Source organism: Plenodomus lingam (genome assembly GCF_022343315.1).
Source record: "Plenodomus lingam strain CAN1 chromosome Unknown contig_6, whole genome shotgun sequence".
NCBI lineage: Eukaryota > Fungi > Ascomycota > Dothideomycetes > Pleosporales > Leptosphaeriaceae > Plenodomus > Plenodomus lingam.
In genome coordinates this window covers 1-251,127 of record NW_027093966.1, presented here as the reverse complement: position 1 = coordinate 251,127, position 251,127 = coordinate 1, and the positions used below count along the sequence as shown (strand labels likewise).

Sequence of the window (251,127 nt, the reverse complement as noted above, 5' to 3'; positions counted from 1 at the left end):
AAAAAGAGGATAGAGGATATACTAGATACTACCCTAGGAGAAATTAAATTAGCTACCTATATCTTAGAGGAAGAATCCCTAGTAGAATCGCCTATGCAAAGGATAATAAGAGCCTAAGGAAGACACGCTGCCTAGCTTTTAAAAAGGATAGGAGAGAATATTTACTAGGAGTTTAGAATTATTAGCTAATATATAGTAGTAGGCCTATAACTATAGGATACTAATATAGAGGTAATAAATAAATTATATAACTCTTTACCTAGACTACTTAAGGAACTTAATAAGACTTTAGATACTAAGATAATAATACTAGAAGAAGAGGGTATTACTAAAGAAAAGTATACTATAGTTAAGAATAAAGCGCCCTATTAGTGCAAAAACTAACGCTCTACACTATAATTAATTACTACTAGGATTAGAAGTAGCGCACTTAATAATACTAAGTAAAGGAAGCTAGTTAAAGTATAGTACTATAAAGTTACTAATTATAGCACTATCTAGGACACTAAGGGGAGGATAGTGTAGGATTTAAATTAGGTATGCTTTAGCTACTTAAAGTTTATTACTAGCAAGATAGGGCTCTATACTTAGACTCTAAATATAGAGATAAGTAATAGATAGCTAAATGTGCTATACTATAAGCCTAGAGAATAGGGAAATTTGTAAGCTAACCTAGTTACTATAGTAGCTTTTACTAAGCTATTTAACTAAGATTACACCTCTAAGGATTTATAAGCTTATTACTACTAGCTAAAGAAAATAGCACTAATAATTAACTAGGCCTAACTATAATAGGTAATAAGATTTAAGTAGAGTTACTAAGGCTTCTTATAGAAAGGAAGTATAACCCTAGACACCTTTACCTAGATCTATAAAGACCTAGAACTAGTAAGGATAGTAGATAAGTACTTTAAGATATATAAATAGCACTTAAAGGAGATAAAGTAGATAGCTAATTTAGGGTAGTGCAGGACTATATACTACTCTATTATTTAATAGCTAGTATAAGGGGATATAGGATACTAGCTCTAATATACTATAATCTAGGAAACTATAAATCTAATCTTATACCTATACTACACTAAGTACGCCTAGGTAGGAGACTAGATATTCTTTTATTACGTAGACGTAAACCTTTCTAAGGCAGCGTAGTTAAAATAAGGGCTTAAGATAATCTAAGGCTTAGTTTCTTTTAATAATAAGGACTAAGATAACTATACTAAGCTCCTAATTAGATTTAAAGAAGTATAGAAGAATTAGGTAAATTAGATAGATAGGGGGTTAAGGAGGAACAAGAGGGCCTATATCTAGGTATAGGAAGATAGGGTGCACTAGCCTAAAGAGCTAAGGGAGAAGTGCCCTATAGTAAGATAGGAGAAGGAAATCTATTAAAAAGGATAGGTAAGGATTATAAGCCTAGTAATACTATATAGATCTACTAGACCTACTACTTAAATATAGCGTATAGTTCTACTATAGTATATAAAAGTATAGGATAATATAATAATAATAGAGGTGCTAGAGATAGGGATATATATAGAGATTACACTAGCCTACCTATAGATAAGTATAGCCCTAAAGACTCTATTAGGGCACCTAGTTAAATATAGTAGAGTCTAATAGTAATTTCCTAAAGATATCTAGGCTACCTATCTAACCTAGGTCTTAAAGGTAATTATATATTAGGTTTAATAGAATAACCCTTTAGTAAAGGTAGAGATCTAGAAGTACCTAATAGGAGATTTAAATAGAGAAAGGATAGAAGTATAGATTAGGAAGAGTTAGGTTAAGATAGTAAAGGAGTTAAAGAAGAATTAGGCTATCTATATTAAGAATAAGAAGCTTATATTTAGTAAGGATAAGGAAGCTAGGGTACTAGACTAATCCTATTTTAGTATAAAGGGGGTATAGCCTACTAAGGTAGGAGAGTAGTAGAGGTATAATAGATAGATTAAGCAATTAGAGACTCTAGATATAGTTAAAAAGCATCTAGGAGCTATTAAAGAGAAACAAAAGGTAGAGGGATCTAGGCGCCTAGGGCTAGGCTATACAGGAAGCCTAGTAAGGGTATAGAGGAGAACTATCTTATTAAGTTTAGGTTTAAGATTAGAGACCCTAGATACTTCTACTCCCTTACCTAAAGCTTAATAAGCTAGGAACTAGGGTTGTAGACCTAGAGGAGGAGAGTAAGGGCTAAGCTTAATAGGGCTAAGCTTAAAGGAGGGGGAGGTTTATGCTATAGTATAGGATGTATAGGAGAAAAACAAGGCTTAGCCTAAAAAGTTAGGTAGATTAAATAGTATAAAGGTATAAAGGATTAGAGAATAGGATAAGCATAACTCCTATAGACTTTACTTTAACTCTATAATATTATCTTTTTACTTATGTTTCTGTATTAAACTTATATCCTCTACTGTAGGATCACTACTATTAAACCTTGCCCCTCCTACTTCTCCTCGTTTGAATGGGTTACTCTCCCTGTTAGTTTAGTAGTAGTTTTAAATTTCTATAGTATTACTTATAATAGGCAAGATAGGTATTAAGAACTAATTAATAGTATATATCTAGTGCGTATGGTACTATCTATTACAAGAGAGACTATTCGTTAGACCTTTAGAAGCGTTAATTTCAAGGCCACTAGGTCTACTTCAACTAAGCTAGAACAACCTGTTACACGACCTACTAAGGTTAGATTGTAGGTAACTATAACTACTTAAATCCTTGCATTAATATTCTAAGAGGGGCGCTCTACGCAAGCGTTGTTAGGAAGATTATTAAGAAGTTGCACAAAGAGAGCGTGTTTGGCGTATTAAGTACGCTACCTATTAAAATCGTTACATAGTACGAGAATTCTCCTCGCCTATTACGTCGCTAAAGGGGGTATTAAGTGCCATAAAGTATGGATCTTGCAATAGACCATCGTAGACGCTTAAGGGCCAATTACTATAGTACAAAACTGGTTTATAGTAGCTATATTTATCTAAGGTAGACTAAGAAGTAGTTTAGGTAGAAGAAGTAAACCTAAATAGGGTTTACTATACTATATATTTTATAAAAGTAAACTACTTTTTTTTTACTTCTATTATTTTCCTAATATTACGTAGTAATAACTAGTTTCCTACTAACTATTTAAGTATTTCTACCCCTCCTTTGTTTCATCTTGTTTACCACCTCTACCACCTCTACTACTACCTCTACCACCTCTACCACCTCTACCACCTCTACCACCTCTACCACCTCTACCACCTCTGTTATTACTGCCTCCTATTAATAGAAATATTATAACTTATTATTATATTATATATACGTATAGTATAAAGCTAATCTTCTCTTACCTTTTTAGTCTTAGTTAGGTATTATAGTATATTATAGAAATAAAACTACTATATATATTTAATTTAAAAACCTACTATAAAAGTAAACTACTACTTTAGATATATATACTAGGTTGAATATAAGTTATTTACACCTATATAGTAAACCCCTAGGTTACTATTCTACTATACACAGTTTTGTACTATAGTAAATAGCAAGCAAGTTATTCTCATACGGTCAGAGGATAGGCAAGTTAGTTAGGCCCGAAAAAAGGGAGACGTTACCTATATTAAAGCATCGTAGTATGCATGAGTGAGAAGCCCGAGCTCAATCTCATCTTTGAACATTAAGAGGAGAACATAGTACTATAGGTACTTAATACGTCTAAAATACTTGAATTAATAGATATAGCACGCCTCTCAACAACATACACTATAGTACAAAACTGGTTTATAGTAGCTATATTTATCTAAAGTAGACTAAGAAGTAGTTTAGGTAGAAGAAGTAAACCTAAATAGGGTTTATTATACTATATATTCTATAAAAGTAAACTACTTTTATTTCTACTTCTAATAATCTACTAGTATTACTTAGTAATACCTAGGTCCTACTATTTAAGTATTTTACCCCTCCTTTCTTTAATCTTCTTCACCACCTCTATCACCACCTCTATCACCTCCACCACCTCCACCACCTCTATTATCACCACCTCTATTATCACCACCTCTATTATCACCACCTCTATTATCACCACCTCTATTATCACCACCTCTATTATCACCACCTCTATTATCACCACCTCTATTATCACCACCTCCTATTAGTAAAAATATCATAACTTATTATTATGTCATATGTGCGTATAGCGTGAAGCTAATCTTTTCTACCCCTTTTAGTCTTAGTTAGGTATTATAGCGTATAATAGAAATAAAACTACTTTTTATACTTAATTTAAACCCCTACTATAAAAGTAAACTACTACTTTAAACCTATTTATAGGTATACACAAGGTTAGTTTACACCTATATAGTAAACCCCTAGCGTACTATTCTACAGTAAACAATTTTTTACCGTAGTGATAGATCAAGGCCTAAACTGCAAACCTATATTCTGAATTATCTCTGAGCAAAGACCAGTTGCCGTTCACTCCAAAAGACTTTCGAAAGCCTGAGCACACAGGAGATCTTGATAATGTCTGGCCATCGCAGTCCGCAAGCCGTTAGATAGGGAGCTGCTAGGCTGCTTGATCTGTTCTTGTCCGAATATCTTCCTGGAGGAGACAGTATCTGCCTAGCAAGTCGCAAAGGTAAAGCTTCAGCACCACCCACATCTTTGAAAGCTCAAAGCAGCTCTCGGCGTTGAACAACAGGGTGTAGCAGAGCTAGCGATTGCTAGGATTGCGCTCATCTTTGCTTTGAAGTACTTGGTGTCTCATACTCAAAGAAGAAACATATGAGTGAGCTTGAAGGTCCATGACTGGTGTGTTTAATCGACCCGCTTCGTGGCAACAGTTGAGATGAAGACCCCGAAGGGTGCAATACCTAATGTCCCGATGGTCCTTGGGGCAAACCTCATCTCGAATGCGATATTGATATATTACAGACATGTCATCGATAGTAAGCAAGAGCTAAGAAAAAAAAAACTGACGAAAAGTGACGCCAAGAGACATGAGGACTTCAGAAGCATGCATTGGATAAGATGGCAAAGTCCAGTCTTGGCAACAAAGGAGATGATGAGTTGCTCTTGGGCGGCAACGATAAGATAGAAGAGGATAGTGCATGCTAACTGTGAACAATAGCCCCAGAAGATGGTACTTTAGGTACGAGAAATGCTAACTCTTCTCGGGCAAATATCAGAAATAATATGTAGGTAGTTGCAAGATCACTTTTGCCAAAAAACAGCAACTTAGTATTTGTAATTTAACTCTTAAGGCATTACAACTTAAAAACTTAGTTAAGGAAAAGCTTAAGTTGGCCTACTTCTATCTTTACAATAGGAAGGATTTATTTTAACAAGTATCACGCATTAACTTCTTCTTGCTAATGCGGTAAGTGCACTTAGTCTATCTAACCTTGGCGACGTGAGTAACACATTGGCCAGGATTTTAGTAGATGCCTGAAGTGGGGCACTAGTTCTAGTGTAGGTGACGCATTTCTGTAGCGAAATCACGTTACACTGTCTCTTATGAAATCAAACTTCACATTATATATTTTTATCTTTCCAAACTAGCCATCAACGCAGCAAATAGCTTCGGTTGCATAGTGTAGTGGTTATCACTCCAGATTTTGACTTGCATCAAATTTCTGGTAACCCCAGTTCGAACCTGGGTGCGACCTTACCTTTTTGCGTTTTGGACTGCTTCAGAGCACTCGCCAAAGTCTGCCAATAGAGAGGGATTCTTTTTGCCGCAAGATAGGACTTTGCATAATGTGCACACCACTTGAAGAAAGTAGATGAAGGGCTGAACGATGTTGAGGAGATGGCGCGCAAAGTAGGTCAAGTAAACTTGCTTGTTACACAGGAGGTACACCAGAATGCATAGCATGCGGTCATCGCGCATCAAGTTTTTAATGGCAAGAGAGAGTGATGGAGAGGATTCATTGTACTTTGGGAGAGTAGACTTTGTCCTAGGAGCAGGGATTGACTTCAGAGGCGGATTGATGAATACTGTGGCTGGGCAGGACGTTTATTCCCAATACACGATTGATTGAAAGATGTCTTGGGTTATCTCGACTGCAGAAGCGCTGCACCAACTATACTGACCTACGCACCTGACCATCTGAACCAAAGCCTATGAATAGCATTATTCCCATTTTCTTCCCGTACCCTTTCCAAACGCCTTCGCTCGAATGACCCAATGCTCATGCAGTAAATGCCAGGGTCTGGTATAAAAAAAGGGCTACTCTAATCCTCTCACCACCAACGACTCCCGTTGCCCCCACTTGTCGCACATTCCAAACACACCCTCCTGTTTGCCACAACAGCACATGTCCCACAAACCTTTTTCCCACACTCGCAACAAGCAAAGGGACTGCTCTCAAGGGCGCCTCCCATGGCAACATCCATGTCGACGTGCATGCCGTCCATGTCATCGACGAGCGACGCGTCGCAGTCGTCGCATTGTGGGAGGTGGGACGGGGACTGTGACTGTCGTGGTTGAATGGGGAAGATGAGCGGTCGTACGGGAGGAGCGGGGAGTTGTTTCCAGAAGGCGTGGAGCGTGGATTTCTGTGGTTGTTGTTGTTCATGGAGTGGGCGAGAGGGCTGACTAGGGGGAACTGAGACTGTTGGGATGGTGGAGAGGACGGGAGTGGACTGTTGGGCGGTGAAGAGTTTGTTCAATGTGTTTTCTGTGGTTCAGTTAGCATTGAGCCTACCTGTGTTTGGGGTCGAGTATCCTGTGCGAACCGTACCGTGAATTGACCGTTCATCGGGACGGTTATCCCGGAATCTCTTGCGTGTTCGGAAGCCCCAGTCGCTGCTCTTGACGCGACTTGCGCTGGCAAAATTCCATGCATTTGCTCGTGACGCTGAGTCGGTATCCAAATCCATTGCGCCATCACAACGGGAGGAAAACGTGGGTGATTGGGTGTCTGGGGTGCAAAGAGTGCCGAAGCTGGAGATGGATAGCGGCGAGGCATCGTCTTCTGAGCGCTTGCGTTTGATGGTCATGTTTGCGCAATGGAAGAGTTTGATAGACGTTCAGTAGGTTCGATTATTGGACATGTGGCCGCCTTGGCTATGTTGTATGCTGGGTTACTATGGGAGGCTTGCAAGTCGATGAAGGATGGATGATGCTGTCTCTAGGCCAAGTCGACGCGACCGGTCATGGCGTGAGCGCGTCGCGTCGCACTTGCCATGTTGCGATTGGACTGAGCCATCGTCGCTTCTTTCATCGAACGCACAACACCAATTTCGATTCGTATCTTCGGGAGAGTGAGAGAGAGGAGGGCAAGTCAATGGGAGATGAATCTTGGGAGCTATCAAGAGAATCGATGCTCGGTTTTGTGGGCACAACGGCAATCTTTTTTTGGAGGTTGCACAAGCGGGCCATACGGTGGCAGGTACCGGTGGCGCTGTGAGGAAAGACGCTCATCATCTGGCATCATCTGGTATCAAGCCAGGGCATTACAATACTCAGTCTTGGGACAGACGTCGAAGCCGATGCAGATAACAGCAAGATTGCCAGGCCTTGGGTAGGTCGTAAGTACGCGTATTCACACAGCACATGTAGAGTACCCAGAGTTATCCCATCGGCTAGCTACACCGGCACCGGCACCGGCACCGGCACCCCGCCAAAGCTTCCCCCGCCAACAGCTGCCTCATCGTCACCAGACACTTTCATTCCCTTGCCCACCATTCGGGCTTCAAGAAGACAAGTTGTTCTCTGTTCTCCGGGCTCGGGTCTCCTCCTCGACTACACAGAGAGCAAGCATGGTCACTCGCAGCCCATCACACGCTGGGTCATGGTATAGTGACAACAAAGAGTTGCTATCGCGACAGCTTGACGGCTGGCTAGAAGCCGTGCCCAGCCCGGCCAGGCCCATAGGAACCAGCTCGTCACAGCAAGGCGAGGTCTCGATCCCCACACCAAATGCGCGAGCCATCATTGCACCGTAGGCTGTCACTCATCGACGTGGTGAACAGATCTGGACTCATGGTTCCTGCAGGCACGCTGGATACTCGTATTCTGGACCTGCAGCAGCATGGGCCTACAAAACTGTAGACTGGACGAATGCGTGTGTCCTCATCTCTTCCACCAGACGGATCATGTAACACCCCACTAATGTGTAATCCAGCAAACGAGTCTTCCTACTCGGCCCTTCACACCACTACTACCTCACCGGCGCCGCCACCACGGGCTGCGACAATTATGGCACGCCGCTCGGTGACCTGATCGTCGACACTGCGCTGGTCAAAGAGATCCAGACAAAATGGCAGCTAGAAGTCATGTCCAAAAGCGTGGACGAAGATGAGCACAGTCTGGAAATGCATCTTCCCTACATCCACAAGATGCTCTCACTGTAACCACCACCCCCCAACCCTCTTATCCACTCGACTCATGCTAATCAACCCGTCCCCCTCCCTTAAAGCAACAATCCTTCTTTCCAGTCCTCCCCCTCGTCCGTCCCCCTCGTCCCAATCATGATCGGCAACACGGACCCCTCCACTGAATCCCACTATGGCGCCCTCCTTGCCCCTTACCTCTCCGACCCCTCCAATATCTTCGTCGTCTCCTCCGACTTCTGCCACTGGGGCTCCCGCTTCCGCTACACATACTACCAGCCTGCCGATGGCTCGGCGGCCATGACCCTCCGCTCCAGCTCGCGCGTCCCCCCCGAGTACCCCATTCATGAGAGTATCGCAGCAGTAGATAGGGAGAGCATGGCCGCCGTGGAGAGCGGCGAGCACACGCGGTTCCTCGAACAGTTGAGGAAGACGGGCAATACAGTGTGTGGACGGCATCCGATTGGTGTGTTCATGGCGGCTGTGGAGAAGGCCGAGATGGATGGGGGAAAAGGCCGGTTCAAGTTTCTGAGGTATGAGAGGAGCGGGCTGGTGGAGAGTGTCAAGGATAGCAGTGTTTCCTACTGCAGTGGCTTTGCCGTTCTGTGAGAGTCGGTTCAGGCTACTTCTATGGCTTGAAAAGGTTAGTACAATAACAGTATGGAGGCTACTTCACAAACAAAATGCAAGATGTATATCATTCGTCTTGTCCCACTTTTGGCCATGTACATACCACGTAGGTATTTCTCACCACCCAGCCTCGCTCTGACGTACGCCACGCACCCCCTCTCTTCATCCCTCTTGGTCTGCAGTGTGCGCGTGGCATGCTGTACGACTTCAATTGTGATTTACATGTTGAAGCAAGCATACGCATGGAGAAAATACAAGCGGCATGCAATAGCACTAGGATACATCGCGATGATTATTAAATGCTAACCTGTTCATGTGAAAATTATTACTCAACAGCTTCGTATGATTTCTCTTCGCACAGTATATGGAGTTGTGTACGCGCATTCAATGTGCTCGACACTTGTACAAACGATGCCAACATCCACGTCGATAACAATTTTGCCAACAAGGCGGGGGGGTATCTGTCATGTCTTTGTTTCCCAAACTCCAACACCACTCACTTGTCTTACCGCTTAGGCCTCGTGCGCGCGTGCGGCCGAGTTGTCGACTTTGTCGCGCCTCTCGCGACCCTTGTCACTCCAGGGGAAGTGGGCGACTGGGATGACGAAGAAACTGTGGCGTGTGCGTGAGTATATATATCAAAGTTTAAAAACCTAAACTGGGCTCGACATACCTGTTGGAGCTGTCCGCGATACCGGCAATGGCGTTGTACCATGCAAGAAATGCGGCCATAAGGCCAAACGCACCGCCTGCAACGATGCATTCGCTCTGGGGCTCCAGGCCGTCGTTTTGTAGGTAGCCGATTCCGAGCAGTAGAAAGGCTAGGTCTAGAGTGAAGAATAGCGAGAAGAAGGCGACGGTGGAGCGCAGCGTGCAGATCAGCAGTAGGGTTGTGAAGATGAACCAGCCCATGAGGAACAAGCCGAAGGAGTTGAGGAACACGGCGTGCGAGCCGTTGACGCCAGCGGCAATGAGTGCGGATTCGATTTCAAAGCCAGGAGTGAGGATGATGGCGAAGGAGAGCCAGAAGCCGCCGTAGGAGGAGAGGGCGGTGGCACCAAAGGTGTTGCCTACTGCCATTTCCCTTTGCATTCTGTTAGTATGTTTTTTCTCATTCTGACACTTGGAAACTCCCGAGAAGCCATGTTGAGAACACATACCACATTCCAGCACACAATTGCACGAGCCCACCATATCCGTACGCCAATGCAACGACTATGTTGGGCGCGCCAATGCTCTTCGTCTTGACGTTGATGAGAGAAAGGACAAAGGTGGTAAGTGCGAAAGCAGAGAGACCTAAGGGCGCAGGGTTGGCAAAGCCGCGCGACTGAGGCTTGTAGAGACCGGGTTGAAATTCTCCACCAAAGGCCGTGAGGCGCATGTCGGGGTTGTTTGTTGCAATGTGGGCAAGAGGATTCCCGCCGTAGTCGTAGGGGGCCCTTTGCTTTGTTGCACCGTTGTTGTGGGCATGGTCGAGGGAACTGGTGCCATTGCCGTCCTTTTCATAAGATGGCCCGCGCTGTTGTCGGTGATTAAACTTTACTCGAGCTTGTGGGGGGTAGGGTGAGGCAGTCTTACCCCGACGTTGTTGTGTTCGACTGCAGTAGCCATGGTGACTTGGTCAGACGAGACTTGGTATATGATTGGACGAGAAGAGGATCCAAGAACGTGGGTGTATGGTTCAGGGAATCGAGTCTGGGGAAAGAAAGTAGGACAAGTTTTTCTGGGGAAGGACGGTAGATATAGCTTGCCCTGACCCCAAACGGGCTGCCGACGGAATCTGGACCCCGGACGACGTGTGCCATGAGCGGTGCAATGGAAAGTAGATAGTACCTAAGCGCCAATGAACTAATAAGCAGTGCCAAATCACTCTCCATGGCCCGTCCAGACCGGGTAAAAGAGCAGCATGGGGGGTGGGCATGGGTGGATCCCCATTTTTCCACTTGCATGAATTCAGTTGGGGGGGGGGGGGGGGCGGGTGAAGGCCAATCTTGGCTGACAAAGGAAATGTACGAATGGATAGGGTATTACAAGTCAGTTCGCGCTGATCAGCTCAGATGATCGATGATTGGGGATGAAGGATGGAAATTGAAGCCAGTGCGAAGGGTGGTGGGTGTGAGCGATGACGCCATGGAGCGATTGATGGTGTTCGGCGAGGATGTCGAGGATGGCGTGAATGGCGTGAAAGGGTGGAGCTTATTTTCGCATACCAAGACGTAGTTGGCTAAGCCATCAGTAGGGGTTAACAAAGTGTGGCTGATGCCGCAAAGGCCGCCGACCACGCAAATACGAGGCATTCGAGGTCTGGGGTGGTCAGGTGCTGTAGGTTATGTGTGCTCTGCTCTAGGGACGATAGAAGAGGTAGCAGTTGTATTGTGGAGAAAGGTGTTTGCTGCTGTTTTCTTCTCCACTGTCAGAACCGGTCCGGGACAACTTGGTCCGGGCTGGTTGCTTCGGTTAGATGCTGGACTGGACTGGACTGGACTGGACTGGACTGGACGGGTACTAAGTTGTGTTGGTTGTATTGTACTCTACAATGGGGAACGGAAATATCGGGAATGGATGACGACTCATGGCCACTCGGCTACCAAGCTTTATCCAAGAGCCTCGGCATCAGCCACTGGCATCTTGACATGACGTTGTGTAAAACTCGCCCAAAAGCCAGTCTCAGCATGTACTCTTCCATGTGTTTGTAAGCTTCGAGCAAATGGTATTCGTCGTGAAACACCCACAGCTGATCATTCCGGTGATTACCATGAAAGAAAACGGGGTGCACACCAATGACTAATGGGCTGTCGTGTACGTTGTGGCAGCGGAATATTCGGCTCCGCAGAGTGGAGCCATTCTTTGCAAATCTCTCTCTCTCTCTCTCTCTCTCTGTGTGTCTCTTTCCATGTCTCTCTCTCTCTGTCTCTCTCTCTCTCTCTCACTCACACACACACACACACCTGAGCTAGAACAGGAGAGGCTCTGAGGCTTTCTTGTTCAAAATAGTTGGATCCTTGCACAATGTCAACAGCGAACATGCCTGCGCATTGGCATGTACATACCATGGCCTTCCTGTTCAAGGGCTCCAATAAATTAGCCTAATAGGCCGTTGAGTGGGAATTTTGATTACGTTGGCAATGCTGACCATGGTTGCGAGAGCAATCAATCTGTCTCGTTGCCATATCGGCCTGTTGACGTTTCAGCCTATACTATACGACGTCGTTGAGCAGGCATGGCTCGCCGGCTCTTCGTCCGTCACCATCGTGTGTTGTTATGTATTCGAGGTTAACTTGCACATTAACAACACCCACGTGATGTGCAACGCAACCGCCCAAGCCTGTGTTTTATAAATTATCAGCATTTCGACTGTCCTCGTTGACCATCCCAAGTTCCAACTGACGTCCGATTGCCATACCTGTCTCTCGACAGCTTTGTTCTAGACATGTCATGTCTACTGGGTCACACGGTACAAGACGGAGAGAATGGCCCGTTTAGGCGCTTACTGGGTCGATGCTCCATGTTTTGAGTTTGACAGAGTGGCCGTCCCGTCCACTTGTCGGGCTGTGGATTGATCGACAGGGAGATACGAGGTCACGCAAAATACAACACTCTACTCTATTGCACTCTACTAGTCTTCTCGATCTTCTCCAAACCTTTCTCCACGACTTCTCCACAGTACACTACGCTAATGTCGACCGTCCCCGCCCGCTCTCCTGCACACGCGCTCTAGCCTCGATGAAGATGCCTGGCCCTGGCGACTTGAATCGCTCTTCATCTCTGCCCTTCCGAGGTATAGATACTGGCGTGTAGGTGGTTGTGCTAGCTACAGAACCCAGCAAGCTTTGATGCCAGATCTGCGGCAACTTTGATCCTGCCCAAGGTTTGGCGCGGGGATTCGGGGATTCTGGTCACGTGCAGCTCCAACTGAGCTCCAAACCACGTGACCCTGCTTTCCAGCTGACATCAAGGCCCGAGACGACGTCAACCTTCTCAGGCTGCCCTGACGAGGCTGTGTTCCTCCTTGTAGGCAGACACCACCTCGTCTTGGCTGGTTGTTGTCGTCGAGGTTGATAGCTGTGTTGAGACAAAATATCACTGCTTATCCTTCTGAGTCTTCACTTGCTTATCAACTGTCGATTGTTTTGCGTCTTCTTGGCCTCTATTCACCACCCACCTCATACCCATCTCATCACAGCTCATCACAGCCCATCACTACCTCTTCTTCACCATACAGCGTATACATAGCCCATCATGGCCCCCCCTCACCCCACAGGCGACACCGACGCCCATGTCGACATGGCCTCTCTCGCCTACTTTGACCACTCGACGGCCAAGCGCATCAACACCGACGCCGTGCTCGTCGAAGCCCTGCGCACGCAATACCCTCATCTCGACCTCGTCGTCGCCCCCCAAGCCGGTCTCAACCTTCTTGCCTATGCCGCCGCCGGCCACGCCAAAGCCATCCCTCTCGATGACACGGTCAAGGACCACGTCTACGGCCCTGGCCTCAGCTGGCGCATCTACACCCCGCCACCCCGCCGTCTCGACACCCGGCCGGGCTCCATGGTCGAGAAGCTGCTCTTTGGCAAGTTCATGTACAAGTGGAAGGACCAGGAAGCCATCCTCTACGTCGCCAACGGCCGCGACGGCGGAGCCTACTACCCCTCCCTGACGAATCACTACCTCCTCACCAATGCCACCCACAAGGTCGACGAGTTGATCAAGGAGGCGACCACATGGGGCATGGAGCTGCACAACGAGGTCTGGGTGTTTGACTCGGGAATGTGGCAGAAGAGTGCCGAGCTCTACGACTCTGTTCAGAAGAGCGACTGGTCGCAGGTCATTCTGGACGAGGACATGAAGAAGGCTCTCATCTCCGACGTGGAGACTTTCTTCGACTCGCAACAAACCTACGCCGACCTCAAGGTCCCCTGGAAACGCGGCATCATCTACTATGGTCCCCCAGGCAACGGCAAGACCATCTCCATCAAAGCCATGATGCACTCCCTCTACCAACGCGGCCAAGGCTCCGACGCCCGCACGCCAGTCCCCACCCTCTACGTACGCAGTCTCGCCTCCTTTGGGGGCCCCGAATATGCCATTAGCCAAATCTTTGCCAAAGCACGGCAAGAAGCGCCTTGCTACCTCGTCTTTGAAGATCTCGACTCTATTGTCCACGACGACGTGCGCTCCTACTTCCTCAACGAAGTCGACGGCCTTCGCGCAAACGATGGTATCCTCATGGTCGGCTCCACCAACCACCTCGACCGCCTAGACCCGGGCATCGCAAAGCGTCCCAGCCGCTTCGACCGAAAATACTACTTCCCCAACCCGGACCTCGCCCAGCGCGTCCAATACGCCCACTTCTGGCAGACCAAACTCCAGTCTAACAAAGACCTCGTCTTTCCCGACGCACTCTGTGACGCCATTGCGCAAATCACGCATGACTTTAGCTTTGCGTACATGCAAGAGGCTTTTGTCGCCGCGCTGTTGGCCATTGCGGCCCGTGGCGGCAAGTCGGCAAGCCAAGCTGCGCTCGAAGCCAAACGCTGGGCTGGTCCCTGCGATCCCATGACACACATTAACGACGATGAGCCCTTGCTCGGTCGTGGTCATGGCCACGGCTATCCGCCAAACGGACAAGCGGATCTGGAGAAATTGGAGCTCTGGATAGAGATACAGAAGCAGGTCAAGATCCTGCGCGAGGAAATGGACGAGAAGGTGGATCGGGTGGCGTCTGTGGATTCGAGGAGCTCATTGCTGCAGTATAGAGATGAGTTGGATGCTGTTCTTCATGGTCGACGGCAAGGGCCATTGGGATTGGAAAAGTTGCTGGCTAAGATGCAGTTTTAGGGGGGGGGGAGGGTTTCTTGGACATGGATATCGGCTGGTGGCTGTTGGAGGTCCTGGTCGTTATTACTGTTTATTTTTCATGTGGCATGACCTATAACGAAGCGCTGTTCTCTCTCTCTCTTCTTCTTCTTGTCCTATTTTCTTATCCATCTAGCCCATTTACACAATATGTAACCATACCTCTATTCATGCGTCCCGACGTTTCTATTCTTGCTCTTCATCCAATATGTGATTACACACTCCCACTGGGCACAACCACCGCTCCATTCGCACTCGCACTCAGATTCTCCCCCCAAATCTGCACAACAAGCTGCTTCTTATTAATCTTGCCCATGGCATTTCGCGGGATACCCTCCACCACCCTCATCTCCTGCGGGATCTTGTACGCCGCCAACCTCTCCTTGAGCGCGCGCCTCAGATCCAAGACCCCCCAAGCCTTGCCACCCTTGCCCGCCCTCCTCCCTCGCTCACTCAGCACGACCACAGCCGCGACTTTCTGGCCCCAAGCCTCAGACGGCAGCCCCACGACGGCGACTTCGGCGATTTCCGGCAGCGACAGCATTTCGCGCTCGATTTCCAGGGCGGATACCTTTTCGCCTCCAGTCTTGATGATGTCTGCAGATTGACGGCCGAGGATGAAGTATAGGGGGCCTTGGCACCAGGGTTGCTGTTGTGCGTTTTGGCCCGCGCCCGCGACATGGCGGCGCATGGCAACATCGCCTGTTTTGAACCAGCGTCCGCGACCGTCTTGGTCGTCGACGAATTCCTTGGCCGTGGCCTCGGGATTCTTCCAGTATTCCCGGAAGATGGTAGGCCCGCGCAGTTGAATCTCCCCTTGGCGTGGTCTGCCGTCTTTGTCAACTTCCTCGTCTTCGGGTATGACTTGCTGGGTCTCGCTGTCTACCAGTCGTGCTTCCACGTTTGGGAGCGGCCATCCTACACTCCCATCTATGCGGTCGGCGAAACTGAGTCCACAGGATAGAGCCATGCCTACTTCGGTCATACCATAGCGCTCGAGTAGGACGTTACCGCCGGATAGCTCTGTCCATGCAGACTTTACAGGGGTAGGGAGAGCGGCTGAGCCTGAGATGTTGAGGCGGAGGTTGGTGGGGTGGAGGGCGGTTTTGGTCGCAGACTGCAGGTCAGGGGATAAAGAGGCGTGTGCGGATAAGAGGCGTGTGTAGATTGTTGGGACGACGGTCAGAAAGGTGATTGGTCGTGGAGGCTGTGTTGATGGGGAATTGGGGGAGTGGGGGAGAAAGGGCGCGCCCAGACGATTCCAGACTGCGGATGCGTTGAATGGGAATTGGAATTCGATGGTGCTTCCTGCGAAGAGCGGGGTGAGAAGTGCGTTGACGGTGCCATGAATATGGTGTAAGGGTAGGACGTGGAGCAGGACATCGTCTTTGGTGTAGTTCCAGGCTTGCAGAAGCGATCTCGACTGCGCTGTTAGCACATCCTGTGGGAGAAGGACGCCCTTTGGTCGATTCGTGGTGCCGGAAGTGTAGAGCATCATTCCGCCCTTGTCACTGGTGGGTTCTTCCAAGGTAACGTAGTCGTCCGTCTTGCCCATCATGATCTTCTCTTGCTTGTAGTTGATTGGCTTCGTTTGCATGCCTTCCTTCAGCACGTCGTCGGCCTGGGTTTGGAACTTCTCCGAGGAGAGAAGCATGAGCGATTCACTCTGGTCGATGATGTAACGGAGCTCGTGGGCCGGGAAGGTAGGAGATAGGGGTACGGCGACGGCATGCGCAGCCAGGATGGAAAGGAGCGTCACTAGCCACCCGTCCCGTCAATGACTGCCCTGTTTTCCCACCTTTTTTGCGCACATGGCGGGGAGGACAAGGGAATGCGCACCTACATAGTCATAACCATTCTCGACCAAGAATGATATCCTCTCTCCCTCGGCGCTCTTCCCGCCCGTATTCCGCTGCAACATGTCCTTTGCGGCAGCCACATCGTTGACCAACTGCCCATAGGTGAAGGTTCGTCCAGAGAGTGAATGGACGACAGCCGTGCTATGTGCGTCGTGGTTCTGGATGGCCTCGAATATCGGGAGGCGGGGTAATGTTGATGCCATCCTGCTGGCGGGGGGGAGGGGCGGGGAGGTATGGCAGCAATTGGTGTTGTCGGTGTTGTAGGTGTAATAGGCGAATGAGGGTTGCAACGGAGGCACAGAGAAGAAGAGGCAGTGTTGTCTGGTGGCCAGGGTGCGAGGGAGAAGTCTGCGTGCCCACATGGCGGGTGGGAATCGGATAGATTGCACAATGCAGACTTGGGTACCTCTTGGGGATCTGCGCGAACGCCCTCAGCAGCATCCACCGAGCCTGAGCTGGACGGCTGGCTATCCCGGGAGCGGGACTGGGGCGAGATCAGGGTTCAGGCGATAGGCGGTAGGTATGATAGGTAGGTAGGTAGGTTCCTGCTAGGAATCTCGGGCATGGTACGGTAGGTATTACTTCCATCGACCGGGTCGACTAGTTGGCAGCTCGTCGGCCCGTCCAGAGGGCATTCCCAAGGTGGGTCCTAGCTGTGTGGAAATGAAATGGAAAAAAGAGGGGATAGGTAGGAGAATGTAGTATATTGTGCTGAAACAGGAATTGAATTGAATTGAATTGAATTGAATTGAATTGAATTGGAATTGGAATTGCTTAGATGGGCTTTTGGTGCAACTTGGACCGGTTCTGCAGCTTCAATGGCGGTTGGAACTGTGTGTGTTTCTCTCTCTCTCTCTTCTTTTTTCACGACTGAGCTCAAGCTCTGCTCTAGGTACCGGTGGTCAAACTATGAAAGTTATGAAAGTATGCGACTGTGCAACTATGCAACTATGCAAACTACCCAGCAAAACCATGACGCGCCTCCTTCGGATCTGGTCTTGGCACAGTTAGTACCCCGCCCCGCAATCGGAACCCTCGGCCTTCAATTCGGACGCCGGCCGCCGGTGCTTCCAAGCTAGCTCTCTCTCTACTAGCTCTCTCTCTCTCTCTCTCTCTCTCTCTCTCTCTCTCTCTCTCTCTCTAGCTCTCTAGTGCAACCCCCCAGCCTCAGATCCTCCCACAATCCCTTTCTCATTGGTCAATTGCCCCCCTTGCCCGTTACTACTACTTTCCTACATTCATTCCAACTGCCCACCAGCCACTTTACCTAGCATTCGCTGTTTCATGTCATTCCTGCGAAACGCTGCTTTCGCTGGAAAGCGACTGGCATCATCAATGGCTCCATCCATGACTCCGATGGAAGATGCGCTGCGGACCAAGGGAAGCTCTCACCTCTTACCTACCAAACGAACCTATCTATGACCTCGGACCGGCTTCAGAGTCCAGACACAGAACCCATCCATCCATCCATCCATCCATCCATATATCAAGCAGCCCGCACGACTGACTGTAGAGCAGATTACAGAAGCCCTGAAGCCATCTACCCTGGAAGTCTACAACGATTCACACAAACACGCACATCACAAAGCCATGCAGGGTGTCACAAGTCGAGAGGTAAGAACACGAAACTCGTTGATCAGTCTCTTCTGGAAAGATGGCCTAAGCTGACCCTCCACATAGACACACTTCCGGTATGCCCATCAATTTCGGATCAACTGACACAGTCTTTCCATCTGCTCACCTAACCTCTCCAGTGTCGTCATTACATCCTCGGCCTTCCAGGGCAAAATGCAAGTGGCTCGCCACCGCATGGTCAACACGCTCATGAAAGACGAACTTGCGCGAGAAGGCGGGATCCACGCTCTCCAGCTCACCACTCGCACGCCAGAAGAGGAGGAAAGTAGGAGACTGAAAGAGGCGGCCGAGGCCTGACGTTACATCAAAGCACGACGACAATTAGATACCCAATCAACTCAATCTTTCATTTGCTCCTCACTGTCTACTACCGTCTCTCTTGCCCCCTCTCCGTAAAGAGCGATGACGGCCGTCCAACAGAGAGGCTCCAGAGATGCACGGCTTCGGCCACCCTCACTTTCTCAACCCATCTACTCCCCAACGACCTTCCCATCCACCTTTCCCCCCTCAATCCCCTCCCCACCCTTGAACTTGAATCTCTTCAGTCCTCTGACCCCCACATGAATCTTAAAGCATCCACCAGCATACTTATCCGCCGGCTTCCCCCCCTCTCCACTCGTACCTCCCGCACTCGTGATAAATAGCTCCTCGCCCACAAAGCAGGGGCACGTCGGCTGCAACGTCGGCACCAGAATTTCCGCCACCACTTCTCCCTGCGGCGAAATCCTCAGTACACGACTGCCCCCGTGCAATGCAGTCCACATGTAGCCCTCCTCATCGATGCAATGGCCATCTGGCACCGCTCGCTCGCCATAGCGATTGTCCTTGGGCATGACGAAGAAGGGGCGCTTGTTGGAAATCGCACCCGTAGCAGGGTCGTAATCGAATTGGTAAATCGTCTTGTCCGGGCTATCGGCCCAGTACATGGTATCGTCTTTTTGGTTCCAAGTCGTGCCATTGGGGATCGAGATGTTGCTCAGTGGGCGATCGAGACTGCCATCTGGGTTCAGGCGGAAGACGGCGCCCTCGGAGTTGATGCTCGTGACCAACGGGTCAAACATGAAGCCGGCCCAGAAGCGACCCTGGGAGTCGACGGCACCGTCGTTGCCACGGAACTTTTCGTGCTTGCTCGCGGCGATTTCAGTGGGGGACCAGACGCGGCGGATCCAGCGGTAGGCGCCCGTGGTTTTGTTGGCGATGCCAAAGCCGTATTTGCCAGCGAAGACGAATTCAGAAGGGTTGCCTTCGATGTCGGCGGTGCAGCTGGAAGGAAGAGGGCAAGTGTTAAAAATACAAGTTTTTATTCTGCACGGTGAACAACGTACCCCATGGAGATGTCGTAGTCCTTGATCGTCTTGAGACTTGATGGGCCGGCGTTGACGTCTACGCGAAAGACCTTTTGCTTTTCAACGTCGAGGAAGCGAATGGTGTTTGTGTCTTCCTCCCAGAATGGTCCTTCGCCGAGGGAGCAGTGCGTGTCGAGCCATGGCTACAACGTCGTCAGCACCTGATGCACATCCGTGAAAAGACATTGATGTGATGGAAGGGTGTGATAACCGGCAAGAAGCCAAGGACAAATGCTGCCTTTGGACTGATGAAAGAAAACTCATCACAGGTACATGGAAACCGGCAGTTTGAACAGCGTTTTTTGTTCCCAGATTCCAGACACCAATTCAACTTGAACTCGAGACAACTTCATGTATCGTAGACCTCCCATCCCAAACACATGATCTCAGCGGGGCTCAGACAAACCAAACTCCCCCGCACCCCCCTTCAACCCCTCCGTTCCCACTAAGAAAGTAGACACCACAGCACATACCTCAGTGATTTCATACTTTTTAACCCCAGCCATGATGGTATCAGCGTCCGCAGTTTTCGCAATACCAGAGCGTGGTCGGCTTCCAGTGTCCTTTTGTGACGGATGGGCGTCGGCTTCTTCTTGTGCTCGTGGATGATGTTGTGTTGTTGTGTTCTTTGCATCGCTTCCATTGCCGTTGCCGCTACCGCTGTCGGCCGTCGCACCGCCTGTCCAGGCGGTCCTGAGCGAGGCCCACAATTTGGATAGCGTGGCTCCCATTGCCGCGAGAATGGCGTCCCGAGGAACCGCAAGTGAGGCTAGAGGGTTGCCGAGCTGCGGCTTTGGTCTGGCCTGGATGGGCATAGGAGTAGGTGGTGTGGGCCGTAGTTGGCTTGAATGTCTGGATCGAAAGCTTACAATACCGGTACTGGGCGGTGCAGGAGAAGTTGAGAGGCAGACTGGATGATTGCGAATGCTACTTTATGCACTCACGCAGCGCTTCCAAGTCAATATTCCTCTGATCTCACAAATTTGCACTCCCTGTACCGGTACCGCCGTACGAGCGGCGCCCTTCTACCAGCACATTTCCCGGATTCCCAGCATCAGCACCATCAATCAATCGTGCGTGGTTCACAGGCAGGCGCACTACCCGAGGCTACTCGGCCTCCTCTCAACGGAACCTATTGTCTGGAAAGACGATAGACACGGGGCATCGTAATTTGCTGTTGATAAAGTAGTACCTGTTCATTGAGGTGTTGTTGGTACCGTGTGCCGGTGCCGTATCGGCTAGGCGGTCCGGCTATGCCTGCAACCTTAAGCTCAGTCCAAACAGGAACGGAAAGCAGAGCACTTTTGTTCCGGCGGCGCAGACGGAGCATCTTGGAAGGCGGGATAGAGCGTGCGCGTACGATTTTGCTATGCATCGTGTTCATGAAGAGGATATGTTTGGGTGCAGTGGAACACTGGTCTCGATAGGGTATCTCGGAATGGTGCAAGGCGAAGCATTTGCAGAATCGGAGGTCATGCCGAGTAGGTTAGGCATCATGGTGTCTCGTTGTGGAAATAGGCAACTTTCTTGACGCTCTTTGGAAACATGCAAGGAAGACGAATTGGTTTAATAAACCTTGGCTTGAGACTGCACGAGGAACAAATAATGTGAGTGGTGATTTTGCACTGATAAAAATCATGCATATTCACGTCTACGTACTATACCGGTACACTGCATGTGCGACTTCCCCGCTGTGGACACAACGCGCAAAAAGCTACACCACACCGGTACGTCAAACAAGAAGAGCATCTTAAATAACAACATGAATCTCAGCTTCTCCAAGGAGACATTCCCCACCCATCTGGACATGCGCCCATCTGGTTCCTACCGGTACAGTGTGGTCTCCTGTTGCCCAAACGGCTCTTTTCTATGTTCTACCGTAGAAGCTGAGTGGCGCAAGAAGCACATCTCGTTTCAGTCACAGTACACGGCGCAGGTAAAGAAAGATGTGAAGATTGCGAGATGGCTCTCGTAATCTGGTCGTCTGTGGATTTCGGAGCAGATGTAGCATCATAGCTAAGCAGGCTCTGTGGGTTTATAGAGCAGTTCCGCGCCCCTTGACCACTTTGCTTTGCACCCATTCGATCTTTCTACGATCAGAGCAAGCATTCCAGTGCAACTTTTCATCGCCCCAGCCCCACACTCCATCTCTTCATCTCATAATCGGCACATAGACATCCTACCACGCCTTTTCACCAATCTTCGTCACTATCCTCCTTCTCCTTCTGTCCCTGCGCGTACCATTCCTCATCGCTGTCCATCTCCGCATCCATCACGCCCCCCTTGATTCTATCCACCACTCTCCTGACACCGTCTTTCACGCTCTCTCCCTGTACCCTGACCCCCTCGTGCCAAACGATCGCGTCCATAACCCCATCCAGAAACCACATGACCGTCGGCACAAATGATATATCCAACTCCGCCGCTAGCTCGGGCAGGCTGTACACGTCAAAGCAGTATATGTCTACAATATCGTATTCTGCATGGACGGGCTTTGGGAGGAGGTCCTGGAGACAGGAGACTACTGCATTGGAGGTGCTGTCTTCGGGCCAGTATGCAAGGAGGAGAGCCTTTCCAGTGGCGGATTTTATAAGGAATTCGAACTCGGCTTTTGTGTGTATTGGGGTAAAGTGCTGAGGGGTTGGGGCCGAAGGAGACAGTTTTGGCGGCATTGTGGGATTTCGAGGTACGGTTTGACTTGGAGATGGAGTTGCGCATGCAGCATGCAAGTTTGGAGTCGCGGTGTTGGCTTGGCGTGTTCTGAACGTTAACAGTACCGGTACCGTACCGGTAGGTAGTTTAGGCGGCTGTGTGGCGAATCAGAGCTACCAGTATTTAACTGCCATGATCACGACCACCCCACAAGCGGGGGAACGATTCGAGGTGTTCGTCTCGATGGATGAGCTGAGCACTACATTTAATGACGATATCCTAGAACATAGTCCTTTGACGCACCACTCTTAGCCCATCCGTGATGCGCAACCTTGCCTTCTGACTGTTATTTCTATATCACCCATAGTGCTTACCTCATACCGAGGTGGTGACTGCCCACCACCATTGGCGACTCCCCTATCCCGGGTTGACTGGGAGACACCCATTTGGGACTAGTGGGGATGTCTATATCTAGCCACCTTGGCCCTTTGTCCATAGATTCTTCAATTAATACTTTCATCACATTAGGTTATAAGCCTAGCTTATCCGCCAGCATACTTAGCTTTATTTACTAGTACCTGCTTGCATTAATCTCTCTTTATTAGCTTCTACTACTTTAGCTATATCTATTGCTAATATTTACTATTATCGTGGCTTCCTATTCTAACCTATTTAACGCGTCCCTACTACTATTACTAGCTCTACCTATAGCTTTATTAGAGGTACTACTGTCCCTGTATCTACTATTACTAGAGATAGATCCTCTCCTAGGACTATTAGCACTACCCCTACTACCTATTATATCTACTAAACCTACATTTAACTTCTATCTAGACCCTTCCTTATTACCTAAACTAGGTTCCTAAGGCAAGAACTATCTAGAATAGTAGTTAGCCTAGACTATAGCATTTAGATATGCAGGTATTTAGCCTATCCTTGCTAGAAAGAAGCCAAGACTAATGCTTCCTTCTAATACTAAGGACTAGGACGAGCAGGATAACAAGGCTTTAGTTATGCTGCTGTTATTAGTTTATGTGGAAATTTAGATTACTAAGGTTAGGAATAATTTAGGAGATAGATTATTAGATTATATCTACTACGATCGTACTTATATATATAGAGCTTTAGCTACCCTTACTAGAAGGTAAATAATTAGTAAACCTTCCTTACTAGAGCTCCTGCTTTTTATTAGGCACTTAGTAGTAAGCTAGTAGTTAATTAAATAGTAGGTTATATAGGGGTATTAATTAGGGTTAATTAGATTAAGATACTCTATAATCTAGTTAATATCCCTCCTATAACACACCCCCTAGGTATAGGTAGATCTTTTATTATTATAGTTATACTTATAGTTAGTAGGTAGTATAGCTAATTAGAGTGTTATATATCTAAAGGGTTAAATTAGCTTACTCTTTAGATACTAACTAGCGCGCCTTCCTTATTTAGCCTACGCTTACACGCGTAGATATTATCTAGACTAAGCTCTATAACTTTATCTACTTAACTATAATCTTTTACTATAGCTTAAATTATAAGATTATATAACCTTAAAGATCTAAACTATACTTATATCCTTACTAACCTATATCTTAGTTAAAGTTAAAAACTACTACTTATACTTACTCTACCTATACTACCCTTATTACCTCCTGCGTAGCTAAAGCTATAGTTACTAAAGCTACTACTACTAAAGAAGAGCGTGCTACTACTAAGTATAAGGCTATTATAGAGCGCGTAGTAGCTAAGTATATAGCTACTACTACTATAGTTAAGATTATAAAGCTAAGGAAGGTTACTCCTACTCTAGCTCCTACTACTCTAGCTCTAACTCTAGCTCCTGCTCCTCCCTAGACCCTGCCTTATATCCCTACTCCTACTTCTACTCCCTCTCTAGCTCCTAAGGAGACCCTAAGATCCTCCTATTATAGAGAGTCTAGTATTTATTATACTAAAACTTATCTAAATTATCTATACTCTACACTCTTTAATAAGTCTAATAGCAAGTGCTATAACTCTTCTAGTAGGGGGACTTAGTACTAGTAGTACTCCTCTAGGTATAGCTATATTCTAATATATATAATCTATATAAGAATTTTTCCTTTATAATACTTTAGTAAGATTTTATACTAATAATCTAATAGCCCTAAGCTTACCTAATATTCTACGCTATTCTTCCTAATAAGGAAGTAGGTAGGTAAGAGCTAAGATCTTCTTAAGGATAAGAAGTAGAGGGTCTTAGTGCTCCTTAAGGAGAGTAAGGCTAAGTAGTAGGAGCTAGTAAAAGCTACTACTACTACTACTAAGCTTGCGCGCAAGGCTACTACTATAGCTAAGGGTGCCTAGAGCTCCTTATTAGAAGATAAGGACTCTAGCTCCTCTAAGGTTCCCCCTATAGATCCTAGGTTAGGGTAACCTAGGTAGCTCTCTATAGACTCTAAGGCACGCTTTACGCGCGTAATAGAGCTCCTTAAAGAAGCTACCTAGTTAATAATAGAGAGATAAGCTATAGTTAGTTATTTTTATATTATATATTAATAGATCTTATATACTACCTTACTTTAATTAATACTATATAATATATACTCTACTATTATATAACTTTAGGTACTCCCTAAACCTTATAAATTATTATATAGTTAGGTTTTTAGTAAGCCTATTAGCTAGTATATTACTAGTAGGTAGGTAGGTAATATAGAAAGATCCCTTTTTATACTCTTATCTAAGCTATATATTTTAAATATCTATATAGTGTAGCTTAGTAGTAATCCTTTTATTATTACCTACTACTAACCTAATAGTTTATTAATTATTATAATTAATTATCTAGGTAGTATCTAAAGTAAGGTGTATTTTAGTTAAAAAGCGTTTTAACACTATTGCTTCTTTGCTTACTTACTTAAGCGTAAGGAGCTCTACCTTAGTAGTTAAAGTAGTAATAGTTGCTTATTAAGCTACCTTCTAAATAATAGGTCCTCTAAAGAGCGTAATTAGGTATCTATATAATAATTGCTAAGTATTAATATTATTAGTAAATAACGCATTACTATATATTATAAGCTTATTAGGATCCCTATTCCTATATTAGATTAATTAGTATTAAGTTTAGTATAGATAGATAATCACTTAATTAACCGCATTAAAGTGTTATTTAGAAAGGTTAGTAAGGTATTAGGAGAGCTAGGAGGCTATATAGGTAATATTAGGGCGCACTATAATTAAGGTGTAAAGGATTAATCTAACGCGCTCCTAATAGTCCTTAATCTCTTTTTTAGTGGCTTCTCCTATACTCTTTTTAATATCTTTACTTAATAGTAGTATAGTAGGGAATTTTCCTATCTCTACTAGATTAAATTTCTTTGTAATCTTGTTAATGTATTTATTATAAATAAGCGTTATTATCTGTCTCTTTCTATCCTAGATTACTCTTACCCCTAGAAACTAGCTTACAGGTCCCTTTTCTTCTATAGTATATCTTTGCTTTAGAGCTTAGATAACTTTATAAGCTTAGCTTGCGTAGTTTTAGTAATAGAGCAATAGGATATTGTCTATATAGAATATTAACAAGATACTATAATCTTTATTAAAGAATAGGCATAGCTCCTCTTTAGAAGCAATAAGCTTATTTTCTTAGAGTGTAGTTAAGAGCTTATTATACTATAATAATAGTAAGTCTTTTAGTCTATATAGAGCTTGTTTAAGCTTAACGCACTTCCTAGGTATTTAATATCCTTTAGGTAGCTTATAGATAACTATAGGGTGTTAATCCCTTAAGGTGTTAAGGAAAGCTCTAACAACGTTATATTAATATATCTTAAGGTTAAACTTAGCTCTAATAGCTATTATAGTCCTAAAGGTTTAAGCTACTAGGGTAGCTGCGTAGGTTAAATAAATTAAGTTAGTAAGCTATAGATCTCCTCTTACTACTATCCTTGCTTTACACTTAATTAGGTAACTATCCTAATTAAGCTTATATATAAACACCTATTTAAGTAGGAGTAGATACTCTCCTTTAGTTAGCCTATTAATCTCCTCCTAAGTACTAGCTTTTAGTAGAGTATTAATTTCTTTATATACTACGTCTCTAAATTGCTATCCTATTTAGTAGTTATAGAGATCCTTCTATTATTTTAGCTCCTTTTATAGAGCGTCCTAGTGCGTATTTCTTTTAGGGTTTTTAGGGGATTTGCTCCCTATTACTACTATAATTATAGCGTAGATTATAGCGTTTAGTTTAGAATATACTAAAAGATTATGCAAGGGATTTCTAATTAGATCTATATCTAATAGATCTATTACTATGTATATCCCTATACTTGTAGAGCCTCCTAGTAGTTTATTAGGGTCCTGTCCCTAAGCTCGCTTACTAACACGCGTTAGTAGTAGTCCTTTAACTTGCAGTTTTCTACTTCTTCTAGGAGCTCTAGGTGCCGCTTGTAAGGGATCTACAGGAGATATAGAATCTAGTCCTAAAGCAGGTAGGTAGGAGCTCTACTTACTACCCCTATAAGAGCTAGATAGGGTGCCCTTACCTATCTTTGTGCTCTTATAGAGTGACCTACTAATAGTACTCTCCCCTCTAGGTCTTTCCTAGGAGCTACCTATTGTAGTATTAAAGTAAGTTAGATTACTACTATCTTAGGTAGTAAGACCCTAATCTATAACCTATATAGATCCTTTATCTCCTATACTAAAGTTTAGTTCTAGTATTAGTTTAGGAGTTTAGAGCCCTATTAGCTTAGGGGACTTTATATAGATTCTTTGTGCTAAGCTAGCTATACTTAGTACCTACGCTAGAGGTGTCTGCTTAGGGGGTTGTAAATTACTAGGCTAGCTAGCCTAATTATCTACCTCCTCTAGCTCTACCCTACCCCCTAGCTCCTGCGCTAGGTTTAGTCCTCCTTGCTTACTAGACTCCTTATATTGCTCTACTACAATACAAAGCTAATTAAAGATATTAAGCTCTTTATATACTTCTCCTATATTGCGGATCTTATCTTTGCTAATAACATTAACTATCTTTTAAGCCTCTAACTATTAAAGCTACTCTAGATCTTTCTCTTTATAGAAAAGATCCTTATTAAAGGTAACGTTCCACGTTATAATAATCTAATTAAGTAAGGGGATCTATATCCTATATATATTAGATGCTCTATATCCTACTAGATATCTAATATAACCCTAAGGGTTCACCTTAAAAACCCTCTTATAACGCCTAGCTACTTAATCTCTATTAAGGGGGTAAGCTTAATAGCCATAGGCGTATATTCCGCTCTAATTAGGGCAGAGATTAGTAGTTACCTCCCTTATCTACTCTAGTTGCCACTACCTAAAGTATCTAGTAAACTAATAATCTAGCACTTTGTTAGGTAATATTATATTATAAGTATAAGATAGGCTTATATTATAGAGCTAAGTCGCTGCTTTAACAATTTTAGGCTAGAGCTTTATTAGTAGGTTAGCACTAATCCTTATTTTAATTAATTTTGTTATAATCTCCTGCCCTACTCTTTCTGCTCCTCTATTAGGTTTATAGGTATATACAGGTAAGCTCTTAATTTTAATACTATTGTTAGCTACCTAGATCTAAAAATAAGATTCGCTACGCCAAGGGAGCGTTATAATATTGTTATCTTATATAATCTTAACTATACTAAGCTTATATTAGTTAAGTATTAAGCTCTTTAAATTTTTAAATACCTGTATAATCTTATTAAGGTTTTTAGCTTACAGTAGATAGGTATAAAGCTTTCCTAAGTAGTCGCACTTTAATACTAAGATCTATTGCTTATAAGCTATACCTGTTAGCATGTTAAATAGATCCTATAATACCTAGTAGTATAGACGTAGTAATCTTTCCCTTAGTTATCTTAATATAACCTATTAGGCATGTGTAATAGCACAGTGCTCGCATTTGCTCCTAGGAGTTCCTTTAATTGTAATATTTATTACTAACTTAACTAGAGCTTTAAGCGCCTTAGGTCCTAAATAGCCTAATTATTAGTGCTAAAGCTCCTGGCTATTGTGTCTTAGGTAAGTTATCTAGGATTGTTAGGGTTATTTAGGCACTATGCTTTAGATTATTTAATAAGGGGTAGAGGGCTTATATTCTAGGAAAGTTAAGTTAAACTTGCGTAGTAACTTAGCTAATACAACGCTCTTTCCTAATAATCTAAACTACAAGGTAGTATCTAGCCTAAGGAACTAAACTCCTACTTTAAGCAATTAAGCTTCTAATATAATATTTACATAAAAACCTTCTACTAATACTACGTTAGTAAGCACTAAATCTTCTGTTTTTGGACCTCTTAGTCTATTAAGAGCATTAGGGATTACTCTAGTCCCTCTGCCTAAGATTAGAAAAGCTTAAGTTCCTACTTTAACTATCTTATATTTAACTAATCTAAACAAGCTTTCTTCTAGGTAGCTTATATTATTAACTAGGTGCACTACACCCCTATTATTAAAGATAGTGCTCTTTAATAGAGCGTAAGCTTTAAAGTCTATAGTTAAATAGATCCTGTTTATTTTCTCTGCTATTAACATAGGGTTAATTAGTGCCGCCTAGATACTGCCTAGATAGGTAATCACGCTTGCCTTACTACTATAATCTTAATTAATAGGATAGGACTTAATTAGAGCTTTTCTTAACTCTTTAAATTTTTAATTCCTATTAATCTTTTTCTTAATCTCTAATTATTAAGTAGTAGTAAGCTTATTAACTATATTAGTCTAAGCTTTAATAACGTTTTTGCATTTAGGAGGTTTCTATAGGTAGGATCTACTACATAGGCATAAAGACTCCTTCTTTAGTTAATTAGAAGGAGGAGCTCCTATTATTGCAAAGACTCCAGGACCTTTAGAGCTTAATCTTATGTCGTTTTCTTAGAGAAGTAATAAATAGATCTTAGTAACCTGCAGGAGGTTATAAGTTAGCTCTCCTATTACTAACTTTTTAATAATCCTTTAAAACATAGTTTAACCCTAATCTAGTAAGATCCTAGTAGATAGAGCTTTAAGATAATCCTATACTACAAGCTATCCTTTAATATTAGGAACGTTATATACCTTAGCTTGCGCATATAGGATTATCTACTCCTTCTACTAGTAATTAGCGTCTTAGCTACTTATCTTTATCTTAGCAAGATAAGCTTTATACTATAATCTTGCTAGTATTACAGCGCTTAAATTAGTTAGCGCTAGGTTATTATAGAGCACTTAGATAAGTGCTTAGAGGGTTACTCTTCCTTAATTAATAAGCTCTATATAGGCTAGGGTAAGGATCCCTTAATCTACTATATTGTTAACCTATATAAAAAGGTTCTAAATTACTAATAACTTTAATATCTAATCTAATAAGCAGGCTTAGTACTAAGCTATTTTAAGTTTGTACTGCTCGCTTGTTATATTAGATAGCGCAATATCTATTAGCATGTTAGGCTTAATAGGTCTATTCTTAAAGTAGTTTTTAGCATCCTAAGCCTTAGGGTCTACCTCTACCTAGATCCCTTTAGTTAGGGCATAGTATCTAAATTAAATGTACTAGGTAGGCTAGTTGGTTAATCTAGTAAGTAGGATATCCCCCTTTAGGATTTAGTTACTTATAGTAGAAGAGTAATAAGTAAGCTTCTGCTTAAGAAATAGTATAAAGAGTAAAGCTTGCTAGCTTAGTGTCTAAGTTAAATAATACGCTTAAATAGATAGGACAATCTTTAATAAGGTAAAGCGCGAACCAGGCTTATAACTGTGGAAATTTAGATCACTAAGGTTAGGAATAATTTAGGAGATAGATTATTAGATTATATCTACTACGATCGTACTTATATATATAGAGCTTTAGCTACCCTTACTAGAAGGTGAATAATTAGTAAACCTTCCTTACTAGAGCTCCTGCTTTTTGTTAGGCACTTGGTAGTAAGCTAGCAGTTAATCAGATAGTGGGTCATACAGGGGTATTGATCAGGGTTGATTAGATTAAGATGCTCCGTGATCCGGTTAATATCCCTCCTGCAACAGTTTACAATAACCTAACAATAAGCGTAGCAAGCTATAACACCTCTCTAGAAGCCTAGAAGCATCTCGCTAACTGCTTTAATAGGGACACAGGCAATGCGTTAATCTTGCTCTTCTAGTTACTTACAAACCTCTGCTATCGCAATAGAGATAACCTTAGACTACACCTTAATAAATTCTATTAACGCTAGACACGCATAGCTAAACGTTACACAACCTCTACATAACCTATTATAGTAGCAATACGTGCTATATTTAATTCTAACTAGGTTAAGGGCTTATTCTTTCTTGCTACCCTACCTAAGATAATAGACAATATTATTAACAATTTATCTACTAGGAATATAACCGCGTTTAAAGATATTAAACCTAAGATCCTAGATATCTTAGAGAAGCACTTATTAGATATCGCTAACTCCTTAGCTACTTATATAGCTAGATAAACAGCGTCTAGATAACTAAACACTAATAGACCGCTATTATCTAGTACCTTTACACTAGAATGTACCTAGTGTTAGAAGTATAACCTGTTGTTTATTAGTTATATCTATCCTAATTATAAGTATCTTAAGAAGCATAAGGAGAACTAAGTAAAGGGAAAAGCTAGCACTATACTACAGTTATAGTTATTCTTATTATTAGGCTCTTAGAAGAAGTAGAAGGCGAATAATGCTGCTGTAGTTAACCCTAGTAAAGACTCTAATAGCTTAACTACTATTATTAGTTACTCTGTATATTATTACATTAACTTAATAACACTACTACTACGTCTAATACTTAATTTAAATAGCAAACGCGCTAGATTAGTAAGTGTATTTGTAGCAATCTATTAACCTACTGCTATTAACCTACCTGTGTGGCTTTTTAATACTAGTGCCTCTAGGCACATGTCTAGCTACGCTAATAACTTCCTATCCTTAACACTAAAGACAGGCACTATTACTATAGCTAGCGGTATTAAGCTTCCTATACAAGGAATTAGCACAGTTTAACTTCACCTGCGGCTCCCTAATAGCTTAACTAATATTGCAGTACTAACTAATACACTCTATAGCGCTAAACTTTACAGCACCTGCTTATTCTTATAGATATTTATTAGATATAAGGGGTTTAAGCTATTTACTAAAAAGGATAACCTATACCTTGTTAGACACAGTTAATATATACTATAGGCACAATATATATAGGGCCTTATATAGCTCTAGACTAAATAACTACTATTACTATTACTATCTACCTATATGCTTACAAGCTTGTCCTCCCCTAATTAAACATTAATAGCCCTAGCCCTAATAACAACAACAGAGGCAACAGTAATAGCAACAAAGGCGAAGGACAATACACACAAGGGCAAAGGTTTTAGGATATACTAGGATTTTCATAAAGCTATAGGATATCTATTAGTGCCAAACCTATCGCGTATCTATACTAATAGCTATCTAGTACTAGATAAACCTAACAACTTTGCATGCACTATATATTAATAATTAAAGTTAGTGCATTATATACTAACGCAAGGAACACTACGCTATACCTAGCCACTTAAGCTTATTTACTCTAATCTCTTAGGGAAGATGCCTACTTAAAGTATTAGTAGCTTATAGTATTACATCTCCTTTATTAACAACTGTACTTAACACTTATAGATTTAGTTCCTTAAGCTTAAGACTAATGTACCATAAGCAATTAAGGATTTTATTACCTATATATGCACCTAATTCTATAATAATAATATACCACAATATTCTATTGTTAAGGCCTTCTATTCTAACAATAGCAGTGAATATATTAGCTATAATCTTTAAAAAAATTCTATAGCTAAAGGAATTATCTATAAATTAACACTACTATACTACTATAAATTAAATAGCGTCCTAGAGCGATTTAACCGCACCCTATTCTAGATTACTTAATGCATAATACTATCTAATAATCTACTTTTCTTATAGGCTAAAGTGATAATATTAGCAAATTTTCTTAAGAATATCGCGCTATATTCTTTAGACCTATTGCGACGTACCCTACACGAACAGCTCTTTAGGAAGAAGCTATCTATTTAGTACCTCTAACTATTTAGTATCTAAGGCCACGTCTATATTCCTATAGAGGCCTAGAAGCTAGGCACTAAACTTCTACACTGCTTTAAAGAAGGTATCTTTATTAGCTATAGTTATAGTACTAGGACAAGCCATCTCTATATACTACAACAAGCTGTTATTGTTAAATCCTAAGATGTTACCTTTGTCCTACAGGTTCCCTAGTTATTTCAAGCTATTTAAGACTAGGGAATTAAGCATAGTCTATAATATCTAGACACAGAGCTTTAATATCTAAAATAGCAGCCTAGGGAATTAATTATAACACTTCCTCCTATTAAAATTCTTAATAACACTAAGCTAGGGGATATAAGTAACCTTCCCTCTGCACCTTAGACGCCTCCTTTACTTAAAACAAGAGCGACAAACTTGCTATACAATCTTCTAAGCCTAGATTGTTACTCTATATAAGCACTACTTTAGATAGATAGAGGCCTATTATCTTTAGACCCCTAAATACCTACTCTAACTAAGAAGAAACCACGCATAAAGGAGATATTAGCACTAATACCTATAGCTATAACTTGTATTAGACAATAAACAAGAATACTAGAATAATACTAGGGTTCCTATACTATAGTATAGCTCTTCTTTATAACTTATAAAGAAGATGCACTAGTATATATCTTATTATTTTTAACGACTTTCTCTGCTACTACAATATTAACTAACACCCCTAGGATATTTGCAGAAGCAATAGATAAGAATTATACTACCTTATAGTAGCTAGCTATTAACAAAGAAATTGCTAATTATATAGAAAATAGTATATAGGAAGTTGTACCCTACTATAAGATACCTCTAGGTGTAAAGCTTATAGGCACTTAATAGGTATTTAACACTAAGCAAGATAAATCTAGTAATATTGTTAAGAGAAAAGCAAGACTTGTAGCATAAGGATTTTTATAGTAACTAGGTTTTAACTATAATAATATATACTTACTAGTAGTTAGATATAACAGTCTATAAATCCTCCTAGTCCTTGCTACTCTACATAGATAGCAGATACAATAGGTAGACTTTAATGCTGTATACCTAAATAGATATCTTAAGCACAGGATCTACTACTAACTACTACTAGGATTACCTTCTAATAGCGCACTGTTCTTGCTTAAGACCCTCTATAGTCTTAAGTAATCTAGACGTAAATAGTATGCTATCCTATCTAAATAGTTAAAGTCTTAACATTTCTCCTAAGCTAATTTTAATCCTTATATCTTTATCTTAAGAGATCTTGTCCTTAGGATCTATATAGATAATATCCTTATAGTTAGTACTTAAGAATAGATTAATATAATACTCTACCTTACAAAAACTTACTTTTACTTTTAAGACTTAGGATAACTATATATGCTATTAGGACTTAAGATTAACTACTTTAATAACTATATAGAACTCTACTAACGCACATATATTATAGCTATTCTTTAAAGGTATAGTATAATAGATTGCAATAGTTAATATACACCTATTAACCCTAGCTTGTTCCTACCTTGCATACCTATAGATATACCTATTAATATTAACTATTAGAAGAAGTTTTAGTCTATTATTAGCTCCCTTAACTTTATAGTAGTTGTAAGTAGACTAGATATAGTATATATAATTAGTCTACTTAGTTCCTATAATACTAACCTATTAGAGAACTATCTTAAACTAGCATTCTAAGTGCTCTAGTACGTCTGCGCGACTTTATATTATTAACTAATAATTAGTACACACTCTACTAGATAGTCTACTAAGATTGTAATATACTCTAACACCTCCTACGTATTAGACCTAGATAACTTAAAATTATTCTCTAGCTATATCCTTAAGATTAATAGATTAGTTATCTTATAGTTATCTAAGCAATAGAGCTACGTTGCTTAAAGTATATATAAAGCAGAATATATAGCTGCCTTATACGCAGTATTATATCTTGTCTAGGCTTAACGCGCTATTATAGAATTCCTACTAGTTATACTACTATACTACCTGCTTATTAATAATAAACTAGCTATTACACTTATTTAAGACTAGAAGTTAAACCTATAGTTAAAGCATATCCACGTTTATTACTACTTTGTAAGAGAACAATTCCTAGAAGGCAACTTTAATATCTAACACGTTTAATCTAGTAACAATCTTGCAGACTTATACATAAAGGCACTCCTAAGGCCTATATTAAAGAAGTTAGATGCTAGAATATTAGATATAATAAACAAAGGATAATCTTATTCACTTAGGAGACTAGGGGACATAGTTTTTTCTCTTGTTTTCTTTGTATTTATAGTCACTATAGATTTAGGGGACTGTTATTTCTATATCACCTATAGTGCTTACCTCATACCGAGGTGGTGACTGCCCACCACCATTGGCGACTCCCCTATCCCGGGTTGACTGGGAGACACCCATTTGGGACTAGTGGGGATGTCTATATCTAGCCACCTTGGCCCTTCGTCCATAGATTCTTCAATCAATACTTTCATCACATCACTGACTTGCAAGGATTACCGGTAGTCGTTCCGTTTGATAGGTATGGTACCAGGTTGCGTACCATTGTTATCACGACCACTCAGGTTCTTTACTATCGGGTGGTAAATGACCTAAACAGTGTGCTATGGGACGTCAGCAAACTCCCTGCTTCCAATCATTGTGAATCAGAAAATGCAATGATATCTTCACTCCCTTAGGTATACAACTACTAAAATAAGGTAATAGTTGGGGAATAGAAGTACAATTTTGTTGCACCTCAGACTTGTGCAGGTCACTGATACGCTTACCGATCCATGTCCTATTCTACTTACGATAAGCTGTCTTTATAGATTATGCTTATTTTTTCAATTGCACGACATGAGTAGCAGGCCGGTACCCCATAATAGAACGTGTCCGATATGGTTGGCAACTCACTCGCGATAGCAAAACCAAATTAGAATTAGACATCTAAAGTATACCCACGCAATACTTTATAGATAGCTCTCTATAGCTAATTACAAGCCTACCACAAGTTATACACTCGGTTAAGACGCGCATTTAATATGTATGGCTGTACGCTGTGTTGGTACTATATGCCAAGCAATATTGGATTTCTTTAGTCAATAAATGCATGTCTACGGTTATGGGCATTCATAAACTCTGAATACATGAATCCCAATCGATTAGCATTAACACATAGAAAACGGTATTCCTGTGGTATTCAGTTTCAGTCCTCGGCGTCAATGGGATCTACAACGTACTAATTTTGGATCTAATCAGTGATGATGCTGGCTAGTAGGTTCCTTCGGCCCTTCCCGCTGTTCTATCCTCAACATTTCTTGATGAGTCTACCGGTACCCTCTTTAAATTCTTGATCACCATGCAGTATGCTACATACGTAGGTGCGCTGTCGCCCCGGATTATAAACTTGGACAATCCCCAAGGATTCATAGTACATTAAGCAGCTATCAATGGTCAATGTTTCTAACTGAGGCTGGGTACCTACAAAGGAACGTACATGCTAGTGATCCAGTAGCTCAACCTTACCTTTTTGAGGCGATCTGGTCCATCGCCACAGTTCGGGGTACGGAGGTGACTTTCAAAAGTTCTTGCTAACAGGGGTGTCTATATTACCGCCGTGATACTACTAAAGCTTAGACTACTTAGTCGCGCCGCCCCTCCTTATACTTATTACTACCTTTAAGTCTAATAATCTCCTAAATATAATACTATATACGCTCTATCTAAGCCTAGATATAGTATTAAGGTAGCTTATCCTAAGCCTTTAACTATACTTTTAAGTTAATAGTATATAGTAAAATACTTATAATAGTACTAATTTAGGTAGTAGATTTACTACTAAAAGGTAACTTTAGAGTTATAATAAGCGTATAGGTATAGGGTGTGAAGGGCTTAGGCTTATGCCTAAGCCTAGGTCTAACACAAGACGGACTAAGTCTAACACTACTACTAAGCGAACACACTAGATACCTATAAAAAGGCGTAGAGGGCTTACCTCTCCTTTAAGATACTAAATACTATTATTAACGCTTATTGTATTCTCCCTTAAGGCTAGTCTATAATATTTTAGTATCTTCTTCTAAACATACTATAATAGTAATAAGAGATAGACGCGCTAGATATTTAGAATAACTAGGTGCAACCTAATATAGTAGAAAGGCTAACGCAATAGGTCTATAGATTAATAGAATAATAGGCTTAAGACTCTACTATAATAGCTATACTACGTTAATAGAATAAGGAAATACGCAATTAGATTCTATCTAAACCCTCCTCTAAGCCCGCTAGGTTTAATAATATGCTACCTCTACCCTCCCCTGCCTTACGCTACAAACCTTTCCTAGTTAGCTTGCTATATAATAGCACTAAGGTAAACTTCTCCTTCTAGCAAATAACTATAGAGTTTAAACTACGTGCAGATAAGGTCTTTATTAGGGATAAGGAGGTAAGGTTTATATATATTTAGTCCTAGTTATTGCTAGTAGTTTAGCACGCTATAGCACTATACTTTAAGGATAGTACACGCAAATATTAGGATATAAGCAGGTTTCTTAACTACCTAGCGTTCTATTATAGTAACTATTATAGGTAGAAGCGCGCCTAAGTCGCGTTAGAACACTTATATTAGGGCTAAAATTAGCCTTTTATAGAGTTCTTTATAAATTTTATATAGCTCCTTATATAGTTAGGAGGTTTATACTAGGATAATAAATAGTAGCTTTTATAACTTTAGCAATCTCTTAATAGTTATATGCGCTTAGTTTCCCTTAATAGGGGAGTCTTTAGGATAAACTATAACATAGCTATAGAGGAATATAAGATAATTATAGTAGATATTAAAATAGCCTCTCTAGAACTAGGCTTTCTTTAGGCTAGTAAGTCTAAGGAACCCTAGTAGAAGTCTAACTTAGATTAGGATAGCGATATAAATATAGTAGAAGTAGCAGCCTTATTAAGTGCACTTACTAAACTACTAGTATTACGTCCTAACTAGATCCTACAGGACCTATTTAATATACAGAAACTAGCAAAGGTCTGCACCTAGTATAGATAGGGTAGTTATTTTATACATGCATGCCTTAATACCCTATTACTATAACTAGTAGGTGTTAAGATAGTTGCAGTATTAGCAAGCAGCCCTAATTTAGGAAACTAGCTGCCCCTAACTTTAGGCTAAGTTAGGGGTATAAGGAGGATACTATAATAGAGGAATTATTAATAGTAGAGGCTATTAAGTGTCCCCTAGATATTAAGGCTAGGCTAAATAATCCTCCTTTCTTTATTCCCCTCCTCCTAGGTAGAGTAGAGAATGTGCAAGCAATAGTTAATTTAGGGTGCTAGTATTTTAGTGTAGTTAAGGAAAAGTTAGTAAGATAGATTAGTAGGAACTTTATTAATATTCCCCTGTGACCCTTATAATATACCTAGGGAATTACTAAGGGTATAAGAATTTTATAGTTAGTAGTATTAGACTATAATTTAGATAGTTAGTAGTCTTAGCTTTTAGCTTATATAGTACCTAGTCTCTCCTATTAACTAATACTAGGTAGACTATAGCTATATAGAGAGGGCGTTATTATAGATATTCTATAAGGCAAATTAATAATTAGGAAGGTAGGAAATATAGTAGTATAGGAGAGCGGGAGACGCCTATATCCTACCTATATCTCTACTATCTTAGGTTTAGTTATAGCAGGGTTACTAAATTAAGGATCCTAATAGGAAGATATATAGGTATAAATTTTTATAATAAATATACTAGATATTTTATAGGTAATATATAACTTACGCCTAATAAAATATCTAAGAAGTGTTAATAAGGGAGGTCCTAATAATATACACACTATCTATATTACTAGTAACATAGTTCCCTATAAACCTAAGTATAAAACTAGAAAGATAAAGTTGCTACTAGAACTATAAGAGTTTAAGGACCTATTTAACAAAGAGTTAGCAAGTAGTTTGCTACCTTATTAAGGTAGTATAGATTACTATGTTTAGTTAATAACTCTCCTAGATAGAACCTAGCCTAACCCCCTATAGGGTCCCCTATACCCTATATTACGTAACTAATTACTAGAACTAAGAATATAACTTACTAGATTAATAGACAAGGGCTAGATCTAAGCAAGCTCTTCTATAGCTAGAGCCCTAGTATTACTAATAAAGAAGCTATTAGGTAGTTAGCGCCTTTATATAGATTACTAGATACTTAATAGCATAATAATATTAGACTAATACCTACTACTACTTATTAAGGAAACTTTATATACACTATCTAGTATAAGTTAGGTTAATAAATTAGATATTTGCGCTACCTTTTATAAAGTTAGAATAGTAGAAGGTTATAAGTCCTTAATAGCTTTCTATACCTAGTTTAGGTTATATAAATAGTTAGTATATCTATTTAGTCTTAGTAGTGCGCTATCTACTTTCTAATAATATATTAATACTTTACTTATAGAGTTACTTAGATTATATATAATAGCCTACCTTAATAATATCCTAATTTATTTAGGAGGAGACTAGTTTAACTATATAGAAAAAGTAAAGCGTGTACTTATACTATTAAAAGAAGTAGGACTATACCTAGACTTAGAGAAATATACTTTTAGTATTAAGGAGGTACACTACCTAGGCTATATTATTAAGGCAGGCAAATTACTTAGACCTAACCCTAAAAAGCTTAGGGTAGTATAGGAATAGGAATCCCCTAGGAATATAAGAGAGGTAAGGAGTTTTCTAGGTTTTACTAACTTCTACTATAATTTTATTATAAAGTTTTCTAAAGTAGTAGCACCTTTAAACTAACTAACTAGGAGGAATACCCTATTCTAATAGGGAGAGGAAGAATAAAGTATATTTAATACGCTAAAAAAGGCGTTTATATTAGGACTAGTATTAATATAATAGGACCTAGCTAAAGAAACATTATTAGAAGTAGACTATTTAGGATATGCTCTTAGGGGTTGCTTATTATAAAAAGTTAGGGGCGTCTAGCGCCTAGTTGCTTACTACTCTATAGCACTAATACTAGAGAGACAAAACTACACTATACATAATAAGGAATTGCTTGCTATTATTAAGTATCTTAAAAGTTAGTTAGTAGAGTTATAGAGCGTTTATAAGCTATTTATAATATTTATAGACTATAAAAACTTAGAGTACTTTACTAGCCTTTAAAGCTTAAGCAAGTAATAGTGCTACTAGGTAGAGGAACTTTTAAAATATTAGTATATCCTATAGTACAGGCCTAGCTATCTTATAGGATAACCTAATACCTTAAGTAAATAACTATAAGATTTAAACTCCTCTAAAGTAATACTATAGTTAGTAATATGCCCTAAATTAATTTAGGTTGTAGTATTAGAAGTAGAGGAGGCGTCTAGGTTACTAAAGGGCGCTAGCCTCTTTGCTAACCTGTATATATAGACACTATAGGATAAAGCAGTACTAGAAGATAAGATATACTAAGTATATCTTAATACGGTTTAGAAAGGCGCTAGGTCTTTCCTAGTTTTAGCTAACACAAAGCAATAAATTAGGAACTATATAATTAGCGTATATAGCACTTTACTCTAGAGAGGTGTTATTTAGTTATTAATATAGGAACCCCTTATAACTACTATTATATAGCAAGTATATAAATTAGGTTTAGTAGGATATCTAGGGAAGAATATAATATTTTAAATACTACGCTGTAACTATTATTAGGATAGAATATTAGGAGATATTACGTGGTATATTTAAAACTACTATTATTATAGTGCTTATATCTTCTAGAAGCGCTAATAGGGTCTGTTATAACCTATACTAGTTATGTTATAATACTAGTCCTAAATATCTATAGATTTTATAGTTAACCTACCTATAAAAGATAATAGTAAACCCTAGTCCCTATTAGTTATTACTAATAGATTATCTAAATATATTTAGCTTAAAGTAATAGTCTCTATAGTAGCTAATTATTATATAAGGATCTTCTAGGATAACTAGTAGTAGTTCTAGGGCTTCCTATCCTCTATTATTACTAACTAAGGTTTAGATTAGTTAGGATCCTTCTAGATAACGTTATACTAGATAATAAAGATAAACTAGTTACTATCTACTATATACTACCCCTAGATAGATAGTAGGATAGAGTAGGCAAACTAAGAAGTATAGGTGGTGCTACGTATAATAGTATGCTTTAAGCAGACTAACTAGCCTAACTACCTACTAGCCTACTAACTTATACTTAATAATAGGGACTCTAGTATAACTAGTATTAGCCTAAATCTACTTTTAAATAGGTATACTATAGACACGCTATAAAAGTTAATATTACTACTAGTAAAGCCTAAGAATCCTTATAGAGAGGCTATAGCGTTCTTATTACACCTATAGAGGGGTGTAGAGCTAGCGCAAGCTACTATTATATTCTAATAGTAATAATAATAGGAAGTAATAAACTAGTCCTAATACCTAGATAAAAAGTTCCTAAAAAGTAATATAGTTTAGTTTATAATATATAATATAAAGATAAACTAACTAAGTAAAAAGTTTAACTAGCTATAAGTAAAGTATAAAGTAATAGAAGTCCCTACTCTACTTATAGTAGTGTTAGACTTACTAGGGAACTTGTATAAGACTATGCATATAGATCTGCTAGAGAGAGCTGCTAATAACCTACTACTAAGCTAGAAGCTTTAGGACTTATAACTAGGCCTAATAGTTACTCTAGAAAATAAAGATATAATACTAGATAAATAGGAAGTAGAAGAAATCCTTTATATAAAGAATATAAAAAGAAAAGGGAAGTGTTAAGTACTAGTAAAATAGAAGGGGTATATTAATCTAATATAGCACCTGCTAGAGGTAGTGTAGGATACTAAGGCTTATTATAGACTAGCCTTAAGGGAGAATGTAATAAGCGTTAATAATAGTATTTAGTATCTTAAAGGAGAGGTAAGCCCTCTACGCCTTTTTATAGGTGTCTAGTGTGTTCGCTTAGTAGTGGTGTTAGACTTAGTCTATCTTGTGTTAGACCTAGGCTTAGGTATAAGCCTAAGCCCTTTATATACCCCTAACCTTCCCCTATAAACTATTGTAAAATCGTCTTTCTAGGGGTCTAGGGTTATATCTTTGTCCTCTATAATCTATATTAGGCTTTATTACTATATTTTTTAGTTTTATTATTATATCTTTATATTTCTTCCTAATTTGTAATAGGCCTATATATTAAGCGGTACGCGCGCATAGTATCTATACGCTTATTTTAGCACCCTACTATAAAAGTTCTAATATAGCTGTCCTATCCTACTATAAGTTTCCTAAACTTACTTTATTATATAGCAGATTTTCCCTACTAATTAGTCTTATCTCTACTCTTTTTCTGTTAATCTAGCCTATATAGCCTCTATTATATCTCTATCTGCTACTGCTAGTGCTAGTAGTAGGGAACCACCGCGAGATAGTTAGACCCTGCGCTAGGCCTACTAAGATAAGGTGCGTACTTCCTATGTTCTCCTAATATTTCCTGCACTAACTTTTGCTTAGTACACATCTCCCTAAACCTAGCTACTTAGTAGCTTTATTATTTCTAGTAACTTAGATAATAAGGAGTATAATAGTAGTTTTGTAAAGCTACTTCCCTATAATTAGTATATTAACTAACTCTATCTCTTTAGCAAGTGTAACTATTAGGAGGGTAGTAGTAAGTTCTTCCTAATTTTTATATTCTTTGTAGCAAGTTCTAACTATGTCTAGGGCGTTTATACAAGTCTTGTTGTTGTAGTTATAAAACCTGCACTAGGTTAGAGGCTATCCTTACTAATAATCCTAACGTCTACTAAGCCCTCTGCAACTAGCTTTAGTTTTATTATAGTTACTAGGAGGATTGCCTCTATATTGCGAAGAAAGGGACCCTTAGGACCTTTATAGGAAAACCTACTAAAGGCACTTACTACTAGTTTGTGCTATAATTCTACTAGCTCTGCTATTAGTTTAAGGATCTTATATTAAGGGCCTAAACTAATAACACTATTACTCTACTTACCCTTTCTACCTACTCGCGCGCCTATAATTAGTACTAGCTTAGTGCTATTATTCTATCTACTACTAGTACTCTAGCGTTTCCTCTTTAGTCTACTATTATACCTTTATATAGTAGTTGTAGCAACAATAATATTATATAGCTTGCTACTACTACTAGTGTTACCTTCTAGCGCATTAACTAGCGTATAAATAAGACCTAGGCCTAAACTAACCTTTATATTAATAGGCTTAAGAGCGCTACTAAGTGTACTACCTAAGGTATTAAGACTCTTATTATTAGTATTAGTTTTCCTTTATTCCCTTTGTATCTATTCTAACGTTTATTTTCTTTAGGCCTAGGGTGCTGCGCGTTAGCAAGCTATTAAAGCACTACCCTCCTCCTAACGCTGCTACTACTACTGCTTATACTTGTTAACTAAGTTGTCCCCTACCTACGCCACGCGTAAGCGTTACTACTATTACTAAGAGATATAGAGGCGTTAGAATAATATAAATAATAGTTTAGGGGGGGCTAGGGAGGGGTTAGTTATAGATAGTAATAGTATAGATACTACTACCTAATTATTAGCTATATTATAAAACTTTAGTAGTAGGGCACTTGCTTACAGTGTTATAAGGATAATTAAAAGATTTCTCTAATACTTTTCTACTTCTTAATTATAATAAAGGTCTAAGTTATTATTCTAGTTTCCTTTTGCCCTTACTTCCTAGTTTTTATGCATATTAGGCTATTATTATGCGCAGTATCCCTATACTTTTCCTTAAACCTATCTAGAGCCTTAGTATCCTACACTACCTCTAGTAGGTGCTATATTAGATTAATATACCCCTTCTATTTTACTAGGACTTAATACTTCCCTTTTCCTCTTATATTCTTTGTATAAAGGATCTCTTCTACTTCCTATTTATCTAGTATTACGTCTTTATTTTCTAGAGTAACTATTAGGCCTAGTTATAAGTCCTAAAGCTTCTAGCTTAGTAGTAGGTTATTAGCAGCTCTCTCTAGTAGATCTATATGCATAGTCTTATACAAGTTCCCTAGTAAGTCTAATACTACTATAAGTAGAGTAGGGACTTCTATTACTTTATACTTAACCTATAGCTAGTTAAACTTTTTACTTAGTTAGTTTATCTTTATATTACGTATTGCAAACTAAACTATATTACCTTTTAGGAACTTTTTATCTAGGTATTAAGACTAGTTTATTACTTCCTATTATTATTACTATTAGAACGTAATAGCAGCTTGCGCTAGCTCTATACCCCTCTATAGGTGTAATAAGAATGTTATAGCTTCTCTATAAGGATTCTTAGGCTTTACTAGTAGTAATATTATCTTTTATAGCATATCTATAGTATACCTATTTAAAAGTAGATTTAGGCTAATACTAGTTATGCTAGAGTCCCTGTTATTAAGTGCAAGTTAGTAGGCTAGTAGGTAATTAGGCTAGTTAGTCTGCTTAAAGTATACTATTATACGTAGCACCACCTGCACTTCTTAGTTTGCCTACTCTATCCTACTATCTATCTAGGGGTAGTATATAGTAGATAGTAACTAGTTTATCTTTATTATCTAGTATAACGTTATCTAGAAGGATCCTAACTAATCTAAACCTTAGTTAGTAATAATAGAGGATAGGAAGCCCTAGAACTACTACTAGTTATCCTAGAAGATCCTTATATAATAATTAGCTACTATAGAGACTATTACTTTAAGCTAAATATATTTAGATAATCTATTAGTAATAACTAATAGGGACTAAGGTTTGCTATTATCTTTTATAGGTAGGTTAACTATAAAATCTATAGATATTTAGGACTAGTATTATAACGCGACTAGTATAGGTTATAATAGACCCTATTAGCGCTTCTAGGAGATATAAGCACTATAATAATAGTAGTTTTAAATATACTGCGTAATGTCTCCTAATATTCTATCCTAATAATAGTTACAGCGTAGTATTTAAAATATTATATTCTTCCCTAGATATCCTACTAAACCTAATTTATATGCTTACTATATAATAGTAATTATAAGGGGTTCCTATATTAGTAACTAAATAACACCTCTCTAGAGCAAAGTGCTATATGCGCTAATTGCACAGTCCCTAATTTGTTGCTTTATATTAGCTAAAACTAGGAAAGACCTAGCGCCTTTCTAAACTATATTAAGACGTACTTAGTATATCTTATCTTCTAGTACTACTTTGTCCTATAGTGTCTATATATATAGGTTAGCAAAGAGCCTAGTGCCCTTTAGTAACTTAGACGCCTTCTCTGCTTCTAATACTATAACCTAAATTAATTTAGGGCGTATTACTAACTATAGTGTTACTTTAGAGGAGTTTAAATCTTATAGTTGTCTACTTAAGGTATTAGGTTATCCTATAAGATAGCTAGGCCTATACTATAGGATATACTAATATTTTAAAAGTTCCTCTGCCTAGCAGCACTATTACTTACTTAAGCTTTAAAGGCTAGTAAAGTACTCTAAGTTTTTATAGTCTATAAATATTATAAATAATTTATAAACGCTCTATAACTCTACTAACTAACTTTTAAGATACTTAATAATAGTAAGTAATTCCTTATCGTGTATAGTATAGTTTTGTCTCTCTAGCGTTAGTGCTATAGAGTAGTAAGTAACTAGGTGCTAGACGCCCCTAACTTTTTATAATAAGCAACCCCTAAGAGTATATCCTAAATAGTCTACTTCTAATAATATTTCTTTAGCTAGGTCCTATTATATTAATACTAGTCCTAATATAAACACCTTTTTTAGCGTATTAAATATACTTTATTCTTCCTCTCCCTATTAGAATAGGGTGTTCCTCCTAGTTAGTTAGTTTAAAGGTGCTACTACTTTAGAAAACTTTGCGATAAAATTATAGTAGAAGTTAGCAAAACCTAGAAAACTCCTTACCTCTCTTATATTCCTAGGGGATTCCTATTCCTATACTACCCTAAGCTTTTTAGGGTTAGGTCTAAGTAATTTGCCCGCCTTAATAATATAGCCTAGGTAGTGTACCTTCTTAATACTAAAAGCATATTTCTCTAAGTCTAGGTATAGTCCTACTTCTTTTAATAGTATAAGTACACGCTTTACTTTTTCTATATAGTTAAACTAGTCTCCTCCTAAATAAATTAGGATATTATTAAGGTAGGCTATTACATATAATCTAAGTAACTCTATAAGCGTGGTATTAATATATTATTAGAAAGTAGATAGCGCACTACTAAGACTAAATAGATATACTAACTATTTATATAACCTAAACTAGGTATAGAAAGCTATTAAGGACTTATAACCTTCTACTATTCTAACTTTATAAAAGGTAGCGCAAATATCTAATTTATTAACCTAACTTATACTAGATAGTGTATATAAAGTTTCCTTAATAAGTAGTAGTAGGTATTAGTCTAATATTATTATACTATTAAGTATCTAGTAATCTATATAAAGGCGCTAACTACCTAATAGCTTCTTTATTAGTAATACTAGGGCTCTAGCTATAGAAGAGCTTGCTTAGATCTAGCCCTTGTCTATTAATCTAGTAAGTTATATTCTTAGTTCTAGTAATTAGTTACGTAATATAGGGTATAGGGGACCCTATAGGGGGTTAGGCTAGGTTCTATCTAGGAGAGTTATTAACTAAACATAGTAATCTATACTACCTTAATAAGGTAGTAAACTACTTGCTAACTCTTTGTTAAATAGGTCCTTAAACTCTTATAGTTCTAGTAGCAACTTTATCTTTCTAGTTTTATACTTAGGTTTATAGGGAACTATATTACTAGTAATATAGATAGTGTGTATATTATTAGGACCTCCCTTATTAACACTTCTTAGATATTTTATTAGGCGTAAGTTATATATTACCTATAAAATATCTAGTATATTTATTATAAAAATTTGTACCTATATATCTTCCTATTAGGATCCTTAATTTAGTAACCCTGCTATAACTAAACCTAATATAGTAGAGATATAGGTAGGATATAGGCGTCTCCTGCTCTCCTATACTACTATATTTCCTACCTTCCTAATTATTAATTTGCCTTATAGAATATCTATAATAACGCCCTCTCTATATAGCTATAGTCTGCCTAGTATTAGTTAATAGGAGAGACTAGGTACTATATAAGCTAAAAGCTAAGACTACTAACTATCTAAATTATAGTCTAATACTACTAACTATAAAATTCTTATACCCTTAGTAATTCCCTAGGTATATTATAAGGGTTACAGGGGAATATTAATAAAGTTCCTACTAATCTATCTTACTAACTTTTCCTTAACTATACTAAAACACTAGTACCCTAAATTAACTATTACTTACACGTTCTCTACTCTACCTAGGAGGAGGGGAATAAAGAAAGAAGGATTATTTAGCCTAGCCTTAATATCTAGGGGACACTTAATAGCCTCTACTATTAATAATTCCTCTATTATAGTGTCCTCCTTATACCCCTAACTTAGCCTAAAGTTAGGGGCGGCTAGTTTCCTAAATTAGGGCCACTTGCTAATACTATAACTATCTTAACACCTACTAGTTATAGTAATAGGGTATTAGGGTATGCACGTATAAAATAACTACCCTATCTATACTAGGTGCAGACCTTTGCTAGTTTCTATATATTAAACAGGTCCTATAGGATCTAGTTAGGATATAATATTAGTAGTTTAGTAGGTGCACTTAATAAGGTTACTACTTCTACTATATTTATATTACTATCCTAATCTAAGTTAGACTTCTACTAGGGTTTCTTAGACTTACTAGCCTAAAGAAAGCCTAGTTCTAGAGAGGCTATTTTAATATCTACTATAATTATCTTATATTCCTCTATAGCTACGTTATAGTTTATTTTAGAGACTCCCCTATTAAGGGAAACTAAGCGCATGTAACTATTAAGAGATTACTAAAGTTATAAAAGCTTCTATTTATTATCCTAGTATAAACCTCCTAACTATATAAGGAGCTATATAAAATTTATAAAGAACTCTATAAAAGGCTAATTTTAGCCCTAATATAAGTGTTCTAACGTAACTTAGGCGTGATCCTGCCTATATTAGTTACTATAATAGAACGCTAGGTAGTTAAGAAACCTGCTTATATCCTAACGCTTATATATACTATCCTTAAAGTATAGTGCTATAGCGCGCTAGACTATAGGTAATAACTAGGACTAAATATATATAAACCTTGCCTCCTTATCCCTAATAAAGACCTTATCTGCACGTAGTTTAAACTCTATAGTTATTTACTAGGAGGAGAAGTTTACCTTAGTGCTATTATATAGCAAGCTAACTAGGAAAGGTTTATAGTATAAGGTAGGAGAGGGTAGAGGTAGTATATTATTAAACCTAGCAGGCTTAGAGGAGGGTTAGGATAGAATCTAATTGCGTATTTCCTTATTCTATTAACGTAGTATAGCTATTATAGCAGAGTCTTAAGCCTATTATTCTATTAATCTATAGACCTGTTATATTAGCCTTTCTACTATATTAGGTTACACCTAGTTATTCTAAATATCTAGCGCGTCTATCTCTTATTACTATTATAGTATATTTAGAAGAAGATACTAAAATATTATAGACTAGCCTTAAGGGAGAATATAATAAGCGTTAATAATAGTATTTAGTATCTTAAAGGAGAGGTAAGCCCTCCACGCCTTTTTATAGGTATCTAGTGTGTTTGCTTAGTAGTAGTGTTAGACTTAGTCTGTCTTGTGTTAGACCTAGGCTTAGGCATAAGCCCAAGCCCTTCACAATAAATAAGACCTAGGCCTAAACTAACCTTTATATTAATAAGCTTAAGAGCGCTACTAAGCGCACTACCTAAGGTATTAAGACTCTTATTATTAGTATTAGTTTTCCCTTATTCCCTTTATATCTATTCTAATATTTATTTTCTTTAGGCCTAGGGTGCTATATATTAGTAAGCTATTAAAGTACTACCCTCCTCCTAATACTACTACTACTACTACTTATACTTATTAACTAAGTTGTCCCCTACCTACGCTACACGTAAGCGTTACTACTATTACTAAGAGACGTAGAGGCGTTAGAATAATATAAATAATAGTTTAGGGGGGGCTAGGGGGGGGTTAGTTATAGATAGTAATAGTATAGACACTGCTACCTAATTATTAGCTATATTATAAAGCTTTAGTAGTAGGGCACTTGCTTAGAGTATTATTAGGATAAATAAAAGATATCTCTAATACTTTTCTACTTCTTAATTATAATAAAGGTCTAAGTTATTATTTTAGTTTCCTTTTGCCCTTACTTCCTAGTTTTTATGCATATTAGGCTATTATTATGCGCAGTATCCCTATACTTTTCCTTAAACCTATCTAGAGCCTTAGTATCCTACACTACCTCTAGTAGGTGCTATATTAGATTAATATACCCCTTCTATTTTACTAGGACTTAATACTTCCCTTTTCCTCTTATATTCTTTGTATAAAGGATCTCTTCTACTTCCTATTTATCTAGCGTTGCATCTTTATTTTCTAGGGTAACTATTAGACCTAGTTATAAGTCCTAAAGCTTCTAGCTTAGTAGTAGGTTATTAGTAGCTCTCTCTAGTAGATCTATATACATAGTCTTATACAAGTTCCCTAGTAAGTTTAACACTACTATAAGTAGAGTAGGGACTTCTATTACTTTATACTTAACCTATAGCTAGTTAAACTTTTTACTTAGTTAGTTTATCTTTATATTACGTATTATAAACTAAACTATATTACCTTTTAGGAACTTTTTAGCTAGGCGTTAAGACTAGTTTATTGCTTCCTGTTATTATTACTATTAGAACGCAATAGTAGCTTGCGCTAGCTCTATACCCCTCTATAGGTGTAATAAGAATGTTATAGCTTCTCTATAAGGATTCTTAGGCTTTACTAGTAGTAATATTATCTTTTATAGCGTGTCTATAGTATACCTATTTAAAAGCAGATTTAGGCTAACACTAGTTATACTAGAGTCCCTATTATTAAGTGCAAGTTAGCAGGCTAGTAGGTAATTAGGCTAGTTAGTCTGCTTAAAGCATACTATTATACGTAGCACTACCTACACTTCTTAGTTTGCCTACTCTATCCTACTATCTATCTAGGGGTAGTATATAGTAGATAGTAACTAGTTTATCTTTATTATCTAGTATAACGTTATCTAGAAGGATCCTAACTAATCTAAACCTTAGTTAGTAATAATAGAGGATAGGAAGCCCTAGAACTACTACTAGTTGTCCTAGAAGATCCTTGCACAATAATTAGCTACTATAAAGACTATTACTTTAAGCTAAATATATTTAGATAATCTGTTAGTAATAACTAATAAGGACTAGGGTTTACTATTATCTTTTATAGGTAGGTTAACTATAAAATCTATAGATATTTAGGACTAGTATTATAACACGACTAGTATAGGTTGCAATAGACCCTATTAGCGCTTCTAGGAGATATAAGCACTATAATAATAGTAGTTTTAAATATACTACGCAATATCTCCTAATATTCTATCCTAATAATAGTTGCGGCGTAGTATTTAAAATATTATATTCTTCCCTAGATATCCTACTAAACCTAATTTATATGCTTGCTATATAATAGTAGTTATAAGGGGTTCCTATATTAGTAACTAAATAACACCCCTCTAGAGCAAAGTACTATGTGCGCTAATTGCATAGTCCCTAATTTATTACTTTGTATTAGCTAAAACTAGGAAAGACCTAGCGCCTTTCTAAACTATATTAAGATATACTTAGTATATCTTATCTTCTAGTACTACTTTGTCCTATAGTGTCTATATATGCAGGTTAGTAAAGAGGCTAGGGCCCTTTAGTAACTTAGACGCCTCCTCCGCTTCTAACACTGCAACCTAAATTAATTTAGGGGGTATTACTAACTATAGTGTTGCTTTAGAGGAGTTTAAATTTTCTAGTTATCTACTTAAGGTATTAGGTTGTCCTATAAGACAGCTAGGCCTATACTATAGGATATACTAATATTTTAAAAGTTCCTCCGCCTAGTAGCACTATTACTTGCTTAAGCTTTAAAAGCTAGTAAAGTACTCTAAGTTTTTATAGTCTATAAATATTATAAATAGCTTATAAATGCTCTATAACTCTACTAACTAACTTTTAAGATACTTAATAATAGTAAGTAATTCCTTGTTATATATAGTGTAGTTTTATCTCTCTAGCGTTAGTGCTATAGAGTAGTAAGCAACTAGGCGCTAGACGCCCCTAAATTTTTGCAATAAGCAACCCCTAAGAGTATATCCTAAATAGTCTACTTCTAATAATATTTCTTTAGCTAGGTCCTATTATATTAATACTAGTCCTAATATAAACACCTTTTTTAGCGTATTAAATATACTTTATTCTTCCTCTCCCTATTAGAATAGGGTGTTCCTCCTAGTTAGTTAGTTTAAAGGTACTACTACTTTAGAAAACTTTGCGATAAAATTATAGTAGAAGTTAGCAAAACCTAGAAAACTCCTTACCTCTCTTATATTCCTAGGGGATTCCTATTCCTATACTACCCTAAGCTTTTTAGGGTTAGGTTTAAGTAATTTGCCTGCCTTAATAATATAGCCTAGGTAGTGTACCTCCTTAATACTAAAAGTATATTTCTCTAAGTCTAGGTATAGTCCTACTTCTTTTAATAGTGTAAGTACACACTTTACTTTTTCTATATAGTTAAACTAGTCTCCTCCTAAATAAATTAGGATATTATTAAGGTAGGCTATTATATATAATCTAAGTAACTCTATAAGCGTGGTATTAATATATTATTAGAAAGTAAATAGCGCACTACTAAGACTAAATAGATATACTAACTATTTATATAACCTAAACTAGGTATAGAAAGCTATTAAGGACTTATAACCTTCTACTATTCTAACTTTATAAAAGGCAGCGCAAATATCTACTTTTATAAACTAATTTACGCTAGATAGTGTGTGTAAAGTTTCCTTAATAAGTAGTAGTAGGTATTAGTCTAATATTATTATGCTATTAAGTATCTAGTAATCTATATAAAGGCGCTAACTACCTAATAGCTTCTTTACTAGTAATACTAGAGCTCTAGCTATAGAAGAGCTTGCTTAGATCTAGCCCTTGTCTATTAATCTAGTAAGTTGTGTTCTTAGTTCTAGTAATTAATCACGCGATATAGGGTACAGGGGACCCTATAGGGGGTTAGGCTAGGTTCTATCTAGGAGAGTTATTAACTAAATATAGTAATCTATACTACCTTAATAAGGTAGTAAACTGCTTGCTAACTCTTTATTAAATAGGTCCTTAAACTCTTGCAGTTCTAGTAGCAACTTTGTCTTTCTAGTTTTATACTTAGGTTTGTAGGGAACTGTGTTACTAGTAATATAGATGGTGTGTATATTATTAGGACCTCCCTTGCTAACACTTCCTAGATATTTTGTTAGGCGCAAGTTGTATATTGCCTGTAAAATATCTAGTATATTTGTTGCAAAAATTTGTACCTATATGTCTTCCTGTTAGGATCCTTAATTTAGCAACCCCGCTATAACTAAACCTTGTAACAATAAGGTAGAATTGCTTGCCTATTGTTCTATGCCAAGTTAGGCCTAATAAAGGCCTAACTTACTTATGTATATAGAGAACAGCTCGCCTATAGTTAGGATAGGCATGTTCTTCTTGTCCTTTTGTACAAGACCTATAGGTGTAGGAACCTTATCCTTTTCTATATAGACGCGCACTCCTATATGCCTTTAAGTTATATAGGATACCTTTTAGATGCCCTACCTACCTAAGTTGTTATATTACAAGAAGAATATTATCCTAGCTAGTAATAGTATTTAAGAATATCGCACTTGTTATTATTTTAAGCTACTAATTTAGTTCTAGTAGCTACCTAACCCTGCAACTCTATAGTTAGAACAGCTATTAGAACTTCTAACAACCAAAGCCTATAGGCTTAGACTTCTAGACCTATAGGTAGTGCTAGATTACCTTTAGAAAAATCGCGTTAGATTGCGTTAAGGTAGAGACCTAGAGACTACTAAAAGCCTAGAGGAATTAGAGGCAAAGCTAATATCCTCCTACAACTAAACCCCCCTAAAGAAAAGATTTGTTATTCTTATTAACTACAAAATATTAGATAAAGGCAAAGGAAGGGTATTTAGTTTAGCCGCTTTTAAAAGCCTATTTACTAATAGAAAGAAATTAGATAAGGAAGACTTAATTAACAACGCCCTCCTAGAAGGACCTGCTTCCTATCTGTCCCTTAAGGTACCTTGTGCTCCTAGGAAATCTTAAAGCAACACCTCCCTTAAAGATAAATATATATTAACCCTATCTAAAAAGGAGAGGTTAGAGGAACAAGTTAAGCAACTTACTAATTAGTTGTATAACACCTCCCTCTATAAGGAGATATAGGGTACTACCTAACCTAGCTAGTCTTTAGCTTCTATATTAAACCCTATAGTATATACTATAAAAGCTAAGAGATAATCTAAAAAGATGCTAAATATCTCTATACTTAGTAATAGTGCTAACCCTACTTTTAAATAATAGCAAGCATCTATTTAGGATAGGCTAGAGATTAACGCTAATTACTACCCCTCTTCTAGAGCTTAGATAGCGTTAGTCTAGGGACACTACTTAGGACTAGCAAGAGAATACTTAGAGCCACGTTACCTATCTAATTCCCTAAGTCTTTAATTCTAAAAAGCTAAGGAAATAATTACCCTCCTTTAAACTTACTTTATTACTAAAAATAAGATAGCTAAGAGTTAGACTGTATTTAACTACCTGTACATAACTAATATAGAGACGTTCCCTGCTTTTAAGTTATAATTCTAGAGTCTTGCTATTAGAGGAGAAGTACCCTAATTAGAGTAGTATTACTACCTCTAGATAAAGATTACACCTTCCCTAAGGATACTAAACCTTGCTTTCTAATAGAATTGGCACAATAATTTTAAGACTATAGTAGATTATCTTACCGCTTTTAATATAGAACGCCGCCTATACCCTACCTTGTCTGCTTCTACCTAGACTACTCTATTATCTAGAAAAGGACTAACCCTCTTCTAATACTCTAGAAACTAGTCCTATTAAGACGCTAATTAGAAACCCTATAATAGACCTTTAATAGCTAAACCTTATATACCCTACTTATAATAATAAGGTACTATCCCTTAAAATAATTAACCCCTATCTGCTACACTAGCTACTCCTAGCGCTACTATAATAGGAACCCTAGTAACTTGCTATAATTATAGAAAGCCTAGGCACTTCTCTAGTAACTACCCTAAACCCCCTAGGATTTAGGCTATAGAGGTAGAATAGGTTATTAAGAATTCTAAGGAAGAAGAAGCCGCTAAATTAACTAATTTAGATAGCTATTAGACAGGAAATAATAACGCCTAGGAGGATCCTCCTTCCTAGGCCTAACTTAATATAACCTGTTAAACCTTTCCTTAACTAAATTATTTATTAGTTCCTATTTACTTGCACGTATAACCCTGTGCCTTAATAGATCTAGTGTTCGCCTAAACGCTTTAGTAGATACTAGGGCCTAAGGTTACTTATTTCTTAATTTAAAAATTGCTTATAATATCTCTTCTATACTTAGGGTACCTATCTAAAAGTTACTATATAAGCTTACTATTAAAGGGTTCTAGGACTAGATTACCTCCCTAGTTACCTACTATATTTAGCTTTATATAATAGTTAGTAGCTAAAAGGTTTATAACTGCCCCTTTATAATAGTAGACTTAGGTTCTTAGGATTATATTATTAGATAACACTAGCTAAAATAGTTCTAAATCCTAATTAATATAGATAAATCTTAACTAATCTAGCTAGAGAAATATCCTCTAACCTACGACCCCGCACCTCCTATTCTAGTACGACTCTACTAGCAAGTGCTGTCTACTCTAGTTACCCATAACCTCTTGCAAAGAGACGCCCTTTAGGATCAAGAGAAGAACTAGAACTAAAATAGTCCTAGTTTAATTAATAGGATACGTGGTATACTTAAAATTCTAGCCACTTATAGGGCTACTACCAAACCTATTACACTACCTACCCTAGTCTAATTACTAACTATTACCCTACCTACAAAATTTTAAATTGCTACTATTTCTACAAATACTTTCTATTTTAATATAAAAAAATCTTCTAATAAATTCTTTACTACTAGCCTATATAAGATTAAGCGTAGGATCTAAACCCTATCTAAACAGGATACTCTTAAACATAGCTTATTAGATTAGAAGCTCCTATCTAACTATAACTCCTATTAGGATATCTTTAACAAGGCTAAGGCTAATAAACTTCTAATCTACTAGCCTTATAACTATAAGATAGTCCTAGAGGAACCCCTTCTAAACTACTAGAGTCCCCTCTATTATTAAAATACTAAGGAACTCTAGGCTATTAAGGAATATATATAAGAGCACCTACAGAAAGGTTTTATTAAGACTAGTTAGAGCCTATTCGCCTCTCCTATCCTATGCGTTAAGAAGCTAAATAGAGGCCTTAGGATCTATATAGATTACTATAAGCTTAATAGCTTAATATAAAAGGACGCGTACCTAATACCCTATATAGATAATCTATTATCCTAGCTAGCTAAAGCAAAAATCTTTACTAAGCTAGATATTTGTGCTACCTTTAATAAGATCTAAATAGACCCTAACTTAGAGGAGTACACTACTTTCTGCACTAGGTATAGTGCCTATAAATGCAAAGTCCTACTATTTAGGCTATATAACAGACCTACAACCTATTAGCGCTATATAAATAATATACTAATAGATTATTTAGATAACTTCTATATTACCTATCTAGATAATATCCTTATCTACTCTAAAAACCTTACTACTTATAAGGACTATGTTTAAAAAGTCCTTAAGCGTCTTTATTCTGCTAGATTATAGGCGAATATTAAGAAAAGCGAATTCTATACAACCTATACCTATTACCTTAGATATATCCTTACTAATAAAGGCTTAGAGGTAGATCCTAATAAAGTTAAAGTACTTAGAAACTAGTCTGCTCCTAAAATAATAACTAGAGTAAAGTCCTTCCTAGGATTTACTAGATTCTACTAGTAATTTGTAGAAAACTTCTCTAAGACTACTAAGCCCTTAACTACTCTCTAGAGCCCTGCTACCTTATTTGTATAGACTTTAGAATACTAATAAGCCTTTAACTAGCTTAGGAATGCCCTGCTAGCAATCCTAAGCTTAGCTTACTTCTATCCTAAGTACCCTCTAAAACTAGAGATAGACGCCTCTAATAGAGTTATTACAGCTATCCTCTTATAGGAGCATCCTAATAGGAAATAGTACCCTATATCCTTCTTTAGTTAGACCCTTACTAGTTCTAAACTTAACTAGGAAATCTATAATAAAGAATTATTTATAATAATCTGCGCCTTTAAGAAATAGCGTGCTAACCTAATAAGTACTTAGCACCTTATTAGAGTATACACAGACTATAGAGCACTAGAGTACTTTATATCTACTAAAGTCCTTAGTGCTAGGTAAGCTAGATAGCTAGAGGTTATAAGTCCCTTTAACTTCTAAATTAAGTATACTACAACGCCTAAGCAGATATCCTAAGCAGAAGGGAATAGGATATAATTAACCTTAAGGCTACTTAAAGGGATAATTATTTATAAGTAATAATTGCCCTAGATAGGTTACACCCCTAAATTAACTCTAACTTAGCGCAAGACTACCTAGCTAAGTGTTCCTTACTAATCCTTGCTTTAATTATAGCAGTTTAGAACGCTATAACTCTTAGATCCCTAGAACTTATTAAAACTCTTCTCTAAGAAAATAGGTCCTTATTCCTAATAGAAAGATTAGAGTTGCCTAAGCACTATTAGATAGAAAACAGACTCCTTCTCTACTAGGATTAACTTTACGTGCCTGCTAGATTAGTCCTATATACTAGACTAATTCGTAAGGCTTATAATTAAGTGTCTACTACCTACCTATTAGCTACTAAAACCTATTAGATTCTAGCCTAACATTACTACTAGAAAGGTATAGAGACTACCTATAAACGCTACGTTTAGAACTGTATCCTATGCAGGAGAGGGTACCTAAGATAGCACTAACTCCCTAGCATACTCTATCCCCTTCCTATCCCTAGTCTACTAATGCAACACTTGTGTATTAATTTTAAGGATTTTCCCTAGGATTAACGTAGTTATAATTAGATTATAGTTATTATTAATTGCCTATTAAAGCAAGCTATTACTATCCCTTGCTATAAAACTATAGACGCCTAAGGTATAGCTACCTTATTTATTTAGTAGGTGTACTAATTTAGACACACTCTAGATACTATTATTTCTAATTAAGGCCCTTAGTTTATATCTAGTTTCTAGTCTAAATTCTATTAGATTATAGGCACTAAAGTTAAGCTCTCTACTACCTACTATAAATAAACTAATAGATAAACTAAGATTATAAACAAGTATATTAATTAAAGACTAAGGCCTTTTATATCCTATTACTAAGATAACTAGAGTAACCTACTACCTATAATAGACTATGCCTAAAGTACTCTTCTATATTTATCTATTAGTATAGCTCTATATTAGCTTCTCTTTAGTTCCTTACTAAAGCAAAGTTAGTATTAGAAACTAGAAAAGACCCTATCTACTATACTAGAGAAACTAAACTATAAGGACGCCTTATCCCTTGCTACTTAGATGCACAACGCCTAGAAGATTGCTAAAGAAAATATAGAAAGAGCTTAAGACTAAATACGCTCTGCTACTAATTGCTATTACTATCTAGTTAACTAGAAGGTTAGTAACTATATTTATCTATCTACTACTAATCTTGCTATTTTATAACCTAGCTAAAAACTATCTAAATAATAGGAAGGCCCCTTTAAGGTATTAGAACAAGTAGGAAACGCGTATCGCCTCTAATTGCTACCTAGTTCTAAGATCTATAACGTTTTTTCTCCTAATATACTATATAAAGATCCCTAAGACCTACTACCTAGATAAGAGGCTCTAAAACCCCCTAGTACCCCTATATAAGGTATAGAGGAATAGGAGGTGGAAGAAATCCTAGCTAGCAAATTATATTAATCTAAGCTAAAATATAAGGTTAAGTAGGTTAGACATAATCCTAATCCTATTTAGTATCCTACCTCTAACTTTATAGGTGCTCCCTATAAATTATAGGTATTCTACTAATAGTATCTAAATTAGCTAGGTCCCCTACGCAGCTTACTAAAATAGATTTAAGCCTAGGAAAAAGGTAAAGAGGATCTAATATTACTTCACAACAATTATGCCTAATATTAGAACTAATTCACATCCTATTTAGCTACGTATTATCTATTAACTACTATCTATTACTATTATTCTCTTTGCTATTTATTATTATATCCTATTTAGAACCTTTAAGGTTCCTAGGATACTACCCCTAGGAAACCTCTTTATTCTATATCTATCTCTCTATTAGAACCTAGTTTAGACTCTATATTAGCTAAGATAGCGCCTAGACTATCCTTCTTCGCTAGCTTCTAGATAACTAGTGCAGCAGGGATTAGAGCAGGTGCAGGAGCAGTAGTAGGAGCTAGGACTAATTTAGATTCCTTCTTATAAAACGCCTTTATCTTAGCCTATACTAAAAAGGTTGCCTCCTAATTTAGCGCTAATTCCTCCTTAAGTTCTTTTATAGCCTTTATTAAGCCCCTAACTACTAAGACTATCTTATAGATACTATTCTAAAGCTAATATAAATTAGATATAGTAGTATAATATATAGCTATAAGGATCTTAGCAGCTTCTATACCCTTAGTCTAAGTATTAGCAATAGTAACGCACTTAGCAAGGTTTTAGGTAGTTTCTTAAATAGTAGCCTTAAACTATTTAATATCCTTCTAATAAGTAACTATAGTATCCTTATCCTTATCCCCTTTAGCAGGGTTAGCTACTAGGCTATAGTACTTATCTAGAGCACCCCTAAGGGCAGAGTACTCTAGGCTAATAAAAGAAGGAATCTGCTAGGATTAGTAAAGGAACCCTATTAGACTTAGATACTTACTAGATTGCAATACTTATTCTAGGAGATATAGTACTAGCACTTCTTAGAATTCTTTAACTTAAAATTAAAATTATTAAACCTACCCCTAGCTAGAGCCCTAACTACTCTTATACAGAGAGCGCGATAAGTAACAGGGAGGACTCCTAGTAGTACTAGTACTAGCATAGCTAAAGGTTCTAATTTAGATTAGCAACTGTTTAATTATATAGATTAAATACTTACTAGATTTTAGATAGATTAGGTTAAATATTTAAAAAATTAGGGATATAGGAATAAGAAAGTTAGTAGGTAGAGGGCTAGTTATAGGCAGGCCAAGGATAGGGGTCCGTGCCCTAGGAAGAAGAAGTGAAGGTAAAGGTAGAGGTAAAGGTGGATTTATTTTGCAAAAAGCTCTTCTTTAATAAGGGATCTAAACCTAATCCTAAGGATAGGGACTATCCTTTCTCTACAGGAGGGGGTAGTGTAACAATAAGGCAGAATTGCCTGCCTATTATTCTATGCCAAGTTAGGCCTAATAAAGGCCTAACTTACTTATATATATAGAGAATAGCTTGCCTATAGTTAGGATAGGCATATTCTTCTTGTCCTTTTATACAAGACCTATAGGTGTAGGAACCTTATCCTTTTCTATATAGACGCGCACTCCTATATACCTTTAAGTTATATAGGATACCTTTTGGATGCCCTACCTACCTAAGTTGTTATAAACCTAAGATAGTAGAGATACAGGTAGGATATAGGCGTCTCCTACTCTCTTGTACTACTATATTTCCCGCCTTCCTAATTATTAATTCGCCTTGTAGAATGTCTATAACAACGCCCTCTCTGCACAGCTATAGTCTGCCTAGTATTAGTTAATAGGAGAGACTAGGTACTATATAAGCTAAAAGCTAAGACTACTAACTATCTAAATTATAGTCTAATACTACTAACTATAAAATTCTTATACCCTTAGTAATTCCCTAGGCATGTTATAAGGGTCGCGGGGGAATATTAATAAAGTTCCTACTAATCTATCTTGCTAACTTTTCCTTAACTACACTAAAATACTAGCACCCTAAATTAACTATTGCTTGCACATTCTCTACTCTACCTAGGAGGAGGGGAATAAAGAAAGGAGGATTATTTAGCCTAGCCTTAATATCTAGGGGACACTTAATAGCCTCTACTATTAATAATTCCTCTGTTATAGTATCCTCCTTATACCCCTAACTTAGCCTAAAGTTAGGGGCGGCTAGTTTCCTAAATTAGGGCTACTTACTAATACTATAATTATCTTAACACCTACTAGTTGTAGTAATAGGGTATTAGGGCATACACGTATAAAATAACTACCCTATCTATACTAGGTGCAGACCTTTACTAGTTTCTATGTATTAAATAGGTCCTGTAGGATCTAGTTAGGACGTAATATTAGTAGTTTAGTAGGTGCACTTAATAAGGCTGCTACTTCTACTATATTTATATTACTGTCCTAATCTAAGTTAGACTTCTACTAGGGTTCCTTAGACTTACTAGCCTAAAGAAAGCCTAGTTCTAGAGAGGCTATTTTAATATCTACTACAATTATCTTATATTCCTCTATAGCTGCGTTATAGTTTATTTTAGAGACTCCCCTATTAAGGGAAACTAAGCGCATGTAACTATTAAGAGATTACTAAAGTTATAAAAGCTTCTATTTATTATCCTAGTATAAACCTCCTAACTATATAAGGAGCTATATAAAATTTATAAAGAACTCTATAAAAGGCTAATTTTAGCTATAATATAAGTATTCTAATATAACTTAGGCGCGCTCCTACCTATAATAGTTGCTATAATAGAACGCTAGGTAGTTAAGAAACCTACTTATATCCTAATGTTTGCGTGCACTATCCTTAAAGTATAGTGCTATAGCGCACTAGACTATAGGTAATAACTAGGACTAAATATATATAAACCTTGCCTCCTTATCCCTAATAAAGACCTTATCTGCACGTAGTTTAAACTCTATAGTTATTTGCTAGAAGGAGAAGTTTACCTTAGTGCTATTATATAGCAAGCTAACTAGGAAAGGTTTGTAGCGTAAGGCATGGGAGGGTAGAGGTAGCATGTTATTAAACCTAGCGGGCTTAGAGGAGGGTTTAGATAGAATCTAATTGCGTATTTCCTTATTCTATTAACGTAGTATAGCTATTATAGTAGAGTCTTAAGCCTATTATTCTATTAATCTATAGACCTATTGCGTTAGCCTTTCTACTATATTAGGTTGTACCTAGTTATTCTAAATATCTAGCGCGTCTATCTCTTATTACTATTATAGTATGTTTAGAAGAAGATACTAAAATATTATAGACTAGCCTTAAGGGAGAATGCAATAAGCGTTAATAATAGTATTTAGTATCTTAAAGGAGAGGTAAGCCCTCTACGCCTTTTTATAGGTGTCTAGTGTGTTCGCTTAGTAGTGGTATTAGACTTAGTCTGTCTTGTGTTAGACCCAGGCTTAGGCATAAGCCTAAGCCCTTCACAAGGCTCTAGATAGGTTTAAGAAATAGTATAGGGATACTGCGTATAATAATAGCCTAATACGTATAAGAACTAGGAAGCAAGGGTAAAAGGAAACTAGAATAATAACTTAGACCTTTATTATAATAGAGAAGTAGAAAGGTATTAGAGAAATCTTTTAATTATCCTTATAATACTCTAAGTAAGTGCCCTGCTACTAAAGTTTTATAATATAGCTAATAATTAGGTAGTAGTATCTATACTATTACTATCTATAACTAACCCCCCCCTAGCCCCCCCTAAACTATTATTTATATTATTCTAATACCTCTATATCTCTTAGTAATAGTAGTAACGCTTACGTGTAGCGTAGGTAGGGGACAACTTAGTTAATAAGTATAAGTAGTAGTAGTAGTAGTATTAGGAGGAGGGTAGTACTTTAATAGCTTACTAATATATAGCACCCTAGGCCTAAAGAAAATAAATATTAGAATAGATATAAAGGGAATAAGGGAAAACTAATACTAATAATAAGAGTCTTAATACCTTAGGTAGTGCGCTTAGTAGCGCTCTTAAGCTTATTAATATAAAGGTTAGTTTAGGCCTAGGTCTTATTTATTGTGAAGGGCTTAGGCTTATGCCTAAGCCTAGGTCTAACACAAGACAGACTAAGTCTAACACTACTACTAAGCAAACACACTAGATACCTATAAAAAGGCGTGGAGGGCTTACCTCTCCTTTAAGATACTAAATACTATTATTAACGCTTATTATATTCTCCCTTAAGGCTAGTCTATAATATTTTAGTATCTTCTTCTAAATATACTATAATAGTAATAAGAGATAGACGCGCTAGATATTTAGAATAACTAGGTGTAACCTAATATAGTAGAAAGGCTAATATAACAGGTCTATAGATTAATAGAATAATAGGCTTAAGACTCTGCTATAATAGCTATACTACGTTAATAGAATAAGGAAATACGCAATTAGATTCTATCCTAACCCTCCTCTAAGCCTGCTAGGTTTAATAATATACTACCTCTACCCTCTCCTACCTTATACTATAAACCTTTCCTAGTTAGCTTGCTATATAATAGCACTAAGGTAGACTTCTCCTCCTAGTAAATAACTATAGAGTTTAAACTACGTGTAGATAAGGTCTTTATTAGGGATAAGGAGGCAAGGTTTATATATATTTAGTCCTAGTTATTACCTGTAGTCTAGCGCGCTATAGCACTATACTTTAAGGATAGTACACGCAAACGTTAGGATATAAGTAGGTTTCTTAACTACCTAGCGTTCTATTATAGCAACTATTATAGGCAGGAGCGCGCCTAAGTTATATTAGAACACTTATATTAGGGCTAAAATTAGCCTTTTATAGAGTTCTTTATAAATTTTATATAGCTCCTTATATAGTTAGGAGGTTTATACTAGGATAATAAATAGAAGCTTTTATAACTTTAGTAATCTCTTAATAGTTATATGCGCTTAGTTTCCCTTAATAGGGGAGTCTCTAAAATAAACTATAACGTAGCTATAGAGGAATATAAGATAATTATAGTAGATATTAAAATAGCCTCTCTAGAACTAGGCTTTCTTTAGGCTAGTAAGTCTAAGAAACCCTAGTAGAAGTCTAACTTAGATTAGGATAGTAATATAAATATAGTAGAAGTAGTAACCTTATTAAGTGCACCTACTAAACTACTAATATTATATCCTAACTAGATCCTATAGGACCTGTTTAATATATAGAAACTAGCAAAGGTCTGCACCTAGTATAGATAGGGTAGTTATTTTATACGTGCATACCCTAATACCCTATTACTATAACTAGTAGGTGTTAAGATAGTTATAGTATTAGCAAGTGGCCCTAATTTAGGAAACTAGCCGCCCCTAACTTTAGGCTAAGTTAGGGGTATAAGGAGGACACTATAATAGAGGAATTATTAATAGTAGAGGCTATTAAGTGTCCCCTAGATATTAAGGCTAGGCTAAATAATCCTTCTTTCTTTATTCCCCTCCTCCTAGGTAGAGTAGAGAACGTGTAAGTAATAGTTAATTTAGGGTACTAGTGTTTTAGTATAGTTAAGGAAAAGTTAGTAAGATAGATTAGTAGGAACTTTATTAATATTCCCCTGTAACCCTTATAATATACCTAGGGAATTACTAAGGGTATAAGAATTTTATAGTTAGTAGTATTAGACTATAATTTAGATAGTTAGTAGTCTTAGCTTTTAGCTTATATAGTACCTAGTCTCTCCTATTAACTAATACTAGGCAGACTATAGCTATATAGAGAGGGCGTTATTATAGATATTCTATAAGGCAAATTAATAATTAGGAAGGTAGGAAATATAGTAGTATAGGAGAGCAGGAGACGCCTATATCCTACCTATATCTCTACTATATTAGGTTTAGTTATAGCAGGGTTACTAAATTAAGGATCCTAATAGGAAGATATATAGGTACAAATTTTTATAATAAATATACTAGATATTTTATAGGTAATATATAACTTACGCCTAATAAAATATCTAAGAAGTGTTAATAAGGGAGGTCCTAATAATATACACACTATCTATATTACTAGTAATATAGTTCCCTATAAACCTAAGTATAAAACTAGAAAGATAAAGTTGCTACTAGAACTATAAGAGTTTAAGGACCTATTTAACAAAGAGTTAGCAAGTAGTTTACTACCTTATTAAGGTAGTATAGATTACTATGTTTAGTTAATAACTCTCCTAGATAGAACCTAGCCTAACCCCCTATAGGGTCCCCTATACCCTATATTACGTAACTAATTACTAGAACTAAGAATATAACTTACTAGATTAATAGACAAGGGCTAGATCTAAGCAAGCTCTTCTATAGCTAGAGCCCTAGTATTACTAATAAAGAAGCTATTAGGTAGTTAGCGCCTTTATATAGATTACTAGATACTTAATAGTATAATAATATTAGACTAATACCTACTACTACTTATTAAGGAAACTTTATATACACTATCTAGTATAAGTTAGGTTAATAAATTAGATATTTGCGCTACCTTTTATAAAGTTAGAATAGTAGAAGGTTATAAGTCCTTAATAGCTTTCTATACCTAGTTTAGGTTATATAAATAGTTAGTATATCTATTTAGTCTTAGTAGTGCGCTATCTACTTTCTAATAATATATTAATACCACGCTTATAGAGTTACTTAGATTATATGCAATAGCCTACCTTAATAATATCCTAATTTATTTAGGAGGAGACTAGTTTAACTATATAGAAAAAGTAAAGCGTGTACTTATACTATTAAAAGAAGTAGGACTATACCTAGACTTAGAGAAATGTGCTTTTAGTATTAAGAAGGTACACTACCTAGGCTATATTATTAAGGCGGGCAAATTACTTAGACCTAACCCTAAAAAGCTTAGGGTAGTATAGGAATAGGAATCCCCTAGGAATATAAGAGAGGTAAGGAGTTTTCTAGGTTTTACTAACTTCTACTATAATTTTATTATAAAGTTTTCTAAAGTAGTAGCACCTTTAAACTAACTAACTAGGAGGAATACCCTATTCTAATAGGGAGAGGACAAATAAAGTGTATTTAATACGCTAAAAAAGGCGTTTATATTAGGACTAGTATTAATATAATAGGACCTAGCTAAAGAAACGTTATTAGAAGTAGACTATTTAGGATATGCTCTTAGGGGTTGCTTATTATAAAAAGTTAGGGGCGTCTAGCGCCTAGTTGCTTACTACTCTATAGCACTAATACTAGAGAGACAAAACTACACTATACATAATAAGGAATTGCTTGCTATTATTAAGTATCTTAAAAGTTAGTTAGTAGAGTTATAGAGCGTTTATAAGCTATTTATAATATTTATAGACTATAAAAACTTAGAGTACTTTACTAGCCTTTAAAGCTTAAGCAAGTAATAGTGCTACTAGGTAGAGGAACTTTTAAAATATTAGTATATCCTATAGTACAGGCCTAGCTATCTTATAGGATAACCTAATACCTTAAGTAAATAACTATAAGATTTAAACTCCTCTAAAGTAATACTATAGTTAGTAATATGCCCTAAATTAATTTAGGTTGTAGTATTAGAAGCAGAGGAGGCGTCTAGGTTACTAAAGGGCGCTAGCCTCTTTGCTAACCTGTATATATAGACACTATAGGATAAAGCAGTACTAGAAGATAAGATATACTAAGTATATCTTAATACGGTTTAGAAAGGCGCTAGGTCTTTCCTAGTTTTAGCTAACACAAAGCAATAAATTAGGAACTATATAATTAGCGTATATAGCACTTTACTCTAGAGAGGTGTTATTTAGTTATTAATATAGGAACCCCTTATAACTACTATTATATAGCAAGTACATAAATTAGGTTTAGTAGGATATCTAGGGAAGAATATAATATTTTAAATACTACGCTGCAACTATTATTAGGATAGAATATTAGGAGATATTACGTGGTATATTTAAAACTACTATTATTATAGTGCTTATATCTTCTAGAAGCGCTAATAGGGTCTGTTATAACATATACTAGTTGTGTTATAATACTAGTCCTAAATATCTATAGATTTTATAGTTAACCTACCTATAAAAGATAATAGTAAACCCTAGTCCCTATTAGTTATTACTAATAGATTATCTAAATATATTTAGCTTAAAGTAATAGTCTCTATAGTAGCTAATTATTATATAAGGATCTTCTAGGATAACTAGTAGTAGTTCTAGGGCTTCCTATCCTCTATTATTACTAACTAAGGTTTAGATTAGTTAGGATCCTTCTAGATAACGTTATACTAGATAATAAAGATAAACTAGTTACTATCTACTATATACTACCCCTAGATAGATAGTAGGATAGAGTAGGCAAACTAAGAAGTATAGGTGGTGCTACGTATAATAGTATGCTTTAAGCAGACTAACTAGCCTAACTACCTACTAGCCTACTAACTTATACTTAATAATAGGGACTCTAGTATAACTAGTATTAGCCTAAATCTACTTTTAAATAGGTATACTATAGACACGCTATAAAAGTTAATATTACTACTAGTAAAGCCTAAGAATCCTTATAGAGAGGCTATAGCGTTCTTATTACACCTATAGAGGGGTGTAGAGCTAGCGCAAGCTACTATTATATTCTAATAGTAATAATAATAGGAAGTAATAAACTAGTCCTAATACCTAGCTAAAAAGTTCCTAAAAAGTAATATAGTTTAGTTTATAATATATAATATAAAGATAAACTAACTAAGTAAAAAGTTTAACTAGCTATAAGTAAAGTATAAAGTAATAGAAGTCCCTACTCTACTTATAGTAGTGTTAGACTTACTAGGGAACTTGTATAAGACTATGCATATAGATCTACTAGAGAGAGCTGCTAATAACCTACTACTAAGCTAGAAGCTTTAGGACTTATAACTAGGCCTAATAGTTACTCTAAAAAATAAAGATATAACACTAGATAAATAGGAAGTAGAAGAGATCCTTTATATAAAGAATATAAAAAGAAAAGGGAAGTGTTAAGTCCTAGTAAAATAGAAGGGGTATATTAATCTAATATAGCACCTGCTAGAGGTAGTATAGGATACTAAGGCTCTAGATAGGTTTAAGGAAAAGTATAGGGATATCGCGTATAATAATAGCCTAATACGCATAAAAGCTAGGAAGTAAGGGTAGAAGAAAACTAGAATAATAACTTAGACCTTTGTTATAATTAAGAAGTAGAAAGGTATTAGAGATATCTTTTATTTATCCTTATAACACTCTAAGTAAGTGCCCTACTACTAAAGTTTTATAAGGTAGCTAATAATTAGGTAGTAGTATCTATACTATTACTATCTATAACTAACCCCTCCTTAGCCCCCCCTAAACTATTATTTATATTATCCTAACGCCTCTACGTCTCTTAGCAATAGTAGTAACGCTTGCGCGTAGCGTAGGTAGGGGAGGACTTAGTTAATAAGTATAAGCAATAGTAGTAGCAGTAGTAGGAGGAGGGTAGTGCTTTAATAGTTTACTAACGTATAGCACCCTAGGCCTAAAGAAAAGTAAATATTAGAATATATAAAAGGGAATAAAGGGAAATTAATACTAATAATAAGAGTCTTAATACTATAGGTAGTACGCTTAGCAGCGCTCTTAAGCCTATTAATATAAAGGTTAGTTTAGGCCTAGGTCTTATTTATACGCTAGTTAATACGCTAGAAGGTAATACTAGTAGCAGCAGCAAGCTATATAACATTGTTGTTACTATAACTACTATATAAAGGCGTAATAGTAGACTAAAGTAGAAATACTAAAGTACTAGTAGTAGATAGAATAATAGTACTAAGCTAATACTAATTATAGGCGCGCAAGTAGGTAGTAGGGGCGAGTAGGGCAATAGTATTATTAGTCTAAGCCCTTAATATAAGATCCTTAAAATAGTAGTAGAGCTAGTAGAACTATAGCACAAACTAGTAATAGGTGCCTTTAGTAGGTTTCCCTATAAAGGTGCTAAGGGTCCCCTTCTTTATAATATAGAGGCGATCCTCCTAGTAACTATAATAAAACTAAAGCTAGTTATAAAGGGCTTAGCGAATATTAGGATTATTAGTAAGGATAGCTTCTAATTAAGTACAGATCTTATAGCTATAATAGCAGGACTTATATAAGCGCCCTAGATATAGTTAGAACTTGCTATAAAGAAAATAAAATTAAGGGGAACTTACTACTACCTTCCTAATAGTTACACTTGCTAAAGAGACAAAGCTAGTTAATATACTAATTATAGGGAAGTAGCTTTATAAAGCTACTATTATATTCCTTATTATCTAAGTTACTAGAAATAATAAAGCTACTAAGTAACTATATTTAGGGAGATATATACTAAGTAAAAAGTTAGTATAGGAAATATAGGGAGAATATTAGAAGTATACACCTTATCTTAGTAGGCCTAGCGTGGGGTCTAACTACCTTATAGTAGATCCCTACTACTAGCACTAGTAGTAGTAGATAGGGATATAATAGGGGCTAGATAGGCAGGATTTAATAGGGAAAGAGTAGAGAGAGGGCTAATTAGTAGGGAAAAATCTATTATATAACAAAGTAAGTTTAGGAAATTTATAGTAGGGTAGGATAGCTATATTAGAACTTTTATAGTAGGGTGCTAAAATAAGCGTATAGACGCTACGCGCGCGTACTACTTAATATACAGGCCTATTATAAATTAGGAAGGAATATAAAGATATAATAATAAAACTAAAAAATATAGTAATAAAGCCTAATATAGATTATAGAGGATAAAGATATAACCCTAAACCCCTAGAAAGACAATTTTATAATAGTTTATAGGGGAAGGTTAGGGGTATGTAAAGGGCTTAGGCTTATACCTAAGCCTAGGTCTAACACAAGATAGACTAAGTCTAACACTACTACTAAGCGAACACACTAGACACCTATAAAAAGGCGTAGAGGGCTTATCTCTCCTTTAAGATACTAAATACTATTATTAACGCTTATTGCATTCTCCCTTAAGGCTAGTCTATAACATAGGGATTAGTATTAAGAGCTATAGTAGAGTAAAAATACTAATAGATTAAGTATATAAACTATTACTACTACTATCTATAGCTTTAAAAATAAGTATACAGGCTAAGAAAGTTAGGCTAATAGATTAGCTACTAATAAATTCGCTAGCAAGAACTTTTAAAAGTCACCTCCGTACCTAGGTACCTTTAGCGGGATTACGGCAGGAGGAGAATCTCAGGTCTCAATCTTGCATAGGCACTACCAGCTACATATACACTCCTTGTATACTGCATGGGAATCTCCTCTTTTGGAGAGTTCGAACGAGGAAGTGAAGAATATCATGTTTCATTGCTGCTGCCAAGGGCTGAGTGCGCGCGATGCTCCACTACCGGCACCGTAGGTACCGGTAACTTAAAGTACTTCAGCCATTTGTGTCTACCACCACAGACAGTTGCATACAAAATTGAGCGGTCAAACGCCTGGGCCTAAGCTTACATATTACTGCTGATTGTTTGATAACCACAAAGAAAACCTGTGCTACATTCGTTCTCCCAGAAATGAGCATGCGGTAATGCAATTACCGGTACGGCACACAGCCTTAGCCATCATGTAAGCTTACGGTACCGGTACCCTACCCACACTTGCTGTAACATATCCAATTGCCACAGCCATCCGCCACAGCCATCTGCTCAACACCAGCAGTTGCCTAAATCTATGACTGCGTATGATCGACTGACAACAGCCCTGGCCCACTTTTTCGCGTTAGACTCCAGTGAACATGCTTCTTCCTCACTCTTCTGAAGCTGCTTCTGGTTGCTGTGTGAATCGGGCCTACAAAGAAGCTCGGATGTTTGGAGTTTTGCGAATAGGGCCGCTAGAGTCTGGTTGGTTCATGGATACACTTTGTGTGCTTACATAGATTACGTGGAACTCTTAAAGGAGGCGCGGACGACAGTACCCAAGGTTGATTCCTAACAGTGCCTCTTTCCTCATACCTTGATTTGATCTGCATCTTGGAAGCTGGCACTGCCTGGATTTTCTTCTAGGGGTTTCTCTGTCTTTTCTATCTGAACTCTATCGTTCAGAGAACCATTGTACCTGTACCTTTCTGCGATATTGCCCGCTCTTTACGATCCCTAGTACTATCTATGGTATGATGTGATGATGGAAACTCTCGCTTTCCTTGCGAAAAATCAAATGCGAACTTTTCCACGAAAGTAAGTCATCCCAGCCTCAAGCGTTGTTGTTTCGTCTTGTTCATGTTCGGTCCGTCGTGGTCGCTCGTTATGCTTCGTAGCACAACATAAAACAAGCATTTGGCCGGCAATAGTACTCTCAGCTTCCGCACGGGAGGATCATCAATGTAGTGTAAAACCACTTGCGCCTCTGTTTCGTTTAAATACATAGCCACCCCTCTCCGTCCAATCGCATTCGTATCGCTGACCGGCACCTGCGCAAAACAACAGATCAATTATCATTGCCGTTTCTCTCGTCACTCTTTTCATCCCACTCTCGTATTTCTACATCGATGTGCCCACATCCTATCACCGCGCCTACGCTCCTGGTTCGTCCTCGCCTGCGTTTGTCCTGAAGCTGCAAAATGACGTGCCCCAGCCTGGCTATTTCAAGAACCAGCCAGAATGGGATTGGGAAGTACCCGATTACAGCAGCAGGTGGAAGGGGTATGCGCGGAAACCAAAGAGCAAGGATGTTGTGTTATTGACGGCGAGTGATGGCGGAGGGCACAACAGTGAAATTCCAAATGTTTTAGAGAGAGTCTTGCAAAATAGGGAGGATTATTGTGCAAGGCATGGGTATACAAGTATGTGGTTGAATACGAGTCGTTATGATATTGGGGATTCTCACCGTGTAAGTCACCTCTGCTATCATCCGTTCTTATATCTCGATTCCATTCTATACGCCCTCCGACACCTAAACGAATGGAAAAGTAACCGCGCAGGACCAGTACTAATCATATAAGAGCAGGCGTGGTCCAAGATTCCTGCCGTAGCCGAAGCCTTCTACATCCACCCCAACGCAGAATGGGTCGTGCTCCTTGACGCCGACATCATCATCATGACCCCGACCGTCGACATTATTGAATCCATCATCAGCCCCCACGCCATCAGCACCAATATCCTCCGCAACACACCCCTCCTGGAAGGTTCAGAGGATGAACACCCCCCATATATCAGAACACCTACATCCTACCGTGTCGAAGACGTTGATATCCTCATCACTCAGGACCAAAATGACATCAACGCTGGTGTTATTTTTTTCCGTCGTTCAGCCTTTACCCGCTATCTCCTTGAAATCATGACGGATAGCAGGTTGATGACGCGAGAGCATGGAGGCGCCGAACAAGATAGTATAAAGCATTTGATGCATGAACACTTACTCGTGAGGAAACATGTGGGTATCTATCCCCAGAGGAAATTCAATGCGTATGTGGACGGAGGTGAAGATAGGGGTTGGCGAGACGGCGATTGGCTGGTGCATTTTGCGGGGTGTTGGGTTGAACATGTATGTAAGGAACACTTCAATGAATTTTGGGACAAGAGAACGTTTGAGGGGACCTGGAGACCGGATGATAGTCACGGGAAGGGGTTAGAGGGAGGCTTGGTTGGTGAGTAGGGTGTGAAGAATGACTCGAATGTGGCGAGCGGGGTGTATGAAGGGAGTATGGTCTCTCTGAGATGTTAGAGGCTTCAATTGGTTCTTTCACCTTCAACCTTAATATCCTAGGATCGCCGATCACGGCGAATATACATACCCTTCCGTCAACATAGTATGTCTTTTTTACCCGCAATTTTCAGGCAACTTAATAAGACAAAAAACACTACAGTACAAAACTAGTTTATAGTAGCTATATTTATCTAAAGTAGACTAAGAAGTAGTTTAGGTAAAAGAAGTAAACCTAAATAGGGTTTACTATACTATATATTCTATAAAAGTAAACTACTTTTATTTCTACTTTTATTAATTTACTAGTATTATATAATAATAACTAGTTTCCTACTAACTATTTAAGGATTTTTACCTCTCCTGTATTTAATCTTCTTTACTACCTCTACTACCTTTACTACCTCTACTACTTCTACTGTAACAAGTGCAAGCACTCGTTCTAGTTTTTCTTATTAGACTAGCTAAGATATTATTAGCCCTAATACGGCTCTAATACAGATCTAACTCTAGTCTAAGGCCCCTCTGCCTCTTGTAACGACTCAGGTAGGTAGGGCATCCGAAAGGTATCCTATACGACTCAAAGGCATATGGGAGTGCGCGTCTGTACGGAAAAGGATGAGATTCCTACACCTATAGGTCTTGTACGAAAGGACAAGAAGAACATGCCTATCCTAATTATAGGCGAGCTGCTCTCTATATACATCAGTGAGTCGGGCCTTTGTCGGGCCTGACTCGGCATGGAACAATGGGCAAGCAATTCTGCCTCATTGTTACACCTCTAGATATAAAAGGAGCCTTATACTTATAAATAGATAGACAAGTTCTTCTTATCCTTTTGTACAAGACCTATAGGTATAGGAATCTTATCCTTTTCTATATAGACGCGCACTCCTATATACCTTGAAGTTGTATTAGATACCTTTTAGATGCCCTACTTACCTGCGTTGTTACATCTACTACCTTTATTATTACTACCTTCTATTAGTAGAAATATTTTAACTTATTATTATATTATATATATATATATATATATAGTATAAAGCTAATCTTCTTTTCCTTTTTTAGTCTTAGTTAAGTAGTATAGTATATAATAGAAATAAAACTACTTTTTATACTTAATTAAAACCTCTACTAAAAAAGTAAGCTACTACTTTAGATATATATACTAGGTTAAATATAAGTTATTCACACCTATATAGTAAACCCCCAGGTCACTATTCTACTGTAAACAACTTTGTACCGTAGTGAAGTCAGACGTACAAATGCTGACTTAATATCGTAGTACTTTGATCTTGCGCTATCCTTGTGGTCCCATCGTTCTCATTTGCCCCATTCTATTCCCCACCCCTTTTTATCACAACCCACCTACAGCGGTTCTTGTAATAACCCCCGTAACCGTGGTCGTCCTTACCATTTCTTTCGTCGCCGTCCTCGTAATCGTCGTAGCAGCCGGTCCACTCGTGATCAAGCAGCTACACGCCGAGCTAATCTGCCTCGGTCCGCCAATGTTAAGAGATATAGCGATACCACCGCCAGGTCCACCAAGCGTAATACCGAGTTGGCGTTTGCGCACAGGGAGTTCGGTGGGGCAGGTCACGTCGTAGAAGGTGTATGGGGACATTGGATTGTAATTTGTGTTGTCAGCACTTGGGGATAGGTTAGTATATTGATTGGGTTGGTATAGATTGGACGTTGAAAGATAGAGGGATGAGAAACCCAGGGACAATCGTAGGACAGGACATACGCGTTTACATCGAAGAGCATGCAATTTGCCTCTCCGTAACCAAATGATTTACATTTTGCATCGGCTTTGCAGAGGGCACCACAGGCGGCAAACGTATTTTTAGTGCCACTGGATTCGAAGTAGTAGGCCGCTGTTGTCTTAACGTAGGCGACGATACCACAGCCTGGACCGCTGGTGGGAGATCTAAGACATTGTTAGAGAGGTAGTTTGTCAAATTTGTACATTATTGAAGACTAACGGCGAAGGGATTGATTCAAGGGTTGATGACAGTAGTGTTGATGAAAATTGTGTAGGAGTAGCTGTTGAGGATGGCCTTGAGGATGGTGATGCAGACAATGATGATGATGATGATGGTGGTGGTGGTAGAGGGTTTGACGAGGACTGTTCGTACTGTAAGCTTGATGTCACCCATTTTCACACTATTATAGATACCTTTGAAAGGGATGATGGCGTCGGCATGGAACTTGGTGTGGGTGTAGGTTCCGGAGGAGCTGGCGTAGGTGTTGGCATCGGCGTAGGAGTGGCCGTAGGAGTGGTCGTAGGAGTTGCCGTAGGGGTCGGTCTGCGACTGCTTGAAGGGTAAATAGTAGTTGTAGTAAGTTTTGTTGAGGTTGTAGTCGTAGTGCCACCGCGAGTGACGGTTGAGGTCGCAGTTCCAGATCTTAGAATGCTACTACAAAAAAGCAATGCTTCAGCGGTGTGGCCTTCAAATGCGTCAAGCCCGCACTCAGATACTGTCAAGAAGTCAGTCTCAGTGTGAACTTATTGCAGCCCATGTCTTTTTCTTTATCATAATGCGGAACGCAAGGCGGCCATGTTGTAACCTCCGGTTAGTTCCATTCGATTTGACTACAGAGGCTTACCATCTGGGTGTCCGAATTGCCTGGGTCTGAAAGCAGCCGCGTCTACGCTCGCAATGATTGTCACAGCGAGGATTAAAGAATGTTTCATGTTGATAGTTGGGGGAAATCGCGAACACTACCGAGAAATGCAAGAGGCGGCAAAGGCACGGATGAACAATGACGAATGATCTAGGAAACTGGCTCTTATACGACATCTGAAAGGGCTCCCAACCTAAAATACCGTCTGGTGAATGAAGCGGCTGAAGTCAGCGTGCCATTGCGCGTTTCATTTCAGTTTAGATGAACGCTGAGCAGGTATGTCGCTGCCCACGATGAAGCGCCGTGGGCTGGACCGCGCGTAGTATAGTCCCCCATATAGAAACACGAGGCAAATAAGCTTTTTCATCGGTAGAATTGTGCAAGCTGTCGAACCTCAACAAGCTACTGAGAAATCTCGCCTTGTTGCCTATAGCCTGGCGTGTGGTCGTACCGAGGCGGTCCTGGGAAACCGATGCAGAGTCATATTAGCCGGCCAAAGAAGATTCAAAGAGAATATCGAATGGCGTATTGGTAAATATATGCATAGTGAAATCCGGACGAGCTCTCCGGTGTAAGGTAGGTAATTTATCCTGTCCCATGTACCGGCAAAACACATGTTAAGCGTACCATACTGAGCCTACCGTGCAACAATAGCAATAAGACAATATGCGTCCAGAGACGGATTGTTGTTGAAATGGCCTCTAATCCCATTCACGGGCAGATCTCAGATACGAAGTTAATCTGTACAGGTGCTGCAACACTCCACAAGGGCCAGAAACACCCAGAAGCGGTCAAGATGTCTGCACGCCCTGTCTGTATCGACAAGATATCTTTGGGTATGCTATGGCAGCAGGCGCACCTTGAAATAAAGGAAGGCAATACAGAACGTCCATATCAGGTCTTCAAGTCTTCTGGTATGATCAAAAATTCAGGACGAATCTTGAACGCGAATATCCAAGGCTATTCGCGTCGGACGACGAACCATAGTCGTCTCGTGTCGTCGGTATGTAACATGAAATGATCGCTAGCCAGCTCTTTCAACTCTGCCTTGACGCTGAATTTGACTCCGAGTTTGTTACCAATCTCCTCCCACATCCTCCGAAAGCTCTCAACATTATGACGATACATCGTTCCTGTAGCAGAGGTCCTCTCAATAGCAGTAATGGCGCCAATTTGACGACCGAGAATCATGGATCCTGGTACCGGCCGCAGCAAACCGGCAACAGCTTTGGAGACCTCGATCTGTTTCTCATAGCCCCAGAGATGGAAGAAAGATCCAGCAAAAATTATATCAACTTCGCCTTTCACGGTGGTCAAAGCTGAGCTGGGATCGAAAATATCGGCCACCAAGAATTCGGTCTGCAGTTTGCCTTGGTCTTTGAAAAGCTTGTAGCCTAGCTCGATGAAGCCAGACTGAAGATCTGATCCATAAATATTCTCTGAGGGTGCGCCACCCGCGACCAGCTGGCGAATTGTTTGACCGAAGCAGCACGCCATGTCGAGCAACTTCTGGCCTTCTGAGAGACGCTTTACAATCTCATCATACTCCTCTCTCAGCTCGGAAAAGCTTGGCTCCAAGAATCTAAATTGTCCGATACATGGATATGGAAAGATTTTGAATGCTTCGTCGCGCACTTTGACGACGTGGTCGAAGACATCCTTCGCCGGTATGCCGCTGTACATCTCCAGGAGCTGTCGTGTCTCCTCGGGTATCTTGTCCTCTGTGGGGGTTTCATCATACCACTCGGTCTTCTCAAGGGCTTCCTCTTGCGGCATCTTGGAAACAAATCAGGGAATGATGCAGTGATTGAGGAACGGACTTGACACTGGGGGTAATGAGGGGCGATACCGTACGGCGGAAAGCACGCTAATTTAAGATGACAGCATGTACCGGTATGGTATCGACCTACCGTACCTTTGTCATCGAGCCGCCGCGCCGATGTCATCGACATCATCCTCATCTGCGCTTCTTTTTCATATTGCATCCGACAACGGCCCTACGGCACTCTGCATCGACACAAATGTACTGCAGACTGTGATCGGCTGGCTACCTGCAGGCGGGAAACTGTTACCGGTATTCCCGCGTCCGACATTCAACATCATCTGCGCTTCGGTGTGGGCCCCCCAACAGCAACAAATGGCACATATCTCTTATACGATTTCCAAGAATTTACCGAGCATTTCAGTAATGGTAGTGAATGACGGTTGAGATGCGTCAATACTATGCATGATGAATGAAGTCAAATGTCGACGGTTCCAGCGCATGATGAAGGTGCAGGCGTACCCAGATTTGTTTACTCCTCAGCTTGCGTGCTAGAATCATCCCCCCACTGATGGGAGAGGCCGAACTAGAGCTATTGAACTTAGTATTTACAAACTCTATCAAACTACACTCGACTCGAGGACGCAGATGCTACTCGACGTTCTTGTCCCAGGTTGAACATTACTTATTTTCTTCAACTGAAACTTCCTGTGATCCTTAGACACAACCTCAGTAACCATAATCATAGATTCTTAATGGCTAAGGTCGCATAGGCCTTGTCTCCTAGTCGACGGACGCAAAAGGGTTGCTCCAGAGCGCTCAAGGGAGGCCATCGGATGCGCACGATCCATTGAGGAACACGAGCGCTAGAAGTATGCTCATCGTCGATATGCTCCCGACGAACAACGTGTGGTACAATTTTTTCCATACTGGCATAGTGCTTGCTGCTTCTCGAATCAACTTCTACCACAACGGATCCCTCATGTCATGGCTACTCCTCGGGACTTGCAGTGGTCCTTTGGCAACATTCCTGGCCACAAAAAAATGACGTGCAAAGTAGGAGCCCGACAGGATGAGCCAGATTTCACCTCAGAGCTGGTGACATAGTCACATTGTGCTGCAAAGGAGATATATCGTAACACAAACGACTCTGGAGTGTGATTAAGATGTTATGAGTGCTGTCCGGACGTATCACTTCACTCTTCATACGGTTAGCCGTCTCCCATTCGCCGATTCAGATGACGAGCTCAGCGGACAATCAACCAGCTTTTCGTCTGTTCAGGTGCTCCATCCGGCTTGTGCTGTACAGCAGACAATTGCAGTACAATGTCAGGAGGTTCTGTCTCCCAGATGTTGAGAAACGCCGGGAAGCCATAGTCCACCCAGATGAAGCATGATCTGCACCCCATATTCCTGCTCCTAGAGAGACCCTGAAGGTTCGATACAACTTCACATTCCAAAAACCAAGCCAAGAATGCGCTCAGCGTACCGGGACCATGGAAGCAGCTCCGAGTCCAAAGGCAAACTTCCGATAGCTATCCTTCCGTATTTCTTCGAGCAACCCGGTGACAACACATTCTGAAGCCATAGTTGGGGATAGTCGTGTATTTATGTCCAATTGCAAAACTGTAGGGTATAACTAGAGCGCCATGCAACTTTGGAATGTGAGCTGCAGTCAACTTCTTACCCGTCACACGAATACGCAATGTCTGAGAAAAATTGCGACAGCTTCAAGCGTCTCCCCTCGGGAAGCACAACCGATACCGAATCATGCAAGATGGGGGAGCGTGAAGGCGGTGCCGTGGCCTGGTTCACAGTCCTCGGGTCGATCCTTGTTTACTATGCCTCATTCGGAGTCATGAATAGCTTTGGTTTCTTCCAGAACTTCTACCATACCGAGTTTCTCCACGAGACACCCTTGTCCCAGATTGCCCTTATAGGTACCATGCAAATGGCACTCATGAATTCCCTTGCTGTAGTCTCTGGTGCTCTGTGCGATCTATATGGAGTCAAGGTTAGCATAAGTTCTGGAAGCCCAAGACTGAGCCTTCCATTGACACAACTAGTATTTGTATGCTGGTTCTGGTGCAGGGACAATATCGGCTTTGATTCTGCTTTCTTTTCTTCAACCGAATCGATTTTGGGCCGTCTTTATGACGCAAGGCCTGTTGATGGGCTTAACTATAGCGTTTGGAGTTCAGCCGGCGCTGACAGTCGTCGGCCAACACTTCAAGGAGAGACGAGCTCTAGCCATGGGGCTTGTGACGACAGGTTCCGCTCTAGGTGGAATCGGATTCCCCTTGATGTTCGAGAGATTACTGCCCAGTGTTGGCTTCTCAAATGCCTTGCGCCTAGCTTCTGTGAAGATTGGGTAAGTGGTGGTACGTGTTGGAAATCTATCATTCGGGGCTAATGTAACCAGTGTCTGCTACATGATTGCCCTCTTGATCTCAACAAGCAAACCTAGTCATGCCAAAGGCAGTCGAAGAAACTGCAGCTCACTCATCGACTTCCGCGGCTTTTTGGATCGCAGATACAGCGTGCTCTGCGTTGGCACTTGGTTTGCAGTCCTTGGCATGTGGATACCTTCATATTACATCAGTACGTACATGTGCCGCTGCAAAGAAGGTTCACCAGCATACTGAAGTTCCATCCAGAGAGCTATGCCAGCGCGGTATATCCTGGCAACAACATTACCCAGTATTTCTTGTGCATGCTCAACGGTTGCAGCATCGCGGGTGCTATCTTGTAAGTCATGGCCATGATGCGTCACTTTTTCAGTGCTTACCAGTAGTAGCGGAGGGCTTCTTGGTGACCGAATTGGCCGACTCAATCTCTTATGGCCCGTAGCAATGGTCTTAGGGTGCCTTTCGCTGTTTCTCTGGTCATATAGTGACTCTCTCGCCACACTCATTCTATTCGTCTGTGTCTATGGATTCTGTGCGAGTAGCGTTACTGCCCTTCCACTGTCGGTAATTGGGCAGATCACCCCAGACGATCGGCTGGGTTCTCGCATGGGAGCATTTTACAGCGTCATCGCCATCGCCAGCCTCGTGGGTACACCGGTTGGTGGCGCGCTCATTACGGATGCTGGGACGAAGGAAGGGTACCGGTGGTTGATTGTTTTCTCAGTGAGTCGAGATGGGAAATGAATGGACAAGGCTAACAGAGAAAGGGTGCTGCAATCACTACTGGCTCTTTGCTCATGTTCGCAAGCAGAGTTCTTCATGATAAGAATTTACGCCACAAGTGGTAGTGACCTTCAGAGAAGATTCCATCACTCTTCACTTCAAAATCACCATGCTGCATGATGAAGCCAAAGATATATTATCTAAAAACACAACACTGACTTAAGGGGATCATACTCTCGGTAGCTTCTTATGTTAACCAATGGTAACGTCGAACTCTTGTATATATGTTCTCTCTTTGTTGAACCATGCTTCAGGGGTCTTTCATTGCTCTTCGCATCCTCTAGCATCCCACCCTCGCTACTCTTGTAAAATCTAGAACATATTCTTTATAACTTGGTACTTGCGGTCGATCGAGCAGCTATTGTATACTGAAGCCGTCTTCAGATTACATTTCTCATCATCCTCTCGGAATGTTTGACCAATGCTCCGTCTCCAATCCTATCCTCATCTAAAAAGCGATGCGTCGCAGAGACCGTTACATGCATCACGTTTTCGTATACAACTCATCACGGCTATCCTCATTGGACGGAAAATTCAGCTTGCAAATTGCTCACGAGACTTCACGAGACTTCAGGTGTGTCTTAAGCGAAGTCGTGACGCCAAGTTCCTCCTATTACACAGGGTGTCACCAGTACATACTGGATACCTGCTTATCGTGACTCGCACAAGTCTTGCAACTTTCAGAAGTGAGGCATACTTGGATCCGCCAAGGATCCCGCCCGCAGAAAAGGGCATGCATACAATAGTAGATTTATGCCATGGCTAGTCAGTTCAGTCTTCAAAATGCGCGCCAAATAACTACCAAATAGTACGAAATAGACATGCAGGGGGGGGACCTGGACGCGCAAAACAATTCCCATTTCATGCGTCTCCTTGCACCAAGATGACGGAAAGAGCATGCTCACCGGGGTGAAGAATCCTCCAGTAGGGGCTATATGCGTAAAAGTGACGTCTGGCTTGTGCGCCGAAGGGAATCTGAGCAAGGGCTTTTTCCATCCATCCAGTATTGCGTGCTTATCTCGTCAACATTGGGTCGCACCGGAAGTTGACTGCCGCTCACTCATTCACATCGCCAGCCCTATAGGTAAATGCACGGCTGCTCCCTCCCACCAATCTTGTTCCTGGGCCGTCAATCTGCGCCGTGGACCCCACAGCCGATGCAACCGACAAGTGCAGATGGGCGCATCGCAATCGCTTGTGGGAAGCCAATCTTGAGATCGCAATCCTGCCTTTACCTACTGCTCCGCAACGATAGAGAAAAACTTTCATCACCACAGCAACGATACTGCTCGTCAAGTGATCGAACCAGTGCTTGTTTTTCCGGACTGAAGGCTCGAGCCAAGCAAAAGAAGAAAAAACGGATTACGACGTCACAATCCAGACCTCAAGTGAAAAGGGTCGCAGTGCACCGAGGGCGTGGTAGATTGCACTATCGGTAAAAACAAACTTCGATGCACGCACAGCGTTGTACGTGGCATGCTTGTCTAGCGGTGTCTACGACATGCACGATGGGCGTGGGCCGCTGGTAGCGTCAAGGAGGTTTTTCCGAGGAAAGCAGAATGACCGCTTGGGCAGGATGAGATGGCTTTTTGGTGCAAGAGAAAAGTGGTACAGGAAGGATTCCAGTCTTGCGTTATTAGGCCGGAAGGCCCTTCCGAGCTCGCGTCCGGCCGCCTTGCACAAGGGAGAGGGAGAGCAGGGAGTTGGGCGCCACGAGGGGCGCGGACAACGGTGTAAAAGCGTTAGAGCTCGGTACTTGATAGACCTTGGATAGACAAAACAAAACGGGCCGTGGGGGAGGGGAGGGCTGGAAAGCGAGGGTGGTGGGCCGAAGAGCGGTTAGATGGAAAGAGGAAGTAGAGCCGCATGTGGGGTCTTTAAGGTTGTGTGTGGGGTCCATCTTGGTTGACCCAGAAGTACAAGTGCATACCGAGATCGAGACGAGGGAGGGGAGGGGGAGTGGGAGGATGATGACTAGTGCTGGGGTAATCGCGGGTGGCGAGCTTTCCCTTGGGTCTTCGTCGACAGGTTCCCGAGAGTCGTGAAGATGGATTGACATTGACGGTGCTGACACCCGGATTGGAACGATCACTGTCTATTGTGTACCTTGTGCACACGCGTGTTGCCATCGTATATGTCGAGCTGCCGTCGGTCCGTTTGGTATCTGATGCTGGGCACAGCCGGATATATCCCTTTTTCCACCTAGGCATCCCCGATAACCTCTTGAAGCAAACAGTGTATGGCCATTTGTAAGATGGTACGTGGCAGTGTTGGGATTGACCTGGTTGGAGTAGCGGTGTTTGCAGTTTGGAGAGAATGGTTGATCATACAGGCTATCATCTGTAGGTACCCAGATGACGCTGGTCGCCGAAGTCAGCAAGTGTAGGAACTGTCTTGAATTCACTGTGGTTTGGAGATGCAGGGTTGTGAAGCCGCAAATGATAATGACACATGTGAATACCCACCCGTAGGTGCTCTCGATGCCTGGCTATTTGAGACCCAATATCCTACTTTAGTATGCGGTCAGCTTTCGGCATCCAATGGCCAAATCCAATGTCGCCGTTGATGGCTTGCGACATCCGGGTGACCTTCCATGCGAAAGGCATATGCCTGCCCAGTTACGAAGTCCTTAGCCCTGTTTCCAACTGTCGTCTCCAACTTGCGCACGCAGCACGCGCTGTCCCGGCGCGAGAGATGTTTACCTCTTTGGAAGCAAACGAATAGGTCCGAAAGAAAGGTTTGTGGACCCTGCCTCGTGATCATCCCTGGACCTCGGGAAGTGCTAATTGTCCTCGCCACAATAGACTAATCGTCCTCGCCCGTACTAGGGTATCTAGAGCATGGGGTGTAGTAGGGTAAAAGTGAGGGTAGGGTTAGGGTTAGTATAGAGTAAGGGATATGGAATATATAAAAAACGCGCTCCCCCTTACTTAGTAAGATAGATTATATTCTCTACTAACCCACTAATACTCTAGCTATACCTAGATAGGACGGGCGAGGACGATTGGTCTATTGTGGCGAGGACAATTAACAACTCCCCTGGACCTCATCCTCAATTCTGCATCAGGCGTTTAAATGCCGGATCAAGCTAAACGACAGCCGTAGCTTATGGCAAAGCAGCTTACTGGGACGAATGGAATGATGCCGGGGTTGGAGAATGCCCGAATTGCATCGAAAAAACAGTGCGTTGTTAGTAGCTTACCAAGTGGTTGGGGTACGTACACCGTACATCGCATGACGTGAGTTATTGAGGTCGATCTGGACACAGCCTGGTAAGCACACCTCGACATACTCCTTATGGCCGTGTATTCTTACACATATATCATGATTTCTACTAACTAGGACTCACAATGGTATTCCTTTAGGTATTTGAACTTCTGAAACTACTTGATCATATATAGGGCTGAAGGTCTTTTATAGCAATGAGGGTTCACAGTAATTTGCGTGTTAATATATCATGTATGTGCAATTTAACTATAGTACCTGGCGTGAACAGTATATTTGCCCTGGTACTGTCGCACTATGTCAATTGAGCATTCAATCGTAACACGTGAAACATAGTTTCCAATGGGGCTCTCTTCCCAAACAGATGACTTCGGTCCACGGAATTCCAAATTGAGTACACCCGCCTAATTTTGGTTCATCGAAAGGCGCTTTCGCGGGCTCACAATGCTTTGTGTCAAATAAGCTATGACACCAGTCGCCTACGATGCTGTCCATCACTGCAATCTGGGTTGGCTTTTGAAGGATTGTGCGGAGCCAACGGGCGATCTGGACTCGGTCTTTTTTTTCTGATACTATCCATCGCGCGGCGAGCGCTATTCTCCGTTAGCCACGGACACTGATCTTAACACCACTCCGCAGTAAGGCTAGTATTCAGGTTACGACTAATGTCAAGGTTCTCAGCACAACCTACAAGTAAATACAGTTTACGCGCCAAAGGATGCGGATGCGAGATAAGATCAGCAGTTCATGCACGCTGTTTCGCGAGATCTCTTAGGGCTGAAAGTGATGACCTTCTGGTCAGGTGAAGCTGACTAAAAAGCATGTGGACAAGCAGGATGCGGTTGTGTGCCAGATGTCAAGCTAGGTGAGCAAAATCCATGTGCGAGACGGGGTTCAATCCTATACTGTGTAGTAGGTATGTACTGGTACATTTGGCACTACAAGGGTCAGATACGCTGTTTTTTTACCCTGAATCATAACATGCCCGTTATGATCAGATCCCAGGAGGGAGATGCCGTACCTTTGGAACTTAGCCAGATTCGGGCGTGTCAAAGGTAATTTGGAGCCAGGTCGATGTAGATTGTCTTACGTCTTGTTTTGGTCAGCAACGTAGGCCTACACCGACTCTTGAGCGTAGCTTGCACGTACTGATATTGTCGCGTAGGTAACTGCATTCTCGGTGGATCCAATAGGGGGCCGTCCAAGCCCTCCGGGTGTCAAGTAGCAGTGAACAAGAACCCGGACCGTCCGCTGCAGGGATTCAAGGATGGGATGCCGCAAGTTCCGCTTCGAGAGCGGCCCCGCTTGGAATCCGTCTTGGGGAATTGAGAGGGTACGATTTGGCAGATGTGCATTGGGCCTTGCACCTAGTACTAGGTCCTACTCCACCGTGGTCCTAACTACATGTACCGTGTACCTACGGTGTACAAAGAAGCGAGACGAGGGAGACAGTGTATTGAGTATGCCTGCGTTGATTACTCTGAGAGAAGCGCGCACTAGGCGGGTTAGGTACATGTTGCACTTACAGACTCAAAAATTAAAAACAAAATGAGATGTATTGGCTTACAGAGATCATGGTGTGTATTGGTATACATGTAGAGTAAGTGTCGTGGAGGCAGAGAGAGGGAGAGGGAGAGGGAGAAGGCAAAAGTGCATGGTCGTCGATAAACCGGACTGAAGCTTGAACCTGACCCTTCGCTCCTGCCTTGTTACCTACCCACCGTACCTACCATTGGTAATGACGCGCTAAAAGACGTCGCTTCACGTGCTCCACACCGCAACCTCACAACCTCTCTGTATCTGGCCATCACCGTTCTTCGCCTCACGCACAACAGGGTATGTGGGTTGGTATCCTGATTCCCTATAACGCTTCCCGGTGGGTTGACAGCCGGCCGAGACTCCAGCCCGTACGGTAGGTATTGGGTGGATGATTGAACTGACACAGCGCCACCGCGAGTAGGTAATGCACATGAGCGACGTGTAGGTATCGGGTAGCATCCGACATTTCAACAGTCTTCCCCGGCCGATGACGATGATGACGATGATGTCAGAAAAATAACTTGGTTCCCGGAGTGCCGTTGCAGAGTGGCAGAAACGAGTTTTCCTTGACAGCGCGCTCTGCTTGGTAATCCATGTCTCTACATACTTCATCCTCATCACCCTCAGACTTACGACATGGCATGGCATGGCATGGCAAAGCCGAGGCGAGCTGGTCTGGACGCCCTGGTTCGTCATGCAACCGACAGTCTGGAAGCGAAGAAACTCGTGGAGATGATGTACTCAGATAAATCTATGGCGCAGTCTCGACCATGGCATTGGATACAGACCGACTATGACGTTTCAGGTTCTCATCCCTGACCGAGGCGTGTTCACGAGAAGGCTTTTCGCCTCCACAAAAGACGAAAGCAAACCAAGGGCCAAGGCGTCACGCAGTACCATGGAAAGAGCGGGCAGCCCAAGTGACGGTCCGTACCATCTCGATGACTTGGTCTGCTTTATGCCGCTTGCCGATTAGTTCACAACCCGCAAGCACCGTGAAGGACGCCCAATCCTGCGCTGCGGTCAGGACAGGAACGGATAGTTCCTAGCAACAGAATACAGTGGCCTTGTGCCAGTCGCCTTCGTACCATGAAAGATACAATCAGCAAAGCTGACACTGTCAGGCCAAGTGATAGAAGCATCTGCTTATACAGTACGTGGATACATGCTGTCTACCATGCGAAAGGCCAGCTCTCGCATTGTCGGGCCATGCAGGCACACATCTTATGGCCACGGGGAACATTTCAGCCAGCCAACATGTCTGCAACGACTTGCTTATCCCCAAGGCGAATAGGTCTACTCTATACTATTACGTGGCCGATCTTTGGATCGTGCCGCTACCGCTTTCTGGCAATGGCTCGGCCTCAGCCCTGCCTTTGGCGCTCCACCAATGAATATAATGATTGATCGATAGCATCAAGTATCCACGGCGAGCTTGTCAGCCCGTCTAAAGTAAGCGGTGACTAGGTTCCTGCAGACGGTATTGTGATTTCCTGGGTTCCAAGGGCATGACGTTTACGCATATGTTGCAACCGAGGAGTTTGACTTGCGCTTTGGAGAGGACAGATCCTGTCCAACATGTCGAGTCTCACTGACAGCTCTAGTTCCGATGAGATGACTGGGCCACCCCAACCACATGGAGAGATCTATCACGGCACTCTGGACAAACGCGACGGTAGGTCAAGCATATGTATGTTGTCATACATCAGATCAAGCACCATGCCCTTGACACTTGGACATGATGGCATACATCAGATGAGCTACCTATAGTAAAAAGGCCCCCACCGCAGTGAATCCCAGGAACCTCTGCCTATTGTAACAGGCACGTTGTCGTGGGCGGATCTGTCTGCTTGTCGTGGACGCATTAGCATGGCTGCATGATTTGTGTATGGTTGTTACCTGTTCTATGTATGCCGAACGGGAGCAGAGTTGTCCGCGGTTGATGGCCCTGTAACAGCGATGTGCTCCCAGGATGTTCTCACACACATACTGATACCTGGCTTCAGATATAGACGCCAAACCAGCAGCGAGGCTAGACATGGAGAATTAGACTATGGGGCTCACAGACCGACGCACGAAGCGACTTACGACCACGACGTCCGGGCTTACACATAGTATCGTTCGCAAACGTTGCCTACGTGCGGCGTGCGATGGCACATGCGGTACAATGCAGCGTCTCGGGGCATTTTGGAATGGGGGCTCGTGGCCAATGAGGCGCGTCAACAGAAGGAAAACAGAGGCTGTCTACCAGAGTACCTGGTACTGACATGATTTCCTGTAAAGGGCAAGCGAAGGATGTACTAGGGGGGGGAGGGCGCACGATGAGACACGGGTGTGCGCATCACACTTTTATGCCCCACCCGCCACATGCCCAGCAGCGAGCAGCTCGAGGACGGTTGCAGTGCCGCCAGCCACGGACACGCTTTGTGGCGGCCAACAAAAGCGGGCGCCCCCCCCTCCCCGCCCCAGCTGCAGGACAAACGCCAGGAGAGTCCAGGACAGCGGCCAGAGGGATGGTTGATGTCGACGAGGACGAGGGGTAAGATGTAAGTGATTTCGGCCAGTACGGTAGCCCGCGAGCCAGTTTCTAGCGCTGCAGGGTGCGGCCGCCGGGACTTGCGCTTACGTCGGTTTGGGCGCCGGCCATGTCTCTCTCTACCTACCTACTCCTTGGCCGTCCCGGTGCGCACTCCTGCGGTGACGGTGAGGGGGGAAAGGGTTGTTGGTCAGGTCTTCCGCTTCCGCGCATCGTCAGTGTCCACCATGCAGTAGTGCGAAGACGTGCGTGCACAGGCAGGCCAGCATATCCTGGCTTGGTGAGATGGCCGCCTAGCGCGTCCTCCAAAGCCGCCGACAAGGCATGATGTACTTGCTGCCCTTCGTCTCGCGCAACATGGCCAGGCGTCGACAGGGGCATTTGCACTTGCAATGATTTGCTGCCCGGCCAGCCATCCTCCGACCAGTACACCGCAAAATCTTATATATCACACCCGCATCCTGGCGCGCTCACTGCCGATTGCGGGCGTTGCATACATCTCGACTCCAAACCCTTCACCAGTTCCCGGTACGCTGCAGCTTCATTTCTCCCAGCGCCTCATTCCCTTCCCTGATGCTCAGCCTTGCTCCTACTGTCGCCAATTGCTCGTACCTAGGATAAGGATAGCACCTTATTCGTCCCCCACTCGACGCGTGAATCTATCCATTCTGGAATCTAATCATCGCCTCTTACCTTATTCCCGCTTCAGATTCTCTGAAGAGTCCAGACCCTTCCCACTCTTGTCCTCGGTTTGTCCATCAACACCACCCTTCATAGCTCAAAGGGTTGTCTCTCAGACGACCCAATCAGTCCACCACACTGGCTACTCAGACGATCCCCGCTATTCAAGCCCCTCACTCTCATTACCCACATCGATTCCCGTCTGCCTTGACTCCACCATATATCAACGACTACAAGCCAAACCACTCATGGTCGGGTCATCGTGGTAACGGGGGCTCTGAGGATACTCTCTCCATGTCAACATCGTTGAGTGGAACTTCTCGTCCGGGTCACTCGACGCCTCAGATGTCGCCTGCACAGAGCTATCCTCCAATGCAACCACCGTACAGAAACAGCCCACGGGATGGCCCGCCAAACTCCACAGTATCACTTCCGCCGCTACGTCAGCTTTCTAAAACCCCGCCCACTCCTGATCGGAGGCATGGCAATCCCTTCGGTGTACACTCCATACTAAATCCTCAGGCTGAACTAGGGGATCAGCAACATAGTAGAAGGCGTAGTGCTTCCCAGATGGAATCACCGTCACCTGTTCACACACATCACTCGCAAAGCCTTCCATCCATCAGCCGACCGACGAGTGTGGACTCTACCCAAGAGGACCATAATGCCACAAACTCTTTTCATCCCCCCAGTCGACCTTCGATGAGGCACTTGTTGAGTCCAAAGTCCCCTAAGCTACATAGAGCTCAAAGCCACGGTTTCCTCAATGCACCGACAGGCACGATTGATGCTCATCAGTCGCCTTTTTTGACTGCCAACATCCGCCCAACCGATTCCATGACTTTGCAGCCAGCCCTACCTACCCCTCCTGCGGGTAATCGGCCTACCTACTTTCCTACAATGCCACCTACCGCTCCGACACCGCCACCGAACATAAAGCGAGAGATACGTCGTCCAAGTATGAACTTCCCGCAGTCTGGAAGCGCCAGTCCGATCAATCAGTACTCTCCCCATAGTCAAGCGGCCTCTGTGGCTTCCAGCCAGTATGAGTCGCAAAGTAATCAGGGAAACTACGCTCAAATGCACAATGCTAGGCACGGTTCCATTCCCATGGAAACAGAACGCAATAGCATGATTCCTATGGCGCCATCCAGCCAAAGCAGCATCCAGCTGATGACTATCAAGGGTCACCATGGACACCCGGTGCAGATTCCTGTCGATGTACAGGCTGCGTCTAAAGTGGCCGATGAAAAGAGGAGACGCAATGCTGGAGCATCTGCTCGGTTCCGTGCCAGGCGGAAGGAAAAGGAACGGGAAGCTTCTATGAGCATATCCAGGCTTGAACAACAAGTACGTGATGCTCTTGAAGACGCCGAATACTATCGACGTGAGCGAGACTACTTTAAGTCTGTTGTCTTTCAACAGCCGCACCCTGAAAGGCACTACGCGAGGCCACCTTCACCTCGACTTCGACGCATCTCCGTGGCGCCTTCCCTTGCCCCCTCATCTACCGATGGCCTCGGCTCGGATGGCTCATACGGAGATTTCGACGAGGAAGACGCGTACGAGGAGGAACGCAATGTACGAAGGAGAACCAGCAACTACCAGCCTCCTCCCGGCCCCCCGCCTACTACTTCGAATCCAACTACCACCGTTGGGACTGCAGTGAATGCTCCCCCAGCTCACGCTGCTTCCCCAGCACCGCAGTACGCAGCCCAACAGTCGAGCCACTTGCCGGGAACACGCCAGTCATCATCAGAACGACCTGCCTATCGTGACCCGCTAGCACCTCAATCTGGCCGTTACGATGAGCGTCACTGGGTCGCGGCTCAAAGCCAGGCCCGTTAACTTGCTTACTAAAAAAAACTCGGCTTCTTAGCCACCACTTGGCGCAGAGCGCCTTCATCTTCATTACTTTGTACATCTCTCTTTTAAATGCGAAAATGCATATTGCATCGGTGGACGATTTGATATTCTAGCAGTTACGCAAGCATAATGCGCGATATACCCCGAGGCAATGCTCTCAACCTCAACTCTTGTACAGCATCATCATCCTTTACATGATAATGCCTTTCCAACGCCAGCATCTAGATCACTATATCCTCACGGATACTTATTCATACTATTAGTGGATTGAAATCGCATCCAGGCATTAGTCCTGCGTCGCCTTGCTTCTCTGTCTGTATTGTAGGGTGCACTTGAACTGAGAACGGTCACGCGGCGATATACAATCAAATACAATGTATCTACAACATCCCGGAAGAGCATCACAAGCGTTTTGAAGTTGCCGGTTGATTTGTCGGCGTACTATTCATACGGCCAGTTTTCTTTAGTAGATACCCCAACGCTGAATACCAAACAGATGACTTTGTTGCGATTCTGATTCAGACCCACTCCGATCGTCACCTCGGGGCATCGCATGGTCACCGACCTCTCAACAACTCAGCCAAGACTGTGGAGAGAGGATGATTGCCCTCATTGCGTGTTAGCAGATCTTCCTGCTTGAAAGTGAATGTCTCAGTTTTCGGAGCAAGGTCGACAGATTCTTGCCGACCGAGGAGGGCTGACCTACGCCATTGCTTACGGGTGAAATGAAAGCTTTGCTTGCTGAGCCAGAGGCAGATCAGAGACGGACCTACTCTCAACCACTTCCCCGATACGCACTTAACTGAAATCCAGAACGTGTCTAGACCCAATGTGGCATCCCGGAGGAGGAGCATCATAAATCTACCATGATTGACAACGACCTGATACGATTTTCTTCCAGAGACGGTTTCACTCCTCACCAGCCACCTATGAGGCCATCAAGGACTCGAACGATTCCTGCATACCTGCTAGCCATTTGATCTGGCTCATTGATCCCCTTCAACCCCTCGACCATTGTGCTGGAAACGCTAAGTCGAAATCCAAAAGGGTGTTCTGCATGCATACTACCGGGCATCTCTCCGATACAGGCCGGTGACGGGGGGGTTGGCAGATCAAGGAGAACCATTCGCAAGCAGACTCATGAGCTCGTATATACATACAAGATGGTAGCGCGATTAGAAAAAAAACTGTGGTCCCGTCAGCCACAAGCCATCTGCTGCGGGACTCTGAATCAGAAAACCTCCGTTCAATCTGGGTGGCTTCAACTTAGAAGCTTTCGCGGAATCCAGCCGATGCCAAGTAACGCCTTGGTGCGAACTTACTGGAGGGACGGTCCGATTGTTTGGCCCGTCTTGTCCCCCTATTGTACTGGGATCCCCAGCCGTGCGGTCAACACCGAGGTCCTCGCACGAGGTTGGTGGCATTAAAGTCGGGGTGAGAGCCAGGGGGTGGTGAACGAGGGCCCAACATGCTGACGGCCCTAGAAAGAATGTGGCTTTATTAACATAGCTTGTGCCATAGTACGGCTGTCTTCCCCCCGAACCTAACTGTAGCCTGCTAGTCCCAACGGGGAGTCTGACGCTGACCGCTTCGGGACTTGGTTTCCCTGTCGGCAGTTATCCTGAGCACATACAGTACATACAGTAGGTTATTCTGGTACATATTGTGTATACAGCAATGCTACTTACTTCAAACATGAATGTGTCTGGCAAGCTGTGTGCAGGTAAAGCATAATGTTTGTGAATAGTCCGCATGAGATGGAGGTCTCGTGACCGGGCCTTACCAAATGAGGAACACGGAGCGAACAGAGCGTGCTCTCATGTGCTTTGTATTAGATAAGCGAGCTTTCCTTGGTCGAAGAGGAGGGGCTCGACGACGACCTCGGCCATACCTGCTGTACCCCAGAGTATATTTTGGTTTCACGTCTTGGTTTGTGTATCAACTCTTTCCCATCTTTGACTCACACTGCTGAAAAGGCGGCAGGTGACGTTTGGGCTGCTCCCGCGCCATTCGTGTCACCATCAATGGTGATGTACGTGGGTACTACTGGGTAGGCAGTGTACACAGGTAGGTTATCTTCTGCCGCCATGTCACGCTCGTCACCGTCCCCTCCTCCAAAAAGAAAAAGCACATGGCTTTAATATCGAAAGCATGACGCGATACTGATGCAAACCGGAATCTTCACCGCCAATTCGGCCTTTTCTTTTCAACGTATTCAGAATACGAGCCGTGTCGCTGTACATACGTCGCAATCGAGTTTTAGGTACATACTGTCATGTCTACAGTAGGAGACAAGGCACGTGGATGTGGGGACAGCCCAAGGCTGCGATTCAGCATCTCCACGTGCCCATGAATTCGTCATTGACCGGAACGCTCATCCCGCAACTGACCGATGTTCACAAAGCAAGGGTCCTTTGGTATTTCGTCTGCTATGGGCATGGATGTTCTGATATATCTCGGAGACAGAGGCCCTCTCCAATCACAGGCTGGTTTGCAAGGCTACTCCACCGATTTCCTCTGTGCTGGAATCGCGGCTGTCAGATATACTTATGTATGCAAGCCATGCCCAAGATCAGCAGCACGAGGGCCATGCCTTGACACTGCATGGTGGAGTACGATATGTATGCGGTATGTACACTACGATGGAGTATCACCCGCGATCCGCAAAATCATCTCGGCCCGACCTCGATGACAGACCGCGTTCGGTACGACCGTTGATAGGAGAAGGACAACCGTATACGGCCGGCGAGGATACCATGTCGTATCGATCAAGTCATGTTGCTTGTCGCAATGCACGGCTGGATCACTTTACTCGAGAGAGTGATGTACCCCTTCGTTTCGAGCCGTAGAGGTGCTCGTTGAGCAAGTGTCCCGAAGCAAGGAGCTCGAGCGAAAGGGTTGTACAGACTAGAGAGTACGTACATACTGTATACTGTATGTGCTGTACATGCACCAGCGGGGGCTGGTCCACCATGTCCCACCTCGACACGTGTATTGTACAATATACAGACATCTACACCGCATCTTCCCTTACTCTACGGGATCTGCACACGGAATGCCTCGTTATGGGGATTGACACCCAGGCTAGGATGTCTCGCGCCGTCGCCTTCCTCCGCTGCACGCAATTACTACGGCGTTTTTCACTATACATATGTAGCACATGCCTGAGGCGCCACAATCTCGACCCTCACGCTTCCACCACACCGTGTGTATCTCTCTCTCTGTGTGTGTGCACTCGAGGCAATTTATAGCTACTGCACTGTACATAATTCTGCGCGGCCCAAATTAGGCACTGGGTGCTGAGTACGGATCGGCTCACACTGTAAGTGATACATATTGTAGCCCAGTGCGCCGCCCCTCCTCCCCCCTATTCATCGGACGGAAGTAGCTTTTTGTTGCGTGCCGTCATCTTGAGTCCGTATTTCCAGATGCTGTATGTAGTCATGCTCAGCTCAGTGGCACTCGAGAGCGTAAGATTTGAGATGGGCCGCGGGGGGCAGCAAAGGGCGACCCCAGTCAGCGCTTATATGCAGGTAATGCTGGTAGCCGCCGGCTTGCGCAATATCAGCAGGTCGTCCCAATAAGTAGCTTTTCTCTTACCCATTTGCTCTTTTTTTTTCTTTGGAGGGGGTTGCACGGCAGTTGTTGAGAACATTCGTGGAAGTATCGACCCGTTGCTGACATTGTTGTCGCAGCATTTGGAAAACTCTGCAACCGTCACATCCGAAGCCGAAAAGGTTGCCAGTGTCATGATGTCCCTGCTGGTCACAGACTTGGGTACTACAGTTTAGGTTTTTTTTTGCAGGCATTGTGTTGATGTTCAATCACCGACATACATTGTATAGGCGCCCTACTAGACAGGAGGTCAAACCGAGAACTCACGCGAGCCACAGGACTTAACTCCGGATCCATGAGACAAAAGAGCGACGAGTGGGCGCAGGCGCGGGTTGTTGTCCAGCGGGACATGATTTCCAACTGAGACAAATGTCAGAACGAACCCGAGGTCTGGAATCTTGACCATGTCGCCGAACGTGGTGGCGCAGATCCAGGACATTGTCGAATAAACTTTGACAAAAGTGAAAAGTTCGCCAGTGTCCAACGCAGCGACCATCATCAGCATATACACACCCCCAATCTAATCTGATGCGATCAACCAGCATTCTCGAAATACACCACTTGACTGACGACCCCTTCCCCCTCCTCGCCCCCTTGACCACCACCTACACAGTACACACTACTGCACAGTAGGTCCAGCGAGGCCAGCCCTGCTGCAAGCCCGGCAAGCCCAGCGACAGACCCATGCGCGAGATATGCACGCAACAAGTCTCATAGCGTATGCATGCCCACCCCACCGGCCTTATCGAGCCCAGCACAGTGGTTCCTCCACACCCTCCGAGCTCGAGAGAGATGGGAGCCCGTCCATGCATGTCAGTACATAGCCGACTGGAAAGCCAGACAGCAACTCATGCCAAAACGAACGAGGAGCATCTGAACCCGCATGGGCGTCATGGTCATGTGAGAAAGTCAGCAGAGGGGAGAGAGAGAGAGAGAGAGAGCCGTGATGGGTGTCTGTGTGTCGGTAACCCGCTTTTATGGCACCATCACTTCGCTATTGCGACCTGTCTTCCACACCGACCAAGGAGCAAGAGTGCCCTGCTCGTAGCGATGGGAGGGTCCCGCGTAACCCTCCAATCACAAAATTCGTGCGACAATTTCTTTTTTTTTCCTCCAAGGGGGAGCGGGGGATGCACGAGTGTAGGGGGTGGGGAGGTGCCTGGTTGGTGGGCGCGGCCCGAATTCCTTCGGGGCAAAGTGACGAACGCACACGGCGCCGCACACAGGGTTTAACAAGCGCTGGTGTGTTCAAAGGCTAGGTAAACAGGGTATGTACAAGTATGGGGGAGTCCGGAGGGGGAGGGGAGAGGGGGGATGGGGGGGATGGGATGATGAATCATGGAACCATGAAGGGTCGAGATGGATGGGAGACGCGAGGGCTCGGTCCGGTTCGTTTGCTGACAGCGCACGCCTCGGCCCGTCCGAGAATTGGCTTTTTCTCTTTCATGCACGCTCGCACGCACGCACGCAAGACACTGGGCTTGTGAGCACACCGCTGAGGGTGTGCTGGTGCGCCTAATGGGTTTCGAGGCGGCAGGATGCCGTGGGACGCAATGCGGAAGACTCTTGACAGGGCGACATGGCAGCCTTGCCCCATGTTTTGCGGACGACGACGACAACGACGACGGTGATGATGATGATGTGGGTGTGAAAAGGGGGTGCGGCGACACGCGTTTGTCGCGATTGCCACCCTCTGCCAGCGCATACCGCGACTCTTGGGGCACTGAAGAAAACAAAAGGTCATATGGGAGGGAGGCTGTGGAGGGCATGGGAGCACATGTGTCGTTCATGGACCCAGACGCTGCTGCAGGTCTTGACAATATTGTATTCCCATGGGCCATGCTTTCGACGTGTTTTGTGTTTTCCTGCAAAGGCCTCAATAGTACATGAAGCAGTGCTCGTGCTCGTGACCATCCTGGGCAGCGTTCATGGATAGCTGTTCCTTTCAGGGAAAAGTTCCATGCAGAAATCATTGGGATGCGACTTGTTGCGCCTTGAAAGCCTACCATGGACTTTTTTCCCCTTGCCCATAATACAGCTCTGTTATACATACTGGAGGGAGGGGGGATGACCGCGTCATGTGCCAATAGACAAAGGCAGCACCTATTGAACACAATTCAGACGGGCCAACATCAAAAAGCATATTGGTACTAACAGGATGGAGAAGGCTAAGTTACAGCTGTGTAAATCTCATGCACAAAAAAGCAACATGTCACGAAAAACAGCGAGATTCACACCATCTCACACTTTCTACCTACTTGTACCATCAACAGTAGTACCTAGAACCATCTGTCTACCGTCCCCTGCCCCCAGCACTCTCCCCACCTACCACAACCAATCCGAAACCAAGTACAGTAAACCCCCCACCCCCGCGTACCCAAATACCGAGATAGTTACCGCAGCATGCGCAAATAAAAGCAAATCGACGAGAAGGGGTGTTTGTGGTCATGCTGGTGGAGGTAAACCGCCCCCCCCCCTCCAAAAAAAAACAAAGACGTATGCGGCGTCAGGATTAGCGAACATGTAGGATCTATTATACCCCCCCCCCTCGCCCGAAGGATTTCTTCTCTCTGGGACAGACCATGTTTCTGACAAAGTACTTACATGTATACAGTACAATAGGTACCGTCAGCATAGAGCATGTCCACATCTCCACTCGACTCCATCGTTTTCGCCAGGATACGCGAAAGATGAATTATTATCCAAGTCCCCACTGGGGCGCTGCATTGCGTTGCCCCAACCCAAGGTGGATAACATGGCTATCCGGCTAACATTACGGTATGAGTCGCTGCCGTTGGAGTGAAGTACTGTACGTAGGAATACACAAATATTATGGAAAGGTAGGTCTGCATGCTACATGACCAGCCGTACGGTTTCTCCCCCACCACATCCTCTATATTCCCCTCCGTATCCCGGCTCGTATTCCCAATCCATATTCCCAGAAGTCAGGGCGCCTGAAGGGTTCCGCGGAGGCATGTGGTAATTGTGGTCGTGTGAAGCGGAGCGGAGTGCCAGAGGATTCTCTGTCTAATCCTCCAGGCTGCGTAGGATTCTGCTTGCATGAAAGTATGCGGTGGGGGGTGTGCAGGAAAGGTACAGTGTGCGAGAAGGATGACCATCGTATGTTTGTGTGTGTGTGGATATCGCGAGCGACGATGGGGAGGGGTTTGTCCCAGCTCCAGCGTATGCATGTATGTATGTACACTGGGTACTGGGTACTGAGCCTACACATAGTAGGCCTGGTTGGAATATAGAGTGGGACCCACCGCTCATTCAAGCAGGTGTTAGTAGTATACAGTAGGTTTGATTCAGTAGGTAGAGTATATCCCTCATAGCCATGCATATGCGACTGTGCGCGTGCACATGGTATCCACCACGCTGTTCACCCAAAGGAACCCTACAGACAAATCCAAATTGGAAAAAGAGGGGAAAGGAACAAGCTGCGATCCACAGGGAACAAGAACCATCACGGGATCCTTACCATGACGATCCAATCTCCCCGTGCTTTTCCTTCTCTGATATTGGATTGCCCCTTTTACGCTTCATACAATGGCCACACACTACAGTGGCATCGCAACACGCACTTCAGTCCCATCCATCCAACCCCCCCGACCCCCCAAATCCCCCCTTTCACAAAAAAACTATCCTCTCCTTCCAGCACACAACGCATAAGGCATGACGCACAGCCCGCTCCCTCCCAACCCCCATCCCCTCCCTCCGCGGATGCACCACCCTCCGAATCCATAATCCCGCACATTCCCACCTCGTACATGGGCATACCGTATAGCGTATCCAAACCCGGTCTTTCGCCTCGCTCTCGCATAACGCACTACACACAGGAAATACATGTGTCTATCGATCGGCGGGTATACATGCAGTACCGGTGACTCAGGAGTACGAGAGCATGTACACATGACACGCGTGCGGTGTGTGGAACGAGGTGATAACTACTTGATGGTCGGGGATCCCTGGTCTGTAATCATGAAGCACAGCTCTAAGATGCCGAGTCTGAATGGAATGTTAGGGATGGGAAAGGCGTGCAGGGCGCGTTCCGTCTTTCTTTCCTTGGTCGTTGCCCATGTATACTATACACAACGAGACAAAGCTCCTGTCAAATCTTTACCTTCTCATTTCCCCTCTCCCCGCTTCTTTTCCAGCAGGTGACGTAGCTGCAGGGCGGGTTTCTGATCCCCAACTCACCCAAAACAGGCAGGAGAAATAGGTAAACCAAATCAAAGCAAGCCCTGCCTGCTGCCGTTTCTCTCCTCCCTACCTCCCAACAAAGATCCATGCATAAACGTGGACGTGGAATGGAGTGGGAAGAGGGGGACCGGGGCACCACATCAACCAGGCAATCAACCGCACAATGAACTGCTTCTGCCCCTAAAAAGGGGCGATTTATTTCTTGATTCCGTTCCGGCGGTGCGTGGGAGGAGTCGGCGTAGGTTTGGTCTGTTATTGGCTGGGCTGGGTTCGCTTGAATTTGCCTTGTTCAGGCACCAGCTGAAGTGGGATGATTGTGTCGGGCAAGGTCAGACGAGGCGAGGCGAGGCGGGATGGCGTGGTGTGGCGCGGGCGTCAGGTCAGCTTGCTGTGTGGACTTGGGAGCAGAATGCCCAAGAGGGAAAGAAGACAAAAGAGGAAGAAGGAGAAGAAGAAGAAAGATGCGAAGAGGGGCACCGTGAGACGGAGGGAGTGAGCAGTATGGTTGGTACTGGGCATTGAAGACGCATGGCGCATGTATGTACCCATGTATGTGTGTATGTACGGCTACGATGCAGTAGAATCGAGCACTCGCTCCGCTACCTACTCTACGTACCGAACGTAGCCCCCCGACTCTACTGTATGTATTGCCTCTGCCGCTGCGTCTGCCGTCCGGCACCCACACATGTACGCATATGCATACGCATACGGGAGCCGAACGGGCAGAGGCATTCCGGAGTAGAGTGAAAAAAGGCAACAAGGTGCGACCATCCAAGAATACACCCACGCACACGTGCATGATGCCACACCGATGGGAAAAGTACCCCCTGATTCCATGCACACTGACGGAAGATGACATCTGCGGGAACCGCATGCGGGTAAGCCAGCCCAGCGCACTACGGGATGCCGATAGATGACAGCCGTCATTTGTGTGACAGACATGGGCTGTTGGTATGCAGGTTCGGGGCAACATCTGCTTGTAGAGCCGCCCCAACTGCATCAAGGGTTAAGTCAGATGGTGTCAAAGAGCCGTGTGTGCGGTCGGTTTGTGTTGTCGCATGTGGAAGCAATCGAGCATTGGTGGCTTGATGCTGGGCGTGAGATGCATGCGAAGGGTCTGTCGCTGATGCTGATGCTGATGTTGACATCTGGAGACCGGTGATGTCACGTGTGATATGTGTATGCGAAACGCATTAAATCGGGTGCCTTGTGCAAGAGGTTACGCAAGGCGTCACAAGGCGTAGTACATACTACAATGCTACCACGACTGATCGTGAGGGACGGAGGCGTACTTGCACCGAAAAAGAAACGGGTACCAGCGATAGATGCGGTGTATGGCGATAGATGCGGTGTTTCATCCAGCGCCGACACCAAAGCGTGCGCGCAAAGTGTTGAGCCGGCGCAAGGTCTCTGGCATGTCGTTCATCCCGGCTTCTGAGCGAGTAAGGCGGTAGGCAGAGTAGTTTTTATTCTCCTGCAACAGCGTGTCGATGAGGGTGAAATGGCCAATGACGCATTGGCCCGAGGTCAAGATATCAAGGGCATCTGCATGCCTGTTCTCCGACGAACCAGGCGGCAACAATGCGTCCTCTTCTTCTTCTGCGTCTTCGCCGCCATCTAGATCAAGCCCGAGGTCTGACAAAGTATCGGTTCGGCGCAGTAGGCCTCGCTCTTCATCGTCCGCGTCTTGTCCTCGGGCGACTGCCTCCGTAGGCGCGGTTGTGCAACCGCCTGTTGACAGCCTTGCCAACTGCTTCTTCAGATGCCGTCTCTTGACATGCACGGAGACCATTGCCAGCTGCAGGAACAAGATGCAGAGGTCGAGTGCGCCCAGCTTCCATTTACTGGTTGGTCCTTGCTGTCCGATAAAGTCGATCATCAAGCCACCGTGGAGGTAGCCTCGGGTATCCTCGCCGGCCGAAGGAGCTGGATAGGTAAGATGCAGGAACAGGTTCATCAGAAAGGAGAAGAGCAGCAGTGGGAGGAAGGGCTTCGGTTCGTCTGGTGGCCGGTCGACGGCCGCAGTGTCGGGCATGGGCGTGAGGAGGGTGCCGTGAAGGAATGCCTTGACGGCCAGCCAGAAGAAGGAACAACTAAGTAGACACTTGTGAGCAGTTGTTCTGCGCGCCGTAGATGATGGGGGAGAAAAGAAAAGCACGCCTTACTCGAGATGGTAGACGGTGATGAGCTCCATGTAGACAACCATGTCCAGTTCGCGCAGAAGCTCATTCAGCATCCGTATCCGCTTCCTCTTCGCATCGAGTCGTCTTTCTCTTGCAGACTTCTGCCGTTCGCGCTCTTCTTCTGCTTCGTCTTCTTCTTCATCGACCCGTCTGAAGATGTGCTCTAGGTCTGCATGCTCGGATGAGACGCCGTCTCCATGTTGCCGTGCAGCCCGAGACGACTCGGCCTCGGCCTCATCGTTCATGGCGCAGCAAGGTTTCGGACTGCACCCACGTCTCTCATTGAAGGCGACGGTGCGGTAAGTCTGCTGTTGTGAAGTGATATCAGGTGTATGGATAGACAGACAGTTGGTTCAGGTTAGCATAGGACAAATGCGGAGGCCTACCAGCGATTTCCAAGGTCCCGGCGCTGGAACATCGAAAAGGGCCGATGACCGACGAGTGATGAGATAATCGATAGGTACAGCTCCGCAGCTACAGTAATTCACCTTCACCAGCCCATTACGGGGCCGTATAGAAAACTCTGGATTGTGATTTTGGGACTAGCATCGTCGGTCAATCGTCATCCTTTGGACCTCAAGACCCCCTCCCACTGCTACGATTCACTCTTGCGACACCTCCATTTACACCATCACACGACACCACCAAGCACCAAGTGCACCACCGCCTCCCATCATGTCGGGCAGCTTTGGTGGCCCGAACAGCGCACCACTCCCCTCTTCCTTTGACGAAAATGCGTACGGCACACCCCCTCCGCCATCCCTCCATCTCCCCTTTCCTGTCACCCGATAACTCACTCCCCACATCCTACCCACCATTCACATGCGAGGCCCCCTCACCACTAACCCCACCCCCAGCGATTTCTACAATGAAAACACCATCGACAAGATCTGGCGCCGCCTGCGCGAAGAGCCGCTCGTCCCCCTCGGCTGCGGCCTCACCGTCTGGGCCATTGTCGGCGCAACCCGCTCGATGCGCAAAGGCGACCACAAAGCCACAAACCTGTATTTCCGCCGCCGTCTGTACGCACAAGCGTTCACCATTGCCGTCTTGGTCGCCGGTAACATGTACTGGCAAAAAGACCGGTTGAAGCGCAAGGACTACGAGAAGCAAAAGGCGCAACAGGAACGGCTGGATAAGAGGGATAGGTGGTTGAGGGAGCTGGAGATGCGGGATGAGGAGGATAAAGCGTGGAAGGAGCGCTTGGTCAAGAGGAGGAGCGAGAGCGATTCGGGTGGCGAGGGCAAGGGGATCACGGACATGGTGAGAGAGAAGACCAAGGAGTTGAAGGAGAATGTGCAGGAGCGTTAAGAACCGTGATGTTCCATTGCGTATGGTGGATATATATCGAAACAAGGGGAGGAAAAGAAGGGGAGGTTTGAAAGGTGAAACAAAGCCCCCATGACACGAACATCCGTTTAATGCAGGCACGTTACTCGACTGTTTCCATGCTACGTCCTTAAAAACTCTTTTCACGTTTTCACTGTAGATTCTTCTTTTATTTGACCACAATTATACAAATTCACTCACCTCTTTTTGATTCCAACATAGTATAAATCGCCAGTGCTGTCAATCCCTACTCCAAATTTGGGATTCAAACATAGTGAAGACTCTCTTAAACTACTATTCGCATCTCAAGCCCAACAAACTTCGTGCGCCACCCACCCCCTATTCCTTCTACTCCGCGATATACCTTACCCGTGTCTAATCCCCACCCGTCTTCTTCTAGCGCAGGCAGTGCAATATAGCGCAACACGGCAGAGCAGCGCAGAGAATCGAGGACGAGTGATGTAGAGAGTCAGTACCATACCTCAAGTTTGACCACATTGACTCCGCATCTCTCTAGCCCCTCGCCCTCCTAAGCTCTTAAGATACAGCGGAAGCAGGTCTCTCAACTGTATCACTAATCTTTTGCTCTCTATTCCACCTCTCTCCACTCTCCCCTCTCCCAGCACCCCATACTCCCTCCCCCATAACCCACAGCATTACCTAGCACCTCCTAACCACCTACATCCCCACATCCATCCCAAACCTATGTGACCGAATCCACCAAGACAAATAAGAATAATATAACAAGTCTAAATACGCAATGTACTTGGATTATAGTACTTTAGGTGATATAGTCTATTTCATCCTTGGCTCATTAAAAAAAATTAGTAATGTGACTACTGGGAGTTTGTACTTAATTTACTTCTTCTGATTTCTTCGATGTGGTGGAGATTTTCCTGTTGTTTTGGGAAGGTGTGTTTGTCTGGAGTTTTTTATAAGAGTAGGAATGAAGAAATTATGGCGAGCGTTGGATGGAAAATTATGTTATATACATCATTCGACAGGGAAAGACGCGACATGTATTTGACACAGGGTTAGCCATTGGGAGAAGTCGAATCGATTGTACTTTTAGCATGCACAAAGCTGGTATAAAGAGTCATGTGCAGAGGGATATAAATACTATGCACTCGTTACGTCGTAGCATTATGTAAATGGCAAACTTTCCTTTCTTACATTTTCCCCAATCCGCCTGCTAGCCCTTCAATCAACAACCTCCAACATCCCATACGCCTTATTTTCCACAGACTTCCGCACCAAATCCATTGGCTCCATTTTGCTCTTCACATTCATCACTTTTGTCATGCCTTGCTCTCCTTCCTCCCCTCCAATCTCTTCCTCGATATACTCCTCCACACTGTCAAACGCGCCGCTCTCCAGAAACGCTCTTAGCATACCCTGTGAATATCCAGATACAAGCGCCGTATCGCTATCGTCCACTGTAACCGGCTTCTCCGTCGCACTTGACGCCAGATTCCAGAAGATGAGGCGCGGCATGTCGTAGCCAGCTTCTTTGTACTTGGCCTTGATGCGGTCGTACGATGTCGTCCAGCGATCGTTGTCGTCGTGCGCTTGATCAAATTGCATGTCGCTGAAGACAAAGACTTGTTTCACCATTTCTCCCGCCCTGAGCTTATTTGCAACCGCCATGGGAAGAATGACATCTTCGAACACAGCCGTGAAGTCGGTATTCATGCCCCAATCGGCCGAGGTTGTGTATTGTACCTTCTCTACGAGCCCTTCTGGAACATCTGCACTGCCAGCAAAGGACATGTAGCGCGGGACACTAGTGAACGTTATGAAGCCGTTACCAAAGGGGGGCGCTGTAACTTCGGCAATCAGCAGGGATAGGCCGATAGCAGAGTCCATCGGACAGGAACCGTCCTTGAAAGAAGGGTGACTCATGCTGCCGCTAACGTCGCAGACAGCAATAGAGGACTCGAGGCAGCCCGCATTCTGCACACGTTTGACGAGCGTAGCCCACTGACCGTTGACAAGCTCTGCCATCATTTCTGCTGTGACTCTATCTTTGATAGTTTTGACAGTGGCGCCACGAGCGATAGGAGTGTACATGCGTGCTGCTATCGAGCGGGCTTTCGAGACCAGAGTTGAAGGCAGCAGAGTCGCTCCAGAGATGGTTGCAGTTCCCTGTGAGACCTTTTTGACATATTCCATGAAATGATCCAGGTCCTTCTGCATGAAGAGGGCGGAGTAACGATCCAGAGCTAATGAAGACAGACGTTCATAGTTGATGTTCTCAAAGGTCTCTGCCACTATGTCCCGCTCGACGATGTGGAGAGCCTTGCGTAGGGGGGAGGCGTATTGCTTGCGGTAGAGCTCGCGAACGTGGCGAAGATACAGTTCGCGGTTAGTAGCATCCGGGCAGTAGAGAGCGGAGTCTGGAAACAGAATCTCTGCAATTGAAGATAGGATGAAGGTGTGCTTGTCGTGAAACTCGCCAGCCGAGGGAGCCCACTTGGCAGCCAGTGAAAGCTTGCTGAGATCTGAATCGATGCCCGAGTCAAGAAGGGCTTTGTCCTGTTTCAGTTGGTCCGCAAAGAGTCTCGCAACACTAATGTGCAGAGCTCTATAGAACGAGTCATGCTTCAGCTTGAGTTGAATTCGCTCGTTTTGTTCCCTGTTCTTCTTTTGCCTCAATTTCTTTGCGGCGAGAGCATCCCAGGTGCGCTTACGTTTACCAGTTGAGGTATTATCTGGCTTTTGATTGAGGAGCGCAGATGGGTCGCCTTCGAGATTGAGCTGATCCTTCGCTGCTAATACAACAAGGTTGAGAAGATCCTTCCAATAACCATGGGAGACACCAAAGCGTACCTCGTTGGCGTTCTCGGGGTCCATCTCATGGGCGTCGACCATATCAAGATCTTGGTGCAGGCTCATGCTCTTTTCCTTATCGTCTGGTTTGGGCGCCTTTTTCGCAATCACTGGTCGCACAAACCATTTCAGATTGGCAAGGAGGGTCAGAGGATGAGTCTCAGCTAGCCAGCCAAACGCCTTGTATGATGCCACTCTGTTCGACTTGCCAAGGTGTATGCTTCGGGCATTGAAGATCATCTTGAGCGTCATCAGCGGGTCTTCGCACCAGGCATTTTCAAGGAGTGGTTTCAGTTTATTGTTCGTCGTGTTCTCACCAAGATCATAGAATAGATCGACGAGCGGATTCTTCGAAGAGATGTTGGTGACATCAGCGTTCTCGGTGAGGGTCTTGTTCTTTGCAGCAAGATTCTTAGATGTACGATGGCAAGCGGTATGTTTCTCCAAGCCATACAAGAATAGTGCCTTTTGTAAGCGGAGGCTGTCAGTCTCGACCGAACTTTTTCGCTCCAGGCCTATGGTACTCACAGGTTGAAGACTAGTCATGACACTTGCCATTTCTTTGATTACTGTGATGTCGTCCTCGCGCTCGTCTATGGCTGTCGAGCCGACATCTTTCTTGAGCCAGGCCTCGAACTCAGATTGCTGCATGAAGAGAGCAAGGTCTGTGGGTAGTACAACAGGGAAGGAAGAGTTCAAGGGCGAGTGTTGGGACGTATGAGCCGAACTATTCGCCATGTTTGCGACTGGTCTACTTATGTCGCTTGCACGAGGGGAGGGGGTATGTAGAAGCGACTGACAGGCAGTCTGTAGTAAGCACTGGGCAGGCCTATCAGGTGGAGTATGAAGGGATGGGGGAGCGTGGAGGAGAAGGATGGCTAGAATCAGGGGTTGGAGAGGTCAGTCAGGCAAGTGAAGTACGACAGACAGAAGTATGTCAACGCCGACTGCGCTAATTGGGCATTTGGGAAAGTGCAGAAGGGCAGCCACAGACTGTGGTTGCCTATTCTTCGCCGTCCTGCAGTCTATAGTCTACAGCAAAGAAGGGCTGAAGATCGACAAGAAGCAAACATGGAAAAGGGCGTAGGCCACTGCTACGTGGAGAGAGAGAGAGGGAGGGAGAGAGAGGGTTGCTTGCCGATGACATTTACTACTTAGACCATGTTTACTAACAGGTGCCAGAAGGAAGTAAATGCGTGGTGTTGGTGTTGGTATTGTTGATACCTTGGTTGATGTCTTCCTATCCATCATGGTCCAGCATAGGCTTAGTCATCCTCTGCCACGTGATCTATTCAGCAGCGAAGGTCTGCACTCTATCACCATCTGGTTGTTGTAGAATTTGGCTGTATTCAAGCTCATGGGCCTAAAGTATTAGGGGGGGGGGGGGGAGAGTGCGTATGTGTGAGTTTGTGTGCGTCATGTTCTGGCTGGGTAAAGGCTACCTATGATGGTACAAGACTACTGGGAAACAAGTCCATACATGGCACAGAGCGGGTGATGTTTCCCAAGGACTACTGCCACTACTACTATTATCGGGTAGAGAGGAAGTTCTATCAACAGACGAGGTCGAAGGTATAACATCAAAGGGTGGATGGTGAATGCCGAGCCAGGTCGGCCGCCAAGGCTCTGGTATCGGTTCTACTCTAATCTGCTCTATTCTACACTCTCTCTACTCGGGATCATCCCGAACCTTGGGTCCTGGGAAGGTTGCGTCTCCACTTGCGATGGATGCTGCCCATGCGCAACCTCCCAACTATCGCCATGGCAGCAGCCAGGCGCTGTGGCCTGAGCAGCCTGTCCAGCTCGCTCGCGGCCGTCAACCGCGTGATGCCCTGGCCAAGACGATTCCCTACAGTGTTGCCTCGATGGACAACTTCGAGACGTCATTACGCGACTATTTGAACAACCCACCAGACCTGCCAGAACACACCGAGGCCCAGCTGTCCTTTTATATTGGCGCCAGCTTCATGGTCGCCGCCTCCACCCTCAACACCACGAATGCCTCGTCACACACTCAGCCCCAGCAGACATCGTCGCTGCCAGAGCCACCCTCGCAGCCCCACCACCAGCACCAGCAGCCGCAACACCAGCACCAGCAGCAACAACAGCAACAACCGAACAACCACCACCAACAACAACATCAAAGCCAAAGCCAAAGCCAAAGCCAAAGCCAAAACCAACAGCGGCAGCAACACCCCAAGCCGCCCCCCGGCTACCTACCTGCCAATGGCCTGTCCACACAATATACCGGCTCTTCGCAACCCTTTCACTCCGTCTCTAACCCTGCAACCGACCTGACGCTGCCCGACTTTGCTCAGCCCACCGAGTCGACCGAGACTACGATCGTCAATGGAGACAAGACCGACACCAGGGTCAGCCTCAGCATCGTCGAGGCACTGCAGCCGACATCGGACCCCAAGGAGAAGATGCGCAAGCAGCGAGCCATCGCCAAATGTTGCGTCGACTCGATACAGCGCATCGACGGCTACCGCTACAGCTTCCACAATTGCTGGAACAGCAAAGAGGACGACAGCTTCCGCTTCTCCTACTACTGCAACGATTCGCTGCTCAACAAAGATCGGGCCGCGAACGGCAAGGGCGCGAAGCTGGGGAAGCGTGCGACGAAGCCCGTATACGACTGCAAAGGTGTCCTGTCCATCAAGTTCTCGGCCACCAAGCAGACCTTGGATGTCTTCTACAAGCACATTCCACTACACAAAACGTATGAAGAACGAGCCCCGCCTCCACGCAAAGACTCGAAGCGCCGCAAGTTCCTCGAGGAGCACGACCCAGAAGCCTTGACCCGCATTGCAAGTCGGTCTCGGGATGCGACCGTGGTCAGCGAGGAGCGTGATGTAACGCCCAAGGCCAAGAAAAAGAGGGCTAAGCCAGACCCGCCTAAACCGTCCAACACGTCCCTCGAGAGTGATTTGCGCGCACAAAGTCTGCGCTCGCTGTTAGAGCTCATCCAGGTGGACCCAGTTGCAGCGCCAGGACCGACAACGCTGCCTGCGCCGCCCCAACCGCCGCCCTTTCAAGCGCCTCCACCGCAAGTCTTTCCAGAGTTCCCCGTGCCAGCGCTTGCGCAACCAACTCCGCTCCGTAGACGGCCCAGGAACAGTTGTGACGTATGCAAGGCCAAGAAGACCAAGGTATGGCCCTTTGGGACATGGGCGACATGGCTTGAGAAACTAATCAATTTGTCAGTGTGACGGAACAAGACCAATCTGCAACACGTGCATCGACAAGAAACGGACCTGTTACTACACGCATACAGATTTGGCAAACGCAGAGGATCAGCGCCAAGCAAGCGTTCTTGTTGAACCGACACGACCGACGCAGCCGCCGCCGAGCACCGAGTTGTCTGAGCTAGAGAAGATGAAGAAGCAACTGGAGGAGGCCAAAGCCAGGATACAAGAGCTGGAGCTGGAAAAGCGGGCTTCGACAACTCCAGTTCAAACACCACAGATGGCGTCGCGACCTCAGTCTCAACCGCAGCCCCAAGTCCAGCCACCACCACCACAAAAGCAGCAGCAGCAGACACAACAACAACACCAACAACAACAGCAGCAGCAGCAGCAGCATCAGACGCAACCACAGCAGCATCAGCCACATGTGCAAGCTCAATCTCTTCATCGTCCCTCCCTCTCTCATTCGCAGACACAAGCCCATGTCTCACAGCAACGCCAACAACCTCAACAGCAGCAGCCGCAACAGCAGCAGCAGCATCGTCAGCAGCCGACTCAACACCACCGTCAACAAATGGCACAATTAAATCAAGGTGGCCAGCGTGGCATGCGCAGTCCACAACAGATGCCCTTCAAAGTAGACACGCAATCACCACAACAGCGTCTCCAGCCCAAGCATCAACATTTAGTCTCCCCGCAGCAATCATTGACCCCCCAACAACTCCAAGCTACCACGACAGTCCAGCAGATGCAACAGCCCAACCAGCATCAGCTCCAAAACCAGCAAAACTACTTCACCACCACACACGCCAGCCATTCACCTTACGGCTCCCTCAACAGACCCATGCCCCAAACCAACCTCCCCGTCCAATCCCAAAACACAATGTCAACCCAAAGCCCGCTCTCCGCCCAACCCCAAAACCAAATCCCAACCCAACCCCAAGTCCAAGCCCAAACCCAACCGCAATCCCAATCCCAAAACTCGCATCAGCTACAGCACAATGCTGCTGGCCTTGCGCCCACGGCCCAGGATGTTGACGCAAGTGCTCACTATGCGAGGACGGATTTCTCATGGCCGGCTACGGCGTTTTATGGGTTTGCGAATCCGGCGCAGCAGGGTGTTGAGCAACAGCAACAGCAGCAACAGCAGCAACAGCAGCAACAGCAGCAACAGCAGCAACAGCAGCAACAGCAGCAACAGCAGCAACAGCAACAACAACAACAACAACAACAACAACAGCAAGGTCAGTGGGGAACCGGGCGCGGAACAGGCGTGTTTCGATGAGAAGGGGTGTGTGCGAATCACATGGATGATTTTTGGCAAGTGAGTGCGTGTGTGTAGGTAAGTGGGTAAATGGTTTTGCGCTCGGAAGATGAGACTCAGTAGTAGGTAGTAGGCAGTAGGATTGGGGTTTTTGCAAAGTACGGAGCGGAGGTGGGATGGGATGGAATGAGATGGGATTAGATGCGTATGTATGTAGTGTGAGAAGAGGACTTGAAATTATCGGTTTTCTTTTGCAGGGGGAGAGGGGAGGGGAGGGGGCGGGCTTAGATGGATCATGGGATGGTATGGCATGGAATGGATACATGGATGGATATTCTTGTTGCCTTTTTTTTTATTCTGTGTTTTTGCTCCTTTGCTGGGTTTAATTGTCTGATTGGAGGATTGCATTGTTATTGTCTGGGTTTGTTTGGGGGCGGGGGGTTGGAAGGTGTTGTGTATGTATGTAGTGGCTGTAGTGGCTGTAGTGACTGCAGTGGTTGTAGTGACTGCAGTGGTTGTAGTGACTGCAGTGGTTGCAGTGGTGCTTCCAGTGGTGGTGCTTGCATCAAAGTGGCAAGACGACAAGACAGCAACAGCAACAGCAACAGCAAGACCAAGACCAAGACCAAGACAGCAAGATATACCACACAAGACAAACCTTTACGCAAATGCCATTTCACACGTGTAATCGATACCCAACAATTCATCTTCCCCATCTATTCAAAGACTAGACTGATTTCACACGTCTTCATATTCACACGTCTTCATATTCACACGTCTTCATATTCACACGTCTTCATATTCACACGTCTTCATATTCTCATGTCTTCATATTTTGCAATCTTTCAATCTCCCCCTTGCTCTCTCCTCCCCTTGTTCTCCTTCTCCTCCTCCTTGCTTGTCACAAAAGCAAAAAAAAAAAGAGTATCCTTGAGAGAAGTCTCACTCAGACGTACCGGTGGGATTTTGCTTGACAGGACTACAAAGTTCCTTGCTCCTCATTGCATCACCAGTCCAAAAAAACCAAAAAGACAAAATCCTGCAAAAACGCCAGGCCGTGGATAAGCTCAAGCCAGTTCCCGCAAAGTATACCATGCCATACCATGCCCTCGCTCAAAAGAAGCAAAAAAGAAGCGCCCATGAAAATGCCCACTCAACCCCGCTCTAGTCAAAACTATCACGCCTTTCCATCCGAGGCCTTTGACCATCAACATCATCGTCCTAAGAGAACATCTTGGAGCCAATTCCCCTCAAACTCGCACTGATTCCCTCGCCCAGACTGGGACTGCTCATCTTCTCACTTGCACTTCCACCCTTATTCGCCGAAACCTCCATACAGGCAGCCAGCATATTCAGCCGCAAGAGACGCAGCCTCAGTGTGTGGTCGTAGGATTCCGCCATTTCCAGCGCCTCGGCGTGGACTTCGTGGCGGGGGTTCGTAGCAGGCGAGATGAGCAGGCGGTCCACGAGGTCGATGCGTCCTTCGAGCGTTCTCGTGTTGATCATCTCCTCGAGTTCATCCTCGATGCTGGTCTCTCCTGCCGGCGGAAACTTGGTCGCCATTTCATCCAGCGTGACGCAGCTAAAGGGAACAAAGTACTGTACTATACTCTTGGTACGGATACGGCCGTAGATTGTGTTGAGCACCTTGGACAAATACACATCGAGAAGATAATCGGTGCGATAACCCTCCAACACTTCAAGACAAGCGCTGTACTTTGAGTTGCAGAAGAGGTTGATGGCACGGCGAATGTGCGGCTCTAGTTCTAGAAAGTTACGAAAGTCACTGTTGGCGAGAACCTTTTCCTGCAAGTCCGCGCGATCCATGGAGGCGAGGGCGCAGAGGCCGCCGTACACGGCTACGTCGTTGGCGGACAGGACTTCGGTCTGCCACTTGATGTTGGCAGCAGGCTCCGTCGTAAGGTAGGTGGGTGAGGTGTAGAGGAAGTAGGAGGCTGCGTCGCGGAAATTGCCAATGGCCATGTGCGAGAGGCCTGTCACGGCAGAGACAATGGGCTCCAGCTTGGCTTTCTCTTCGCCCTTGAGTTGGGCAGAGTCGACTTTGGTGAGGTTGGACTGCACGCTGAGCCAGGACTTTTGGGCGACACTGACGTAGACGAGGCGAAGGGTCATGTCGGCGAGGTGCTTGTTGGAAGTGCAGTGTTCGCGCATCTTCACGTATGCCTTGTGGGCGTTTTGGTAGTCGCCTGTGTCGTAGTAGAAGTGGCCGAGATCCTCGTTGCCCATCTTCAAAATGTCAGTCCACAGCATCATACCCATAACAAAGTCCCGTACATACCCGTATGCTCTCCTTGATCAGGTTGTTCTTGTACGACTTCAATTCGTGTTCCAGCCTCTCTTGCTCCTGCTGCACTTCGCGCGTCTTTTTCTCGGCCCACGCCGTGTCCGTCAGGGCTGCAGGGTCCTGTGGTGCAATACCACTGAACTGCTCCACAAGCGTCGTGTATAGTCCAACATTCTTGCCCTTCTTCGCCTCTGCAATGGCAAGTCGATAGGCGTCTACGGCGAGATATGGCGAGTGAGAGCCGATATGTTGGAGTCGGTCAATGCGTGTGAAGCCTATAGAAAGCTTAGTAATCTCACAAGAGTTTTCACGAGTAGTTATATAAAGTCCAACGTACCAGCATAGTTGGCAATGTATGATTCGAGATCAAACTTGGGTAGGTCTACTTGTTTATCAGCACGAGCTGGATTGTATAGTATGCATGCGATTACCTGTCACGATTGGCTCGCCTTTGCTCTTTTGTTGCCTGAAGAAGGGCGAATCTTCAAGGTTCGCCATGTTTCAGGGTGGGTATCGTGAGGTGGGTGTGGTGGTGAGGCAATAATCTTGCGGGCGATGAGGGAGCTTCCAGTTAGCTGCCTGAGTCGCGGTTGCCTCCCCCACGGCGGGGCGCCTTCTGACTAAGCGAGTTGTGAGTTGTGGACCCTTGCCTTCTCTCCACCACCCACCACTTAGTAAACTTCTGTATGATTTGTATTTGTATAAATTACCGACATCACCACATCTATTCATAACCATCTTAGACCTATCGAGATCGAGAAGACAGTATCTATTGTAGAGTGCGCAGTCAATCGTATCACAAACATATCTCTCTCTACACAATTTGCTCTGACCGACATCGATGATCGGCCCGCTGACCACCACCATCCAGCCGGTACCTCCCGTAGGTACCACCGCACGCTACTTACCCCCGACGTCGATCTCGCGAGCATGCTGTCGTTGACATGCAGCTGACGCTTTCTTCAACTGCAAGGCAGCTTCCTTGGCTATCAAACGATCGACAATGCAGTGTAGGAACAGCATAGTCAGGTAGACATGGAGAAAACGACAGGATTCTGTCGTGGCTCGATGTGATTCAACATCTCCCTCCTACCTGATCCAACGTCCCAAACCAAAGTCATACGGGTATTCACTCACAAGTCACTGCAAGGAAGCAAAAGCAAACTCTAGCCAAGTCAAATGCATCCTAGGAGTACTATTCTTTCCTAATCTTCCCATAGCCAACCGAGGTTCGCGCCAGCACGATTTTACCATCTCACAAGTCGCAACCATTAATCCTTGTTTCGCCCAAATACATCCCGCTAAGCAGACAGTGGTATCGCTTCCAAAGAACACCCCCCAAAAAAAGACGACGCGCTTGGTTTGTGAAAAGAAGGAAAATGATGGTACAACAATCGTCCCTTTGTCGTTGCTCGTATCCGTATACGGGCCCGTGCCGAGTGGGGCGGGCGAATTTTTGTGTAGTAAATTGTAATAGTATCCATGCGCGCAAACCCAAGTCGTTAGAGAACGCATATCGTATCCCAAAGGGGAGGGTTTGTGTCGATCGAATCGCTCAAAAAGCACAGACGCAATCATCATCATGGCGAATGGGAAACCATAACGTCGAACAGCGAAAAGAAAGGATGACAAGGAAGAAAGAAGGAGCAAAAAAAAAGCCTCAAAAAGAAAAGTCGTCTAGCACGGTCGTCTCAGCGCCCAACACATTATCTGGAATCCATGGGCCCCTCTCCTCGGGGGTGGCACCATGCATGGCTTCTGACCGCTTCAGTGTCTGCACGTCAAGATCTGTCACATACGCTTTGCCGTCTGGTAACTTCATGCGTACTTCAAACTCTTGGTCAAGCATCATGTCGTCTTTCCACAGTCGGCGTTGGCCATCATACACACACAATACACGCTTCTTCATGCGCATCTTGTCCGTCGGGCAACCCCACGACACGGGGTAGTTCTTGCGCCTTTTGCGGCCAGAGCCCGTGATGGCGACCCCACCTTTGGAAAAGGTGAGGCCGGCGCGCGGGCCTTTGGTCGAGGGCTTTGTAACTTTGGAGGAGTTGTTGCCACCTCCTCCGGCTAATTGTCAATGTGGATTCCTTGTGGACTTCAAGTTGCCGCGGCCGACGGGGCGGGAACGGCGAGAGCCGTAGGTATCGTCGTTGTGGTCGTCATTGTCAAACTCGTCATCCTCGTCCTCGTCCTCGTCCTCGTTGTAGGAGACGGGGACGTTGTATTCGATGCTCTTGGAGAGACCATTGCGGTCGAGAGTCTCGGTGACGTCCTTGTCCTCGGCAACGGAGGTGAGGAGACGTTGATTGATAGCCTCGCTGGGGTCGGCTTGCTGGACGACACGGAGGACGCAGTCGTCGAGATGCTCGTAGAATTCTTGGGCGTTGGCAAAGGTGACTGAGCAGGTGGAGCAGGTACCCGTGGCGTTGGACTGGAAGGTGGCTGTAGACTTGCGGCTTGAAGGGCTCTTCTTACGGCTGTTGGGTGGATTCTGCTCGACGCCGTGGACAGTGGTGAGATGTCTCTTGAAGACGTCGGCGCGGTTGAACGACTTCTCAGCCGCGGATCCGCTGCCTGGGCAAAAGCCGCAGACCATGGTGCCCTTGTAGTGGGTCAGGGTGTGACGGTTCTTGTCGTACTTGCGCGCGAAGCCCTTGATGTTGTATTCGCAGGTCGTGATGGGGCACTTCTCTGGCCGCTCGTTGAGATGGGTGAGCATGTGTGCCTTGAGATCCTTGAAGACGCGGCCACACTCGGGCAGTGGGCACATGCCTTTTTCGCGCGTATCCTCGTCCAAGTCGAGGCTGCTGCTGCCGCCGCTCTTGCGGCTTGTGCCCGACTGCTGGGAGTGAAGAGAAGCGACGGAAGCGCGCCTTTGCCTGTTTGGTGGAGGGTAGGGGTGATATCGTGGAGTGTGGACGCGTGGGCTGGCGCTGCCCTGCTTGATGCGTACTACGCCAGCGTGCTGGCTGTGTGCTGAGATGTGAGAAAGAGCTGGGGAAGGTGGTTGCTCGATGACGGGGAAATAGGGCGAGGGGGTGGTCCCGATGTCTGGATAGGGACTTTGGGGTGCAAAGGCATAAGGCTGAATGAGATTGGGGTCCACAAAGCTCTTCTCAGACGATGCGGCCATGGCAGGATATTCGAAGCCAGAGCCAAGGCCAAGGCCAACGGGATTCCAGGGCTCGGTGAGTTGGGTGGTATGCAATGGGGAACCCATGGCGGAAGAAGTGACTGAAGCGCCGGATTCGGAAGAGGCGGAGAGGATGGGCAGCTGCTCGTGGAAGGAAGGTGAGGTCGAGTGGGGAGATCCTGCAGGCGTCTGGTAAGGAAAGGACTTGACTCCTTGGGCAATGGCATCGTAATGGTAATGCAGCTCCTGCTGGCTCGGTATCTCTGCGAGTGGACCCATGTGGTGGTGGTAAGAGGCAGTATAAGCGTGGTGGTGCATGGGGTATGTCGAGGAGGGTGGCATGTAGGCTTGGTGTGAGTGAAAGTCTAGTTGTTGCTCTTGGGTGGTCGAGTACAAGTCAAAGTCCTGGGGCATGTGCGGGGGGTAGGCAGCGTAGTCGACCATGATGGGCGACGGCTGTAGGAGAGACAATTGTGGGTGAAGGGGTTATATGATGGGCCGCCGTTCCGTCCTGATTACACACAAGATCGGGTCAGCGTAAGCAGTAGGCAAAAAAAGTTCCGATGGCGTAGGAAAGTGAATTGGCCATGCTAGTGCGAGTTATAAGGGACAGCAGGGGAAAGCTTACCTGGTCTGAAACGAGGCCGATCCGATCCAAGGACTGTCGTACTGGTCGGCGACAAGCCAGTATTGGCAATGTTTGGCAGATCAATTACTGGATTGGGGCGTGGGTGGCAGCGGGTGAGCCCTCCTCCCAGTTTGTTGCAATAAGGCTGGCTGGAGGGAAGACAAGTGGAGGAGGGGGTGGGGAGGGGACAGTCGGGAAGGACTTGGTCCGGACGGAGGATGCAAGGCGTCGGCAAGCGTCTGAATGAAGATGCGAGTCTGCTGATCGAGGCGCTTTGGTTTTCTGGGAGACGAGTGCTCGGGGGCGAAGTTGAGTTTATACTCTAGCAGAGGTCAGAGAGACAGGACGGCCATGGCCCCCAGCGCGGGCCATGGCTCCAAGCCACACGAGGGCATGTCAGACCCCTGCGTGGGTAGAGGTAGTTTACCTGTTCACCTAGGGTGGGTGGGATAGGTTAGGAGAGGTTAGGAGAGGTTAGGAGAGGTTAGGTTAGGCAGCGGTAGAGAGTAGTAGGGACTGCAAGTAGGTAGGTACTGACTGCCCTACGCGCGCATGGACGGCGGGCATGAACATGGATGGAATGGGTAGCATGGACTCTTGGAGAGGGTGTGGGAACGGTCCAAGTCAGGCTAGGAGAATAAGAAAAGAGCAGAATGGGGGAGGGAACGGGGCTTGACCCAGTGCCAGTGCCCGCCTCGATCGCGCGCTCCGGTCGCTTCGTGGTGGGACAAGGCTCGTTGGAGTCGCGGTGTGGCCGACCCCTGTCCTGCAAGAGGGACGCACCAGCAAAGCAAGCAAAGCAGGCCGCCAAACTGCAAATGAAGCAGCGGAGACAGGGCTCGGCGAGTGAGATTGGCAGAGCGTGGAAGCCTCCAACCTTGATCTGGCGAAAGCAAGCGGATGGGCAAGGGGTGTGGGTAGAAGGGAAGAAGGGAAGAAGGGAAGAAGGGAAGAAGGGAAGGGTGTGCTCGCCGAAACCCACGCTTGACCACCGCCACCGCTTTCTCTCGGGGGAGCCATGGCAGAAGGTGTCGTCGTCGTGCGATAGCGTACTCGTAGTACCGTACCTACTGTACTGTAGCTGCTATTCCAATACATGCATGTATATTGTACATACAGGACGGTACGGTAACTTGGGATAGATGGCCTGCCGCCATAGTCTCCCTTCCTGGCTGCCCGCCGCCCGTCTGATTCGCGATCCCGTCTGCGTTGGCCAATCTTAGCCAGTCAAGTCTTGGTTCTTGAGTAGGTAAGTTACTGTAGGTAGAGTAGAGTACGTGTATGGTAAGAGAAAGGGTGATTCCCGTGATGTACACAGCCTCGCGAGTGTGGCTGGTGCCGGCTGGTGCGGCTGGTGCGATGCGTTCGCCCATGACGTCCGTCTGGTCTGGTTCGACCTGGGAGGATTCTAATTTTACTCGAGCCAACAGCAGCCAAAGCGTGATGTGGTGCCATTGCTTGGCCGACCATTGCCCGCATTAGGTCTTCTAAGCGAGCCAATGGCTGGCGCTGGCGTGAGGCGCAGTCGCCGTCGACCACCCCCACCAACACACACACACACATTCTCTCATTCACTCTAATGCTGACACACACTCGCATTCGCACATCGACTCCCCTCCCTTCCTCCTCCCCATGCAAAACACGTAGGCAATGTAATCACGTCGTTCAATCTACCTAGCCCACTTGTTCAAGACAGCATGCCATGCCTCTGTGCTGCTGCTTCTTCTTCTTCTTCTTCTTCTTCTTCTTCTTCTCCCACACCGCCCACACAGGCGGACGGAGGGAGTGCAAGGCTTCCCCCATGGCGTAGACGACCTACCTTGCCATCTACACATCTACATACACACCCGACATACCCCACCTACCTTGCTCGTCCGTCGCTCTGAGGCCACCAGCATTACTCACCACCCATCACTTTCGACATGGGCCATGAAAAACTCGACTCTTTGGATGGTGGCTTCTGGCGGCCAGGCGAGAATGCCTCGCTTTCGCACCCATGTGTCTAGGTGCCCTCATACTATATCTAGGTACCCAACCCGAACCCGGTCCCCCATTCTCGCCCTCTCCTCTCTTGGCCACCATGTCCAGTAAAATGCTTCTTTCCAAGAAGGAGAAGCACACCTGGGCAACGGCAATAGCTTCCCACTCATCTCGCCCACCCACCCTTTGCGCCACCACACATGTCTTTCCCCGTGTTGGCGAACGGCTGGCTCGCACTGACTGCCATACCTGGCCCTTGGACCCTTGCTGTCCGTGTTCACCTTGCGCTGGCGGCCCCGACGAGCCCATTGTGACATTGCATTGCGCGTGGTCCCTGGATCCTTTGGCCCAAAGTCATGGATAAGGTTGCAAGACGGCGTGAACCCCAGGCCGGAGCTCGCTCTCTTGGGTCCCCCCTTGGGCCTATCACAAACACCCAACCTCCTCCTCCTGTACGCTAACCTGCCACCCAAGCCTGCTGTGCGACTGGCGCATGAGTATTGAGTGTGCTACCGCACCAGACGCCCCTCGAAGACTCCCAATGTAACTGTATTGGCCCAGCCAAAGCTTGGTTCAGTCTGGCACCGTTGGAAAAATACACGTCCAAACGGTAAACCGTAAAACCTACTTGGCCAAAGAGCAGTCCACTAGGTTCCAATATGCCATAGACCATTTCCTTGGCCCACCCTGCCCCTATCGCGAGAATACCATTCGCTCCCACTGGGAGAAGGAAGGGCGCTGGCACGGAAATCTGATCCATCATAGTGGACTAATTAAGGTGCAGATAGTAGCGAAAGCTTCAACATGGGAAAAGAAAAGTCGTAACACCAAAGGGGCACCACGGTTGGCGCAGGCACCATGTACAATCCCCCTCCATGGGCGTACAGGTCGCTTGATCCTCTGTTGATAGGCTTTGCTGCCATGGCTTGCGAGGGATAGGTATGTACCCACTATGCAAGAAGGATCGACCAATTTAGATCATGGACGGCAGAGGAGCCACGGGACGGCGACGGGCCTTGACGCTTGGGCCAGTCACGTGCTTGGGGGGAGGGGAAGAGGGACCCACTGTGACAGCACGAGTAAACCCTCGGAGCCACGTCCGCTTCCTTTTCTACGACAAAGTGAGCAACACCGAAGGACTGGTACGACTGCCCGATAACGACAAAGGTAGACAGACGACTGTCTCAAATTCTTCCGTCTTTGCCCTTCGTCCCTGACCTTACCTACTATACCTGCCTACGGCACCTACCGGTAACCCTTTCAGCCACAACTTGGCATCTGGCAATCAGGAAACTCAACCCGTACGAATCAATCGCCCACCCACCCCCCAGCCTATAGAACGTGCATGGTTAATATTGCCATGTGCTGTACATACATATATGCGTACATATATAGGTATATATACACATACATACAGTCAGACGTGATCACAAGCAGTCAAAAGAAACAACAACAAAGCGAAATAGATCACGGCGGACAAAGTCTAGATCGCCAAGCCCTCCGGCATCAGCCCTGCTTCCCCATGGCTGTCTTGTGCTTGTGCGTGTGCTTGCTCTTGCTTGCGCAAAACAGGGTACGAACAATAAGGACCGAGAAGGGGGCGAGCTATCACGCACATGGAAATCTTTGGCGAGTTTGCTTTTTTTTTGCCTGTCTTGTCATCAGTGTTGCCAAGGCGCACCTTTTTTTTTGACATGAACGGTATCGATCTCATGGTGGTTCGAGGTGTCATCTGTTGTTGTCCTTTTGCTGGTTTTCAAATAGTACGCTGTGGGTTATGGTAGGTGTAATGTGAGCATCGGCTGATCACACCTCATGGATGGATGGATGATAGAAGGATGGTTGCTAATAATGGCAACTCGTCGACTTTGTGGACTATGCTTGGCTGTGGACATCCAGCGCGACAGTACCGTACCGTAAGCGCGGAGGTGGAATTGGGTTACAGGTACACCAAGAGCATGTGTCGATTGTGACTTTATTGCCCCCCCCCCCCACACCCCTTCACCCATGTGCATTCCGACAAAGGGGAACCGGGGTTTTTTCTTTTCTTTTGGCGGTAAATGAGTGTGAAACAGTCAGAGAAATACCGTGCCTACCGGACAGACGGCCAAGCAATACGACGATGGTCTTGCATGTTTCGCGCCTGGTTTGAGCCTGACAATGGGGACGTTTTGTTCAAGCCATACGGTAGGTATTGGAGCCAGGGCAGGCGAGGCTTGAAGCCGTTCAAAAAAAGAAAAACACTCCATCTGATTTACCTAGCATACTACCAAAGTAGTCTGCGCATGAATCGGCCACAGATTACCTACCTACCTACCTACCTACCTACCCACCACATCACCTGCAAGCACCAAAAATGCATGGCCTGATGCTAGTGTACGAGTTTTCTGGAACAAGACACAAAACGAGGGGTGCAACCAGACACATACATGGAGCATGTACGGTGGTATGTATGTACAGCAACCTGCAACGCCACAAGCCACCCTTGCGGGTGATCAGCAAGATTTGGGGTGAGTACCAATAATTCGGGCCCATGTTGGACAACATGATCCTCTGGATTGACGGCCAGCCTGCCGTCCGTACCCATGCCAATGGTCTTGGGACAAATTTTACTTTGACAGCCGGTCAGGATCCTGGTAGATTGCAACTCTCGTGGTAGCAGGTAGAGGTAGGTGGGGTGGGTAGGTAGGTACGGTAGTGGTTGTAGGTCGATAGCGCTTGTGCCTCCATTACACGCAGGCGCTGTGCGAGTATGGTGAACCAGATGTGGTGTCCTTGTGATCGCATTCCGTACGATACGAACAACCCTCATCCCAGCGTACCTACGCTTGCGCAAAACCAAAGGAAAAGCATGCCTACCACTCCAGTCTACCTAGCTAGCTAGTTGTAGAAATGCTGACCAGCCCAAGGGCATCATCATTCCCCAACCCCCCACCGTCTCTGCTTTGCTTATCCCGCCATTGGTCGGCATCACCGCATGTCGAAGGCGGATGGGGGATGGGGAGGCGGGGGCTTCATCTAATGCTCTCGGTCTCGCCTGAGGCAGAGGCAACCAGCAAACCCCGCAAAGCAAGCCACGCGTCCAAGATGGGGAGACAAACACACCGGCCCAGTGGATTAGGCAGCGTCCCAAGCCAATCCTTCCCGCGCTCCACGACCATGCCTTGCTCCTTTGAGGCGTCAGTCATGACGGGCCGAAAACCGACAGGGCTTGTCGTCTTGCCAGTGCGAGGACATGCTTTTTCGTCTCTGGTGTTGTGTGCGCACAGAACCTGCGTGCCCGCTGAGTGCTGCAGGTAGATTCGTCTTTGCTGTCAGAGCCTTGCCTGCCCTGTCTTGTACCTACCGCTATCTAGAGTCTTGCACGTCTGGCTGGCGAGTTCATGTCGCGCCAAAAGCGAGACGCCTACCGGTACATGAATGGACAGCAATCAGGCCAGATTGAAATGGGGAGGCTTGCGTGCCTCTCGCGTTCGAGCCCCCGGAATCCAAAACCAATGTGTTGGCAGCCTCGACCACCCCAAACCGGCCACTAAGATTACAAACTGCCCTCCGCCTCTCAAGCGATCCAGTCTGCGCGCTCCAAAAACGCCATCTTGGTAGGAGGCGGGCTGAAGTGAGCGCATTCAGATCCAGCTAGGGGAAGGGTGCTTCCGTGTCGAGACTCTGTTGGCAAACGCAAATCCACAGGCCTGTGTGCAAGCCAAGGAGTCGGTACCTAGAGGCCTGTCAGCAATCCTGGAACAAAAAAAGGTCGCATATTCTTCGGGAAAATCCCATGGGATCAAGACGTGAATCTGGCGCAGACTGTATCTTGATATCTCGCTGCACCTCGACCTTCTTTTTCTCGCCAAACCTGGTGCGGGAGATTACCTACCGGTGCCTATCCATCGACGTAAATTGTTGGGCAACATCTTACCGGTATGCTGGCGACCCCCCATGTCTTGATGCAAAGCCAGGGCTCCTGTTGTACCGAGCAACACAGGATAAAGTTACCTACCTTGCCCGTCTTTCCATCCTTTTTCATTTCTGGGTGACTGTTCGGCGACCTTGAACAGAAAGTGATGCGCAGGGCCCCATCAAGTAGGTACACCCCGGCATGGATGTTGATATCGTCTCTCCTGGAGTTGACTGTTGGGACACACAGACCAGGTCCAGGGTTGCCAAAGGAGCGGCTGATTTCCCTCCTGCATGGCCCCCGAACCTTTTCTGCATCCGAGACGGCCGCGGGAAGATCTTGTGTGAGTAGGGAAATTGCTGTGAGATTGGATATGAATTGAATTTGTGCAAGAGCGGAGGAGGTGGTGGAGGATGTAGAATTGAGGAGTGATGACCAAAGTACCGGTACATAGGTAGTAGATATACGTAGGTACTGATAGGCATGTTCTCCGCTGTGCATGGAGGCAGGCAGGTAGAGATTGGGCAATCACGTGTCAGCGTACGCCTCCTCCACCTGTCTACTCCAGCCAGGACAGTCCAAAACCTGCAACAGCAGTCTCATGGATTACTGCAGATCAGCTGTCCCGGGGTGGTGAACTCTTTGTCACCCGAGAACTGTCCAGGTGGTGGTGGGCACTCGATGAAAAGATTGCTTTGGAGTCTTCAACTACGTCACTAGTTGTGGCGTCCGGTACATCTTTCTGACAAGTACTATGTGAAGAAACGCAGCAGAAGACTGCTCAACACACAGCTCAATACCGTAGAGCCGGTTGGAGAACGCATTCCTAGCTGTTTGATCCTACAATCTATCTTGTGCTTGCTCAACCACGCATTTCGAAGTCTGAAGGCTCAAACGTAAATGGTTACAGTATAGGCCTAGATACTGCCAATTTTCAATCACATCAACACCGATGTGCTCATTATTCCGACGACATCATTGCCAAAGGTCCGACAAAGAAATTGGCCTCCAACCCACGCAAGTCGTTTTGCTCCAATGACCTTCAGCCACTTCTGATATATTGCTTCACTGCAGACCCTTGGCTTCTATCGACTCCCTCGGCGCGATGATGCGATTGATGCGTGAGTGGCGAAAACAAAAGAATGCGTATAAAGCTCCAATCAGTGATAGCATGCGTCCTTACTGGCATCTGATGGAATTGAGAGCTTTATGCCATTCCGTGCCCTGAAGTTTCTTCCTCTCTGCTGTAACTTCCATACTCTTTCCCTTTCAATTACTTTGACTGGGCTGGTTTTAGTAGAATCTTGGCAGATACTCTGATTAGACTTACACAAAGGCAAGGCACTTGACACCTGGAAGTACTCCTGAAGCTTGTCTCTCAGAGATGGACCTACGGGTTCCATTCAAAAACACCGGTTTCTGGATCAGAACTTGCAGTCCGAGATGAAATAAAGGTCCATACTAACCGCAATCACCGTTCGGAATGCCTATCATTGAACCCGCCCCTGTCTAATAATGTTTTCACGCATCCGATCAATCGACGGCTGCACACCATTGTACCAATGAAACTTGACATGATACGGAGACTGGCAAGGGTACTATTAATCCGTCTACCCTCTGTACCGTACATACCACAGTACATACAGTATTACTGCCATGCCCAGCGCGCTATGCCTCGTATCGCGGTGCAATTGGGCAGATATACCCCGCAGAATGTACCTACAAGCAGTGTTTACGTCAGATTGTTGTGAGGATCGGGTCTTCGTGAGAAGATGAAGTGCGTGAGCAATGAAGAACCAGCAAGATGATGCGTAGAAAAAGAGCATTGGAGACTGGTTACCAAATGTTTTGCCAAGTCTGCAACAAGCAGATCCCCGATATGACTTTGCTGAGTGACGATATGATTGCAGCGGGTCTTGGGATAACATCCTTTATTTTGCAGACATTAATGGAATGCTCAAACCAAGATAACAGGTCTGGGACATAGTTTATCAGCCAATAGCATAGCCAGTTTCCATGTTCGATGGAGTTTGCTGTTCTACATTTTGTCATCCTGGCACGGCGGCACCGGGGGCAGCGCTATGACTAGCTATGTAGAGCTCGAGGTAGTACAGTGTATGCATTTGTCTAGACGATCCTATTTCTTTACATAGTGTGATTTGTGGTGAGAGAGTCTAGCACAAAACTTTGTCCATGAGCACGAGACAAGGCCACTCATAAGCATCTCTTTCGCTACAGACTCCTCCACGGTCTTAGATCCATCGCGACTGGAACAAAACGTCTCGCATCCTCTCCAACGCGCTCTCCACGTTTTCCAACTCCTCTCTCATATCCTCATCACTTCCTTCCATCCTGGCAAGGCTCATCAACCCCTCTTGCACATTTCTCAGCAAAGCTTCACGCGCACTGTTCGGCGCGTTGAACCACCCTGCGCGACATGTTGGACACGTGTGACTCCACGGCCTATTACTCCTGACATGGCGTTCCAGGCAGCGTCTGCCAAACACGTGCATACATGGCGGCCGATTAACTACTTGAATCGCGTACTCTGGTTGGCCGTCGCCTATGTCGGGATGGACGTAGTCCGAGGGCGGATCGGCATAGCGGACTTTACAGATGGGGCAGTTGGGTTCAGCGAAGGAGGTCGAGGGGATGGAGGAGAGCGGGATAGGAAGGGTGTTGTGGGCAAGGAAATCGGAGACTTGAAAAGGTGGGATGCGATTTGGCATGTTCGATCCTAATGGTGATACTGTACAGGTTGGGGCTTGAGAGGCCTTGTTTACAGAGCGGGGGTATTGCCTATGATCTAGTTGTGGTGGCGTGAGTGATTGTGGAAGTGAAGTTGTACTCTGGTCTTGGGAGTGAATGTTCAATGCTGTAACTTGACTGGTATCCTACTGGTCTTTGGAAATGTGTGAGGATGATAATGAACAGTACCTCTCCCTGTATTTATACTGAACTCACCCAACGTCTCATCAAGTGGCCACTGCTCAATGCCTTGCTGTTGCCTGGGCCTGTCCGGACCACGATGCCTGGCCAGCACCTGCCTTCACTTCATCACTCTCCGCAGCCAACAACGCAACAAGACAACGGCAACACTTCACCATTCATCTACACTTTGAACACCATCATTTGTTATCATGACTACTCAGCCACCCGTACAGCTCTCTGACCACCACGACATCTTCGCTTGCTGACAACATGTCGCTTCATGACCAGCAGTCACCATCTGCAATGTCTCACCACGCGCTGCCAGACCCACCAAGCAACCCATCACGCCTACTCCATGCAGACTGCTTCAGTCGCAAGCCGCCCACGTTACCCGTCTTTCTCATTGAACACCTGAGACGTGTCACAGTCTCCTCCCTCCACGGATTCCACAACGCCACCAAACACTGCTCGTTATGCGAAAGGCCAATGTGCGATGCTCCGTGGTGGCCTCCGCCAGGAATCCCACGACAACGCCTGAAGAGCGTCATGGCCGAAGTGGAGCGCGCGAAGAACGCTTTTGCTGCGAAACTACAGAAAACCGCTTTCGATGGCGTGCCGAGCCTGAATTGGCAGTCATTCAAAGTAATGTGGAAGACTACACCGGATCATACATGTGCATCAGGTTATTGCGAATGCCCGATACAGATCTTGACACCGGGCTGTAAGCACTATGTTGGCCACAGGTGTCTGGAGACATGGATCTATGCAGGGCAAAATCACTGCGTCAAGTGCAACACAATCTGGTTCCAGCCGACGCCGTTGGTACGGACAATGATGGGCGAAACTTACGAATGGCCTACACAGAGGAGACATTGGGGAAATGATCTGAGATGGAGGAATATGGATCCTGCTATGCCAGTCAACGGGGATACTTTGCAGAGACAAGTCGTCAAGATGAACGAAGAAAGAAAGAGAAACCTGAAGCGTAGGGCGGAAGGAGGCGTGGACTATGACACCTTGGTTCAAGAGGCTGCACAACGAGCTGCAGATGAAGAAGATAGAGCAAAAAGGTCTGAGCCAATCGATATAATCTATCCACGGGGACGCAGTCCTACTAGGACATTCTTCTTACTCACGGCCTGGGGTCACGACTTCCGAGCGGCCATTATAAATTCTCATCATCCACCCTTCTCCACTGTACGACCCTGTACGATCCTCCGCGAGATACTAGTCCTCCTCGCCGCCTATGTCGAGATGGTTCCATTTGGCCCAGTGATCAACTCCATCTCTCCTGGGATGACAGTTCCGTTGTCGACGGCCGCAGCATGATGTCTAGCCAACATACCGTAGACAGGCATGTACTTGTCCAAGAATGGCAACACCTCCTTCGCACCAGGGGTAGCACGCCAGTCACGCATCAGATCGCATACAATCGCGAAGAGCGACACGAGCTGCACGCCCGCCTGCTGCATGCGCGAGTTGGCAGTATCACGCACGAGTTCGGAGTACGTGCCGGAGCCCTCGATGTTGGCGAAGACCGAGTAGCCTTCTGAGCGGAGGGCGAGAGCAAGGAAAGCGGTGCAAACGTCGGTTGTAATCCCGGCGACGATGATTTGCTTTTTGCCTGTTGCTTTGATGGCGGCTTGGAATTCGGGATTGTCCCAGGCGCTGAGACGTGTGTTAGTGATGTTCATCTCGGGCATGTCATGGAAAGTTGGTGGGCGCTCGCGTACTTGACCTCGCCCTGACGGCGGATAAGAGGAGCATCTGGATACATGTCCAACATCTCCTTTGGCAAGGGACCGTTTGGACCTTGGTCGGCCGACGTGGTCATTATGACTGGGATATCAAAGATCTTGCCGAGCTCGGCGTGGGCCATGATGTTGGATTGGTAGAGGGTAGGGTCCCAGTCGCGGGCGGTTTGGAAAAGGCCGACTTGGAGATCGAGAATCAAAAGGAGCTATGTGATTGGATTAGTTTTTCGTGTCCACAAGAGTGTAGTGATTCGTCCAAGTCGAACCTACAGAGTCATTCTTGTCGATGCGTTCCCACGGTACAGCTGAGCCATGTTAGCAAGGAGAGTGTTCAAGACGGGAAGAACAGGAGAAGTCCTACCATCACCACGAACGACAGCTAGCAGGCCCAAGGCCGCAAACGCAATACCAGATCCAATTCTCATCTTGGGAAAACGAGAAGACAACAGACAGCTCGTGGGAATGAGTGGACACAAGAATGATGCCAAAGACTGGCGGACTGGGTGATTGATATAGAAAACATTCCATCCCAAGCAGCACGAAGCCCTACTTATACTTGCCCGAGCACCCGTCACCCTTTCACCCGCCTTTCCTCTCCGAGAATCACCATCCGAATCCGTGGTTGACTACAGCGTATGCCATTCTCATGCCAAGCGTCCTTCGTATCCCCGGCCTACAATGCACATGCTGTCTGCGGGCAAGCAACGCCCTGATACCGGTACGGGTACCTACTAGACTGACACCGCGCATCCCCGTGCCCGTGCTTGACTAGACATTCATAGTGGGCCATGACAAGCATCTTGCTAAGTGCCGCCGTCGTAGGTTGTAGTAGCAAAACGTCGGATTGACCAAGCAAGACAAGCCGGGCTGGGCTGCATTGCAAAAGCAGTGACTAATGCGCATAGGAGCACCGTGTGGGTAGGACGAACAGTACAGTCAGCAGCAGATTGTGTACTGTATGCGCCACCAGTGACAAGGCTCGCTGCAGTTGGCTTACTTGGGCAAGGGAGAGTTGGCAAGAGAGTTAGTCGGGTGGGTTCGTGATGGCAACCTTGCCGTACTGCGAGCCCTCTCCCTCTTCACCGTCTCCATGTCCAAGATGGCGTGCAGTACAGTGCAGTATGGAGCGATGTTGCATCACAAGCGCCATTGGCCTGCCTATCCCAAAGCAGCATTTGATAAATTCGCACAAGGTGGGCTACGGTGCCCGTGCTGTTGGCGGAAGCGGGTGGATGTAGGAAGCAAAGATGAAATAGCCAAGCGCACCGGTTGGCTAGACTGGTGCTACCGTAACTACCGGTGCCGTACATGGTCGGCTAATTGTGCGTCCCAGGTAGGCAGTGGATGACAGACGGATGTCCAAAGTCAGTGAATCTGATTGTCGAGATTTCACCACAGATGGTCCCAACTACCCCGGTAGGTAGAGTAACTGAACCAGGCTTCCTCACTACGCGGAAATCTTCCCTGCAGTTTGCTTGCTTACTCACCACCCAACACCTTACCGTAACTACCGGTACCGTAGCCCAGCTGCCTAGAGAACGACCAGCACCGTCCTTGCTTACCGGTACTCCCGCCTTGCCAACCTCCCACTCACCCCTTCCTCACCCCTTGCACACGCGCAGCCGCGAAAAGGAAAAAGCGCAGACCAGAGTGATTTCAAACATCTTACGCAGACCTTGGTTCGATCTTACCGTACGTTGGCAGTACCCGTACCCGTATCCTTGGCCGTATCCCTACCCAGCCCAGCCTGGCCCCCAGGCACCTAGTCCCAGATACCGGTACCCCACCTCCAGCCCGCCCGTTCGCCTTTGCCTTTTCGCTTAATCCTCTGCAGACGGGGATATAGCCTACCGGTGCCAAGTAGCGAGTACGCCATGTGGAGGAATGGAGCTTGCGCTTGGACGGATGGGGTGGTTGATAGATGGGGGCCGGTAGGAAACTCTTGTGGGGATTTGGATGAGGGATTGATGTGAGGATGGTCAAGGGTGTATACTCGGTACTTGAGAAGATTAGGATTAGGTTTGACTGCATGACACGAAAAGAAACGAAGAAGAAGAAGAAGAAGAAGAAGAAGAAGAAGAAGAAGATAGACTCTGTAGAATTAAATTGCACAAAGTATGCACTATTTCGCATAGACATTAGATACACGTCCTCCTCTTCACCTGCACAACCTCAACTAGCTGCGAGCCCATTCTCCGCCAGAAACCGCTGAATCACCTCATACCCTGCCGTCGCATTGCGCTGAAATGTCAACCCATGGCCCGTGCCCGGCTGAATATACGCTTCAAACGAGCTGGCCGAGGGATAGGCTTCCGCTACGCCGGCTGGGATACTCGCCGTCTTGGTGTTGGATCCAGGGAGTTGGGCGTAGCAGTTTCCTCCGCAAAACGGGACGTCGTACTCGCCTGTGATGACGAGGACGGGGCCGGAGAAGGGAGACGAGGCGGGTGCGCTGCCAATGGTGAGGAGCTCGCCCGTGGTGACGGGTTGTTTGGTCTGTTCGGCTTCGAGGGCGAGGCCAAGTTCGTACATTTTGGGGTAGAGGAAGGCGTATTGGAGGGCGGTGAGGTCCGAGGAGGTGAGGTAGCCTGGGGGGTAGTCGTAGGAGATTACGCTGGTGTTGTAGCCGGTGATGAGATCTAGGATTTCTGTCGAGGAGACAATGTCCCCAACTTCTTGGAGGCTTAGATTGACACCACCCTGGACGAGAAGCTTCTGTAGACTGGCCGCAAGGTCTGTTTTGAGGCCGTACTGGGCCGCCAGCTTATTCACTACTGCATTGGATGCGTTTCCGAAGCGGAGCGGTTGGTTGAGGCGAGCACTATGCAGGTTCCAGCCCGCGACGATGTAGGGCAGGAAGGAACCTGCGGCAGAGTATCCGGTCAAGATGACACCGTCGGTGCTGTTGGGGTAGAGGGCAGATAGCCAGTATGACTGCACAGAGCCAAAGGAATGACCGACGTGGATGACTTTGCCATACGCACTATCGATCTGCTTGATTTTGCCTTGACGCAGCTTCAATGTAACGGCATGGAGAGCTTCCACCTCCGCTGGAGCCTGGATGTCGTTGAGCGGATCGCCGTGAGATGAATTGCCGATCCCAAAGCGGTCAATGGCCAGCGTGCTGTAGCCAGCCTCCAGAGCTGTGTTGACATAACTGTATGCATAGTTGTCATAGTCGAGATCCCAGTACCTTGACACTTGTCAGTAGTTGACGGTACAAGGCAAGAGAATACGCACGTCTTGTCGAATCCAATGCCATGCGTCAAGACCTGTATGGTTCCGCTGCTTCCACGGTCTGGACGGCAATATTGGGCAGAGATCTGAAAGGTACCCGACAGAGTCTGATACCCCTCCAGTAGAGTTGCAGTGTAATTCGTTTGGAACTCGTTCAACTTGGTCGCAAACCCTCCGACGTCCAGGTTGCTCTCGACTGTGATTTCCTTGAACTGTCCCTGGCGCGAATTGATATCAACGGGTATGAGGAAATTGGAGCACTGCCTGGCAGCAGCGAGGCCAGCGAGCACAAGAGACAACAGAGAGCTCAGCAGCGCCATGGTGTAGTTTGTCGGTTGGCAATGGGAGCGGAGGTTGCAAAGCCTGGCTACTGTTCGTGCCCGTGATGGTGTAGGGAAGTAAAAGGGAGATCGTGGAGCGGGGAAAAGTGAAAGGTGAAGTGATGCGACTGCCTTCCTTATCTGTGGCGCTGGGGCCTGAACAATGAGCAACAACTCCGCCCCGAGGCGAGGCTGTGACTATGGCGGAATCTCGACGAGCTAGAATTGGCGGATCAACGGGCTACCATGACGGAAAGGCTATTACAATGGAGGACTACATGCAGCTAACGATAGAGTCGCATGGGAGATGTTTGGAACCAGCCCTCCACGGCTCGTTCGGTACTCGCTTTGCGGCTCGACATGCAGCCTTGCCAATTGGACAGCTAGGTACAGAGTGCACATGCAATAGCCGTGCTGGGTCTGCATCTGCAAGCCGTGATGCTGTCGGGATGGAGGTTGTGTAACCAGCCTGCACCATGTCGGTATTTGCTTCCCAGTCCTCCTCCTCACCCCCATGCATATGCCATGGCATGCACAATGTAATGTCAGCACACGGGCGAAATCGAATCCGTAAATCTCTCTTCCCTTGGCGCGCGGACTCGGTCAAAGCTAGGTACCTAGGGAGAAGCACCTGTCGCTGAAAAGCCCCCATGTTGCGAGTCCCGGGTGTGCCATGCCCCGTCCTACACGAGAGCGGATGCTATCTTGAGATGCTCCCAAACGTCCACTGGAGATGCGCGACCTCCTTGCAGAACGCACCTTTGCTCGCACCGATCTTCACGTAGCGCGACTTCCGATCTGCAGCCGGTACCGGTACAACGAACATGTTCGGACGAGAAGTGAAAGACGACGCTGCGCTGTCACTGGGCACAACATGTCAACGACAACACGACAACGAAGCGCAGCCTCGGATGGGGCGGTGGCTAACTAAGCAGAAAGCCCCATGTATTCAAGCTCCACTGGCTCCGATCATCTTTGCCAATTGTCTGATCTCTGGCTAGTTTGCGCCCAATGGCAGATCGATCAACCATGATGGTGTTGTTGTTGTTGTTGATGGTGTTGTTGTTGTTGTTGATGGTGTTGTTGTTGTTGTTGATGGTGTTGTTGTTGGTGTTGTTGTGATGGGGTAGTTGGATGTTCAGGGCGCGGTTGGGCTTCCGGCCGGCGGAAGGGAGTTATCCGCGAAGACGTCATGAGTTGCGTACAAGTGCACGAGCACTGTAAACACCGTGATGTTGATTGATTGATTGATTGATTGATTGATTGATTGATTGATTGATGGCTTGCTTGCCGAAGCGGGGGAACTGGTAGCAAGCTGTGAAAGAAGCTCCGGTTGACAAATGCTTTTACAGTGTCCTTGGGGTTTTGTGTTGCTTGACAAATACCAGCATTTTCTCTACGAGAGAATGCGATCAGTCACCGGTACCGGTACTTGAGCAAAGAAACTAAGTACCAGTCCCGGGACGCTGTCCTCGTCTCTCACGTCTCCTTCGTCTTCAGCATATAGTCTCCACCTCTCACCGCCTTGTACACCCCATACAATCCACTCAAAAACAGGTTGCCCCGCACAATCTTCTTCAGCATCCCCTTCAAGCCCTTGCCCGAATCCTCTTTCCGGCCCCGATCCTTGACCTTGTCCCAAATCGACGGCAAAGACGTCGCATTGAACTTCTCTCTCAGCCCATCGTATCTGGGCTTGTCGTACACGCGCCACCATTCCTCCTCGGTGTAGAAGACGCGCGAATATAACCATTTCAGTCCACCGAGTTCGTGCATCTTGGCCTCGATCTCGCGGTTTGCGCCAACGAATTCGGTTTCGTTGGACGGGTACGGGCCCCAGACGCCAATGTTGATGTAGGCACCTTCATATGGACCCTTTGCAGCACTTCCGTCCACGCGGCCTTTGAATGCTCGCGCATGTCCCATGGAGCTTCGGCCATCCGCCCTGAGTGGACACAGCCACAACGGGTACATCTCGAATTTGCTGTCCAGATACTCTGCAAACGAGGCTGCGTTGGCGGCTGGGAATGCAATGTCGTGGATTATGTATCGGTCCGTGTACCCGGAGGCGTGTAGGGCATGATACATGATGCGTGTGTGCATCAAGTAGTCGAGCAGGAGGCGGGTGAGCCAAGTAAAGGGTACTTTGAAGTGCTGGTATGCATACATTCCCATCCAGAAGGCGCCACGGTCGTAGCGGAAGAGGTAGTCCTCTACTGGTACCATCTCCTTTGACATGATGCCTTTAGAGGCAAGCTTTTTGGCGTGAATCCAAAACCACTCGTCCCAGGGGCGCGAGAAGCGACGGAGAGGTAAGTTCTGCGATGCTTCGTTTGGATCCACCAATCGCCCTGTGACCACGACGCCAAAACCTTTGGAGAAGAGCACGCCATCGAGGTAGTCATTACTCTCTTCACCCATCTGATATCGCAACTTTCCCATCGCGTTCTCAAAGGAGAAGGTTGGGTGATAAGTAAGCTCAACCAGGTGCTTCAATGGTATCAATTGCATTTCAACCATGGTCAGCACTCCCAGTGTCCCAAAGCTTCCTCTCAGCCCATCAAACAACTCTTGATTCTCATCTTGCGATGTCGTTACCAACGTCCCATCCGCAAGCACAACCTGCGCACTCAAGACCGTGCGATCGAAGAAGCCGTACTTGAAGCTGCTGCTCTCCCCTGCTGTGCCCACAAAACCTCCGCCTACAGTGATGCCCGGGAATTCCATGACGACTGGGGGTAGCAGGCCATGCTTCCTGGACTCGCGAACGAGAGCATCCATGGGGACATTGGGCTCCACCAACGCAGTTTTCCGTGCATGGTTGATGCAAAGAATCTTGTTGAGAGAACTGACATCCACAATGGCATCGCGGTCGAACTCAGCGTGACGCGTGCTGTTTGTGCTGCCGTGGTAGACGCGAAAGGGCTTCTTGTTGGCGTAGAAGTGTTGCATGCGGGCGCGCACTCTTTCAACGGCTTGGCTGTGATCCTCCATTGTGAGCGTCCGAACGGCTTGTTCTTCTGCGTAGTATCGTGATGTTTCTATTCCCAAGGCTGCTGCTGATGCTGCTGAGGCTGATGCTGATGTGTGGGCAATACCGGTAGTTACGGTACCGGTAGTCTAGTAGGTACGCTTTGCAGACTTCACCTTGCCATTCTTCAGCCTCGCACTCACATACAACACCGCTACAAAGGCGATTGAAACGGTAACCTCCTGTGCTTATACGGTTGATTACCGACACGCAGCAAATTGTGTAGATGCCAAAGGTCATGGTCCAATCAGCCAGCATACGTCAGCATTTGTGCTTAGCGAGTGGGGCCTGCCGCGCCCTCCGCCCATTGCTCCTGATCCCTTGCCTGCGTAAACGAGTCAAACGAGGCGAGCATGAATCTCAACTGAAAGAGCATCACGAAGTGGATGATCGTAGCGACTGCACAAGATGCCACTGACCATTACCTAAGGATGGAAGTCGCCAACTCGACCCCGAACCAATGTTTCGGCAGCCCAGGTTCGTTGGCGCCAACATTGCGGATGAGGTACACCACGATCACCTAGGACATCCCGGATCCGGCGGCTAAGGCAAGACATTGAGTTCGGTCAGATCGAAAGCTTGGAGAAGAGAAATCTCCGCCCTGCACGCTTGGGCTGGACTTCGAGGGTGTCGGGATACATGTCGTACATAAGCATCCATTTCCCATCTCAACATCTGTCATTCCATCGCTACCCTGCCTCCTAGGGCCAAACTACACCCATGGAATCGCACAAGGCCACCGTAGCCAAGCTGGCTGCGCAAGTCGCGAGGTTCAGTGCCTCGAAGATACCTTTTCGGATCTATCATGGTTCCACGCTATCAACACGACAGTCGTCACGTCGGCCAAATCAAATCATTGACGTTTCCTCCCTAAACCATGTTTTGCAATTTGACAAGCCGGCAAAAACGGTGCTGGTGGAACCAAACGTATCCATGGATGAGCTGGTAAAGGCTACACTCGCCCAAGGCTTTCTGCCAAAAGTTGTCATGGAGCTTCCCAACATCACAGTTGGCGGAGGGTGAGTAGAAGCCCCGTCAGATGTCAAGGCGTCCAAATCGGCCATGCCGGCTGGCAGCAATCAGCACACATGTGAAGAAGCTTGAGGGTATGATACTGACTCCAAGTGAAACAGATTCGCTGGTACCAGTGGAGAGAGCAGTTCATTCAAGTACGGCCTGTTTGATCGCACTATCACTGGCATCGAGCTTATACTTGGTAATGGCGACGTCGTTTGGGCGTCTGCAGAGCAACACCGAGATCTCTTCTTCACCGCTGCGGGAAGTTGTGGCAGTCTTGGAGTCATTACGTTGCTTGAAATGGAGCTCATCGACGCGAAAACCTACGTCGAACTGCAGTATGTTCCCGTCGGAAGTACGCCAGAGGCTGTTGAAAAGCTGAGGCATTATGAGACCCAGCCAGATGTCGACTACATGGACGGCATCCTGTATTCGCCCACCAAAGGGGTCATAATAGTCGGGCACTTGACTGATACTCCCGTTCATGGAAAGATTCAGAGATTCGACCGAGCTATCGATCCATGGCATTATATGCATGCAGAGAAGATTTTGGACCGTATCCAAGACGGAAAGAGCATCTACAAGGAGTCAGTACCCGTTCAGACATATCTTTTCCGGTACGACCGAGGCGTCTTTTGGTCTGGTCTACGAGCCTTCAAGTATTTCATTACGCCTTTCAATCGCATCACCCGGTTCTTGTTGGACCCGTTCATGTATTCTCGGACGATGGTGCATGCGCTCCACCGTTCAGGGCTGTCGACGAGGACTATTATACAAGACTTCGCCGTGCCTTACGACGCAGCAGACGAATTCGTCAAATGGACTGATGAGAGGACGGGCATCTGGCCACTGTGGCTCTGCCCGGTCAAGTCTGCGCCCCAGGGCGAACGCAGTTTTTCTCAGGGCAACAACATCAAGGAGGACATTTTGCTCGACGTTGGCATCTGGGACTTGGGGCCAAACAACGCCCACGAGTTTATCAAGCTCAACAGAGACTTTGAAGCCAAGGTGACGCAGCTCGGGGGAATGAAGTGTCTGTATGCACATGCCTACTACACGGAGCAGGAGTTTTGGGAGATTTACGACGAGAAGAAGTATCTGGAGTTGCGAAGAAAGTATCAGGCCGAGCGTCTGCCGGGCGTGTACGACAAAGTCAAGGTGGACCTTCAGGGGGTTGTTGGGGCGAAGCAGACACCGCAGAAACAAACGTGGGCTGATTGGGCGTACCAGCGCTTCTGGCAGACATGGCCGCTGGGCGGGCTGTATGGCGTTGCGAGCGCGACCAAGGGCCTGGTGGTACAAAGCGACTTTTTGTTGAAGAAGTGAGCTGGCACTATCATACCATGATGGCTGGGAAACGGGTGTTTGTTATGAATGTCCATGTTTCATTGCATGGGGGACAAGAGTCAATCAAGGACGAGAGCGACGTCTCCGCCATAGACGCATGTGATATCGTTCCTCAAGGCAGGAATCCAGTTGTACCGTGGATGCGGTCATGGGAAAATTATAATCATCGCCCTTGACCGTTTATTACAGGTTTTCTCCAAACGTCTTCCTACCAATGATCACCGTAGGTGCCCAGCATCCAAGTTTTCCAGCGCGTCTCAATTCTAGACTCTGCAATGATGACATGTTAGATGAAATGACGCGGTGAAATTCCTGATAACTCGAGGGCTATCACAAGGATGATGCCTTGGACAAGACGCCTGCTATCGTCTAAAGTACATACCCATCGTCTTGAGATGAAGAGTGAAACCGCCTAAAAAGGGACTAGGCGCCTTGACGTCACGTACAACCCGCGGAGGGCGGCTACAGCTCGCATCAACAAACGCTCTTGGGCATCGTGGAAGGTCTACAAGTTCTAGTCACCACGACTATACACTTTAGTAGGGAAATGCAATTACCTTGTATTAGGGATTACCATGTCAAGTGTACTGGATTTGACGAAGCACAGGTGAAGACCGAGTCTGGTTCCTGATAACGCGGACATTTTAATAATTAATTCATGTTCATCCCGCTATCGAAAGTAGTGCGGCTTACAGTTGCCAGACTACGATGGCTGTTGATGATCCACAATATGCCCGTTCATAGAGAGAGAGCGAACTAGTAGACTACTATTTATGTAACCTGCGCTGCTTTGGTCTGTCGAGGCGCGCCACAATGGCAGCGGACGCCGTTGATTTGTTCTTGATGCTTTTTGAAAACTACGGTACTACTACAGTAAGCCCTAGAATACTGCAAGTCTAGCTCCAAGCGTTACATATTAATTAGACGGCCAAATTTCCTTTACGCGACAGTTCAGTTGGCTGTGGATTCACGGGTTAGATATTCTCTAACGCAGACGAACCATGTCGATCATCAAGCTTTAGATAATATCGCTATGCGCAATATTCATGCTGTTACAACGTACTAGTCTATACAGTAGGGAACTGGCTGCGTTTACAAGCACGCTGGCAACACACGTCTACTTTTCAACTGCTACAGGAGTCGGATGACATATGGATAGTAGTGTGTCTGTGGAGGTGTTGGTATGCCAAACACTGCATTTCTTTTATCATGTAGTAGAGCACGTGATAGTGTGAGATACTAGGTGTATTACGGGATAATGTAGCGGTTATATTACGGTCTGCCAGAACGATCGAATTACGGCGTGATGTCCTAGTTTTATTGTGTTGTGCCGTGGCGGTTGTAGTACGGTGTGATAGAGTACTACTACTTACATTATGGCATGATGCACTAGATACCTAATCATTTCAGGAACAAGTATAAAAAGGATGACCAAAGCCTTTTAAAGAGGCAGCCTGCTGTACCTACAAATCTCTCAACCAGTATTACAATTAGCAACGTTCCTGCCACCTGACTATACGCTTCTCACTGTTGCTCCTCTTGCCCTTGCTCGTTGGATTTTCCAATGGCGCTCCTACACCAGATAAGACATCTCCTGGTTTCGACGCCGATGTCCTTGGACCACGTTCCGACAGCCCTCCTGGACTACCGTTTCCTAGAGATGGAACTGGACATTTCGGAGAAGATCAAGCAGGATCTGTAAATCACGGTGAACTCTCAAGTGAGTCTTTGAATTCAACATGCTGACCTTGGCTAACACCAATCAGAAACGTTGCCGCAGGTGAAGCGAGGCATGCATGGCTGTATTCCATTCTTTGCAAACCTCCTCTGTCATAGAGTTAGACCACAGCCACGGCCACAACAGCCGCAGCCACAACAGCCACGGCCACCACAACAGCCACGGCCACCACAACAACGGCCACAACCAACGCCACTGCCATTAGTGCAGCCTATTCGCGGTCGCGCAGTACGTCTAAGAGAACGGCGCACGTTCGACGTTTGGCTAGGAGTGACTGGTCCTAGAGGAGGAGTGCCACTGGTAGACACTACCGAGCCTACACGTTTCACTGCTTTCTGGGATTCAAACAATGACAATAATGGCCCTCTCAGGATCGAAATTCATTCTATTCAATTAACTGTGGGTGAGCACTTTCCTATCGGCGCGAGATGGTACATACACGTCCAAAGTGTCGATGACTCGCCTGCTGGAACCTTTGTCAACGAACTGAGTCGATATTATCAACGGGGCCAATTTTTCGAATTTGAAATTACGCGTGATCGAGTCAATAGACTTCTTCGTGAGCAGAATTCTGCAGGACTTCTTCGCTTGCGTGTGAAATATTTTCTGGACCAAGACCACTAAGTTCCGCACACTGTGCACAGGAGCACTTGGACCAGGCTTATACCAGTACTCTGTACAATTAGCCTCGGTTCACTTGTGTGGATGATTGCTTGGTAGAGAGCCTCTACCAGTCTGTAATTACGTGAGGGGGATATGCGGAAAGCCTGGTGTATGCTGTAGGCAGAGTACGCAATGAAATCTTTGACAGTTGCAGGACATTGATCGCAGGGACAATGCCGTGAACAGAGCTTGTCGGTGTGTGCGAAGGCGGTCGGTATTGTCTAGGTAGAGAGGGGGGAATGGCGATTGTCGTGGTGTTTTGCGGGTGAAGACGCGTCAATACTCAGAGGCGCGTCGACGTCACGTCTGGTCCGCGGGCCGTGGTGAAATGATGTTGTGGCGCACGATCCCTCCTTCCTTGCTTGCCTGTCCCGAGCGCTTGACGTAGCAGCACGTAAACCCACCGCCCCTACGCGACCAACCCACCAACCCCCCAACCTCCCCCAATTCCCAATATTCCCACCCACCCACACAAAAGCAAACTTCGCCAGGCTGCCCTTCTTGGATGATCATCACCCCAGCTTGGCTTCTCTTCTCGACTCTCCTAGTACCTCGTGCCCCGCTATCTGTCTCCATCCACAACTCAGCACGCACGTAGACACCCGTGTTGGCCAACAACAAATTCAACTGCACGCGCGCTTGGCTGGCCTGCAGCGTAGAGGACAGGAAACACCGCGCGTTGAGCAAATCTTGCAGTTGTGGCACCATACTTGGACTTGGTTCGTACAGCCTGCGTCTGGTCTAATGATTTTATTGCCTCCCCCCTTTGACTGCCATCTTCGACTTCTAACACATGTTTTTCTAGTCACACGCCACGCCCATCTCTCTTCTACCCATCTTCTCACCATGGCCCGCCTCAGCGGCCTTCCCTCTGAGCACCATCACGAGGGCCCAGGCGACGCTCCACGACGCAAGCGCGGTCGCCCGTCTAAGAGCCAGAGCCAGAGCCAAGCTGTCGACGACGACATGACGTCCACCACCAAGCGTCCTGCCTCTCCTTCGGCAGAGATCTCGCAGACCAAGCGCACCAAGCGCGTGGATGTCGAGGCCGAGGACGACGAGCACGAGGATCAGATCGCCGAAGAGATACAACAGTCATTTTCACGGTCGCAGCAGGGAGAGGAAGGTACGATCCATGTCGAGCAGCGCAGCCACACCACCACCCGCCGCAACAAGCGCCGCCAGTCAGAGCCATTGATCGGTCGTGATGGCGGCAGCGACGACGAACTTGCCTATCCAACCCTTCCTTCCACACAGCCGATCATGGGCCTGACACCCCACCTTGATCGCGTTGGCGCCTCGCGCTCTCGCTTCACTAATGCGCGCCGGTCGCGCATGTCGATGCCAGCCTCATTCCAAGTGGAGCCCATTGACGAAGTCGATGAGACCAGCACCCAGGTCCAGTTCGTACCCCTCAAAGCCGCCCTCGATGGTCGCACCCGTCGCCGTCTCCGCCGCAGCCATCTGAGCCAGGAGCTCATCAACATCGAAGACCACCAAAGGCAGGACAAGAAGCAGTTGCTGGAACTCCGCCGACAGCTCAAGGCGCAGGACAAGAAGATTGCCGACTTGGAATTTCAAATCGAGGCTCGTCGCTTGGGTGAGATTGACATGAGTGACGAGCATGCTGCAGAATTGGAGAACGCCTTGGAAGAGGCCCGCAATGAGATCAATGATCTGCGAGCCTCGTCCATCTACAACGGTGACGATCGCAACATGGACGACTTCTCTGATGATGATGACGATCTGCTACTTGTCAACCCAGACGAGCTTGACTTTTCACAAGACTTGGTCATGGAAAACACACCCAATGGAAAATACGCTGCTCGCGTGCAAGAACTCTCCCAGTCGGTCACGCTTGAATCCTTCCCTCGCATTTCCCAGGTCAGTCACGATACTCTGATGGACATGGACGACACCGTCGTGCCCAAGGGCCTTGACAACCAGGCCGTCCAACGCTACGAACGAGAGCTTGAGCAGTACAGTCGGGCACTTGGCGAGTCACAAGGCGCGCTGCGCGTCATTACACTAGAACTCCAAAATCTCCACTACATGGAAGCTGGTGCTACCGCCAAGGATATACTCACTGAGATGCGCCATGGCTTCGACACTCTCCGTGCAGAAATGGAGAAGTTTGTTCCGGGATCCACCAAAGATCTCACGTATCAGCAGCTTCTTCAGAAGATCCCTGAGCTCTTCGGTGGCATCTTTATGGAGTTGAAGGAGCAGATTGCCTTCGTTGCCAATTCTCAGCAAACCGAGGTACTCTTGCGACGTCAATTTGAAGGCGTCCTGGATCTCCTGGGCGAGTCTGAAGATCGTGTGAACAAACTACAGAGTGAATTACACACCCTTGACAAGAGCAACGAGGACAAGCAGAGGACTATTCTTGACCTGGAAGAGCAGACCACGACGCTGACGGCCCTGGCTGAGCGGCAGAACACTCAGCTGACCGAGAATGACGCTGAGATGGCTGGTCTCCGCGACGAGATTGAAGGCAAGGATACCTCTTTGGAACGTCTGCGCGAGGCGATTGAAAAGTACCGCATGGAGCTCGACGAGGTTACCGTCGCTGCCGCCAAATTTGAACAGGAGCACCACGACATGATTGAGCAGATTGAACGAGAACACGCCATTGCCATTCAGAATCTTGAGACTGAGCGGGCTGCTGAACAGGAGGGTCGTGAGGCTGCTGAAGCGGACGCCATGCAGAAGCAAGATGTCATCGACGACCTTGAGGCCAGCATTGAGCGTATGGAGACCGAGGTGGACGCCATTACCCAGGACATGAATACTCTTCGCGAACGTCTTGCTGCCGAATCCGAGGGCCGTGAGATAGCCGAAACCGAGCGCGATGAACAGACCGATCTTGCGTACCAGCATGCCAACACAATCGAGAATCTAAATGAGCAGATACATGAACTGAAGGAGCAATTGACCGAGTTCCGCACCAGCCTCAATGCTGAGCGCGCCCAACGCGAGAAGACGGAGGCTGAGATTGATGGGGCGAACGAGAAGATTGAGGATCTCACCACGCGTCTCCATGATTCTGGGCTACAAGCAAACGAACTTCGGTCTAAGCTGTTCCAGCTCCAACAGGAGAAGGAGGAGACCATTGCCACGCTCCAAGAAGAGGCTCGTGAGCGCGAGGAAGACCTTACCGAGCAGCTCAACCAAGAGACGGATAGTCGTGTGGAGGCGGAGGACACAATCGTCAGGCGTGATCAAGAAATCTTGGACCTGCAGGCTACCCTCAAAGCGGTGGAGGCGAAGTTGGCCAATGCGGCACAAGGTCTCATCGCGACTGAACAAGATCGCGATAGCCAGATTGCCACCCTCACCAACCAGCTTGCAGATTTGCAGAACCAACACACCGCACTAGAGAACTCGACCAACTCTACCATTGCCTCCTTGCAAGCCAACATCACCGACCTCAACAACCAGGTTTTGCGACAGCAAGCTGAGATTAAGCGTCTCAATGAGCAGCTCGCAGAAAGCAACCGCGCGCACCTGGAGGAGACTACTATTCTAGAGGAAAAGATTGTTGATCTCGAAGAGAATCTGGCGGCCGCGCAAGCCGACAACGCCAGCTACCGCAAGGAAAACACTTCGCTGTCCCAGCGCGTTGAGTCGGAAGCCAACGAGCTCCTCAACATTGTCGGCTCCCACAACGACGAAGTCCTTTCCCTCCGCACCGTCATCGCGACCCAAGCGGCCACCATTGAGAACCTCAAGAGCGCCTCGGAGCAACGCGCACAAGAGCTCGACGAGCTGCTCGACGAGCGCAACCGCGAAATCACCGAGCTCCAGCTTCTAGGGGACGCACGCATGGACACCATTGTCGGCCTCGAACAACAAATCGACAAGCTCAAGGAGCAATTCCGCCTCGCAGAAGAAGACACGCGCGTCACAATCGACGCCCTGACCACCTCGCAGCGCGCACTCCAGGAGCAAAACGAGAAGCTTGCGGACAAGCTCAAGGAGCGCAACGCCGCGGCTCTCCACGCCGTTCAGGAAATGAAGGCCCAGCGAATCGAGGTGCGGTCGCAGCCGATGGATTTGAATCGCGTGGTTGCCGGCAAGATTGTCAAGGCGGGGGACAAGGTCAAGGTGGGCAAGAAGAGTGGTGGGAAGAAGAAGGTGTCGAGGAGGCAGTGGGACAGTGGGTTTGGGGTTGATGAGAATGTCGAGGATGACGAGGGGGAAGCCTCGGTTGCTGTGTAGATGGGCGATGTGTCTTGGGTGGTTGGGAGGTTGTCGAGAGTTTTGTGTTCTGAAGGCTCGACATGCCTTTTCTTGTTGGTGTGGTCTTGCTGGTCTGGCCTTGCTGGCCTGGTCTTGTTTACCCCAGCGCTCTCTCCAGACCATCTCACACTATTTTTCTCATCGAACGCGCTCTCCTCCATGAGCGATTCTCTTTCATTCACATCCTTTTAAAATCCTTTCCCTCGTCTTTTTCTTCCGCCTAGATTTGTTTGTATCTTCTAGCACCCCAATAGCGGTACGCGTAGGCATTGGTATGCGCACTTTCTTGTAAAGACATGATGGACTGTTTTTTCTTTCTTTTTGTTGCTGTAGCCTGGTTGCATGATACATTGCATGGGGTCGAATACGGTTGGGCATTGGATTGGTTAGCGGGGATTGCGTGCGTTACTGGGATGGGTTGGGGGTTGGAATGCACTCTGCAGGTGGATTTTCGCATGTCGGACTGGTCTTGGCGGGTTTCGTTTGTTGAGTGGGATTGTGGGTTGGGAATTGGGCTGTGCGTTTGGGTAGTGGGTTGGGGTTGGAAGGGATGGGGAATGCAGAGGGAGAGAGGGGGGTTGGGGATATGTGATGATGTGATGATGAAGCGTTGAGGTGGGGGATGGATAGTTTGATGTATTCTTGCTGATTTGTGGTGTTTGGTTTTGGCTTTTGCTTGCCTTTTGATCATGTTTTGATTCTTACTCTCGTTCGACTTGTCGCCCAATCCACATTCCTATCCACTTCTACTTCCCTTCCCTCGACTATTCTCTCATTCTCTAGTAGGTGGGTATGCGCATAAACTATACAGACATCACAAAACAACAGCATACTCATTTCCACACTCACACTGGACTAGTAGATTCACTAGTCATTTCTACACTCTCTCTCTCTATTCACCCATTTACCCTTCCAGTCTTTTATCCTTGCACCCCCGCACAAAAAAAAAATGCTTTACCTTTGATTTCTGGATTTCCCCTCTTCTTGTCACCCCTACTCTCCTCCTATTCTATCCGTTCCCATCCACCCTCCCCATCCACCCACGCACCTCCCCCCTCAGTGCACGCATCTCAAACTTGAGCGCCGCAACCTCTTCCCGCAGATGGGCGAGTTCATCCGGGGTCCTGTTTCGGTGCTGTGCGTGCAGTGGATGCAGTGGATGCAGTGGACGCGGTGTCGACGAAACACAACCAAGCGACGTAAAAGTAAAGTCGCCAGAAAAAGGAGCATCCAGCCGTGAATCCAGCTTCGACAATGACAACGACGGCCAGGTATCCAAACACCCGTCCCCGTCCCCATTCACACACTGCGAAGAAAATCTCTCCGTGCCCCAGACTCCCTCGCCAGGCGTTCGCGGCGCATCCTCACGTCCCAGACTGATTCGGCGGGATCCCGCGAGCAATGGTGGTGGCACATTTGCCGTCTCACTCTGCAGCGTCGGTGTAAAAGGCGTGGGCGCGGGGTTCGCTGAGTGCGGAGGTGTGTGTTGGAAACGATGGGGACGGGCGGGGACACGTGGTTTTGGGAGTTTGTGGCGTTGGGTGGTGCAAGGTGGGGTGAAGTATTCAGTGTCGGAGAGGTCGGAGTCTTGGGCTGGGAGGGGGGATGTTTGGGGAATGAGGGTTGGGGATGGGGATGGTGAGGGGAGAGGTGGGGAGGGCGGTGATGGGTGTTTCTGGCTTCTAATCTGCTGTTGGTGCTGGTGTTGCGTTGGAGTGGGAAGATGAGATGGATTTGGATTTGTCAAAGGTATCTTGTCCAACAAGGCAAAAGACACGTGTTGCGGCGAGGTGAAGGTTTCGGTAGCGATACGTGGTCGGAGTAATGATTTCCGCCTCGGATGCTCCCTGCATAAGGGTGAGCCTGTCGTGATATCCGACGGTCTAAGGCTAGGTCGCAATACGCGCGATTCAGGCTGCTCGGAGAAGAGATCTCTTGGGCTTCCAAATGGGAGTACGGCCCTGCCGCCATGTTTCCACGGTGACTCTGTCTTCTTGACCGTACCCATGTCTTCGTCCGATGACATCTCTCCATCTCCCATCAAGTCACCCATAGCCGTACCAGGCTCTAGCGGCAGGGAAGGAATTCGCTTCGGTAGCACTGATGGCGTGGACATGTCACCCACCCACTCGATAGTCATGACCGGTGCCTCCAACACGACCTCATGTCTAAGCAAACCCAGCACATTGAACACCAACACCTTGCCCGCTCGTGTACCAACAGCAATCAGTGTTTCCACACCATCATACGCCCTCTTCGCCTCCTCCGTCGCATCACCGCCCAACAGCACATCGTCGTCTGTCCGACCCCTTGAGCCCACCGGTCCACTGGCCAGGATGGATATCGACGTCGCTGGGCCGCAGACATGCTACGTCCTCAACACCCTCCCCCCAGCCTCAAAGTCGACAAGTCTACACTTGCCATCCTGTCCGATACTGAGGACTCGTGACTTGTAGCCCGGCAGGAACTCGGCGGCCGTCATACCCCCCATGACTGCTTTATGCAGCTTCCTGATCGCCCCCACACGGACCGGCTGGAGTTGGAAGGCCCGCGTGTGGCGTACATGTGACTGCTTGCCATTGTCCGTGGCATGTGGGAGGAAGAGCCGGTACAAGGCTAGAGCGCCGTCCTGGAAGCCCAGCACAAAGTTGGTATAGGATGGCTGCGAGTCCTCCTCGCGGCTCTGAAAGGCAGCGCAGGTGACGGGCGAGCGGGCATCAGTCGGCTGAAACATCACTGGTGCGCTGGCTCCCCAGCGTCGGTCCTGGAGGTATATGGTGGGTGGCACTGGCGAAGCCGAGATAAGGACATGGCCATTGTGTGAAATGGCAAGAGTGTTTGGGGGCGAAGGATGCGGCGGTAAAGATGGGAGGAGTTCTGCTGTAGGAATAGAGTAGGCTTGAACAGACGTGCTCAGGGTAGTCGTGAAGTAGAGGATACGCGAATCTGGTGAGAACAGTAGCAGCCGTGGTTCTCCCTGGGTTGTCTTCAGCAAGCAAGTTATGTGGCAACACCCTTGCCCTACTGACGTCGCTCTTTTGCAGCTTATATTCCCGATCACTGCCGCGTTTCGTGTCGTGTAATATGACGACCTGGCTATCCGCAATCGCAATCAGGCTACTATTGTCCCTCGAAGCTTTCGCATTGACAACGCCATTGGGCGTCTCGCACTCGAATAGAATTCTGTTACCAGCGGCCAGCGATCTCAGATGAACTGTTTGCGGTGTGGCTACGAAAAGGCTGCATTCGGGCGGTAGTTGTGGCAACGAAGCCATAACCACGGCTGCGATAATGATGGGTATAGGGTGGGTGAGAATGCAGTAGCAGTATCAAGGAGGCTCTCCAACCTAGACAGATATCACGTGGTCAGTGAAGGCAGGAATAATGACAGCACCTAGGTACCTATTCAAAAGGTGGAAAGTGCGACCGACATGGCACGTGATGTAAAATTTCTGTCATTCACTGCGCACATCCTTCGTGTCCATGATCTATGCATATCCAAATCCAAGTCTATCTTTTCGAGTCTGGCGTCTTCACCTCAGTTTCGCATACTTCTTGCCCCATTTCTGGGCAATCTCCTCTTCCGAAAACTTCCTCGTCTTGCGCTTGAGCATCTCCACTCTCTCCTCCATGGTCAGCTTCATCTGATCACCCATCGGCACCAGACACCTGGCAACGTGCTCGTAATTCTTCCTCAGCAGGTTGATGGTGAGGAACATGTAGTCAATGTTGTAAAACACCAGCGCATGCTCATCCGAGTACTGCTTCTTCTGCGACAGGAAAGCAACAGGATGTTCGCGCCAGTGACGAAGCGGGTTGAGGTGATGAGAAGTATGATAGCCATCGTTGTAGCAGTACCGGTTACTCTAAACCCGATTAGTGCGTGTTGCTATTGCGATGTCGATGTGCAAACGGCTTACAGGCACATCAATGAGCGTGATGCTCGATCTGAAGTCCGAGTTTGGCTCTACTTCATCTACAAGCGCATGCTGGCCCCAGTTACCCGTCATCAAAGCCAAGCGCATGAGAGCCAGTGGAATGAGGTAGACAAAGGTGGTTGCGAGAGCATTGACACGGGTGAACATGTAGTACAAGAATGCGTAGTTGCCAAGCTCAAAGGCAGCTGCTCGGAAAGCAAGTCCAGGCTTGCGTGTGCTGTAAAAGTAATGCGGCAGATCAAACCAGATGAAGAAGTAAAAGCGTCCGACGTAACGCAAAAAGTCCCAGACATCATCTCTTTGATAGCGAATGGTGGACGACAGATCATTCGGCCCGTTGCCTTCGACGTGATGATGCTTGACGTGGTGATAGTAGTACGAGTTCCATGTATGGCCCATCAAAGGATCCAAGAGGTAGGGAAAGAGCTCATCGATAAGAGCATACCTTTTGCGCAAGACACCGCGCATGTGAATGTGCTGATGTCGTAGGAGGGTGTAGGCTCCCATGTACCAACCCTGGACGACGCAGTGAGGCACAGCATGCCACCAATGAAAGTGGACGAAGAGATAGATGGCAGAGGGAACGGTGGTGCACAGGTAGAGCAGTAGATGTGTGATCATGACGACGTCAGTCTCGACTCGAACCACGGTGCGCGCCCAGACCATGTAAGGGTCGAGGATCTGCCGACGAAAGAAGCCATGCTTGATGTCTGGCAAATCCTTGGTGCTAAAGACTGTAGGCTCAAAGCCATCAGACTTGGGGTTGTTCAGACGCTTCAAGTAAGCAATGGCTTGCTGATGTTGGTCTGACAGATCTAGATCTTATCAGTTGGAGCTCTCATTGGATCAGCACAGCCAGCAGAAGGCCGCCTACCTTCGGGAGACGGGACCACGAATTCGGTCCTCTTGATCATGGAATCGTCCGAATCGTCGGCAACGTCCCATTCAGCGTCGCTTGCGTCATGCTTGAAAGCTTCATATTCCTTGCGGAGCACGTCCAGAACCAAGCGGTCGGGGCCTGTCAGCTCCGCATCTGCAGGGAAGGGAAGTCGGCCCATGGAGAGAGACCGGGGAAATGTGACAAAAAGTTGGCTGCTCGGCAGGAAAGAAAAGGCGTGTGGCGGTTGGTGGGCTACGCAAAGAGGACCGGGAAACGACCGGTCAATTAGGCCGCATCGCCGAACGATCGAATCGAGATGATAGGGCAAGGGGCAAGGAGGATTGATTGCAATGCGGCAACTAGGGAGCGAGAGACAATGCAGACCAGCAGCACACGTCGATGGAAGGTGGGTGAGAGTAAGAGAAAAGACCCTGAGGCTCTGCGAAGCGAAAAGGGAGGGGGGGGGGGGGGAGAACGGAGAACGTGTGGGTCGTGTCTGTTTTAGCGTGGCCCTGCACTCTGCCTTGATTGGCCATAGAGGCTGGTGGTGACGCGTGTCTGCAACCAGACAGTGGAGCAGTGAGTAGAGTAGACACGACAAGAAGATCAAGTCTTCTACCCGTACAATATATTGCCAACTACTACTCTACAGAGTTCCTTGTATTTCCTTGTCCTTGCAAGCTTGAAGAAAATCTAGAGTTATAACTTGCCACCTCCAACGAGCGAATCATCCAAGATCCCTGTAAGCAATGTGAGACCCCGACGCCGATGCGCCATACCACAACCATCACAACACCACTCCACCTATAGTAGCGAACCCCAAAGACAGCCCTCTACATCGCCCTATACGGGAATACCCCCAATCCTGCGCCTGACTTCCAATCTCTACTACTACAACATGCCCTACTCCCATCCTACTCCACGCCATCCACATCCTCCATCCCCAGCACAACCCTTCCCTCAACCCTCAACCCTCCTTCCCCCCTTTCCCCTTGCCCTCCGCAACCCAACCAACTGCCGCGCAATCACCCCCAGCAAAAACGCAATCATCGCAAACACCACTACCAGCAGCCGGAGCAGAAACAAGGCCGTGTCGAACCGCGCGTTTGTGGCTTCGTCGAGCCGGTGTTCGAACCAGACCATTGCGGGCTGGGGTTGGGACTGGTGCTGGTGTGGTGAGTTGGCTGTTGTGCGGTGGATGCATGCAGGGTGGGGGAGTGGGGAATCCCGACTTACTACATGTGCGATTGCTAGATAGCTTGGTGAAGCGTGGGGAATTGCGAGAATGGGTGTGAGCGTGTGTGTTTTTGTTGCTGTTTTTTTTTCCCAAGTCGGATGGAGTGTATTGACGAGTGTTTGTGTTTGTTGTCGAGATGGCGAACGTGTTGTTGCATTAACGTGGTGGGGTCTCTCGGTTAAGCGTACTTTTACCCATCCGTCTGCCTACTCTACCGTAGCAGCTGGTGAGGATAACTGCGTACCTGGGTCCTCTACCGCCAGGCGACTTATACAACACAGCAAGCACGATTCTTCGTCAATGCAATCTTGTCCACCATGGAAATGAAACATCGACTAGACAACCAGTCATCTTCTTACAATTCACCTGCACAAAAATCCCTTTGAATTCGCACACACCCCTAACATCGCCGCTCAAGCCAAGGAAAGAACCCCCCCCCCCCACCTCAAAATATCCGAAACACCACCTCCTCCCCCCCAAACCCCGCAGCCTCACCAAACATGACCCCCTCAACATAACACTCGCCCACAAACCTGCCCTCTCTCCCCGCAGCCCCAAGCGCAAGCACATACGGCACACTACCTCCGCGCAACACCACGACCGCATCCCCCACCGCCGTCCCTTGTGGACAAAGCCCGACGCGTCCCTGTGCCGTGACGAGGAATTTCCGCTCATGGCACGCCTTGCCCGCCAGCACGCCAAACTGATGCGCATCGCCGCTGCGCGCAAGCCGCTGTAGCTTTGCGGCGAGCGGCGCGCTGAAGTCTGTGAAGCCCGGGTCGAGGCGGGCCCAGTAGGCGGCGAAGTCGGCGACGAGGGAAGGGATGTGGCGCGAGGGGACAATGTGGCCGAGGGGTTGCGCGGGGAATTGTGTGGGTTGCGCGAAGCCGGCGGCGGTGAGGAGCTCGATGTATTGCTGTAGGCGTTGGCGTTCAGGCATCTCGTTGGGGGTGGTGGGGAGGAGGTGGGTTCGCCAGAGGTGGGTGATGGCGTCGGTGGTATGCTCGAGGTGGAGTGTGAGCTTGCGGGAGAAGGTCAAGGGGCTGTCTGTGACGAATTGGACGGTGTCGATTTGAAAGCCTCTGAGCTGGAGAATGTGGGGTTCGTCGTCGAGGGAGCGGGCGAGATGGACGTCTACTGTCGTTGAAAAGCAGGCGTTGTATTTCTCGGGGAAGCCGAAACCTCGAATGGTGGCTACGGGCTGATCCAGGTTTGGCATCCATGAGACGAAACTATGTAAACCATCTGGCGAGGGAAAAGTATTCACCAGGCTAAGGACATCGAGCTTGCAAGTCTTGAGAATGAGGCCCCGAGCAAATTCGGTGTAGACTTCGATGGCAGTCTTGGAATAATCCGGCACCAGACCTGATGGCCGGCTATCCAAAGGGCCAAGATCGTTTGCAAGTCCCAGCAAGGCAAACACCTTGTCTCTAGGATCGGTGGCCTCGAAATCTCGTGCCCGCGACGCCAGCTCAATCAACGAAAGACCTCGCGGCATGCGCGTGTGCAGGAGACCAAGCCACAGTCCCGGGAGGAATCCTTGATCACTATCCTGTCCACCGGCATCAGCGGTCGATGACGCGGTGTAAGTACGAGTGAATTGTGCCTGCCACAGTGCGGCAAGTATAACGGACCCCCAAGGCAAACTATACGATCCCAGCCTTACGGTGATGTCGGGTTGAGACAACGCCTCTTGCAGGACCCACACGCGGCGGAACCAAGGTAGCGTAAAGAAGTGAGCGATATCCTCGTACGCATACTCGGTGTAGGACTGCAAGTGTGCAATATCTTCTTCAGACAAATCTAGGCCCGAGGGACCCACAATGGTGTCTGGTGAGATGGAAGCATCAGCTTGAAACCGCCTTGACATGTCGTTGATGATATCCAAGGCTGCCATTAGCCTTGTTGTACCCGGGCCCAGCCAGACTACTACGCCAGACGCTTTACTGTAGATATCCCTCATCAAACCCACTTGTTCCCCGCGCTCAGTATCGTTGGTTTGGTCGATACATATAGCATCGATCCAGTAGAGTGTCGATTTGGAACTGGTCTTCAAGCCCTGAAGTGCGCTATGAAGGTTCTCAGTGACTTGCATGGGTCGATAGTCAGAATCCGCGGTCCGTACGAAGATCTGCTTGCCGGTGGTGGAAATACCCCAGCAATAACTCAAACACTCGTACTGTAGTCTACTGTTCCAGGGATCCACGGATTCAAGTGAGCAGTATAAGTCACTCGCCCCACTCGCATCGGGTCCTGGATCCATCCGCAGGAGCCTAATATTGGACCTTGAGTTCGGAAGAGTAGGGTGTATAAAGAGCGTAGAAAAGTTGTGCTCTGGACGTGAACCATCCACGGTTCGAGGAGTCAAAGAAATATCACCATTCTGCAAACGGTAAATGAAGGACGAATTAGGAAGCCCTGTTTCCTGCTTGCATGTTACGTAGTTGTAGAAAGCTTCTCGAATAGACGAGGAGCTTTCCAATCCGACTGCTTGATAGACGGGGCTGCGGTGCTGATCATTGGCTGTGCCTGTGGTGGTACCATTGGCAATACCTATGCTGCTGAAGTCGTGTTTGATATCAGAATGCCGTGGACGGCTCCTCGCTGGAAACACCGTATCGTCCTCCCCTGTCCCAATGGAAGTCCTTTCACTTTGGGCAGGAGAGAAGCTCAGCTCACTCCAGGACTGGCCCACGTATACCTGTCGCTTCCTTTTCCCAAGCCGCCGTAAAAACGCATCATCAGAGCGATGCAAATTACCCACCATGACTCCAGGATCCGCCGTCTCCACATCAGCCTTCCTCTTGGACTCTTTCTTCCCAGCAAGACGCAGCGACGAGACTGTGGTCGAGGAAGCCTCAGTCTCGAGCGCGGGTTGAACAAGACTAGTCATCCCAGTAGATTCGTAGCCCCTATCGATGTTGAGCGATGCACTGCGAGTATGCATGTCACCAACCTCAATGCCAGCGTCTGAACACGGTTGAGGATTTTCGGAGCTCGTATTTGGCTGCATTGCACACGGCTGTGGTCCCTGCAGTAAAGCTGGATTCGGCGGCAAAGAGGCCATGAAGTTGACATTATCAATAGGCCGCTGCGAGATTTTTGATACTCCAACGATGAAGCCCACATTCGCCACCGGCGTCTGCATCTGCGGTATACTCCACTGTGTATCCAAACCATGCACATCTTGCCATTGCTGTAATTGGCGTTGTTGCTGTTGCTGTAGCCGCATTTGCAGCCGAGCCTGTCCCTCCGCTCCCTTGTCTTGCATGGCGATTCCCCGACGCAAAAAGTTTACATTCGCAGCTTGATTCTGCTGCTGCCGTGCTAGCATATGTCGATGCTTTACTGCTTCTGCTTCTGCTTCTGCGTCTTCTTCTGGTTCTGCGTCTTCTTCTGGTTCTGGTTCTGGTTCTGGTTCTGTTTCTGGTTCTGGCTCTGGTTCTGGCTCTGGTTCTGGCTCTGGCTCTGGCTCTGGCTCTGCCTCTGGCTCTGGCTCTGGCTCTGCCTCTGCTTCCGCCACTTCTGCTTCTACCCCATCCGCTAGCACTACATCATCAAACCCGCCTTCCATACTCAAACCCCGTACTATTGAATCCCACCCACCTCTAGTACAGACAGTCAGCCTCGCCATCCAACCGTGACAACATCGGCAACTAGGTATACTTGCAATCAATCTCGACGCGCAGTAAATACCCCAAACACGGCAGACTGATTGATCTCGTCGTGCGCCGTGAAGCGGCCCCAGCCATTGCGTGTGCTTGTTGAAGAAGTCTGGGTCTGAATTGCTGCTGAGAGGACTACGGTACGGTACGGTGGGTGGGGGTTGTAACAAAGTACCTAGCTACTATACACTGGACGTATATCACCCAAAAAAATAGGGGGGGGGGAAGATTTGCTTCATGAGGCAGCGAGGCAGCGAGGGCGTCACTTGTCAAGCTGGTGGTGAGGAGCGGCTGAACATAACATCCAACTATGGTGGGGCAAGTTTCAAGGTTCAAGGTCCTCCTTCCCCCCTTTCAGCCACACCCAAGAGGCCGCATTCCACAGTTCGACTTAGCGAAACTTACAGCTTAGCCGCAACATGTGCTGCTGACTAAGCTGTCATTTACGGTGGAAGGGATGGTCATGGGTTCAAGTAACGTCTGGGCACTAGGTACCGGTAGGCACTTGCAACAGAATACATCACGTCTGCCACGGTTATCCAATGCCAGCCCTCAGTCGAACAATACACAAACACCATGTCGAGAGCAAGTAGACGGATTCAAAGGGATGTTTGGTGTGTAAATCTAACAGGACGAAAAAGCTGGTTGTGTCAAAGTAAAAGTAGACGCCTGGCTCCTCCTCCCAGGGGACCTATAAAATGTGCCCATTGCCTATGATGCTACGGGGTATTATGTGCTGAAATGCCTGTTACGCCGAGGCCAAAGCCTCATCTTCACACGAGTGAAATAGAACCATGCAGGGGGTATCCTGTTGCAGAAAAGAAGAGAAAAGGGGGAGAACGAGGAAATGTCAAGGTTTGAAGCGCTTGATGTCCCAATAGAAAGATCGAGGGTACCTCTCAACGTCGTGAACGCCTCTGCCGGCTCCCACTAGACTCGCCATGGCGCTGACTGACGGAAGTTTGCGAACTGCTTACACAGTCCCAGTTGAAGGGGATTTGACTGGAGGGTACGGTGACGCCTTGGTACCTGCGTAACCTCTCACTGCGTGACGGGGGAGAAGGCTGCGCAAAGGCTTCCCGACGCACGTTCTCGAGTGCCTCATTGGTGGCTGCGAGCACGGCAAATCGTCGGTCGGGAAGACGACGAGCCGCTGTATTGGGGGTACGAGAGCGTGCTGGGCGAGAAGTGGGGGTTTGCTGCTCGTGCGGACGGGAAGGGTGGTGGCGTGTCTGCGAGCGCAAAGACTCGGGACTTGGATGGGAAGCTGCCGTGGTGGAGCGGTATTCTCTTGAGGAGCGGTGACTGCGTGGCGATGACTCTAGTGTTTGGTAATCGCGATGGCTGCGATCACGCTTTGGTGGGGTTTTGGGAGGGGACGGCGCAAAGAGAGACCATCCCCGAGACGGCTGCGTCTGGAGTTTCTTCTTGGAACCTGCATGTTTTGGAGGATCCCGCTTGGCTCCGCGCCCGCGCAGAGTGGCTTGTGACGACCGTTTGGGGTGACGGTGCCGTGTTTGCTGGCTTCGATGGGGACGAGGGTTCAAGAGGGCTTCTTGCGAAGAAGTTGGGCTTCGCGGATATGCCGCACGTTTCATTTCTGGCACTTGTCCATGCGATGCTGTGCGAGATTCGTCGCGGCTTCGCGGACTCCTGTCATGGTGATGGTGACTTCGTGGAGAATGGTCGTCCCGCTCGCGGCGCGGTGAGCGCGGGGCAGTCGAGTCTCCAGATCTTCTCTTTCTACTACTCTCTTTCGAACTGCGCTTCTCCGAGACTTCCGCGACGACTGTCCTGCCTACTCCATGAAGCGCACCCTCTGCCCGTGTCTTCCGACCATTCTTCTCGCTCGACGACGAGCGCTTGGGTGATTTGTTGCTTGGAAAGCCTAGACGGAAAGACCAGCACATGGAGACCAAGAGGCAAGTCTTGGATGGCTATGCGCCCAATATGTGCGCCTGGTAGTCAAGTGGGAAGTGGTGACTGGTTGCATATAAAGGCCGAAACTCGGAACTAACAGTGATGCTAGGATATGCGTGGGTAGGATGAGGGGGCAGGCAAGGGAAGGAGGACTACGAGAGATGCGAATGGAAAAACGGCCCATGAAACGGTGGATTTGGCACGCGAAGCAAAGGGAGTTGTCGGACAGGGAAGTGGGCAAAGGGAAAAAGTATGGAGGAGAAGGGTTTGCGGTTATGATCTCATGTGAAGACAAAGGACGTTGCAAGGGGAGTAGGTGCACAGCATTTACGGCGTCGAGGCCGAATTCCAATAAGGCGATACCGCATGGCCTCGAGCTAAATCAAGAGAGGATTCCTTTCACCCAAACGTACCTTGTATCGATGGGTTGCGCTCCAATCACAGGAAGACCGGCTTGGTGGTGTGGAGGGAAATGAGTGATTCGCAGGTTTTTTGGGTAGGGGGTGGCTGACTGGCCACATGACAGGTCCGGCTCCCAGCTGATCGACTCATCTTTTCGGCGCACTGCAGCGGTCCAAGCTGGTGTGAAGTGGAGAGTGGAAGACGGAGTGTTTGCTCTGGTAGTCCGAGGGACTGTAGGGAGCTGTTTTATATGTACGAGGTGTGCTCAGGAGTCCTCTGAGACGGCTCGCTGCCCCTTCTGTGCGCGGTGTTTTGTGCGTACCTGCGTCGCTGGGGCTGGCTACGTGGCACCTGTGCTGTGCAGAAGAGCAGCGGGACGGGGCGGGACGAAGCTGGGAACGCAGCGCTCGACAAGGCCCTAAGCCAGCCCTAGTCGGCTTAGAGTAGCAAGCTGTTCTTGTGTGACGGGCATGATTTGGAGTAGTTGAGCAGGGAGAAGAAAGTTGGGGAGTAGAGTACTCCTAGTAGAGTAGTTACTCGTAGGAGTAGTGGGAGGAGAAGTTGGTGTGTGTGCTCCACCCATCATCAGAGCCATCATCACCGGCTGACGACCGCAACGCCTCCTCCAAAGTCTTATCGCTATCGGGGGGCATCTGGCGACGTCATTGGTGGGCCAGCCGCCCCCCCCATCTGCTGTTGTGCCCCGCCTTTTGGCAAGCTGACGCTGAATTGCACGTGAACCAACCGGATGGCATTCCAGGCTTCCGGCCATGCCATTGTGAGAAAGAGGAACTAGAGTAGAGTAGAGTAGAGTACTAGAGTACTGGAGTACTAGAGTACTACCACTACTTGTCGCTACACCGATAGGTACCGGCACATGGAGTATTTGGAGGACATGACACAGTGCATCCTCTTCGGTACTCTACCTACTCGTACTTTGCTGTGCAGAATGGCGTTTGTGAGACATTGGCATCGCCTGGAGCAGGTCGGAAGGATCAGTCTCTCGTATCGGCGGCTGGACAAGTGGCTGGCTGTAGTACCTATGTGTTCGGTAGGTGGACACCAGCTGCGATGTCGGCGTTGGGCTCACGGGTCAAGCTTGCAGTCCGGTACAAGAGGTTGTAGAGAAGAGACAGGTCCAAGCATGTCATTCAAACGATCGTGTCACGTGTCTGGTAAGCCCAGCCCCGGCACAGTTGGCAGGAGACATGGATGGGCAGGAACGACGCAGTTCTGTGTACGCCTGCCGCCGGACATGACAGCTTAGAGTCTCTGTTAACTCCGAGCTGCCCCCAACAACGTTACCCCGCTGTCGTCATCTTCTTCCCAGTATCCTGCATTCGTTCCATGAACAGGCAACACGAGTACAAATCTTGACAAGGCCTGGACACAAACATAGACAGCTACTCCTACTTTTACACTGGTATACCATACCGCCACCCAAACTACAAGGATGCCTCTGGTTGCACAAAACCCAAAAGACCGCGTCATCCTCGGCTTGATGACCTTTGGTGCCCCTCCCTTCCCCTTCTTGTCGTACATGCACACCCTCATCGTGAGTATCGACTGACCAATCATCCCCCCCCCCAGGTCCTGATGAGACAGCTGGAGCACGAATAACTGACTTCAACGAATTCACAATCCACCTCGATTACTTCCAATCCCAGGGCTACAATGAGATCGACACGGCCCGCATGTATGTGGCGGGTAAGCAAGAAGCCTGGACACGTCAAGCAAAATGGCAAGATCGTGGCCTCGCCCTGGCCACCAAGGTCTATCCCTACGAGCCGGGTGTGCACAAGCCAGACAGGCTGAGGGAACACTTCACCACCAGCTTGAACGAGTTGGGTGCCGATTGTGTCGACATCTTCTATCTGCACGCACCCGACCATTCCGTGCCCTTTGAAGAGACGCTCGAGGCTGTCAACGAGCTGCACAAGGCCGGCAAGTTTGTCAACCTGGGCCTGTCCAATTATGCGGCCTGGGAGGTTGCCGAAATCTACAACATTTGCAAGGAGCGTGGTTGGGTCAAGCCGACCATCTATCAAGCCATGTACAACGCCATCAGTAGGTTGGCCCCTTTCCCCTGTACCCATACCTCTCGCTTGACACCCTACTCACAAGCCTATTACCAACCCAGCCCGTGCCATCGAGCCTGAACTCATCCCCGCATGCCGCAAATACGGTCTGGACATTGTAGTCTACAACCCGCTCGCTGGCGGCCTCTTCTCCGGTAAAATCAAGTCTGCAGCCATCCAACCCACCGAAGGTCGCTTTGGCACAAAGGCCGAGAAAACAGGCCAAATGTACCGCGATCGCTACTTCAAAGAAGCCACTTTCAACGCACTCAAAATTGTCGAGGAAGCAGCTGAAGCGCACAACCTGACACTGTTGGAGATCGCCTTGCGCTGGGCCGTGCACCACTCCGCATTGCGGACCAGAGTCAAAGGTGGGAATGATGGCGTCATCATTGGTGTCAGCAGCTTTGCGCAGTTGGAGAGCAATCTGGCGGATTTGGAAAAGGGGCCGTTGCCTGAAGAGGTTGTCAAGGCGTTGGACAAGGCCTGGTTGACGGCAAAGGCTACGGCGCCAACTTACTTTCGTTGAGGGAGTGGGTTTTGAAATGTCACAACATGTACACTGAATCAGTGAAGAGGTTCGACAAAGTTGTACAGTCTTTTTCTCTGTAGAAATCGATGAGAAGTCAAAGTGCCCTATAGTCATCAAGCACCGTTACAACTACTGTTATCTCTACTGTTGATCTCAACTCGCAAGATCCGATTCCCTCTGCCTCTCTACAACCACCTCATCCTTGTCCTTGTCCTCATCCTCAACTTTACCATCCTCCTCCCCCTCAGCGCTCTTCCCCCCTTCCACCCCCCTTCCAACAACCCCCGGCCCCCTCCTCACAAAATTATACTCCCCCACCGGCACAAACCCACAATGCAAATACACAGCCCTCGCCGACGGCGCACTCTCCAAATACAACGGCGTCACCGGCACCGTCCGATCCGCCTGCTCCATAGCCCACCCCAACAACCTCCTCCCCACCCCTCGCCCCTGATACCCCGGCCACGTCACCAGCGGCGCCAGATACCAATGCCGCTCCCCACCCATCACATCCCTCCTCGTCTCATCATCCCTCGCAAACCGCACACTCCACTCCTCATCATCCGTATGCCGCCACATTTCCTCCACCGCAGCCTCGCTCCACCCCATGCGCTCCCGCCACCCGTAGTGCTCCGCCGCACTGCGCCGGAAAATATTGTGCACGCTTGGATGGTTGCTCGGTGCCATCCAGCCTGCGATTCCAATGGTTTCGTGTGTATGTGTGAGTACCGCTTTGATCCATTTCATGTGGGGGTGGGTGAGGGAGGGGAGGAGACGTGTGGCCATGCGTTGGATGCGGATGGGTTGGGGGGGACGAAGGGCTGGTGGTTCTTTTTGGTCCCACCAGGATTCGGGGAAGGCGAGGTAGAGTCCTTCTGCCTGTTTGGACGGGGAAGAAAAGAGAGGGCATGTTAGTTTTTCCCCCTTTTTTTTTTCGTTTTCTCATGTGACTTGGTCCGACTCACTATTTTCTCGGCGTCGCTGGGGACGCAGGGTTCGATGCTGATGTCTGAGTCTGCGAGCCGGCGGGCTGGGTCGGTTGGGTAGGTTTGGAATCCATCTGGGCCTGTGGGGATCTTGATGAAGGCGGCTTTGGCTTGCGACATGCTTGCGGTTGGATGGTTGTGTAGGTATGTCTAGTACGAATACGAAGTACCACCCGTACAAGACCAAGTTGGATGTGAAACTGCTACCGGTAGTTTACGTCGCGAAATCGTGGAAGATGCTCAGCGATCATTTAAATACCCTACGCGTTGCCCTAGGCTGATACCCGTGCCGCACGCCTTGATTTATCCTGTGCCTGCGTGCTATTTATTGGAAGAAGGCCAGAGGAGCAGGGTGTTTGATTTGTTCCCCAGGATCGGAGTGGCTTCACCCCGCCTTACCGGTATTTCCATCACTAATCAGCGAGGCGGGCCTAAACCAATATCAACCGATCAGGTGCCCTGCATCATCGAGTCTGTCACGTAAGCCGAGTTATGGATAGTACACGAATGGAATCGAAGTAGGTGTACACATGGAGCTGGAATTCCTTTGGTCGAATTCCGAACGCCGACTATCGAATGCCGTGCCCTGTCTGTTTCGCAGGACGTGAGCTTGAGTACATGTGCTGAACTGAATTCCACGTGATCCTATTTCTGGGCTACTATATCCCTTCCAAAATCTCCCTCTTATTTCGGTATAGGCCGTGAAGTCTGCCTCTTGACCGGCTCTCTCACAACTGGCTTCACCAGCCTGACTGCTGGTTTCCGAACGAGTGCCGTCTTCTTCCCCCCCGTCCTGGCCTGCTTCGCCTCATTCTCTTCAACAGTCTGCTCGTGAATTCTCGCCGCGACTTCTTCCCATACCCCCGGAACCCCCGTCTTGGTCGTGAAGAAGCGGCCCTCCTTGACGTAGAACTTGAAACGCGGCTCGTTGATGACGTCCCAGATCCGCTTCATGATGCCTTTTGCACGTTGGCGCCGTGCCCATCCTTCGGTCTTTGGTAGTTCAATGTTTGCCAGGCGGAAGCGCATCGGAGGCAATGCCCGCAGCTCATGGATGAAGGCTGTGGTGTGTTTCCGAAAGGGGAAGATGCGGAGCGTTACAAACTCGAGCTTCGTGTTTGCAGTGGCTACCGGCTTGCTTCTCAACGTGCTGGCAAAGTGCGAAAGGTCTTTTCTGCTACGTCTCGCATATTCAGGGATTTGGATAAAGACCTGGTGAACAAAAGGTGCTGTGACGTAGGCTAGTGTCAAGGTAGGGATTGTGCCCAAAATGCCGACTAGATTTTGTCAGATCCAGGGGATTTTATGCAAATGAACCCCAACTCTCGGGTATGAAATCATGTTTGAGAGTAACATGAAACGACATTTCAGTCTTGCAAAGCAGAACTATACGAGAGGTAGGAACTGGCAGATGAGGGATCCAACACAAAGACTTACCCATAATTGCTTGAAAATGACGAACTTTGGGATCCGGCTGGTTCTCATTATTCCACAGCGGCGGCACGCCAAACACCAGTGTCGTTCCGAATTGAAGCAAAGCCATGGCTTTCCAGAACGAGACCCATGTTGTCCGAGTGTCTCCAGCATCATAGATCAACAACCGTTCCTTGTATTCTATGCTTACATTAGCAGCACGATTCCAATTGGCCTTGTATCCGTACTTTTGTTTCCGTCCTTGGGCTTGGGTACTTCTTTGGCCTGGCCAGATAAGCGCAGCGTAGGGGAGGTAGAAAACTTCTTCTGACAACGTCTGCATACAAATTGGGCTCCAAGTCGCCCAACTACGGGTCTTCCACCATGGCCACTCAATGTCGCAACAACCCCGAAGGTCTTTGTGAATGCGAACATCCGTGGCTGCATATCAATTGATGGATGCTGGGTACGTCGAGTGTGAGAAGACGCGTTGGGTCACTGTCACTGGTTTGGTCGGCTAAACCGATCATGGTTGGGCTTGGCATGTCATGCTTGATTTCTTCAAGACTTGTGGACTTTAGTCTAATTCGACGTCAAGCATGATCTTTATTCAATCTTGTGCAATTTCCAAACCGACCAGCAAGGATGTCCAATCTGAGCATGTACTCTTCCTGACACATGTGCGAAACAGCTCCTGTGCGCCAGGCATCGCTCGACCCCATCCAGGCAAGACCTCGCAAGCTTCATGGATCAACAAACAGTCTAGCCAGCCCACTTATGCATATAAAAATAAATGTCGTAGTGAGACAATTCTAAACTCGAGAAACACGGAGTTCCCCACGTCTCTTCCCTTGTGGCGCATACATACAAAGCCTGCCGCATTGACGGACCCTCTTTGTCGCGCCATCACGTGACTCTCGGGCATACCGGAGCGGTGAGGTTAGACCCCGGAGCCCGCCGCCGGGTGAAGGTTGAGACCACGAATCACCACGAACGTGTACACCTTGGGTCCCATTTCAACATGTTTAGTACCTGCGTACGGACCTTTTTCTCGTGATCGTCAACCTGGGAGGCTTCCTCCACGCTTACGTGAAATTACGCAAGATGCTTCTCAAATCCGCGCTCCCGCCGCTCCTCTCGCTGCTCTCCCTGGCAACCGCCTACCATGTGCTTAGCGATGAGACGCTCAAACATCTCCCAGGACCGGGCGATGACTTCGATATAAAGACTGGGTCGATCATGGCGCCCATTTTGGTGCCCCGGGTGTCTGGAACCGAAGGAAATGCGGCAGTGCGAAAGCATTTTGTCGACTTTTTCGCGTCACATCTACCGGACTGGAGGGTGGAGTTGCACAACTCGACTTCGACGACACCCGTGAGCAAGGGCAAAGAGGTCCCGTTTGTCAACATCATTGCGACTCGCGATCCACCCAATAGTCTGCCGGGAGATGTCTCGAGGCTGGCCTTGGTCGCGCATTACGACAGCAAGTACACTCCCACGGGCTTTATTGGAGCCACCGACAGTGCAGCACCCTGTGCCATGATTTTGCATGCTGCACGAAGCATTGACGCCGCATTGACGAAGAAGTGGGCTGCTGCCAAACCAGATGACATTGTGGAGCACAAGGGCGTACAGATTATCTTGCTGGACGGAGAAGAAGCTTTCCACAGCTGGACGGATACAGACAGTCTCTATGGTGCTCGGTAGGATGGTGATTGTCTTTGCTGATTGCACAGGACTGACGAAATGATAGTGCGCTTGCGGAAGCGTGGGAGACGACGTTCCATGCAGCAGCATCGACCTATCGCACCCCTCTAGATTCTATTGAACTCTTTCTCCTCCTCGACCTGCTGGGCTCGAAAGAGCCTCGCGTGCCGTCGTACTTTAAGACCACGCACTGGGCGTACAGACACATGGCCGTGGCCGAGGGCCGTTTGCGAAGGCTGGGAATGATGAAGACGTCCGCGAACCACATCGACAAGGTCAAAGGGCGGGAGAACAAGAAGCCACGCGCCGATCCCATGTTTCTGCCCGAAAAAGCAAAACCCAACGACAGGTTTCAGGGCGGCACTGTGCAGGACGACCACATTCCTTTCATGGCTCGCGGAGTCGAAATATTGCACGTTATACCCAGCCCTTTCCCAAAAGTCTGGCACGAAATCACAGACGACGGCGAGCATCTCGACATGGACACTGTCGAGGATTGGGCTAAGCTGGTCATCGTCTTTGCAGCAGAGTGGATGGAGTTGGAAGGCTACTTTGACCTTGGGACGCAGAAGAAGCGGGTTGCAGATGCCGAGAAATCGGAGCTGTAAGTAAGCTCCCGCGAAAATGTCGGCTGATTGGCGTGTATGTTAACACATCGTAGTGAGATATGATACCATAGATTTTTTTAGATTGTTAACAATGTCCACGTTTTTTTTTGTCGGCCGATTACAACGCGGTGCATTGACTTTGTGGGGAGGTGATGAGAGTGCTGACTCTGAAACAAAGGAGATGCTGGACTTGAAGTCTCCAAAGACAATGGGCGATTGTCTTTCACTTACAAGAGAACAAAGGCATGGCAGGCTCGGCGGTTCAATCGTAGGCTGACTCAAGACCGAGGATGCTCAAGTCGATCCATCAGGATCTTTACGGCATCTACTTGGACTCACGACTACATTGTCTTTTAAAGAGTCTCACGGTAGTAACGCAGCGTCTTATAGTACAAGCATAACCAGCACAACCATCTCAACACCAGCTCATACATCCCCACCTCACCCCCTACCATGCCCAAAGGAAGACCCAAAAAACACAACCCCACCCTCTACCCTCTCCCCCCCTCCCCCCCTTCCCCAACCCTCATACCTCCAAACCCCCAATCCACCCCCCACCGCCGCGGCGGCAAACACCGCGTCAAATCCGCCGACCTAACCCACACACCCTACGACGACTTCAGCTACGCCGCCATCCTCTCACTCTCCAAAGACCGCGCCCTCTACCGCAAAGACATGAAGAAGGGGGAAATGGCAGCCGCAAACGCCCACTTTGATGCCGAGACACGGCGGTGCGAGGACGCGGCGCTTGCGGAGCGCGAGAGGCGCGTGCAGGAGGAGAAGAGGCGGGAGGCGGCGCGCAGGGAAAGAGAGGTGGAGAGGGAGAGGAGGAGGGTGGTGGGGGAGGAGTTGAGTAGTGCGGATGAAGGGGACGCGGGATGGGAGTGTGTTGATGCAGGGGCGAATGAGTATGAGCAGGGTGTTGTGGGGTGTATATTGAGTGACTCGGAGGGTTGGAGTGATTCTTCGGAGGATGAGGAGGAAGAGCGCGTGGGGCCGGAGACGCCGACGCTCAGGCCGGACTGTGGATTGCGGCTTTTCGAGTGGCCTGCGTGGTCGGACGAGAGGGGGGAGGAGGTGGAATTGTCGTTGTTGCATCAATCTGGTCTTACTCCAATCTCACCCTCCCATCTCACACACAGCTCAACTACATGGTTCCCCCTCCCTGTCCCTTACACCCCACTAATCCTCCACACAACACATACCCAGCAAGCCCTGCACCTCCCCGGCGCCCTCTACCCACTGCACATCCCACCCTCCTACACACCCGCCATACCCACCGCCACCCGCCGCGCCGCCCACACCGGCCTCCTGCTCCCGCCCTTGCACAATGCTTGTCTAGAGCGAGGGGTCGACTGGGCGGCACGCACGCGTGTGGATGGAGCCACCGGGGCGATGTTTTTCCGGTTGCCGGAGCGGAAGAGGGGCGCGGGCGCGTTGCGGGATGTGTATGAGAGGTGGGAGGGCGAGGAGAGGAGAGCGAGGAGGGTGGGAGGGAGAAAGAGTGCAAAGGATGTTAGGGAGGAGAGGGCGTGGCGGCGGGCGCAGCGCGCGAGGAGGAAGGCGAGGAAGGTGGCCGAGATTTACGAAGCGAGTCGGTGGAAGCCGATGGCGCTGGTATATGTACCTGCGTATTTGGATTGGGAAGATGGGGAGGTGGAGAAGGGTAGTGTAATAGGAGGGGCTAGGGATGGGGATGACGAGGGTCACCGTACCTTGGAGAATCTGTACTATGTGAGGTTCAAGGAGTGCGATGTTCCGCACTATTATTTCTGGCGGAGCAGGAATTAGTTCCATAAACAGTGATCCTCAAGATTGAAGACGTAGTGTAATGGAAACTCGCAAATGTCCTATCTGATTATGATTAAGACTTCCACGAGAGAGGCGGGTAGGACAGACCATTCTGCCCCTCCACTTCCTTCTGTGGATGCAAATACAAGTACGAAACGAAAACGGTCCATTGACTACTTGCGAGAACTTACGGGATATACCAGCATGGACAGAAAAGGAGACATACGCGCATGCAGCAAAGTGCATCACTTGTTCATCATGATGTTGTGAATAGATGTGAATTGGGTGGATTTGTTTTACTCGGGTTTGGATGGATTCTGAAATAACCGAGTCAGTCAGGTCTAGAGCAGTGTGTATATATCGGGGGAAGGGGTACTGGGACATACATGCGATATATTACTCCAACAGGCCATGTATACACCTCATCTCTTCGCACCACCTTCTTATGCATACCAGGACCATTGCGCGGTAGAACAAGGCTACTGAACATGGATGCCGTGCGCCCAAAACGCCAGATCAGACACTATACTGAGTATCCTCAGTCCAGACCCGTGAACTTCAAGATGCCGTGGCCCTTTGCCTGGCCGCCCTTGTTTCGCTTGCGCTTCCTGCGTTTGCCCTTGGTTTCATCCTCGGAGCTACTATCATGGCTATTCGCGTCGTCATCGCTATCGTGTGCGCGCTTGCCATTCGTTGCCGTCGCATCTACGTCACTGTCATCGTCGCTGTCATCGTCTTCGTCGTCGTCCTCCTCGGCCTCATCAACATCTTGCCATGTCTGCTCACCCCACACTTTCACTGTCTTGCCCCCTCCACTAATCATCCTGCCATGAACATCGAAGCCTAGGCCAATGACACCCTCTTGCGACAGCTCGTCGTGCTTGAGCTCTGCAACAATCTTGTTGGGACCAATCTTGGCAAAGCGCATGGTGCCGTTGCCCATTCCGACAGCGACAATCTTGCCACCCGGACCTACGCCCTCTGGCAGCAGTGCAAGGGCATCGAGACTCTCGCCACCGCCTCTGGAGCGATCAATGACAATGCGCTCGTCCTGGTCGTCCCACACGCCACGTTCCCATAGAGTCAAGACGCCATTGCCTGCGCCAACGATGACTTTTTCGCCCACGCTGGTGCCCTTTTTGGGCAGGCCGCTAACCATGACGGAGCTGAGTAGTTCTTCCTCTTGGTCTTCACTGCGGACCATGACGCCGCGCCGCAGATCGGTAACGGCGAGTGTGCTCCCGCCCGTGGTGACCCATTGCTTACTGAAGCCGCTGGTGCTAGCGGCGGTAGCGGGGAGGGGCGTGAGGGAGGATATGTAGTCGTCGTGGGGGTGGTGGGTGGTTTCTGGTTTAAGGGCAGATTTGCCGCCGAGGTCGCGGATGTCGTAGATGTGGAGGGCTGAGGAGTCGGTTGCGAGAATGAGGGATTGCGGAGAGAGGGCGTGGACGAGGGTCGGGGCGTCGATGGCCTTATTGGCGCTGTATTTGCTTGTTTAGTGACGACAGTGGGAAAGGGGTGTACGGGAATCGTGCATACGGATCCAAAGGCACGGCAATCTTTGCGACCACCTGGCCGGTCATGGCGTCGGCAATCTTGACAATACCATCGGTACCGGCCGAGTACAGGTGGGCGCCGTCAATGCTGTAGCCGAGGGTGCGACAACTGCCCCTGTGTCGCCGTGTCTTCCAGGCCGTCTCAATCGTGCCAAAGCCTTTCTCCGAGGCTAGCGTGGTGTTGTTGTGGTTGTCAGTGGCGGGAGGCAGGCGGTAGGTCTGCACGTGACCCGAGGCAAGCCCGACAGCCACAACGGGCTCGGCCGGGTGGATGGCCTGGGCAAAGAGATCGTGGTCGAGCGGGATGGCGCACACATTTTCGAACATGTTGGGGAAAAGAGGCGACTGGCGTGACCGTAGAATACTACAGGAGCGAAATGTTGACGGAGTCTTGGATAGCATAGCTTCAACTTTTTTTTGTGGAGCTGTGCACAGTACCGTAAGAGTACTTGGTAGCTGTCCCAGTCTGGCTTAGTGGCCGGTCGGCTTCCATGTCTCACTTGTCACTCACGTGCCTTCGTCCCAACGTCGATGTCACCGGCCCACCCACGCAATGAAGGCCAGGCTGTTGTTTGATACGGACACTGACACCGACACCGACACCGACACTGACACCGACATCTAAAGTATTTACTGCTGCTCGTAGTCGTACCTAACGTTATATCCAAGCCAAGTATCATGACTCGAGATGATGATATTCGTTCCTCTAGGTAGGTACATAAACCCCTCTTATGCGACACACATCCATGGCATTTGTCAAACCCAATAGATCACCGACCCACACCACAACAAGACCAAGGATGCTGTCAGCAAGTTAAAAATGGAAGACTCCACGGAGCGTGGTTGCATCTGGCTTCGCTCCAACGGTGTACATGGAGTAGACAGGACATGGTCATCTATCACGTTGTCTACTGATTGGCTGCAAACATCGCTGCAACCCCATCATCGCCAACGACTATCCCGAGGGCGAGATCCCCAGGAAATCGAGCCAGAGTCTATAAAACCAAACAAACAGCTACCACCAGATAGAACCCAGTAGTCAACTCTTGCATCTCCAAACATGATTGCCTCTTTCCTTTTCTATGCTCTCCTCGCCTCATCCTCGACAGCCAACGCCTACTCCCTAGCCAAATCCTTCACCTATTCCGTCGTACCTGGCATCTTCCAACAAGACGATCCTGCCACCGATCCCTCCACCTTCAACTTCACAGCCTCCAACTTCGGCCTCATCCCACGGCCCTACCCAAGTGATCCATCCTGCCCCAACCCCCAACAAGCCACCCAATGGCAACGCCTATCCCACTACATCACCACCCTCAACGCCCAAGCCAACAGCTCTGACCGCTACACCCTCCTCTTCCTCGGCCGCCACGGTGAAGGCTTCCACAACGCGGCCGAATCCTACTTTGGCACCCCAGCATGGAACTGCCACTGGGCTGTCCGCAACGGCAACGCAACCGTCACCTGGGCAGACGCTCAACTCACGCCCCTCGGCGCGCAGCAGGCCACCCAGGTCAGAGACTTCTGGCAGCACCTTCTCACGGATGAGAAAATCTCCCCGCCAGACTCCTACTACACAAGCCCGCTGTACCGCTGCCTCACCACCGCTGACCTCTCCTTCTCAACCCTCGACTTACCCGCCTCCAAGCCCTTCAAGCCCATTGTCAAGGAGTTCCTGCGCGAGGGCATCAGCGCGCATACGTGTGATCGTCGCAGCGACAAGTCCTTTCTTGAGCGCCAGTTCCCAGCCTTTGCGTTTGAAGCCGGCTTTCAGGAGGAAGACCCGTACTGGATGGAAATGAAGACGGAGCCGAGGGAGAATCAGGATGCGAGGTCCAAGGCGGTGTTGGATGATATTTTTGGAGGGGACAGGGCGTCCTATATTTCCGTGACTGCGCATTCGGGTGCGGTTTCGAGTTTGTTGAGAGGTAAGCCTTACTTTATTCTTATTCTTTTATTCTTTTGGCCGCGTCTGTAAATGTGCTTGTCAGGGCGTGGGATTCCGTCTCCAGAGGTTCACGTCCCTCTGTATACCCCAGATACTGACTCCCGTGTCCCACAAACAATAGTCCTCAACCACCGCCCCTTCCGCCTCAGTACGGGCTCCGCCATGCCCGTCCTCGTCAAGATAACAAGCAGCACCACGGAAACCCCGCCTTCGCCTGCGCTGCCGTATACGCCCAAGACGACGTGTGCGGTCCCGCCGACGATTCGCGAGCCTAGCTGCAATGATTGCTCGTGCTGTGTTTGATTTTTGTTGGGCGGTGTGGGGGGAGGGTATATGGAGACGTGGGTATGCAGGGTTATTTGCGGACAAACAATCTTCTCTTTTTTTTTCCAGGCGTTGGTACGAATGCCATGCGTGCTATGGGTTCTTACTGTGGCACTATGCCGACAAGAGATGCCGTGTGTTAGCTAATCGGCATATCATATCCATTGAATTTCGACATGTGCTTCTTGCGCACCGCACACCCTTCCGTCCCGGCACAGCGTCGGAGAAACCAAGTGCATATGGCCGTTGAAGAACAAGGACAAAAGACGGCGGTAGAACTTGGGTTGAACGGAGTACGGTAGGGATTGTGCATGCATGTTTCAAGATTGCGCTCTCGGGAGACGTTTCAGCGACTGCCTATGTTTTTTGAGCAGTTTTCTCAAAGTCCCGAGGCTGATGATTAGTATGTAGGGTACGGTAGTGGGCTTCTGGATGTGAGTGCGGAGCTTGGGTGCCGGTGCCTGAGTGCAGCGAGTCAGCGTTGGGAGGCGCTAGAGGAGGAGCCCTTGGATGCGCGTATGTCGCATGGCCAATACAATCGCAGTGTCCAGGGCTGGGAGTTGACGTTTGACACGGAAGATGCACTTGATCCCGTTCATCCGATGGAGGAGAAAAGAAAGCAAGTGATGGGCAGGATGAGGCGAAATGGGTTCTGGGTTGGACATTCTCTCCCAGCAGAGTGTTTGTTTGTTTTGAGAAAGGAAAGATAAACGCTCCCACATATTGAAGATGTCAATATCTCTCCCACAGACAGTAGGTAACCTTGGTGCGAGCGCGAGTGCGAGAGCGAGGCCCGACCAACCCTGAGCCCCCACACCCCCCGTCTTCCCAACCCGCGGAGACTTTGGTAAATGATTTCCCAGCACCCGTCCACATGCCTGAAGCAGATCATGATATAGATTTTTCTAAAACGCCCAAGTCGCTCCGCGGCATGTGTTGCCAATAACCCGTTCCGGCGAACGAGTTGCCCTTGGGTCGAGTGACCATGTCCAGACTAGAAGGAGAGACACTCGCCATCACCGGCTGTCTGAAACAAGCTACGACATCATCTGCGCTACGAGCCGTGCCTGGGTTCGCCGCTTCCATGGCCTCGAGGAGGCTCCGAGCTGTGTGAAAGGGGGGCTAAAGACATGGATGATGTGGTTGGCGTGCTTGTTTTGTTCGGTTTCTGTGTGTGAGCGGTGAACTGCTCGAGGTCCACCGATTACCTTGCCCTGTACAACTTTTGCTCACTGGCTGGTTGAGTGCGGGATGAGCGAGTGCAAAGGGGCCAAGAGCCAAGGCAAATGGAACGCTGGCCGAAAGAAATCATCTCCAGCCAAGCACAAGAGGACGGGCGGGGTTGTGGTTGCGGCTAGCCCCACAACGTCACGTGCATCCACGCGCGGGCCAACCTTTGCCTCGAAATCGACATGAAAACCTCAACCTCTTCCCACAGCCCCCAGCTACCGGCACTCTCCGCTTCATTACCCGGCGAACCACTTAGCGGGTCCATACCACCTACAATGTCCCTGTACTCTACTAGGCATAAACCTACCCACACAGCATACCTATTGCCCAATTTTTTCTTTGCTTTTCCCACCTCTTGGGTTACCTCAAGAATTCTCCTTCCCTGCTTCTGCATGCTCTGCAGTGCAATACTACCACCACCTTGTTGAGCTACCATACTCTAACTGCTTTGGCTGCGATGCGCAGAGTTGCTGGTCAGTTCTCGACCCAATCCTGGCAGCATGACTCCTGCAGCCATGGCGATCAGTAACTATACCTAGGTAGGTAGCATGCCATCAATCCCCGAGGCTCCTAGGTAGCAAGTTGGGATGGTAGAAACCTCTACCACCTAGGTACGGTGTAGCTATGTCCTGAATAGCCCTGTCCCCCACCCATCGTCGCATTCATTCCACCGCAAATCGACCCTGTCCACTTGTGCGTCGTCCCCTATCTACCTCGAGCATAGCGCCAAGTTCTGCGGCCCTGGGACCCATACACCAGTAAACGGTACAGTAGGCTGCCTGAAACGGACAACGCGCTTTATCCGGGATGCTGTGCTGTGCACCGTGCCTGAGGACCCACTGCACGTGGCGACCAGCACAAGGACATTAGGACTGCCTTCTATAGCTCCACTCCACTCCCTCGTTGGGTTCTTGGGCGAGGGGGGCGGGCGAGGCGAGACGAGACGTTGGTCAAAAGGGAATTGATGGTCCCTTTTACGTCGCCGACTTTTGTTTGGATCGGCTTCCCTTTGCCTTGGGCCTGCTCTCCCTTCTCTCTCTCGCTTTCTTTTTTTTAATTCTTCTTCTTCTCTTGACACACCACAGTACATAGTATGCATGTGGTGGACTGTTGCAAGTCTCCATCAAGTCTGACCTGACAATATGGCGGCGGTTCCAAATCGTGGGCCGGAGCTGTTGGGTGTGAATATTGCCTTTGTTACCACTGCATTCTTGGCATGCTTATTGAGAGTCTTTGTGCGGATTCGCATGGTGAGGGCGTGGGGGCTGGATGATTGGCTCATGGTCACTGCAATGGTGAGTTTGGCATGCTGGTTCATGTGTCTGGTGAGGCTCGAGTTGACTTTGATTTCCAGATGATATACACTGGCTACATCACCTCCTCCAACATCGGCGTCCAGTATGGAACGGGTCGGCACCACCGTGATCTCCCAGAACACAATGTCAAAGTCGCGAAACACTGCTGGTACTTTTGTAAGTCTGCAACGTACATGGCCAGCCAGGAAAGCTTCCCTCTCCCTAACCTTTTCCGCCAGGCTACCTCTTCTATTCGATATCCATGATTTGCTCCAAACTCTCCATTGGCTGCCTTCTTCTTCGCATCAGTGTCCGCAAACTCCATACGTACATCATCTACGCCGCCATGATCGTTTCCATTGTTGCCGGCGGAACCTTCTTCTTCGTCTGCCTATTTCAATGCGACCCCGTCTCCTACATGTGGGACAAGCGCCAGCAAGGCACTTGTATTAACAATACCGTCATCACCGCGCTTGGCTACGTCTACAGCATCTTTAGTATCATCTCTGACTTCACTTTTGCCATCATCCCGGGCTTCCTCGTTTGGCACCTTCAACTCAAACGTAGGACTAAAATCGCTCTTATCCCGCTCATCACTATGGGATGTATTGCTAGTGCTGCCGTCATCGCTCGCCTCCCCTTTATTAAACACTTCAATTCCCCCGACTTTCTCTGTACGTATAAGAAAAATACTCACAACTCCACCTGCCCTTTCTGACCAAATCACACCAACAGGGTCCACTACCGACATCGCCATCTGGTCCTCAGTTGAACAAGGTCTTGCCATCACCGCCGGCTCCCTCGCCACCCTCCGCCCCCTCTTTTTCCTCGCCATGCACCGCCTCGGCCTCACCACCGGCGCCCCCTCGCGTCACCCTTCCGCCTACGCCCTGTCCGGCGGCCGCCCCGCCCACCCCCAACCCTCTCACCCTCAGAAAGCCAAACACGAGACCTTTCGCCCAGACAAATACCAGCTCTCCGCCACCGTCAAAACGCGCTGCGACTCCGACTCGGACAGTAGCATCCCGCGCACTGCCGATGCTAGGCCGCTCAAGTTGACCTGTGGGGTCCCAGCTGCGGCCGTTGGTGGCGCACCCCATTGGTCGGACCACAAGACGCAGCATCGCATGGCAGGCGGCGAGTTGCGCGGAGATAACGAAAGTGAGCGCAGTTTGAGGATGCGGTGTAGTGAGGACGAGGGCATGGGTATCATGGTGTCCAAGTCGTTTTACATTACCGATGAGGAGAGGGGGAGTTTTGTGGCAAGCGGGGAGGGATGTGGAGAGGGGAAAAGCGAAGGGGGATATCGGTGATGAAGAGGAAGAGTGAGCGACTTCTGGTTATTCGCGCTGATTAGAAAGTAATTTATACCCAACTGCTAATTTTTTTTAATAAAAGGGGGCGGCCTTGTATTGCAATGAGTGGTGGGGTAGTGTTCGAGGTACGGTCAAGGCTGGTTCCAAGAGCATTGGTTTCTACCCAACCCATTGGATTCTCCTTGTGAGATTGATTCTGACACTCTGTTCGGGAACTAGCATCCATCATCCATCACCCAGTGCAAGTTGGTTGAGATGGTACAGGGAATGTTCTTAACACGACGCGAACGAAGATATAATGAGACATGGCACTGATGGGATGCTGGTGGTAGAAGATTAAATTGTACGGTTGATCAGAGTGGCTCTATGAAGGGGGATTTTAGAGGATCATGTTTGGATATTGGAATCTCGTCAACTTGACATATCCCAGTACCACCCTCCCCTCAAATCGCATGCCACATCTCCGCCAACACCTCAGCATCATACAACCTCGTCGTCCCCCTCTCCAACTCATCCGCCACCGCCACCCAAAAATTCCTCTGCACCTTCTCCACCGCTACCACCAACCTCTCCACCCCCTCTGCCGTCTCCAACTCCGCCCTCCCCTCCCCCTCCTCCCCCTCCCCCTCCCCAAAAACCCGCCTCAGATTCCCCCTCAACTCGGTCGGATTCAACGGATTCTTCAGCCGCTTCCGCGCATTCGTACTCATTCCCAACAGCCCAGGCGTCCCCGACACATCCTGGCCCGTACACCGCAGGTGATTGTAATCGCGGGCGTCGAAGCCGACGTCGCGCACCGGCGCCACCACCCGCGTAACCGTCTGGATGTAGCGTGCGTATACTTTTTCTGCGGTAAAGTCTGCGGCCTCGGCGCAGGCGTGGCGTTCGGCGTTGAGGTGGGCGGCGATGGCGCTCCATTTCATGGTTTGGGTGTCGCGTAGGGTTTGGATGAGCTTGTTTTGCGGGTCGGAGGTGGGGGTTGGGTGGGGGGTGGTGTGGTGGGCTTGGGGGTGGAGGATGGGGATGTTGGCTGTGATGGTTTGTTTGAGGGCGCGGGCGCGCGAGAGGTTGGGCATGGTGGTGGTGGTGGTGGTGGGAGTGTGTGGGAGTGGAAGTGGAGAGGTCGAGATCGTTGTTGGGTTGGTCTTGGAGACTGGAGAGAGGTCTTCGTCGTCGCCTTGTTCGGGGACGAAGAGGGAGGGTGAGGAGGCTCGTTGGGAGGGGCGGCGGGCGTAGTTATAGTGCGAGAGGTCTGGTTGAGGGCTTGTTGGCGAAATGCCGTGAAGGCATGGGGGACCTTCTCTCACCTTGGTCTCGCGAGGTCTCAATCAGGTGAGGGTGCGAATCAACTGGTCTTTTACCTGCTGCCTTCTCACCTGGGAGACAGGCTGCTTCCTCATGGCTAAAAGGTCATCAGTAGTTTCATTTGGCAAGGCTGATGATTACATGTCCTGTCTTCAGTGGTCGGCTTGACAGTCTCGCCGACATCCTCATGAGCTGTATGGTTGGACTCCACGGTGTCATATATAGATGTCGCTCTCGAGCAACAGGAACATTGCGAAAGAAATAGGGAGAACGCACGGATTATTCCTTAGTGGATACGACATACTAGGCCTTGACCGTAGATGATAGCGATGGTAATTTTGGCGACGACAAAAGGAGGGAGACGCGGCAGCACTGAAGCTATCAAAGCAAAAGTCTCCACGCACCTACCACATGCTGTGCAAACGGCCAAAGTAGTGGCAACGTAACGGTAATGGTGACTGCTGGTCTACCTGAAGCTTTTCATTGGACCCCATGTACATGGTAGGGAATGGAATTGAGACTTTGACTAAAAAGAAAGGTGTTTAACCTTGTGCTCTAGAGAGGGTCAACTCAGTTTGTTGGATGCAGAGACAGCATTACAAGAAATCAAGGGGTTTTGTAGAAGGGTAGCCAACAGACTACGTAAATTTGCAACGCCCACTGTGGGCCATGATGGAATGTACGTATCTATGAGAAATCTTCTGTTTCATGCTTATTGTGTGATTATACACCCTCGATTATGGAGTATTTAAACTTTTTTCTCTCTCTCTCTCTCCACTCCCGCCTTCCCCTTTTCCCCCGCACAGTTGTCTATGCACTCATTTGTAGCTGAGTGCATGATACCTAGCTTCAGCCTCCCTCAGCTTCCTCTCTGAATCTTGTTCGGGGCTCTCCGTCTTGTTGCTCTTGCTCCGTGGTAGGAGGGATCGGAGTAGTACTTTTGCGGATGTCGTTGTTGAGGTGGAGGTGGTTGATTTGGTATCGTTTTCTGTAGTTGTCCGCATGCTGGCTTGACTTGATGACGGCATTGTGGTTGGTGTGGTGTGGCTCACAGCTCAGTGTGAGTTGTGGATGTACGTCGCCTGGTTGAATGTTTGATTCCACGGTTCGATGGGTATGATCAGTGCAGGGAGGTTAGGGCCCCTTTAACTTGTTCTGAGATTGTTCGAGTCTAGGCTGAGTACCGCGGTGGTTTGATATCGACGATGGATTTGTATGCTAAATCTTTGTTGCTTTTACTGCCTGGCCTGGCCTTACAATCAGCAGTCAGGCAGACTTATACCTCGACACCTTAGCACTACCCATCCCAGCATGTCTCTCTATGACAAAACAATCCACCAAAAAACAGTCACCGAACACCTGCACAATCTACCTCACCCCATCGCCGGCCGCGGCCAATTCCATTGCCTGTTACCCCATCTCAACCAACCAGCACGCCTAAACTGACCATTGCAGACTCGCCTCAGTGAATGCATTATCCAGGCAGCCGTTCTGACTCATCCCATTGCCGGTAGGAAAAGGGCGCATTCGCTTCCCGTTGCCGCGCTTGGATTGGGCCGGCTCGATGTGACTTGAGGGTGGGGCGGCGTGCGCCTTTACGGGTGTAGGTCAGCTCAATGAATCCCAATTGGGAATAGTGCGATGGGAGAAATGGGAGACCGATCTTGTAATACCTCGAGGTCTGGATGCCAGAGCGGGCTTTGGCCAAATACAGTACCGCCATTTTTGTATTACAAAAAAGAAGTTCGAGACTTGACGGTATTGGAAGCTGGCTAGGGAGACCCGACGTGAGCTTGTTCGAGCCGAAGGGCGGTGTTGATACAGTCATCCAGCATAGAGTCATGACTACCTCATAGTAGGTATCCAGGGTTATTCTCCGGGAAAGTGAATTTTTGTGACTCTTCATGTCGAGTATCTGAGATGGACATATTACTTCTTCCCAATTAATTTCGCACGGTCCTGACTTTCGAACATCGAGCCAGTCCATGCCATCGCTTCCATCTCCCCAGATACCCATAGTAAGAACCAGAACGCGGCACTTTGCCCATAGCCTTGTGACCACCGAGATGGTTGTAGCTCTGGATAATGACTGGAGCATTGGAATCTACTCCATGTCTGATCCATGATGATGATGTCCCCAGCAGCATTCTCAATAACAATACTATCTTGAATGTATTTGTGGACTATAGCTTGAAGAACACCACTCTTGTTTGCCAGAAATTGTGAATGATAATCATTGTTAGACTTTCCAAGGTTAGACAATCCTTCTTTAGCCGATAACAGGATGTCGGATGTTCTCATCCTTCAGCTACGTAGGTAGGTACTTCATACATGCCTTTCCTATATCAACCCTCTTCTTGGAGAGCTTCGTTTCTCTACGCTCACGACAAAGACTAGTACAGCAAGGGAAACAATGGAAGATGAAAAAAAAAGTTTTATATGTACGGTTGCGCATGAGTGCATATATTAACACAACATTTGACACTGATTGTGATCCATGAATGATGAGTATTCCACCTTGGAGGCACAAAACGCGATAAAATGTCGAATAAAAAGTCAGTAATTAGGTAATGGTCTACAAGAGCTTCTTCGTCGAATATTGGCAAGATTGACAAGACCTTGGGCCTGAAATGATGCTTTATTTCTTACATAAATGGATCATGGGCGCTGTGATGGAGGAGCATGGATGTAAAGTTGCAGGGGTCCAGAGGCTAGAAAAGCTTGGTGTTTTTGGCGCGCAGGGATGACGTCCTTGTCTGAATCGCGCCTGGTTTTGGCCCGACCACTCCCACCACTCTTCCCATGTTCTTTCGCCATGGTGCCCATACTTCACCATATAGACATAGTCTACCTATCCCTGCCCTAAAGAATGGTCTGTTTAAACAAGCCTTTCTGCCACCCCAGACTTGAGTTGTGCTGACGTTCATATCAGGCGTCGCTCCTCCGTCAGATTGTCGCCGGTCCACGCGCCAGGCATGCTGAAGCTGGTCTTGACCTGTGCTATGTCACCGACAACAGTACATCCCCCCCCACTCTGACGCATACATGTCCACCGATGTGCTTAAAGTATTGATCACGTGCAGTCATCGCAACCTCTGGACCCAGTGGAACCTACCCTCAGCGCGCATACCGAAATCCCCTCGATTCCCTCGTCAAGTTCCTTGATTCGAAGCATGGCGAAGACTGGGCAATATGGGAGTTCCGCGCCGAAGGGACTGGCTATCCAGACTCGGAAGTCTACAATCGCGTGTACCACTACCCATTCCCCGACCACCACCCGCCCCCGTTCGCACTCATCCCGAACATCATGGCCAGCATGCGCAACTGGCTTCACGAGAAGAAGGGAAGGGTCGTTGTGGTACACTGCAAGGCTGGAAAGGGGCGATCGGGTACGGCAAGCTGCAGCTACCTGATCAGCGAGGAAGGCTGGTCGATTCAAAACGCCCTTCAGCGCTTCACCGAGCGTCGCATGCGACCCAACATGGGCAAGGGAGTCAGCATACCCAGTCAGTTGCGCTGGATAGAATATGTCGATCGATGGGCCAGACACGGCAAGCTCTATGTCGAGCGGCAGGTGGAAGTACTAGAGGTTCACTGCTGGGGTCTGAGGGATGGGGTGAAGATCCAAGTCGAGGGCTTCGTCGAGGATGGCAAGCTCATCAAAAACTTTCACACTTTCACAAGAGACGAGAGAGAGATTGTTCGCGGCGAAGTCAAGACGACAGGGATGGCGCAAGCTGTACAAGAAGTCATGTACAAGAATGGCTTTGGCACTTCGCAGAAGACAACCTCAACCACGGATTCGAAGAACGGGTCCACCTCGACACTGGAGACTCAAGGCAATGTCCAAGGTGCGACAATCAGCAAAAGAGCATCCCAAGAGAGCCTGCCCAGTGGTACCGGCGACGTCGTCTTTCGACCCTCGAAGCGAGTGGTCTTACCTACCAATGACATCAACATTGACGTCGAGCGCCGCAACAAGGCAGCTTTTGACCTTACCATGGTCACAGCCGTCGCACACGTGTGGTTCAATACCTTTTTCGAGGGCAATGGACCCGAACACAATGGAGACGCGGACCAATCAGGCATGTTTGAAATAGAGTGGGAAGCTATGGACGGCATCAAAGGCTCATCTCGCAAGGGCACCCAAGCCTTTGAGCGGATTGCCATTGTCTGGCGTGCGCTCACCGCCGAGGAAGGACAACCAGGCGTTGTCATTACTGAACCTAAGGAAGGCGAACCTGTTCAACAAGCAACACCTGCTGACTGGAGGGGCACAAAAGGTGTTGAGCCATCAGAGGGCAAAGACTTGGGTGTCCGATCAGCGAGTCCGCCCAACGATCCGCCACATGTCAGTCGAGCGAACAGCATTCGAAGCGAGAATAAGAAAAACGCCACTACAGTGAGGGCTCCTGGGAGGAGAGATAGCGGTGACAGCGACACGAGACACGTCAGATCACATGGGCCCAATGGCGAAGAAGTCTTGACGAGCAGCCCCAGGGCAAGTGTTGAAGCGAGCGGATCAACTCCAATTACGCCAAGCAATCTGGATGGCACCCGTGGCATCCATATCGCTTCAAAACCTCCCACACAGGATACAGAGTCGCACAAAAGCGACGGTCATGCTACCGGTATTGTGCAGGGGTTAAAGTATCACGTATCCGGTGCTGCTTCTACCGGCGAATTACCCGACGGGCGCCCCGAGAGCGAAATGAAAAACGCAAAAGAGCATGGACTGGGACATGTACACATGGGAAAGAAGAAGTCGAACTCTTGAGCCTTGTGTCTGAAAGGGGAAAATGTCAGGAACGACTCGAGCTGCGATGACATGAATGTGTTCGAAAGAATGAGGTGGCTGTTATTGAGGCGCCTCGCTTGATGGATGGATGAGAGCGGAATAGCACTGGCGTCTGACGAGCGTATCACAGCCGTGCACGAAGCGTGCTCACGTACAGGGTCGCAGGTTGCAGGTTGCAGGTCGTGGTATGCATGTGCGAGGCGTTGGACGTGAGGGTATATAGCCTCCTTGCTATGAAGAGAGCAAATTTATCCTGTGAATGACTGTCGGCTTATGGAGGTCTTCCACACTGCTCACTGCCCCACCGCGTCCCCGTGGCGAGACAGCACATCGAGCATACAACGATAACAGCCATTGCACAACATATGTCAGATCGGTACTTGAGGTCTGTTGCACCCTAAAGTGAGGCGAAGCACCGCCCTTGAGAAAGGGCATGGCAGCCATCATTGGCAATGCATGTGGTACATGGCTAGGTAGTCTTGCTTCAGACCTCATGCATCCTTAGCGTCGATCTCGGCCAGTACCCGCGACACACGAGAGTCCACAGCTGCACCTCAGCAACTCGCATGCGAGCACGGAACAGGCTACGACAGGTAACCGGTGCACCACGCGTGTACGGGCAAGACTATGGGCGTCATCAGCGCCAATGCGCGAGCGCGAGGGCAGCCTGACGGCACGGACGATGTGCGTAACGTTACGGTACGGCAGAGCAACCCTGGCACACTCATGGCGATATAAGGGCGGGGCAGCACACTCCTGATGAACAAGCATCGAGGTTTCCATTTTTCGTTCCCCTCTGACAAAAAGGGCGAATAGTAGCTCGGCACAGACCGAGCGCAAGTCTGGAGCGAGCGAGGCTGAGAGTGCTTGAGAAAAGGCCGGGCAAGGACACGGCGATTACATTGGTCCAACATTCACCGGTCGTCGAGAACTCGTGCATGAACGCTTTCCGGTGATGCAACTCGGCATACAGTTGGACCAATCCACCACCACTTCCCTTCTGCGGAATCTCTATCATCTAGGCAGCACACTTGGCTCACAGGCTGACGTTGAATCTGCGTATCGCTCCCTTTTGCACGGACCGGACTTTGCCATAGGGACGTGTACAGTTGGCCGTGAAGAGTCACTTCTCAACAGGGCCAACCTTTGCTTCCAAGAGCTTCAGAGTAGTCTCCTCGCCACAGACGCAGGGTTTATAGGGCTGGGACTGACTTAGCATTGCTGCGGGGTAATCTGACGACCATCTGTGAGACCAGAGCTGGAGCCTCCAAGTCGTGCGAGTGGACACTGCGCTAGTAAAAGGGCGATCGTACTGGATCATCAAGTGAAGTTAGGCAACGATTACGGCTCAGCCGAATATAAGGTGCGTGTATGCCTCCCTACATGGACAGCTTCCTCCTTTCTTCAATCCTGTTATGCCTTGCAATCATTCTTGCATGCCCATTGCTGCCCCTGCTAAGCCGTCCAACCACCTTGCACCAGCGACTCTGACGAGCATATAGCAACCCCAAGTTGCGGCCCATGAACGACCAAGACAACTCAAAGACTTCATCAGCCACCCCTCCTCTGGCCTCTAAGGCGATAAAGAAGCTTTCAAGCACTTCTTCCTCGTCGCCAGTCTTGGTGCCAACCCCATCATCCATCAGATCCGAGCCCGACGGTATGTCACTCAGCAGCACGACCATGGACGCCTCCAAAGAGTCCGGTGAAACTACTGTCGGTGAGCCGACTCAAGAAGTTGAAGTCGAGACTGTCCCAACACCTCCTCCTCCCCCGCCCGTCGTGGCGAGCAAGGTCACTAAAGGCACGGCCAAGAAAAAGACCGAAAAGAAGGGCAAGCGTGTGACGAAGAAATCTAAACACAAGGTTGTGGAAAGCTCTACATCTGATACCAGTGACTCTGACGGTGACTGCGAGTCAGAGAGCAGCAGTGAAGATGAAAGGACCAAGCGCAGAAACAAACGAAAGCTGGCCGCGAAACGTGCTGCAGCCAAGAAGAAGCAGAAAGCAAAGGCTAAGAAGAGCAAATCGAAGAAGGCCGATACATCTAGTGATGAGACTAGCTCTGATGATTCGTCTGACTCTGACACTCTTTCAGATGTGGACGAAAAGAGAAGCCACCGGAAGAGTTTGCGAGCCAAAGCCAAGAAGAAGAGAGCCAAAAAGGTCGCAAGCTCCAGCGAGGACAGCGATTCGAGCTCCTCCTCAAGCTCGTCCAGCAGTGACACTGATTCCGAGGACGCAAAGTCTGCAAGGCGGAAGGCGAAGGCGAAGGCGCAACGCAAGGCTAAGAAGGCCAAGAAGGCTGACAGCTCGTCGTCTTCAGACTCCTCTTCTGCCGACGATGGTACAGCTGCATCATCTCCAGACTCTTCTGTGCCGCCGCCTCTTCTGACGGACGCATTGGATGGCCAAATTGCCAAATACGATGCACTCCTAAATTCACTCAATCTCCAAAAAGCTGCGGCTGCGGCTGCTGTTGGTGCGACAAAGTTGGAGAAGCCAGTCAAGAAGAACGCACTTGAGTTCAAGCGTGTCGACCAAGTCTACGATATGAAGATTCACGATTGGAAGCTTGTCGAAAGCAGCAAGGATCAACAGGATGAGTTTGATTGCGTCTTCACTGTGCGACGACGATTAGACTGGGACGGCAAGTACAAGGAGACACAAGTCGACATCAAGTCAAAGATTCTTCGTAACGCACTGCAAGAGGTATTCAAAGAGTGCAAAAGCATCAGCCTTGTTGAAGAAACGCCTCAGATCGACCCACACACACTCTTCCACTACTACGACGAAATCAAGAAGTATATCAAAAAAACATTGAAGCCCAAGCTCAAAAAGGCCAAGAAGTCGAAGATCAAGAAGCAGCTCACGCAGCAAATTGCGCAGTGCAAGTTGCTGCTCTCGTACATTGATGAGGATTACGACGCCACGCGCAAAGCCTTGAAGCCGATGCTCAAGGCTGGCACAATTACTTATGATCTTGTCTGGGCGCTCTTCGAGCCGAACACTGTCGCCTTCACGCCCACATACACGAACAAGGATGATCCGAGATGCTTCAAAGTCGACTTCACGTATGAGTATGAGAGTTGGATGACTGGGCAGAAATCATGGATCGTTGATGGAAGGTACCTCGAGTATGACGGCAAGGCCTTTGGTCTCGGTGACCACCAAGTTTCCATTCCGGCTTTCAAGGGTCATCGAAAGATCACAAGTCTTTCAGCCTACCCATTGAAGTACCACAAGGATCCTGAGGTACGTGCGTATCTACTCCCAATGTTATCACCTGCTAATGAAGCTTTTAGGGCATCAAGGAACAGCTCATTGCCCGTGGCAAAAAGTTCGTTGCACTACAGGGTATGAATTACCGTGCGCAGAAAGGTATTGCCTATATGAAGCACAAGAACAGCATTATCCGCTTCATCATCAATGGCCGTGTCATGATCGACCCCGCAATCTTCCGTCGCATCAATCCTAACTACCCATTCTCATACCTCAAACACGACGAGCTGGACCAAGATGGCGAAAATGATGACGATGAATCTGATTGCTGTGGCTGTGGCTCCGGTGAGGACGAGGGAGGGACTGATAAGCTCCGCGTCATCATGTGGAAAGACAGCAAGGGCAAAAAACATCCAATCCAGGTTTACCAGAGTGAGATTGACGAGGAGAATGGCAAAAACCTTGGTGGACAGCTTGATGAGACAGAGGAGACCTCCGAAACCAAACGCCAAGTCTTTACCCAAGAGGAGCTTCTCATCGCATCTCCTGTCGTTCTCGGTTTCGCCTTTTCGGAGAAATTATGGCTGGAGTTTTCTCTCTCCGGAATCGACGAAATCAAGTGGAACTCGGAGGCTTTTTCTTCTCTTGTGCTACCGCCCCGCATCAAGCAGAACCTGAAGGGTCTCGTTTCCTCGCATCGCTTCAACGCTGCTCGCACAATCGACGACGTCATACAAGGCAAAGGCAAGGGCCTGAATGTTGTCCTTCATGGGCCCCCTGGTGTCGGCAAAACGCTGACCGGTGAATCCATCGCTGAATACCTCAAATGCCCCCTCTACGCCGTCTCCGCCGGCGAGCTCGGCACCAATTCACGCACCCTCGAGACTGACCTGAATCGCATCATGGATATAACACACAGCTGGGGTGCCATCCTGCTTCTCGACGAAGCAGACGTGTTCCTCGAGGCACGGCAGCCGCAAGACGTGATGCGCAACAGTCTTGTCTCTGTCTTCCTGCGCCTCACCGAGTACTACCAGGGTATCTTATTTCTGACCACCAACCGCGTTGAGACGTTTGATGAGGCCTTCCAGAGCCGGATTCACATGGGTATTCGCTACGAGAATCTAAGTGCCAAGGCGCGACGCGAGATTTGGAAGTGGCATGTGGGTAAGGTGGAGAGTATGCGGGATGCAGAGGACAAGAGGATCGAAGAAAAGAAGACCAAGGCTGAGAACGGCAAGGAAAATGAGGATGGGCAGGTGGCGCCGGATACCGCTGCTGTGAGTAAGAGCGGGGAACTGGTGAAGCCGTTTAGTGAGGCGGACTTTGACGAGTTGAGCAAGAAGATGATGAATGGGCGCCAGGTATGTGGTTTTCTTCTTCCCATTTCTGTCTATTGTCTTTGTTCATACTCGTGAATCAAGTGAACACACCGCTAATCGACAAAAACTACAGATCAAGAACACAGTCAAGACATCGCAAGCCATTGCGCTCTCCGAGAAGACGCCGTTCAGCATGGAGCATGTCAAGCGCGTGTTAGAAGTTGCGGACGCGTTCGAGGATGACATGAGAGGCGGCAAAGGATACAGAGATGCCATGCGACAGTACACATGAGCCTTGGCTGGTCTTTTGTTGCGGCGGGCACACTTTTGTGGGGTCTTGATGGGTTCAGAGCGGCGATTACTCCCATTACCTTACAATTGCGAGATTCCCTCGATGGCGTACATGATTTTGGTAGGGTACAGGAAACATGGTGAATGGAATGGGAAAACTGTACATTGGGGAGGTATTGGGCACGTCAATATTTGTCTGCTATCCTGCGGGTTCAGGTTTCTCTTCGCTAATGCGAGTGGGCGTATACATCTACTCTTCTTGTTTTCTAACATATATCATTCTCCGCTCATATTTCCATCTCATATAGGTTTCGTAAACACCGAACGCTTCTCAAATTCACTTGATGTTGCTATTATCTCTGCTCAGTTATAATGCTTCGATATGTAGCGTAACTACGGTTTCCCTTTTCGGCTTGCCAATCGTTCTGCCCTTGTTCGCATTTCGCTGCTTCCCCTGCTTCCCCCAATCTGATGTTTCCCGTTGTACAGTCTCGTCTTACCTGCTAGAATCACCGTGGTATATCTCGTCGCAATCGTTCGGATAGGCTTTGCCAGTGCATAGCGGCGTGTAGGACCGTAGCGCGGTTGTCGCAGCGTTGGACTTTGGCGCAGCGCAGCGGGCCTTGGGACTGTTTATGAAGATTCTGACAGCGGTGGTAACAGGTAAAACGCTTCAATATTCAACGCGGCAATGATGTGAGGGAGACTTCGGATTGTGTTTTCGTGTTTTGCAACATGGTGCTTCACCTTTGTGAACCGTGGTGAGCTTCAGGTCTGAAGGTGAATGATGGGCGGGATTGCTTTTGCTGTCAGTGATTTTGGCAGTGATCTAAGTTTCTGTACGGACCTTGTTGTTGCTCTATTGAGCTGAGCAGAGGTGCGTCCAGGGCGGGTGGTAGGATAACGACGAGCTGGGGTGAGGTGAAGCAGTGCAGCGCCGCGACAGGCAGGTTGCGTATTGTTAGTTTGTAGTTTGGCGTGGGAGTTTTTGAAAAGGCTCATTGGGATTTTTAAGTGAGTCTGGGTGATGGGGCCTGGTGTCGCTCTTGCGTTTGGCTGGATCGCTGCGGCGCTGGGTGAGTGCCGCGCAGTGGGCCCACAATGCAGCAACTGCTGGTTTCTGGGAGGTCGGACGCGATCCTCGTGTACCGTAGCTGCTGTTGATGCTGTGGATTTGTTTTCAATCTGTCGCCGCTGGGGTTGAGGTAGCTTGACCCTGTAGATGCTGTCGATGCTGGAGGGCACGCACGACTGGCTCCCCGTAAGAGCGTTACGCACAAGATGTGCCATTGTGTATAGAGTGAAATGATTGCTTTCTTCAGTGACTAGCTGCTCTCTCACCGAAGCCATGACTGCCCAAGTATGAGGGCTGTCGTGAAGCTCGATGGTGAGCCACGGGACCACCGCAACGAAGGGCAGCTGCCAGCGCTTCTTACTGAGACGCAGCGCCCAAAGATGACCACCGTGAGCGCTTGCCGAAGCAATCTTTAGCGTGAATTTCAATCGTATGTGAGGTTTTCGCACCCAAAGAGCTTGCAGTTGCGTAACGGCGCGTTGAGGCACGCTCGAGGGCACCCCGCCGCGCACTTCGTCACTACTTCTGACTCTGCGAGTTCGCGACGGCGCTTGGAATCGGGGAACACAGTGATATTACACTTGCAACAGAGCATGAAATAATACAGAATATGAAGCTATCATGACACTTGTCTGCGCTACAGGTTGACCTGCCGCTCGGCAAACTGCCTCAAAGACTGACTGACACCGCACTGCCCACACACGCTGCCACCCCAAAAGCTCCTCCCACAACGCCCAATGACTATCTCATCAAATTCACAGGAGTTGAGCACTCATAGGAGCATATTGCGCAAAGCCTACTGCGCATATCAAGGCAGTGAATGTCTCGTCACGTGCAGAAATCCATCTTCTCCGGCGCGGGCGCGGCGGCCCCAAAACACCTCACACACCTTCTCACACCCCTCCGAGCCCAATTCCCGCGTTTTCCCGGGCATTTTGGCCACTTTTCCGGCTTCCATCCGCCTTCACCTCGTCCAAATCGCAGTCCAAATCCACCCTAGGGTTGATCTGGCTAGTGTGGCTAACCTTGATGGGTTTAGTTTTGCTTATGTCATTAGCGTTTGCTAGCGCGGCCTTTGGAAGCTCTTAAGCTGATCCGCTCCTCGTCCTGTTCCCTCTTTTCTTCCCTCTCAAATCAGTCCACCACCTGAACAAGATAGCAATCATTGGCTTTCTTCTTCTTCTGTCTTCTTCCCTTTTTTTTCAGCCCTTGGCAGGCATCAATTCAAGTCTCAGACTTCTTCATCATGCTTTGGTCATCAACATCCCTCATCACCTTTGGTTGTCAAGATACCTTGACTTGACTTCAACATCATACCTTCACTTCACTTCAACATCAATCATCAACATCAGTCATCGATATCAACGTCAACATCATTCATCCATGTCGATATCAACCATCAACATACTTCAACAAGACATCAACATCATTCATCAACATGAACCCACTTCAACAACATACCATCCCAACTTGACCGCACCTCATTGCCTGCCTTGAGCTTTCACTTGGTTCAACCCTTCTTCAAGTATGATCCCTTCCTTCTCTCAACATCCCAACTAATCATGATCAGGTCCTGTCGTCGTCAAGCCATGCTCTGGTCTCTGGTCTCTACCTTGGTCTATCACCTTGACCAGGTCACTACAACAATACATCAACTCATCAACAGATGAGATGGCTTGACTTCGACGGTCGACACTACTCCTTGGATTTTCCCTTGGACCGAGTCTTCACAAAGAACCAGTCCCGCTTACCGAATGCGCTGTTTCAGACTCACCATCGCTCCCAGACTCTCGAGTCCTTGGTTGGTTGCACACTCCATATGGCGGCTCTTCTGAGCTCAGGTCAAGTATGGACTGCAACCAGCCCTTCAACCCTCGATCGATGCCTACCTTTTGGTTGCACACTCCACATGGCGGCTCTTCTGAGCTCAGGTCAAGTGTGGACTGCAATCAAGTTGGTTTCTTGTTGGTTACTTGCACACTCTATATGGCGGCTCTTCTGAGCTCAGGTCAAGTATAGGCTGCAATCAAGTGCTTGACAGATACAAGGATGCATGGATTGGCCGGCTGCTTAGCCTCTTCAAATCAAATATGGTGGTCACTTCAAGGGAGTTGGCATTGGTTGGTTGGGCTTCTCATGGGAGATTATTTGGTGGTTGTCTTCAGTGGTTTGGATTTGGGTTTGCGCCTTTGGGCTTTTGGACGCTTGTGTCATGGACTATATGGATGGAACTCATGAAACTTGATCATTACAACCAATTACTTCACATCATCAGTATGATTAATGAAAGCTTCGACCTTTGGGTAAAAAAAAACATGACATTCCATTGACTGACTTGAATCTTGTTCGATTGACTGAAATGACTCCTCTTCTTTGACTGACATGCGTGACTGACCTGCCTTTTCATCATTGACTCACATGGCCTGCAAGACTCGCTTACTCTCTTTGGCATTTTCATGATGGGTCTCTTCTATCGAGCGTCCGTTGGTCGTGGCTTTGCTAGTTGCTTTGCTTATGAGTTTGCTTTGTTTGGGAATGATGTTGCCAATACCACCTGTCACATGTGTAGTCTCTCCAAGTCCCCAAGGGAACCACAGTGACTAGCAAAGCGTGGAATGGATCATCACGAGTCTATGGGACCTAGTTCAGTGCTAGACGAAGGCATGCTTATACCAGCTTGTCGTCATGCTTAGGCTATAGAGTACTGCGAGCATACTCGTGGAACTAGCCTTGCTTGGCAGTAGGCATGGTACCTACCGGTACATGGCTGGTTGCTCCCTAACTATAGGTACCGTACGGCGGCGCATCATTGGCTTGAGAGAAAAGAGAAGTTGCTTGGTGGTCTCCTACGGTACCTAGCGTAGGGAATGACGAGTGGTTGGCTGTCAGGTAGATGTGCTGTGGTGGTGCTCCTTTGTCGTCGAGAGGCTGCCAAGGTCAGGCTAATTGACTAACGTTAACCCACCCTTTTCTCCGCAACATCCCCGCTTCTGCCTCTCGGATGCCTTTTGGGGATTCTGGAAACAACACCAGCTTCACTTATTCCCGTCCGTTCTGCACAACGCCTCCGTGTCACATGCCCCCCATCCATGCCACAGACTTCCATCGCATGTTGCATTGCTTGGTATCGCTTGTGGACTGACCAAGACACGACGGCGGTCCTAATTGCGCCGTGTCGTACTGCCGGTACCTACCTGCGGTAAATCATCATGGATCACGATGGCACCCAGCCGTCCACAAGCCCTGACCCGTCCTCGACCACCTCGCCAGCACAACAAGACCAGCCGCCCAAGAAGAAGCAGAAGCGTAACAAGCCCACCTTGAGCTGTGAGGAGTGTGTCGAGCGCAAGACAAAGGTGAGCGCAATCCAGGGTGTCTGTCGCATGCGCAGTGAGTGCTGGGCACACGTGCTGCGCCCAAGCTACCGTACCTACACACACCTAGTTACCAACCGTACCCTACCTACCGTATGGCAACACTCGGACGCTGATCCCGCAACACACAGTGCGACCGCACCCGGCCAAACTGCTTGGCCTGCATCAAGCGACAGTCGACGTGCAAATACTCGGAGATTGCCAATCTGATTGCAACCTCTGCAGACAAGTGAGTTGCGTCCACGGCTGCCATGGCCGTTGCATTTGGGGACGTCATGGCCGCGCGCAAGTGCTAAGCAATTCTGCAGGATCGGCGCGGCGCGCAATACGGGACGATCGAAGAAGCAGAGTAGTAAACCGCCGCTTGGCATCGAGACCCAGCCCTATGGAGTCCCATTTCAGGTACGTTGAAATACGACCGCATCTCTAATTCCCGTTGTGCCTATCAGACCAGCATTGCGTGAACTGGTGTTCGGCCGTATGGCGGACCGCCCGGCTGGCAGAGACCAGGTAGGCTACGGTACCACGGGCGGGCTACTAAACTCTAACACAGTAAGCTTCGCTCCCCGCAACACGCTGACCCACAATACCAGATGCAGGTACCAGTACCACCAACCCCAGCTAGGGCCCAGTACAGGAGTGTTTCCTTGTCTTCCTCGGCTTCCTCGCCATTCTTACTGTCCAACGTACCCTACTCGAATCACGTGCCGGCCCCCTTCTTTGGCCTGGGATCCGAACACCCCTTTGCCAACTACTGGACGAGTCGAGGTGGGCTCGCCGAAGTCGTTGGTGTGCTCCCAGCCAAGGAACAGGCTGACATTCTGGTTGACAAGTACTTCGATGCCGTCGATCCCGTCTATCCGATGGTCCATAGGCGGAACTTCTACGCCGATTACGGGCGCTTCTGGTCATTGCCCCATGAGGAAAAGCTGACGGCAGACCCAGTACTCGTGGCACTTCACTTTGTCGTCTATGCCATGGGAACCCAGTTTATACATACACCTTCAAACCAGGAAAGGGCTCAGATTGCGGAATTCTATGTCTCCGCAGCACAGCAAGCCTTGCGATTGTCGTCATATCTGAGTCGGGCCTCAGTCAGGACATTGCAGGCCATGGTCCTGATTGGCTATTTCTTAATGAACGACAATCACGCTTCCGACGCATGGGCATTTGGCGGCGTGCTTGTACGCCAGGCTTATGCCATGGGCTTGCATCGTGATCCAGACATCATAGCACCTCGCTGCTCTCGAAGCGACAAGCAACAACGGCGGAAACTCTGGCAAGCCATCTTCTTCCAAGACACTTTCCTTACCGTACTTCTCAAGCTTCCCCCAACCACCACCTTCTCCGACATCGACCCCGAGTCTCTTAGCGACGATCTCGACGACTACATTGCCAACGGCTCCTCGACTAATGGCACCGCCGATCCCGTCATCAACCCGATGAGTATCAGTAGCATTGCTTCTATCGATGACCTTTATCCATCCTACGAGCTCTCCGACCGTAGGTATATCCGCTCCATGTGGCACATGGCCAACCTTGTCTCCCGCACCGTCTGCATCCCGCGCTCCCTTGCCGGACCCCTCGCCACCTCCAACGAACACAAGGCCCAACTCATCAGTGACTACTTTGCACTCCACGCCAGCTTCCCCGTCGAACTTACAGCCTCAGACGATGAGACCATTTGCACCATGGCCAAGACCAATGCACGGGGTCTACGCCAAAACCTCTTCTTCCGCAGTAATTTTTGGCACTGCGTCATGGCTATTCAGTCTGATGAGAACCGTGAGGAAGGCGTTGCGTGTGATGTCAAAGGTGCGCTGGAGGCGGCGAGAATGGCGTTGCAAAGTTTCTTCCACTTTTGGGAGTACTTGCGGACGGATGCAAGTGTCTGGTGGGTCTTCCAGCACCGGGCCTTTGAGGAAGCTGTAAGCCATCTGCCATTCCGCTTCTACAGTTTCTACGCCTCCTTTGTTATGAATTCAACCGCTAACAATCACTACAGCTTTTGATGGCTCGCATACTAAGTCAACAATCACACCCACTCTCGCCGAGCAATAATGGGCTCCCCCCTTCTGCAGATCCACTGCTCCAGTTAGCCAAGGACGATGCGCGCAAGTGTCTTGAGATCTTGGACCTTGTGGGAGTTGCGCCTGAGATGCAGAAGACGAGGACAGAAGTGCTGCGGACAGCATTCTCCAATATTTTATGGTGATTCTGGGCAAAACTCGAACAAACCTCAGAGGGAACTCATGGATACCCGAATGATGCATCTTTTCTAATTGAGCTCATCAATTACCTAGAGACTGTGCAAGTTCTTGTTTGCTCAGGCCCAAAACGCCCCATGTCTGCTTATTTGTAGGATTGCAACCATTTTCTCACTGGCCGCCAGTTATCCCCGGCCGTTACACATCTGTGGTACGCTCTTTCTCTCACCCTCCGTTGGAATTGATCTTACGCAAAAACATCTCACTAGGATAAACGGGTGCGGCCACTTAGGATGCGACTTTTTGTACGTCAAGCACATATACCGTGCACTCGGATCAGACACACATTTCCAACTCCGAAGAACGACTCTCGATACCATTTCCGCGAACCATTTGCCATAGTCATCTAGCCTTACCATTCCATTCTTCCATCTAGTCAGTATGCGACAAGTTAACCACATCCTGCTCTACGCCACACCGACGATAGTCGTAGTACTCGGCTTCCAGACAGGATCGCAATAACACCTGCCACCAGCAGCCGGGATTCGTCCTATCCCCTCGTCTTTGGTATAGCGGGAACAATCATTGCCCTCACTGCACTAGTCGTTGCATTTTCGCAATTGGAAAGAACGCGTCTCGGACATACCATGTTTGAATTGGAAGGTCGCTACACCTGCGAGGCCGGCGGGTGGCAGTTTGCCTACAAGCCTGATTGGGACAGTTGGATTTGAGTACTTTTGCTGATTGGGGTAGCATGAGGGACTTGGAAGGGGCTCTGGTGGCGTTGGCGTATCTAGTTGTGGTATTTGTGTTATTCCTCGTAAGAGGTGACGGGAATAGAAGCGGGTGGGTGGTGACTAAGGATCCAAGTCATCACCACGGCCTAGTCTTGGCGGTACGGTCACTAGTAAACAGCCTCGCACGCTGGGTAGTTACGCATAGTCTCGTTTTCTCCGTCTGTATCATGACTTGTGTGGAGGTGTTCCAACTTATCGGTTATAATGACTACTTTACTTGGAGTCTGGTCCAATGTGCATGGCCCTACGCATTCTCAACTCTGCTATATGGTGGATGAAGCATTCTTGCTTGTTGTCGGGATGGACTGTTCGCACTGGCTGACACACCTTTTGCAGTCCTGGTCCCGAAAGTCTAATTCGAGACGGAGCGGAGCGTCTGTAGAATGAGATGACGATGGAGATGCGCAATCAAGGGAAATGCGATAATGTAGTGGCTACCATGATCTCTGACATGGGCATTTTCAAACAAATTACGGATTGTATTCGATAGCGAAAAGGATAGAGGGGATTAGGTGAGTGTTGAAAGAAGATTGATGGAAGATTATTGTCTCCTGGACAGCATTCCGTGTCATCTGAGTCAAGGCGGCAAACCCAGGGGACGAGTACGACGTGGGCGTCTCGTGGTGCAGCCCGAGCTTGTATACATCTGAGAATCGGCTCTACTCGTGGTGGTCTGCGACGCAAAATGGTCGATAATACGGCGGATCATCAGATCTCCATCATTCGACAGGGGTCAGCGCCAGCCTTTCCGTGTATAAGCAGTGGGATATCCCGCCATAGCCGTAGGGATCGGCCCAGAAAAAGGCGCAACCGCGCAAGCTGATGGAGCAAACCCGTGTACTCTTGTTTGTGTTTGTTCAGATGGGTTGGTTATACGATACATCATAGGATGCGTGTTGAGTGAAGAACCGAGGGTGGACGATGGCATTGCGGGTCGGCGGCAGAGGAACAAGAAGGGGAGAAAGACAGGCAGGAACGTCGACAGTCAAGTGCTGCGGTGAACAAAAAGAAGCCCACCGCTGCCTAGGAAATGAGTAAGCAATGCGCGGGATGGCGTGGAGGCGACGCGTAGATAGAGTTTCGGGCGTCAGAGTTGAGCATTGCTTACGCAATCCGCAGTGCAAGCCATTGGGCGGGAGAGTGAGGGTGAGAAGAGGGTTGGTGAAACGGGCGGTCAAGATGCGATTTGTAGGATCTACGGAGTACACAGTTCTGGACCAAAAAAGCGCTGGGTAGCGGTAGAGAACCAAGGAGGCACCTTGTGTTCGACGGTGGGGAGAGAAAAGGGATTGGGCGGGTTGGACATTGGGGTTCGTTCAGAAGGGTCAGATCTCGGGATTCGGCCCTTCCGCCACGTCCCTCTTACCGGTAACGTGACGGTACCGGTAGCTTGCTTGCTTGCTTGCTTGCTTGCTTGGCCGAAGCGGGAACTCTCTAGAGCAACAGCAGTATCCTCTTTCCCCTCCCCCCGGTGTACACAGGCCGTCTCTCTCTTGTATACTCACTCACCACACTGACATGACTGGACAACGCGTGGCAAAGCGCAAAACTCATACCAAGTCGCGGAAGGGCTGCTTGCAGTGCAAACAGCGGCATACCAAAGTACGTTCACGCACCCGGAACCTACCAAGAAAACTTCCCAACCATGCAACGGCCCGTCGGCCAATCGGACGTTGTCGCATCTCCCACTTGCTCCCATTCTCTACCTACTATATAGGAGTATACCTATCCTTGGATTCCCTCGACATGCTGTCACAGATATCAGTCTGCGCCGCGTCCTATCACTGGCTCGTCCTCACTAACCCCCCTCCCAATAGTGCAATGAAGCGCGACCACGCTGTGCCAACTGCGTCCGTCTGGATATAAGCTGTACCTTCCCGGCACTCGGTAGCCTCTCGACGTCTCCACACCCGGTTGCTGCCATTAGGACCACTCCAAGCGTCGATCATTCGTCAAACAGCAGCCCCGGCGTGGCGTACGGTTGTTTTGACCCCAATCTAGCTGACCTCCAGCTTCTCCATCATTGGATCTTCAGTTGTGCCGACTCTTTACATCCCAACAAAGGCCACAACGATGAACTCATAAGAAAGGAGTACATCGAGCTCGGCTTCGAGTTTCCATGGCTGCTCCATGGCATCCTTGCCTTGTCCGCTATCCACAAGGCTTCCGTTCTTCTACCAGCAGATCGACAAAGCCTGCTACTCCAAGCTGATTCACACATCAGCCAGTCTCTTGCAACCTATCGGGTCCACCTCGAGTCACCCAACCTTCAATGCGCGGTGCCCATGTTTGTTCTATCCTCAATGCTGCTCACGTACAACTTTGGTTCCGCGCAACTCGAGCGACCGGAAGATCCCATTAGCGCACTCCACCATTGCTTCATGTTACTTCAAGGCATCAAGGTGGTCGTCATTCCGCACTGGGAGCAAATCAAGCACAATTCCATCATCGCCCGCATGACAAACATGGCATCGCCGGAGACTCTGGACGCCTTGGACACGCTCGCAAGAGAAGACAATTCGCATGAGATCCTCCGTCTCAAAGACCTCACAGAACTCCTACTCGCTAGCTCTGACAAGGAAGCATGCGCTCTTGCAATCGAGGAACTCCACGAAACGAGCCTCCGATTCCGACACATCTCTCCAGAGGACGATGAATACACGCTTCTCTTTCTCTGGCCTGCACGCGTCAATTCACGCTTCTTTGAACTTTTTGCAGCACACAATCCTGTCGCTTGCATCATCACGACACACTTTGCCGCACTGTTGGCGCAATGCAGACCCATCTGGTGGGTTGTCAAATGGCCGCAGTGGCTGCTTACGGCGGCGGAGAACATGCTGGCAGCGACGCCAGATCTCCTCAAGTGGCTGGCTTGGCCGCAGCAGATTATCCACCCTCATGCGAGTCCAATGATCACCCCAGGCTCGTCGCATTGATTCTGCCCCAAAAAGCCATAGTATCATGAAGCTAGCCGCGCTCCATCTGTGCATCGCCACGGCCCATCACATACTATTTCACTGATCATGCGGCCTATCCAAAGGCGCTTGGTACTATCTGGCGGCCTCAAGAGGTCACTTCCACGGTCCTTTGCCAAAAGGCAATCAGACAGGGAGCCAGATTCTCCACACCTGCTCATTGGATGCATTGAAAAGGGTCACCCTATTCGGTTTCGCATCCCTAAACCTACTCCATGGCTGACATTGCTATTTTCATGTTGCTGTTTGGCGGTTTCATGATCGTACGAGAGTAGATCTCGAGTCGCTACAAAGCAACAGTGGTATCTCCAGAGATCGAAATACTTCACAAACCTTCAAGTGGCACGATTAACTAGAGCCTACTCGACTGTCTCGAATGGTGGATTTACCACTGCGGAGACTAGCGGTTACCAGAGATACGATTGGGATGCCCGTTGACCATACCAGCATCTACGGGATGTAGTAATGAACTTTGCTCGCAAGCCGCAGCCGCCGCACCATCTGTATAGCAGCTCTTTCATCCGCTCCTTTTGCTCACACTATTCACATCCGGAGGTGATAGACGCGGTGTCTCCGATCGCTCGTCACATGTTCCCTCTGTAAGTCGGCCTACTTCTCGCCGCTCATATATGCGAGCTGATTCACGTCATGTAGTCAAGACTCGGGAACTTGCTGGTCAGTGGTTTTCTGTAAGCAGTTGCAGGACCATGAGGCCATTTGGCATATATCAGTACGCCTGTAGTGATGCGCGAAAAGATTGCAACCATGGGATACACGGACGGCATAACACGTATTTGCGAAGGCGCGGGTTGTTCTTGACATCTGCAAAGCGCTGTTCACAATTGTCCGAGATTAGGCGCAGGAAAAGGGTACGTTCACGAGAGGTCAACGAAGCGTATCGATGGATTATGCCAGACGCGGGGTGGAAAGGATGCCTCAATACCATTGGATAGCTTGAATCGTGGAGATGAGAGCACCGTTCTATCTAGCCATCAAAAAAGAAAGCCATGAGAACCATCGTACGACTCCAAATAGAGGAGGGCCTGTATTGTACTCTGGGCTTTTGATAACGTTGCCAACTAGAGATAATCATCAGCACCATCTAACATGTCTTCAAGATAGCTCTGCTGGTACCATGGCATTGTTATCGTGTCGACTTGGTGATGGTCCGATCATGGGGCTATCCCCACATGAGCTGGATTCTGTAGTCTCATGCAGATGTCATGCTGCTAACGCGGGGGCAATGCCGTACAAGCACATGTAGAGCGCATATAGCGACGCAAACGAGAAATAGTATTCGTTTCTAGATCAAGAGGTCCAGTACCGATGTTCATGGCTCGATGCAGCGATACGCACACTTCATTTTAGTCATCTTCTTCCGCCAATGCGACGATTCAGGCTGACAGCTGCATCAGCATCATCAAATTCAGGATGGACTGGTTCTGAGGGCCAACCAGCAAAGTAATGCATCTAGACCCTGTGGCTGACTGGCGGGATGGCTCGCCTATTGCATTGATGAGGCTGGTGAAACGGCTCGTGGGGCGTGGGCGCGTGCATTGTGCACTACCGTACGTTGCATAGGCCAGATCCTTTGCGGGCCAAGTACCGTACCGGTACTCTACGGGATTGTTCCGTGTCAAAGATAGATAGGACTGAAGATGAGATTGTTGCAATGAAATTAAGCCTGTTTAGTTGTCGTGAGTGCTGTTTTGAGAGAGAGTATGCGAAGTGGCGGTGTCCGTATGAGAAGGTTTGCTAATGCTCAACAAGGATTGTGCAGATCCAGCGAGTGTATTATATAAATAATTGATCAGTTGCATCTCGTGACTTGAACCGTCATCGGAGAGAAGACAAGGTTATCGGAGAGCAAGGTAGGCGATCGATCAACGAAAGTCGTTTGGTCGCGGAAGGAGGAGATGCATGATTCGAGTATCGGGGCAGGTTTGGCGAAGAGGGCGCGTAAGCCTCCGATACTTTTACTCATATGTACCTACGATGGACATAGGCATGTAGTCGAGTGGATGTTATCAGTGGGGTATGTATATAACCGATGGGTTCCATGGGTCATCAGATTATGATCGACAGAATATGATACTCGACTTTGAATTTGTCTGTCGTCATCCCACCTTGTTGTACCGGTACACAGCACGCCGATGTACAATGGGAAGAGCACTTGTAGTACCACTTAAGTTGAGACATGAAATGAATGTAGAGTCGGAAGTAGCAGTATTCCACATCAAGAAACCAAGATCACTTTCTCAAATGCAGGTGTAACTGGAATGATTAAGCTTGCGGTCGTCAACAACGGTAGGACCCATGCATCGCTCTGTTCATCACTGCAAGCGCATCTCGCGTGTATCCGTACTATATTGTACCACACACTTTGCTGCATTTTAACGATCGACACAAAGGGTCCTTGACCCGCAGCCCCGCTGGCAGATGAGCCAAGCCGGGGAGATGCCATGTTACAGGAAAGATGAGCTTGGCATTGATGCTGTCATACGCACTTCTTGAACATCTCGGTAGTGAGCGACATGCGATTGGTACATTCCAGACATTCCTTTGATATGCCGAGTGGAGCTTCAACGCCAGCCCTGCATCTGTTAACAATGCCGATCATCATGTGTTCATTGATTGGCCAACTACCGTAGTCTTACTCATTGACCAAGGCAACTTGTACCGAGTCCCAGGGCGGATCATGGCACAAACACCGCCACAGCATGGTACACAGTACTACTAATGGGTGACAAGTCCCGAATGCTAAAGCCCGTCAACCTGGCGCCGACGAGTGTGTCGAATGTGTTGTAGTATCGATAATACGAGTTACTCGTATGATTACCTACCTACGTGGGTGTGAGCTCAAATCAGTGCCCACCGTCACAGTGTCGTTGCTGTGGATGGTCAAGGACATGCTCAACTCACCACAAGCGCGTCTCGCTGTGTAGCAGAATTACTTCCCAACCATGTACCACATCGATTACCGCTACTGTAAATCAGCCGGAAATCTAAACAGTATCAATTCGAACTGCAGATGCAAGAATTGGTAGCTTTCAGCGCCTAAACAGGACTCCACTATAGTGTGTTGTGGCTTGCGGACTGCCTTGATAAAAGACGTTAAGCCATGACGTCAGAGAGACCCGTCATGCCAGCAAAAGGGTCAAGCGACGACACGGTCAGTAAGCAGACCAACCAAAATGCATCCTGAAAACGACGTCTAAACGCATTGCGTGTGCATACTGTACATAGTACTGGAGCCCTGAATAGTGGCGTAACGGATGGGATGGGGCAGATGGCGAAATGCTGCTCATTGGCGGGACTCAATACCGAAGACTCAATACCGAAGACTCAACACACGATTGGAAATGGGTCACGGCTATCACATAGGGATTCTCCAAAGCCGAAACGGATGAGCTTCCCTCTCCTCTATCGCAATCCTGAGATACTCGACATGGGCGGCGGAATGGCCAGAAATGAGACCATCTTTCGCAAAACCCCCGATGCCGCTTTTCATGTCAACCTCTTTTGGTTACGGTACCTAGCGCTCCCGCTCCCTCGATGGACCACTGGCACTTCGCAGCATCGTTTCGCCACGCCTTTGATCCACTCGGGATCGATATGAATAGCCATGACTACCGAAAGACATGCTCGGGCAGCAAACATGATTGTTCAGTTCTCGCCCTCACCCAATTCAAACCGATCGGCTGTGTGGATCAATCAGATGCGCTAGCGAGTGAAGGAGTCTGGATGCCATACACTGGTTGCTCACCACATTCTTCCCACAGACCGCGCCCCAGACCGGCAGCTTACGGGTGACGAATCTCCCATTGATGTATCTACTAGGAAGGATGGAGGGATGGATGGACACAGTAGGCAACAAGTTGCGCAAGAGCTCCCGCACCAATAAATCTGGCTCCTATTGGCCCCGGGCAAGGTCCCCGTCAAGGCAGTACAGGACCAAAGTTGAGCCGCCCCGGACAGATCGTCCGGCTCATCGTAACCCATTCAGCTCCGGCCCCATGCTCTCGACTCTCTCGTTTGGGTCGTCCAACGGCGAGCAAGTGATAGTTGATGGGGCATGTGCAGGCACTGGGCTCGAAGCGAACGTCTCGCCGTATTGGTACCGTAGACGTGGGTGTTTCCCAATCGTGGGTATGACGGAACGACCTGGCTATCAGTGTCAATGTTGCTTGACCGGAGGGTATGCAGAACCGCATCTGAATGAGTCGACCCCTGTCAAGGTCATCTGGGTGACTGGCATAAGAAGCTCTGCCGGTTGTTCGACGCTGCTCTTTGCAGGGCTTTCGTTTCCTGGTTCGCTTACTTTTGAATCCCTGACCTAAAATTCAACTGGCCTCACAACAGCAATCATCGACACATATCGCTCTCCCTCCCAATGATAAACTTGTTTGCTCATAAACTCTGATGACGTCTATACACACGACAATGCAAATGCAAAGTGGATTTCCGGTTTACGAGGCTGACATGACCGGAACAACAACGTCCAACCCAGCAAACATGTACGGACCACGGGACGGCTGGACATACGCGACCAATGGAGCCAAGTCCCTTGCGCCTAATCATGGCTATCTAAGCTATGCAAAGTCCAGTACTCCCTCTCCTGAAAGCAAGATTCAACTCGCCTCTGATCGCTTGCAAGGACATCTGGCGCCTACGCACAGTAAACCTACTCAAGACATGTGCACCCAAGCACCTGCCTCTCAAAACTCCCCGATCACGACAACAGGAAGCCTATGTGCCTCTATGTATTCCAAAGAAGCGGATCCGGAGTCGTACTCGTCGTCCATGTTCACCGCCGCAGGTGCGACGTCGTTCACCGAAGATGCACTAACCATATCGCCGCTCCAGATTCAATTCGATCTGAGCACAATGCCAATAAACATGAACGACCCCATCTCATTCTTAAGCCAGCCTCGGCCATTAGATGGACAGAATGTAATGCAAGACCCCACTGCTTCGCAAAAGTCATCGAGCAAGCATCACAGCGACAGCGGACAGACGATGCATGGCACATGCTCACCAAAAACAAACTCCCAGTCTGGTAGACGCAGAAGACGATCCGAAAACGCAGAGCCTGGCTCCGCGCGAGCCATCTATCTCGAGAAGAATCGCAGGGCCGCCAGCAAATGCCGCAGCAAACAAAAGATGCAACAAGAAGACCTTGTCGAGACGGCGCGCGATGCCGAACGGCGGAATTTTTTCCTCAAAGCCGAGGTCGAAATGCTCAAAATCAGTATTCAAGAGTTGATGGAGATAGTGAGCCAGCACAATGACTGTGCGGACGGGAGGCTACGAGCATATGTACAACGGGAAGCGGACCGATTAGCATCAGGGGCAGCACGTGTGCCTTACATGGCGCCACTCCCGCAGGCGGGAAGCACATCATCTGCCGGCGGCGGTAAGCCATAATGGTTCACTCAAACGAACGTTGATCAGATGTGAAGTGGATTGGTGGCAATCTGGCCCGTTTCGGTCCGACTCCAAGAACCCTCGACCATGGTCGCTAGCACCACACCCAGCAAGCGTTGCACAGGCATCACCGTGGAAGAACGATATTTGTTAAAGCGGGTAGAGCGAACCGGAGATAATGGTCTACCTCGTAGGCTCACCATGCGGCGATATTCCATTGGTATAAGTCTCAAAGGCCTCACACGATAGCGGCAACCATGGACCAAGGTAGAAAACATTTACGGAGCAGCTTGGAGATGATCAGATATACACAAGAGTGTGGATCAGTTCATCTTCTTTTGCAATCAATCTGGCAATAACGTCAAATCGGTAACAACGGAGGCACATGAAGTTATGACAGCATGTGGGATAAACGATGAAGAGCGTTAAGATGCCGTATGGGGACCAAATAGACGTGTATCTTCTTTGGCTTATTATGAAATCTACTACAGAATGTTTTGTTTCTTTTCTAGGCTCGCGCACGCGGGCAGCAAGACGACATCATTTCACAGAAACCTGAAAGAAATAAACTAAAAAATTGGATATGAAGTCTGCAGGAACAAGTTAGATTCACGAGTCCTTAGCCCCCCGCATATCCCTCCTTTGAATCCTACCGCCGCCCTCGAACCCATGTTCTTACCTACGGATCAGAGCAACATTTTCACTTTGAGAAAAGATGGCGTGTATACCGGTATGCATCCCGCCCATCTCCAAGCCGCACAACAGCATAGGTTCACAAGCGAACAATCACTTGTATCCCCACATTTGACCATAAGATCCCATTCGTGTTACAACCTCTCCCATGTACAGTGCACTGTTCTTCATGCCTACCCAGTTCAACGGTACGAATCACGATAGGTAAAAGTATAGTATAGTGTACGTACTACTCTACAACCCCCGCCATGCCACTCATGTTACTCTACCGAACCAGTCAGACCCTCCCATGGGCTAGCACAGCACGTTTCACACACCCTTGTCTTCTGCAGAAGCAGAGCCAGACCAGATTAACGATGTGGATCAATACCGCTGCCCCCGTTCTTGGCCGGGATCAAATCGCGCGAATGGGAGAAGACGACTCCATGGCGTTAAGCAAGGGAGAGGGTGGTGGGATTGGCGGGATGCGGTGATGGGGCAGGGCGTACTTAGCTGGTGCTGGTGCTGGTATAGTAGCGTGAGTTATCCTGGCCTGAGTCGAGGTTGCAGGATGCGCTAATGTAGAGTGGGAAGGTGGGTGCTAGTAGATTCAGGCAAGAAAGCTGGTTACCGGTAATCGAGTGTGTACATCAACTCCGCGGAGGAGAACGAAGTGTTTGGGAATATTGGGGATGGGGAGGATCATGGGAAAACTGCTACAATGCGTGTATTTCAACGTGTGGAGGGTAGTATGTGGTAGCTATAACGTAGTGTCGTGCATTTACGGTGCACATCTGTTGCTTGCAGGAAAGTTTGGGTTGCATTTGGGAGAAATAAGATGAGGATGCATTGGATATGTTATGGTGGAAAGATAAGTACATTTTTCAAAGTGGTAACGGTATACACGTTCGAAGACTGCCTCGCAGTATAATTCGCATAAAGGAACAAATAGCCTATTGGATTATAAATACTTTGTATAGAGTCTATCATGAATCCTCAACCCAAATAAAAAACACGCAGACCTCCAAAGTAAACTACCGGTAACTCTCTCAAATCGGTCCCCCCATAGCTCCTACACCCCCATGCATACCATCCGCCCTCCCACCTTGTGCATCAAACGGCCTCCCAAATGCCCCAATACCCTCCCCCCTCCTCCTCTGCATCTCCCTCGCAACACTTTCGCACTGTCTCAACAAATCCTCGCTCGTCCCCTGCGCGGCTACAAACACCAACCCGGCATCGGGCGCCTGCACACCGGTGCCCACATAGTTGCCCTCCGAGTCCTTGGCATAGTGGGCAAGGTACATGGAGCGCTTCATTGCGCGCGAAGATATGTACGAGGGAGTGGATTGGTAGCCTTTCCGGGAAAAGGGGTTGAGGCGGTGAAGGGAGGTGGAGTCGCGGCGCATGACCATGGGGACGAGGATGGTTTCGTCGGGGTCACCTTGGGAGAGGGAGGAGAGGAGGGTTTGGATTTCGGTGTAGGTTGGTGGGGAGCTAGAGGCGCTGGAGTCGTAGTTTGGGGGACTGTCGTCGGAAAGAGCGGGGTTGTTTTGCTGGTCGCCGGCGGCTTCAGAGGCCTTGGATTTGGAGAGGATTCCCATTGTTGTGATATGATCCACGGTGGTGTGGTGTAGTTTGTAAAGAAGTTGTGATTGGTTGGTGACTGTGGTTTTCTTGGTGGAACGTAATGCGCTGGTGATCTGATGAGACAATGGCTCAGGACTTGTTTGTATGCCCAAGATCAAACCCAGGCATACTAGAAAGTCTTATATTGTTATCCTCTTCGTCCAAGCGCACACTCCTCCATCGGTCATCCATCCAACCCGTGATCACAGCCCCCAGCCCTAAAAAGTCCGGCTAGAAAGCGTGGTGGCGTAGCAGTCTTTCACCGAGGTCACGCCGTTGCCCACCGCACACTCAAAGCAGCATACTGTAAAAGTGCAGCCAATGGAGTCTCGCTTTGACAAGAAAAACGGTCCCGAAGATGTGGTAGGGCCATAGCTTATTGCGTAGATGGCGAAGCTTAGCCCCAGATTTAACGGAATGCGGGGTCCATGTGAAGATCTATCGTCTGATCAAATCGTTTTGGGGGTGAAAGACACACAGCCTACCTTGCTGTGCATGGCGGGCCTAACGATGTGTCGGCGATGATACAACTTATCCTATCCTTTCAATGAAGGAAGTTGAGCGTGATGGCCTGTTGGCCCGAAAATGTGTAGATCCGGACATTATGGTTATGACCGAGGTCCAGAAATAAGGTATGCACGTGCGATCTACGGTACTCTCTTCTCAAACACCTTCCTTTGCGCAGCCACGGTCGGTGATGCTGTGAATCATCTTAAAAAAAAACGGGTGGTTGGATATGAAGACTCGACTGATGGTTATACGACACCTTCTCAAACAGTATTCCCGCTACTGTAGACTTTGCCGAAAGCATCACCCTCTTCCAGACTCAGCCCTTCATCGAGTATGTCGTGCGCCATGTTGACAACCTCGTCTTCGATTCCATGCTCCAAGACCAAACCCTCGCTAAACGCAAGACGCGTCAATGAAACCAAATACGCATGTTGTCCACCAAGTGTATTGACAAGCTTGCTTTTGATGTCAAAGTCTGTATTGCTCGTCGCAATGTGATAGATAAGCCTCATGGTCGCATTGATCGAGTTTACTTTGTGAACCTGAGTTGGCGAGAGCGGTTGTGTATACAAGGTGGTGATGCAATAGTCGAGGTATTTGATGAGGCGACCGATGCAGAGCCTGTTTTGCGCCAATCGTGATGAGCCGTATGTTGAAATGGAAAATTGTGTCAACACGGAGAGCACGAGAAGGCGCAGATCCCAGATATCTTCCTCAGACACTTCGGCCGGCGGTGTTGAAGCAGAAGAAGGACCAGGAATGACTCTCGGTGTCTCGGTAAACAGGTTTGTCAGTCGATTGAGCAATGCGTCTTCGATGCTGACCTGGGTTTCATGCACAGACTCGGATGTGGTGATAGGACCAAGCGTGTCGTCAAGCGCAGAGGTACTGAGTATGCGCAGCATGAAGGTGATCTGCGAAGGTGGCTGCTCTTTGACCAATAACATGCATGCAAAGGTGGAAGGTATCGATTGCCAAAATCGCATGAGATGTTCTCGTTCGGAAGAAGATGCACAGCTGGTGGCTATGAGGTACAGCAACTCAAGACAGTCCAGGACGTCTATTTGCGACGCGATATCTTGTTGCGCGGACGAGTATAGCGTAGCTACAGCCTTGTCACCACCTTTCGCCGCTTTGGAGATGGGGTCTGCAACAAGATCGACAAAAGCAATGATGAGGGGAACAGCACGATCAGCTAGCTGCACCGCCGTTTCGATGGGCTCACAAGCCAAGACAAAATGTAGAGTATCAAGAATCAGGGAGGTGGGAGCGTAATACTTTTCACTCTGGCAACGCTTCCACAGATCGAGAAAGGCGTTGCAAATGTGAAGAGCCAGACCATGTACATCGGGCACTTTGGCGTTGGCCAGGGCGTCATATATCAGTGAGGAGAGCTTCTTGGTGGGCTGTGAAGGCAAGGCATACTGCGTCAAAGCCTCTAATATACGATCGGAGCCGTTGGTAGAAGGGTGAGACAAGAGCTGATGTAGGAGAGTGAAGCGGCGATCATCGCGCCGAAAGTTCTCAAGGAGCGACACGTCTATCGTACCCTCATCCGAAACTAGCTCGGATACGATTTCAGTTGGGCGGCTGCGAGACTGGCTCAGTTGCAGGGCAGGCAGCGGTATAGGACTTTGATCGGTGACTTGCCGTTTCCTCTTGCCAATCTGCTTTGGCGTTGCGGTTTTCTGTCTTTCGCGCTGTTTCGAAGGAGATGCCATGATAACATCGTCGTCGTCGAATCCATCGCCAAATGGGCCTCTGGTCTTCGGCGCGCGCTTGGGGGTGCCGACTGGGCTGATGGTCACTGCGGCGGACGGCTTGGATCTGGTCACCATGGCCTTGGCTGTGCGGCGTGCCATGTCTAGTTCGCGTGCCTCGTGCTGGTTGAACATGTTGTCTGTCTTGACAGACTCGGTTTCGCGCCGCAGCTTCTCCATCTCGGCGCGCAATCTGGCCAGCTCAGTGGAGTGAGCGTGCTGCTGGTCGGCCATCTGGCGCTCGAATCGACGAGCTTCTGCATCGTGGCGACGTCTGAGGGTATCTGCTTCGCCTGACTTGGTCTGTAGCTGGTTCTTTAACTCTTCGGCATCCCGCTTCTCGCGAGCTTTTTCCTGCTCGAGCTGCGGTGGGCATCAGTATAGGGTGTATGCGGAGTAAAAAGAGGAGGGTCGTGGCACCTTCTTGATTCGCTGGAGAAGCTGATTTGGGTCGGCCTGCGAGCGGTATGGCAGCTCCGTGCGTCCAGCATCGTTGTACTGGTCTTGATATGGATCATTGAGTTGATCGTGGGCATGCTCAGCGTACGGGTCGAGGTAGAGATTGTGGTACTTGCGCTGATTTGCGCATTCTAGCTGTGATGGGGTTTCCTGAGGCGCAGCGACCCATGGTGAGGCAGGTGGGGGCGGGGCGGTGGTGTCGCCGAGGTTGACGACTGTGTCGCCGTCGTCGAGGCCATAGTCGGACTCTGGCCGAGCATTGGAGCGAGATTGCAGCGCATGTTGGCGATGGTGTTCATGGTGTTGATCGTCTTCGTGGTGTTGCTGGGCTTGGTGCTGAGTGGCGCGAATGGCATTGGCCTCGAGGTGTAGCAGCGTGTTGGCGGGCAGGTCATCGAGGTCATGGTCGGAAAAGTCAAAATCGTCATCGTCGTCGGTGTTCATGGCAGGCGCTCCATTTGCCAGAGCAAGAGATTCCCTGCCGCGTGCATGTTCCAATAGCGTGTGTTGTGGGGTGTGTGAGAGTGGGAGTATGAGTATGAGGGGGTCTTGTGTGTTGTTGCGAAATCTTGTCGTGAAAGCCGTTTGTTTGGCGGACGGGCTGTGGCTGGCTGTGGCTGGCTGTGGCGCGTCGCGTCTTGTTGTCCGGAGGTGCTGGAGAGATAGAATACTGTTAGGGTGGCTGAGTAGTGGTCATGGTACCGCGCAACAGTATAGTATTCAGTATAGTATTTCTCTGGACAAATATCATTTGTCCCTGGTACCGTAATATTTGCGTATCATTGGGCAATACGTGTACAGTACAGGAAGTAGTTAAGCCGGCGGACGGCGGAACCCTGGTCCCCTTTGCTTTGCCTTACTCAGCAGCCTCAAGGGAAGGACAGTCCCACCGTAGATACGCTTCCACGGTGGCTCTGTATTGTCCAAAAGGGAATCTTGGGAACCCCTCAAAAGGCTTGGAGTGCTGGGCTCGGGACTTGGGGCTGGCACCTGGCTTATTCGAGTGGCCCGTACCGGATTTTGCATCTTGCTGTCTGTCTGTTAGTCTGACTCTGATGACGGCATGCTTCGTCCGCCCCAACGCAGCTCGCTCGTTGTGAATTCTTGACCCAAGCCAAGCTTCTTCAACGGCCAACATTCGAACATCCATCCATCCCCCTCTCCCCGCCGCTGCCGCTGCCTCTGCCTCAGCCACAAAACACACAACTTCCACCCGCTAAGCAGATCGCGTCCTCTGCTGGCTACATTCCCTCTTTCTCCTCCTCCTTCTTCTTCTTCTCCTCCCCCTCCCCCTCCTCCTCCTCCTCCTCTTCCTCCTCCTCACCACGGCCACCCCAGCCTTGACCCAAATCCGGCCGTATTCCACCGGCGCACCCGGCCGCATAACAGTGGCACTCGCAACGTACATCGCACAACACACGCAGCAAGCTGCCTCCATCTCGCCCACATGGCGCGTCCACGCAAGGACGTCAAGTTCCAACACCAGGTGCGGAGCGCCAGCAACAATCGCATCCGCCGCCCCTCGCAGAGCCAGTCCGAGTTTGACAATGAGCCCGCCAGTCCGACTGTAAATGGCCACACGCCTGCCCCAGTATGTTGATGGCCCTCTGTCCTCCACCAAATCCCAGCGCCTATTACCCCACAACCCCATGCCCTTCGCTGACCACACATTCCTCCCACCCAGATCACCGAATTGCCCCAGTCGGAATATGAAAAGAAAAAGGCAAACTTCATTACGCGAACCATATGGACACTGGTCATGATCGCAGGCTTCTTCTGGGCCCTGGGCGCCGGCCATCTCTTCATTATCATCATTATTACAGCCGTGCAGATAATCTCTTTCAAAGAGGTCATTGCAATCGCCAATGTGCCTAGCAAGGCCCGTAGCCTTCGCTTCACCAAGTCGCTCAACTGGTACTTTCTCGGGACCGCCATGTACTTCCTGTACGGCGAAAGCGTCATCTACTACTTCAAGCATATCCTCATGGTCGACCGCCTACTGCTTCCGCTGGCTACCCACCACAGGTTCATCTCTTTTATGCTCTACATGATTGGCAGGTCCCCCACAAGAATGCGAATCGAGTTGGGCTAATCTCACTAGGCTTCGTCTTCTTTGTCACCACACTGCAAAAAGGCCACTACAAGTTCCAATTCACTCAGTTTGCATGGACCCACATGGCTCTCTTCCTCATTGTGGGCCAGGCGCATTTTGTCATCAACAACATCTTTGAGGGCTTCATCTGGTTCATCCTACCCGCCTCCATGGTCATCACAAATGATATTTTTGCCTACCTCTGTGGAATCACGTTTGGGCGCACGCCTTTGATTCAAATCTCGCCCAAGAAGACATGGGAAGGCTTTCTGGGCGCATGGTTCTTCACCATTCTCTGGGGACTTGGGCTCACCCACTTCCTCGCCAAGTACAAATACTTCATTTGCCCTGTCAATGTACGTGATGTCACTAGATCTTCTGACATGTGAGCTCGACTGACCTCGGCAGGATCTCGGTGCGAACATCTACTCTGGCCTTGAGTGCAAACCAAACCCAGTTTTTATTGAGCGCAACTACTCGATTCCATTTTTTCCAGAAGGTCTACCATTGCCACGCACTTTCGACATTATGCCAGTCCAATTCCACGTCTTGATTCTGGCCACCTTCGCTTCGTTGGTAGCACCCTTTGGCGGTTTCTTTGCCTCTGGCCTCAAGCGCACATTCAAGATCAAGGACTTTGGTGATTCCATTCCTGGACACGGTGGCATGACTGACCGGTTCGATTGTCAATTCATCATGGGATCGATTGCTTTCTTCTACTATTCGAGCTTTATCGCGGTAAACCACACGACAGTCGGTGGTCTCATTGAGGCTGCCGTCACAGGCCTTACGTACGAAGAGCAGATGGAGGTCGTTCGCATCCTGAGCAAGCATCTTGTCAATCAAGAGGTCATTTCGCCAAAGGTAAGTCTAGATGCATGTTTTGCGTGCCATGATCGGCGACTAATGCGCATAGATTCTCGAGTTGCTTTCCACACAGGTGATCAGGAGGTGAAGGCCGGGCTGGCGTAGTTTCTGATCAGAGTATTGCGTTCCATGGAGTGATGTAATGTATTTGGGTAGATGTGGAAGAAAGACGTATGGGGCATGGAATCTTTGGAGCGTTGATATTGGCGATTGGTGGTATATACCCTATCATGCGAGCGAGGCTAGCCTACAGGCGGACCTTGCTCTGCTCTCATGTGCGCAAAGGGCATTGTCGACCGGTCCTCGACAGCATGGCAGAGCTCTCCGTTAGTAGCGAGAGATGAGAGAAACTCCTTGCGTGTTAATGGAAACAGCCGGTGAAATGGACCGGTCCTTGTTATGGCTACCTATTGTGTATATGTACCAGTATATACCGTCCTACTTTACCCACTCTATGTTCAGGCCTGCAGCCGAGGCATGCGCACTGATCCGTTCGGTCGAACATCGGGACGAAATCCATGCCAAGTAGATGGCGAACCGCGGAATCTTGGCAATTCACCATCGCCAGTGATGATTGATCTGGACCGTCTCTCAATGACCATAAGCCCCCCTCGTACCTCTGGCCTGACCTGCCCTGCCCATGCCACCCCGTCCGTTCGTCAATGACGGGCTTTGGCGATGTCTTTGCCCGAGCTTCCCTTCTCATGCGACGCCCTCGGTAGGCTTGCGCGTCGGGGCACCACCTCGCAGGAGGCTTCGCAACAGGCTCGCCGCCAACCGTATTTCCACCACCCATGACCCTTTTTCGGTGCAAAGCAAGAGCAGCACCAACACCACCCCCGATACCAATAACAGCCCGCAATTGTCCCCTAGAAATGCCTTTCGTTCGATCCCGTTGCACAATGGTGCGCCCCCACTATTCTCCCCCTCTCGCGACCACCACCGTCCAGGCCCGGCACGATTCGCACACCTCTCCACACAGGCTTTGTATGAGGCTGCACGCACGGAAGGCGCAAAGGGCAATTTCAACCAAGTCATGGACATTTGCAGGGTGCTGATCAAGGAGAGAGGGGAGGCGCGGAACACAGCCATGTACACGGCCGTTCTACACAGCTTGGCCAGCGCGAGTAATGGCACGGCAGGCAAACTGCGCAGCGTGCTCGAAGAGATGGGCTTCTGGGAAGATTCAGACACATTCGTCTCCGGCCAGTCCCGCATTGAGCTGGATGTGCGCGCGTGTGAATGTGTGCTCGAGGCCCTGGCAGTACACCCCGACTATCTGCTCCGCCAGGACATTCTCGAGTACATGAGGACCCGCTGGTTTACCTTGTCAGATCGCGCACGGAACTTTGTCGTGGCGGGAATGTTGCGTGACCGTCACTTTGAGCATGCGCTTGAAGTGCTCGAAGACATGGTCCGGACCAAAGCTCGTGTGGAAAGTTGGCTATTCAACAAGGCTACGTGGATGCTGCTAGAGTATGGCGAGGTCGAAGAGGCCTTCTACGTCCTGAGTCTCATGGAAACGTGTCATGGCGCAAACAGGCGCAGTGCCGGCAGTGTCAAGCTCTCCGAAGCACTGAGAATGGCATTGCTAGATGCAGCTGGACGTCAACAGCTGGTATGCCTTAACTGCCACGCCTGCTCGCTTGATCCCTATCGCTGACAAAATCTAGTACGAGCCTGCCAGAAAGATCTGGATGGAACATGTCCAGACCGGCTTCATCAAGCCTGGTACAGGAGCCTCCCTCTCCGTCCTGACGCTCGCTGCACGCCATGGCGACGTCGGACTCGCCACTGATGTCTTCCGCGTACTTACAGAGCAAGGAACAACTCTCACGACGCACCATTATGAACTTCTTGTCTCAACTTACCTTAAAGCTCACGATCTATCCTCCGCACTCTCCGTGTTACTCATCATGGTGGATGCCAACCTCAGGGTAAACGAAGGGACCTGTAACCCTCTTTTCATGCATCTCTCCTCTGAGAAGCCTGGCGAAGAAAGTCGTCCCATGCAAGCTTTCAAGGTACTCCAAACGTACGAAGCAGCCGGTCGTAAGATCCCCACTGACGCAGTAAACGCTTGTATTCAAGCGAGCACACGACTTGGCCGCTTTGAGGAAGCCCTCGAGATCTACAAAGCACTGCACTCTGTCTCGCACGCGGGGCCCAATACACAAACGTTCAATAACCTCTTCCGCCTCTGCCACCTGGCTGAACGCAAAGAACTTGCCATGTACTTTGTCAATGAGATGATTGCGCTCAATCTGAAACCAGACCGTGTAACCTACGATCGCCTGATTCTCGTTTGTCTCTTGGCGAACGACCTGGAAGATGCGCTTCTCTACTATGAGGAAATGATGACTCTTGCTTCTGGGTCAGGGAACAGCAAAGATCGCCCAAGACGCAAGACGTGGGAGCGTTTGATCAAAAAGTGTGTGGAAAACGGGGATGACAGGGCGGTTCCATTATTCGAAGCGTACAAGAAGGCGGTTGAGGACCCAAGGAGGGATCTTGAGAGAGAGATTAGGGCCAAGTTTGTGTCGGTGCGCGCTGGGGATAAGAGCGCGAGCGTGGGAGAAGCTGCAAGGGAGGGAGGGGGGGTGAAGGGAGACAGTGAAGTTGTAAGGCCAGTGGGATCATAGATGATTAAATAGTTGCAAGCAATGCGCCATTTGGTGTTCACATTGTCATATCATGATCGTCCAAGTAGAGCACGCGGTTCCTCAATTCTTGTTCCTCGCATGCGCACCCTTTTTAGATACCAGCCACCAAGTCTACCGGTATAGTACAAACATTGCACCGTAATGCTGCCCCCCCCCCCCAGACCTGACGCGCCTGCACACTCCGCACATGTCCAGATCAACAGTGAGACTATACTCTATTGTAGCTCTCTACTCTAGCTTGGCATATTCTATGATGCCCCCGTCTGTAGCCACCCCACCCACCCATGCGGCTGTCTGGCGGACTGTTTCGCACGGACTGACTGCTTGGGCGGAGAGGCATGACGAAGTTGATTCCTGCACAGAGAATGGCGATCGGAAAAAACTTTTTATCCCTCAAGTTCGCCATGCCGCGGCTAAGCTAACCTTGAATTCTGTTGGCGAATGACGACAGAGATGATTAAGCTCCACAAGTCTGCTCTTGGAAAAGCTTGAGTGATTTCCTTCAAACGTCAAACTTCAGCAGAACAGCACTAACACCACTCTACTCTACATCGTGCAGAGACATGCACATACTCTACCCCTGCAGAGTACATACGGCCCACACACAAGTTTAACGCCTCAACCATTTCTCCCTTGGTTCAATAGCGTAGCCGATGGCAAGCGGTTTTCTGGCGATGGATTCGTCGCCTCTGGGCCCGATGTCACCTGTGACCTCTCAGGATTCAGAGTGGGCTCCTCGGCCGAGCGTTCGCCGTGAAGGAACAAGCTATGTCCTTACCTCGATCGGATGGCCTTGTCGGTGTGGACTTTTCTCCACACCGGGGACCTGACGGTGTTGCTATTGTCACATAGCTTCACTCTTCAGTCAGACCGCCCACGGCGTAACTGCGCAGCCACGTTGACATCTCCGGCAATTCCCCAGGGTGGAGAGACTGGCAAGGTGCGTACATGAAGGACAGCAATGGCTAGATGCCGCTCCGCACTGACGGCACACCCCAACATGCTATTTCCACCCACACGTTAATATTGTGGGGTGGACTGTCAACCGCACGAGTACAAGTACAGCTTTCCTGCCATGTCATCTCCCTCTTCTTCCTCTCTTCTTCCTCTCTCTTTGTCCTTTCTCCCCAAGAAATCCTTCCCCTTCGTCCTGCCGTCTCTTAGACCGTCTTAGAATCTCAGAGAAAGCTATGGGGAAAATGCAAGGCAAGACGCTGCAGATAGCACAGCTCCTACTTGTTGTCTTACCTGCTTTTGTACTCTTCGGTTACAATCAATCTGGCGTTGGGGGTCTACTCTCTCTTCGTGATTGGAACGATCACTTCCCTTCCATCAACACCATCGATGCCACTGGGGCAGAAAAGAGTGCAAAGTCGACGAAACAAGGAGCTGTCGTTGCCACCTTCACCATCGGTGCCCTTTTTGGAGCTCTCTCATGTTCCTGGATCGGCGACATTCTCGGGCGACGCAAAGTCATCTTTGGCGCTGCCGTATTAACACTTGTTGGCGAAATTCTACAGTGCACGAGCTTCCAACTCGCACAATTCGTTGTTGGGCGGTTTATCCTGGGGTGGGGCGTCGGTGCTCTGAGCGCGACAGTGCCCGTGTGGCAATCCGAATGCTCGTCGTCTGCCAATCGGGGAAAGCATGTTGTGCTAGACGGATGCTTCATCAGTCTTGGGTACCTCCTCGAAGCCTGGATTAACCTCGGGTTCTTCGAACAAGACAACAAGCCCCTACAATGGCGGATTCCTCTTGCGATTCCCACACTCATCTCGTTGATTCCAATGGCGGCTGTATTCTCCATCCCCGAGAGTCCGCGATGGCTGGTTCGTAAAGGTCGTGTAGAAGAAGCTCGTGCGAGTCTGTCGGCATTCAAAGGTGTGCCTATGGATGATGCCAATGTAGACACGGAGATTAGTGGCATCGAACTGGCGCTCGAGGAAACAGGTCGCAGCGCAGCCAAGATGAGCGACATCTTCACCATGGGCAAAGACAAATTGTTCTACCGCTTCTCACTCTGCATCTTCCTGCAGTTTCTGCAGCAAATGTGTGGTAGCAACCTCATCTCCACATACTCTACAGTAAGCCAGCTCATACCTATGCAATTCAGCGACATGAACACCCGAAATTCTAACCCCCGCCTACAGATCATCTTCCAACAAGGCCTTGGCATGTCCAGCGAAACATCCCGCATCCTCTCCGGCGGTGCCCTCACCTGGAAGTTCCTCTCCTGCTTCGTCGCCTTCTTCACCATCGACCGCTTTGGCCGCCGGAAGCTCTTCATGTTCAGCGGAGCAGGCATGGCATCTTGCATGCTTGCTCTAGCTGTGTCGTCTTCTTTCCCCACAGCAAACCACAGTGCGCAAATCGCCTCTGCGCTATTTGTATTCTTGTTCAACTTTTTCATCCCAATCGGATTTCTTGGCGCGAACTTCTTGTATTGTACTGAGGTTGCGCCCACGAGGTTGCGCGTCCCCATGGCGGGTATATCGACGGCGAATCATTGGGTATGTTTTCATTTTCATTAATCATGCTAAATTTTTTGTGCATTTCTTCCTGGCTCTCTCCCTCGTGTCTATCATTACATCTTACCCCACCTATCAAACATCAACTGAACAATCGCGCACAGCTCTGGAACTTCGTAGTCAACATGGTAACCCCCGTGGCCATTGAAACCATCGCCTGGAAATACTACCTCGTCTTCCTGCTCATCAGTGCTCTCATCGTGCCAGTCGTCTGGTTTGCGTACCCAGAGACCATGGGCCGCAGCCTTGAGGAGTTGGAGATGATGTTTGTAGAGGGCCATGGCATTCGCGATATCGTGAGGGAGAGTCGGAAACCTATTGCTGCGCGCGGGGAGGCGGCTTTAGAGAAAGGGGGAGGCGATGAGTTCAGGTAGAGAGACAGACAGGCAGAGAAGGGACGAGATGAATGGATAGAATATCATCGTAGTATCTACTGTGCCGTTGAGCAAGGCCCTCATCTTTCAAAATTGTCCAAAAGGGCATGTATACTACACTCGTAGCCCTCTTGATAGGATGGCAAATTATTACTGCTTCGATGTAGGACTTGTAGGCATACGCTTCCTCGCCGTATCAATGTAGTGCAGCAGCGATTGGGGGCAGACAGGGGAGAAGTGGCGGAGGTTGTTGATGGGCCCACAGGCTGCGCACGAACTATACCTACCAGTACCTACCAAGGCTGCAGGCGTTACCGTATGCATGTTGTCAAAAGCCCGCCAGACAGCGAAAGCAGGTCTTGACAAGGAACACCGAAAATCTTTACTTTGGTAAAGACATAAGATCAAAGTAAGAGGGAGAATACAAAGGAACAGAAGAGATTTTAGGAGATGGCCAAGCCATCAATTTCATTCTTTTCTGGCATGTGTTAAGGATGAAAGAAAGTCTTTTCCAGCCCACTCATGCCTAATTAACCCCCTTTCCCATGACCCAATCCCTTCAAAATCCCAACTCCACCTTGTGCAACGGCACACTACCGTACCGGTACTATCCTCAGTCGCAGAATATATCGATGGTGCTAGAGAACAGACTCCCAGGGCCAGGCAAAAATCCAGTCACCCTAGAGATAATGGTGCCAATTGGACCACAATCTTTGCTTGGCTCAATTTTGTCTGATGAAAATTCGATGTTCAAATAGTGCACCTCTGGCTGTTTTTGTGGCTGTTTTTGATTTGAGTTAACGTCGTATATCCTTGCAGAAATGGCCGACGGTACAGTATGTCCCCAGGAGTGTTTTTCGCACTGTGCATTGGCCACTGTGCACATGCACTGGGGTCTGACAGTAGGATTGGTCCCGCCGCAGGCATGGGGCCCCTTCCAAATAGGCACTCCCTCTTGCCATGATGTCCCCCAGCAGTTGGTAAATACGTTATAACCAGTGTAATCAGAATCCGCATGCAACGTCTGCATCACCGCTTCGATCAGATGTTCGCGGGCGTCATTAGGTCCTATACCAGGAAGTGTGCCCCATGAGCCGTCCATGTGGATATGCACCTTTAGATGACCATTTGTATCAGCGTGATTGGTGCACTGATTTGTAAAACTAAGGAGGGGTTCTATCGGGTTGTGTTTGATGCCGATTTGGTTGTCCTTCGCAGCGTAAATAAAATCGCGTATTTCGTGCTGCCAGTTCAAATCTCCAATGTCCACCCTTCCGGGTGAGATTATGACTTCGACCTTGTATTGCCCTTTGAAAGAAGGTGGTGGAGCAGCCATGACACCAGCTGTGGCTACTGCGGCTAGGGCAACGAGCATTTCCGACGTGAACCTCATTGTCTAAGATCGTGCGGCGGAACTGTTAGTTAGAGTGTCCCCAAAAAGGTTGTGTGCTGTCGACTCACGACAGTGATCCAGGTAAAGAGGGAGATATTCTGATATTGGATAAGAAGCTATTTGGTGAATGGCGATTTGTATGGCTAATGGGGCAAAGGGGCAAGAAGACGTCCCCTTTTATACTTGTAAAGTCTTCCCAGCTTGGTGTGAAGGTCAAGTACTATGATGTCCAAATACCATGTTGTCTAAGAGATACACATGGCGTATCCTTGGACTTGTGATTAACACCGCCTGTATCCGTCCGCCACTGGGCCGTAATGTAGAGTAGGAAAACAAGCAACATAAGCACTAGGTTGGACTGTGCGAAGTGTAATAGAATCCAGTATAAAATGTGATAGGCTGTGCATATAAGCAGACTCCTCGGCTGTAGAAGGATTAGTGAGCTCTAAGCCTCTTTTCACTAGAGGATGTCCAGGGACCTGTCGAGACAATCTTAAAGTGACCGTGGATCGAACAAATAAGTGGCGGGCCCAGGACCGTACTACTAGAGGGACCTTACATGAGAATGCTAGCTAGGACAGGAAGGAGGGCCCTGGATGGGGGGCTCTGGTCAGCATACTATCGGGAGGGTCCTAGGTAGGGGCGCTAATAGATACGTTCACTGTTTGTGAGTACCTAAGGGAGGTCTCTAGCTATACTTAGATATACACGCAGCAGGAAAACCTAGGTAGAAGAAGAATCAGATTTGTATTATTTCTTTGGCATCTACTATAATAGAGAGTGTAGGAATATTACAATTAAATAAGGTTTAGGTATGGGAAAAATCGTATATAGAACGATTTCCAGGAGCCTTTGGAGAACTAGTAAATAGCACTCCTTTACACCTTGTATTAAGCACACCCTACCTTAGACGTGACGATCACTCTACTGCAGTACTCTAAGAGTTGGCACCTTAAAGAACAAAACTAAGTCTATGCCGCCAAAACCCAATATTACGTGCGAGCCAATAGTTTTCAAACGTGGTGAGCTAATTGTGAGTAACGGAGCAACACACTCCACGGCGTGTTTCTAGCTAGCCTGTCTACTAGATGTCTAACTCGTAGACATAGCCAGAAGGAGGAGAATCATTCATCTTTTGATGATGATACTTATAATAAGACCTAGCACCCGCTTTATTAACTAACAGGGCCCTTAAAACATTTGTTAGTTTCTCGGCACCTAATTGGGCACATTTGCTTTGGTAGAGTTATTGGCATAGAAAATGTTGTTTTCTACCATCTCTGCTACATACTTCTAACATACCACCAATAATATCTTAAAATAATCAAAGAATCAGACTATTTCCGCATGATTTTCGAATCAAAATGTCCTTTTCCTAAACGTAACGATTGATTGCTGTAGATAATAACTGTTAAGCCTAGTAAATCGTGCGCATAAAGCCTGACCTTGGTGAGTACCATAGCTGGCCGTGGTGAGTACCATAGCTGACCATGGTGAGTACCATAGCTGACCGTGGTGAGTACCATAGTAGACTAGCAAATGGGTTCAGGTGGGTCGCATGGGCCATGGGTTGGGGTACCTAGGTTAGGGTTGCAACGCCATCATCCTGTGGCAATTGCCACCCGGCGAGTCGGCGTTCTAACGTGTTGAAGAAAGGAGCCCCTAAGCCGGATCTCTGCTACTGTTGCTTACCTGATCCTTATAAGGATCTTTAACTTTCCCCACCTACCAAGTTGCATAGACGTTGATCTTAATTAGGCTGGCAAATAGGTTCGGCAAATAATATTTGTCTGGGTCACAATAAGCTAAATGTCTAGGTCACAAGCCTTACTATACCTGTATTAGTTAGTATCCTGCACCTGGTAAATTAGTGGTACAGGGGATGTGTAACGACGTAGGTAGGTAGGGCATCGAAAAGGTATCTAATATAACTTAAAGGCATATAGGAGTGCGCGTTAGTATAGAAAAAGATATAATTCCTATACCTATAGGTCTAATATAAAAGAATAAGAAGAACTTATCTATCTATCTATAAGTATAAGGCTCCTTTTATATATAGAGGTAGAGGGGCCTTAGACTAGAGTTAGAGCTATATTAGAGCTAATAATATCTTATGTAAAGGGCTTAGGCTTACGCCTAAGCCTAGGCCTAACACAAGATAGACAGAGTCTAACACTACTACTAAGCGAACACGCTACACACCTATAAAAAGACGTAGAGGGCTTACCTCTCCTTTAAGATACTAAATACTACTATTAATACTTATTATATTCTCCCTATATATTATAGAAAGTTATTTCCTAGCAGGAAATAACTCTAAAGAGGACTATGCGTTACTAGCGTGTGGCAGGAAATAACTATGCAAGGAAAATTAAAACCTAAAACCTATTTCCTGTAACCCCTACTACCTAAAACCTATTTCCTGCGACCCCTACCTAAAACCTGTTTCCTGCAAACCTAGACCTAAAACCTGTTTCCTGCAAACCTAGACCTAAAACCTGTTTCCTGTAAACCTAGACCTAAAACCTATTTCCTATTACCCCTACCACCTATTTCCTTATAAAAGTCCTCCCTTTAGTAAAGAATTCTTCTTGCATAGACTATTATTTAAGGGTGCAGTAATTATTAAAATTATTTCTATTACTAATAGAGCAATATAGAGGTCTTAATATAGATAGAGGGTTTACTTAAGGGTAATAGGGTTAGTAGCTGTGTTATAAATACACCCTATTACCCTTACTAAAATATGCCCCTCCTATACCTTACTACACCTACACTAAGGATATTAGTTTGCGAACTTTTGCTATCAAAGTACCAAAAAATTGGCTTGTGCGTTAGGACGCTAGACAGCGCTAGCTAGGCGCTAGACAGCACTAGCTAGCGCTAGCCACCTTAGCGAGGAATATTAAAACTTTTACACTAACTTTGCTGCTAAAACTACTAAAAGTACGCTAGACAGCAAAAGTACGCTAGATAGCAAAAGCACGCTAGATAGTAAAAGTACGCTAGATAGCAAAAGTACGCTAGATAGCAAAAGTACGCTAGATAGCAAAAGTACGCTAGATAGCAAAAGTACGCTAGATAGCAAAAGTACGCTAGCACGCACCACGCACCACCTACCTTAGCACCTACCACCCACCACCCACCTTGGCACCCACCACCCACCACCTACCTTAGCACCCACCACCCACCACCCACCTTAGCACCCACCACCCACCACCTACCTTAGCACCCACCACCCACCACCCACCTTAGCACCTACCACCCACCACCCACCTTAGCACCCACCACCCACCACCCACCTTGGCACCTACCACCCACCACCCACCTTAGCACCCACCACCCACCACCCACCTTGGCACCTACCACCCACCACCCACCTTGGCACCCACTACCCACCACCCACCTTAGCACCTACTATACCTATCGCCCATACCTATCACCTATACCTATCGCCCGTACCTATCGCCTATACCTATCCATACTACCTACTACCTACTATCTACTACCCCTATTACCTATATCTTACCCCTAACGCACAGACCACTATTTAGAGTAGATTCTTAGGGCAAAATCTTTTTTTTATATCTTAATTTTTTTTTATAATTTTTTTATATATCTTAATTATTTTTTATATCTTAAATTTTTTTTATATCTTAATTGTTGCAGGAGGGATATTAACTAGATCACGGAGCATCTTAATCCCAATTAATCCTAATTAATCCTGGTTAATACCCCTGTATAACCCACTATCTAATCAACTGCTAGCTTACTGCTAAGTGCCTAATAAAAAGCAGGAGCTCTAGTAAGGAAGGTTTACTAATTATTTACCTTCTAGTAAGGGTAGCTAAAGCTCTATATATATAAGTCTAATTATAGTAGATATAATCTAATAATCTATCTCCTAAATTATTCCTAACCTTAGTAATCTAAATTTCTATAGTTATAAGCCTAGTTCGCGCTTTACCTTATTAAAGATTGTCCTATCTATTTAAGCGTATTATTTAACTTAGACACTAAGCTAGCAAGCTTTACTCTTTATACTATTTCTAGAGTAAAAAGCTTACTTATTACTCTTCTACTATAAGCAACTAAATCCTAAAGGGGGATATCCTACTTACTAGATTAACTAACTAGCCTACCTAGTACATTTAATTTAGATACCATGCCCTAACTAAAGGGATCTAGGTAGAGGTAGACCCTAATACTTAGGATACTAAAAACCACTTTAAGAATAAACTAATTAAGCCTAGCATGCTAATAGATATTGCGCTATCTAATATAACAAGCAAGCAGTACAAACTCTAAATAGTATAGTACTAAGCTTGCTTATTAGATTAGGTATTAAAGTTATTAGTAATCTAGAACCTCTTTATATAGGTTAATAATATAGTAGATTAAGGGATCCTTACCCTAGCCTATATAGAGCTTATTAATTAAGGAAGAGTAACCCTCTAAGCACTAATCTAAGTGCTCTATAATAACCTAGCGCTAACTAACTTAAGCGCTGTAACACTAGCAAGATTATAGTATAAAGCTTACCTTGCTAAGGCAAAGATAAGTAGTTAAGATACTAATTACTAGCAAAAGAAGTAGATAATCCTATATACGTAAGCTAAGGTATACAACGTTCCTAATATTAAAGGATAGCTTATAGTACAGGATTATCTTAAAGCTCTATCTACTAGGATCTTACTAGATTAGGGTTAAACTATATTTTAAAGGATTATTAAAAAGTTAGTAATAGGAGAGCTAACTTATAACCTTCTATAGGTTACTAAGATCTATTTATTACTACTCTAAGAGAATAATATAAGATTAAGCTCTAAGGGTCCTAGAGTATTTGCAATAATAGGAGCTCCACCTTCTAATTAACCTAAGAAGGAGTCTTTATACCTATATAGTAGATCCTACCTATAGAAACCTCCTAAATATAAAAATATTATTAAAGCTTAGACTAATATAGGTAATAAGCTTACTACTACTTAATAATTAGAGATTAAGAAAAAGATTAATAGGAATCTAAAATTTAAAGAGTTAAGAAAAGCTCTAATTAAATCCTATCCTATAGATTAGGATTATAGTAGTAAGGCAAGCACAATCACCTATCTAGGCAGTATCTAGGCGGCACTAATTAACCCTATATTAATAGCAGAGAAAACAAACAGGATCTATTTAACTATAGACTTTAAAGCTTACGCTCTATTAAAGAGCACTATCTTTAATAACAGGGGTGTAGTGCACCTAGTTAATAATATAAGCTACCTAGAAGAAAGCTTATTTAGATTAGTTAAATATAAGATAGTTAAAGTAGGAACTTAAGCTTTTCTAATCTTAGGTAAAGGGACTAGAGTAATCCCTAATACTCTTAATAGACTAAGAGGTCTAAAAATAGAAGATTTAGTGCTTACTAATATAGTATTAGTAGAAGGATTTTATATAAATATTATATTAGAAGCTTAATTGCTTAAAGCAGGAGTTTAGTTCCTTAGGCTAGATGCCACCTTATAGTTTAGATTATTAGAAAAGAGCGTTGTATTAGCTAAGTTACTGCGTAAGTTTAACTTAACTTTCCTAGAATATAAGCCCTCTACTCCTTATCTAATAATCTAAAGCATAGTGCCTAAATAACCCTAGTAATCCTGGATAACTTACCTAAGACACGACAGTAAGGAGCTTTAGTACTAATAATTAGGCTATTTAGGACCTAAGGCGCTTAAAGCTCTAGTTAAGTTAGCTATAAATATTAGAATTAAAGGAACTCCTAGGAGCAAATACAAGCACTGCGCTATTATATATGCCTAACAGGTTATATTAAGATAACTAAGGGAAAGATTACTACGTCTATACTACTATGCCGTGGTGAGGGATGTATAGGAGGAAAACAAGGCTTAGCCTAAAAGGTTAGGTGGATTGAATAGTATAAAGGTATAAAGGATTAGAGGATAGGATAAAAACAACTCTAGCAGACTTAACTTTAACTCTATAATATTATTATTTTACTTATGTTACTATATTAAACCCCTATCCTCTACTATAGGATTACTACTATTAAACCTTGCCCCTCCTACTTCTCTAGGTTTAAATAGGTTACTCTCCCTGTTAGTATAAATAGCGAAGCCTAAGGGGAACTTATCTTATCTTAGTAAAGGGGAGGGCCTAGTAGCATATAACCAAGAGGACGTTTCTCTAAGTATAAGGAAGGTAGAGAAAAATTAAAAAAAAAATAGGTAGTGTTAATAATTAACATTGTTAAGACAAAAATAGTAGGCCTATATTAGGACGTGGCTAACGCGCGTTAGTAGGAACAGAGTAACAACACTAAGAGGCTAACTAGAAAACACTAGAACACTAGAATAACTAGAACAACTAGAACTAGAACAACTAGAACTAGAATAACTAGAACTAGAACGACTAGAATAACTAGAACTAGAACAACTAGAATAACTAGAACTAGAATAACTAAAACTAGAATAACTAAAACTAGAATAACTAAAACTAGAACTATTAGAATAATTAGAACTACAAGAAGTATTAGTAATACTAGAAGTGCTAGAACACCTAGAATATTACTACTAATAGAAAAGCTACTGCAAAGGCTATAGGGCAGTGTGCGCTATTAGCAGGAAAAATAGGGCTAGGCTAAAGTTACTAATATAACAAGAATCTACTAAAAATAAATATAAGTGCTAGCACTATTTAGGAAGGGTGTTAGGGACATAGCTACTAAGGAGGAGGAGATAGTCTATAAAAGTAAGAGATAGGAAAGGGGGGAAGTAATATAAGCAAGTAGATACTAACTTATCTAATAATTTTAATTAATATTACTAGTTTATACACCTCCTTTAACGTTTATAGAAGCCTACTACCTTAACTAAGCCTATCCTTTTTGCTAGAAATAATGCCTAGAGAAAGTAATATTACCCTAGGGTTAACTAAAATAGAAACCTCTAGATCCCTAAGAAGAGTCCTTGTCCCTATAAGGCCTAGGAAAACTAACTTTTAGTTCTAGGGGAAGGAGGTTATAGAGTTCCTAGATAACTATAACTATTAGGTAGAAAATAGGGGGCTAGATAAAGTAGATTAGTTAAAAATTCTACTAGACTTTTATAATGCTGTATGTAGAATATTTATAAAGAAGCTTAGACCCTACTAGAAGCAAGACTAGGAGGAGCTGCAGGAAGCTATAAAGGAGCACTAGAGGGACTAGGATATAGCCTAAAGGATAGGTACCTAAACCTTCCTAGATACGTATATATAAGAAGCCTCTAGGAACTTCCTAGGTCTCTTAGACTACTATACTAATTTTATAGTGTATAGCAATACCTACCTAGTATCTAAATAGCTATATAAAAGTAAGGTTAGATTCTTCTTCTTTAGAGGGTTACCCTAGGTAGATAAAGAGCTAGTCTTGCTTAGTATACTAGGAGGGCCTAATAGTAATAAGGTAGTAAGCTATAAGCTAGAGAAGATCTATACCTATGTTAAAAGAATCTATTAGTAAAGAGAAGGAATAAAATATATATTAGCTAGCTAAATAGAGGAAGATACTTAGCAGGCATATTAGATATTAGAATTAGCAAAAGCTACGCCTATAAAGGAGGATATTATAGAGGCAGCAAAAGGCGTTAGAAAGGAGTAAGCTACTACCTAACTACTACTAAACGTTAACCTAGAAATAGACTAGTTAATTAGGGCACTAGGAAAAATAAAGATAAGTTTAGCTAAGGCTAATAGGCTATAGGAACACTACGTAATAGGCCTGCTATTAAAAAGCCTAGTAAACTAGCTCTACTTTATTTTATATATAACTAACGCTAGGATAGAGTAAGGAATATATTAGAATACTATAGCAATTAGGGGCTTATTAATAAACTAGCTAAGAACCTAGGGCCCTATATAAATATTAACTACTTAGCTAGGGATATAAAGTTATAGGGGGTATAATAAGAAACTACCCACCTATAATATATGTAGATTAGAAACCTACCTAGTAAGGGACTGCCCCCCCTAGCTAGAACTTATAGCGCTAGGGTAGGTAAGCACTTCCTAGAATCTAGAAATAAGGACTAGGATATTTTACTATAGACTATTATATAAAAGACTAGGGCAGGTTACTAAGCTAGCACTATAGAACCTTACTCTTTACTAGATAAAGAAAAAGTTGCGTAAATACTATAAGGTTACTAAGGATATCCTTAGCTAGCTAGCGTTATAGGTTAAGCTAGAACTATTTAATAGAATAGATTTAAGAGGCTAGTAGTAGAGGCAAACTTAAGGACTAGACTACCTAGTAGTAAAAAGAGCGGGAGCTAACGCAATATCTTCCTAGAATTAAGGATTAGAACTAGGGGATACTTAAAAAGAATATAAGTAGTTCTTAAACTATTAAATACTATAAACTAGTAAGGAAGACCTAGTAGTAATAACGCTAGATTATATAGACTTAAGATATATTATCCTAGGATTAGTAGACAAGAATACACCTAGGATCCACGCCTCTACAAGGGAGAAAGAAAAGTAAAGGGACTAAGTCTTAGAAGAAGTAAGGACAGGATTAATCTAGAAGCGTAGGTAAGGAAGACTAGTATAAAACCTAGTAAACTAAGAAGAGGGAGTAAGTAAGGAGATAGAGCTTAAAGAGACCCTAGAGATTCTATACCTAGCCTAGGCCTATACAGACCCCTTTACGATAATCTAGCTACTAGATAATATAGGTAAAGGCTATACAAATTTAGGGCCTAATTAGGACCTACTAATAACAAGAAGAAAAGTATAGTTTAAAGAAGTAAAGAATAAAGAGCTTAAGGGAATAATACGCCTAAGCCTAAACTAAATAGCAGCTGCTTTTCTTAGGCAGGAAGTCTAGGGAATTATAGTAGCTAACCTACTAGGGCAAGATTATCTGTAGGAACAAATTAAGACGTTATTACAGGAACCCTAGACTTAAGTCCTGCAGGATAATAACCACTTTAGTAGGGTAAATATAGTAGAGCTAGGGGTCCTAGAAAGTGCGCTAGTCCTAAATAGGTATCTAAAGGGTGCGCTAATTTCACCCTTTAGATATATTAACTAATTAGAGAAGCTAGAGGTAAAGAACCCTGCGCTAGGTTAGCGCAATATGCTTGTAATACTAGAAGTACTTAACGCCTAAGTAAGGCTTTAATTTAGATAAAACTTAGATAGGTATAGAAAAGATTTAGTTATATAAGAAGAAAAAGATAAGTCTTGCGCTAACTAGGAATTAAATTAGATAACTCTCTACGCAGAACTACTAACCTACTAGACTAGTATAAGGGGGAACGCAGTAAACTACCTAATTAATATAGGGGCATAAATAAATCTCTTAAGGTTAAGTGCTACGCAGGCGTTATAGGTACCTATTAAGACACTAACCTAGACCCTAGGGCATACGTAGGGGGTAGTTATAGCTAATAGTAGGATAGACCTATTTATTAGAACTGCGTGGAATATGCTAGTATACATAGGGGAGGTAGAGACCCTAACTTATTTTAGGGTAATCACAAACCTAACCTACTTAGCTATATTAGGGGGGCTATAGTGTACCTCTACTAGGCTAGCTATTTAGTACAATATCTACAGGAGGGTTACCTACTAGGTGCTATCCTTAGATAGGGAAAGGAATACAGTCTTTATAGCCTTAGATCTAAAGCTAGAAGATAAAGATAAAATAGAAGAGGAAGATAAGTTAGAAAACTAACAGTAGGACCCTTGCTTAGGAAAGAGATCCTACAAAATTAATACCTAGGAGATAAATGCTGCATAGCAGAATATATAGTATATTTAAAATTTCTATAAGAGGTAGACTATATAGAGCTATAAGTGGGATTTAGTAAATATAGATAACTATTTACCTTAGAAGACAAGAAGATGCTAGAAAAATAGGTAGCACAAACTATAGGATATAGTGTAGGGGCAAGCAAAGACCTGCAGGCTATCTAAGAGCTAAACCTAATATTAGTAATATATAAGCTAAATTAAGGTGTATAATAAAAAGTAGCGTAAATAGTTACTAAGGTAAGCACTAAGTACAAAAAAGTTAGCAAGAAAATCTAACTAGTAGACAAACTAAAAGAGAAGGATAAGGATATAGAGTTTAGAAGGGAGGACTAGAAAATAGTAGCTAAGGAAAACTAACTGCTAAAGCTTAGTATTCGTGAAAGAGTTAACCTTAGCCCTTTTAACTATCTTTTTAAGAAAAGATATATATTATTTCTAAGAGGGTCTAGGCTAACTGCTAAGAGGATGCAAGAATAGAAATTTAGTCTAGACTTATTAGTAGTAGAAAGGGCTCTATTTTAAGAAATAATTCTTAATAGAGAAGTAGCTATTACCTTTAACTTTAGAGAAAGTGGACGTATTACTTAAGATATTAGCCCGCCTTACTAAATAAAGATAATCCTATATAAGGCATAGCAAATACGTAGTTTCCTAGTAGCTAAAGTAGTAGAAGAAGAATTTATTTAGATATTAGAAGAGCGTCTAGATTAAGGAACACTTAAGAGGTGCAATAGCCCGTACTAGAACCTATATTTCTTAGTAGCAAAGAAAGATAGGAAGTACTATCTAGTCTAGAATGCTATCTATATAAACAAGGTTAGCTAGAGGGATGTAAACCTACCTCTAACTATAGATAAATTCTCTAAGAAATTTACTAGGTGTAAGATATTATCCCTAATAGATATATTTTTAGGATATAACTAGATTACCCTATACCTAGATAGTAGAGACATAACTGCTATACACACCCCTATTAGCCTGCTATAATCCTACACTATAGTACAAGGAGTAACAAACTTAGTAGTAGCCTTTTAGAGAATTATAATAAAAATACTGCGTAATTATTCCCCTTATATAATACTATTTATAGACAATATAACTATAGGGGGGCCTAAGACTAACTATAGGGGCAAAGAGGCGCTTCCTAGGGTCTAGAGATTTGTGCTTAAGCATGTGCAGCAGCTTAACTAAGTCCTAGCAGATATTAAGTAAGTAGGGGGTATAGTTTTAGGAAAGAAATGTTATTAGGGTATAGCTTATCTTAGCGTCGTGGGCTATAAAGTTAGCTTTAAAGGAAGATACCCTAACTATATAAAGGTAGAAAAGATTGTAAAATAGCTAGAATATAGAAATATAAGGGAAGTCTAGATATTTATTAGGATCTATGTCTACTACTAGATATAGGTTCCTAGCTTTGCTATCTAAGCAAAGCTATTGTTTATACTCCTGCGAGGCGACACTAGGTAGATATAGGAAGAACTATAGAGAGTAGTAATAAAAGAGCTTAAGTATTTTATTACTACAGCACTAGCCCTAATAACTATTAATTATAAGACTAGAGGGACTGTCTACCTTATAGTGGACGCTAGTAGGGAAGGTGCAGGAGCTTCCCTAGAATAAATAGGGCTAGATAGAAGGCAATATCTATACTAGTTTAAAAGTACTATATAGTTAAAGTCTAAAGTAAAGTAGCACTCTACTAAGCTAGAGTGTAGAGCTATGCTATAGGCCCTAAAAAAGTTTAGAGTTTAGCTCTATAGAACACTATTTATTATTAAGATAGACGCTTAAACCTTAATTGCTTAGCTTAATTAGTCCTTAAGCGAAATACTAGGAGAAGTAATAAATAGGTGGCTTGCTGCTATTTTAGCGTAGGACTTTAAAATTTAACATATTCTAGGCAAGAGGAATATAGTTGTAGATGCTCTATTACAATATCTAAAAGAGGATAGATAGGAACCCCTAGATAAAACTAAAGATAACATTAAAGACTTTATTAAGTATATAATTGCTAATATTAAGTTATATAATCTAATAAAGGATAAAGTACTACATCCTAAATATAGCGCTAAATTAGAAGGAATTACCTAGTTTCTAGTTAGGTTTAAAATCCTAGATATTCTATAGAAGGAGTTAAGGGCATAGAAGAAATAAGCATTAAACTTCTTTATAAGAGATAGGTTCCTCTTCTACAAGATATCTTAAAATATAGCAGTAAGACAAGTAGTTAATAATAAAGACGTTAGGGTTGCTACTATATAGGAAATATATTGCCTTGTTAGTTATTATAGGGTAAATGCTGTCTACTTAATAATAGCTTAGTAATATTAGTAGGAAAGGATATATAAGATAGTAAGGCTTACTCTACGTACGTGTTATAAGTGTTAGAAAAGAAGCAGTAAGAAGAAGGTTAATATACTTACTAATACCTACTCCTATGCGCTATAGGAGATAGTAGCTATTAACGTAGTCTACATGCCTTATAATTCTAGGAAACAATTCCTAGTAATAGCCTAGGACTATTTAAGCAGGTAGCCTAAAGTATAAGTATTGCTAAATAATAGATTAAAAACTATTGCTAAATTTATATACAAAGACATCCTATATAGATAGAGTATAGCGTGAAGGATTATAGTTAATAGGGGGCCTAACTTCTAAAAAGTTATTTATAATTTGGCCACTATCTATAGCATACGTAGGGTTTAGATCTCCGCCTATAACCCTTAGGCTAATAGAAAAATTAAAGGAGGGCATAAACTAATTATTAACGCACTTGCAAAGCTCTAGGGGAGCTAGGTCTCTAATCTACTAATAGTACTCCTAGCTAACTAAATATCTATTTAAGAAAATACTAGATACTCTGCATACTAGCTAGTTACTAGTTAGAACCTAGTGCTCCTAATTAAACTAGCTCTTCTAATATAGCAGACGCTTCCCTTTAGGTAGATAATAGATAGGGCTTAGCTACTAGTAGTAAGGGCCACCTAGGTTAACCTAAGAGATTAGTTTATTAAAGATATAGTATTAAGAATTAAGAGGCTGCGCTTATAGAAGAAAGAATATTAGGACAACTATAAGGAAATTTAAAGAGAGGAAATTAGCCCTAGCTTATTAGTACTACTATAGGATTTAGTCTGCTAAATAGATATATCTAGAGATAGGAAACTTAGTAATAAATAGCTAGGTCTATACCTAGTAGCGTAGAGCTTTCTAGAGTTAGGGATATATTAGCTAAAAGATTTAGATAGAGCTAAGTTTATATATATAACGCTAGGCTAGAGGGTAAAGATCTTCTACTAGAGAAGCTAGGATAAAGTAAACTAGGAAGACTAAGGACTTATAAAGTTGTAGGATAGGGCACTATAGGAAAATAGGTATATCTTCTAGGCGCTGCCTGTGTAGTTTAATAAGTTAGGTATAGAGGGAAGAGAAGAAAATAAGGAAGCTAAATTAGAGAATTAGGACTAGGAAATCCTGCGACTAGATATAGGCAGTCCTACTCTTAAGATTAGGCCTAGGACGCTCTTAGACAAAGAATAAGTAGAATACTAATATTTTAATATCTTAGATTCTAGTAAAAGTAATTAAGAGGAGGATAATTAATAATTAAGAGTTAATAGTATTAATACTTTAGTGTTAAAACTTAGGAAAAGATACGCTATAGGACAGGCGCAAGATTAGTAGGGGGAAGGTAGGAAGCGCGCTAGTCCTAAATAGGTATCTAAAGGGTGCGCTAATTTGACCCTTTAGATATACAACGCTCTAATTAGCCACACTAACTACCTACCTACGCGTAGATAAGCAATTACAATAAGGATAATAAGAAAGTAAAGGTAGAAGGGTAATAAATAAGTAAAGGTAGAAGGATAATAAACAAGTAAAGGTAGAATAAAGTAAAGGTAGGAGAATAATAGGAAGGCGCGTGTATAATAGGAAGGCACGCGTGTTCCTATATATAATCTACCTACGCTGCTACTACTATAATAAACTACACTAAAAACTTTAGATATCTAATAAAACTATAAGTATCTAACAAAGCTACTACTAGAAGATCCTAAATAAAATAACGAGCCCTAAATAGTTATTAGAAGTCTAGAAAGGAAAATAGCTAGTAGTTAAGCTAAGTTTACTAGGATCCCTAATGTTAACAGGTTCCCTGCAGTCCCTAAGGTTAAGCCTATAACCTAGAGGGTTATAGCTATAGCCTATAACACCTAGAAGTTTTGCACTAGACCTTTAGTATACGTTATAATAAAGGAGTCTTTTAGCTATTAAAAGGTTAGACTTAGTTTAGCCTAAAGAGTTTAACGCGTGGACCTAGGTACTTTATAAAGGTATCCCTCTTCTATAGAAAAGAGGTATAACTATAGGTAGCTAGATTAATAAGATGCGTGTAAGCACTATTACGCAATAGAGGAATATTACAGATAACTTTATAGGAGCACTAGGGGAGCACTTTAACAAAACTTTAAGATTAATAATAGTAGTAGGGAGCTTTATAGAGTCTAGCCTAGCACTTATATAGTTATATAGTAGTATAGCTAATTTTAGGTTATAGTACCTATTTATAAAGGAAGCGCGCAACATATATAAGAAGCGACTTAATAAAATACACTTAGTAATATAGTATATCTACGCTAATTACGCTAAATTTAGTTAGAAATACCTAAGCTAATTTACCCTATAAGTTAGTTAGACACACTAAGGATATATAGACGTAAGGTACCTCCTATATTACGTAGGTCTAGACTAGCTTGCTAGCTTCCTAAACTTAGAGGTATACTATAGAATATAGGGTTAAAACTAGTTAAAAGATAATTTTGTTAATATTACTAACTAGCATAGGGTCTAGGTTACAATTGCTAAGCTAATAGGAAAGGTAGATACTATCTTAAAGGCAAAGGAGGAACTAGAGGACTATTTCTTATAATATATTAGGGTAATTATTTATTACTACGTAATAGGCCTATATACCCTACCTAGACTAACGCTTAAAGGTATAAGTAACCTATATAACTTTAACATGCGCTATAGAGAGGAGGATAGTGCTTACGCTAGGATTTAGCGCCTAGTGCTGCAATAGTACAGGAAGTTAGAGAACTAGGTAGGGGTACTACTTAGTATAATCCCCCTAAGTAAATAGATATAGAAAGAGGGCATAAGGTTATTAATAAACTATAGGATACTAGTACTAAAAGAAATTAAAGATGTCCTAGCTAGCTCTCTATAAGGAAGCAGAGAAGTAGCTAAAAAGAAAGTAGAGGAGGAGAGGGTAATATAAGAGATTAAGAATCTAGGTTATAACTAGCTACCTAGGACTATATCCTACACTAGACGTGCCTAGACTATACTACTAGATAGGAGTATAGTCTAGAATAGAGGACTATTAAGGTTAGGAAGTATAGTAAGGGAGTTATAGAGTTATAAGAAGAGGATAGAGAATATACTAGATACTGCCCTAGAAGAAATTAAATTAGCCGCCTATATCTTAGAGGAAGAATCTCTAGCAGAATCGCCTATATAGAGGATAACAAGAGCATAAGGAAGACACGCTGCCTAGCTCTTAAAAAGGATAGGAGAGAATATTTACTAGGAGTTTAGTATTATTAGCTAATATATAGTAGTAGGTCTATAACTATAGGATACTAATATAGAGGTAATAAATAAATTACGTAACTCTTTACCTAGACTACTTAAGGAACTTAATAAGACTCTAGACACTAAGATAATAATACTAGAAGAAGAGGGTGTTACTAAAGATAAGTATGCTACTATTAAGAATAAAGCACCCTATTAGTGCAAAAACTAACGCTCTACACTATAATTAATTACTACTAGGATTAGGAGTAGCGTACTTAACAACACTAAGCAAAGGAAGCTAGTTAAAGTATAGTACTACAAAGTAACTAATTGCAGCACTATCTAGGACGCTAAGGGGAGGATAGTATAGGATTTGAATTAGGTATGCTTTAGCTACTTAAAGTTTATTACTAGTAAGATAGGGCTCTACACGCAGACTCTAAACATAGAGGCAAGTAATAGATAGCTAAACGTGCTATACTATAAGCCTAGAGAATAGGGAAATTTGTAAGCTAACCTAGTTACTATAGTAGCTTTTACTAAGCTATTTAACTAAGATTACACCTCTAAGGATCTACAAGCTTATTACTACTAGCTAAAGAAGATAGCACTAATAATTAACTAGGCTTAACTACAACAGGTAATAAGATTTAAGTAAAGTTACTAAGGCTTCTTATAGAAAGGAAGTATAACCCTAGACACCTTTACCTAGATCTATAAAGACCTAGAACTAGTAAGGATAGTAGATAAGTACTTTAAGATATATAAATAGCACTTAAGGGAGATAAAGTAGGTAGCTAATTTAGGGTAGTGCAGGACTATATACCACTCTATTATTTAATAGCTAGTATAAGGGGATATAGGATACTAGCTCTAATACGCTATAATCTAGGAAACTATAAACCTAATCTTATACCTATACTACACTAAGTACGCCTAGGTAGGAGACTAGACCTTCTTTTATTACGTGGACGTAAACCTTTCTAAGGCAGCGTAGTTAGGACAAGGGCTTAAGATAATCTAAGGCTTAGTTTCTTTTAATAATAAGGACTAAGATAACTATACTAAGCTTCTAATTAGGTTTAAAGAAGTATAGAAGAATTAGGTAAATTAGATAGATAGAGGATTAAGGAGGAACAAGAGGGCCTATATCTAAGTATAGGAAGATAGGGTGCACTAGCCTAAAGAGCTAAGGGAGAAGTGCCCTATAGTAAAATAGGAGAAGGAGATCTACTAAAAAGAATAGGTAAGGATTACAAGCCTAGTAATACTACATAGATCTACTAGACCTACTACTTAAACGTAGTGTATAGTTCTACTATAGTATATAAAAGTGTAGGATAATATAATAATAATAGAGGTACTAGAGATAGGGATATATATAGAGATTACACTAGCCTACCTATAGATAAGTATAGCCCTAAAGACTCTATTAGGGCACCTAGTTAAATATAGTAGAGTCTAATAATAGTTTCCTAGGGATATCTAGGCTACCTACCTAACCTAGATCTTAAAGGTAATTATATATTAGGTTTAATAGGATAACCCTTTAGTAAAGGTAGAGATCTAGAAGTACCTAATAGGAGATTTAAATAGAGAAAAGATAGGAGTATAGATTAGGAAGAGTTAGGTTAAGATAGTAAAAGAGTTAAAGAAGAATTAGGCTATCTGTATTAAGAATAAGAAGCTTGCATTTAGCAAGGATAAGGACGCTAGGGTACTAGACTAATCCTACTTTAGCACAAAGGGAGTACGGCCTACTAAGGCAGAAGAGTAGTAGAGGTATAATAGATAGATTAAGTAATTAGAGACTCTAGATACTATTAAAAAGCATCTAGGAGCTATTAAGGAGGAATAGAAGGTAGAGGGATCTAGGCGTCTAGGGCTAGGCTATCTAGGAAGTCTAGCTAGGGCGCGGAGGAGAACTATCTTGTTAAGTTTAGGTTCAAGATTAGAGACCCTAGATACTCCTACTCCCTTACCTAAAGCTTAACAAGCTAGGAACTAGGGTCGCAGACTAGGAGGAGGAGAGTAAGGTCTAAGCTTAATAGGGCTAAGCTTAAAGGAGGGGGAGGTTTGTGCCGTAGTAAGGGATATATAGGAGGAAAACAAGGCTTAGCCTAAAAGGTTAGGTAGATTAAATAGTATAAAGGTATAAAGGATTAGAGGATAGGACAAAAATAACTCTAGCAGACTTAACTTTAACTCTACAATATTATTATTTCACTTATATTGCTATATTAAACCCCTATCCTCTACTATAGGATTACTACTATTAAACCTTGCCCCTCCTACTTCTCCAGGTTTGAATAGGTTACTCTCCCTGTTAGTACACTACTAGGTATTATAGGATCTATTTAACATGCTAACAGGTATAGCTTATAAGTAATAGATCTTAGTATTAAAGTGCGACTACTTAGGAAAGCTTTATACCTATCTACTGCAAGCTAAAAACCTTAATAAGATTATATAGGTGTTTAAAAATTTTAAGAGCTTAATACTTAACTAATATAAGCTTAGTATAGTTAAGATTATGTAAGACAATAATATTATAACACTCCCTTAGCGTAGCAAATCTCGCTTTTAGATCTAGGTAGCTAACAATAGTATTAAAATTAAGAGCTTACCTGTATATACCTATAAACCTAATAGAGGGGTAGAAAGAGTAGGGCAGGAGATTATAATAAAATTAATTAAAATAAGGATTAGTGCTAACCTACTAACAAAGCTCTAGCCTAAAATTGTTAAAGCAGCGACTTAGCTCTATAATATAAGCCCGTCCTATGCTTATAATATAATATTACCTAATAAAGTGCTAGATTGTTAGTTTACTAGATACTTTAGGTAGTGGCAACTAGAGTAGATAAGGGAGGTAACTACTAATCTCCGCCCTAATTAGAGCGGAATATACGCCTATAGCTATTAAGCTTACCCCCTTAATAGAGATTAAGCAGCTAGGCGTTATAAGAGGGTTTTTAAGGTGAACCCTTAGGGTTATATTAGATATCTAGTAGGATATAGAGTATCTAATATATATAGGATATAGATCCCCTTGCTTAATTAAATTATTATAACGCGGAATATTACCTTTAATAAGGATCTTTTCTATAAAGAGAAAGATCTAGAGCAGCTTTAATAGTTAGAGGCTTAAAAGATAGTTAACGTTATTAGCAAAGATAAGATCTGTAATACAGGAGAAGTATATAAAGAGCTTAATATTTTTAATTAGCTTTATATTGTAGTAGAGTAATATAAGGAGTCTAGTAAGCAAGGAGGATTAAACCTAGCGTAGGAGCTAGGGGGTAGGGTAGAGCTAGAGAAGGTAGATAATTAGGCTAGCTAGCCTAGTAATTCACAACCCCCTAAGCAGACACCTCTAGCGTAGGTACTAAGTATAGCTAGCTTAGCACAAAGAATCTATATAAAGTCCCCTAAGCTAATAGGGCTCTAAACTCCTAAACTAACACTAGAACTAAACTTTAGTATAGGAGATAAAGGATCTATATAGGTTATAGATTAGGGTCTTACTACCTAAGATAGTAGTAATCTAACTTACTTTAACGCTATAATAGGTAGCTCCTAGGAAAGACCTAGAGGGGAGAGTGCTATTAGTAGGTTACTCTATAAGAGCACAGAGATAGGTAAGGGCACCCTATCTAGCTCTTATAGGGGTAGTAAGTAGAGCTCCTACCTACCTACTTTAGGACTAGATTCTGTATCTCCTGCAGATCCCTTATAAGCAGCACCTAGAGCTCCTAGAAGAAGTAGAAAACTGCGAGTTAAAGGACTGCCACTAACGCGTGTTAGTAAGCAAGCTTAGGGACAGGACCCTAATAAACTACTAGGAGGCTCTATAAGTGCAGGGATATACATAGTAATAGATCTATTAGATATAGATCTAATTAGAAATCCCTTATATAATCTTTTAGTATATCCTAAACTAAACACTATAATCCACGCTATAATTGTAGTAGTAATAGGGAGCAAATCTCCTAAAAACCCTAAAAGGAATACGCACTAGGACGCTCTATAAAAAGAGCTAAAATAATAGAAGGATCTCTATAACTACTAAATAGGATAGCAATTTAGAGATATAGTATATAAAGAAATTAATACTCTACTAAAAGCTAGTACCTAGGAGGAGATTAATAGGCTAAATATAGGAGAGCATCTACTCCTACTTAAATAGGTGTTTATATACAAGCTTAATTAGGATAGTTACCTAATTAAGTATAAAGCAAGGATAGTAGTAAGAGGAGATCTATAGCTTACTAACTTAATTTATTTAACCTACGTAGCTACCCTAGTAGCTTAAACCTTTAGGACTATAATAGCTATTAGAGCTAAGTTTAACCTTAAGATATATTAATATAACGTTGTTAGAGCTTTCCTTAATGCCTTAAGGGATTAACACCCTATAGTTATCTATAAGCTACCTAAAGGATATTAAATACCTAGGAAGTGCGTTAAGCTTAAATAAGCTCTATATAGATTAAAAGACTTACTATTATTATAGTATAATAAGCTCTTAACTATACTCTAAGAAAATAAGCTTATTGCTTCTAAAGAGGAGCTATGCCTATTCTTTAACAGAGATTGTAGTATCTTGTTAATATTCTATATAGACAATATCCTATCGCTCTATTACTAAAACTACGCAAGCTAAGCTTATAAAGTTATCTAAGCTCTAAAGCAAAGATATACTATAGAAGAGAAGGGACCTGTAAGCTGGTTTCTAGGGGTAAGAGTAATCTAGGATAGAAAGAGATAGACAATAACGCTTGTTTATAATAAATACATTAACAAGATTGCAAAGAAATTTAATCTAGTAGAGACAGGAAAATTCCCTACTATACTACTATTAAGTAAAGATATTAAAAAGAGCACTAGAAAAGCCACTAAAAAGGAGATCAAGGACTATTAGGAGCGCGTTAGATTAATCCTTTACACCTTAATTATAGTGCGCCCTAATATCGCCTATGTAGCCTCCTAGCTCTCCTAATACCTTACTAACCTATCTAAACAACACTTTAATACAGTTAATTAAGTAATTATCTATCTATACTAAACTTAATACTAATTAATCTAATATAGGAATAGGAATCCTAATAAGCTTATAATATATAGTAATGCGTTATTTACTAATAATATTAATACTTAGTAATTATTATATAGATACCTAATCACGCTCTTTAGAGGACCTATTATTTAGAAGGTAGCTTAATAATTAATAGTTACTACTTTAACTACTAAGGTAGAGCTCCTTGCGCTTAAGTAAGTAAGTAAAGAAGCAATAGCGTTAAAATGCTTTTTAACTAAAATACACCTTACTTTAGATACTACCTAGATAATTAATTATAATAATTAATAAACTATTAGGTTAGTAGTAGGTAATAATAAAAGGATCACTACTAAGCTGCGCTATGTGGATATTTAAAACATGTGGCTTAGGCAAGAGTATATAAAGGGATCTTTCTATATTACCTACCTACCTACTAGTAATATACTAGCTAATAGGCTTATTAAAAACCTAATAGCATAATAATTTATAAGGTTTAGGGAGCACCTAAAGTTATATAATAGTAGAGTATATATTATATAATATTAATTAAAGTAATATAGTATATAAGATCTATTAATATATAATATAAGAATAACTAACTATAGCCTATCTCTCTATTATTAACTAGGTAGCTTCCCTAAGGAGCTCTATTACGCGCGCAAAGCGTGCCTTAGAGTCTATAGGGGGCTACCTAGGTTGCCCTATCCTAGGATCTATAGGGGGAACCTTAGAGGAGCTAGAGTCCTTATCTTCTAATAAGGAGCTCTAGGCGCCCTTAGCTATAGAAGCAGCCTTGCGCGCAAGCTTAGCAGTAGTAGTAGTAGCTTTTACTAGCTCCTGCTATTTAGCCTCGCTCTCCTTAAGGAGCACTAAGACCTTCTGCTTCTTATCCTTAAGAAGGTCTTAGCTCTTACCTGCCTACTTCCTTACTAGGAAGGATAGCGTAGAATATTAGGTAAGCTTAGGGCTATTAGTTTATTAGTATAAGATCTTACTAAAAGTATTATAAAGGAAAAATTCTTATATAGATTATATATATTAGGATATAGCTATACCTAGAGAAGCACTACTAGTACTAAGTCCCCCTACTAGAAGAGTTATAGCACTCGCTATTAGACTTATTAAAGAGCGCTAAGCGCAGACAATTTAGACAAGTTTTGGCACAACAAATACTAGGCTCTCTATAGCAGGAGGATCTTAGGGTCTCCTTAGGAGCTAGAGAGGGAGCAGGCGTAGGAGCGGGGGCCTTAGGTAGGGTCTAGGGGGGAGCAGGAGCTAGAGTTAGAGTTAGAGCTAGAGTAGTAGGAGCTAGAGTAGGAGCACCCTTCCTTAGCTTTACAATCTTAGCTATAGTAGTAGTAGCTACGCGCTTAGCTACTATATACTCTGCAATAGTCTTACGCTTAGTAGTAGCGCGCTCTTCTTTAGTAGTAGTGGCTTTAGCAACTATAGCTTTAGCTGCGTAGGAGGTAATAAGGGTAGCGCGGGTAGAGTAAGCGCAAGTAGCAGGTTTTAACTTTAACTAAGATAGGTTAGTAGGGATATAGGTATAGTTTAGATCTTTAGGGTTATATAATCTTATAACTTAGGCTATAGTAAAAGTGTAGTTAGGTAGATAGAGTTATAGAGCTAAGTCTAGATAATATCTACGCGCGCAAGCACAGGCCAAACAAGGAAGGCACGCTAGTTAGTATCTAAAGGGTAAGCTAATTTAACCCTTTAGATATACAACACTCTAATTAGCTACACTACCTACTAACTATAAGCTTAACTATAACAACAATAAAAGATCTACCTATACCTAGGGGGTGTGTTGCAGGAGGGATATTAACTAGATCACGGAGCATCTTAATCCTAATTAATCCTAATTAATCCTAGTTAATACCCCTGTATAACCTACTATCTAATTAACTGCTAGCTTACTGCTAAGTGCCTAACAAAAAGTAGGAGCTCTGGTAAGGAAGGTTTACTAATTATTCACCTTCTAGTAAGGGTAGCTAAAGCTCTATATATATGAGTCCGATCGTAGTAGATATAATCTAATGATCCATCTCCTAAATTATTCCTAACCTTAGTAATCCAAATTTCTATATTAATTAATTTAGGTTATATATCTAGTATATACTAAATAAGAATTAAAAATATAATAAAACTTCTAAGTAATATTATAATATCTAATATAAATAGAGTACTTAGTATTTATTAAGTAGTATTTTTAATTAAATAATATACTAAAATATATAATAGTAAAATTAAAATAAACTAACTAGTTTAATTACTATATAGTTAAATTATTAAGTAGTTTACTAGCTATTAGTTCCTAAGAGAAACTCTAGAATAACTAGTACTAGTTAAGGTTACTTTAAAATAAGTATATAACTAGTATATAATTTAACTTATTACTATACCTAGTATAAATTAAGAATCTATATAAGAAATACTTATAGTAATTACTATAATAAAAACTACTAATAAATAATTTAAAGTAAATAAAAAGTTTAAAAATAATAACTTAAATCTAATATATAATAATAATTAAAATAAGTTAGGGTTTAGGCTAACTATCTATAAATATAAAAAGAAAATCTATTTATAAAGTATAGTATATATTAAGAGAAGTATAAAATATATTATACTAAAAAATATATAGTATTTATAATTTCCTATACTATCTTCTAGTAATTATACTAGCCTTAATCTTAGTAGCTTAGCTTTACTATAGTAAGCACTATTTAAAGTAGATTCCTAGGGTTAAATATAGTACCCTTAATACTAAGGTAGTACCTTTATACGAGGGCAACAAACAGGGTGTTGCCTATAAGGAAACACTAGGGTTAGGGTTAGCAAGACCTAACCTAACCCAAGGACAACCTAATTAGGGTTAGGGTTAGGATAAGCTAAGGCTAAATGCCTTAGCTTAGAAAGAAGTTAGGATAAAGTCCTAAAGAGAACAAGAAGTAGTCCTAGGAGGTTAAAAAATAACTCTCCTTTCGCCTATATGCTCTTTAGGGACTATAGGCAGTTTGTTCTTTTATAGACAAGATAGTATAACCTAACTATAGCCTTAGAAGAAGAAGGAATACCGCACTAGGGTAGTACCCCTCCTCTTAGCTTAGTAGAATTATTCTACTAGCAGGGGGCAAGGAGGTACTATTCTAAGCTTAGACCTTAAGATTTGTATTTAGCTGCAAGCCAAATTCTTAGTGCTTATTAGAGGGGTTTTAATCCCTTACCTAAGGTGTAGAGATTTTAATCCCTTAAGCTAAGTAGGGGTTTTAATCCCTTAAGCTAGGTAGGGGTTTTAATCCCTTACACTTAGGCTAATAAGGTAAGAATCTAGTAAGAAAGTATCTTACTACCTCTTATAACTACTCTTTTTTAGGTAAATCTATCCCTCTAGTATAGGAAAAGTATAGTAGAGGGAAGAAGTTATTCTAAGGATATTGGTTTGCAAACTTTTGCTATTAAAGTACGAAAAAATTGGCTTGTGCGTTAGGACGCTAGATAGCAAAAGCTAGCTTAGCAAGACATTAAAACTTTTGCACAAACTTTGCTACTAAAACTAGCAAAAGGACGCTAGATAGCAAAAGTACGCTAGATAGCAAAAGCTAGCTTAGCAAGGAACATTAAAACTTTTGCACGAACTTTGCCGCCAAAACTAGCAAAAGTACGCTAGACAGCAAAAGTACGCTAGATAGCAAAAGCTAGCTTAGTAAGGAATACTAAAACCTAGACACAAACTTAGTTGTTAAAACTAGGGAAAGCTATATAGTAGCTATTAACACTACAGTTTCCTACACTTATAGTAATTTAGTAATATCTATTTAATCCCTTAAGTAGCTAGAAATTATAGAAGAGGCGCGAAATTGTAAATATACAAACACTGTAATAGTGTTAATAGGGGATAATAGTAGTATAGTAAGTGCTAGCAACTATAATAGGTAAAGCTAGCAATTATAGGAATCCTTAGGAATTTTCTACCTACACCACGCCTAAAATGCTAGGCATAAGAGGACTAATAACCTACTAGGCATTTCCACGCTCTAAGGTAACCTAGAATAGACTAGTTAGCTATAGGGCATTTGCTACTTGCGCTGTTATATTAGGTAAACTAGGGACTTTCTAGCTAAGTAATTTCCTGCTATTAGCTAGCTAAGCTTACTTTACTATAAAATTAAGTATTAGTTATATAGAATAGCACAGTTTACTAATAGGTGCTTTGCTATATCCCTACGTTATATTAATAGCTAGGAGGCTACTAACTAAGAGTTAGGAACGTCTATATTATCTAATACTACCTTAAAGTTTCTCTGCGTGTCTACTATAGGTAGAAGTAAATCTAGCAAGTTATACTCTCTAAGTTCTCTACTATCTACTATTTCTAATAATAGCTCCCCTAGTAGCTATTCTTCTTATAGATAGCTTAGTAATAATAGTTTAATTACCTTAGCTATATCTTTAACCCTCTTATTATATCGCGCAATTATTTTAATCTATTCTTGTAAGACCTATAGGGGTCTTCTTTCTACAAAAGAGTTTAGTACGCCACCTCTTAGTAGAAGGGCAAAAATCCTAACCCTAAACCTATCCTTTAACATTTTCTATTGTTTACTATATTCTAGGTACTAGGACTAGGATTAATAGCTTGTTAGATTGTCCTACACTAATATAGTGTTACTATTCTTGTCCTAATAGACCTTACTAAATAACTGCTCTCTTGCTACTATAGTAAGGCCCCTCCCTTACTAACCTATTAACTTTACTCTCTACTATAAGAGGCCTTCTAAACGTTTATACTCCTTATATAGTGCTACTATTACCTACTAGTGCTGTATATCTCCTAAGATATTAGCTATTTTACTCTACTTTATTATAGCTAATAGCTAATAAAAGCTTGTAACCTTAATTCCTATAAGTATAAGGCTTGTTCCCTGCCCTACGCTACGTGTCTAGGTAAGCTAGGTTGCTAGCATACTTTTATTGCCTGTGGCACATTCTATTATACTAGCGTCTATTAGCCCTAGCACCTACACCCTATATTTGTAAAGAGCCTCTTGCCCTCTTAATAAAGTTCTTGCTAGGTATCTAAGATAACGCGCTAATCCTGTAAATAGTTAACTATAGCTACTATACTTGCCTAGTGTATTATTTTAGCAACTTCCTTTACACTAATACTATATAATAACTTTGTAAACACTTAGTATTATTACTTAGTAGAATTATATATAATATATTCTTACTTAGCTTTAATAAAGTCCTATATATTTATAATAGCCTCTAATATAGTAATATTAAACTTCTCCTTAAGTTGCTTGTTAACTTAGCAAGTTGTAGGTTCTTTATAGGTATAGGTGCGTTTTGCAGCATTTTTATTAAAGGAATCTAGCACTACGCTAATAGCTTCCTTATAGATATTATTAACAAGTTATAAAAGCTAGTCCTTACTAATATATTAATATATCTATTTTAGTGCAGTATCTAGGTTATATATAATAAATGCTTAGATAGGCTCTACTATATATGTAATAAAGCAGAACTTTAGTTTATCCTAGTCTACCTTATTAAACACACTATAGACTAGGTAAGAAAGGTTAGTATTGCCCTTAATCTCTACTAGAGATAATCCTAGAGTCCCTTAGGTTATAGTATAGGTAGTAGTATCTAGGAAAAGTGCTATAAAGCTGTCTTGTATATAGGTTAAGTAGTTAGGAGCAGCTAGTAGGGTTGCTAGCGTAACGCGCGGCTAAATTATTACACTAAGGTTAGTTAGTGCTAATAATTTACTAATATAGGTATATAGAAATCTACCTAGCAAGGGGAATCCTTACACTATACACTCCTTATTCTAGCTACAGTTTTGTAATATTATCTTCCTTAATACTACCTATTATATCTCTATTATTTCTATATTCTAAAATATCCTCTACTATATTCTTGCTCTCCTACTATCTTAACCTAAATAAAGTCTATAGGATCCTTATCTACGCTTTATATAGAACTATTATCCTACCTAGCTATATTAAAAAATACTTTAATAAATATTATAGTTAAGATATTATACCTAAGGACTATATCTAGCTTTAAGTAGAAGTAGATAAGCTATACAAGACTACCTAACTTAAGTTAGCCTATACTAACTTCTAGTTCTCTAAACTAGATAGTAGCTATCTTAATAAAATTACCTTTCTTAAATTACACGTATATATAATCTATAAATCTTATAGGTATATCTATACTAAGAAAAGTGCCTATAAGACTATAAGGGAGCATATATGTAAAGCACATAATCTACCTAAAGCTAAGTATTCTAATACTCTAGAGGATATTACTAACCTTGTGTAGTTAGGTTTTAGCTAGTAATACTTTACTAGGACTTTAGGTAAGGCTAGTGGCCTAAATATAAACCACTTTTTTAAAGTAATCCCTTCTTAGATAACTAGCACCCTAGCTCCCTCTATACCTACTAATAAGCAAATATAACTATTACCTACCACGCACTAGCTATAAGATACCCTAGAGGAAGACACTACCTATATATCTAGAAATACATCTCTAGGCCTATTAGAGTAGCTCTAAGCGTAACTAGAAAGCGTAACCTATTAGGCCTAGAAGGAGTAGAAGGATTATATTAATACTATGCCTTAAGGGGATGCTATATAGACTAACCTATAGCTTGCCTACACCTAGTTCCTAGAGGTTTTGCCTATAACTTAGGATAAAGGTCTCTAATATATATAAACCCTAATAGCACTATAAGACCCTACCCTATACTATCTCTACTCTACTATTAAAAGTATAGTGCGTATATAGTAAAATTTAATAGTAAAAACTTCTTAATATACCTAGATCTAGGTAATATAAGAGGATATGTATAATATCCTATTATATCCTTTTAAGACCTATTAAGCCCTCTCTCTTTAGCATGCACTACTATTATAAAAGATCTTTGTCTTCTTCTACTAGGTGTATATATAGAAACTAGAGGCACCTACCTAACTATAACTATCCTTACCCTAATAAGATACTTAGAATTAAGTTATGTATTACTTAGATTAGGACACCTATCCCTTAGAGGTAAACATATTCTATAACTAGACCTACCTAGAGCCACTTAAATAGCTTTACTACTCTAAAGAAGATAATTTGCCTAGCTAGCATCTAAAAGTTTAGAGAGTAGTTTGCTAGTAACCTAAAAGTATTATAAGCTACTAGTATAGATAGCGCTGTTAGCTATAAAGAAGCTATACTATTATTCTAGAAATAACTATAAGTATATAAGGACTAAAAGTTACCTTTATAGGACCTATAAGAGGTAGCACACTAATCTCTTGTATATATATTTAAGATATAGGTATACAACTACCTAATAATAGAGTACCCTACTCTAATAAACTAGTTAATTAACACAGCCTAGTACCTTAGCTACTTTTACTATAGTAAGAACCTAGATACCTTTATCTACTAGAGTAGCAACACTATAACTATACGTGGCACGCGTACTACACTCTCTAAGTTTATATCTATAGTCTATAATAAGTATAAAAGGGTATCTGCTTTACTATATAAGCTTGCTTTTATAGTATAGCGTAGTATACTACCTAATATTTCTTAGGATAATCTTATTAAAGACCTAAACACTAAGGCTCTAGGATTTAGTATCTTCTTACTAGATAACCTACTTCTTACTAAGTAGTTAAAGTTTATCTTAGAGCAGCTCCTTTCTATATATAAGCAGGGACTCCCTATGCTACTATAAGACCTATAGAGTTTACGCTAGGTGCTTAAGTATTATAAGAAAGTGCAAGAATTTCTTTAATACCTAGCTAGACTTTTCTAAGGATATTAGTTTGCGAACTTTTGCTATTAAAGTACGAAAAAATTGGCTTATGCGTTAGCGCTAGACAGCAAAAGCTAGCTTAGCGAGGAATATTAAAACTTTTGCACGAACTTTGCCACTAAAACTAGTAAAAGGACGCTAGATAGCAAAAGTACGCTAGATAGCAAAAGCTAGCTTAGCAAGGAATATTAAAACTTTTAAATAAACTTTGCCGCTAAAACTAGCAAAAGTACGCTAGATAGCAAAAGTACGCTAGATAGCAAAAGCTAGCTTAGCAAGGAATGCTAAAACCTAGACGCAAACTTAGTTGTTAAAACTAGGGAAAGCTATATAGCAGCTATTAATACTACAGTTTCCTACACTTATAGTAATTTAGTAACGTCTATTTAATCCCTTAAGTAGCTAGAAATTATAGAAGAGGCGTGAAATTATAGATATGCAAATACTGCAATAGTATTAATAGGGGACAATAGTAGTATAGTAAGTGCTAGCAACTACAACAGGTAAAGCTAGCAATTATAAGGATCCTTAGGAATTTTCCACTTACACCGCGCCTAAAATGCTAGGCATAAGAGGACTAACAACCTACTAGGCATTTCCACGCTCTAAGGTAACCTAGAATAGACTAGTTAGCTATAGGGCATTTGCTACTTGCGCTGTTATATTAGGTAAACTAGGGACTTTCTAGCTAAGTAATTTCCTACTATTAGCTAGCTAAGCTTACTTTACTATAAAATTAAGTATTAGTTACATAGAATAGCATAGTTTACTAATAGGTGCTTTGCTATATCCCTACGTTATATTAATAGCTAGGAGGCTACTAACTAAGAGTTAGGAATGTCTATATTATCTAATACTACCTTAAAGTTTCTCTACGTGTCTACTATAGGTAGAAGTAAATCTAGCAAGTTGTACTCTCTAAGTTCTCTACTATCTACTATTTCTAACAATAGCTCCCCTAGTAGCTATTCTTCTTGCAGATAGCTTAGTAATAATAGTTTAATTACCTTAGCTATGTCTTTAACCCTCTTATTATATCGCGTAATTATTTTAATCTATTCTTATAAGACCTATAGGGGTCTTCTTTCTACAAAAGAGTTTAGTACGCCACCTCTTAGTAGAAGGGTAAAAATCCTAACCCTAAACCTATCCTTTAATATTTTCTATTGTTTGCTATATTCTAGGTACTAGGACTAGGATTAATAGCTTGTTAGATTATCCTGCACTAATATAGTGTTGCTATTCTTGTCCTAATAGACCTTACTAAATAACTGCTCTCTTGCTACTATAGCAAGGCCCCTCCCTTGCTAACCTATTAACTTTACTCTCTACCACAAGAGGCCTTCTAAATATTTATACTCCTTATATAGTACTGCTATTACCTACTAGTACTATATATCTCCTAAGATATTAGCTATTTTACTCTACTTTACTATAGCTAATAGCTAATAAAAGCTTATAACCTTAATTCCTATAAGTGCAAGGCTTATTCCCTGCCCTGCGCTACGTGTCTAGGTAAGCTAGGTTGCTAGCATACTTTTGTTGCCTGTGGCACATTCTATTATACTAGCGTCTATTAGCCCTAGCACCTACACCCCTATATTTACAAAGAGCCTCTTGCCCTCTTAATAAAGTTCTTGCTAGGTATCTAAGATAACGCGCTAATCCTGCAAATAGTTAACTATAGCTACTATACTTACCTAGTGTATTATTTTAGTAACTTCCTTTACACTAATACTACGTAATAACTTTATAAACGCTTAGTATTATTACTTAGTAGAATTATATATAATATATTCTTGCTTAGCTTTAATAAAGTCCTATATATTTATAATAGCCTCTAATATAGTAATATTAAACTTCTCCTTAAGTTACTTATTAACTTAGTAAGTTATAGGTTCTTTGCGAGTATAGGTGCGTTTTGTAGCATTTTTATTAAAGGAATCTAGCACTATACTAATAGCTTCCTTATAGATATTATTAATAAGTTATAAAAGCTAGTCCTTACTAATATATTAATATATCTATTTTAGTGTAGCATCTAGGTTATATATAATAAATACTTAGATAGGCTCTACTATATATGTAATAAAGTAGAATTTTAGTTTATCCTAGTCTACCTTGTTAAACACACTATAGACTAGGTAAGAAAGGTTAGTATTACCCTTAATCTCTACTAGAGACAATCCTAGAGTCCCTTAGGTTATAGTATAGGTAGTAGTGTCTAGGAAAAGTGCTATAAAGCTATCTTACATATAGGTTAAGTAGTTAGGAGTAGCTAGTAGGGTTGCTAGCGCAACGCGCGGCTAAATTATTACACTAAGGTTAGTTAGTGCTAATAATTTGCTAACGCAGGTATATAGAAATCTACCTAGCAAGGGGAATCCTTACACTATACACTCCTTATTCTAGCTATAGTTTTGCAATATTATCTCCCTTAATACTACCTATTATATCTCTATTATTTCTATATTCTAAAATATCCTCTACTATATCCTTGCTCTCCTGCTATCTTAACCTAAATAAAGTCTATAGGATCCTTATCTACGCTTTATATAGAACTATTATCCTACCTAGCTATATTAAAAAACACTTTAATAAATATTATAGTTAAGATATTACACCTAAGGACTATATCTAGCTTTAAGTAGAAGTAAATAAGCTATATAAGACTACCTAACTTAAGTTAGCCTATACTAACTTCTAGTTCTCTAAACTAGATAGTAGCCCTCTTAATAAAATTACCTTTCTTAAATTACACGTATATATAATCTACAAATCTTATAGGTATATCTATACTAAGAAAAGTGCCTATAAGACTATAAGGGAGCATATACGTAAAGCATATAATCTACCTAAAGCTAAGTATTCTAATACTCTAGAGGATATTACTAACCTCGTGCAGTTAGGTTTTAGCTAGCAATACTTTACTAGGACTTTAGGTAAGGCTAGTAGCCTAAATATAAACTGCTTTTTTAAAGTAATCCCTTCCTAGATAACTAGCACCCTAGCTCCCTCTACACCTACTAATAAGCAAATATAACTATTACCTACTACGCACTAGCTATAAGACACTCTAGAGGAAGATACTACCTATACATCTAGAAATGCATCTCTAGGCCTGTTAGAGCGGCTCTAAGCGTAACTAGAAAGCGTAACCTATTAGGCCTAGAAGGAGTAAAAGGATTATATTAATACTATGCCTTAAGGGGATGCTATATAGACTAACCTATAGCTTACCTACACCTAGTTCCTAGAGGTTTTACCTATAACTTAAGATAAAGGTCTTTAATATATACAAACCCTAATAGTACTATAAGACCCTACCCTATACTATCTCTACTCTACTATTAAAAGTATAGTATATATATAGCAAAATTTAATAGCAAAAACTTCTTAATATACCTAGATCTAGGTAATATAAGAGGATGTGCATAATATCTTATTATATCCTCTTAAGACCTATTAAGCCCTCTCCCTTTAGTATACACTACTATTATAAAAGATCTTTATCTTCTTCTACTAGGTGTATATGCAGAAACTAGAGGCACCTACCTAACTATAACTATCCCTACCCTAATAAGATACTTAGAATTAAGTTATGCATTACTTAGATTAGGACACCTATCCCTTAGAGGTAAACGTATTCTATAACTAGACCTACCTAGAGCTACTTAAATAGCTTTGCTACACCTTCTTTCTCTCCCTTATTAAGTAGACTAGCATAGAGGATAACTTTAAGCTTGCCCTTATAGTAGCTATAGCTTTTATAATAATCTCTCTACAAGCTAAGCGTTTCTAGGAAGGATATAACTTTGCAACTAATATTACTGCTCTAAAGAAGATAATTCGCCTAGCTAGTATCTAAAAGTTTAGAGAGCAGTTTGCTAGTAACCTAAAAGTATTACAAGCTACTAGTATAGATAGCGCTGTTAGCTACAAAGAAGCTATGCTATTATTCTAGGAATAACTATAAGCATATAAGGACTAAAAGTTACCTTTATAGGACCTATAAGAGGTAGTATACTAATCTCTTATAGATATATTTAAGATATAGGTATATAACTACCTAATAATAGAGTACCCTACTCTAATAAACTAGTTAATTAATATAGCCTAGTACCTTAGCCGCTTTTGCTATAGTAAGAACCTAGATACCTTTGTCTACTAGAGTGGCAACACTATAACTATGCGTAGCACGCGCACTATACTCTCTAAGTTTATATCTATAGTTTATAATAAGTATAAAAGGGTATCTGCTTTACTATATAAGCTTGCTTTTATAGTATAGCATAGCACACTACTTAATATTCCTTAGGATAATCTTATTAAAGACCTAAATACTAAGGCCCTAGGATTTAGTGTCTTCTTACTAGATAACCTACTTCTTACTAAGCAGTTAAAGTTTGTCTTAGAGTAGCTCCTTTCTATATATAAGCAGGGACTCCCTATGCTGCTGCAAGACCTACAGAGTTCACGCTAGGTGCTTAAGTATTATAAGAAAGTGCAAGAATTTCTTTAATATCTAGCTAGACTTTTCTACTATAGTAGTAGTTAACTAGCTAGAGGCATAGAACTGCTTAGTATCTACTATAAGAATCCTAGCAATAGTATACTGCGTAATATCTTCTTGTACTAAGGACTTGTTACTATAGTTCTATAGTACTATAAGGGGTATAATAGAGATAAATTACTTAAGGTAGTCTACTACTTTTTACCTTAAAGTATTAGTAGTCTCTTTATATAGTACTTGTGGCTTATACGCCCTTTCTATACACTAATTTAATATAACGCCTACCTAAGTGTCTAAGAAAGCTATTTAGCGCGTGCTACTAGCTCCCTACTCTAGTCTAAAGCTAGTAGCACCTAACACACTTCTTCTAAATAGCTAAGGTAGAGTATTAAATAGGTAACTAAATAATAGATAGGCTAGAAGATTAATCTTAGTATAATGCAACACTTGCTAATTGCTATAGGATAAAGGATTAGTAGCGCTAATTAAATACTAGGCAAATTATCTAAAGAGGAAGTAGATAAAATAGTAGATATAGTAGAAGATAAAGAACGCAAGTTATAAGCAGGACACACTACACTAATAGCACGCATAATTTACGCCCTAGATATCTAGTACATGTTTACTAGGTAGTTTAATTAGGCCTATAGATAGTACTAGGTATTAAAAGAGTAGCACGCTGCCCTTAGATTTTAACTAGCAACTAAGCTAGATAAGTCCCTAGACTTGCTAAAGCCTAAACCTAAAATAAAGGATATAGTAGACTGCATCTAATATAACTATAAATAGCTACTATAGGAAAACTTTAGGAAGCAAGTAGTCTTCTAGCCCCTATAAGAGAAGGTAATTAGAGCTATTATAAGTAGGGAAACTGTAGTTACCTTTATTGCTAGGACTAGTAGTAGCAAAAGCTTAACCTTTCTCCTTCTAGCATATTTTCCTAGCTATAGTTAAACTATTATTATTATACCCCTAGCTACCCTTTAATATAATATTATAGAGCAATATAAGTAGCATAGTATTAGGGTTAGTGTATAGGTAGATAGATATTGCGATTAAAGTATATTAATTATCCTAGCCACGCCTAAATATATTACTTAACCTAGCTTTATAGAGATAGCATAGCGCCTTAGTAGCACTAGTAGCCTAGAGTAGATTATTATTAATAAGTTCTACTATATACTGCTTCCTAACTACATATACTAACCCTACCTGCTAGATTTAAGAAAGGTAACTTAGTTTAGGGTAAGGCTTACCCTCCTCTTAGCTACTATACTAGCCTAGTAGCAAGTAGATACCTTTTAACTACTAGGCGTGCTAACTAATATAATCCCCTTTCGTGTCTCTACTTCACGACCTAATCTTGCCTAGCAGGTATAAACTATTAACCTGTCTAGCAAAGAAAATATACCTAATATAGCTAAGTATATTAGGGCTTAGCACTAGTAATATAGCAAGGTGTTAGTTTATTATAATATAACCACGCTTATAGAAGCACTAAGTAGCTAAATCTAATATAGCAAGTTTTATAGCAAAATGCCCCTAGGGGAGCAGTAAGCTAGCTAAGATATATTCTCTATAGCGCCTAATAGGATCCTTATTATAACTACTACTTTCCTAGTTAGAGTCTATATACTAAATATTCGCGTGGTCCTTTAGTTTAGGCTACTAGACTACTTAATTAGCTTTATTTAGGGAGGCAGGAGGGGCAGGCAAGATAGGTAACTATATATTGTGCGTATAATCCTCTCTACACAACTACCTAGTCTGTATTACTATAAGGTAGATGTAATAGCTAAGGCTATAGTAGATACATTTATCTAATAAGATATGCCTTAACCCTCTTACTAGCGCTAAGTGCTTAGAGAATACTTTAATAATAATATAACACGCTAGATATACTAGGTAGATAAATAGGTATATAATATATATAAGAAACGTATACTACGTAAACCTAACTCTATAGATAGTAGTATAGCTAGCAGTTCTATAGAAAAGCTAAGTTAGATATTATAAAACTTATTCTAGTTAGAGTTGCTATCTACACCTATATAAGTGGCACAACGCTACACTATATCCTCTTTAATTAACCTTACTATCTCCCCCCTACGCAGCACCTATAGGGTTCTATTAGTCTACTAGGGAACTGCTAAGAATAGTTCCCTAGAGCCCTAGTCCTTAATATAGCAACCACAAGAGTCTAGACCTTACGCGCTATCTTAACTACCGCCTAAAAGTATCTAAACCCCTATAAAGCAGGTATATAAAGAAAGTAAGTTTTACCTATATAGGTTATTTAGACTATAACTAACTACACACTAGTTACTAGCCTATAGGATCTTAAAGGGAGTGCAAGTTAAACCTTTAGAGCTATATAATAAGCATAAGAATTAGATTTTAATATAAACGCCCTAATAGAAGTCTAGGCTAAGCGCACTTAATTATTCTATAAGGAACTACTAGAGATATAGCGCTACTAGATTATATATTATGTGGTTTATTTTATAGATAGAAAGAGCTATAATTACCTACTTACTAAATACTCTATCTTGCTTAGCTTACTTGCTATCTAATATTAGCAAAGGATAAACAACTTCTAGGGTAAAGGCATATATTAGAAATATATAATGCTAACAAATAGTTACCTAAGATAGAGTAATAATAGTAGTAATAGCAAGTGTGTTAATAGACAGGCGATTATAGACGCTTAGATCTATCTTTAGGAGCAATAGCTAAAAGCATAAATAGGTTAGCTAGAAAGAATCTAGAAGGTTAACCTAAACTTTGTGCCTACAAATAACAGCAACTTTTATAGCTATTTTTAAGAAATAGTATACTATAGAGACAACTATAAAGTTAACTAGCTATATTTAGATATAAACTAGATTACGCAAATATATTTCTTATATAGTAACTAGTAGAGGGAAATTATACTAGAGAAAAAAGATCCCTTAGTTAAACTAAAAGAAGATATAGAGGAGTGAGTATTTAAACCTGCATAGAGGAAGAAAAGCTAGACCTTACACTAGCCTAGCAGATTCTAGGTTAGAGAACATAGGACACCTATAATAACATTATAGCCTTACTACTAGCGTTAATAGTATAATAACTAGGCCTATTCTAGATTTATATAGCTATGCTACCTAGCGTAAAAAGGAGGTTATATAACTAGATAGTAGTAGGTTTTAATAGGACTAGGCTATTACTAGTATAGCAAATAGTACCTATTAGGTAGCGCAGTTAAATAACTACTACCGCTACGCATAGACACATTGTAATAGATATCTATTAGCTACCTACCTCCCTCCCTCCTATCCTCTAATCTACTAATTGCTTTTAACTTATAGATTTAACAAGCAAGATTAACCTAGAGCCCCCTAAGGTAACAGACTTTTAATCACAATCACCTAGCAATCCTACTACTAATAATCCTAGAAACTCCCTTCTTCTTATAGAAGCTAACCTAAGTATAGCTAAGGTAAATATCTAGTATTATATTAACTAGTATAATAGTATTATAACATAGCATAATAACTATTAGTTTTAATTAGAATTAACCATGTTTATAGCACCTATATTTACTAGTAGTGCCCTAGCTAATTCCTATTACCTACTACACTATCTAACTAAGCGTTAGGTATTACAGCAACCTAGTTAAATCTAGGAGGATATTAGTCTAGAATATCCTGCCTTACTAATAGGGCTTAGCGCACCTACGTATAGTAATTATGTTAGACAATAATATAGAGTTCTTAAGTAATAATAAGTCCTAAAGTCCTAATCTACTTCCTATAATAACCTTAAATCTACTCTTATACAAGAGCGTAGCTATTACTAAAGGTAACTATAGGCTATATAACTCTGCTAAGGTACTTGCCCCCTACTTTAGCCTAGATAATGCCGCTACTTTAAGGTATCTTCTTAATAACTAGCTAGGCAATAACTTCTAGCAGATATATAGCGCGGTTTAAGGCATTGCTAAAGGTAAGTAGGTAACCTTCCTTAAGGTCTAGCAGGTGCTTAGCTAGGCACGCTCTACTCTAGGATCCTTGTTAGTTATCCTAGGCTTTTATAGGATACTAAGTTAGCTACTAGAGGAGTAGATTGCCTATTTTATCTACTATGCACGTCTAGCTCTTTTTAAGGAGCATAGTTTAGTTAGTTATATAACTAACACTATACCTATTTATCTCTATAATAATAGGGCCTATATAGCGTACTTATTAATATTAAAGTAGCGCTAGGATTATAACTATACTACAAAGAAGAAGGCGACCAGGAATTAGGCTATAGATTAAGGCAAGTTAGCTATAAGTGTAATATTAGATAATAGCAAAGATAAGCTAGCTACTAGCCCTGCTATATTAAGCGTGCACACTACCTAGTTAGAAGAGTTAGAGGATAAGTCCTTAGATAAAATCTTAGATAAATCCTTAAATAACACTAATAAAACTTCTAGTAGTAAGGTAGATAATTAAGAAGCTGTAGTAGAGAGCGCCCTTATAGGTCCTTTACTTAACAGCTATATACTAGGTAGTAATAAGGACTTAGACAGGCCTAAGGGCAAGGCATATTTAAGCAAAGACTTTGTTCCCCTATCTAATATAGATATAATAGCATAGTTAACGTTTATAGATAGATTTATTATAGTAATTAACTAGCTTACTATTTAACGCCTGCTACGCCTAGCCTGTAAGTTATAAGGTATAGAGGGTAATAACACATTGCTTAATCTATTGTATAAATATTTCTACTAACTTTGCAGTATAGAAGGTAACCTAGCTCGCCTACTAGGGTCTAACTACCTCTTTAATATTAACCGCACCTAGCTAGTAGACTTTTAAGATAACTAATAGATTAATAAGAAGAACTATAGTAGCTTGCTAATTACTAACTACGTTACTACATTAACTAAGTTAGACCTATCTACTATATAGTAGCTTGTAGATAAAGTAGAGGTAGTAGCACGTTATAGTAATGTGTTTACCTTAAAGTATCTTAAGATACTACGTCCTACTAGCACTACCCTACACAATAACCTTAACTAAGTAATTAGAGAAATATTTCCTATATAGCTAGAATTTGCTAAATCACAATTTAAGCTATTAGAGAAGTGTTTAGAGTACTATAAGAAATCTACACATCTCTGCAGCGTTATAGGTGTAGCTATTATTATAGAAGATATAACTATTAAGATTTTTAAAGCAAATACTAATAAGAACTTAGTAGTTTTAGATCTAAAAGAAGTTACTAGAGACATGCCTACTTGTAGTCGCCAGTATCTAAGTAGTAGTAACACTAAGGGAGGCAAGTTAGTCGCTATTAATACAGATAATGCAGAGTAGCAAGAGCGCTAGAAGCTACTTTTAGGCGTATTTGTTTCTCCCCCTATTTAATAGAGTAAGTATAGGAATGCCCTATCTAAGCTATATATTAAGAGGCGTTTAGTTCTACTAATACTAGGCTAAAATAGAGAGACACTACTATAGAGCTAAAGCGTAGCTATTGCAAAGAGTGTTAAAATAGTATTATAGCGAATAAGGAACAACAGGGGACTAGTTAGTATCTGCCTTAGAGATAGTACTAAACTTAGCAAGTCTAATATTATAGTTAGTACTATACTAGGCGTAAGTATATATTATATTCCTGTCCCTATCCCCCTATAATACCCTATGATTTTCTAGCCTACTATGTCCCTTGCCCTTTAACCCTCTAGCTATTTCTAGTAGCTCTATTAGTACCTAGATTTTGCTAGGTAGCTATAAGGCTTAGGCTAAATCTATTAGCTTTATATGCTAGAAAGTCCTGCTATATTATAGGTAGTAGTTTTAACACTTACTAACTTGCTATAGGTTAATAATAAGCGTGCCTTTAACTTAAACGCTTTGCGTTAAGCTAAGCGTTTTAACTAGATTAGTATATACGCCTATAATATGCTTATAAGAGTCTATTTATAGATTACTAATTTGCACTTAGTTACCTAGGCTACTAAGGATATTTATTAATTCTCTAATACCCTAATTATCTATATATACTAGAATAAGCGCAACAAGGCCTTTACTTATATTTCTATATTAAACCTATATCCTCTGCTATAGGATCACTACTATTGAACCTTGTAAATTGCCTGCTAGCATTTAACAGTTAATAGAGCGCCTAGAAATTAATAACGCGCTGTTAACTAACAATAATCTACTTAAGGTGTACGTTGTTGTTATAATAAGTAAGGGAACATTAGCCTCTAGATATAGCCCTTATACTATAGTAGATTTTAGATATACTAAGCGTTAGTCGCGGTCCTTATATAATAAATCTCTTCTAAGGATGCTATCTGCCCCTTCTTTATAGTTTCTATATTCCCTTTAAGGTTAAGTTAGTATTACTATAATTAACAAAGCTTATAATATTAGTAGTAAGGGCGTAGATGCTTAGGTAGCTATCTGTTAGCTACGGGCATCTTTTTACTATCTTTTAATAGCTACACCTATTATTTAGGTAGGCAACAAGCTTATAGCGCTGTTAATAGTTCTGCAAGATCTAGCTCTAGATACTAAAGCTAAGTGGCTTATTATAGGTAGAAAGCTTACTAACGTCTATAGCCCTAGATTCTTGCTAGATAACCTGCACGCAAAGTACTAGGCTACCTATAGTGCCTTTGTTAAGTTTTTTAACTATAACGCTACTAGTATTAAATAAGGATGTGTATTAGCGCTTATTTTTTAATTAGTTATGCTTTGCAGGACGTACTAGAGCTAATATATTACTTACCTATCTAGTAACACTTATTCTATAGCTAATTTAATGCCGCTAAGTCTGCCTATTCGCGTGTATATTACTAATAATAACGCAGTTTATAATATTTAGATTAATAAGAGTAGCCCTACTATATAGAAGCTCTATTACCACAACTACTTAGATATAACTAATACTAACAAGCTCCTTGTTAATAGCAAATTCTAATATATCCTTAACCTTAGCTCCTTCTACGTGTTGCTTTTCTTTACTACTAACATGCATAACGTTAGGGAAAATAATACTATACTAGAGTACTAGCGCCTCTATAATAACGCCTATTATACTAACTACCTCTTTAAGGTTCTTTAGAATATATTTTAAGAGGGGGTTATTACTAAGGGCTACTTATATTTATTCCTGTATATAAAGCCTAGTAATAATAGCAACTAGCCTACTGCCTATATGCCTTCCTAGTCTAAGATAGGTAAGATTATTTAGACGTTTGTTTTAAGGTCTAAGTAGATTAAGCTAATTCTAGCCCTTATTATAGACTAGGTAGGTTAGCAGGGCTATAAAGTCCTTATCTAGGCTTTAAACCCTACTAAGCAAGAACTACTTAACGCTATCCTAAACCTATATAGGGTCTAATTAGTCGCTCTCCTAGCTTAATATAGCGCTGCTAATAAGGTATCTATACTTAACTATTTTAAGTAGCTACTATCTATATCTTCTAGATAGGCTACTATAGCTATAGAGGTAGACTCTAAGATTAAAGTCTTAATTATAAGTGTAAAGGCAGGTACTAGTACTAATTGCTAGAAGTATTGCTCCTATATAATTTTTACTAGCCCCGCACCCTCTAACGCTACCTACTACTAATACTATAGTTATATTATTTGCGTTAGATAGTCTTATATATATGTTATTATTAAAGTCTTTAATAATAACTCCTTTAATATACGCACCTTTACACAGGCTATTAAGTACGCACTACCTATGCTATATACTTACCTAAATACTAAAGTTCTATCCTAGATCTTTTCTAGTTCTTAAGATAATAATAAAGTTAGCTAGGATATAGTAGTCTTAGCTAATAGTTTAGATAGCTTTGTCTAACTTAAAAATAGTAACCTAGTAAAGGAATCTAGCCTATAGGAAGATAACTTGTTAACTGCTATATAACTAGGCCTAAATAAAGTACTAACTATAATCTATACTTAGCTTAATATATAGAGTTACTAGGCCACCTAAGATACTAATAATATAGTCTAGCTATCTTAGACTAGTTATATTACTAAGGCGTAGTCTTCTATCCCTAACACCCCTTAGAAACTACTAGGTATTTAAGGCTAGCGTGCCTACTAGCATTGTACACTAGAAGGTATAATAGAGGAGGTAGACTCCCTATAGATAGATGGCGTTCTTACTAAGGTGCTAGATACTAATTAAGCCACTAGTAGCTAGTTAACGTAAGTGCGTAAGTTATTAAAGTAGCGCTATAAGGTAGTAGATAATATAGCAGTTCTAGAATAACTTACGCTAATTCTTAAAGACGCTAATATAGAACT

At 45.4% G+C, this 251,127-nt stretch overlaps 69 protein-coding genes across 69 annotated transcripts; 35 read left to right on the top strand and 34 right to left on the bottom strand.

The window, feature by feature from the left end:
* Nucleotides 1-6,228: 6,228 nt before the first annotated feature.
* Nucleotides 6,229-6,987, bottom strand: IAQ61_009361 (uncharacterized protein; the record flags this gene model as incomplete). Its single annotated transcript, XM_003838108.2, has 2 exons — nt 6,229-6,665; nt 6,729-6,987. 2 exons carry the CDS (start codon nt 6,985-6,987, stop codon nt 6,229-6,231), a joined length of 696 nt encoding a protein of 231 aa, XP_003838156.2.
* Nucleotides 6,988-7,749: 762 nt separating this feature from the next.
* Nucleotides 7,750-8,931, top strand: IAQ61_009360 (uncharacterized protein; the record flags this gene model as incomplete). Its single annotated transcript, XM_003838107.1, has 4 exons — nt 7,750-7,931; nt 7,986-8,054; nt 8,115-8,339; nt 8,409-8,931. 4 exons carry the CDS (start codon nt 7,750-7,752, stop codon nt 8,929-8,931), a joined length of 999 nt encoding a protein of 332 aa, XP_003838155.1.
* A 533-nt stretch (nt 8,932-9,464) lies between these two features.
* On the bottom strand, nt 9,465-10,976 carry IAQ61_009359 (uncharacterized protein; the record flags this gene model as incomplete). Its single annotated transcript, XM_003838106.2, has 4 exons — nt 10,531-10,976; nt 10,113-10,471; nt 9,626-10,036; nt 9,465-9,564 (listed from the first exon to the last, which is right to left on the bottom strand). Exons 1-4 carry the CDS (start codon nt 10,561-10,563, stop codon nt 9,465-9,467), a joined length of 903 nt encoding a protein of 300 aa, XP_003838154.1. The 5' UTR covers nt 10,564-10,976.
* A 235-nt stretch (nt 10,977-11,211) lies between these two features.
* On the top strand, nt 11,212-11,589 carry IAQ61_009358 (uncharacterized protein; the record flags this gene model as incomplete). The annotated part of the gene is made up of 1 exon (XM_066098359.1): nt 11,212-11,589. One exon carries the CDS (start codon nt 11,212-11,214, stop codon nt 11,587-11,589), a length of 378 nt encoding a protein of 125 aa, XP_065951518.1.
* Nucleotides 11,590-13,191: 1,602 nt separating this feature from the next.
* IAQ61_009357 (uncharacterized protein) lies at nt 13,192-14,793 on the top strand (the record flags this gene model as incomplete). Its single annotated transcript, XM_003838104.1, has 1 exon — nt 13,192-14,793. The coding sequence occupies one exon, from the start codon at nt 13,192-13,194 to the stop codon at nt 14,791-14,793; it is 1,602 nt and encodes a 533-aa protein (XP_003838152.1).
* Nucleotides 14,794-15,025: 232 nt separating this feature from the next.
* Nucleotides 15,026-17,032, bottom strand: IAQ61_009356 (uncharacterized protein; the record flags this gene model as incomplete). The annotated part of the gene is made up of 2 exons (XM_003838103.2): nt 15,026-16,569; nt 16,651-17,032. 2 exons carry the CDS (start codon nt 17,030-17,032, stop codon nt 15,026-15,028), a joined length of 1,926 nt encoding a protein of 641 aa, XP_003838151.2.
* Nucleotides 17,033-17,760: 728 nt separating this feature from the next.
* IAQ61_009355 (uncharacterized protein) lies at nt 17,761-18,602 on the top strand (the record flags this gene model as incomplete). The annotated part of the gene is made up of 3 exons (XM_003838102.2): nt 17,761-18,284; nt 18,351-18,361; nt 18,425-18,602. Exons 1-3 carry the CDS (start codon nt 18,261-18,263, stop codon nt 18,600-18,602), a joined length of 213 nt encoding a protein of 70 aa, XP_003838150.1. The 5' UTR covers nt 17,761-18,260.
* Nucleotides 18,603-18,775: 173 nt separating this feature from the next.
* Nucleotides 18,776-20,664, bottom strand: IAQ61_009354 (uncharacterized protein; the record flags this gene model as incomplete). The annotated part of the gene is made up of 3 exons (XM_003838101.2): nt 20,125-20,664; nt 19,631-19,794; nt 18,776-19,568 (listed from the first exon to the last, which is right to left on the bottom strand). Exons 1-3 carry the CDS (start codon nt 20,464-20,466, stop codon nt 18,776-18,778), a joined length of 1,299 nt encoding a protein of 432 aa, XP_003838149.2. The 5' UTR covers nt 20,467-20,664.
* Nucleotides 20,665-21,413: 749 nt separating this feature from the next.
* On the top strand, nt 21,414-21,626 carry IAQ61_009353 (uncharacterized protein; the record flags this gene model as incomplete). The annotated part of the gene is made up of 1 exon (XM_066098358.1): nt 21,414-21,626. One exon carries the CDS (start codon nt 21,414-21,416, stop codon nt 21,624-21,626), a length of 213 nt encoding a protein of 70 aa, XP_065951517.1.
* A 217-nt stretch (nt 21,627-21,843) lies between these two features.
* On the bottom strand, nt 21,844-22,323 carry IAQ61_009352 (uncharacterized protein; the record flags this gene model as incomplete). Its single annotated transcript, XM_003838100.1, has 1 exon — nt 21,844-22,323. One exon carries the CDS (start codon nt 22,321-22,323, stop codon nt 21,844-21,846), a length of 480 nt encoding a protein of 159 aa, XP_003838148.1.
* A 47,075-nt stretch (nt 22,324-69,398) lies between these two features.
* IAQ61_009351 (uncharacterized protein) lies at nt 69,399-71,349 on the top strand. Its single transcript, XM_003838099.2, has 3 exons — nt 69,399-69,728; nt 69,978-70,380; nt 70,495-71,349. Exons 1-3 carry the CDS (start codon nt 69,673-69,675, stop codon nt 71,143-71,145), a joined length of 1,110 nt encoding a protein of 369 aa, XP_003838147.2. The 5' UTR covers nt 69,399-69,672; the 3' UTR covers nt 71,146-71,349.
* A 1,352-nt stretch (nt 71,350-72,701) lies between these two features.
* Nucleotides 72,702-74,842, top strand: IAQ61_009350 (uncharacterized protein; the record flags this gene model as incomplete). Its single annotated transcript, XM_066098357.1, has 4 exons — nt 72,702-72,743; nt 73,173-73,519; nt 74,150-74,392; nt 74,476-74,842. 4 exons carry the CDS (start codon nt 72,702-72,704, stop codon nt 74,840-74,842), a joined length of 999 nt encoding a protein of 332 aa, XP_065951516.1.
* IAQ61_009349 (uncharacterized protein) lies at nt 74,782-75,597 on the bottom strand (the record flags this gene model as incomplete). The annotated part of the gene is made up of 1 exon (XM_003838096.2): nt 74,782-75,597. One exon carries the CDS (start codon nt 75,595-75,597, stop codon nt 74,782-74,784), a length of 816 nt encoding a protein of 271 aa, XP_003838144.1.
* Nucleotides 75,598-77,258: 1,661 nt separating this feature from the next.
* IAQ61_009348 (uncharacterized protein) lies at nt 77,259-81,640 on the top strand (the record flags this gene model as incomplete). The annotated part of the gene is made up of 6 exons (XM_066098356.1): nt 77,259-77,597; nt 77,650-77,954; nt 78,006-78,184; nt 78,241-78,331; nt 78,381-78,714; nt 78,759-81,640. Coding segments are annotated over 6 exons (1,329 nt in total), but the record flags the coding sequence as incomplete, so codon positions are not given.
* Nucleotides 81,641-84,174: 2,534 nt separating this feature from the next.
* IAQ61_009347 (uncharacterized protein) lies at nt 84,175-84,357 on the top strand (the record flags this gene model as incomplete). Its single annotated transcript, XM_066098355.1, has 1 exon — nt 84,175-84,357. The coding sequence occupies one exon, from the start codon at nt 84,175-84,177 to the stop codon at nt 84,355-84,357; it is 183 nt and encodes a 60-aa protein (XP_065951514.1).
* Nucleotides 84,358-85,905: 1,548 nt separating this feature from the next.
* Nucleotides 85,906-86,088, top strand: IAQ61_009346 (uncharacterized protein; the record flags this gene model as incomplete). The annotated part of the gene is made up of 1 exon (XM_066098354.1): nt 85,906-86,088. One exon carries the CDS (start codon nt 85,906-85,908, stop codon nt 86,086-86,088), a length of 183 nt encoding a protein of 60 aa, XP_065951513.1.
* Nucleotides 86,089-86,197: 109 nt separating this feature from the next.
* Nucleotides 86,198-86,455, bottom strand: IAQ61_009345 (uncharacterized protein; the record flags this gene model as incomplete). The annotated part of the gene is made up of 1 exon (XM_066098353.1): nt 86,198-86,455. One exon carries the CDS (start codon nt 86,453-86,455, stop codon nt 86,198-86,200), a length of 258 nt encoding a protein of 85 aa, XP_065951512.1.
* Nucleotides 86,456-87,049: 594 nt separating this feature from the next.
* IAQ61_009344 (uncharacterized protein) lies at nt 87,050-88,603 on the top strand (the record flags this gene model as incomplete). The annotated part of the gene is made up of 1 exon (XM_003838090.2): nt 87,050-88,603. One exon carries the CDS (start codon nt 87,050-87,052, stop codon nt 88,601-88,603), a length of 1,554 nt encoding a protein of 517 aa, XP_003838138.2.
* A 594-nt stretch (nt 88,604-89,197) lies between these two features.
* Nucleotides 89,198-90,045, bottom strand: IAQ61_009343 (uncharacterized protein; the record flags this gene model as incomplete). The annotated part of the gene is made up of 7 exons (XM_066098352.1): nt 89,198-89,229; nt 89,328-89,362; nt 89,420-89,482; nt 89,587-89,640; nt 89,782-89,808; nt 89,862-89,872; nt 89,944-90,045. The coding sequence occupies 7 exons, from the start codon at nt 90,043-90,045 to the stop codon at nt 89,198-89,200; spliced, it is 324 nt and encodes a 107-aa protein (XP_065951511.1).
* A 2,028-nt stretch (nt 90,046-92,073) lies between these two features.
* On the bottom strand, nt 92,074-92,587 carry IAQ61_009342 (uncharacterized protein; the record flags this gene model as incomplete). The annotated part of the gene is made up of 4 exons (XM_066098351.1): nt 92,074-92,174; nt 92,222-92,393; nt 92,458-92,474; nt 92,518-92,587. The coding sequence occupies 4 exons, from the start codon at nt 92,585-92,587 to the stop codon at nt 92,074-92,076; spliced, it is 360 nt and encodes a 119-aa protein (XP_065951510.1).
* A 1,167-nt stretch (nt 92,588-93,754) lies between these two features.
* Nucleotides 93,755-94,126, top strand: IAQ61_009341 (uncharacterized protein; the record flags this gene model as incomplete). Its single annotated transcript, XM_003838087.1, has 1 exon — nt 93,755-94,126. The coding sequence occupies one exon, from the start codon at nt 93,755-93,757 to the stop codon at nt 94,124-94,126; it is 372 nt and encodes a 123-aa protein (XP_003838135.1).
* Nucleotides 94,127-94,798: 672 nt separating this feature from the next.
* Nucleotides 94,799-99,053, bottom strand: IAQ61_009340 (uncharacterized protein). The gene is made up of 2 exons (XM_003838085.2): nt 98,605-99,053; nt 94,799-98,532 (listed from the first exon to the last, which is right to left on the bottom strand). The coding sequence occupies exons 1-2, from the start codon at nt 98,865-98,867 to the stop codon at nt 97,794-97,796; spliced, it is 1,002 nt and encodes a 333-aa protein (XP_003838133.2). The 5' UTR covers nt 98,868-99,053; the 3' UTR covers nt 94,799-97,793.
* RCF1 (Respiratory supercomplex factor 1, mitochondrial) lies at nt 99,054-100,185 on the top strand. The gene is made up of 2 exons (XM_003838084.2): nt 99,054-99,359; nt 99,480-100,185. The coding sequence occupies exons 1-2, from the start codon at nt 99,298-99,300 to the stop codon at nt 99,931-99,933; spliced, it is 516 nt and encodes a 171-aa protein (XP_003838132.2). The 5' UTR covers nt 99,054-99,297; the 3' UTR covers nt 99,934-100,185.
* A 966-nt stretch (nt 100,186-101,151) lies between these two features.
* On the bottom strand, nt 101,152-103,518 carry IAQ61_009338 (uncharacterized protein; the record flags this gene model as incomplete). The annotated part of the gene is made up of 2 exons (XM_066098350.1): nt 101,152-103,245; nt 103,309-103,518. 2 exons carry the CDS (start codon nt 103,516-103,518, stop codon nt 101,152-101,154), a joined length of 2,304 nt encoding a protein of 767 aa, XP_065951509.1.
* Nucleotides 103,519-104,306: 788 nt separating this feature from the next.
* Nucleotides 104,307-107,503, top strand: IAQ61_009337 (uncharacterized protein). Its single transcript, XM_066098349.1, has 2 exons — nt 104,307-105,932; nt 105,988-107,503. The coding sequence occupies exons 1-2, from the start codon at nt 104,379-104,381 to the stop codon at nt 107,251-107,253; spliced, it is 2,820 nt and encodes a 939-aa protein (XP_065951508.1). The 5' UTR covers nt 104,307-104,378; the 3' UTR covers nt 107,254-107,503.
* Nucleotides 107,504-108,453: 950 nt separating this feature from the next.
* Nucleotides 108,454-110,035, bottom strand: IAQ61_009336 (uncharacterized protein; the record flags this gene model as incomplete). Its single annotated transcript, XM_003838081.1, has 4 exons — nt 108,454-109,479; nt 109,532-109,812; nt 109,875-109,919; nt 109,969-110,035. 4 exons carry the CDS (start codon nt 110,033-110,035, stop codon nt 108,454-108,456), a joined length of 1,419 nt encoding a protein of 472 aa, XP_003838129.1.
* Nucleotides 110,036-111,197: 1,162 nt separating this feature from the next.
* Nucleotides 111,198-111,446, bottom strand: IAQ61_009335 (uncharacterized protein; the record flags this gene model as incomplete). Its single annotated transcript, XM_003838079.2, has 1 exon — nt 111,198-111,446. The coding sequence occupies one exon, from the start codon at nt 111,444-111,446 to the stop codon at nt 111,198-111,200; it is 249 nt and encodes an 82-aa protein (XP_003838127.2).
* A 171-nt stretch (nt 111,447-111,617) lies between these two features.
* On the bottom strand, nt 111,618-113,120 carry IAQ61_009334 (uncharacterized protein; the record flags this gene model as incomplete). Its single annotated transcript, XM_066098348.1, has 1 exon — nt 111,618-113,120. The coding sequence occupies one exon, from the start codon at nt 113,118-113,120 to the stop codon at nt 111,618-111,620; it is 1,503 nt and encodes a 500-aa protein (XP_065951507.1).
* A 2,621-nt stretch (nt 113,121-115,741) lies between these two features.
* IAQ61_009333 (uncharacterized protein) lies at nt 115,742-116,047 on the bottom strand (the record flags this gene model as incomplete). The annotated part of the gene is made up of 1 exon (XM_066098347.1): nt 115,742-116,047. The coding sequence occupies one exon, from the start codon at nt 116,045-116,047 to the stop codon at nt 115,742-115,744; it is 306 nt and encodes a 101-aa protein (XP_065951506.1).
* A 217-nt stretch (nt 116,048-116,264) lies between these two features.
* Nucleotides 116,265-116,539, top strand: IAQ61_009332 (uncharacterized protein; the record flags this gene model as incomplete). The annotated part of the gene is made up of 2 exons (XM_066098346.1): nt 116,265-116,405; nt 116,456-116,539. 2 exons carry the CDS (start codon nt 116,265-116,267, stop codon nt 116,537-116,539), a joined length of 225 nt encoding a protein of 74 aa, XP_065951505.1.
* Nucleotides 116,540-121,434: 4,895 nt separating this feature from the next.
* On the bottom strand, nt 121,435-122,158 carry IAQ61_009331 (uncharacterized protein; the record flags this gene model as incomplete). The annotated part of the gene is made up of 2 exons (XM_066098345.1): nt 121,435-122,076; nt 122,138-122,158. The coding sequence occupies 2 exons, from the start codon at nt 122,156-122,158 to the stop codon at nt 121,435-121,437; spliced, it is 663 nt and encodes a 220-aa protein (XP_065951504.1).
* A 225-nt stretch (nt 122,159-122,383) lies between these two features.
* IAQ61_009330 (uncharacterized protein) lies at nt 122,384-123,442 on the top strand (the record flags this gene model as incomplete). The annotated part of the gene is made up of 1 exon (XM_066098344.1): nt 122,384-123,442. One exon carries the CDS (start codon nt 122,384-122,386, stop codon nt 123,440-123,442), a length of 1,059 nt encoding a protein of 352 aa, XP_065951503.1.
* Nucleotides 123,358-124,292, bottom strand: IAQ61_009329 (uncharacterized protein; the record flags this gene model as incomplete). Its single annotated transcript, XM_003838074.1, has 4 exons — nt 123,358-123,781; nt 123,847-124,073; nt 124,138-124,172; nt 124,229-124,292. 4 exons carry the CDS (start codon nt 124,290-124,292, stop codon nt 123,358-123,360), a joined length of 750 nt encoding a protein of 249 aa, XP_003838122.1.
* A 1,675-nt stretch (nt 124,293-125,967) lies between these two features.
* On the bottom strand, nt 125,968-127,424 carry IAQ61_009328 (uncharacterized protein; the record flags this gene model as incomplete). The annotated part of the gene is made up of 2 exons (XM_003838073.2): nt 125,968-127,060; nt 127,108-127,424. 2 exons carry the CDS (start codon nt 127,422-127,424, stop codon nt 126,040-126,042), a joined length of 1,338 nt encoding a protein of 445 aa, XP_003838121.1. The 3' UTR covers nt 125,968-126,039.
* Nucleotides 127,425-127,624: 200 nt separating this feature from the next.
* On the top strand, nt 127,625-127,888 carry IAQ61_009327 (uncharacterized protein; the record flags this gene model as incomplete). The annotated part of the gene is made up of 1 exon (XM_066098343.1): nt 127,625-127,888. One exon carries the CDS (start codon nt 127,625-127,627, stop codon nt 127,886-127,888), a length of 264 nt encoding a protein of 87 aa, XP_065951502.1.
* Nucleotides 127,889-128,903: 1,015 nt separating this feature from the next.
* IAQ61_009326 (uncharacterized protein) lies at nt 128,904-130,418 on the bottom strand (the record flags this gene model as incomplete). Its single annotated transcript, XM_003838071.2, has 1 exon — nt 128,904-130,418. The coding sequence occupies one exon, from the start codon at nt 130,416-130,418 to the stop codon at nt 128,904-128,906; it is 1,515 nt and encodes a 504-aa protein (XP_003838119.2).
* A 757-nt stretch (nt 130,419-131,175) lies between these two features.
* IAQ61_009325 (uncharacterized protein) lies at nt 131,176-132,798 on the top strand (the record flags this gene model as incomplete). Its single annotated transcript, XM_003838070.1, has 2 exons — nt 131,176-131,474; nt 131,589-132,798. 2 exons carry the CDS (start codon nt 131,176-131,178, stop codon nt 132,796-132,798), a joined length of 1,509 nt encoding a protein of 502 aa, XP_003838118.1.
* A 1,813-nt stretch (nt 132,799-134,611) lies between these two features.
* Nucleotides 134,612-135,181, top strand: IAQ61_009324 (uncharacterized protein; the record flags this gene model as incomplete). Its single annotated transcript, XM_066098342.1, has 1 exon — nt 134,612-135,181. One exon carries the CDS (start codon nt 134,612-134,614, stop codon nt 135,179-135,181), a length of 570 nt encoding a protein of 189 aa, XP_065951501.1.
* Nucleotides 135,182-135,725: 544 nt separating this feature from the next.
* On the top strand, nt 135,726-139,444 carry IAQ61_009323 (uncharacterized protein; the record flags this gene model as incomplete). Its single annotated transcript, XM_003838068.2, has 3 exons — nt 135,726-135,767; nt 135,819-135,939; nt 136,026-139,444. 3 exons carry the CDS (start codon nt 135,726-135,728, stop codon nt 139,442-139,444), a joined length of 3,582 nt encoding a protein of 1,193 aa, XP_003838116.2.
* Nucleotides 139,445-139,685: 241 nt separating this feature from the next.
* On the bottom strand, nt 139,686-140,156 carry IAQ61_009322 (uncharacterized protein; the record flags this gene model as incomplete). The annotated part of the gene is made up of 1 exon (XM_066098341.1): nt 139,686-140,156. The coding sequence occupies one exon, from the start codon at nt 140,154-140,156 to the stop codon at nt 139,686-139,688; it is 471 nt and encodes a 156-aa protein (XP_065951500.1).
* Nucleotides 140,157-140,474: 318 nt separating this feature from the next.
* IAQ61_009321 (uncharacterized protein) lies at nt 140,475-142,740 on the bottom strand (the record flags this gene model as incomplete). The annotated part of the gene is made up of 2 exons (XM_066098340.1): nt 140,475-141,774; nt 142,406-142,740. 2 exons carry the CDS (start codon nt 142,738-142,740, stop codon nt 140,475-140,477), a joined length of 1,635 nt encoding a protein of 544 aa, XP_065951499.1.
* A 258-nt stretch (nt 142,741-142,998) lies between these two features.
* Nucleotides 142,999-144,737, bottom strand: IAQ61_009320 (uncharacterized protein; the record flags this gene model as incomplete). Its single annotated transcript, XM_003838066.2, has 3 exons — nt 144,278-144,737; nt 143,386-144,218; nt 142,999-143,331 (listed from the first exon to the last, which is right to left on the bottom strand). Exons 1-3 carry the CDS (start codon nt 144,459-144,461, stop codon nt 142,999-143,001), a joined length of 1,350 nt encoding a protein of 449 aa, XP_003838114.2. The 5' UTR covers nt 144,462-144,737.
* Nucleotides 144,738-145,965: 1,228 nt separating this feature from the next.
* IAQ61_009319 (uncharacterized protein) lies at nt 145,966-149,094 on the bottom strand (the record flags this gene model as incomplete). Its single annotated transcript, XM_066098339.1, has 1 exon — nt 145,966-149,094. One exon carries the CDS (start codon nt 149,092-149,094, stop codon nt 145,966-145,968), a length of 3,129 nt encoding a protein of 1,042 aa, XP_065951498.1.
* Nucleotides 149,095-150,084: 990 nt separating this feature from the next.
* IAQ61_009318 (uncharacterized protein) lies at nt 150,085-151,095 on the bottom strand (the record flags this gene model as incomplete). The annotated part of the gene is made up of 1 exon (XM_066098338.1): nt 150,085-151,095. The coding sequence occupies one exon, from the start codon at nt 151,093-151,095 to the stop codon at nt 150,085-150,087; it is 1,011 nt and encodes a 336-aa protein (XP_065951497.1).
* A 1,865-nt stretch (nt 151,096-152,960) lies between these two features.
* On the top strand, nt 152,961-154,114 carry IAQ61_009317 (uncharacterized protein; the record flags this gene model as incomplete). The annotated part of the gene is made up of 3 exons (XM_066098337.1): nt 152,961-153,018; nt 153,098-153,574; nt 153,648-154,114. The coding sequence occupies 3 exons, from the start codon at nt 152,961-152,963 to the stop codon at nt 154,112-154,114; spliced, it is 1,002 nt and encodes a 333-aa protein (XP_065951496.1).
* Nucleotides 154,115-154,270: 156 nt separating this feature from the next.
* On the bottom strand, nt 154,271-155,223 carry IAQ61_009316 (uncharacterized protein; the record flags this gene model as incomplete). Its single annotated transcript, XM_066098336.1, has 2 exons — nt 154,271-154,996; nt 155,083-155,223. 2 exons carry the CDS (start codon nt 155,221-155,223, stop codon nt 154,271-154,273), a joined length of 867 nt encoding a protein of 288 aa, XP_065951495.1.
* Nucleotides 155,224-155,787: 564 nt separating this feature from the next.
* IAQ61_009315 (uncharacterized protein) lies at nt 155,788-157,049 on the bottom strand (the record flags this gene model as incomplete). The annotated part of the gene is made up of 3 exons (XM_003838059.2): nt 156,765-157,049; nt 156,541-156,717; nt 155,788-156,380 (listed from the first exon to the last, which is right to left on the bottom strand). Exons 1-3 carry the CDS (start codon nt 156,961-156,963, stop codon nt 155,788-155,790), a joined length of 969 nt encoding a protein of 322 aa, XP_003838107.2. The 5' UTR covers nt 156,964-157,049.
* A 496-nt stretch (nt 157,050-157,545) lies between these two features.
* On the top strand, nt 157,546-160,622 carry IAQ61_009314 (uncharacterized protein; the record flags this gene model as incomplete). Its single annotated transcript, XM_003838058.2, has 3 exons — nt 157,546-158,219; nt 158,270-158,827; nt 159,257-160,622. Coding segments are annotated over 3 exons (2,598 nt in total), but the record flags the coding sequence as incomplete, so codon positions are not given.
* A 538-nt stretch (nt 160,623-161,160) lies between these two features.
* Nucleotides 161,161-162,580, bottom strand: JIP5 (WD repeat-containing protein jip5; the record flags this gene model as incomplete). Its single annotated transcript, XM_003838057.2, has 2 exons — nt 161,161-162,103; nt 162,162-162,580. 2 exons carry the CDS (start codon nt 162,578-162,580, stop codon nt 161,161-161,163), a joined length of 1,362 nt encoding a protein of 453 aa, XP_003838105.2.
* A 74-nt stretch (nt 162,581-162,654) lies between these two features.
* Nucleotides 162,655-165,732, top strand: IAQ61_009312 (uncharacterized protein). Its single transcript, XM_066098335.1, has 3 exons — nt 162,655-162,888; nt 162,948-164,106; nt 164,248-165,732. The coding sequence occupies exons 2-3, from the start codon at nt 163,239-163,241 to the stop codon at nt 164,427-164,429; spliced, it is 1,050 nt and encodes a 349-aa protein (XP_065951494.1). The 5' UTR covers nt 162,655-162,888; nt 162,948-163,238; the 3' UTR covers nt 164,430-165,732.
* Nucleotides 165,733-165,804: 72 nt separating this feature from the next.
* Nucleotides 165,805-166,116, bottom strand: IAQ61_009311 (uncharacterized protein; the record flags this gene model as incomplete). Its single annotated transcript, XM_066098334.1, has 1 exon — nt 165,805-166,116. The coding sequence occupies one exon, from the start codon at nt 166,114-166,116 to the stop codon at nt 165,805-165,807; it is 312 nt and encodes a 103-aa protein (XP_065951493.1).
* Nucleotides 166,117-166,822: 706 nt separating this feature from the next.
* IAQ61_009310 (uncharacterized protein) lies at nt 166,823-168,288 on the top strand (the record flags this gene model as incomplete). Its single annotated transcript, XM_003838055.1, has 4 exons — nt 166,823-166,975; nt 167,035-167,152; nt 167,215-167,649; nt 167,711-168,288. 4 exons carry the CDS (start codon nt 166,823-166,825, stop codon nt 168,286-168,288), a joined length of 1,284 nt encoding a protein of 427 aa, XP_003838103.1.
* A 446-nt stretch (nt 168,289-168,734) lies between these two features.
* On the bottom strand, nt 168,735-170,624 carry IAQ61_009309 (uncharacterized protein; the record flags this gene model as incomplete). The annotated part of the gene is made up of 3 exons (XM_066098333.1): nt 168,735-169,543; nt 169,599-169,693; nt 170,440-170,624. 3 exons carry the CDS (start codon nt 170,622-170,624, stop codon nt 168,735-168,737), a joined length of 1,089 nt encoding a protein of 362 aa, XP_065951492.1.
* A 446-nt stretch (nt 170,625-171,070) lies between these two features.
* IAQ61_009308 (uncharacterized protein) lies at nt 171,071-171,319 on the bottom strand (the record flags this gene model as incomplete). Its single annotated transcript, XM_003838050.2, has 1 exon — nt 171,071-171,319. One exon carries the CDS (start codon nt 171,317-171,319, stop codon nt 171,071-171,073), a length of 249 nt encoding a protein of 82 aa, XP_003838098.2.
* Nucleotides 171,320-171,525: 206 nt separating this feature from the next.
* On the bottom strand, nt 171,526-171,897 carry IAQ61_009307 (uncharacterized protein; the record flags this gene model as incomplete). Its single annotated transcript, XM_066098332.1, has 1 exon — nt 171,526-171,897. One exon carries the CDS (start codon nt 171,895-171,897, stop codon nt 171,526-171,528), a length of 372 nt encoding a protein of 123 aa, XP_065951491.1.
* Nucleotides 171,898-172,465: 568 nt separating this feature from the next.
* IAQ61_009306 (uncharacterized protein) lies at nt 172,466-174,373 on the top strand (the record flags this gene model as incomplete). The annotated part of the gene is made up of 3 exons (XM_066098331.1): nt 172,466-172,468; nt 172,529-172,613; nt 172,680-174,373. The coding sequence occupies 3 exons, from the start codon at nt 172,466-172,468 to the stop codon at nt 174,371-174,373; spliced, it is 1,782 nt and encodes a 593-aa protein (XP_065951490.1).
* Nucleotides 174,374-175,021: 648 nt separating this feature from the next.
* On the top strand, nt 175,022-179,230 carry IAQ61_009305 (uncharacterized protein; the record flags this gene model as incomplete). The annotated part of the gene is made up of 6 exons (XM_066098330.1): nt 175,022-175,093; nt 175,729-175,757; nt 175,897-177,649; nt 177,700-178,896; nt 178,960-178,980; nt 179,072-179,230. The coding sequence occupies 6 exons, from the start codon at nt 175,022-175,024 to the stop codon at nt 179,228-179,230; spliced, it is 3,231 nt and encodes a 1,076-aa protein (XP_065951489.1).
* A 4,283-nt stretch (nt 179,231-183,513) lies between these two features.
* IAQ61_009304 (uncharacterized protein) lies at nt 183,514-186,159 on the top strand (the record flags this gene model as incomplete). Its single annotated transcript, XM_066098329.1, has 7 exons — nt 183,514-183,660; nt 183,810-183,907; nt 183,987-184,080; nt 184,272-185,606; nt 185,684-185,889; nt 186,071-186,096; nt 186,155-186,159. The coding sequence occupies 7 exons, from the start codon at nt 183,514-183,516 to the stop codon at nt 186,157-186,159; spliced, it is 1,911 nt and encodes a 636-aa protein (XP_065951488.1).
* Nucleotides 186,160-188,200: 2,041 nt separating this feature from the next.
* IAQ61_009303 (uncharacterized protein) lies at nt 188,201-189,618 on the top strand (the record flags this gene model as incomplete). Its single annotated transcript, XM_003838043.1, has 2 exons — nt 188,201-188,284; nt 188,500-189,618. 2 exons carry the CDS (start codon nt 188,201-188,203, stop codon nt 189,616-189,618), a joined length of 1,203 nt encoding a protein of 400 aa, XP_003838091.1.
* Nucleotides 189,619-190,624: 1,006 nt separating this feature from the next.
* Nucleotides 190,625-190,921, top strand: IAQ61_009302 (uncharacterized protein; the record flags this gene model as incomplete). Its single annotated transcript, XM_066098328.1, has 1 exon — nt 190,625-190,921. One exon carries the CDS (start codon nt 190,625-190,627, stop codon nt 190,919-190,921), a length of 297 nt encoding a protein of 98 aa, XP_065951487.1.
* A 2,581-nt stretch (nt 190,922-193,502) lies between these two features.
* On the top strand, nt 193,503-193,997 carry IAQ61_009301 (uncharacterized protein; the record flags this gene model as incomplete). Its single annotated transcript, XM_066098327.1, has 1 exon — nt 193,503-193,997. The coding sequence occupies one exon, from the start codon at nt 193,503-193,505 to the stop codon at nt 193,995-193,997; it is 495 nt and encodes a 164-aa protein (XP_065951486.1).
* A 103-nt stretch (nt 193,998-194,100) lies between these two features.
* Nucleotides 194,101-195,084, top strand: IAQ61_009300 (uncharacterized protein; the record flags this gene model as incomplete). Its single annotated transcript, XM_066098326.1, has 1 exon — nt 194,101-195,084. The coding sequence occupies one exon, from the start codon at nt 194,101-194,103 to the stop codon at nt 195,082-195,084; it is 984 nt and encodes a 327-aa protein (XP_065951485.1).
* A 941-nt stretch (nt 195,085-196,025) lies between these two features.
* On the top strand, nt 196,026-196,250 carry IAQ61_009299 (uncharacterized protein; the record flags this gene model as incomplete). Its single annotated transcript, XM_066098325.1, has 1 exon — nt 196,026-196,250. One exon carries the CDS (start codon nt 196,026-196,028, stop codon nt 196,248-196,250), a length of 225 nt encoding a protein of 74 aa, XP_065951484.1.
* Nucleotides 196,251-196,805: 555 nt separating this feature from the next.
* On the bottom strand, nt 196,806-197,360 carry IAQ61_009298 (uncharacterized protein; the record flags this gene model as incomplete). The annotated part of the gene is made up of 1 exon (XM_003838041.2): nt 196,806-197,360. One exon carries the CDS (start codon nt 197,358-197,360, stop codon nt 196,806-196,808), a length of 555 nt encoding a protein of 184 aa, XP_003838089.2.
* Nucleotides 197,361-198,155: 795 nt separating this feature from the next.
* On the bottom strand, nt 198,156-200,748 carry IAQ61_009297 (uncharacterized protein; the record flags this gene model as incomplete). Its single annotated transcript, XM_003838040.2, has 2 exons — nt 200,076-200,748; nt 198,156-200,018 (listed from the first exon to the last, which is right to left on the bottom strand). The coding sequence occupies exons 1-2, from the start codon at nt 200,556-200,558 to the stop codon at nt 198,156-198,158; spliced, it is 2,346 nt and encodes a 781-aa protein (XP_003838088.2). The 5' UTR covers nt 200,559-200,748.
* A 291-nt stretch (nt 200,749-201,039) lies between these two features.
* On the top strand, nt 201,040-203,536 carry IAQ61_009296 (uncharacterized protein). Its single transcript, XM_066098324.1, has 5 exons — nt 201,040-201,705; nt 201,799-202,168; nt 202,216-202,562; nt 202,615-203,070; nt 203,123-203,536. Exons 1-5 carry the CDS (start codon nt 201,562-201,564, stop codon nt 203,159-203,161), a joined length of 1,356 nt encoding a protein of 451 aa, XP_065951483.1. The 5' UTR covers nt 201,040-201,561; the 3' UTR covers nt 203,162-203,536.
* Nucleotides 203,537-203,652: 116 nt separating this feature from the next.
* On the top strand, nt 203,653-205,715 carry IAQ61_009295 (uncharacterized protein; the record flags this gene model as incomplete). Its single annotated transcript, XM_003838038.2, has 2 exons — nt 203,653-204,691; nt 204,747-205,715. The coding sequence occupies exons 1-2, from the start codon at nt 203,714-203,716 to the stop codon at nt 205,713-205,715; spliced, it is 1,947 nt and encodes a 648-aa protein (XP_003838086.2). The 5' UTR covers nt 203,653-203,713.
* A 503-nt stretch (nt 205,716-206,218) lies between these two features.
* IAQ61_009294 (uncharacterized protein) lies at nt 206,219-208,789 on the top strand. Its single transcript, XM_066098323.1, has 3 exons — nt 206,219-207,820; nt 207,887-208,246; nt 208,369-208,789. The coding sequence occupies exons 1-3, from the start codon at nt 206,927-206,929 to the stop codon at nt 208,636-208,638; spliced, it is 1,524 nt and encodes a 507-aa protein (XP_065951482.1). The 5' UTR covers nt 206,219-206,926; the 3' UTR covers nt 208,639-208,789.
* Nucleotides 208,790-209,251: 462 nt separating this feature from the next.
* On the bottom strand, nt 209,252-210,031 carry IAQ61_009293 (uncharacterized protein; the record flags this gene model as incomplete). Its single annotated transcript, XM_003838035.2, has 1 exon — nt 209,252-210,031. One exon carries the CDS (start codon nt 210,029-210,031, stop codon nt 209,252-209,254), a length of 780 nt encoding a protein of 259 aa, XP_003838083.1.
* Nucleotides 210,032-251,127: the final 41,096 nt, after the last annotated feature.

What these genes read in the sequence shown, in the direction of transcription:
- RCF1 (XM_003838084.2), top strand. Translation starts at nt 99,298, where the DNA reads ATGTCGGGCAGCTTTGGTGGCCCGAACAGCGCACCACTCCCCTCTTCC. An exon ending in TCTTCCTTTGACGAAAATGC is followed by an intron (nt 99,360 to 99,479) that starts GTACGGCACACC and finishes CCCCACCCCCAG; the next exon opens with CGATTTCTACAATGAAAACA.
- IAQ61_009296 (XM_066098324.1), top strand. Translation starts at nt 201,562, where the DNA reads ATGGCGCGTCCACGCAAGGACGTCAAGTTCCAACACCAGGTGCGGAGC. An exon ending in ATGGCCACACGCCTGCCCCA is followed by an intron (nt 201,706 to 201,798) that starts GTATGTTGATGG and finishes CCTCCCACCCAG; the next exon opens with ATCACCGAATTGCCCCAGTC. An exon ending in AAGAGGTCATTTCGCCAAAG is followed by an intron (nt 203,071 to 203,122) that starts GTAAGTCTAGAT and finishes TAATGCGCATAG; the next exon opens with ATTCTCGAGTTGCTTTCCAC.
- IAQ61_009340 (XM_003838085.2), bottom strand. Translation starts at nt 98,867, where the DNA reads ATGAACGATGAGGCCGAGGCCGAGTCGTCTCGGGCTGCACGGCAACAT. An exon ending in ATCACCGTCTACCATCTCGA is followed by an intron (nt 98,533 to 98,604) that starts GTAAGGCGTGCT and finishes GTGTCTACTTAG; the next exon opens with TTGTTCCTTCTTCTGGCTGG.
- IAQ61_009337 (XM_066098349.1), top strand. Translation starts at nt 104,379, where the DNA reads ATGCCGAGCCAGGTCGGCCGCCAAGGCTCTGGTATCGGTTCTACTCTA. An exon ending in GCAAGGCCAAGAAGACCAAG is followed by an intron (nt 105,933 to 105,987) that starts GTATGGCCCTTT and finishes TCAATTTGTCAG; the next exon opens with TGTGACGGAACAAGACCAAT.
- IAQ61_009312 (XM_066098335.1), top strand. Translation starts at nt 163,239, where the DNA reads ATGATTGCCTCTTTCCTTTTCTATGCTCTCCTCGCCTCATCCTCGACA. An exon ending in GGTTTCGAGTTTGTTGAGAG is followed by an intron (nt 164,107 to 164,247) that starts GTAAGCCTTACT and finishes CACAAACAATAG; the next exon opens with TCCTCAACCACCGCCCCTTC.
- IAQ61_009294 (XM_066098323.1), top strand. Translation starts at nt 206,927, where the DNA reads ATGGGGAAAATGCAAGGCAAGACGCTGCAGATAGCACAGCTCCTACTT. An exon ending in TCATCTCCACATACTCTACA is followed by an intron (nt 207,821 to 207,886) that starts GTAAGCCAGCTC and finishes CCCCGCCTACAG; the next exon opens with ATCATCTTCCAACAAGGCCT. An exon ending in TATCGACGGCGAATCATTGG is followed by an intron (nt 208,247 to 208,368) that starts GTATGTTTTCAT and finishes AATCGCGCACAG; the next exon opens with CTCTGGAACTTCGTAGTCAA.
- IAQ61_009351 (XM_003838099.2), top strand. Translation starts at nt 69,673, where the DNA reads ATGATGGAAACTCTCGCTTTCCTTGCGAAAAATCAAATGCGAACTTTT. An exon ending in ATGCGAACTTTTCCACGAAA is followed by an intron (nt 69,729 to 69,977) that starts GTAAGTCATCCC and finishes GCAAAACAACAG; the next exon opens with ATCAATTATCATTGCCGTTT. An exon ending in ATATTGGGGATTCTCACCGT is followed by an intron (nt 70,381 to 70,494) that starts GTAAGTCACCTC and finishes ATCATATAAGAG; the next exon opens with CAGGCGTGGTCCAAGATTCC.